The sequence below is a fragment of the Rhamphochromis longiceps genome, linkage group LG1 (genome assembly GCF_057381845.1).
Source record: "Rhamphochromis longiceps isolate RC_006_pf linkage group LG1, R_longiceps_female_GT1.1, whole genome shotgun sequence".
Classification (NCBI taxonomy): Eukaryota; Metazoa; Chordata; class Actinopteri; order Cichliformes; family Cichlidae; genus Rhamphochromis; species Rhamphochromis longiceps.
The window spans coordinates 14551783-14815071 of record NC_140557.1 but is presented as its reverse complement, the minus strand read 5'-3'; the positions used below and the strand labels follow the sequence as shown (position 1 = coordinate 14815071).

Genomic DNA, 263289 nt, shown 5'->3' with positions numbered 1-263289 from the left:
ATATCATTATCATTATTATTATTATTATTATTATTTACTAATAAGCCCTGTAGCGTAGGTCACTTAGCCGGCCCCCCAGTTGAAATAAAGGAAGGAAATTATGAAGAATAATGAAAACGAGACGCATTAATTTTGAGAAAAAAAAAAAAAACAAGGCTGTTGAGGGGTTGTTCAGCAGTTCGACTCAGCGGGGATCCACACTAACACTGAGTGACTCTTGATAAATATCAACAGTAGTTGATTATCCCAGTAGGTCTATCATGAAGCCATGGATTCAAAAGTAACCAAATTGCGTAGTTTATATTTAACTGTATATGTGATATGGTAGTAATTTACATACAAAAAGTGCATGTGCATTGCTGACTCATGTCATTTTATCTCATTTTATGTCATAATTCAAATTTAAATATCACATTTTAAAATAAAAAAAATATAGAGAAAATGTAGATAAACGAGTCTGATTCAATTTTGATAAGCAATAAATAAAAAGTGAAGTTTCTGAGTATTTTCTATTTCCGGTTCAAATGCACAAGATGAAAAGGCCGTAGGGGCGGGGTTCGTTGGTGGGGTGGAGTGGCAGAGAATAATACTGACAATGTTCACGTATGACAGTAAAAAGAACAACAGAAACGGTTCTTCGGGCCTGCACAACAAATTCTGTTCGTTGCATTTTTACATTTTAGTCCTATAGGCGAGTCTAAGCCAGTTATATGTAAAACATCCCGTAGTCCACCCACCAGCAAACTATGAACAATCCCCTTAACGCACACACAGCAGAAGCCGAGGCACAAACTCAAGTATACAGTAGTTTAGACTTGTGTACTGAAGAGCTCTGCATTTAAATTGTGTAAACATTTCCACCAAAAAAAAGAATCCTCTCTTATAATTTTCCCTGCCGACAAGTTTTTGCGTTATCATACTAATCGCGTTTGAACAGCTGCAATTTGCTTTGGTTGAACAAAGGCATTCTAACTAGGTTTTAATTAAGTGTTCCTAATGACCTTAAGGAGATTAGAGGTTCGCCTTCTAATCAATACCAGGCAGAGAGGAGCAAAGGGAGGGGAAAGGAGGAGAGGGGTGGTGGCTAGGGGCTATAGGATAGAGGTAGGGAGGAAAAGGGGTGGGTAAGGAAAGAAGAGGGAAAAGACGGTGGTAGAACAATAAAAAGTGAATGGAGGAAAGGAGGAAGAAAGAAAGAAATTGTGGGGGATGGAGGGTTGAGGAACTTGCTCTTTTTTTTATGAAGAGGTTGTCATGATGGCAGATTTGTGGATTACCTGGTTTTCTCAAGTAGTTTAACAAAGTAAATATATAAAATAAAGCTTAAAAGGTATCAAAATAAAATGTACTGTTACATCCAGAAATATCCTGTGCATCAGTATAAAGGCAAACATGCACATATATGATTTGGAACCTTGACGTTTTCCATCCCTCTTATTTTCCTACTCTTTTTCATTTTCTTCTCCTTTGAGAGGGTGAAAATGACATTACACCATAGTGTCAGATAGACGGTGATCATCAAGAGCTTTGTTAGCCAAGAAGAGTTTCTCTTATCCTCTCCTCATAAGACATTTGCATAGATTTGCACAGAGTGTGTCCACATGACAAAGAATCTAGTCATACATTGATTGTACTAATTTATTCAGCCAGGCGCGTTCAGTTCGAGAGATTGAAGTGCTATCACACAAGCGGGATTAAAACTGGATGACAATCGCACAATTAATATTGTCTCATTTTCAAAATTACTTGTGTATGACTTATATTTCGCTAAATTGTGTTTGCTGGTCTAATAACATTAAGGCTAATATGCTAAATGTAGGCTGTAAATGTATCATGTCTCCGAATCTTCAGAGCAGCATGAATATGTATGGAGACATCCTTGGCCTGGCTGCTGATTAGAAAAAGTGGAATAAATTGGTGGATGGGCTGCATGTTTCTCTTTAAGCCGAGCAGAATATTAGGTTTTCCATATACAAATGTTACACACACACACACACACACAGAGCAGTAGACACATCATAAGGTCCCAGTTCATGGTTCAGTATATATTATACTGTGTGAGTTATTTTTCTAACACCACAATGAGCATTACAGCCAGGGGCGGAGCGTGGGGGTGGCTTACGGGGCTTAAGCCCGGGTTGTTTTGTCAGAAGCCCGGGGTATTTTGGAGTGTAATTTTTTCATAGTTAGATGCCTGGCTGACAACTGTATAAAACAAAAAGTACACACAATATTCGAAGCACATAGTGCACACTGTGGGAATTTACGACTGTGCGTGAATCCCCCCCTGATATTGGTATGATCCAAGCTCAGGCACTAAGCGACTGAGCGAGGGGGCGGGGGGAGCTGCTGCCTGTGAGTGCGCTGTTGGAGAGACGGAGCCAGCCATAAGGAGAGCTTAAGTTTGAGCAGGTACCAAAGCAAATCATTCGTACCGTACAAATAATGTAAATGTGACGGTGCATCACGAAAGATTGATATGAAACTGATCACTTGACCAATATTATTTTACTTGCTCTTCAAGTGAATCAACAAATGGCGAAATGAAAAGCCGAACAAATGCTATTTTTTAGAGAGTCTTAGCTTACGTGTGTTTATTTCATATTTTCAGTTCTTACCCTCCCCGACTAATTCGGTTTCAGTTATGTACTGAAATATAAGAATGGACATTAGAGGGTTCTTTCAAAGAAAAAACTCAGGTAAATGTTATTTTATATATTATGCTTTGTATGTTGTTCAGTATATTTCTATGCAAAACAAGAGGGATTTCAGTACACAGCAGGACATTCACATTTGTAACCAGATATTTACACTTTAGGGAGAAAACATAAAACATTTTTACTGTACAACATCAATTTAGAGTAAACTTTTGTTTTAGATAAATATTGAAATATATTTTGAATTAGTTAAATGTCAGAATAAAGAGAGACAGAGCTGTCTATTTTTTATCACTTTGATCAAATGTAGGAGTACATGTACACTAAGTTTATTGTTAATTAATAAGAAAACTCCAGACGATTCCATTCTGAGCTGAAGAAGCTTCTGATAGGTTCGTAGAGTCCATGTGAGTAAACTGGTGGCACAGCTGTGGATGCATATAAGGCAAAACACAGAGCCTGTTTCTGTGACATGGGAAAATCAAGAGATGTCAACCAAAACACCAGGAAAAGAATCGTGGAGCTCCATAAGTGTGGCTCAGTTTGAATACAATTTGGTGCCATTTGCAATTAAAAAACACAGACAGTTTCTCTCTTTACTCTTAAAGTTAACAAATATGTTTTTATATTTATCAATCTAAAAAAATAAACATTTAGTCTGATTTGATGTTACAATTTAAAAAGTGTTTGTGTTTTGATCTGAAGAGTTTGTAAATATGTGGTTTCAACTGTATATTTGATGATTGTCAGCACAAAGAGGGAGAGAGAGGGAGAGAGAGGAGCAGAGATTGAGATGGAGAATGAGGACAGAACAGAGATGAACAAGAGCAGGTGAGACACACATGTTAGTCAAATGGTTGCTTACTAAAAGTATCACTGTATCATAGGTACTCATGTATCTCGTACCTAGTGTTTCTTTTTAGGTTTGCTATTTTTCAAATTCTATATTTATTAAGTTATGCAGGCTTGTTTGCACAACAAGGCTAAATAATTATATAAACTTTTCTCAATCTAAATAGTGGACTTTGGTAGAATTAAATAAACAAGTGTAGTGCAGGTCTATGATGATTTTTAGTGCTATCATCTAGTTCTGATTCTGGTTCTGTCTTGGTTAAGTCCTCAGTAATCCTGCTTTTGAACTGTTGTAGTCCTGTTTTAATTCTGGATCAGTTCTGGGTCTGGTTGAATTGGGGTTTAGTCCCTGTGTCTTGATACAGCCCCGACTTTGTTCTGCCTCGCTGCTTAATTAAAAAACTAGTTTAAGGTGTCCTGCATGTGTGATATATATATTTCCCTATATGAAGCCATTTTTTTAAACAAAACTCAAAACAGAGCCTATTAATCTTTCAGTCATTTCTACACCCCCCCCTCAAAAAAAAAAAAAATCCCACATGCATACTACCCTTTAGGGCTAAGCCCCGGGTGTTTCAAATGTCTGGCTCCTCCTCTGATTACAGCATTGTTTATTTTTGTCTTGAAAAAACAATTTAAAAAACCCAAACCTATTATATGACAAACTTTAAGACATGGTGTAAATGTCTACTCAACATGGTTCTTCAAACATCTCATGCTCATACTTTGTTTGGGAGACTATAACACCGGCTTTAGTTTTCTATAAGATACTAGAGAAACAAGAAACCACCGAAGCAAGTTCAAAGAAGAACCATGATAAAAACGTGGAGCACACCAACACAGATAATTAATAGTACTAACAGATTTGTTTAGCTGGGAAAAAAAACACAAAACCAAAAAACCCTCGAAAAAACTTGAATGAGTAACTAATCAACTGCTAACTGTTATAGCAGATAAGAGATTTAAAAAAGTTTACAAACTGTCCGTTTTTATTGAGTTAAATTTATTTTGACCTGAATATACAAATCTTACTTTACTTTTACTTTTTTTTTTAAAGTAATTTGATTTTTGTTTTTAGAAAACATTTAAAATATTAATTAGTGGAATCACGACTTTTGTATTTCACTGTTTTTGTGCTACTCTACTTATAACCCTGCCACACACTGCATAACTCAGTTAAAATCAGATTTCTGCCCCATCATTATCTTTATTACAGTGTTTTTAAAATATAATAAAACTCAGCTCATTTTCATTGCAAAAGGGCTCCTTTCACAGTGAGTCAGTTCTGCACAAACTGCACAAGCTTTAAATATACCCTTCCCTGATGAGCTCTCAGTGCTTACTAGAATTCTAGTTTTATTTTTTAATCACTTTTTTGTAGTGAAAATGATTATGACAACAGGTTTGCCTCCAAGCTGAAATAACTGTTCAGCAGATGGAAGTTAAAAAAAAAATCAACATATTTATTGCAGCTCAGCCACGTGATATTAAGGAAAATAAATGAAAACATATGCATGGTCATTCAATTCTCACACAGAAATTAGTGCAAGTATTTTATTTAGTCATCACATATAACATACACACTGTAAATGACACAAAGCATACAATCTACTATGACACATCACTAGCAGTGACTGCAGATGCTCATGCAGAAGCAATACTTATACTTTGTATGCCAACTGTACATTGTTCTCATTAAAGCTAACATCAGAAGAAAAGAGAAAAACAACAACTAAATTAAATGATTGAATTAGTCTTTTAAAAAACAAATAACAGTCGTGCATTTTAATATCTATGTCAGCCTTATTCCATCATTTAACCCCAATAATCAACACAAATCCTATTTTATTTATTTATTTTTAGATCATTTTTTTTAGAATTACAAACATCTCTCTCCTCATATTTATGCTCATACACTGAAAAAACTTGTGGATGTGTGCCTCAAATGGTACTTCACTTCACCTTGTTCATTGGGCGCAGTTCTCCCATACATATGATATTTGGTAACCCACCCAGTGATGACAGGATCATGATAATGGGGCTACAGCTCCAAAGGATCGTCCTTTGTTTCAGTAATTCGGTCCTTCGGTCCCTTTGTTTCATAATGGCCCTGTAGCGCTCCTTCATTGGACCCATAAAGCTAACTTGCAGCTTTAAGACTTTGCTGATCTCCACAGATATACAGTTGTATATCTGTGTTTGTTGTATATTTTTGTTGTAATTAACATTTTTTCCAGTTGGTCACAACAAGGGGGAAAAAAAATAGGGGTTTATGAAAAAAAAAAAAGCGCAGTTTTCAATCATCATGTTTTTCTTTGTCTTTCAAGGAATACCACATTGACAAAATATTCAGAAGATGTCTTTTGTGGCATTATTGAGCCAAAACACCCAGTAACTTCAGTAGACCGTCGTGTTGGACAGTCAGATCACCATACTTTAGATTAGGTGACAAATCTTTTACAGTCCTCACAGAGTAGTGAGACTTCACCAAATAGAAGGCATCAACACCAAAAATTCATTATAGCATTATCCCTTTCTTGATGTCCTGTCAACACCAACTATTTTTTTTTCCTCTGGTTTATTTCAAATATGAATTTTGCTCAATGCAATTAAGCAATAAAGTGCCTTGAGATAACTGTTGTTGTGATTTGGTGCGATTTAACACCAGGCTTATTTAGTACAGCCCAATAGTTTCCAGTACAACCAAATAGTGGACCTACTTCTTCTGTGTAATGTAGAAAAAAAAAAAGATAAATACAAAGTTTAACATTACCATTCAGGAACACGCAGTGAAATCAAGTCTCATAACTTAGTAGGTTTTAAAGTTTTTTTGGCGAAAAAACAAAGGCCTGTTGTGCATATGCCAGCTTTGATTACAACACTTAGTGTGCAAGTATGTATGCCAGTGATAATTAATTTTTATCACAAAAGTTTTTTAATATTTCTTTCAAAAACGATTGTTGGTGGTAACGGTAACGTTTTCTAAACATTTTGGGAAACGTATTCTCTGTACCCCCTGAAATCAACACCTATCATCTGTGAAAAAGTACTGGTCACTGGCTGGTCACACTTCCAAGGCCCCATGACTCATATGATCACAGTGATAATCAAAATTCGCAGCATCTTCTTTTAGAAGCTCTAAAAAAAAATTCAGGCTCCACAGTAATTTGGCACCAGCGCGATGTAATACCTTTTTTTAAAGCATTAAAATTCTTCACCAAATTTTTTGTAGTCTTTTTAGTCCATTTGTCAAATCTTATTTAAAGTAGCTGTCATGAAACAATGCATATTCATCTAATCTCATAAAAAAAACTCCCAAAGCAACATGCACTGCTGGCACATTTGCTGGTGTGAGTGAAAATGTAGTTTGCTGTGCTGATGCTTTGCTTATTTTTAGGCTATCTCTTCCATTTTCCTCTGACGCTTGCGTCATCCTGCTGTCTATACTCGCTATTTCGGTCACTTCTCTGCTACACCCATGCACCTATCCCACACATCCAACTCTCCACAGGCACCACTCATTCTTTTCTTCATCTCTCCATTTCCCTGTCCCCTCCCCATGCCCTCAAACCCTCTTACCGCTCTCCATCACCGCTTCTCTCTAAATGTCCTCTTCTTTCTTGTCCTTGTTTTATGCAGCATTTTCTATAAATAGAAATATATATTTTAATCCATGTTCATCATTTATCCTCCTAGCCTCCAAATGAAATGCACCAGAAAGTAGATATAAAAACAATTTGGCTTTTCCCAAGCTTTTCACATTTCATACCCTCAAGTCACAGTGTCCATATTGTGTGTGCATGTGTGTGTGTGGGCACGCTTTCTGTCCCCTATTGGGGTTAAGGCCAGTGACACCCTCAGGGCTGTGCTGTCCAATCCCGTCCATGCTGTGTTTCTATAGGATTGAATTAACCTCCTGCCTCTCTTGACAATGCACATACATATAATCATTCAGTCTCAGACACACATACACAAGTGCATGCACGTGCGCGCACACACACAAACACACACACACATTTTGTCACTTTTCCCCCATCAAGGCTATAATATTAGCTTGAGGCACATCAAAAACTATCAACACTTTTAGTCACCTATTAAAATCAACCCAGTATGCTGTAAATGCACATAATTTTTTTATTTCTTAAAAAGAATGACAGAATAAATGTGACAAGTAACTGTAAGAGTCCAGATTTGAAAGAAACATAGAGGAAAAGACACTTTAAAAGCTTTCATCTCTTTTGTTGTTCTTCTTCTTTTTTTAATATTAGTGCATTTTAATATTCTATATGATATTTGGTTTGTTTAGTGTTTATATTTGCTTCATGTATTCCCACGTATCCTTTAATGTACTCAGCCTTGTTCTTTGTTGTGTTACTATTAGAATTTAGCTTCCTCTGTGTTTTTTCCACCCCTCTCATATCAATTCCCTGGTATTAAGTTCATTCATGTCTGTGTTTATTTACTTATTTTATAGTTATTCGTAGCTTGCTTTGCTTTAAGTTTTACGTCCTTTGTCTTGTCATCTGATTCCGCTGAGCTGTGTCTCATTTTCGCCGGCTATTTTAACTCCCCTGATTGCCCTTCTGTGTTTATATATAGTGCTGCCTTTCCTTTAGTCTTTGTCAGAGCATCTGTTCTCCCTCTCAGTGCCTAGCTAAGTATACTCCTGCAGTTCCCTTTTGATTCCATGACAAACAGATAAAAGAAAATCTGGAGTTGATTGCAAGTTTAACAATTGCAATCATCTCTCAATGGGTCTCATTTAAAAACAATACATATCGACAAATCTGTGTGTAAATTATGCATATGACAGTTGCATGCAAAAATCTGTAACTGTATCAGTATTTGTATACAAGAATTACAATCTGAAAAATGCATGTAAAGAAAACAAAATATGGAAAAGCTTGAACTTTTAAAAATGTAAACTTATTCTTTTATTGGTTATTTCATCTTATCTTAAATGGTCCTTGTCTTTCACTTGTTTGGTTCCTTTTCTTCTTTGAGTCCAAATTTTCTGGAAACACTCGTCAGAGCTGCAGTTGCAGACGTGTGGAGTGGTGAGAGAAGGACCCAAGTGTCCAAACATAAACACTGGGTCACCAGACCAAGGACCATGACAACACTTTGGAAAGCTGCCTCTCTTCTGGATTCCTGTTTGGACTTCAGGCAGTATTATTCAATTTTTTACAGTCTTTTACAGACTTTTCCTTTATGGTTTAACTTAGAGGTACAGACATCTCTCTTACAACACTGCCACCACTTTGTCTGCTTCACATGGAGGTAAACGTGTTAACCTAGCTAAAGAAATGGGCATGGGGCAGTATGCAAATAGTATGAAAACTATATGAAGATTACGCAAAGCTGTTGGTTACGAAAGACTCTCATTTACTTACATATACAGGATGGTGAGCAGTGTCGGGTGTAACACATTCCAAAGTAACAGGTTGTAACTGTAATCACATTTTTAGTCATCTGCATAAAGTGTGGAAAACAAAAGAAGTGGAGATGTAGAAATTTTTATTTCACAAAAGAGGAAAATGGAGAAATGCAAACTGCATACAAGATGGAAACAGCTGCATAATGCGTCTAACAGAATTGAGATACCACAGGCACAGGAAGCATGCTAAAGCAAATCTAGTCAAGAATCCAGAGAGATGTTAAAGGTGAGTGTATGCCAACCCCAGCCCAACAAAACTGAACACTGAACTGAACTAAGCTAAAGGCAACTGTTAAGGTAAAAGCTGTTAGGTTAAAAGCTTCATCTAAACCTTAACATTTTGGCTTTTGTATATGGTAGGATAGTAAGTTTGAGGTGGGTCTGAATGTGAAAAGCCAAGTAACTATACATTTATATGGGAGTGACGTGTCCATCTCAAGACTTGCCCACACTAAAGCAAACCCTGCTTTTTTGTACTTGTGGACACTGATGGAGACCATATTTAACAAAGTTTGCAGCTGAGTGCATAAACTCATCGGGAAATTATTGATATGGATCAAGAAGGCTAAGGGTTTGTTTTCCATTAGACCTCTACAAAATTTTGGGTTTTTTTTGCAGCTGCAGAAGTAGCCCTCTGGTGGCCATTAAACAGCGTTTAAGTTTAATGCACTTCAATATCCACTTCTCAGCTGTCTGTCTAATCTGTCAGCAGTTCTGTGCAGAATATGGAACATATAGAGAATTTAGAATTTAGAAATCATGTTTCTATACAGTAATAAGAATTTGTGCTTTTAATACTACACATGTTAATGTAAATATCAACCCTTCTAAGCTCTAATTAGTTTTCTGAAAAGAGTTACTGCTGTATATCAAACCTTCCAGCTATCTATTGGCCACTGGTGGGGGATTTAAAGTGCCACTAATTCACTGGCCAGTGACACATCAGACTATTTATTAAAGTACACTAACTTAATGAATGGCCCATAGAATGGAGAGTTAAAACATTTACTGTCCTAAGAGAGAGATAGAGAGCAATAGACAGAGAAAGAGGATGGCAATAGGACCAGAGAGAGGGAGTGAGAGAAATGAGAGTGAAAATAAATGGCCCATCGTATAGAGTTAAGACATTAAAAGTGCAAATAGACAGCTGACCCTCTTATAGCTTGCACATGCAGCGCAAATGCACGCAGCCACCAAGCCACTTTACACCCTGTGTGATTGAGGGATGGGGGAGAGAATGGGAAAAGAGAGGGAAAAGGACGGACAATGGGATGACACAAGTGGATGGGATGTTGGAAAAACATTGAAAGAAGCGAGAGATAGAAGTGAGGCATGTGATTTATAGTAAGAGTGAGCATAGGACGAAGTAAACGAATGAGTGAATGAGAGAGGCATATAATGTAAAATGAGCAAAATGAGAGTAGCAAAAGAACAGAGAAAAAGTAAATGATTGAACATTTGTTAAAATATTGCAAGCAGTCTGGTCTGCTGGTATTAATGTAAACTCCATGCATTTTGAGGGAGAGAGGATCAAGGAGAAGAAAAGTAGTAAAAAAGAGACTGACTCAATTAACATTGAATTTCCTCATTTATTACACTCCAACATATAAATATTTGTTTGATTGTTTTGTGTAGACATGCTCATATTGGAGTGTTGGTCTCTTTATCTGTTTCTTTTCGAGTGTATGTCAGGGGAGTTTGATGTTTTCGAAAGGCCATTACCACCGTGAGTCTGTGTCACTAGGCCTGTGAAACCCAAGGGAACTCCACCACTGATATACTGGGATACAGGAATAAAACACACACATATAGTGAAGCAATACACACAAACGTCCGCACACATGCACATATATGTATGTCTGTGTGTGTGAGGTTAAATAGCACCAAAACTGGCCTTCGAAACACCATTGTTGGTGTGATCAGTGCAAAGCTGCCACACATTAGCACTTTACAGGACTTTGAGTTTAAAACAGATATGGTCATCCTTGGAGACCTACCCTGCTTGTTACTAGATTAGGGGGTGAAAATCACATCCAGACTTCTTCTTAAACACAACAAAAAGCCCTCTAAAATTTCCAGTATGAGGTCTGCATATAGAAGTCAGTTTGTGTAACTGTGATACTTGAATTTTCCACATTAGAAAATAAATCACAGATTTCTGAAAAGGTACAAGGTCTTCCCCTACCAGGAGACAAGCCTCGATGGGGATAACATTTTAAGTTTCTTTCCAAATCAAATCCTAACTGGGAGCTGGTTCCACAGAAGAGGGGCCTGGAAGCTGAAGGCTCTGCCTCCCATTCTATTTTTAAATACCCCAGGAACTAAAAGCAAACCAGCAATCTGAGAGAGAAGTGCTCTACTGGCGTCTGATTACTCAAGAACTTGTATGTGATAAGAAGGATTTTAAATTTGATTCTAGAATTAACAGGGAGTCACTGAAGAGAAGCCTGTATGGGTGAAACGGTCATGATCTCTGTGTGCATGGACCATGAAACATGACACCTGAAACCTGAAACATGGAGGGAGAAGAATTGACGTTCCAGCGAGGGACAAAGGGAACTGACACAATATATACACATGAGGGTGATTAGGAAAGGTGTAGACACATGGGAATACAGGAGGGACAAATAAGGCATAACGAATTAGGGGAAGCAAAACTAAACGCAGTGTGCATGGGTTGAGGAACTGTCAACATAAAACAGGATGAGGGATGCACACCAAGACTCGGACAAGGACATGCAAGCTTGACACAAAGACAGAGATAAACAAACACAGAAACAAGCAGCAGACTGGGGATAGAAACAACAGAGTGAATACTGAGGAGCTTTTCAGGGAGCTTTTGAGGACATCCTGATAATAACAAAGTAGTCAAACCTAAAAGTCATGAATGTATGAACTAGTTTTTCAGCAACACTCTAAGACAGGATTTTTCTAAATGTAGAGATATTGCACAAATGGAAGAAAGCATTCCTTCATATTTGTTTAGTATGCGCATTGAATGGCATATCCTGATCAAAAACAAAACCTAAGATTTGTCACACTCTGATTAGAGACAAAGGTAAATGGCCTGTATTTGTATAGCGCTTTTCTAGTCGCTAAGGACCCCAAAGCGCTTTACACAATCAGCCACCCACCCATTCACACACTGGTGATGGCAAGCTACATTGTAGCCACAGCTGCCCTGGGGCACACTGACAGAGGCGAGGCTGACGAACACTGGCGCCACCGGGCCCTCTGACCACCACCAGTAGGCAACAGGTGAAGTGTCTTGCCCAAGGACACAACGACCGTGACTGTCCAAGCCAGGGCTCGAACCGGCAACCTTCCAATTACAAGACGAACTGCCAACTCTTGAGCTACAATCGCCCCCAAAGCATCTAGTTAGATACCATAATTCTAAGATTTTGGGGACAAGTACAAGAACCTCAGTTTTATCTGAATGTAGAAGCTTGAAATTAGAGGTCATCCAGGTCTTTATGACTTTAAGGCTTTCCTGCAGTTTAATGAATTGATGTGTGTTATCTGGCTTCATGGATAGATAAGGTTGGGTGTCATCTGCATAGCAGTGAAAATGTGTGATATGTAAACAGAATTAGTTGTAGCACGAAACTCTGTGCAACTCCATAATTAACCTTAGTGTTTGAAGAGGACTCTCCATTTATGGAAACAAACAGGAATCTATTAGTGGTATTATTCACAACACTGCAGCACAGAGCATGCTGTAATCGCTGTAATAAAATATTGGGGTCAACAGTATCGAACTCTGCACTGAGGTCTAGTAGGACAAGCATAGCGATGAGTCCACTGTCATAGGCCATACGAAGATCATTTGTAACCTTCACTAATGCTGTTTCTGTAATCTCTGTGTAGGTTCTCAGTCATCCAGGTCAGGGTAATCTAAGGAGCTCTGAAAGAAAAGTGACTTGAATTCTTCTTCTTCTTCATTTAAAACTGGGTCTTTGGTTGATTAATAAGTTGGAGTGGAAGATTGCTGCTACTGCCTCTCCTTAGCCTGTGCTTCGAGGACTCCACACAAGACCAGGTTTTCTTCAGAAAATTTCCCAATTGTCTATAAAGCCCATATAATGTTTTGGACACACAGCAGTTTAGAGAGAACATGCAGCTAAACATGTCACTCCTGGTCCAACTGGCAAGTGGACCAGAGAAAGCGACAGTGTCCGACATTGTTTTGGCAACGGTACACACAGATTTAATATACATTTTAGTGACCTCTGATTGCCATAAATGGATGTTATTACTGCCGATGTGATTCATAATTTTATGGAATTTCAGGTTTCCTTCAGCATTGCCTCCCCTTTTCCCTGGAAGACAATTCACTATGGTTGCTGGTGTCTCTAGCTTCACATGTCTCAAAACATTGCCAGTCAACAGAGTTTATTCCTCAGCCAGTGTGTTGCCAAGTGAGGAAAAACGAGAGACATAAACGGGGGCTGGGGGCTTCTATTTAGGGCTACACTTCCTCCTCACCGTCACCCAGCCATCGTGTTTTACTTGCTGCTTGGGACATTTTGCTGGGGACAGCTAATGGTGGCTAAACTTAAGTTGTATGAGTGCACAAGAAGGTGATTTAAAAAAAACCCAAACACTGTCCAGAAACAATAAATTTATGCACAATGGAAACATGGAAATACTTACATTCAAGTCATTTTGTATTGTACACACTAGAAGTGTGTGTAATAACATTTATAGACATCTAAAGGCACAGGATTTGCTTCTTTCTCCTCTGCAGCTTCAGCACAGGTTATCTCACTGGGTTAAACTTGAGTTTGCAATATTGATTCAATGAACTGTACCTTGAATCTTAAAAAATGTTAGTGTTTCTGTACTTGATTAATATTGCCACTACGACCAAGCTATTTTCTCAATCATTAAGTCCCAGTGTCCATTTTTTCAAATGTACCCATTTACAGTAAAATGTGCATTATGCAAATACTGGCAACTTTCAACACCTCATATCTTTAAGGCACTTTCTAGAACTGTCTAGACTAATGGTGTCATTAGGTCTTATGGGCAGTTATAGCTGTATATCACTAGCATAACAGTGAAACTTTATGCAGGTAAATGGCAAATGAAATGGGGCTGAAAGTTTAACTCAGTGGGACCCCCAAAAATGTTTGCAATGGACAAGTCACTTATAGTGAGAAAGTCCTAACAGACAGCTGAGCTTTAAAGTGCTGAAAAAAGCACAGCTTATCACAGTTATCAACAGTGACAGATCAGGGTTAGAGCCCCCTTTTAGCTTAAGTTCAACAGTCTCAAAAAACCTGTGTCATTTATTAGTCAGTTATGCTGAGCAGAGTAAAACAGACCAATGCTGAGTTTTATTTTCATGCACAGAAAAAGAAAGTAGCCAATGTGAATACTAAACTGAGAAAATAGGGAAAAAAAAGAGTTTAAAGCAAATACAGCAGGAGTTTATGAGGGAAAAGAGGAGGTAGTGAAGAAGCATGATGAAGAGATGAACAGCACTTTCAAAAGGACAGAGATGGCAGGAAAGATATAGATGAAGCCAGAAGGTGGAGGAGGAGAAGAAAGGAGTTAAGTTGGCCATTAGCGATGCGACGTGTGGAACTCACTCTTACATGCGTTCCACAAGGTTAACGATAAGAGCCCCTCGGCAGCTGAAATGCTCAAGTAGCTTTTATCGTATCATAATAATGAATCAAAGATAAAATAAAATAAATGAACTCCAAAAGAAAAGCAAGTAAAATAAAACATATGTGCAGTGGGCTGAATGACCAGGCAGCAGCCCAAATAGAAAAGCACAAGAGGAAATCACAGAAAGAGAGAAGAAAAAAAAGAAATAAATATATCGGTCTCTTTCCACTAATATCTTCTTATGTCATCTGGTTGAAAAATATTTGCCTGCAGGTCAGGGCTCCCCCTGTTAGGAAAAGGCTTCTTAAAACGCTTCATGGCTCTTTGCTACATTAAATATCTGGCCTCTGCATCCCATTTACTGCTGCTGGCTATTGGGGGGGGGGGGGCTAGAGAGCTAGAAACAGAGAACTAAGAGGTGTAAATGTGACAACAAGAAAGGGAATAAAAGGAAGTAATGGTGGACAAGTAAGAAAAAAAGAATGTCTGAAAAAAAAGTTTAAAAGTGCAGAAGCTAATGATTTAAAACTCACAAAAAATGCAATCTTGACAGCTTATGTTTGTTTTTTACTCTTACACAGCATGTCTTAATCCATGTGTGTGTGTGTGTGTGTGTGTGTGTGTAGCGCCCTTGGCAAGAGCAGATCTGGCCATTCAGAATGGACAGTAGTTAGCCACCCACAGAAGCAAGCTGTTACTACTTTCTCTTCCCTCCTCCTACTCTCCCTGCTTTTGCCTTTCTATCACTCTTTATCTTTTTTTATATTTCATTTTTCTTATTTTTAGGGATTAGTAACAAAAAGCAGCTCTGTAATGGATGATAGTGGTCTATGGTTCTAAAATGTGAGGTTGTTCTCAGATTCTTTAATACACTAGAGGATGGATAAAATAGTGTTTGCCAAATTAAATATTAATGCCACCCTTGCCTTGCTGCTGCCACTGCTGTAGTTCCTTTCAGCAAAACACTTCAATCCAATTTAAAACAAAGCAAGACAATTGCAAAGGATAGTGACTTTGTAATGCTGTACTTCATCAGGCTGTAACATTAAAAAGTGCTATCATCGTTACTGTAATGATGATATTGATTCTGAATAACAAATATGTTCTACTGTGAAGATCACCGTTTTTGAGCTTGTACATAGCATTCTACATACAATATTTAAAGACAGTTAGCTAATCTGTCTAGTAGATAGTTAAAGTGGAGACCATAGTGGACTTCAGAGTGGAGGGCCGACCATGAGTGATGCTGGCAACAATCTTTGTGTCCTCTTCTTTGTTGTCTTTGTGAACTGGATTAGATTTTTCCTCTTGTGGAACTCCAGTTGACTAGTTTGATCTAAGTTCTGATGTAATAACTTGTAAGGTTGATTGCTGTCAGTCATGTTTGATATTGACTTTTGTATTTTGGTAGCGTTATCTTGGTTTTTTGAAAATTCCCCCACAAAAAAACGTAAAATTCTTTGTCTATTTTACCCTTAATGGGACAGTAGACCTGGAGACCTTCACTCAGTCTGTCCTTTTCTACATTAAGTGCTGTGTAGACAATGTGACAGTGACTGAAACCATCCTAACTGAAAACCTTGGATGACGAGTGAAGTATAGGCTCTGATCAAAATTCACAACTCAGCCTTCAGACTGAGGGACAGGTCTCTATACAGTACTGCCAGAGCGAACCTGAGGAGGGAATCAAACAGGCCAAGAAGGCCTACAGGAGGAGGATAGAGGGCTTCCTCACAGACAACAACTTTCCCTGACTCATGCCACCGTTCCCACCTGTCTGAAAGTCTCCACTATCATTCCCAAAAGACTGTTATAGGCAGCCTCAATGACTACAGACCTATAGCCCTCACATCTGTAGCCGTGAAGTGTTTCAAGCAGATTGTGTGTCAACACATCAGAGACTGTCTACCCCCCCTCCCTTGACTCCCACCAGTTTGCTTACCGAGCAATTCAGTCCTGGGAAGATGCCATCAACATCACCGTTCACAGAGTGGTGAGCCATCTGGAAGAACAGGAAGAGCTACATGAGGATGGTGTTGGTTGACTAGACGAAGCCATCATGTAAGACACTGGTACATGCGTAAGAAGTCACTTCTTACGAGTTCTTATGCATATCTGCTGATCTTACCTGGCCCCGCAACACAAATGCACTGGTAAAGAAGGCCCAACATCCACTGCGCTTCCTCCGTGTCCTGAGGAAGAACCTGGACTGGAAGCTGCTGCTGGCCTTCTACCATTCCTTAGTGGATAACACGCTCTCCTTCTCCGTGGGTGTTTGGTACGCAGGGGCCACTACTGAGAACAGGAAGGCTGCACAGAGGGTGTTTAACGCCACCCAAAAAATCACTGGATGCCCTCTGCCACCCCTGGAGGCCATCACCAGATCCTCCTGTCTCAGAAAAACCAGGGCCATCACAGGTGACCCCTTGCACCTCGCCCACTACCTGTTTGACCCGCTGCCCTCTGGTCGGCACCTCCAGACTCACAAACAGCTTCTTTCCCTGGGCCATTTGGACTGGTAACAAACACTGTCTCCCCACACTCACCGGTCTCAGCCATGGTCTGAGTAACCTCATCACTCAGGCCACTAACATACAGACTATACTAAGACCAAGTCCTTTACGCTACTTCCAAGCACTTTGTTCTCCAATGTGTCCCTTTTTCTTGTTTTGTATATATTCCAATTGATTGTATATATTTCTCCTGTTTGTTATTTATTCATGCTGTCTTAGTATTTAAATTTTGTTCCTGCACAGTTGGTGTGGACCATCCATATTTTTGTTGTAGATGTACAATGACAATAAAAGGCTATTCTATTCTATTCTATTCTATTCTATAAACAAGGCTATAAACTTATGATTGAGACCTTACATTTAAAGTGTTTACTGAGAAAATAAATGAAGTGAGAAGTGGGGGATTTCTTTATTTTTAGGCATCCAGACTTCTTTTTGTAACTAGAGGATCCTGATTTACCTTCATAACAGATTTTTAATGATATAGATTCAACAAGGTGCTGGAAAAATTCCTCAGAGATTTTAGTCCTTATTGACATGACAGCAGACAGAACACACAGTTGCTGCAGATTTGTCGGCTGCAGATCCATGATGCAACACCACCAAAATGTTAGTGACACTGTGTGAATTGTAGCCTCAGTTTAGTGTTCTTAGTTGCATATAGTGTGGTCTTCTGCTGCTGTAGTTTATCTACTTCAAGGCTGACTGTTCAGAAATGCTCTTTTGCATACCTTGGTCACAAGTTATGAGTAGTTATTTGAGTTACTGTTGCCTCCATATCAGCTTGAAGCCCAGGGAGCTGCGGTTCACTGGATATTTTTTTGGACTATTTTCTATAAACCCTAGAGAGGATTGTGTAGTAAAATCTCAATAAATATGCAGTTTCTAAAATACTCATATACCTGTCTGGTGCCCACCACCATGCCATGTAGAAATTCACTTAAATCAATCTTTCTTAGCTTATTCTGATGCTCGGCTGTCTACGTGCTTAAATGCACATGTTGCTGTGTGTATAAAACAATCAAGGAACAGACACAAGATTAAGAATCAGGAATCAGACACAAGACAGATGTCAAAACTGGAAGCCTGGTTTTTAATTGATATTGCTCTACTGTAATAATCCTGAAAGGCATAGTCTGGAGTAACACATGTAATGTTTTAACCCATAGTAGTTTAAGTTACAGAATCATAGGTCTCTCTTTTTGCATTGAACAATATATACAATGTGAAATAAATACATTTACACGAATGGACATTATTGTTTGAGCACACTTGTATGATACACATCACAAAAATATACAGGTAATTGTTTGTCTTTTTTTTTTCTCATTTAATGATGTGAAGCACATCTAAAACCTACGGACATGTTTTTAAATAACACTACAGGGACGTCTTTCATCAACTCTTCTTCACCACTCAAGGGTCTTTTTGTTCTTCCCTTTCATCCAAATGTTCCCAAACTTTCTCCCTTTCTTAAATATATTCTTCATGTTTGCAAATTCAGGCTGCAGGGTAAGCTGCAGCACGGGTGGCGTTTGCACCTGGGGACTAAATACAACTAAATGACCATACACTGCAGAGTTGTAGATAAACACTGTTTATGTGCAATTTTCAGGGGCAGCCATGGAAAGTGGACAAACCTGCTTTGTTACTGTGGCTCAATAAGTCATCATTCTGTTCAAGCTAATCTACTGTTTACGTGAAGTGGTCGCAACTAATTGATCCATATTAGAGCAATAACTTGATGTCCAAAGTGAAAACAGCTCAAATGGTTTGTACCAGTGGCTCTGCAAAAACCCAGCTGCTCCTTCCTTCTCCTTGCCTTTCCTTGTTAACACTAATGACAGAATCATTCTAATAGATTATTTAGTATTTGGATCTATGACCCGACATGTGCAACACTTGCCTCATAATTGTACAGTCTTCAAAATATTGCTTTTTAACAAGAAGAAAAAATACAATTAAATCATATTGTGGCTATGAGCAGCAGATTACATCAAAACCTCTGGACAAAATACATAGTTTCCCTTCCAAAATTTTTTCCTGGTCAAATTTAGCATTCGTCATCTGAAATGACAGCAGTAAACAAAATAAAATGGCATCATTGTGAATCACGTTTAATATGAATGTCAAACGTGGTTACTAACCAGATTCAGCTTTGCATTAATCACTTGAACAGCTTTCTTAGTGAATTGTTTTAGGAGTACGCACAATTTTTGGGCAACTGACAAAGAAATAAACAGCAACAGAAAACAAGAGTAAGAAAAAGAGCACCTTTCTTCCATTTGTTGTATGTGGCATAATGTACAGTTGGTGGTAATGAATACCATCCTTTTTTCCAGGGGGACACTTTTCTATGTTACAGTCAAAATACATTTGTTGTTATGCAATTCGAAGCTTGACCATAAAAATATCGCGTATTCCTACTTGTGAAACCTTTTTTTCTGTATAATCATGTTTTTAAAAATGTGTTAAAACCTTTGTTGAACACTAGAATATTTGAAATCATGGTGTTTGCATCACAGCGTATGGATCCAGAAATTTATTTTAGCAGGTAGGGTAATCACATGTTATTTCAAGTTGGGGAAAATTTGAGTTTCAATATGAATTTTGCAAAACCTGGTGCCCCACAATGCAATGAATATATGGTAAAGAGCAGCAGCGAGTGCTAATTAAACATGTTTCTTAAAACATGTCTTTCCCATCAAGCCACACAGGTTTTTCACTGTCTATTGTAAAGCAAAATATTTTCCAGGAAACAGGGACGAAAAAAAAATTGGTTTAGTATTTTCTCTTTTTGCCTGAAAACAGCAAAGATAATGACTTCGCTGAGCTGTATGGAAGGCAGTTATGTACAGCGAGTTTATCAAAAAAGAGTCACCTACAGTTCTGAATTACTCAAATGTCCTTTTCATTTCAGCTTTATTTAACCTAAAGATATACAATATACTGTTCAATCTACAGGAAAGTTACACAAATGATCCCTTTTTAAATACTTGTTAAGGTGTTTCTTCATTTAGATACTAAATATTTAATTATTTATGTATAGTTTGGTAAAGATGGATACTGTAATTTGATCCTGGTGGTCTAGTTAAATTTCTAGCAGAAGAGCCTTATATACGATTCGGTTCATTGTGAGAGAATCCGGTGCCCAGACCCCCGGCGGACTGATCCGACAGACAGATAGACAACATGGCCTCTACTCTACTCTGTGTTGTCTAAAGAAGAAGCACACAGCACAAGAACGGGAATCACCACAAGAAAAAGTACACAGCAACGCCTTAGAGGACTCATCAGAGGAGAAAAAAGTTCAAACATAAAAAAAAAGACCTAAAAGAAAAAGAGATGAACCAAAGAGAGATTTTTTTCCTTGATAGAAAAAACAGCAAACATGAAACACACAGGTTGAACTACATTTTTTTTCCATTTTTTTTTCATTTTGTGTCCAATAAAATGTCTTATGTTAGAATTATAATCTGTATAATTTACAATATACAATGTTTAAGAAGGCTGAGAAAATACCCCTTACTAATAATACTGATGGCTGATACTGAAAGTGTGATGTTAGAGATCAACTACTTTTAAACTGCAGCACTCCTCAGCTGTGACAAGTTGCCATTTTATATTAGATTACGCTGTCATGTAAAATACACATTTTGGCATCCTTACTTGGCTTTAGAAAGTGCATATATATATATATATATTTAAAAAAAAATCCATCAACTTTTTACCTGTTAAAGCTGTGATAACTCAACCACACTGTATGCAGTTTTACTTAACCATAAAATTTGTGTCTCTTTGTAAGACAGCTGCCTGTCAGCTCAGCGTTTCCATTTTTTGTCTAAAATTCAGAAAGGGTCAGAATTTTTAACAAGCAACATTACCTATTCTTTTTTTTTTTTTTTTACAAATGATCAATGTTAAATTATATAAATTACTGTTGTATTCAGCTGAGGTAATTAGCGTCCCATGATCAATTTATACAGAAGCTGATTTAAATGACATAATACGGTAATTGTTGTACGTAGGCTAAAAGCTTTCATAATTTCAACTCCTCAAAAAAAATCAAGTGTTTCAGGAAATGGGGTAGTGAGGTAACAGGACATTTTGATTTTGCTAGCACCATTGTACCCCTCAGCAAAGATTTAAATTTAGTCAAGGTACTCTCATGGTCCCCACACTCAGTCACATGTCCAAAAGAATTGCACCTCAAGCCACAAATGAGAGAAAATTGTGTACTATCTAAGTGTTTTTTTCACTACAAGAATTGTCCTGGTTCAATCAGATCAAATGTCAATGCAAAAAAAGCCTGGTCACATGAAAGGTGCGGACTTCAGAAGGTGATAATTGCAAATTGGATGCTGGATCTTTTTGTTTTTATTTGCTTGTATTACTTCTCCCAGTTGCAACCTTTACACAGCTTTTAAGTGAATAGATTCCTGGGTTGTATTTTTCTTCTTAACGGTCATGAAAGGAAATGCCCAGTGACTGTTATCTAATAGCTTATGGCAAGTTACACAGAGAGAAAGAGAAGCGACACATTCTCCTCCAAATCCTCATCCCCCTTTCTCCCGAATTTAAGACTGGCATGTAATGTTAATATTGCAGACTTAGTCCATATACACAAACCCCTCCTTGAAAACCACTATTGCTCAGAGTTTCTAAGATAAACGCTGATTTGTTAATACATTATTACTTGTTATATTTTTATATATATATATATGATAATTGCTGAAAGTGGTCAAGCTGATAGAAAAAAGGAAAGACATATTGATTGATTCAGTTTTAAGAAGACAATATTAATAACAAAAACAAAGCCATGTTATATGTCATATACAGGATGACAATTATTTACAACCCTAATATTGGTATCATCACTAAGATTATTTTCAAGGTAGAAATGAAGAAAAAAGATCGAGGAGTTTTAAAGCAACAATACGTATTCTTCAGTCAGTTTTGTCAGCACACCTTTCCTTCTGGTTTGAATTGCGCCGAGTGACTGCGGCTCCCCCTACACTCCCTGAATGAGTCACAAGAATATCTCTGTACTGACACAGGAGATGAGCTGGTAGTCGTGAACACAACGGGATGAGGAGGGTAATACAGAGGTGAGACTTTTGAGTTTTTGGAGTGTGGCTAATGAGCTTGGGTTGGACTACTAATGGCACGTTGATAGACTTAAATCCCTACTGACTGGTATGTGAAGAGCTGCAAATCAGGGCCACAAAACTGCTAAAAATTGTTCAAATACACGTCTGAACACAAGAGGTGTTTTTCATCGATTATACACTATACACAGAATGTGAACTCAGCCCACATTTGTTTGTTAGCCATGTATCTTTGACAATTTTATGAAGTTTCAATCAAATTGTATTCTGTTGTTAGCAACTAAGAAGTCATATGTATACTTTTAAACTCTGCGAATTAATCACACCTCATGTGGTTAGAATATATGAAACAATTTTTAGCTTTGCCAAGTGAACAGACATTGATATTATGGCAAGACAGGTTTGAGAGGCCAGGATGACCAGTCGTCAGCAAATACAGCAAACAGTAAAGTTGTACTTGAAGCGGGGGAGTCATGGGAAACCAGGAAATTGAATTTAGGGAGAACCAGAAAGAGTTTAAAGCAGTTGTTTCCAATGCTTTTCCGTAAAACCTTAAGCGCTACTGGTTTTCATAATACCCAGAAAACAATTTAATAATTACAGGAAGAGAGAACCAGCAGTACTCTTGAGGCCCAGGACTGAAAACCACTGGCAGATCAAAACAGAAATGGTTTTGGGTTATGACAGTAAAGTTTGCTGGCATCCTCTGAATGGATGATTCCATTCTTTGGCAGGGCAAATCTCCTCTTCTTTTCTTTCTGTCCATTGATTCAAATTTCATTGTACATGTACTTCAACAATAAATGTCATTAACACCTCCTAAGTGTTCGTTTTTTGTCCACTCGTCTTCTTCTTGAACGCTAAAAAACTCTGGGGGAAACAGGAGGGGGAAAGGAGACACGAGTGCAGTCTTACAGTCTCTCAGAGCTAAAAAGGAGACTGTTCAGTGTCTTTTAAACGTGTCCTCATTTAAGCGTTTGTCATTAATAACATCCTAATTGTTATTAAATGCATAAGTGTTTGTCATCGTCAGTGTTTGGAGTCACTGCGAGAACTGTTAAGTTACTCTTAGCAAATATCGTCTTCCATTGATAAATGGGAGTTACACAGTCTGTCACCGTCTTCCTCCAAAAAAGATCATCAAGTCAACACCCTTTTGTCAAAGACGTGGTGTTTCAAGTTCAGGTGAGAGGTCTGGATAGCGTCTATTTATAGGGAAATGTGTCAGCAGACAAACTTCCTATTTCTGTGTGTGTGTGTGTGTGTGTGTGTGTGAGAGTGTGTGTGTGCATGTATCTGTGAGAGTGCGCGTAAAAGAGCAAGAGGTCATTCAAAGTTGATGTTCAGAGTTCGAGTTGAAGCCCAGGTGGATCAGACTCTAGCTGTCCTTCCATCTAGTCCCTGTCCTCAGACCTTGGCTTCCAGCAGCTCCAAAAAGAGTTTGTGCATTGGGACTTTGCCATCCTGCTTGATGCTGTAGAAGTGTTGCACAGCCTTGGTGGAGGTCTGGCGGAGCAAGGGGAGGGTCATGAGCAGCTTGCCTGCCCGACGGGGATCCTCCTGGTGCTGGGAAGCCTCGTAGTCCTGCAGGGCCTCGTGAAGCACATCCTGGAGCTTCTGTACTGCATCCACATCTTCAATATGCATGGAGTCTGGAGTAAGAGGACAGACAATGTATGACTAAAAATTTGAAGTATTTTGTATAATAATATCCACATCTACTGAACTGTATTTCAACCAAAGTGGGAAATGTGACATAACTGTTTTGTTGCTGTTGATAAAAAAGAAATATTGCATGAAAAAGTGGACTTTTTAAAAGTAAGTCAAGCCTGCTAATGTGAAGCAGATCCTGCAAAACTCTCCCACAACTCTCTGAGATGTTTTCAGCAGTGTAGACTTGTATCCGTGCCACCATTGTCTGCTGTGAGTGAGGGGAGAGAAGTGCTAAAGATTAAACTAAACATCTACGCAGAAACAAAGTGAAAATATTCCTGAGCATCGCAGGTGCAGGCTGAAAATACTATCAATATAAATTCTATCGACTCATGATTTCCATGCCTACTGTAGAAAGTGCAGAAATACTTTGTGCATTTAGCAAAAACCTGATTTAGTGGCATTAAAGGAACAGTTACAAATGTAGCCCTATTCCTTAGTACTTTTAAACACACAAAGATTCAAAAAACAATCCAAAAACAGGGTTTATATATTCCCTTTATTCCCTCCCTTCAAAGTGCAAATCTGTGGGAGTGATGAATGGCCAGACAAAGAGACAAGTGGGTGGAGAAAAAAACAGACAGACTTGTAGAATGATCAAGAGATGAAGGAACACATGAGAGTTTGTGTGTGTCTGTGTGTGTAGGGGGTGATATGGTGGTGCAGGAGGGAGTTGAAGGAGTATGCGGTTGCACACATCTGTAATCTCTCTTTGAGCTGGCATGTAAGGTGTGTTTTAGCAGTGGCAGTAAAGCCCGATGATGTCCCTCAATAATAATGCTCCATATTGCCCCTAAGGGAGGCAAGGTCTTAATGTGAGCTGGCCTTTAGCTCCCAACCTCCGATCAATGTCTACGATCAATAGCTACATGCATGTTAAATAATAATCACAAGACAACTATTGATAGCTCGCTCCCCCACTCACCTACCAACAACACCACCCCCACACACACCTACAAAACATTTGATTTGCTTAGACATATGATTGGGTGTGTAAAGACACACACAGACATTGCAGGTGTGGACAGAAAGGATGACACAGTCTGATGCCTGCTCTCCATGTAAGCTCTGTCAGCTGCGTGGAGTTCTACATTAACACAGTATGATCTTTTGTAATGACCTTCTAAGTCCACTGTGTGCTATACACTTCACTTTTATATGTTTACTTTTTTACATCTGTAAAGTCAGTTATACAAGTGGTTAAACTACATGCATATACTCCTAAGCAGAAGCATTTTAGCTGTTTGGAGGTCTCGTGTTGTGTATGTGCTTTTGTTGCCTGCCATTGGTGGAAGCTTTTAGTGAAGGATATTGCAGTTCAACCAAATACTTCCCACTGGGTACTTGTTAAACACACTAGCTTTCCCAGGCACACATGCTCACATCATCCACGTGCACAGATGGGAATTGGAACAAGTATGAAATATATAAATTATATTGTTCAGAGAAATAAAATCAACATAAAATGTGCCTGCAAAGCCACATACACACAGATGTGCACACAATCGGACTAGCACAATCAAATACACTGAGCTGGATCTATCGAGTATAATGCATGCATCAGTATGCAGGACCAGACTGGTCAGTGGGTCGGATTCTGTGAGGATCAATAGAAAAATCAGCTTCTATTGGTCCTCAGATATTCTACTTGTGGTCCACTGGTCTGAGTCTTTTAGAAACTTTTCTCTGTGATGATATTTTCCTTAGTGGTTAACGGTATTGATGAGGCAGGGGAACGAAGTTTAAGGTTAAGTTGATATTTCTTTTTGTATATACAGAATATGACCATATATTTAACTTTTACTTATACAGTACCACTTTGTAAATATAGACTTATTCCATAAAGTCATTATGACATTAGTATTGACTGCTAATGCCATACAGAATGGAGGAGACCCCCCCCCCCCAACCTTTTCTTCTTTTTTTTGAATTTGTAATGGGCTGTGCAGTGAATAGGCAGAAGCTAAACTGCAGTTTAATGAGTTTCACGTTGTTTTTGATTAGCATTGTGTGTTTAGTATTTAAGCTGGTAGACATGGCTTCTGCCTGTGCTGTGACCCGCAGTAAACTCACAAGTAAAACAGCAGACGTTAATGAGCACAAGTACATAAGGCTGTTAAAGCGAACATGTTAACATGGAACTCACAATTCACACACACACACACACACACACACACACACACACACACACACACACACACACACACACACACACACACACACACACACACAATCACATACCCCCACATGTGCCTCCTGTTTCCCATGGCTAGTTTAGCTTTCTTTACATGTGGGGCACGTTTGCTAACATTTCTTAAGGCTTGGCTTCATTAAAGCACAATTAGCATCCTGTGAATTAATTAGTGTCAGTGCCCTTCAAAATGCTAATGCTAGCATTCTGTTGTCTTGAAGAGCATTTCGAGAGTCTGGGCAATGATACAAAGTTCTTATTTGGCTGTCAGCTATTTCAATTTCAATTAGTTAAAAGAATGACGATTTCAAATGTGAATTTTCTTAAGAGCGATGTCTGCTTTTGACAGAGTTTACTAACCTGACATTTCCATCATAATGAAGAGCATGCTGTAGCTGGCCGTTTACATGGCCAGTAAATTCATGTCATGCCAGTGTCGAAATGGAACATTAAGAAAACAAAAAGGCAGTTACAAAAATAAACCAAAGGTATGTGTTGATAAAATCCTATGCAAACAATGAGCCTTTACATGTAGAGGAACAGTTCAAAATATTATAGCTGAATATAAAGCCCCGCGAAAGATGTTTTCTTGCACTTTGACGGTATTTTGTGATATATAATAGATGGGAGCATTAAATTAATATGGAAAATAAAGAATATCGCTGAATGAGCCATTGTGACTAATGTCAGCACCATTTCCTTTTGTAAAACAATGAAATATTATTACTATTAGATTTTCCTGTCCATGTACTGGATGTTTGCCAAATAATAATGATTCTTAACTCTGTTGTCCAGCTGAAATAACCAATAAATTTCCTTAACTTCCAGTAAGCAGTATTCAGAGAATAACTGAAACACATACATGGATGGACACAAATGCACACACACAAGCAGCGGCAAGAGATTGATTGTCACACAAAGCCCACAGGAACAACATGTCAATATTTTCTGCATGTGCAGAGCAGTATCTAAGTATGTGTGTAAGCAAACATTTTTCAATGGCACACACAAATGTTTCACTGAGTGCTAATAACCAGATGTATGTTTTTTGAAAGTTTAGGAACATTTATGGATGTAAATATGTGTATGCGTGCCTTTAGTGGCACAACCAGAACAAAAGGCCCCTCCCTCCCTCCTTATTCAAAGCTCTCTCGTTGCATTCTCCCATTTAAACACATTGTATTGACAGCTCCCCCCTTGTAATTAAAGAGTACTGAAGAGCTGGCCAGCTTCCAAGACAAAGTTCAAAAGACGGGTCATGGGAGGAAGAAGGCGTGTGTGTGCGAGAGAGTGCGTGTGTGTGCGCGTGTGTCAGTCAGCTGTCGATGCAGCTGGACACATCAGAGAGGGGGCCTTATCGACAGATTTTGGGTTCTAATGATTTCACCTTATTTAACAGGCATCTGAAGAGACGACTATGCTAATTGCAAAAAGGATTGGCACGTTGTGTTGTGGTGAGGTTCAACTAAAAAACACGTTTTTATTTTTGCACTGAGCATGTGTTTTTCTATGTATGCATACAGTATTTGACACACTTTTGACTAGTAGAGTATGTGTTAACATGGTTGCGTCACAGTTGTGTGTTTGTTTGAATGCAGAATACTGAAATCGGTCCTCTGATAGTTCAGCTCAAATGAGCCCCATGGGATTGGGAATCCTAGGATTAACTCTTCCACCAGTAAAACACAAATGTGGAGACAGACAAAAATATCAGCTGAGAGTGAACAAATTCCAACCTGAGTTAGCCAAAGCAATGGCCTTGAGAGTGACAAATTCCTCCTTCTCTAGTTTCATAGATTTATATTTCTTCACCAGCTGAAGGATGGCATTGTTCAGGTCCAGAAGTCCAGCTAATTTCGACTGGTCCTCGTCCATTATGTAGTCCTCAGCATACACCAACTACAAAGAGACAAAACAGAAGAACTGGATTTACTGGCATGTTCTTAAATGTCCACTTGAGAATGACTCCAAAAATAAGTCAGTCCCTTTGGATAGATTGCATTACGGTTTAGAGTTATGCATTACGAGAGGTGGCCACTTGAGCCCAAGAAACAAACAGGCTTACCTTGTCTTCAAAGGGCAGTGAACGGTAGACAACGCGTAGGATCAGGATTTCCATCCATGCACTCTGTAGGAGACTCATCTGGTCTGCCAGAGACAGTGTGGAAAAACCTGGTAAACATTGAGACAAAAAGAAAAGCAAGAGCATAGATTGTTAATTTAATTTTTCCACCCGAACAAACCAAAGAGTTAAGGAGTCTATCTTTCAGAAAGAAAATAAAATTCAGTAAATATAAACTTTGCGAAGAGGAAAATGCATCCTGTGTGTTTTTCTAACGTGGGTTTTGTTTTGGGATTTATTTATTTTTTAAAGCAGAACTAACTCAAAAGCAATAAAACAGCTGTGTTTAAAAGGTGTTTGAGCTAGTATTAGGTTCAAGACTCAGCTTCACTCCCTTCTTGGCCAACCTCAATCCATCCACTTGACTAGAGTTCTCCACCTCCTCTCCTCTTCCTCCTCTTCCTCTTATGCCCAGGGCTATTCTCTGGGGAAAGGCGGGCCTTATCTTTCCCTGCCACAACTTCCAAGGATCAATGCTGGCCATCGCTGTTACGCCGCTCAAATACACACACACTAACTGCTGCTATGGCCTCAAAACTCCTGCTTTCTTCGGTGTCAATCCATGTCTGCCTATTTGCCTATGTCTACGTATATCTGTCTGTCTCCTTTTTACCTATCAGTGTCTGTCTATGACTGTGAACCTCTTTTCACCTTTCTTTCTTTCATTCACTCATTTCTTTTCAGACAGTGAGTACACACACGATTCATATTTCTGCTTGATGCTTTTTGATTGCGATGTTTTTGCTTCCTCATGCCATATCTCTTGATTACACTCACTTCACTTGCGGTCCATCCCTCTTAGTCTTTCTCTTTCTGTCTGTCTCTTTAATGGAACACCTGCCTGCTCACACCTTTCTTCGCAGCTGTCCTCTCCTCACACACCTGTCCATTCACACCTGCCTGTCTGCCTGTGTGTGTGTGTGTTTGTGAGCGTGAGCCTTCATAGGCAAGGCAAAGACAGTTTGCCATGCAAGCACACCTGTCAGACCTCGCTGCAGCCCTCCACTGTGTGTTTGTGTATGTGTGTTGGAGTGAAGCATCATGCCAGGAGAAGCAGGCAGATGCGAAGGAAGCTATTTCTTCAGTAACATCTGCTGCGAAGAACCTCCTCTTGAGATGTTAGGTGCGCCAGAGTGTGTGTTGGTATTTTGCGCATGCATGTACATTAGGGGCTCTTATCTCACAGTTTGTTGATTGGTAATGGCAGGCGTCTCATTATGTCCAGGTTGCAGGCTATTGTTGTTTGTAATGCGCTCTAATTCATTCAATCTACAACTGTTAACATTTCTTAACACACACTTCATATCACATACACATAAACATGAACGCATAGAAACAAACTGGAAAGAATCCAAATGTGTATGATTGATACACACACACACACACGTGCGTACACTCTTACGTGCACACTCACACACGGCACAGTGAAGGGAGCAGTATCACTGCCAACTGGCAGTGTCTTCTTCTACTTAATGAAATCATCAGAAGGGATTAGAGGTGAATTTCTTAAGGGGGGGTCTTCGTGCACACACACACACGCACACACACACCTTATTCACAGAGGCAGATGTCTTTAGGGGGTACTTAGGACTTCACCACTCATTGTGGGCTGGGGAAATATGCACTGGCATTGCTAAAATTAACACACATACACTTATTGAATCTGTTCAACCCTGGGGTCAAGTGAAGAGAAGGCGAGATGAGTGAGGGGTTAATATCATTTAATGGTGTCACTGGTTGTAGGTTTTAAATTGTCTTTGTGTGTGTTTTTGGTACTCAGGTGTTCAGGGCAGAACTAAGATTTCCATCAATTTGCGCACTTCCCTCTGGTGGCATCTGGTCCAGGACCAACAGGAGCACACAAGGCTCAAGAAGTGGGCACAAACATACAAATGCAAGAATACACACTGAATCACATATACACAAATATACCGTGAATGTCAACTTCATATGGAAAGTGTCTGTATAAGTGTCTGTATATTAACAGTGCTGTTTGCATAGTCCTCTATCCTCCTAATGACACATAAGGTGTACAGATGTGTGCAACACACACACACACACACACACACACACACACACACACACACACACACACACACACACACACACACACACAGAAAACACCAATAATTAAAACCACAGTGATTAATTTATTGAGCTGAAAGTGCAGCTTTTCTTATTGAGGCACATCAATGATTTTTATCAGGATGGTGTCTGCGTGTGTGAGCAGATTTGTGCAGTGTGTGAAATTTTTTTTGTCCTTGTGTGAATATATGTGTGCTTAAACTGCACATTTGTACATAACTCATCAGCATATTTGCATTCCGTGTGTATGCATACATTCCCATACATGTTTCCACGGGACTCTGCATGCGTATCTCTGTCTGTGTTTGTGTGTGTACGTTGGTGTGTGTACCTCTCCCTCTTCCCTCCCCACCAGCCTGTCTGCGCCGTTCAGCCATCCAATGCCTCTTATCTGTCTGATTAATAGGCGGCCGGCTTCAGGACAAATTAATTAACAGATAACGCCATCTTTCCCTTCTTCCCTTCCTACATTCCTCCCCTCCTTTTCATGAAGCAATCGATACAACAGAAGAAAAGAAACATCAATGGGAATTTAGTGCTGATGATGGAGAGAGAGAGAGAGATATTGATGGGAAGAGAGAGAGAGAGGGAGAGAGAGTGTATCAGAAAGAGTGAGTTGGAAGAGAGAAGAAAGTAAAAGGGGGTGAGTTGTTAGAAAGAAGGGCGGCAGTGGTGGTAGTGGGAGGGGTGGAGACCTTTCTTTCATACCTGTGATTTCACTTGACAAAAGAAGGTTTCTTATTTGGTTCTAATTACATTTCCTTTCTGCCCATTGTTGATAAGGCATCTCATACTGTGTGAGTTAGCATGAGTGTGTTTGTGTCGATGTTGTTTGCCGTTTGCAACAAAGTTGAAATATTTGCCTAAAAAATATCGGCAAGAACTTCAAACAGCACCGTATAAAATTATTACTGGATAACTGCTTTCATCTGGTAACACCAAGTTTTGGGCTGGATATTAATCTTATCTATAGTTAGTATTTGTGTTTAGGTGGTCTGCTAAAGTAGAACAAACCTATGACGGTACAGATGCACTTATGTGTGTGCACTGACAGAAAGAGGCTACAGTGCAGTCATGCAAACTTAACCTCTACCTCTTGCTTGTGCACTCTTTCCTTTTCCCTTTTCTCTATCAGATACCCGCATAAAAAACAAACACACCCACAAACACACGTCGATTCCCTAGCCACCCTGCGGCCTGTTTGTCTGCCAAATGAGTCCTGACTGCACGTTTACACCCGAGACTGCACAACAGTCTAACACAGACACACACACACATAAGATAGCCCTCTCTCATGCCCCAGTTGCTCCATAGATGCACACGAACACACATATCTAAGAGGCCTATATTTGTTTTCGCATGGTTACAGGGCAAATGGAAACCAGTGAGAAGAGACTGTGACGCTTATGGGTGCCCATATACTTGTGTATATACACCGAGAAGTGTACGCGCATATGAGTCGGTGTATTTGTATGACGACGGCAATGTACATCTTCGACAACTGAAGTATCAACACGCCTATTCTCCGCGCCTGTATTCCGACAGGTGTGAAAACCGGTTGTGATGGTGATCTGGTAACCAGTTATTAACGCATGACTAGTATTCACATCCTGTAACCCAGGTTAACCTCTTTAGCCCCAAGCCTAACTGATCTCCTGCCTTTTGCCCCCATATCAGGGGGCGTTGGGGCTTAAGAGGTTAAATGGGACACTTTCCATTTAAGTGGCGGTGTCTTGATTTTTTTTGTGTGTGTGTCTTTTTGTCCATAGAAGCAAAACAGGCGAACAATTTTGAGCTCTAATCAAGCAGACTTAATAGCTTGAATATATAATGTAGTTTTGAAAGGTTCTCTGACAATTCTTTTACATTTTTTAAAGATCATTTTGTGTGGGGCTCCACTTTGAATAATATCTGCATAATTAATACAAAAAAATACATATAAAACAAGTTTATTGTTGAATTAACTTGATTTTATTTTCTAAATTGAGCATAAGAGGGTCTGTGTCCTGGTGAGAATGAATAGATTTAAAGCCCTGGACAAAATAGGCCAAATTGCAGACCAGCCGTGTGTATTACTTAAATAATGACCAGGAGGACCAGGTGTATTTTATACGCATTTAACCCCCCCCCCCCAAAACAAAAAAAAAAAATCACCTGAGAATTATAGAATGATTGAATATGGAAACTAATTTAACTCTTCTCAAGTGTTGTCGTGTAAAATGAAATTCAGTTTTCCTTAAAATTTCGGACTTTCTTTCAAAAATAGTTCATGCTGGCGAATATTTGAGTGCTCTGGTATCAGAATGTCTTTTAAAAAGTCCCATTGGGTTACAAATAGCTTTGTATCCGTTGTCCTTCTGTAGTCTTGCAGTGGCCCTTGAATGTGCTTAACACTTGCTTATTGTGATACAAATGATCCTTTTGAATCATTGCCTCAGGACAAATTTAAAAGGAAACATCCATGTTATAGAAACAATTCACAGACTTAAGAAAACTGCCTTCAAGTTGCAAAAAGTGTTTCCCTGCAATTAGGGAGTCATGACCTAAAGCTCATCATTCAACAAATGTGTAAAAAGAAACCCAAATGATGTAACGCCAGTGTAGACAATGTGCTATCCAACACTGGAGCAACAGTGTAAACCTGTGCAAAACAAAGAGAAGGTCACGTAAAATAAAAAAAATGTTATCTTAATAACTGCTGAAAATTGGAGACATAGCTATTTCTTTTCAAAAAGACTGCCAAATTGTGCATATTCACCATAATCTGACATAGTGAAGCGAATCTTTCTTGAGCGAGAACTGCGTTGCTAACTGTTTTCTGTTACCAACAAGTTGTGCTTTGTTGGTGACAAGGGAATAGTGGATTGTCTATGTTCAGCATGTGCACGTATTGTGTTCTGCAGGGGACAGATTTAAGTCTACTGGCCCACTGAGATAGAGATTGCATGAGGACACGTGAAGTTTCCCACAGTTACCAGCACATCGCTACCCTGCGTGTGTGTGTTGTTCTGTATGCACACTGTGTTATGTGGCTCCCGTGCGCTCACTCATTCCACTTTCTGTATGTGTTTAAATGTGTGCACATTGTTGCATGCTGTGCAATGCAAGTGCTCCCTTGTGGTGTTTTGTACGTGTGCATTTGTGTATGTGTGCGTGCGTACATCTCAAACTGTTCTGTACCATACGGCCAGACGCCGGCCAAAATGAACACGGACCCCCTGTGATGGCTTTGGCCAAGCTGAAACAACACACACAAGATATACGCACACGAGATACACACTGGCAAATGCTGTCACACACACACACAAATGAACACACATCCACCAGCTGACCCAATTACACAGAGATGCGCAACGAGATGGAAACAAATCTACCCAGAGAACCAGCTAATTTAGAGGGGCTTAAAGACACACTCGCACACAGGACACATACTCACCTACACACATATGTGTCCGGCTATTTGGACTATCAAAACATCATGTTTAGATATGACATTATATGGAAGCGCAATTTAAGCGCACAAGTCAAGCCATATCTTACACTGTCAAAATTATGTCACTGCATCAAACTCGTGTGGTAGTTTAAATCCATGCCTGCTCAGAATCACATTGTCTGTAATGTAACCTGCATGAAGAATTCATGATTCCAAATTGAAGTTCACATTTGACCTTTTCAATATAAAATATAAATATAAAATGTGATATTAGTGTATGAATTCTTAAGTTACTTAAGTATCTGTTTTTCTAGATCTTGCAGTGACCTTGACCTTTCAACTCTCAGCTCTAATAAGCTTGTGACGTTCAGGTGACGGTTGCTGCAAAATGTGAAAAAATTCCCTGCAACTGTTATTGGTGCCTTCACAGCAGGTTACATATGGATCAGGCGCTCGAATTGTGCATTGATAACAAGCCGCCTCATATCTTTATCCCGTAACAACCAACATTCAAAAGTTGTAAAAACTAAAAACAACAACAAAAAAACCTTTTCACCTAAACCTCAGTCAGCCAAGCCTGATCCAAATTATTTGAATCCAAAATTTTGGACCTTGCATAAGAAGATTTCAATGCTCCTATACAAGCAGCAATAATAGTGCTTAATGGTCTTCAAGAGTGTTCAAAAGCAAGCCACAAAATGCCACGTTTTTCCTCTTCTTTTTCTTCTTTTTTTTCTTAAACCATTGAACAATTTGCCAACTCTGTGGTGCTCTTTTTATACACAGTCATGTTACTGTCCTGTTATGAATTAAGTAGATAAGCTGTGAAATAATCCACCAAATGTGTGTGTGTGTGTGTGTGTGTGTGTGTGTGTGTGTGTGTGTGTGTGTGTATTTATAATACAGAAATTTTCCTTCCTTTCTTGTGACTGGTATCAAATTCAACCTGACCATACATATGTGGGAAAAAAAGGATCTGTTCTATTCTTTGTAGTATTTTTCAATTAAAACACTGTTAAAACGGGTTTAGAGACTTTTAAAAATGACAGTACTGAAGGAAATATTCATAGCATTCATTGTTTCTTTTGTTTCTTTCATGTTTTGCTGAATACTATGTGAGATTGAGGCTCAACTTTGTTAACAATGAAGAATTAAATGCCATAAATGCCATATTTTATCTGTATTTGATTTCAACATTTAGTAAAAGAATAAAGAACACATGATATATATATATATATATATATATATATATATATATATATATATATATATATAGATATATATATATATATATATATATATATATATATATATATATATGTACTACATGGAAGCTCCTGTCAGGCATCATATTGGCTAAGATGAACAGGCACATGGGTCAATACATGAGCGGGACACAGAAAGGAATTGGCAAGAATACCAGAGGTGCAAAACACCAGCTACTGGTAGACAGAACAATCAGCCGAGACTGCAAGACCAGACTGACCAACCTGTGCACTGCCTGGATTGATTACAAGAAGGCCTATGACTCAATGCCCCACAGCTGGATACTGGAATGCCTAGAATTGTACAAGATCAATGGGACCCTAAGAGCCTTCATCAGGAACTCAATGGGGATGTGGCGTACAACACTAGAGGCCAACTCCAAGCCCATAGCACAAGTTACCATCAAGTGCGGGATCTACCAAGGAGATGCTCTGTCCCCACTGCTGTTCTGCATAGGCCTGAACCCCCTCAGTGAGATCATTAACAAGACTGGCTACGGATACCGACTATGGAACGGAGCAGTTGTCAGCCACCTCCTGTACATGGATGACATCAAGCTGTATGCCAAGAGTGAACGAGACATCGATTCACTGATCCACACTACCAGGCTATACAGCAATGACATTGGAATGTCGTTCGGACTGGAGAAGTGTAGTCGGATGGTAACAAAGAGAGGGAAGGTAGTCAGAACTGAGGGGATTGAACTACCAGAAGGCAACATTGCAGACATAGAGGACAGTTACAAGTACCTGGGGATCCCGCAGGCAAATGGGAACCATGAAGAGGCCGCTAGAAAGGCTGCAACCACCAAGTACCTGCAGAGGGTCAGGCAAGTCCTGAGGAGTCAGCTGAATGGTAAGAACAAGATCCGGGCCATCAACACATACGCCCTGCCCGTGATCAGGTACCCTGCTGGGGTAATAGGCTGGCCAAAGGAGGAGATAGAAGCCACTGACATAAAGACAAGAAAGCTCCTGACCATGCATGGAGGGTTTCACCCCAAGTCCAGCACCCTGAGGCTGTACGCTAAGCGGAAGGAAGGGGGCCGGGGACTGGTGAGTGTCAGCACCACAGTCCAGGATGAGACAAGGAACATCCAAGAATACATTGGGAAGATGGCCCCAACTGACCGAGTGCTCAGTGAATACCTCAGGCAGCAGAAACCCAAGAAAGAGGAGGGAGACGAGGAACCATCATGGAAGGACAGGCCCCTGCACGGTATGTACCACCGGCAGATAGAGGAGGTGGCTGATATCCAGAAATCCTACCAGTGGCTGGACAAAGCTGGACTGAAAGACAGCACAGAGGCACTAATCATGGCAGCACAAGAACAAGCTCTGAGTACAAGATCCATAGAGGCTGGGGTCTATCACACCAGGCAAGACCCCAGGTGCAGGCTGTGTAAAGATGCCCCAGAGACAATCCAGCACATAACAGCAGGGTGCAAGATGCTAGCAGGCAAGGCATACATGGAACGCCATAACCAAGTGGCCGGCATAGTGTACAGGAACATCTGTGCCGAGTATAACCTAGAAGTCCCGAGGTCAAAATGGGAGATGCCCCCAAGGGTGGTGGAGAATGACCGAGCTAAGATCCTGTGGGACTTCCAGATACAGACGGACAAAATGGTGGTGGCTAACCAACCGGACATAGTGGTGGTAGACAAACAGAAGAAGACGGCCGTAGTGATCGATGTAGCGGTTCCGAATGACAGCAATATCAGGAAGAAGGAACACGAGAAGCTGGAGAAATACCAAGGGCTCAGAGAAGAGCTCGAGAGGATGTGGAGGGTGAAGGTAACGGTGGTCCCCGTGGTAATCGGAGCACTAGGTGCGGTGACTCCCAAGCTAGGCGAGTGGCTCCAGCAGATCCCGGGAATAACATCGGAGATCTCTGTCCAGAAGAGCGCAGTCCTGGGAACAGCTAAGATACTGCGCAGGACCCTCAAGCTCCCAGGCCTCTGGTAGAGGACCCGAGCTTGAAGGATAAACCGCCCGCAGGGGCGTGCTGGGTGTTTTATATATATATATATATATATATATATATATACACAAATAACAAATATGGTTTTAAGATACATATATTGCGCACAAAATCATTTTACCTTTACTTTCATGCCCTGTCGGGCTGTTGGCTAAAATATCTTTTTCTGTTTCATTCTCCTTCCTTACTCCCCCTCTCTTTTCCCCCTCCTTTCTCCGTGTGGCCTGGGGGAGAGACTAGAGCAGTCATAGGGTTGCGGTAGCCTCTAATCAGTGTGAACAGCCAGCTAATTACCAAACCCTCAGCCCTGCCTGACTGTTAATTGCATACATTAGACACCATCAGCAGCACTGCAAGATTAACACTTAAAATCTTACCATTGCTGTAGTGGAGATGAGTGTCGTGAGCGTGTGTATGTGTGTGGTGCGAGCTGCCTCAGTGGTTGCGGGTGCTAATATTTAACACTTAATTAGACCCAAAATGGAAATGCTGCAACACAGAGATGGTTGTCGAGTGTTATAGCTGTTGCCGTGGTTGGGGGTGCTTGGGTGGGGGCAGCTGGTCGTCGAGGGCAACCCCAAGTCTCCGTGGAGACGACAGATGGAGTGACATTAAGAGCATTGCAGTGGAGCCATTTCAAATAATAAAATATCAATATTTACATTTTAATTACCCACTTCTAGCTCCACTAGGGCTATGTCAAGGAGTGTGTATGTGTGCATGTACACTGCAAGTTCCACAGGGCCAAGCCTTCTTGACTTCACAGGGAATGAAGAGCACCGCTAAAGTGACAGAGGTCGGCTCTATTTGAGAATTTCTTGGAGAAATAAATGCTGAGAACTTTATGCAATATTGTCAAAGATTATATTTCTCATTTGCCTATTTAAAAACTTTTTCTTCATTGCGTCCATCTATCTTTCTCTCACCCTCTACCTTTCCTTCCTCCCATCAATATAATGCTCATGACGGCAGGAATGACCACTCTGTGTGTGTGTCTGTGAGGATGTGCATGTGAGCACAAATTTGTCAGGGGAACCATGTCAACACACAGCTGAGCAGCTTACACACCAACTCACTATGTCTGCACATGGCACACACAAATTCAAAACACATATAAAACTGCTGATCAACACTTTCACGGACAAAAATGATTACGATGTTGAAATTGTAAGATATGTAAATATTACTTGTGTTTATATATGAATTTCTTCATTCTTCAATGAAATTGTATTAGGCAACTGAACTTATTTTTTGTTACGTTATTCTCCTAATTGCCACCAACTTAATCTATCCATCTAATTTGGCTGAATTTACTCTCTCAGCTTGTCCAATTACACGACTTGTGACAGTCTATTGATCCTTTGGTGGATTATCTTTTCAAAACAATATCCTGCAACACTCTGGAAAAAATCCATTGTCTGTCCAAACAGCAAAAATGAATGCTTATTTAAAAAGTACGTAAATATATATCCAGTAAGAACACAGAGTTCAAAAGAGGTAAAAAATTTTAACGGTCATGAAACAGACTTTTTTTTTCTGTTAAGCACTATTGATGTATAAAGAAGTAGAAACCTGCTGACCATTGGCTTTAAAACAATGGTCCCTGTACTGTACATGCCTTGTGTCAGTATATGAGATTATAAGGCTGTGTTGATTTTATCTTCCTAATCCCCCGTAGCTGTTCATAGAGAGAGGACCCCAGAAATTCCACAGGGATTAATTTACCATTCACAGATTAGAGATATGGTCTCCAATATCATCATTGAGGACAAGCATCGAAGGAAAGGGCTCAACAATTGGAGCAATGAGGAGAGGGAGAACAGAGAGAATGAGAGAGCGACTTAAAAAGACTGAAATAAAGACAAAGATGAAAACGGATGCACACAGAGCCTTCTTTCCTACAGCACCATACCATAATGTCGTAGCTTGAAGACAAGAACATTAGACCTCATTCCACCTCCTCATCTGGGCCTGAAAAAGCCTGGGCTGAAAATCTTAATTAATTGTCCAATAGTGCTGCGGGGTCATTATGCATTGCAATAAAGAAGCGTGTAATTATGAGATTTAACAGCCATTACCAGGGCCAGGAACTCATATGTCATCATCAGCAACCAAGCCAATGGTTTGGTACGGCTATGTGTGTGGCTTGATGGACAGCACACATTCACAATGCACACAAATGTACACAATGCCATGTTGCTCTATAGTGGTTATATAGATATACATATAAAATATAATGATATATAAAAATACATTTGTTATTCAATAAGTAAACAAAAACTTGTATATTGGTATACACACCTGCATGCAGACTAACAGCGAAACTGAAAAAAAAACCCCACACACACAGACACACACACACACTTTCACTCACTGACTCAATCAGTCTCACCCAGACAATAAGGCGGCCAGCTGTGATAGCCGTCTGCAGATGAAACATCCCATCAAGATTAAATAGACACAAAAATACACATATTATTACTACCCTGTGTGTCTGTTCTATGCACTTGTGCACAGTGAAGCACTGAGACCATAGGCCCCAGTCATTTGCCCTATAGCAGGTGGCAAAAGTGGCAAAACATCACTGAAGTGCTCAAGCAGAAAGAAAAGAAAAGAGAAAAAAAGATCTGAAAACATTTGTGGTAAGAGAGTTTGTCAAAAGGTCAAGAAAAGCACATATATCCTCCCTTTTGGAGGGAATACATCTATTCAAATGTGCATAGAGTAAAAACAAAGCAAATTTGGCATTGTCTTATTTCTGCACCAGCGCAAGCCTCAATCACACAGGCCTTTGTAACCACTGCTTTCTGGCACTGGTTGGCAAGTGATTGCTGCAGGTTGCTGGCTTTTGCTGGATGAAAATCGGTTTGGTCATTAGCATTAGCAGATAGCTGTGGTTGTATGGAAGACACCAACTTGCCTGCAAACACTTGCCAACGATTCACCAAGCAGTAGTGACTTGAAACTTGAAAATGTGTGACACACACCAGAAATGGAAAACATCCCTTTTTAAAAGGCACAGATTGTGCTTTGAAGGTGACTGCCTCAAAGATTCACTACCATTCATCTCCGACAAGTCTGCACCTTCCTTATAAACAACAGAAAACCCCTGCAACCAAGGAATTATAAAGGGATTTTCAGTCTAGTGTCACATACCACTGTTTGACCAATTTTACATAGTGACTGCAAGCGACCACTCGTCAACCAGTGGTGTAAACCACATTTTTCCATAATGTTTGCCAGTGTTTACTGTCTGGGGCCTGTTCTTCGTACCGCGCTAAGTGAGTTAGCTGGATGAGATTGTTGACGATTTCGCGTGATCCTGGATCGTTCGGTTCCCCGAAGCCCATCCGGGACTTGCTGTCATAGCAACAGAGCCGTAAGCGTAAACCTGCTGGGGAGCAGGTTTACTTTATGTAAACAGGATTAGATCGCGGCCACGCAGGTATGCCCGCGTCATTCATACGAAAGCAACAGCGATATTCCACCACTGTTTCACCATAAATAAATAACATCAATGTAACTAAAGATAATGCAGCACTTGATCCTTTCATTGATTTCACACAGATACATACAGGTCATTCCCTAAAAAAGGGAAATGTGCTATTAACATTCTATTACATGTATGTGATTATTACAGATGTAATTCATATTTCAGAGTAGTAATTGTAAATTACTTCGTGTAATCAAGATGAGAGACCACGGCTATAAAAGCGAAGGTGGATTTGGGAAGTCTGTCGCAGTCATATCCTGTCCGTTTACGCGAGCAACCCATTGAGGAAGGTGCAAGATTGATAAGGAGAGTCCTCAGAATTCAGCGTATATTGCGGGACAGACAGGATCCTTTAGCTCAGCGCGACAGTGTGCTCATAGAGAGATATCGATTTTCCCGTGAGGGTATTATTTACTTAACCAACTTGTTGACGAGGGGGTGCAGGACCACCACCTGTCTTTTTTTTTTGCTCTGCCCTTTTCTTGGTTGCTGTTATGAACAAACAAACAGATTATTCCAGGGTCTCTTTCCAAGAGACGACAAGCAATATAAGTGATAAATATTACCATTCTGTAGAATATTCTTATATTCCACTTTTACTTGTTCCCATGTTCTAGTGGGTCCTGTTGTGGCTCTAATGTGAAAGGGGATATAATATAACATATTATAATATAATATAATGTAATATAATATTGGATAATATGGTGTGATATGATAAATCTACCCTACCGCCTACTGGTGTTGGCCAGAGGGGCCGATGGCGCAATATGGCAGCCTGGCTTCTGTCAGTCTGCCCCAGGGCAGCTGTGGCTACAACCGTAGCTGCCTCCACCAGTGTGTGAATGTGAGAGTGAATGAATAGTGGCATTGTAAAGCGCTTTGGGTGCCTTGAAAAGCGCTATATAAATCCACTCCATTATTATTGTTATTATTGAATTACTTACGAGTTTGATTTGTCAGCAACTTTCTGCCAGCCCTCTCTCCTTGCTTTTGCAGCCTTTGCAGTGTTCCCTTGCGTTTTAATTAAACTCTGAAACTCCTGAAATCCCTCACTCAAGAGTTCTTGCTGTGCTGCCGAAAAATACCGAGCGCGCTCCTTCGACATTTTCGCCGACCAATCAAAGGGTTGCCGATCAATGTTTCTACTATCGATGCGTAGCCCCTGTTGGGCCACCCAGTGATCTCACATTACTTCATCCAGCTGTACTAATCGTCAACAACAGGTGTGTTCGGGGAACCGGAATAGCGAGCTCAGAGTTAGCGCGATGATTTGGTCTTGGATGTTTCATTTGATCTTGGATGTAGTAAGCGACGTACGAAGCACAGGGCCCTGATCTCTGGATGTTTAAAAAAACAACAACAAAAGTACAAAACTAATGAATCGTTATGAAAATTGATGATTTAAAAAATAATTTCAAATAAGGCTGAATTGTTCGGAATTCATCATAAGTGACCTTTTAAAACTGTTATCCAACACTTTGGCAAAGGGACCACCCTAAAGTGTTTATTGTATGTGTGTGTGTGTGTGTGTGTGTGTGTGTGTGTGTGTGTGTGTGTGTGTGTGTGTGTGTGTGTGTGTTGTGTGCACAGGCCATAAGTTGTTCCCAGCTGGTGACAGGCACGCTCCAATCCTATTTTCCCACCTGCTTATTGTCTGATGGAAAGGATGAATCCTCCAGGCCATTATTTAAGAACGATGGATGCAGGAGGAAGGAAGGTGGAAGAAACAGGAGCGCAAAGGGAGACAGGAAGGAAAACAATAGAATAACAAAGGGGGGTAAGGAATAAACAAATAAACACAAACATGAATGGGAGATAAGGGAAGTAGAGGAGAAAGAGAAGGCAGGAGAAGCAGTAGGAAAGGGAAAAGAAATAAGTAGTGAAGGAGCAATGATAGGTGGAGAAAGAGAGAATTAGGACAGCAAATAGGAAAATAAAAAAAGAATAAAATGGAAGATGCAGACAGAAACCATGAGGAAAGGTGGATAGATAAGCAGAAAGAGGAACTATAGAATAACTATTTCATGCCTGTCTGTGAACTTTGCATGAACCGCCAGAAATAATGTGATGCCATGACAAGTCGGTCCCTCCTTCCACTAGATTTGTGGCAGGCATAGGTGTGTTAAGTGTGTGTGTGGGTGTCACTGGATCCCTGTATGTGTGTGAACTCTTTATATTGCTTTTGGTGTGTGTGTGTGTGTGTGTGTGTGTGTGTGTGTGTGTGTGTGTGTGTGTGTGTGTGTACATGTGCGCTCCAACAGATAGAATAGGATGATGATGATTTGAAATGGAGTTTGGCCTGTGCGTAATTATGATCATCTATCTTTATGCCCCGCCAGCATATCATATCATATCACATCACATCATCTCTCTTTCTCTCTTTCTTGGACAACCACACACACACACACACACAAGCAAATTGAAAGTAGTAAAAGCTGACTGTTTGCTAATAATGACTTAGATGATGATGGGCTCAGATGGTGTGCTGATTTATTTGTTACTGCTCGTCTGATTTCACATATTATAAAACTGTGCATGTATGCGTATGTGTGCATTTGTCTGCATTCACTACGTATCAGTGCTTCCTTATGAATATGTGTATGTGTTTTTAGAAGCGTATGTTTGTGTGCCCAGGGAAGTAAGTGTTTGTGTATGCAGGCTGGTGTGCGCCAATGTATGCAGCTTGTTTCTCGTGTGTGTGTTGTGTGTGACAGATATTATTTGATGCAGATTAGTCAGTGTACTCAGATTGCGGGCTGTGTCTCAAAGGCTGATAGACAAATGAATTTGATTTGCAAATGTAATCAAACTAATAAGAAAAAAAAACAGCAATGGACCGCTGAGCTTTTACTTGAACTGAAACCCATCTATCCACTGAAGAAATGTGTGACTCTTTTTCCTTTTAGAAATTAGAATCACAATAATTAAAATTACTTGTAATGAGAGGCCGTTCCAAAAACACATTTTCATCAGACATCAATTTTAAAATTAGCGTGAGTCTTAACACACTGCTATTAGTTTTCTTGTTCCGGACTGCCATTACTTTCATGCAACTTCATTTTTTGATTCGGGTCTTATTTTGAGTGACACATACATGGATGTAGCCACCATGACATCATCCACTGGTTTTTAAGCATCCACTCACCGCACTGAAACAGCTTCCTAATAATTAGTGCTAAGTTGCATACAAATAAAATACTGCAGTTTTACTCAGCAAATGGAGCGCAAACTTCTTGGATGGGGTGTGCCTTACAGGAAGACATTAGTGGAGGTGAAGCATAGGAGACAGCTGTGGCTATAGTCCATGTGTTGGCAGTTACCTCACAGTGAAGGGGGCCATGCCCCTAGTTTGTAGTTGTTATAAGGGGCGACATACCAAAGATTATTTTTCTCTTACCAGACTGTAAACACGTTTAACTGGGCCTTTTAACAAAGGACATACCGCTGTGGACATACCGCTGAGCCAGGCCAAGAGGTTGCTCGAGGAAGTACAGATTTTGGGACTTAGACTTTATTTGTTGTTATCACAATGGCAGTGTGTATGTGAATGTACATATTATTGTGCGTTTTTAAGGTAACCACCTGAAGCTGGGTGTTTGAGTCTCATCATAGGATCGTCTTTATGGAAACATTGTTGACAAATATGTGGCAGTGTAGAGAATGGCTATATATCTATTTACTGCAATGTAAATATAGTAGGGATTCTTTAATATTACATCAAGATACTGTAGTATATAAATATTACCCAGAGGTTAACCTTCAGATATGAAGGTGATTAATTTAAGAATTATTTTTTACACATTACTTTGTCAGATTAATTGATATCGGCAGATCTGTGGGCTCAAATTGTGATTTGATTTTAAAACATTTATTCAGTTGATAAAACTGCATAATGACATAGAAAAGAAACAAAAGTGAATAGAAGAAAAAAGTTACAACCAAGTAGGCAAGAAAGAAAAAAGCAGCGTACAAAGAAATGAAAATGGTTTCGCCTCTGTTCTCTCATATTGATGACATGCTTCCAATACCCACAGGCTTAATCCAATAAAGAAAGCCCAACTTAATCCAAACATTAAGCTCAGATATCAAATATTCTTTTCCTAATTTGATTTCATCAATATTTGTTTTCATCTGCAAACAGTGATGTGTTTGTTTGTATGGGCTGCAAGAGGAAATCATGGTGCTGGTGCACTGGAAAATAAGATAACTCTTTTGCATGAATGTGGACAACGAAACAGACAAACACATGCGCTCACATGAGCAAACACATATACTTGAAACCAAGACCTCAGCCTCTAAATGTGTTATCTAGCTCAGGGATGAGCAGAAATGGAAATCAAACACGCCAAACAGAGCTCAGAGAAAATCAACAGAGACTAGAAACACACATAAAAATTACGTACTGAAGACCCTGAGACCCTCGATAACAATGGCAAGAATGACCAAGGCAATGAACTAAATCAAATACTAAATCTAAATCAAACTCTAATAAAGTCATATTTATGAGTTTGACCCCATCAGCATATAGATTGGGTAGAGTCTTTATTGTCATTTAAAGTGAGTTTATAAGCATAGGAACAAAATCTAGTGATTGAATGTAAAATGTCCAGTATCAACACCTTTGTTTTCTGGCTAACAGATCACTGGTGTTTACTCTCCATTCAGGCAAATCTCAGGAATTCGCAAGAGTTTTCTACCATTAAACATTTTTAAAACATCTGCTGTTAAAAATCTTGTTTTAAATGTCATCGTTTTCCACACAAACATAACCTTTTATCATGTTATGCACGTAAAGACGTGAAGGTTTAGGAGAATAAATGAGAGCACAAGTTATAAATCACCTGTATTTCTGTTTGCTTTTACACTGTCAAAAAATATAATGTCTGTATGGTGAGCTATATGTGTATGTCCATGTGAATGCACTGTATTTTTTGTGTGTTGTGTTTGTGCTTAAGAAGGCACCCACCATGCTGTGACTGTCAAGGTGAGCTAGCCTTAGCCGACAGAATGGGGGCATATCTGCTTGTGCGTCTAGTTGTTTCCATGTGTATTTCCGCGCGTTTATTTCATGGAATCTTAGGGGCAATATCTTTGAGGGGGAGAAATACTGTAAAATGTAGTAGGGAATTCACAATAATGAACAGTGAGGGAAGAAATTAGGACAAAAGGAGGCAATAATATTATTTTAGAAGTTTGATGCCAGTAGAGCTCACTTGTTTGTGTGGGTTGTTTTTCTTCTGATTTACCACTCTGTTACTAAGCGGAGCAACCTCTTTGCTGATTGATGACATCACCAGACTTAATCAGGAGGGCTGTAGAGTGACATCATCACATCACCAGTCTGGGCTTTTACATCTGTCTCACTCTACATGCGCACAGATGTGAGCAAACACACACATGCACACGCACACAGAGCTGTTTTGCATCTTTCAGAGCTCATTGTGAAGTCTTATAATGTGTGTCAGTGTTAATTTAGTGAGCTGCAGTTTCAGAGTCAAGCATCCATATGTACGCGTGTGTATATGTATGTGTGTCTAAAGGTTCCCCATGACTGCCGAGACTCAACATTTGATTTGCTAAAAGGAGCAGGACACTTCTATTAATCAATATTTGCTGACTACTGGCTGCCTCTCTGGCTGATTGACTGGCTGTGTAGTTACTTGACTCACTGATTGGCTAACTAACAGACAGAACGGCTAACTGCTCGACTGGTTGGCTAAATCTCTAAGTGAAAACCGTTTAAAACATGTCCAAAAGAGAAACACCAGAAGAAACGAACACTGGCTACAAAATCTGAGGGCGACTTTCCTCTTTGGCTGCTTTACTGCGATATGTCAACGTTTGTAGAGAGGCACATTTCAAATAGCGATCAGGATAATCATCTCAATCTGAACACATAAGCAAAACCAACGAGCACTGGCCTTCCAGTCAGTGGTCGCTGGCTGGGAGGATGTGAGAAGAGGACCATGGGAGGGGATAGGGGTTGAGAAATGATGGTGACTTGATAATGAAGAGGTTAAGAATACCACAGAGAGAGAGGGTGGGAGGTCAGGTCAGGAGAAAATGAGGGAAAGACAGAAAGACACAGAGGGATAGAGAGCAAAAGGAGGACGTCACGGGACAGTTTTAAGAGGGAAGGGTGGGGGGGTGGGGTATTTAGCCAATGGGTCAAAACAGTATTGTGTTAAATGCTCTCTGGGAGTATCTAGGTTATCTAGACTGTTCACATCCCATTTCCTGTTCTTTCAACGCATGTGTTATTCTACACCTGAACTTTGCCACTATTATACCTGTGTACGTTTCTAATCAATTACTAAAATACTTTCGGTATGGCAAGTTGTATAAATAAGATTATATTTTGAATAATCATCAACATAGAACAACAGAAAAAAGAAAATAAAGAGACAAAGAGAAAATAAAGAGAGCAATCAAACATCTCTCAAGAATGAAATAAAGTCTGGTAACAGCTGCGATAAATGACTAAAGAACAGGGCATAAGAGAAAAAATAAAATAAATGTCCATTTGTAATAACTAGCAGGGAAGAAGGAATATGTTACTTACTAGGGAATAAAACAGAAAAAAAGAGCATAAGTCAAAATTTTCTAAAGCGGTTATTGGCTTCAGCTGTAAACGTTACACAGTGTTATTTGTTTTGAATAAGCCTACTCATATAATTAATGTACAAAATTACTTTAAGAGATTCATTACGCTTGATATATAAATTCAAAATAGCTTTTTTGAAGTACAAAAGCTAAAGCACACTGCGAATGTGATAACAGCTGAACCTCAACTATGCTCACACCAGAGTGTTTTAACCCCCAAGTTCATCTCCAAATCCATATAAGAGGAATAGAGGGGGAAAAGGGAAAAAACAATAAAGAGACATATTAAAGACAGTGAATGTAAAAGAAAAAGAGAAAAGTATGCAGAACAAGAAGGAAGTGTTCCTCACCTGTTATTCCATCACCACCAAAGTCCAAACCCCTTCTTCTCTATCTCCATAAAGACCGATTAAATAAACGAACCGATGGCAAACCCCTCTTCACCTCCCATCCCCCATTTTTTTACAACTCAATCATGCCGTGCTACTGCTGGCACATAGACTGCTTATCCCGAGTGTCAAAATTGAAAGGGGAAAGAAAGAAAAAGAGGAAGAAAGACTGTAAGAAAAGAAAGAGCAAGTTAGAGGAGATAGGGAAGCAAGAGAATAGTGGAGGGGATGTGGGGGGTGGCCCAAGAGCAATTTCTTTCGTGAATAAAGACAGAACAGGGGAGGGGGGATTGTGAAAAAAAAAGCACTAATGGCAAGGCCTCTAGTTCTGTTAAAATAGACGGCGTTATAGGTTCTAGCTCTCATTCGTTGATTCATTCATTTGTTCGTTCCTTGCTCTTTCGTCAAGTCAAGTGCTCGCTTGTCTGTCTCGCTCTTTTGTGTTCATGAGTCTAGATAAGAGCTGCTAGTATGACTGCCCGGTAGTCATTTAGCTATTATGGAAGGAGAGAGAGAGAGAAAGAGAAAGACAGAGAGAAAGAGAGAGTAAGAAGAAAGAAAAGAGGATGAAAAGACTAATTCTACTGACAGATAAATGGCTCATTTGAATGGCCTTTCTTTCTTTTAATTCACTCATTTGCTCCTGTTTAAATATTTGCTGTTCTTCCCCCGCTCTTCTCACCTGACTGCTCTTCTTTCCTCCTTCAAACACGCATACACACTTGACGATGACATGTAGCCTAATACGCAACTGGAGTTGTCTCTTTGAGAGCTATTAAAATGAGATCTTCGCTTTACTAATCCATATTGGATGGTAAGGCCTTTCATGGCCTCTGAATAATAACTTCTGATATTTCCACAGGCCCGCAGTTTCAGAGTGTGACCGTTTCCTGCTCACGTACCACTGTATGAAAATGTGTGCACGTTTGGAGTCATTTGTCTATGTCTTGTCACCGTTTGAATCAGCAAAAAAGCCTTATGTGGCACATCTGTGTTTATATATTTGCCCGCATTTCATCACTCTCTTTGAAACACGCGGATCTGTGAAGTACACGCGCATGATTCCTTGTGGGATAACCAGATACACTCAGTGTGTCTGAAACCTCATTTTCCTCTCCTAATGACATATCAAATGTTTGCATAAGGCCATATCAGTATGGAAATCAGCGTGCACACACATAAGTCTTAGAATAAAAGAACCAATCAAAGAGATATGCGTGAATATGTGCGTGTGTGGTGTCAAAAGTCTCTAACGTCAGGTGACTGTGTGTGTCAAACATGACACACACACTGACACACACAAACGCGCGTACCCTAGCCTTGTTATCCGGGGGCCTGTCTTGCAGGCAGCCTCTCTAACGCTGAGTGATGTTTAAATTAGTTTACAATTTAGGCTCCTCGCTATCCACAGACGGCTCTTAACTCAGTGTGTGTATGTGATGTGTTTTTCTGGGTGTGTTTGTGTGTGTGAGAGCGTAACAAATTGTTGCCAGTACGGCAGACATCTAATGACTTCAAATTAGCTGCCTGGCGCTTGCCTTGACACGTTGTTACCACTGTTAGCAGCCTTTGTGTGCGTGTATGGGTGTGTGCGCGCGCGTGTGTATGCGGCACATCGCAGCCATATCATGAAGCATAAATTGGCTTCACCTCCCCTCTCTCCCCTTTCTTTGTCTCTCTGTCTCTCTCCATCAATTTGATTAAAAAAATTACTGTACCATGGAGAGCAAAGACTTGTGCATGTGTGTGTTCACATGTGCAACCTGCAGAGAGTCACCACACACACACATGCACGACAAGATGTGGAACAAGATGGCTGAAAAAAGGTTAACAGGTCTATCTGACTCTATTCTTTGTGTGTGTGTGTGTGCGTTTGTGTGCATGCGTGTGTGAGAGGCTGATAAAGAACGTTGAGGAGGCGTATTTCTTTCTGACAATCCTTTCCAACCTGAGTGAACAGTAGATCACTTTGTGTGTGGACATGTATGGGTGTTTGTGTGAGCTTGGTGTGAGTGTGAGTATTAGATAGGTGTTCAGCGCTGTAAACAGTGAGGATTTCATAAGGTGTTCACTTCACACACACACACACACACACACACACACACACACACACACACACACACACACACACACACACACACACACACACACACACACACACACACACACAGGGAAGATGAAGAGTTCTATCTTTCTCTGTGAGCAGTGGATTGCCTTCCTCGTTCATCTAATCACGCCATCTTCTCTCCTCCGCCAAGCAATCGTTGCGCTTCGCTCGCTTTATACAGAAAGCTGCACACACACACACACACACACACACACACACACACACACACACACACACACACACACACACACGAACGTACGTGCCCACATGCACTCTGAGCCCAGTACATAACCTGCCTAACTTGAGCCACTTACTTGTAAAAAGGGTAAGGACAGAGAAAACACAGGCATGACTCAAAACAACAAATTAAATCTACATTACATGTGTGCCTGTGCATATATTTGAGTCCTTTTGTGTATGTACATATGGATGTTCAGCATAGTCTTGTTCAATAAGTTTTTATTCGCTGAAACAAAAGCTAAACATTTTGCCATAGACCTCATCTTGAATCACTTGAGTTATTATGTTAATTTTGCGATCTTGTACTCCAGCTCCAAATTTTATCAGATTACGAGAGAAAAGAGGTTAGTTTAAGTTAGTTTAAGAAGATTAAATTCTTAAATTCCTCGCTTTTAGTAATGAACCTGTGAGAGAAAGGGCACAGGAGAATTTTCTTTTTCCCTACCTGGAATATGTTTGGCCCAACCAATGTTGACCACCAGCTCTCTGTCTGCCAGGTCACACAGCGTAGTCAGGGCCTTGATGTCGCTGTCTGGTACTGTCGGGTCCGGCATGGCATAAATCTTCTCTGGCTCAGCCACCAGCAGGTGAGATACGATTTTGTTATCTGCAAGGCAGCCAAAGGCAACTGACATGACCACCAGACAAGGAGAAAGACACAGAGACAGAGAAATGGTGAATTTTTGTCGTGTAAGGCTACAAGTTGTTTCACCCCAGTCCGGTACAAAAATATGAAAGGTCATGTGCAAATCTCATATTATGGCCTGCTGGTAACACATACGTCTTAAGCTATATTTAAGACAAACACGCACAGTGGACAAATGAAGGAGAACTGGTGGATCTATTTTGATAGGGGGTGCATTTTGCTTGCATTGTTTGGGACCACATCTCCCCATGGAGTGAACAGTGATTGCAAATTAATGATCACCTAGGTCACTAAATTGTTCCGTAAAATGATGTGAATCGTATGCTTTCACCTTGGAGTCATCCCACTGAAGAACTATTGCAGATTTTGGACCAATATATCACATGGTGCTCTTTTTCCCTTTAATTTCTCACCTGTCTGTATTCCCATACGCAAAAATGAAGCATGTAAATTCAGACTCGTTAGGAGTATGAAACATTAGGAGTATGAAACGTTAGGAGTATGAAATCAACACACAATTTTCAGATGTTCACGTTGCAATAAGCATAAATTTAAAACCTTTCAACCCTTGAATCTGCCAAAAACACACTATTCCTTCAAAAACACCAAATTTCAAGTGTTGATCTTATCTGAAAGCCTTTTTAGAGTTTAGCACAAAACATAAAAAAGGACTGCACAAAAAAAATCAAACAAGGTATTGAAATGTTTTCGATTCTCCAGTGGTTATAGCCTTCTATCGCCAGTTGATCCAAGATGCCCAAAACTGTTGTTTTGTAAGACAGTCTTAAGAAGTTTCACTGATACATACAGCAGGGAAAGATAACACTGAAAGCCAAACGGCTCAGCCGGTAATGGTGACATGTGGTGATGAGACCTCTATGGCCCATTAGTAACAGACTGATACCCTGCTTCCAAATTAATCCACTGACTAATCAAGCATGGGAATAATAACAGAGGATAGAAGCGCAAGAGTGAAGTGAAGGATAGAAAAAGAGAGCAAGATTAGCAATGAAAAAATGGGAAAAGATAGAAAGGTAGAAAGTGAGTCATGAATAGATTGTAAAAGACAGACAGGAGGAGTCCAGAGAGCGACAGCTAGATAGAGATAAACAGCAAGAGAGAGTGAAAGAGAGTTGTGGGGATGAGTTGTGTATTGATCTAACACTGTCCACCACCCCCAATTCTCTTACATACACCCACACATACACAGTGTGTGAGTGTATACATATACTGCAGTATCTGTGGGTAAATCTTATTTAATGTTTCCCTAATTAGAATCAATGGAAGCCCATTTCCAAACCCTGGGCTATTGTTCTGTTCTCACACAATCAATGGGGACGCTGAAGCTAGGGATTGGGCAACAGATAGATAGGCTGTGTGAGTGTATCTGAGGGAGAGACAGAGGGACACAACGTGTGTGTATTGACTGTGTGAGAGAGAGAATGAACAAGAGAGATAAAGTAAGTCTACATTAACTGTAATGTATTTTTTAAAATGTGCAAATTTGATTTTAAGTTGGACAGATTTATCTTCATGGAAATAATCATTCATATTATGGAACAGATGTAACTAGCACAGATTAAATACATATTTTTTTCCTGTATTCTCTTCCAAATTATGATGCCTGATAAGAATAGTTTAACAAGACTAAAAAGAGTTAAATATAATTTTAAATTAAATAGCCTGCCAAGGAAGGCCTTCAGATAGCTCACAAGTGCTTTGTGTAAGCAAACACACACAGTACAAACACACACACATAGTGTACACATATTCACTTTATCCCATCATTTCAATGATTAGTAGTGCAAAAGTCCCAGTAAGCTGTTGTGCAGCCATTCAGCATATTGGCCTAAACCAGAATATGCTCCAGCTTTAAGCAAAATGGGCTTTGGGGACCAAGCTGCTAAACACTGCTCAATCTGCACTGCATATGGGTGTGTGTGTGTGTGACGTGTGTGTGGAGGCAGACGGTTAGCTAGAGAGCTAACTCTAGTTTGATGCGGTTGCCAGATTGGATTTAATCCGGATTAGGGCTCTGGCTGGTCTCCCTCCCTCCTTTTCTCTCACCCCTCTTCCCTCCTCTCTCTCTGAGAAACGGCCTTGTTTAGACTCGGTCTTTCTCCCTCTCTGTCTCTACCTGTCTCTCTGTCACTCTCAGTCACTCTTTCCCTTGTTAATTTTTACTCATCAGGCTTTGGCTGCGGTTTTATTCTTTAAAAAACTGCAGCCAATCCAACTGGTGCTAAATGAATACCTTTATGGTGAAATATTACACATATAAAATGTTATGATCCCAAACTGGTAGCAGCAGAAACAGGGAGATAAACATGGTCCCAAACAGATGGGCTTCTCACTACTGTGTTTCTGTTTATGTGTGTGTGTAAGTTGAAATGTTTTTACTGGCCAACTGTTTCCATTAGGACAGAAACTGATGTAAAAGCAATTCCTTTCACTTAGGGGCTCTAAACAATGACTCCTGGTTATTGCTTGAGCACTGTCTACTAAGGTAATACGATATTTTGTTGAAAATTATTTTGTGTGCAGTCAGTTGCCCGTCATTTTGTAGTTTCTTCCACACACGACATCAGATCCTCTGCACATCTAGTTGTTAAAGTCAGCACGCATGTGTCCTTGAAAATCCCACGTCAACTTTGTAGAGAAAAGCACCATCTTACATGCTGTTTGTAGTCAGAGCATGTGTGTTTTTTTGCATGTGTGTTTTCTTACATGGCTTCTTGGGGGGCAGAGCCAGCTGTGGATTCAGGTACGGGCTGTTGTCTGCATCTATCCGGCGTTTGTACTTCTGTCTTCCACCGCGAACCCTGTCCAGACGAACACCTGTGAGAAATGACAGAGAGAAGTATGTATCAATATAGTGTACATTACACAAAAAATAAAGACAGATTTTAATCTCTTTGAGTAGTTAATGATGGCAAGAAAAATGAGACTCGCATCGCCTTCTATGCAAGCAGATAGTAAAAGGAGGAGGGAGATGGATCTTTGATTTACAAGGCTGGGTCTGTATGTATGTACGTGTTAAGTATTCACTCTTTTGTTATTCTTAGGCTTGCTAAACTCACTTTTTCTCCTTTTCTTCTACAACAAGACTAATTTATAGAAGCCATTTGAGTAGAAGGCCCCTCTTGCTCACTTTGACTCTCTGGCTTTCCGACTCTTTTACTGTCTCTTGCCCAATCTTGGTCTCTCTATTGCTGTCTCCCTCTCTGTCTCGTTAATTAATTGACACAAAGGAGTCCTAATTTAATTAGACCTATCTCTCAGGGGATTGGATGTTACCGTGGTTACCACTTAAAGATGGATAAGAAAGACAGAGGTGTCATGTACCCTGGAGGAGGAGAGAAGAGGAAAGGAGAGGAGAAGAAAGGAAAGGAAAGGATAAGAGGGTTTAAGAGGATGCCAAATCTTTAGATGAGTCTAGGCTTCTGCTATTAAGCAATAAAATTAGTAACTTTAGGAGGAGATACAAAATTAATTACTAGAATGGCTGCAGAATGAGGCCCACCATGTGTATCTCATCTTTTAGATATTAAATTAGTAATCAGACTTTTATACAATGAATTAAACTCACAATTTTAAAGGCTTTGGCTTATTTTAAACATTAGCGCACACTAGCACCATAAAATATACTGGATGCTGTGATATACCAAACCATATTATGTTGAGGGTGAACAGAGAGCAGGGGAAACTGCAAAGTATTAGAAAAGAGACTGAACTGTATAGTGAAAGCATGTAAATTAGGTAAATAACGTTAAACACATTTTTCTGACAGTCTTTCAGTTTTGTGCATCTATCCATCCATCCAAGAAGTTGGAGAGAAAAAGGATGGATGATGGAAAGGAAAGCAATAGGCGTGTGAAAGCAAGAGAGAGATTTGCTCACATAGAGACGTTTAAATCCTCTAAAAAATGTGCTGACCACATTCATGACAACAAACCTCAAGAGATTTAACAGAAAGACTTCTATTGGCAGCAGGAGAAAAATGTCAGGGAGCATCTTTGTGCATTTGTAAGTCGATATGTTCTCCTGTTTTATATGAGTTTGTTTATTTGAACGTTTTGAAGACTACCTTTATTCCAAATATGTCATGTTGGCATGAGTGCACATGGAAATATATTCATTTAAAAATTCGTAATGAGCTCAGGCAGTAGTCAAACCAGTGAACTGAACATTACATGCATCTGTGTGTATGTGTGAAAATGCCTGAGACAGGGACAGGTAGACAGAAGGGCTGACAGTCCAGGTACAGTGGGGGGGCCAGTGTCAGCACACGGTCAAGAGACTCTTAACACCAGGGGGTACAAACCACTCACACACCCACTCTTTGCTTTTTCTAGCACATACACACTTATACAATGTCTACACCTCGCTAACCCACACATCTATGTTGTGTTTAGGTAAGTCCAGACAAGCAGCTTTTTCAGCTGCTACCTGCATCAGTGGTTGGCCAAAAAATGAAAAAATAAATGGGGGCTGATAGAAACAGAGGGCAGGAAAAAGGTAAGTGTTAGGATGAGAGAAAATTATTGACTAAATGAAACAAATGGGACATAGCTTAAAAGAAGCATGTCAGTGATTTAAAGCTTCGAGATTACAGATTCATAATATAGTGACATATTGAAACAGACTAACACAAAACTTGTGGTTCTGTCAAAAAAAAAAAAGATTTGGGGAAAATGTTTCACGTGTCTCTGTGTGTATTTATGAAACACCTGTAACTTCTGCTTGTTCCGCAGTGCACAAAGACACTGTGCAAACCACCACAAAATACATAACTATGGTATAACTAGCCATGCTAGTAATATACTGTAAGAAAGCAGCATAATATTAAAGCAGAAGAAAACTGAATGTTATGTTACTCATGGGAGCAGTTAAACTAACTAAGGCAGTTTCCAGGTCAATCGTGTCCTTCCCTGTCAAGGACAGTAACAAAAAGCAATAAGCTTTATTAATTTCTGCCCAGATAGTGCTATTACACGGTGCAGTTAGATTCTAAGATTAAGTACTTTTTCTGTATTTAGTATTGTTGTTTTTGTCTTGTTCTTTTGTTTTTTACATAAAAATGTAATTCATCAGCTGAGAAGGGCAGATACTCACATGTGGTATGTTGCTTTGCGAATGTATTTACATCACAGTATGTTGTATTTTTATATAAACCAACATTAGGTTGTAAGTTCAGATACTAATTTCTTATGTAATTTGTTTGCAATTTGTCTGATGTGCTGTAAACCAGAAAAGTTGAATGTAACAGAGGCTGGGAGAAACTGCTAGTCTTGTCACACTTTCAAACTACTTTCAGTTACACTGAGGCTTTTTTCTCTTGTACATAATATAAACTCTTACATGCAGACTCTTAATTTTACTCTTTCTCTTTCCCATATACCTAAAAGACCCAGTGCTGGGCTAAGCTCACTTCATAAAGAGCCCTCTCTAACTACCTCATCTATTTTCCACCAAATTAACTCTCTCTCAGCACTGATTAATGATCAAATCTAAATGAATCAAATTAAAAATTGAAAATTATATTTCCAAAGCCCACAAAAAAGAGACAAGAGGAAGCTAGGGGAAGAGTGAGAGTGGGCTACCTCCTTTTAACAAATGAGCCTTCAAATCATAAAGAATGGGCAAGAGGGGAGAGGAGGAAAGGAATGTGGAGAGCGGAAAGAAGAAACGAGTAGAGAGGGAAGAGGGAAAAAGGCAACGGGAACGTAAATTTAGCGATCAGAAAAAGAATTAATGCATATAGAAAAAAAAGGGCAAGGGCATGGAAGAACAGTAACAGTAAAATGGGAATTGGGAAAAATTGAGTTTGAATAAATAAATGCTAAAACACATTAAGCGATTATTACAAAATAGTGTAGCAAAGGGGGAACAGAGGGAAGAAAGTAGTTTACAGGCTATGAAATTATAGGAGAAGGAGAGAGTAAGTCCCAGCTAGACAACTTTTCACTCAAACACACAAACAAGTATCTAACAAATACCACAATTTGTTTTGCATCACAAAACATTTTTGTTATGAATGTCAGATGCACATGAAATTGCGCAATTAATACTGCATATTTACCTTTTCAAAATACAGTAGGTTAAGATACATGCCTTGATTATACCACTTTTGTCATAGTCTGTGCACATTCATATACACACCCAACTGACTGACTCTGTGACAGTGATGAAGGTGAATCATTCCTATCGTGGGAATATTGCTGTCTGTCAATAGCACGATCTGCACTGATCACATCAGCATAGATTTTTACACTGCACTGGCGTCACTCTGTGTCAGCGAATGTGTGCGTGTTCTTGAACAGTTGAAGGATTACGAGCCAAATGCCTTTGACATCTAAGTGTGCATGCAAGAGAAAGACAGAGGAAAAAACAAAAGAGGGTGGACAGAAAAACACAATGTGGATTGATTTCAGATGATCAATGTCATGATAAGAGAATGAAAGAAGGAAAAGAAGTGAGAGGTATGGAACAAAGTGAAGAGAGGAGTAGGTAGACAAATAAAATATCTGGATTTTGGTTGAGAAAGAGAAAGAGGCATCACAAAAAAAAAAAATAAAAATGGAGGAACGCTGAAAAAGTCAAGACACAAGGAAACTGGACGAGGACAGTATAGAATGATAGAAGTGGTAGTAATTTTAAAGCTGTAAAAAAGCTGAACACCTTCTCCCTGACTCTGACCTATTGTGTGTTTTAAACTGCAGTGTTGATGAAATGACATTCAAGATTGTCCCTATGTGTTCAATACAATTGGGTTACAAAGTTACAAAGTTACAAAGTCATGTAACTGCTGTTCCAATGCTTCAACATCAGAAAATCAGAAAATCAGGTTATGTAGCTCAAATAAAAAAACAAAAAAATGTAAGAAATAAAAATAAAGAAGCGAAATGGACGTGATGAAAATTGGGAGAAAAGTGTGTGCGGTGATGTTTGTTTCGACCAGAACAGATCAGAAGAGCATTGCCCAAGGCAGTGGGCAGGTGGCTGTCACTGGTGTGTGAATCTGTGAGCGTGCGTGAGCTCGAGTGAGATCCTTAAAACGTGGCTTTATTTTTGCTTTTTAAGGCTGTGTTCTCATCTTCTGTCACTAATATTCCTCTTACATAAATAAATATCTTTGACTGTTGGATAATAAAATAAACAAGCTGCTGAGTGATTTTGGGACATTTGGAATGTGTCTTTTTTACAAATTTTCTTTACATGCCGTCCTTGAACGTAGGAAAAATTTATCTTCAGTGATTTGTTCCACCGTTATTTTTGCCTTCAACACAAATTACCGTCTCTGGTGTCATCCCTAATGAACTGCTGGAAAAAGAGCTGACCCACTTTGGAAAGTTCGCTGGTGGCTTTAGAACAGTTTCATTCCACTGCAAAGACGTCAGACTACAGCGCATTCAGTCTCTTCTGAGACATCTACCTGAATGCCTCTTTTCCAGACTCAGGAGGTATCTTTCAAAGTCAATTATTAAAATGCCGGTTTATGAAAGCTTTGCCATTATGAAATGTTATGTATAGTATGACATTGGACACAAATGCTATTCGTGTCTGCACAAAGGACCCCCACACACTGAAAACAGACATATGAGATGAAATGCAAGAGAGGAGCAGTGGAAGAAAATCAAGGTGATAGCCAGAGATTAGCAATGACAGGTGTGCCTCAGAATCGAGGTATAACTGCATCCTTTTTGAATGTTGAAAATGAGGAAGACAACATGTTTCCAACATTGTATCTGATGGATGAGCAGTCACACATTTGTTACAGGATATCAACTGCTTTTTCAATGAAATCTTTGGCAGACAGTCTGTCAAAGCTAGACTTTTTCCAGATGTTGATTGATTTATTAAATCTCTTCCAAAGATAAGGAGAGTGGTTTGTTGTGAACAGCTGAACAAACCAAAAAAAAAAAGGTTAAATCTGAAAAAGATAGTGACTAAATTGAGGAGGAAAAATTGAAGAAAAGTACAGCAAAAAGTCCTGAGCACAGAAAGTGGTGTTCTCTTGGAAGCATTTCACTATCCTCTTTTTCTTCTTTCTGCTTGTTATGAATGTTTTAAGAATGGGAACATTAAACATCAATGGGAGCAAGGATAGAGAAAGGCGAGCAGTAACAGCCGAGCTTAGTGGAAATAAAAACAATGATATGATCCTTTAGAGGAAACACAGCGTATTAGATAATGAAGCTGAAGGAGGAATTGGTTTGAGGGGGCAGTGTTTTCTTAGTTATGGCACTAATCTTAGTGTGGGCTGTAGCAGTTTTATTTTCTTCATTTTAATAAATGCTTCAATGTGTGAAGCGGAGTAGGGTAGGACCCAAGTGGTGAAAGTAACGAAAGTACATTCAACGGATAAGACATTTTTACTCACAAATGTTTATGCTCATAACTCAACAAGAATACAGCGGAAGCTTGGAGATCTGGGTAACAGGCCTTGGGATAATGGACGGAAGGCTTTAGGCAGGTTGCTGCTTTCCAGGGGACCACCATTTCTTTTGATGAACTTGAGGAGGTTCATCTCAGGTTGATGGGCTTCCTGACAAATTTCAGAAGAAATTCTAGACTATGCTGGAAAAAGGAGCTATAAGAAGTTCTGATAGACTGTTTAGACTGAGCTGCAGTCAAGGGCAGCTCTGACATTGCTACCCAAAAAAGAGGTCTCGACTAGCTAAAGAACTGCAGATGAGATTAACTCTGATGTACAGACTGTAAAATTTGTGTTAAATGTGTTTATGTAACACACTTAAAGATTACACGTCAATCATGTCAATTAAACATCATTTCCTAAATGGATTATTATGAATAATTTGATGTGGATTTTTTGGATTTGAGAAATCCAGAAAATTAAGACATTTTTGATTTGTTTAAACTCCAGGATCAGGAAAAGGCATTTCACAGAGTTGATCATTATTATTTATTTAGAATATTAGAGGTCTTTAGTTCTGGCAAAACTTTGACTATTTGGATCAGGTTGTTGTATTCAGGCACCACTGTTATTGTAAAAGTGGGGGAAGGACTTAGCCGACCTGTCCCTATTCAAAGAGGCATCAGGCAGGGATGTCCAGAGTTGACCTTTGCGAATGAAGTAATAATCACAGTGAGCTTGTCAGCTATATGCTGATGATGTGACACTTTTTATAACTGGCCAAAAGGACATCAGCATTTTTGGACAGAAACTGGCACTATATGAAGAAGCATCTACTGCTGGTTCAAGGATCATTTTAAAAGACAGTCTTTTTTTCTTTTTTTTTAAAATCCAAAGTACTTTGTGACATAGCCAAGATGTATCTGATTAACCTTCTAATAGGTCAGGCATGCATGAGCATCAAGCATGAGCTGATGTGAAGATCAGATCAAAGTGATAGGATCTGTAAAAATAAAAAAAAAAAATAAAAAAAAAATAAAATTTGTGTATCATAAAATGTTATCTGACACTGAAGATTTTGTTTCTGTTTGGGGAGTCATTAATGTCCAATGTAACTGGTGTCCTTTGCAATGTAATGGCATATTATCTGACTTTTGCATTTTTATTATTCCACTGAATGTAGGTATGTATTTATTCATTTATTTATTTTTGTGTATTTCTTCTTGAGGGTTTTGGGTAGTGGGTTGGGCTAAAATCGTACATATGTTAAAGTTTTGTTTTAGTTATGTTTGCTGGCAAAAAATGATGCCAATGAAGGGTTTGACAAAGGTCAAAGGTCTCCTCTCTTCCCCTCTCCTCAAAAAGAAAGTGTACGTGAGAGAAAGTGGACCACTTAGACAGATCTCTCGTCACACCATCTCCATTATCGCTCCTTTCTAGCTGGGATGCAACTAGATGCCATTTGCACACACACGGACTCGCACACACTCATGCAGGACAGATGCTACAGGGCCAGATTTAGCTACAAGTTTCCCACGGGGAACACCAGACGCCACCAGTTGTCTGGCGCTCTCCTCCTTTGTTTCCCCTCTCTTCTTGTCTCATTCCCTCTCTCCATCACCCACTCTGCATCCTTTATATTGTTTTTTTCAGCTTCTTCTACGATCCTGTTTATTCACTGACCCTTAAACTGCTCCTGGTCATTTCATCATTTTTTAACCTTTAATAACTCGCATCTTTCAAGGAACGAGTCTTTTTTTTTTTTTTAAGAAATGATCTTTATATGTTTATCAGCCAATTGTTTTCAGCACAGTGTGTATAAATGCATATGTGTCGAGTGATGAAATTGGACAGCAGCAGTCAAGATCACTGAGCTGTGAGGGGAGTTATGATGCACACTACACCAGCTGCATATACCCACACCAAACACACCCTCACAGACTGGGGCCTTCCACCCGATCTCCCTCATTAGGTCTTAGGGGCCGTGGGGAGCATGGCCAAAGTTGGCACAGATTGTTAATGTGTGTGTATATATGTGCATGTGTGGGGCATTATGCCAAGGTTTATATTTGCAGTCCGTGGACTTGTCCCTCTAGTAGTCCACCATCTGAATCCAGCTGGCCGTTAATGGCATTATAGAAATGGAGGCTTTGGTTTTGGATTCAACACATTCTGTCTGTTTAACCACGATTCATCAGACGTGGCATCATCAAAGCTGCTGTTGTAAGAGAGCAAATCTGTCAGTATGAGCATATGTACAGTATGCACGCCTACTGAATATTGCTGGCTCCTGGGTTGTGTGTCTCTGCCAAAGCGTTTCATGTTCAAATGTCTGATCTGTGTTTTGCTGTTCACGATCATTCTATGCATTACTGCTGATATTGAATGCATTAAGTCGGTCTTGCCTTGCCATTTGAGCACGGAGGGTAAGAACTGACAGCAACATTGTAATTACTGTTGCTTTTTTGCAGATTTAATTAAATAAAAAAAAACCTTCTGGGATTGTTAAAAATCTCTTTCAACCTTCTTTCATTTTAATATGTTAATTTTTATACATTTTTTTTTACCTGCAATCACACCCTTGTTCTCTCACTACCACTCCCCTCTCTCTAGGCAGATTTAAGTCCCGCCTCATGACCTTTTGGTCTTCAGCTGACGCATCATTATGACCTCATTAAAAATGGACAGACAGCCATTGCCAGAGGGGTAGTTCTCATAATGTAACCAGGCCATTTAATTGCCTTGCTCCAGAAATTAGCTGCTACATATTGGTGGGTGGGTGCCCTGTATTTGTTCCTTCCTTCAGTTTATCCCCTGCTCGCTTACTCCTCGCCTCCTCTTGTCCTCACAGTGGTGGCTGAGAAAATCCAATATTTTACATGGACAAGTGGGAGTGTATTCACATGATCAGGTGTGTGTTTAAGAGAACATGTAAAGAAAGAACTCAACTCAGAGTTGGTTTACTGACCCTCTGGCCCCTATTCTCTCCTTCTTTCTCAGTCTCCGACAAACACACGCACTTCCTTGCTGCCTCACTTGCTCTTCATCTCACCCTCTCTGTCTCCCAGGGCGACAAAGCTAATTTGAGGCTGATCTTGCCCTTAGGGGTAAACTACAGTATCCACACACACAGAAAGACACACACTACTCCATGTTTTCCTGCCCACTCCACCCTTACCACTTTATCTTCACCTTTCTACCGTGAGCTAGCCCCTGACAACTATAGTTAGCCCTGATACTAACTGATCTAGCCACTTACCATTTATATCTATGCAATTTTGCAGTAACACTGCTTACAGCCAGAAGGGCAGTATGATACATGGTAGGCAATGCTCCTAAATTAGTGTTTTTTGTATATGAAATAGATCCATTGTCCGATTTATTAAGATGCTTACCTGGGTAGATTAATTATGTTAATTAATTTTGATGCTCTGAAATGCTGAGAAGACTTACTAGACCTAAATATGTGCATTATGCAGAAAACTCTTTAATGAACTCACATTTTTGGAAGGAAAACAAGAAATAACATAAAGGTTGAAATATTCACAAGGTTTCACAAAGTAAAAAACTTTTCTTTTATAGTTTAGCAATAGGAAATCACAACTTTTTTCCTGATATTGCATGGTTAATATTTTAAGTCTTTAAAGTCCTTTCAGTAAATTTTTCCAGACAAAGTATGGGTCATGATGCGTTTAATATCTTGACCAAATTCAAGGGGGAAAAAATGGAAAGTGGAAAATTTGAGAAAATCAGCAAGATTTACTAGTTCTTTAAAAATGACAATAATTTGTATATTTTAACAGAACACCTCCAGCAGAGTAAAACTAAGGTGAAGGAAAATGTTCAGTTCTTTTATATAGCTGTTGATCATTTCAAATTTCCCAAGGGTTCAAAAGGAATTAAAACATGGAAATAGGGGGAAATGGATGTATCAATTTTCCAAATGACCTTTAATCATATGTAGAGCGAGAAACCCCTGTATTAAATTCACACATTGCACAACAAATGGGGTGGCTGTGGTCTGTCATGTTGATGTATAGATATGTGGGCCGATGTGTGTGTGCATGATATATGTGTGTAGAGTACGGAGGCAGAGGCAACAAAAGGCAGCTATTTGTTTCCCTGCTTGGGACAGAAAAACACCGATACAATATCCCTCGGCTACATATAGCACATTCCTTTACAATAAAATAAGTGGTTATCTATGAGACTTAAGAGCACATCAGTGCATCTGGTTTTGTTTTCCCTAGATTCCAACTTTTACACAAACTATAGATGAAAAAAAATTACTTAAAACTGTTGTATTAATAGCAAAATGTTAATATAAATAAATTGCCTTGTGTGACTTTTTTTAGACGAGGGAAATGTGGTTTCTTTGTAAAGCAGGAGGATGCAGCCTCAGCTGTGTAAACTGCGAGACTGGTGAAACTGCCAATAATACATGCTATTACACGTGTGTGTGCGTGTTTGTGGCCACATACACATACTCGAGACAAAACAGGAGATGAGACATAGGTTCTGCCTACGTCAGATCAACTGGGAGAACAAACGCTACGACAGCAGCTTGTTGGGAGTGTGTGTGTTTGTGTGTCTCCTTTTGTGAGTGTGTGTGAGTGGAAGAAAGAGAGCGGCAGAGTCGAGCGCTTCTACACTAAAAAGAAACTTCTGGATAATTCTGAAGCTCACAGTGAAAAGTTTCCTGAATTTCATATTTCCTTTGGGGTGTTTATACAATAATGACAAGGTTCTTGTCTTTCAAGATTTCATTATGTGTACAGCTATATTTTTATACTTTTTAAAATCTCCAGTACGTCAAGATGTAAATAAATTCAAAAAAATGTGTATAGAAAGCTCAATGTGCTGTCATGTTTTTGTTTTCTTTCTATAACAGTTTACCTGAACTGATTAAAAAGCAGCGGGTATGGTCCCGACAGGATGCACAAAAACATGAAGGACAATGGCTATAAGACATTTAAAAAAGCATCAGAAAGAGTACAGTAATAATGAGCGGGAGAATAGTAGGGCTAGATGAAGACAGAAATGGATGGAGGAAGGGCTAGCAGGCGTCGGCACAGGCATGCTCCCTGACCACTGTAGGGAAGGGGGCGTAGGCCAGGTCTCCCATCAATTACAACCTTGACCCTCCTCTCTTCTACTCTTTCTCTCTCACACGCTTTCTGCTTCATTCAACCATCCTCCCCCTGCCTCTCATCCTCCCTTGGTCCCTCTCCTCTGCTCCTATAAATCAATCTCTCTCCCCACTCCTCCCCATCTCCTCCCCTCGGTTTCTTGCACCTTCCCCCTTCCTCTATCCCTCTTTCTCTCTCCCAGTCTTTCTCTTTAACACTCGCCACTCCTCTCTCTCCTTTCATCGTTGGAAGTGCAGTGGGAGTAAAAAGGTCAGAGGTGGGCAGACAAGAGGGAGAGAAAGAGGCAAAAGGCAACATGGGAGTGTGAAAATGAGAGAGTGAGTGTATTTAATCAAAGTGGTGTGGGGGCAGATAGTACCGCTTGTGTTTTTTTTACCTTTCAACACCACTGAACAACTGCTGAGCGTCGCCGTTAACCTGAAATTTGTATCTTTATTTGAGCAAACCAAAATTAAAAGCCATGTATACAGTGTTGTTAATTGGTCTGCGTGTGTACATGCCCTTATAAATTTCTGAGTGTAACTTGTGAATTTAGATGTTAAAACTAAACTCAACCGTGCATTCTCACACACACACACACACACACACACACACACACACACACACACACACACACACACACACACACACACACACACACACACACACACACACACACAAATTATCATGTAGAAGTTGCATGTAGCGTTGGTCAATACGTTCATACAAATGAGTAAGCTAATACAACGTTATGTGAAAATTTGCTTAAGATGCAGAATACCTAATTGACGTTAAAATGCTACATGTAGCACATTTAGCCGAAAAATATAAAGAAGAGACCTTTTCCCTTACCCTCCCTCAGCATGCCAACAGTCAGACACTTCATGAAGCGGCAGGCCTGGCACGACTTGCGTCTCCTCTTGGTGATCTCGCACTCATTGGTGGCTGGACAGCTGTACTCAATGTTGCCTGCGGCACGTAGACATGTTGGAGAAAGATAGACAAAAAGGTTTCATTTCAGATAGACACATCAGCACAAACACAGAGCACACAGACACATGTATGCAATACAACAAACCATAAAATGATGACTATGGACAGAACCTCAGAGCAAAAATGCTCCCAGTTTTGGCATTCATGAAGGGTTGTGTGGACTTTGCATATTCTCTTCATGTCGATTTTCATTTATCCATAGGTTTGGATGGGAATGTAGGTGGTTGTCTGCCTCTCTGTTCTAGCCTTATGACTGGCAAACTATCCTGGTTGTACCCTGCATCTTGCCCTGTAGCACCTGGGATATTCTCCAGCATCCCTTTGACCCTTGCTGGATAACCAGTTAAGAAAATAGATGGATGGATGGATTGAGCTACCTCTGTCTTGACCTTTGACAGACCTGCAGTATTTTGACCAGAAAGTGTACTGATATATGTAGGCTGTGTCAGATTAAAGTGGCATATAAGCACTTGACAGGAAGAATATATCACCATGTTCTGCACAGACTTGAAGGAAGGCTTTCACGCTAGCATTACGGGTGTTAGCCACAAACTAATCTAATGTCATATGTGTGCAGTGTCATAGAGAGCACCAAGTGATTTCATTACTGAAAAATAAGGTTTAGAGTGGCTTGTAGATGGGCGAGGAGACAAATGTTTCCCAGTGTTTATTAAACTGCCCAAAATTTTGCCCATTTTTAAAATGTTTTTTCAATTAATTATTCAAAATGTTTGTTTTATTTTACTACAAAATTGGTTGCCAGGAACACCACCTGTATTGCTGTTTAAAAAACACAGAAGTGTATCTGTGTATGCACTAACAGAGGTGATATGTCTACGTTACATGAGACCATAAAGTTAACTAAGATTGCGTGACTTAGCAGCAGGACAGGCGGTGACACTTGGATGCAGTGTTGAAAGCAAGATTATTAACCGAAGTCTATTAACTTCACAACCGAGGCCAACCAAAACATCACTCTGAGTGAGTCTAATAGCACTTCTGTGGGTACTTTACTCTTTCTCATACGTACTGTATTATAGTAGTATATTGTCCTATCTTTTATTTCCTTATACCTTTTATATCTTTTTAATTTTACTAAAATATACTGTACATCTAAACGAGGCATTTTAACATCTTTTTTGGCTCCTGTGGCCATTTTCCTCTCATTTTTTTCCTTCCCACTTGTTAGTCTTCTTATTTGCAGCTCCATTTCTGCTCATTTCCTCCACTTAATTATTTACTTACTCCCAGTTCAGAACAAAACATAGTTATGGATTTGTTGGAACAGCTTGAATTGTTACAGATTGCCCAACCTGTTTCAATGTTCAGGTTTATTTATCAGTATTAAGACCTACATTCGGATGTGAAAAGAAAAATATCCCTTTCTCTTTCACCAATGCCCACCTGATAACTACAGTATTCCAGCAAGCCAATACATCTCCCACTGAAACAGAGTAAACAGTGATTACTATTGACTGCTGCTGTGGAGAGGATGTTTTCTCATTACTGGCCTGATTAAGGGGCTAGTTAGCTTGGGAAAACGCTAAATGCACAAACACTTCTTAATGGGTAACAAGACACCCATTAATTGGCCTTGTTAGTTAAAGTAAAGGCTAAACATGCTAAATGCTGAGGGAACCCTTACAGTCTAATGGACACTATATGTGGGACTAGTTAGCTTATACACGAGCTTTACATGCTGATGATACATGAGGAGTAGAATAATTCAGCAATTAAGAAGGACACTAAGGCTAAATGTGCTAATGAAACAGAATCTGAATGCATTAATGGACCTTGCCATTTCAAGAAAACTAGCAAGGGCTGCTAAATTGTTAACTGCAGCAAAGAGCCACTTATACAGCTGGCAGCATTAAGAATAAATATTTAAAACCCTCACTGTGATGAAAAATGTTAACAGCTACACATGCTGATTGCTACTGTGAAGGTAAGTGTTAACAGGCAATAACAAAAACCCATATAATTTATTGATTAAAGTGACAGCCAAGACAGAAACATCTGTGAGACTTCAGATTATAGTACCTGACTGCAACAACACCTAGAAAAAAAATCTGTGGACTTTAGTAATACACATATTTATGCAAAATGTAGTTTACATCAGTCTAATTCATACACATTCAAATGTGTCTGTTACATCTCATGTGATAAATAAACATGCACTGTATGCTGAATCCCTTTCCATGTTCAGATACATATATGCATCAGAGTAGGTGTATAGGGCAGGAATTACATTTGAAAGGTTTATAACAGAATCTCACTCCTCTCTGTGCAGGTATGCCTTTATTTCTCTCTTTATGTGTCTTACAGTGCACAGGAGTAAGCTTAGATCAGAGAGGGTCTTGGAGGCTCCTGTGTAAAAAAGGCAAGTTTGTATGTGTGTGTTTATGTGAATGACGGGGTATATACGAGGGCCTTAAATCCCCTGCAATCTCTTTTGAGATGTTGGTATGTCCACCCTGCTGCATGACAATTGATCACTATTGTACCGATCATGTAATGTGAATGTTACTGTGTGTTTTGGCTTGCCATCCCCTATGCTGTATCTCTTTTGCCTCTCCTAGCCTGATACCTATAACCCCCCTTTCTCATATACCTTTTGCCTTGGCACTTTGGCTTTTTATACAATAAGGAACAGAAAATATGGGTAGAAGGCAGAGTTGAAAAATGGATAAGGGTTCTCAGTCAAATTTGAATTCACCACAATGCAACTCCTGCACAAAGTATGGATTTTGCAATATTCATTTAAAAAAAGAAAACACAAATATGTATTTATGCCTCCTGAACTATTGAGAAATGTGTCTACTACTGAATAAACATCTTTAAGTCAATATGGGTATTACTTAATACTACCCTAACGATTTCTCTTTAGTCTCCCACCTGACATTTTTACTGCACATTTTGACTGCTCTTTGTGTGAACATCACTATCCCCTTCTTCATCTTGCTCTTTCGTGCTCTCCACCGCCTTTCTTTTTCCACTCTTGTTGGCTCTCTCTTTCCATTTCATTGCCCTATACCTCCCTTTTCCATACTTTGCCCTCCTCTTCACTCCCCTTTATCCCCCTCTCTCAATAAGGGAGTGATAGATGCAGGTTGTCAGGTGTCGCTGGACTGACGCCACAGAAACAGCAGCTGCCAGAGCCACTTCCTCCACGCTGCGACACACACATGCACAAACGTGCCAGCGCGCACATACCCCTAATTCCTTCCTACATCCATGTGCCCAGTCCACCCTCCCCTTTCCTCCTTTTCTCTCATTCCTTGTCTCAACTTATTGTTTATCTGTACCTCTTCTCTCCGCTCTTCTCCTTTCCTCTCCCACCCCATGCTCTCCTCCCTGTCCAGCTGGAGGTGTTTTTTTGGTGATTACCTGCGGTTTTATTGGCTAATGGGTTGAAACATACCAATATGTCTGCTGCTGCCCATCTGAGGCTGGCCCTGCTTTCCTGCCAGGACGCACACACTAACACACAACCATGCATAGGAATATGTGCACAGACGTGCACATAAACTTGCATTTGGATGAACAGAAGCCCACACGCAGAAGCAGAACATCCACAGTATCTGAGGATAAGTTGCTGTGTGTGGTAGCCAAAGATAATATCATAACCCAACTGGTCCACTGGATCCAAGAAAGTAGTGCTATAGCACAATAATAAGGTAAAATATTACATTACCATTACAATTTTAAAAGGTAAAATGATAATTAAAGTAGTTAGTTATTCAACCTTTAAGGTTTGAAAATGGTGTATTACAAATATATAAAAAACAAAAAAACAGTGAAATTAGAAGAGAAAGGGACATATCACTGCTTTCAAGCTATTTAATGTCACACTAAAATTAGGTTTTCCAGTCAAAACAGCATCATTATCTATATGTTATCTGGGATATTGTACTTAATCTGTAGCTGCGTTCTATCCTAACCTTTAACAAACCAATAAATGACATGAGACAGAGTTCATCAACTATTTGACACCACCGCAGTGACAGATGAATTAAGGGTTAAACCTATTCACATAAATATTCCATGGCTATATGCGTGTTGATGTCTTTGTTTGACTGAGCGACTGTGAGTTTAGGTGTGTGTATGCATGTCTCTGCCTTTGTCGTCACATGCGTGTGCTCTAATCTATTTGTCAGGGCTGCACCGTGTCCTGATCTCATCCTATAATAAACACATACAGGTCGTTTCCAGGTAGTGGTGACCATCTTGTGAATGTAGGACTTCCACCCCCTCACATCTTCCTGTCTCTCTCTGTCTCTGGGGCTTTACTGGGAAAGCTGCTTATCAGAGGCAAAAGAAAGCACCGACAGATAGGTGGATGGATGGAAAGGCAGATAGATGAATCCTGTCTGATATGACTGACTGACTGACTGACTGACTCAATGGATCGATGATGGCTGGCTGACTAGTAGTGTGCTTATTGCAGTAGCAGACTGACTGACAAGTGGGCTGTCCTGCTGACAGATGGGGCCTGTTAGTTATTTTTAAAAAACTTGAGCAAATCATGAAGGATTATAACACTAACACAAAGGTTTTCAAAAGTTTACCGCCTTCTTTCTTTCTTTCTATCTATCTATCTATCTATCTATCTATCATCAAATTTCTACTGTGAAATTAAAAAACAAAACAAAACACAACACAAAGATCATCAATCAAGTTGTTAATCTTCCTGTACAGTATACTGTGCTTCATTCCTGGCACTCCTCTCATCATGTGGATTATTCTCTATCCTTTCTCTCTTCAACCCCTGAACTCTTGATCTTTAGACATGACTCGTGACCCGACTCTGATGCTACGTTATCGCACAGACAACAAGCTTATGGCTAAACCGCTTCCTGTGATGAGCAGCTAGATCTGGGAATGCAAACACTGCTCCAAAATTATTCGTGAAGAAAAGGTCAAGGTTGAGGTTAAAAAGTGGGTGTAGATTTTGGGGGTTGGTTTATGTACCTAGATAGATGTATAAATGTGAACGTGTGTGATGGGGAGAATGGGTGAAGGGGAAAGAGGAAATAGGCTATGTGGGTGTCCTGGTGGCTCACTTAGCAGAGGAGGGAGACGTACCTTATAAAAAATCTGGGTTTACATCTGGCCTGAGGCTTTCATCATATGTCCTGAATTTAGTTCAGGTGTGTGTGCATGTCTGAGTGTGTGTGTAATTTGATTAGTCTGTTCCTTTTATTAAAAATAGTATAAATATTCACTTTACTTTTATCAAGGTTTTAGGTACTTTTAGGTGAAAGCTTTTTTAAGGATACCATTTAGGTCAATATAGAGAGCATCATGCTTACCTCAAACATATGACCTTGCTGTCTCTGCAGCCAACCTACTAACGTCTTTACATTTTTAAAAAGTTTCTTTATCTTTGATTAATATATATTATTTATATTATTTACTGCTGTCTTTAAGACACTGTCAAATGGATTTACAAAAACAAACAAACAAGCAGCTATTCTAGTCTAATCTTAAACAATACACAACCACAGATTTTGATGAAAAAACTGGTGGAAGAACTGAACCACTAATAAAAATATTAAAACAAAACCAAGCGAGATAAACTAAATAGTGGAGCTTAAACAGCAAGAGGCAAGATGTAGAGTGAAATGTAGACAAGCGAAACAAAGACAAATGTAGATACAAAGTTAAAATAGAAGCCAACCTTGGATGGTGCGTTTGAAGAAGGCCTTGCAGGCCTCGCAGGATGCCACTCCATAGTGGTAACCTGACGCAATGTCTCCGCACACGAGACACAGCCTCTTGGGCATGGAATTCAACATGTACTCGCACTTAATTTGTGAATCTTCCCCAATGGTTGATGAACAGTCCTCATAACGCTTTGATCCAGGGCCGCCAGCAGGTCCTAGGGTCCCTGCGTTGGAGCCATAAAGGCTTGGGGAGTCTAAGCCATTGGGGTGACCGTTCATCGTGGACGAATATGAGCCTGAGGCGTCGCTGGAGCCACCAGGGGAGTGATGGTTTAGACTATCAGTCAGGGAGGCAGGACTAGACGGCTCAGTCTTTATATAAGAGGACGGACAACTGGACTCAAGGTGGCGCTCCTTACTGGACATTCTGCAGAGAAGCCTGAGAGAGTGAGACAGAACAAGAGGGGAAAAAACATTACAGGAAAATGTTAATATGAAGAAAGATAATCATGAGTGTGGAAAGTTAGGGGCACTGCATAGGGGAAGGGAGAAATGTAAAGTCATATTCAGCAATATTTAATGACACAAATATATTGTGGTTCATTGGGGAAAACCACATTCATGAGAGTAGCGGAGCGGCATCCAGAGTACCACAAACACATCCCCATCCACGGGGCCAAGATCATCCGTCACCCTCCAGTCAATAGCAGCGTGTTCTACATGAAGGTAATCAGTAAGCAGCTCCTCTGCTGCTCAGTCATCCCAAAGACAGCACATACACAAAGAGACATACATTGTCATATTCAAGCACAGCTTACAGTCTAAAAAGTTACTAAAAGCTGCGCGATGCAAAACAATAAATGTATGCATATTTTGTATGTATTAAATAAAACTCACTAATCAGAGCCAGACTATCACTGTAGTACTATTCTTACATTCTCCTTCCCTTCGTATCTCCCTCCTTCCTCTCCTGCTTTTCCTTCTTCCACTCCCTAAGGAGGCTGGTGTCTTGTTAATGGCAGTTGTAATTAACGGCTATCTTCTCTCTGTCCATATCTCTCCATCCTTCCCTTTGTCTACCTTACTATCTATCTGCCTCTCTCCCTATCACTTTCTATTCACTCCCATCTCTGACTGTCTCTCTTTCTCTTCCTCTACGCATTACTACTCTCTGTCTCTCTAACCCTGCCCTCCCTCCTTTCTCTCTCCCCTTTCATTGTTAAAGGCAGAAAGCACAAAAGGGGTTTTTAATTAAGGCAGGATGCTGCTAAACGAGGGGCTTCTAAAGTCCAGTCGGCCTGTAAAAGATCCCCGTTCTACAGGGACCCATAAAACACAGACAGTGCCTGGTTGGAGAATGGGGAGCTGTTCAGGTGGGGGAATGAAGAATGGATATAGACAGGAAAACAGAAAGGCAGACAGGCAGACAGCTAATGCAAAAGACAGACAGAATGGGGAAAAAAGAGTAGTTGCAGGACTGCAGTGACTGATGATTGTCTACTGACAAACAACACCTTTTCTTTTAATTTGCATCTCAGCTTTAACATGACTGATATGCAGAAAGAAGGCCTGCAAAAAACCTGCAAACGCATTGTAATGTAGGAAACACTCTTTTCCCCTGAAATTTTCCCGTTCAAATGTGAATTGACATTTATGATATAGAATGCTTTGGCCTTTTCACCTTTTTCATCATATATTAAACCCTTGCTGGAGGTTCTTTTAATTCAGTGACTCCATTTATCGTGGGTTTGCGGTATTCACCAGTGTCTATAAATCCATTTATCGGATGCTAAGTTGGGCCTTCAGTTTGGAAAGAGGCTGACATTGTGAGAAAGGTTTGGACACAAATCAAGGAAGAGAAAATTAGGGATAGAAAGAGAGTCTATGGAGACATATAGAAGGATCGCAAGAGGATGTCTATGTTCTGTGTCTATGGGATGAAAAACAGTGGTGACAGAAAAAGAGAGTAGAACCATTTAAGTAGATGATGTGATGGTGATGATTTAATCTCTCCTTTCTCACTCTTTATGCTCTTTTGTGGCCCCTCCTTTTGACCGTCAATCCCTCTGAGTACCATTAAGCGAAAGAGTTTAAGTGCCAAAAGATCTCAGGCGCTTTTTTCCTTCTCTCTCAAATTCTCATCTATCTATCTTTCCGTTCTCCATTCCAGTTTCTTCTCCCCCTTTTCCCTCTATCTCGTCGTTTTTTCCCTCAGTGCTCTCTCGCGCTCTCTAACTGTGCTTATAAATGAAAAATAATGGCAGTCGAAGGGGGAGGAATAAAAAAGAATAAAAAAAGAAGACACGCATGCAGAGGAGAGGAGAAGAGGAAAGAAGATTAAGAAATCACAGCCAGTGCGCTGTGCCGAGCGAGAGGTTGAATGCATTTATGTATGTATGTTATCAGTATAATTATGGTGCTATGTAGCGATGGCTCAGTGCTGAAAGAGCAGTCTTATTGTGCTTGTCTGCTCTTCAGATGAGTGTGAAGAGAGAGAAGGGGTTGGGTCTCTTTTTAATCAATTCTTTAGGTTTTTAGGTGTTTAAAGAAATGTAAATAAAATGGAAACAGCTCGAATGTGTTTGCCGTTCTTTGCCTTTATTCAGACAAGGCTTAAAGATGTAAGCAGTGTTTTATGAGATGATAACAGTAAAACACAAGGAAGCAAAGTAATCACATTTTGGTATTAACGGTTCTGCTCAGTTCTGTTAAAGAATACGGTTTTAACGTCATTCTCTTTTTGCCATCTTTAAGATTTTGATGCTCGTGATATTGAAACCTACACAGTTACAAATATAGTCAAGTAATTAGCACATAAGCTGATTGCTCTATATTGAACAGCACTATGTATCATGTACGGCAAAAAAGAAGCGGTATATCTTATAGCATAAAATAATCACTTTGCACTAACAAACTTACTGCATTTAATGTATTTTTTGTATATTTTGTATAATTTTAGGGAAATGGCTATGGTACCAATGTTTTTTTAATGCAACAGTAAACAAACAAACAAACAAAAAAGATTAGCAAATGAGGTTGAGCGGATTTATTTAGGTTTATATTTTAGCAGTAATGCAAATTATAAAACTGGCCATTTTTAAAGCGGCCAAAGTCGCTGCTTAGTTCTTGCAGACACTGAATATTCTATTTAGGTGTCTCTTATTGAGGGAGACCACACCAGCACACACACGCACACGCACACACACACACACACACACACACACACACACACACACACACACACACAAATGACCGCCTTTGCTTGTATCCATTTCCAAGTTGATCCCTGTCATTTTCTCTCTCTTTTCAGGCCTATTTCTTTTTTTCATTTCTCACTTGAAGGAAGGCACAGTTACTCATAAAAGATGAATATGTGGAGGCATGGGGAGGAAAGGAAGAAAGGAAGAAAGAAGAAAGAAATGCTTTTTTGTGTGTTTTGAAAGAAGGTGGGCCACTTTAGTATGACAAGCTGTCATTACAGTGGTAGGGTGATGCAGTGGCCTGACAACTGGCGGGGACAAACATACAATCATCGTATTAGAGAAACTACTCTCTGCCTCGCTCTGTGCTGTTTTCTGTGCGCTCCTTTAGTCTGTGTTTCTGTGTGCACTTGCACTGCTTTATTATATACAATCTTTGAACAACTACCTCGCTAGATGGCAGCCATAAACACAAACTGATTCCCAAACAACTCTAAATTGTTTTCACCCACCCCTACTGGGCTGAGGATCATAATAGCAGAAGAGAAGAGAAGAGAAGAGAAGAGAAGAGAAGAGAAGAGAACTAACATCGGCTTGTCACTACCAAATCAGATAACTCTCAGTTTGTTGATAACTTCTCTGATTGTCTGGTTGCTTATTTTGCTTGCCCTGGGCTCTTCTGTCAATGTTTCTAAAGGGCTGGATCTCCGAAATAGCATTACTTAGTAAAAGTATTACCATAACAAGTGTCATGGGAATTTAAAATGACAAAGCTGCATTTAATTATACGTTGCCAAACTTTGGCTTCGGATGGTGTAAAGATGTGATGGCTTTCACTGCCTTACTGCTTACAAAACATATCTCCAAAAAATAAAAAGCAAAAAAACCCCAGCTAAAAATAAGAAGAGCAGAAGAAGCGGAGAGAGAAACAGAGAAGAAGAAGTGGGAGCAACAGAGACAGAGCAGGAAGAAGTGCTGACAATGTAGCTACCTCGGCTTGGCTAATACCTTTCCATCACACCAAGCATTGTGCTCTCAATGCTGATAAGAACACACAGTCCAATAAGCAAAAAGGGGAAAAAAAAAACAGTGAGAGAAAACCTTACACAATTCTATCTAGATGATACCAGCAATGCTTTGGGAGGGAGAGGAAGTGAAGGAAGAGTGGAAGACATAAAAGAAAATACATTGAATTAAAGAATGGAGTAAGGAGGGGAACAGGAGCAAAAAGCATTTACATTTACATTGTCATAGTCAAATGAATAGAATGATTTCATCAATATATTGAATTGCTTTTTCAACACTTATACTGTTCAGTTTGTTTTTCTTTCTCTCTCTCTATTTTAAACAGTCTCCTATCTTTGGAGGGTTGTTGAACTCCATGTCAGTTAGTTTGATACAGTAGTGAATATGTTTTCACAAAAATAGGAACACAACAATTGCACACAGCAATTTCAAAGACGTAGGTGACCACTCTTATGCAATTACAAGCAATGACACGTCCACTTTTTGCTTTGTGGTGGCTGAAATCATGTATCGGTCACGTACATACAGCAAAATCCTGTGAGTCTAACGTTGAACCTGTGTTTTATGTTGTGCATTCTGCAAGATAACTGCATAGTTTAAAAGCAGCGAAATAGAGCTCAGAAAAAAAAAAAGCTATGCGTTGTTTCAGTGTGGGTTTATGTGTGTGGAATCACAGTGTGTGGGTGATTATAGTTGTTTTCAGTGACAAAAATGAATAAAAGACAAAATAAAAACTCCAACAGCGACAGTCAATCTAAACCACTCTCCCTCCTACTGGGCTCTTTCCCCTCTCCTTTTTGCTCCTTTTAGGTCTCAATCTCTCTCTGTCGTCGTTTCTACTTCTCACACACAAACACCCCCTATCATTTCTTGTCCGTCTCTCTATCCTGTCACACAAGATGCACACACACACACACACACACACACACACACACACACACACACACACACACACACACACACACACACACACACACACACACACACACACACACACACACACACACACACACCAGGGAGCAGATCAATTGTTACAGTGTTAGTCAGGGCAGGAAACCTGTAATTCAGTTCATTGGCTGCAGAATAAATCCCTGATTACATACAATCAATTTGACAATGGCTAAAACACATTCTGCCCGATGGGCTGTTGGGCTGTAAAGACTGGCAGAGGAAAGGAAGTGTAAGTGTGTGTCTATATTCCTGTGTCTGTGATTGTGTGCGTGAGAGTTTAGACACTATGAATTCTAGTATGAATCTAAATGCGACGGATGCAAATACATGGTTCACACGCAGTGTTACAAAAAAGCGAGAAAGACTTAGAGAGATATTCTACTGGGTCTAAAGCTGTAGTCTAGAGAATAACACACGCATCCCTATGTGATTGGAGAAGCGTTGGGAAGCAAAACACGCCGGGTGTTCTCAGCCTCTCTCCATTGATTAAGAATTATGTACTTTTCAAACTGCAAACTTTTCAGGAGCATCATGTTGAGTCTGCTCATATAAATACCAGTTTTCAATCATCAATGTGCAGACTTTCAGTTCACCATCCACTCTCCTCGTGCTTTTTGTTTCTCGTCTACTCACTTCTTTAATGACAAAATTTCAAGGGATTTATACAGAGTCGTGTGTACTCTGCATAAAATACAGTCTATTATTATATATAAAGATGAAAAAAAGATGTAAAGAAGGGGAGCATGTTCAGGGCAACAATGGAAGTCAGTGCACCACTAACTCGTGTTTGTGTGTGTGTGTGTGTGTGTGTGTGTGTGTGTGTGTGTGTGTGTGTGTGTGTGTGTGTCAGATGGGAATCTTGATGATTTAGGTCATTTTCTTGTGGAGCATTGGCTGATAAGTATGTTGCTGCCAGGCATTATCTCTGTCACCATGTCTCCCGTGTCTCTCTCTCACTCCTTCTCCCTCTCTCTCCTCACCTTTCTGTTTGCCCCTCTCTCGCTCCCTTTCCATCTCCTTTATCTTTTGTATGTCATTGTATTTGTAAGGATGGTTGTCTACTGTAAAAAAGGTTCTTCAAATTTCTAAAACGGCTCAACTTCATACAGTGCACAGTGGGCCACTGATTAACCATATCAAAAATATTTATTTAATACATAAATCACTGAAAATTTGATGTTTATTTAAGTTCTGTTGTTGTATTTTATTATTTTTTTATTTCATATTATGCGCTGTGAAATCTGAAGAGTAGAAAGTACTGTACACATCCTCTTCCTGGGTAAAGTCTATAGGAGATATTGCATATCTCTCATATATGCGCATAGTTATTTTATTAGTTGAACAATATATAAAATGAATTCAATGCATAAACGTACACATTCACACTGCTTGTTCAATCGATATTGAGAATGTTTTACTCAGGAGTGTCAGTTTTATGAAATGTAGGCTGGCTCCTTTATAAAAGAAAGGTCATTGATCAAGGTTAGCATTCTTCTTTCTTTCTATGTGCATGTGTGGATTAGCAGTGTTATCACTTAGCATTAGGTGCGCAGCAGCCCTTCCAAACACTTACTGACACTTGCTGTTGTCACCAACACACATGCACTGTAGCACGCGCCCAAACACACATGCGCACACTTAACTATCAGTGTACAGTGAGATGTACAGCTCTCCTGCTTTCTCTCTCTCATACAGAGACAGGCAGAGATCTGGGCAAGGCGCCACATCAAATCAAATTGAGGAAAAGTATAATAAAAAGTGTTTAAAAACAAAATATGCCCCATCGGATTAAAAGCACATTATATTAAGCAGATGGTGAAAGAGGATTTTCACTCTAGTAAATATGACAGGGCTTTCAAATGTGACACAGGAACGAGCCAGTGAGACAGGAAGGGGAGGAAGGGAGATAGACGCAAGGAGGGGATGGGAAAAGAGCACAGTGCTGCAAAAGTAGGGAGAGAGAATGTGTGTGTGAAGTAAAATGGTCCTCGATCTGAGACGGAATAAGGGAAAAAAAGTGTAATAAAAGGGAAAACGGAATGTGGAAGAGGAGAGGAGAGGAGACACAAGTGAGTAGAGCGTCAAAGCTGCATTCTTTAAGCAGATCAGATTTGGGGAAATTGGGCTGTCACTACAGGATAGTGATGATTTACACCTATCCATCATAGGGTGTGAGAGAGAAGCAGAGCCAGAATATGTACAATAATCCACAGCAGCTGTGAAAATAGAGAAAATCAATCCTAAGCAGGCACCATCCAACGTGTGCGTTTCAATGTTTACTTCAATATTCCACAAATAATACATCTAGACAGATTATATTTAACCTTACACATGGAATACTACTTTATATCTAAATGCAATGACTGTTAAGGATTCTCCCAGTTCATTACTTTTACTTCTGTATATTATCACTTTACTTCATTTATACTGCAAAAAAGAGAGAAAGTGATAGACTTGAAATACCCGACTCCAAATTCACTAAATAAAAATGTGAAACAAGATTCTTTTCACTGTAAATGCCCATTTTGACCTGCCACAAGCTGCTGTTGACACTCGTCTTCAGAGTCTCCTGGCCTGTTCTTCCCTCTCTCCCACCCATGCCCTCTATCCTCCCCCTCTTCCTCCCCTCACTGCTGGCTGATGCACCTTACAGTCTCGCTCCTGGACCATCTGTTAGGGAATCTAATTCACATCCAGTCATAATCAGGTTTGCTGCAGTGCCCACTGTCTTTCGCCATCTCTGTCTCTCTGTCTGTCTCTGACTGCTTCTTTCTGTCCACTTCACACTGCGCCTTTGTCCATTTTCCTTTAATCTGGAACCTTCATGAATGTCTTTCCCTTAAATGTCATGTATTTGAATATACTTTACATTCAGTATAATAGGTATACAAAGCTCAAAACTGGCATAAATCTCGCGAACTGCAACAAAAAAGGGACATTTTCTGATCTTGTCACTAAGAACCTTTTTCTTTAAAATGTGGCTGTATTGTTTTTAAATGACTACCCAGTAATGCTTTTTGCTGCAGCATTCTGCAGGATTCTTACTTTTGAAACTTCTTGCAAATTACTAAGATTTAAATACTGAATCAGCATATCATTGGTAAATATAAAGAACGACATGCTCCACTTAAACAAGATTTTAAATGTGTATATCTATGTGTGTGTACATGTGCATGTTTGTCCTTGATTGAGAATAGGGCGAGTCGAGGTGAAGAGGGTGGAAGTTAATGAGAGGTGAGTGTCTGAAACCCCCTCTCTCTTTTCCCCTCTCTCGCTCTGTCTCTCTCTCTGCTCCTGCAGTAATCCTCTTCTATAAATCTGCAATCCAATCAGCGTTGTCCACACTTACACACACACACACACTTACACACGCACACACACACACACACACACACGCACTCACGCACACACACACACACACACACACACACACAGCTTTTGGGAAGCCCATCTGTGTGTTAAGGCAATCTGCTTTATCATTATGATTACATTGGGCTCAGTTTACAGCACAGTGTGTGTGTGTATTCAAGCGCACTCTAGCTGCCTGACATTAATCACATTCCCATGGTTTGATGGCCTAAATAAAAAGAGGAATAATATTGTTGCTGTCCAATGAAAACTGCAGATCTCCAAAAGCATTTAAGAAATTTCTTTAGAATTCAAAAAAGTTTTAATGCAAGAAAAGGCCCCAGAAAACTTCAAATTAAATTAAATTTATTTCTTTGCTTTTTTTGTAGAGATCTGTGATATGAAAAAAAAGTTATTCTAAGAGATAAAATAAAAACACTGCTATAATTCTAAATTCATTTAAATTCATTTCTAAATATTGTCCCTTCCGAACCTGGATTTCTTTCATTTTCGGTGTGTCTGTGCTGTTCAAGTGTGTGTCTGTGCAAGTGTGTGTGAGAGAGAGTGCATATAAATTACGGCCAAATCCCATCCCAATATAATTTGCAGTTTGTTTTGAACCATAGAAGCGAAATAATGCTCCCCATTTTGGAGCCTAGTGTGTCTCTATCCATGTGTACAAATGTACTGTGTGACTTCAAGCCACGGACTGACTCCATAGCCCCTGGCAAACCTTTACACCTCTCATCACCAGACTTCACTGTCTGCCAACACACTCACATTGTGCTACTAACACTCCTCCTGGTGACTGGCCGAAGGTCTGCGTGAGAATGGCTTGCCAGACCTCTAATTGGCTTGACCCAGACTAACCCTGAAATCCTATTGGACTAAAACTTCCCAGTCTACAGCGCACACAGGAACACACACACACATGCATTTAAAATTAAAGGGCTTCACAAGACCCTAATAATGCACTAATCAATATTGTTCCTAAAGAATGTGCAATAATACAACAATAATAACAACATAATAAATCACAGTAATGTTCATTTAAGATAATCATGTTAGTCAGTGAGATCTTGAAGCATAATGTCCAAAATCCAGAGAGAGAAACCACGATCTGGAGAACAGACAGGCAAAGTTTGGGAAACCCACTTTTGGTTACACTAGGTTCTAATATAGCCTATTTAAATTAAATACATATTCAGCTGTTTTTAAAGTGAAATAATGTACAACAAGTAACACTAAACACAGTAATAATATACTTATTTGTTTATACTAGTCCAATACCCCTGAATTATATAAATTATATAGAAAGCGCATACTTACAGTTAAACGTTCGCTTTCAGGGCATGTCATGCTATCTCTTATCCCGAGAAACTTTCAAAAGAGGAGGAGGAAGGATATGATAACGTTTGTCTATATTTAATGCGTCACACATTTCCTGTGTTTAAACATAAAACAAGAAGCATATTTACAGTATAAGCTCTAAAAATAAAGCAAGACAGCCTCAGCAAAACCTGCCCGGAACAACAGAAAGTCAGAACTGGTTTTGTTGGAGAACTTTAAAGTGAAATTTCACTTTGGTTGAAGCTTTTCATGCGTTCAGGTTTGACTGCACATACAGATGGCATGGAGAATAATTGTAATGGTAAAAGAGAATGTCCTTCAACAAAACGATGTGATTTAAAGCCTCTGCACTGCGACGCATTTGCACTACTGAAGTGTCCTTGAGCCACAAGTTGAATCCAAATTCCTTGTGATACTCTATATATACTAGGGAAAAAATATTCTCATTTTAGTTGCACTGTTTAATCATAACATATAGTTTACAGTGGATTTGTATGTTTTCTATATTGTGGCGTTTAAAAGAGAATTATTTTTTTCCCAAGGGTAGGGAGTTGGGGTTTCCCAAAATTTGAAATAAAAAAAGAGTAGATATTAAAGGCTTGGTCGTACCGTGGGGAACCCCTTCTTGATCCCAAACGACACTGAAGATCACCCTTAACTTGGATTTCTAGGCAATTATTTAAAGAACCCGATAGAGGGCAGGTAAAAAAAAAAAAAGATAAAAATACAGAATACTGGTGACACAAACAGCGGAAGATGGTTTGTAAAGCTGATAACATAAAAAGTGTTGTTAAAAATGTAAATTACTTCAAACTAATTTAACAGATAAGGCATATGAATTAAAAAAAATACACAAAGAAAGACACACATGCACACAACCGTTCTCCCCACATTTGAATAGATGGTGGAGAAAAGTTGGTTCTCTCCAAATAGTCTCAAACACGCACACATCCTGACCAATAAAAACTGGCTTTTGATGTCTCCAAATGCTTGCCTTTTCTTTCTCTTCTTCCGAGGTTTATAGAGGTCAAGTGTGACTTTTGTAGAAAACTCAACGTAGATTTATGGATTCAGTCACTTTTGTTTTGCCCTTTTTAAGTCATTCCCCCTTTCTTCTTTTGTGTCTGTGGTCTTCTTGTCAGTCTGTCTTACCTGGGGTTGTAGAGGGCATGTGCGTCTCTCATGTGGTTGGCCTCCAGTGGATCGTAGCTCTGGTGCATTCTCCAGGCGCCAGCGCCGCATTTACCATAAGACGACTTGGAGTTATCTTCACTGCTGCTGTTCACTAATGGCCCCTTCGATAAGTTCATTCTGTAGACAGAAGCAAAGTGAGAAACATAAGGATGGCGCTGACAATACAACAGAGAAAAGTAGGAAAACAGCAAGTGGGACTGTAAAGCGGAGACATGGCTCCTATGTGTTGCGTAAAAGCCATAAAAACTATCTGATGTCACTGAAATCAGTTGTTCAGGGGCAATGGTAAAATAACAAAATAAAACTTAGGAAAAAAAAATAGAAACAGTGACAAGTTACATTTTTGTGTGTTTCTGCTTTCTCAGTACCAGAATCTGATAAGGTTAAAGCGCTGTAGAAAACAAAACACTACTAAACTAAACACAAAATCTTTTTCATTTTATTGTTTTAATAAAATACTTTCTTCAGCTCAACACAGTGACAAGCAAACAAAAATGAAATGGAAAAACAAAAAAAATCTTCAACACAAAATTACAATTAAGTGGATGACCACTGAATTACAGAGCGCGCTTGAAAGGGCACAGTAACAGGCACACATAATCATTCAGCCCTCAGTAAACATAAGAAAAAAAACTATTATGATTTATGCAACTGCAGAGTTAGGACAGAGAGAGGCAGAAAAGAAAAAACATAAATACACAAAGAAAGGTCCAAGATTTACACATAGGGCAATTTGCAGAGAGCATCTCAAGTAGGCAGAAAGATGAGAAGCTCTCAGACAGACGCACAGGGGACAGATCAGAATTTTAAACTAGTACATGAGACTTTTGTCCCCGAGCTTTACCAGTTTTAACCTCAAAAAACCTTTTTAAATGGAGGAAATATAAAAGTAAAAGCATCAGAGGAAGAACTGCCATCCTTCAATCAAACCCAGTGCCGTCATCAGAAGCAGGGCTGTCACTGGGGTGATAAGGTCACCACAGGCAACAGAATCAAAAGCATCCCTTACAAAAACAATTTAAAAAAAAGAAAAGAAGCAAAAAAAAGAAAAGAAAAAATTACATCATGGCTGGGCTTGTAATAAAATGATCTGAATGCCCTACTTTTAAACTATCGGGGGAAAATGAAGCGAGGGAAGTGGAAGGAAAAGCAGTTTCCTACCGGTGGATAAAATCTAGAAAAAACAGATACTAATTCAGATTTGGTAAACTATGAAAGAAAACATATAGTAAGAAATTAATCCTTCAAAAATAGTGCAAAGATCTGAAGAGGTGCTTGCTTTTGAGCATTTATGCTTTTGCTTAATGAGAGCGATTATAATAATCACGTCTGCTAATACTAGCCCAATTAACCTAAGACTAATTATTGATTTAATATTAAAACTTTGCCAAAGAATTACAGAGCTGAAGCCAACTAATAATTTCATCCCAAACATGTAAAAGTAGAAATCAGGGAGCACATCGAAGTTAAAAGACAATGAATAAAATAATCTTTCTTTTTCAGGTCTTTCTTTAAATTTTTTTTACACTGTGACACTCCTGTTTGTGTGTGTTTCCTCCAGCAAAGTGTATCGGTAAACAGAGCAGGATGTTGGTATGTGTCGCAAACTGATAGACACGTGTTTACCACACAAACAACCGGCACATACGCACGTGTGTCTGAGTGTGAGATGTTGTCCCCGCTGTGGGTTCCTGTTTATGTGAGGGCCACATAGACAGGCAGGTAGACAGACCAATGACTTGTCTGACAGCCATCCCTCTATCCATCCACAGAGCTGGGTTGGCTCAGTGAGAGGTGGAGGGCCAGGGTGTGTAATATGTAGGTTTTAGTTCCACTCTGGTGAATAGAAGGAATCGATATCTTTCTGCTGCTGCTGCTGCTTCAGACACTTATTGGCTTTGGTTGCAGTGTCACAATGCTATATAGACAGCCAACTATTAGTTCTGTTGTTTTTTGTTTTTGGGTGGAGGTGGTGGTGGTGGTGGGGGAAGTGGTTCTGGTGTGACACCAAGGACTAAAGTATATCCACTATGAGGTGCATGTGGTGCTGGGAATTATAAACCATTATAATCAATCAAAAACTTTCTGGCCGAACAAGTAACTCAGGTTTGCGGCAAAATTCGATCACCTTCTCCCGTTCCGCCCGCTTACATTCTGAATTAATATTTTCTCCCTTGCCCACCTGTGTGTGCTAACACTGTGACCAAAGTACCCCAGATACTTTGCTGTGGGTTGCAAGACTGAAGACGAGGGCCACTTCTGACATCTAAAAACCAGACGGCGAGGTGATTTACTTTTATTTTTAATGACGGTATCTCCGCAACAATATTACAACATTACCCTTAGCGTTTATTGTATGCCCACAGGCGCTGTATGGAAATCGGACTGCATGAAGTATTTGCTTGAAAACGCTGTAGATTGTTCAGTACTGTGTTTTCATCTTGATTTGGGTTTACATTGTGTGCAATAGTTTAGGTCCTGTGTATGTATCACCAGCCATTTGGGTTCAACTGTCACATTTTGGCTGCAGGCATCTTAACTGCATTAGAAGTAACAGACACTGTAACAGCTTTTTTAGACAGGGGCTGAAATCAGAGAAATATATTATTATATTTAGGTTTAAACCATAAAAATCACGAACCACGAGAAATACATCTGAAAAGAAAACCCGAGTTTACAAAGTTTTATGATTAGTCTGTATTATGATATTTTAGAGAAACCACAAAAAGCTCTGTCTGATATTTGTATTAACCTGGACTAAAACTGTTTAGGATTACCGAAAGAGATTCTGCTTTATCGCTTTATAACCACATAATCTGATTTTCCTAGTTCTTATTTCATTTCAGAAGAATGAAACTCATTAAAAAAAGCATCTTAAAGCCAACAGACAATTCTTTACATGAGGCATTTTTTTCTTTTTAAAAATTTAATTCAGCACATGTGAATCGTATACTAAAATAGAAACACAGTACTAAACATATGTAAAATGAAAATCTGAATTTTACACATTTTACATTTTTTTTAAACATCATCAAATAATAAGTCAATTGAAAAATTCAATCCCACAAGTACTCATATATGTAAGAAATAGCTCATATCATAAATATTTAAATATGCATGTAGAGCAAAGGAGAGAATAAAAGAAAAGTGCAATGTATGTGATTCTACCTAACCTATTTCACGCTCCTGTCAGTACATGTAAGCAGCACAAGAACCAGCACATGCAGACATACTATGGATGTGTGGCGGTGTGTGTGTGTGTGCGAGTGTGTGTGTGAAAGCAAGGAGATCGTTGGTGTCTTTCTGATGCTCAGTGACTCGCTCATGTGTTGCTGGCCCATCTGTGAACAGAATGACCATGCCATGGTATGTGTGTACATATGTGTGTGTGCGTGTGTGTGTCTGTGTGTGTGTGTGTGTGTGTGTGACATGGTGATGCAGTGATTGATGAGACAGTTGCCATTCTTGCTAATGCAAAATGCACCTATCCCTGAAGGGAGCAAATGCCACAACACTCACTCACACACACACACACACACACACACACACACACACACACACACACACACACACACACACACAAGCAACTGCCCTACCTAATTACTCCTCTCGTCAGGGTAGTGTGACGTCTTGCAGTTACACAGACAATTTGTATGCATAAATATGGATAAACCTACAGATATGAACACTAATAAATAACTGAACTAAAGACTAGCCAATCTCCTCTGCTGCATTAAAAATTCCCGGTGATCCCATTGGTTTCCTCCTCGCAGATAAACTTGTTGGTTCTATTTTCATTTCTGCACTTCTTGTTGCAAATTGCTGACTTTTCTAGATCGTTTACATGGTTCTTATAGTATTTATACTTACTCCCGATAACACTCAGCCTTATACTTGCCTGGAAAGTCTTAATGTGCAAGATCAAAAGTGGCCGTTTTAAATCAAGAAAAAAAGTGTGGTACAGACTTTTTGATATTTGGAAGTAATTAAAAGAATCATTAGATCACGATAAATACTGAGCGGATGCATATATTGATATACATATACGTCTGACGATGTTGCTCTGCGTGTGACTGCATGTGCAGCAGGGCAGGTGGGGTTGAACGTAGCCCTCTGTGTGTGTCTGAGCGGATGTGGATGTGCGTGCACGTTAGCGTTAGCGACGGGAGCTGTTAGCGGGGCAGGCGGCAGATGGGCTGTCGGCCTTAATAGGGACTGAGCGGGTGCAGAAAGGTGACAGTTCCACAAGGGAGGGGGTGTGTGTAGAGGGAGAAGAGGAGCGCGTGTGTGTGTGCGTGTGTGTGCGTGTGTGTGTGTGCGTGTGGGTGGGTGGAGGGCGCTGAATGGTAAAGGAAGATAGGGATAAAGAGAAAATGAATTATCTACTGCCATGAATAAAAGAGCGGATCAGCTACGCAGAGGAACACGCATCCTAAAGAAAAGAAGCGTTTTTACCATGTAGGATTAGAGCATTTTTTTAATGTAATTAATGTAAACATAATTCACATAAATGTTCCATGCACAAATACTTTAACATCTGATCTTTACTAAAGTTACCAGTGATGAAACTATGTAATTTTTTTTTAAAAAATAGAGCGATATTTTGGAATAAGCAATAAACGTATATTAACTATTTTATTTAAGCTACATCAAACTAAAAGTGAAAGTTTTTCAAATGTCAAATACAATTTAACTATTGTGTGAAAGCGTAAACGCAGTTAATAGACACAAATGCGCTCTCACTCACTGTCTCTCTCACACACACACACACATACACACATGCACAGAAACAAGGCCTTAATAACACACATAGTTTTCTTGTTTTTACATGTGCAAAATAATGAATTGTATATTAACACGTGACATCTTCTCACACATGCACGGATGTGTGTCAAAGCTGAACCGTTGGTACAGTTGGAGTGACCAACAAGGACTGATGCTGTTGGGCTTGTTTTTTTTTTTTCTTAAATAAAATTAAAAAATTATTTGTGTGATCAACATATTTGTTAGAGACAATTTCCTTTTCACAAAAACACCAAAAGCTGTGAATAATGAGGTAAATATACATATATATGTTGTTATGTACATTTCATTTTTTGTGTATAATGAAGCGGGTGGAATAAACTTAATTAATGAAATTAATAAGTTCAGGGCAGGAAGCAAGAAAGTGTAAAAAAAAAACAAACCTTTCTTCAGTCTTCAGTCTTCAGTGTGTAACTGTAAAAATCTTGTCTAATAACTAGAAATCAAAATTCCCTGATTCAAAGAATATACACTTTTGTTGAGCAGCTTAATATCTGAATATACAGTACATTTAGGAAGAACAAATACTTCTGAAAATCATCATGTGATTGTAGTTTATTTGTATGGTGCACCTGATAAAGTTGGCATAGAGAGAAACCTAGTGCACAGACAGGAGATAGAAAGAGTGAAAGAAAAAAGTGCAAGGCAGATGAAAAAAGCAGCAAAAACTAGAGAACTAAACCATGAGGTGGGGTGTGGGCTGGTCTGTCATTCTCTCCCCATCAGGCACACACATGAAGCATGATGGGAGGATGAGAGGAGGAATATTTCACTGTCAGTTGGAAGGCGGCATGGTCATTCATTTCTTTCTCTCTCTCTTAGTAGCTATCCCTTTCCGTTCTACTGTATCTTCCCTTTTTTGTCTTTTTGAACCCCTCTTACACACTGTCGAAACAATGACAATTTAATCATACTTTCAGCTTGGCCGTGCAGAGGGAGAGAACAACCCAAGCAGCGAAACCATAGGGCTCTCCCCATGGGCAGCACAACAGAAAAGTGCCATAGACAGACAAGGGGTTTGAACCTTCACCATTCTCGTGATCCTCTTTAACTCATGGACACACTTTTACACTTTACACACACACATAGAGACATACACACACCTCACCTCTCCATCTAAATCTGCTCTATTGTGGCCCGGTCTGCGCTGTCTCCTCCTATTAGGACTGAGGAGCAGCATTAGAAGCCCTAAGCACAACACGATGGGTACGCACACACTCATGCATACACCAGTCACCGGATCTAAAGCGTAACTCAATAGCTCATCTGGTTGAACTTGATAAAATTCAAATTTAGTGACTCCTTTTCTGAAAACAATAATAACACAGACACCAAAGAAACCTCACAATGTATATAGCAATTCTAAGAAAACGTAATTTAGTTTAAAGCAACGTTTGTTAAAATCAAGCAGATGCATCTACAAAGGGACCTGTGTGCTTTTGACACAGTTCAAATTTGCACAGGTGCAAAACATCCTCTTTTTATTCTGCATTTCTTGAAACTATATACTTGGTCATAGCAGATTTGAAAAGACGGAAAAGTCAGCAGCATTACGGAGAGTAATTCTCAGACAGAGCATAAATGATTTGATAGAACGTGATAATAGTAATAATTGAATTCACATTTTGATGTATGGATGACGGAGCTGTATGGATGATGGAACGTGGGGAATGAGAGGATGAGCGCTGTGGAGAGGAGAAGAGGAGATAAGATGAGCGACATTGCCTCTCACTATATATCACTCTCTCTCTCTCTTTTTTTTGATCACTGCTTTGGCATTCAACCGTGCATTCACACACAAACACACACACACACACACACACACACATACAGATTCACCACCAGTGTGGCAAAATGGCTAATTGCAGTGTGTGTGCGTGTGTGTGTGTGTTTGTGTCACATCTGGTACAGTCTCCCTTACTGCTCTTTCAACACATAAAGGCCGGCACTGACCCGTGACATACTCAGACACACACAGAGCACTGATGGATTGGACATAAATCAGACAAATTCACATCATCAAGGCTCATCCCATTTTGCTCTGTCATCTCTCAGTGGCTTTCTAAGTGTGTGTGAGACAATGCATTTTTAATATCTACATCCACATATGTAGACGCATGTGTGTGTGTAAGAATAAGTCACTGCATTTTTAACATTGTGATAACTTTAACCTGCAAATGGTATGATCTGTGTGTTTATTGTTATGCATTAGTGTTAAGAGTGTGTGTTGCTGTGGGCATTCATGCTTACACGTGTGTCCAGCGGACCTCCTGAGTGCTGGTGTCAGACAAAAGCAAACCCCCTCCCTTCCTTCCCACTTCGCTCTGTCTGTCTCTCTCATTGCGTCTCTCTCTCCCTCTCTCTCTCTCTCTCTCTCTCTCTCACACTCTCTACCTCTCTCTTTCTCTTTACGGGACCAAATTACCACTGGAATGCCCGGACCCTTCACATGAGAGCGAGGCCGCCGTAAGCATGAGTGCGTGCGTTTCTCTGCGCGTGTGTTTGCAGGCAAATGCAAAAAAACTGACAGACAACAAATTCCATAGGGACAGACAGGCAGGCAAAGAGACAAAAAGAACAACACTTCCTCATATAGGCCATCAATAGGTCACACATACAAAATGGGAGCATGCTGGCACGAAACCGCGGATGGCAACAAACAGATGCAAATTGCACGCTCACACACTCACAGACACACACACGTGCGCGCGCAGCCAGCAAATCAGCACGGCACATATTGACATGCTTTGACAGATGAATTAAGTAAATGATTTTATAAGGAGATTAAAAGGATTTTAATTTACGCAATCTCTCTTTGGTCCCCCCTGTCCCTCCCTGCAGTCAGCTTTACCTCTCTCTCTCTCTCTCTCTCTCTCTTTACTGCATATCCCACTTCATAAGCTGAAAAATAAGGTCCAGCGACTAAGATTAAGGAAAAGAAAAAGATGGGAAAAAACCATTAAATGCTTTTCATTGTCTAATCAAAAGCAAGACATATTATCTCTTTATTCTGAATAACAAAACATATGTATATTTCGCTGTCGCACATTTAAACAACAAACGGTCAAAGCATCAGACGGTTGGCCTTCGAGTTAGATTTTTTTCTCAATTGAATTTCTTTCGCGGTTTCATATAAAGTAGTTTGCCTCATCAGGAAAATCAGGAAAAGTAAATCACTGTATGATGGCCAATGCACTTTTCCAAATGTGAACTAAAACAGTGGCATTTGTCGTAGCAGAACAAGAAGCAACACAACATTACGTGTGAAAATCTGGTGCCTAAATCATATTATATATATTACTGTAAGTAAAAAAAAATGTTTGTTTTTCTGGCACATCTTAATTTAGTCCGATGAACGACTTCAACAATGTTTAACCTGAAACAGATTTTTATTTTTATTTTTTTTTACTCACAATCACAAATAATTTCTTTCCTCTACATTTCCATGTATTTAAAAAGAATTAAATCCAGACACATCAGATTGGAGAATAATTCCTAATCAAATCATATGTGCTCCCTTGTGCTTCTCTTCATTACTGCACTACTAAACCTTTGCCTGACTGATCAGCAACTGTGCAGTTCTCACCACCCGTCCGTTCTCCTTCACACCCACTGTTAAAAACACCAAAATCACTAAAGTCACTGTGGGAAATATATTTTAATGATATGCAAATGTTATGTATATGGTGGCATGAGGGGAATGCAATTATGTTAACAGCTTAAGTGGTACTTGTTGTTATTATTATCAGTATGATCATCATTATCCCTAATATTTTAATTAGTATAGGAAAGCAGTGCCTTAGAGCAAAGAAGGGAACGCCTGAGCCGGGAACAGAGAACGGTGGATGGATGGATCGATGGATCGATGGATGGATGAATGGATGTGTGAAGGAGCGGACGCACAGATGACGGGACCAGAGGGCTCTCTAGAAAACGTTTGAGTGGCAACAGCTTACGTACACTTGCTGAATCACACGCAGGTAAAGCAGACACATCTCATTGCCAAATGTCTGTCAGGAAAGTGTGTTTTTCAGTGAGTGTATTGATGCTTGATGTCTAAACACAGTTTTCACACTTCTTGTCCATTAAGAAGCAAATCCAGTTCAAAAGTTTTTGAAAAATTTGAATTCTCTGTCTTAATCTGATTTTAAAAAAAAAATCAAGACTCTTACACCTGAGCCGTTACAGGTCCTTAAATTCCACCCCACTGTTTTGCAGTTGAAGGACCAACATAGAGAAAGCTTGTTTAGATGCAATCCACAGGGTTAAATCCTTGTAAAGTGTCCTAAATTCAGATTTTGCTCTACTGAAAATTCAGTTATTCCCTCTAAAAGGGGAACTGAAATGATTGATATTCTCAGACTCTCTAAAAGCTTGATTGGTCATACCGCAGTGATAATAAAATAATCATTTAAAAAAAAAAATCCTGCACATATTATGAACATTTTAATTTGTGCTCTTTAAGCATTTACTTGTTCAGAAGGGGCAATTTCTCATATTTGCTTAAATGACATTTTAATTCAAACAGACTGAAAGTTAAAAGACAATTTTTTTAAATTAAAAATATAACAAAAGAATATTTTCATGTAAAGTAGTGGTACAGCTTATCTCCGTGTATTCTCTTTAAAATGCCTCTATATTCAAAATGCTTTACAAGTGAGTGGGGCGTGTGTGTTTTAAAACAAATGACGAGAAAGATTGAAAATAAAATGAAAAATTGCCAATTTTCTTTAAAAAATGTTACAGATACCATTTTGGGAAATATTACAGTACAACATTTTGCATGAGCTTCTGCTCTGACTTTGTTCTTTCAGTTTTCCCACTTCCGACTCTCTACCGTAAAAAAAACCACCTAAACTGTGGCTTTGATTTAGTGTCACTCATTCAAATTTAGTTCTAAGTGGAAATTGGTTAAATCTAAGCATGTGTTTTAAATCTATACATATACGTTTATATATATAAATGACCATAAAATCTTTGCTTTATTTATGAGCTTTGCAAATTTGAAAAGGTGAATGCCAATAATTTTATACATACAGACAAAACAGGTCTGTCCGGCTACTGAATCACACACGCACAGTGTCGGAGGAATGTTTTATCTTGTCCTGTTTAAGAAAAGAGTTAAGCAAATACTGCTATACTTTAATCATTTGTTTGTTGGCTCTAATTTTGTTTTTTAAATAATTGTGCACACAATAATCTAATCAAGCAAACTGCTGTCCACTCTGCCAATCACTTAATCTACATTTTGCACAGATCTAAAAGAGCAAAGCATTGGCGAAAGGAGCAGCTCAGCAGCACTCGTGTGTTTGTGTGTGTGTGACTGTCTCTAATTCCTGAGCGGGGCCACACGCTGAGCTGCCCGTCTGAAATTCTACCTCCTCTGGCATTTAAGAGCGCAGCTCTCCCCCTTTCCCTCTCCCTCCTCTCTTATGGGCCCTTTCCTACACGCTGCTCCTGTAACCTTAATGCCCTGTTATCTCGCGGATTCTCTGCTTGGATGAACACATACTTTAACCACACATGCATAAGCATAAACACATGCACAGGTACACACATGCAGACATGTACTGAGAAAGTTTGTCCCAAGAACAGCCTGACTTCAAGTAAAGTGTTTGTTGAAAACAGCGAAAGTGAAAATGGAGCAAACAATGTGTGTTTGCAGGCAGGTGTGTTGTGCGTATGTCTCACTTTCAGGTGAAGGGACAGAAATTTTGCTCCTCTGCCCACTAAGTAAGAACTGCTGTCCAGATACTGCAGCCACACACTCACACACACACACTCACACACACACAAAGACAAGAGTGAACGCGTGCTACCTGACAACAGAAACAACCTTGACACGGTGCCGGCCACCTCCGCTGCATACCAGCACATACACTCACTCACTGACTCACACAGTCACTTACAGTGGAAGACAATGGCAATGACAAGTTGGATGATCAATAAAAGGATAATAGTAAAAGGTAAAATTTACCTACTCTTGTTCAGAGTGCATTAAAAAACACTCGGATAACGGGTGTCCTACCGAATCCATCGGCGATACCGGGTCATTGTCATGTCAACCTCCTCAGGGTAAATGGCAAGAAATTAAAAACAAAAAAAAATCAAAGTTTTTTTTTATATCTCTCCTCTCTCTTCTTTTCTCTTCTTTCTCTGATCTTCCTCTCTTTCGGTCCTTCCTTCCACTTGGAGTGAGCAATACAATTACCGGGCTCTGCGCTGCCTGCACTGATCAGCTCTGCGTGTGTGCGTAGAAGTGAGGGAGCATGTGTATGCAGTGTGTATGTCAGAGTGAGAGAGAGGGGGCTATAGGCACACACACAGCCAGCTAGTCAGGCAGTTGGGACAGAAAGCTGTGCTGCTGTCCTAATCAACGACTTAAAGCCCCGATAGCGGCTCATGAATATTAAGCAGCATTTTGCATATGTAGTCCCTCAGGTCCCAGTTGTGCTGTGATTGGTGGGTGCTTCACCAATAGCTGCAGGGAGGGGCGGAGAAAGGGGTGGAGAAAAGAAGGGAGAGCGAGGGAGAGAGGGAGAAGAGCAGGTGGAGAGGGAGGGATCAGACAAAGAGCACGGAGGAAAAGGGAGAATGAGGGAATCAGGAAGGAAAGGAGGAAGCAGAGAGGAGAATGAGACAGGTGCGAGAAAGGTTTAAAGCAAGACAACCTGCTCTCCTTTTACTTAATTTCTTTCTCTCTTTATCAATCCATCTCTCTGATCTTTCTTCAATGGTCTCTCACTACCCCGGTCACTCCTGCTCTCTGCATGCACCTGCATAGGTAAAATTACATCCTCACATAAACTGTAATGTTAAAAACTGACAATATATTTCTTTCTAACAATGAAAAAAAAGTTTCAAACCAAAAAGCTGACCCTCTTTCAAATAAGGTCTAAACCACATAAGTTACACCATGTTATTAGGATGTTTTAAGGACGCAGATACTGATTTGTGCTCAAACGGAAAACACAAAACTGACCTAATCAAATCCAGAGAAATGCAAGATCAAATAGTGTATGCTTGACCATGAACCCAAAGCCTGAATACTGTGTCACACCGTAAACACACAGGCACAGCGCAGCAGAACCCATCGCAGCCCAGCAGTAAAATATGAGATTATAGCAATTCCAGAGCGCTTGTCCTTTGTTGTGGAATGATTTGGGCATGATTGGAACAAGGTTTTCCCTGCTGCTTGCTGTTTTGTCAAGTTCACTTTCATCTCTACACCAGCAGGCTGTGTATTCCCAGTATTTCCGAGCACCTTGGAATGTGAGTATAGGTACTGCGACTGGGATTCTCCAGGAAAAATTAGCTCACCGCTTCTCAGTTTTAGAGCAAGGAGGAGACAGCGGAAAAGAGAAAAGGGAATGCAAGAAGAGCGGGAAGGGCCTTGTGAAAAGGGAAAAATCTGAACCCCGCAGGGACACTCCGAATGATACACGCACTCTTTCTGTCTTCTTTCCTTTCTTTTTAACTAATGTCTTCCTCCTTTCGATTAGACTTTTTCAACATGTCCTTACATGTCATTTTTTGGGTACCCCTGCACATGGGATGGCGGGGGAGAGAGAAGTGTAGCGAATACAGGGAGACACACAGAATGGAATCGGAGGGGGTGGAGGGGGTGGTGATGTTGTTGGTAGAGGGGGTGGGGGGTGCAAAGATGAAAGAGAGTGGTTGTGATTAGCAGCTTTGGAATAGTACAGATAATAAAATATTTCCTGAAACCAATCTCAGCTTTGATGTACGTGTGTGTATGTGTGTAAATACTGCCTTTTCTTTCCCTGTTTTTCTTTGACAAACACAGAGTCCAATCATTAACATTTCAACTGCTTAACAGAAAAACTGTTACTAAAACATTGAAGTTAGCGCACTAAATATTCTTCATATTCTTCTCAGCGTAGCGTAGGATATGTGTATTGGTTTTGCTGATAAAGCATTTGTCTCTAGCTGCATGGAGAACTTAGTACCTGTTAGCCATAGAACTGTTCAGTTCAATGCCATTTTAAAGGTAATATGATTATAGCTTAATACATGTGTGTGACGTGGAGAATTCTTGACATTATTGTGCTGAAAGACCCTGTGAAACTGAGCTTAACTGCCTTCCCATGGGCACAATCAGGGTCTTTACAAGAATAAATACATATTTAGAAGTTGTTTCGAAAGCCGACAAAGTAAAGATCCACAGACCACATACAAAAACAAACACACTCATAGTCACAGACTCCTTGCACAGATGTACCTTTGCCATTTACATAGAAGGATAGGAATTCAAATACATGTCTTTACAGATATATAGCTGTTAGGTTTGTGTACACACATACACATGCAGGCATACAAACATACACACAGTTATGATGTATCCAGAGGCTTATAAGCATTGACAAAGATGAGTGTGAATCAATGCTGCCGTCACTACTGTGCAAACAAATCCTTTACCAAAACCTCAGTGTCTAACACACTTGTGAATACACAAGTACACACACACACACGCACACACAAAATCTCAGTTTCAGTGCAGAAAGTCCAAAATGTTCTGTCTAACACATTTATTTAAAATAAGAACTACAAATCATACATTGAATTAAACAATTAGAAGCCTGCGAGTTGTAAAACACCAACGAATGGCTATATAAATATTTGAAGAACAGTGTTTTGACGCACACAGAAATCATTATTATTTGTCAAAGATGAACTGGTTGTGTTCATGGAGGCGTAATTTTTAGTTAGTTTATGTTACAAAATATTCAATGATTCTTTAATTTATGCAGTTTGTGTGGAAAGTGATTTCTACTGACTGATAATTTAAGCACAAGCAGCAATGTGGTAAAACATAAGAACGCTGTCTAAGAATAAGCTTTCACTGTGCATGTGTGGTGAGTGATGCCTTACAAAGCTTGGCCTTTTATGTAAATACAGAAAAAAATGTTACGGTGAACAATAACATCATGTCATGCACACAATGCCACAAACAGAGCTGTATTCCTTAAAATTCATCAACCGGTGCACACACAAAAGGCCCATATGGTCCTAAAGCTTCTGAATCATCTTTGTAGAGACCATCACAAAATTCTTGTGATTTTGGTTGAACCCTAAAACAGCCGTTACTTTTTCTGTCTTTCTGCCTCACTCCTCTTTTCCTTCTCTGACCCCTATCCTCCCCACCCCCATAGACTATTGATTGACTCTCAGTCAGTGTGTGTATGTTGACAGTGACCCCTTTAGGCCACTTTTCTCTATAACTGGACAAACCATGAACATCTTAAACACAAACCTGTAACTCAAAAAGCCAAGGTGATACCTTGTGCATCCACGATGTGTGCATATGTGATTGCTGGTTAACAGACAATATTTCCATGCACAATGCTGCAGAAATATAACTGCATATAACAACATAAAAACAAAAAATATGAAACTCAGTCGAAGCACCGTGTAAAAACAGCATTTTATCACAATTAATAATTGTATGCATGGGTAAATGGCCTTGCTGGAATCACTTTAAAAGTCCATTTACAATGTAAAACCTATTGAGCTCGGTAACTGCTGGCATCTCACTCTTCTCTTGTCTGCCAGTGTTTGTAAATCTGTGTGTGGGTGTGTGTGTTTTGACCCTGCGGTGGCAGCCTGTTGACATCTATGGAAGAATTATCCATCGCAACTCTCGCTGACATCAATCAAACTACTCAATAGGCCACAGCAAGTTCATTCAGAGCCTTGTATTGTGAGCGGTTATATGTGCGTCTTTGCTGGTCAAAACAATCTTTAACAAATTCAAGACGTGGCCACTTAGGAAGCTGACCCCAGGCCACCCATCGACGCATGTGCCAGTCATGAACAAAGCACTAGACTGAGGCAACAACTGCAAACAAAGTACTTTCAACAATAATAAAACAGAGCATTTGTTCTTGATAATTAAAGAACATTTGCTGTTTTTATTAACATTTAAGCATTTAAGACAGGACGACCATTTGACATTTTAATGTTAAAATGAGAACTAAAAAGTTAAGCTGTACCAAAAGTGAAATGAAGCAATTTGGAAATTTCACACATTACTGAACTTTGCTTTTGTAGAAAAGAGGGGGGTGAGGCAGGTGGAGGGAGTGAGAGTAAGAAATTGCACATCACTTCAAGCCAACAGAGGGAGCTATGGACTCTGGTCAGTTTGCAGCCAACAGCAGCACAAAGACTCACAACTCGTGTGTGCACGGCTGTTTGTAGGAATGTAGCTAAAAATATGCAAGATTAAGTCACAATATCATTCATCGTGAAAACCAACAAAAATAAACAAAAATATATAAAAGAACACAAACTCTCAAAGATACACACACAATACAAAGCTACACCGCCAACAGGATCAGGGGAGATGGAGCAGAGTTATCTGATAGCTTTGTCAGCAGGTACAGCAGGACACAGTGTGGATATGGACAATTTGAACAAAGACCCCTGCCTGCTTCTCCAACCTGAACCCAGACTAGAGCAAAAGGCAGGGAGCGATGAAGAGTGAGAAGGAGACAGGGAGAAAAACAGAGCAAGAGAAGCCAATAGGAAAAAGCGAGAGATCTGTAGACTTGAAAAGACATCTCTGTCACTAACGTGACTGATGGCTGTAATAGCAGTGAAAGGGTTTGAAGTCACAAGGTGTTATTAGATAAACAGAGTTTAAGCTGCAGTTCATTTTCAGGCTGTGTGAGTGTAAAACAGCAAAGGAAAAAACTTGCCCTCTGGGCAATATATTTTATGTATTATGTATTATATATATTACAGGATATAATCCGCTAGGATAATCAGAAAATAAAATATTTTAGTAGTCATAAAGAATTATTTTTTAAAAGAGTGATGAATATATTTGGGATTATTCATACAAAATAAATATCTAAAAAATGTTTTACAAATATTTAAAAATGACCTCTTTGATTGAGTTTTGTCATAGCAGCAAAGTTTGTCTATGTAAACTAAATGGGCCCTAATTACTGTGCTACATCTTACTTCCTGAATTGTACTTAGCCTCAAATTAGTCATAACAGAGTTATCAAAGTAAACCTATTCTTAAATATGAAATATGAATAAGAAATAACCAACTACAAATTTCTTAACATTAAAGAGATTTCCTTGCTACAGTTATTGTAATAATATCTTCTCCTCACAAAGGCAGCAGAGAAGGTAAATGTACACAGACACATCAGAAGTTGGACACGGAGAAATGTGTAGCTGTCTTACATATTCAGCTCAAGTATTGGGTGTTAACTTTACAACCGACATGATCAGACCAAGTGAGTTTGACTGAGTTTTGGATTTCCACTGAGGTGGAGCTATTTGGTTTGGTCAAATAATCAACATTTTACAGGCCTACATCAACACTCCCACATAGCAGCCACATAAGATAAGATAAGATAAGATAAGATAGAACTTTATTAATCCCTCGGGTGGGTTCCTCTGGGAAATTCGATTTCCAAAAAAGCACAGCACCGACAGAAGTTACAGAGTTATACACACACACATATATATAAATACAGAGACAATATAAATAAAATATACGAAGGGGATAAATAGAATAAATAGGAATAAAAATAAAAATACAAGTGAATTGCACATTTCAAGTATTGAGTCTATTGCACCGTTGACTATTTACAAAAGTATTGCACAAAAGGTATTGCACAGTGAGGTGAAGAGGCACTACAGCTTAGTTGTTCCCTCCTTTGTCCTCCTGTTTCCCCTCCCTCTCCCCTCCAGAGAGGAGTTAAACAGTCTGATGGCGTGTGGGACAAAGGAGTTTTTAAGTCTGTTAGTTCTTGTCTTTGGGAGAAGCAACCTGTCACTGAACAGACTCTTCTGGTTGTTAATGGCCGTGTGCAGAGGATGCCTGGCATTGTCCATAATGTCCATCAGTTTCTTTAATGTCCTTTTCTCTGCCACTGTCACCAGAGTGTCCAGCTTCATGCCGACCACAGAGCTAGCCCTCCTGATCAGTTTCTCCAGCCTGGATGAGTCCTTCTTTGCTGTGCTGCTCCCCCAGCACACCACAGCATAGAAAAGTACTCCAGCAACCACCGACTGGTAAAACATCCTCAGGAGCTTCCTGCAGATGTTAAAAGACCTCAGCCTCCTGAGGAAGTACAGTCGGCTTTGGGCTTTTTTATACAGGTGCTCTGTGTTGCATGACCAGTCCAGTTTATTGTCCACCCACAGCCCGAGGTACTTGTACTTGTTGACCACCTCCACCTCCTCCCCCTCTATCTGAACCGGCAGTGGACCTGCTCTAGACCTCCCGAAGTCCACAACCAGTTCCTTAGTCTTTGAGGTGTTGAGTTGCAGGTGGTTTGTGTGACTCCATGCGACAAAGTTCCTCACCAGACTTCTGTACTCCTCTTCCTGATCATCCCAGATACACCCCATGATGGCTGTGTCGTCTGCAAACTTCTGAATGTGGCATAATTCAGAGTTGTAGCAGAAGTCAGAGGTGTACAGGGTGAAGAGAAGAGGGGACAGCACAGTTCCCTGTGGTGCTCCTGTGCTGCTGACCACTGTGTCAGACGTGATGTCCTTCAGCCTGACGTACTGTGGTCTGTCGGTGAGGTAGTCGGAGATCCAAGCCACTAGGCAGGGGTCCACCTCCATCCTGTTCAGTTTTTCTTGAAGCATACAGGGCCGGATGGTATTAAAGGCACTGGAAAAGTCAAGAAACAGGATCCTGACCGTGCCTTTTCCCCCATCCAGGTGTGAGTGGGCTCTGTGTAGGAGGTACAGGATGGCATCCTCCACTCCGACACCCGCCTTGTATGCAAACTGCTGGCAAAATGAATAATTTGATGAAAATGAATTACCTGACGAACTGAGTGAACTTTTCAAAAGTCATCGTTTTGGTTGCTAAATTATTTTGTGAGTTAAGGGAAGGAGCAGTGATGGCGATCGAGGCCAAGGAGAGAGCACCAGCTGCTGGGGAAAGCTGCTGGGTTTAGGGAGCTTTCTGGAGCCTGTCACCAAAAGCCTGTCTGGGTAACCTTTGGAGAAGGGTACATGAAAGTTACAAACACACACATGCACACACATGCATAAAACACACTAAAGCTTATGCAACCACACCAGCGTAGTGAAGTGCCATTGCACACATACTACCTATACAGTACAGCTAACAGATTTGTGTGGAAATGTTCAGGCAGTTTCAAGAACACAAAAGACATGACACGTACAGCCTTCTCACTTGTTTGTATAGTTACACATGCCTACAAACTTAGGGCTTGTATACTGTGATTTATTTAGGACAGGCAGTCATATGACAGCCCCGTTATTCCGCACAAAGGTCAAGCAAGCTTCACACCTACAGTAGAAAGACAGGTTGGATTATAGCGTCAGGAAATGAATGTAAGTCATTGTAATGTCCTCTGAAGTCATGGAAACAAAAATGCATGTATGTGTGCAACAGAACAATATACACACAAAGAAAAAGATGTGTCAAAATATAAAAAGGAAGTATTACCAGCATTTACACACAGAGTCAGTACATGCATGCACCTTACATGTCATCTTTCTTCAAAGTTAAGTTAACATGGAGTAGAGCAGGGTGATATGGCCAAAAATATTTATCACGATATATATTTGAAAATTTGCGATAATGATATAACTGACGATATAATTGATGCGAGACAAAATACAACTCCACAACATTACTAGCGCAAAAAGACAACCTTCCATTTATTTTCACTTAAACAAGAAGCTGGTTTTTATGTACATTAAAGCTTTATAAAAATGTAACAGTGCAAATGCAAATTCCTTGCTGAAAGTTTAACCAAAAGGCATTTCCAGTAGAAATGGGCTGACATATCCTGAGCATAACCACGTATAATATGGTTATATGGTTAAAAAGAGGTGCTTTGCAACATTAAACTGCAGTGTGCAGTACGCATTTTTCGGACCATAAGGTGCACGGGATTATAAGGCACATTAAGCGAAACAAAGCAGTCAGATAAATCAAACTTTATTAAACTCATTCTTCTTGCTTCCTCCACTTCTGTACCTTTGATTCATTAATGTTGAATTCTCTGCAGCTGCTCTATTCCCATGTTGTTGCAGTATATTAATGACTAACCTCGTATTGTGGATGGATTATCTCAGTTGTTCTCCTGACTGAAGTTTGGTCCGTTTACAGCATCCTGCCATGCGATTGCATTTGTCTCTAACCATGAAGAACCTTCACGTTAACTTTTATAAGTGGAAAAGTGTTAGTGTTCGTCCTCCAGCTTCACTGTTTATGTTATGCTAACATAGCTGTGTCGCTAGCGATCACGTAGCACATCATTATATACCAGCTAGCCCAACTTCAGTAACCCTACAAACGTCACTGCTGTTTAGTTTCCTGTCTTCATTTATGTTGGAAGTGATAGCAGAGCTGTACGTTTGATTTTTTTCAGAAATCTCTCAGTCAGAACATGCAATATCATGCTTAGGTAACTAGCGAAACTAGCGAGCTAACTTCCGCTAGCTTCCTGCTAACTTCTAACTCCGTTAAATGTAATAACTTTTGTTTTCATGGATGCCTGGAAGTTAAACTTCATAGTTACACCTGGTAAAGCAGCAATGCTGATCGTTTTATTAAAGATGAAAGAATTTAGACAGTTTTTAACTCTAAGTGATGCTGCAGTGTTGTTTGACCTGAAGTATTCGGAGTTTAGGACCCAGATTACTCCCAGATTTAAGAGCATCTTAGTCCGACAAATACGACAATAACAACAGCCGCTTGCATGTTCTGCAAAAAAATGTGCTTTGTTGTGTATCTGACGGACAAACACCAAACCAGTTCCACATCACGGAAGTTGCACCATTTTTACAATCCAATTCTGGTTCATCTGTTTCACTCAACAATCGGCCATGTGCGTATGAAAACAAAGGCACTGCGCATGCGCGTTTTACTCCCATTCTATCGCGATATTTCATTTTCCTATCGTTGCCTAACATTATACCGGTATTACCGTGAACGGTATAATATGGCCCAGCCCTAACATGGAGTGTACAATATTTTTTCATATAGATAAAATAATTTCAAAGAGGCTAGGTGAGTTGTGGTCATCATCCTGTCACTGGTCAGATTGAAGGATGGGTGGACACTATCTCATCAGAGATGTGAAAAGAGTGACCTCGGCAAGTGAGAGCAGACAAAAGGGGAAGACTTTGGACTAAACTGAGGCATAACTTTGTCAAACGTAAACAGACAGGGTGGGCATGATGAATATGTGTTATTGTATCTCTCTGTGCACATATATTCCATTCAATCAACATACACGTCTCCTGCTGTGATCTGTGAGCATACGTAGTATCTTCCGAAGCCAAGCGAGACTTCCAGTTCAACTCACATTCTACATTTAAGAAGCACAAACAAGCGACACAATCGTTCTCTCTCCCAAATGAAAGCTAAATACAATCTTGCTATAAAGATCAATTGTATGTATTCATCCACATATTTCAGCCTCAGTTTCTTTGGAAAAAACATCCCTGGAATGTCAAAAAATTAAAATCAAAGGGCTATGTGAACTTTTTTTAATGCAGAAATTAGAAAAATAAAATAAAATGAAGGATATAGGCAGCCATATAGATGGTCAAACACAATAAAAATAAACTGTTTATGCACCTAACAATTAAACACAAATATTTCAATAACTTTATTGCATTATTTTCTTACAAGTATTGACCTTATCATCGCTCCAAACCTCTCATTCTCTTTCTCTCCTCCATACCTCCTGAAACATCCTGAGGTTTTGATATATTCCCAGGGATAAATTAGAAGAGGAATGTAATTATATACAGAGTGAATTTTGCCTGGGTAAGAAAGCACTGGGAGTGTGCAAATGTGTGTGCGTACAGGTTTCTCGCTGCCTGCGTGTCTGTATAAAGCAGTGTTTTGTATTGAAATAGGTGACTTCGGAGAGGTGCGCTCCTTTAATTACGCCGCTCTCAAACAGAACATGAGTGGGCTATCCCACTGGGATTAGTTGTCTCTCAATGCAGTCTCTTTGTTAATGCAGCACACACATAACACACATGTACTTCGAGGCACAAATGTATGCCTGCCAAAAAAGACCATCTCGCCAATAGTTCCACACTCAATTTATTCAAACTGAGGTGTAAGCCAAGTGAATAATTCCACTACTAATAAAGACGGTAAGAGAGAGTGTGTACAGATGAGATGAAGGGGGAAAGGGGATAAAACAGCATAGAAGAGGGGGGAACAAAGGGTTGAGAGGAATGGTAAGCCTACAGAATAATTCTGATGTTCAAGGACAACAAAACATGAAAGCTAAGATCAACATCACAAGTTTCAAACTGGTGAGTGTGACTATTTGAAATGTTTTGTTTATGTATATTTGTTCATTGTAAATATTGATATCGGGATTTAAATGTAAGTATGAAACTTTTCTTAAAAGGTTTTAGTCAAAATATACTCCAAAATATATATAATTCAACACTAGATATTTCAGTTCATACGCGCTTAATAGCACCTACCATTCATTGTTGGATATTTAATTATGTGTGTGAACTATACTGTGCTGAACTGTCCCATCAACTCCAACTGGTTGGGACAAATAGCTGCCCCTCCCTGAGCCTGGTTCTGCCAAAGGTTTCTTCCTGTCAAAAGTTTTTTTTAAAAAGTTAAGAGTTTTTCCTTTCCATGGTCGCCCAGTAGTTGCTCAAAGGGAGTCATTGGGTGGTTTTCTCTCTGTTATTGTAGGGTCTTTACCTTAAAATATGAAGTACCTTGAGGAAAGTGATGTTGTGATTTGGCACTATAAAAATAAAACTGATTTAAATTGAAAAGCTTCTGTTGAATTACAGTGTGCTCCTTAATAATAATAATATAATAATAATAATAATAATAATAATATAAAAGTTTCATGCTAATGATGGCTAACAATACACAATTGCTGGTTAGTAATGCAGAAGTATGTAAGCTGTTTTGTGTCTGATAAAGAAGATGGTACAAAAAATGGAAGATTTGTACATTTTAGCAACCTGAAAGGAGTGGTCTCTTAGACTGTACACTTGGAGAACACTTGGACACGTGACTGTTAATAGTCTTGCTCAAGTTGTTCAGGTTGTTTAGTTAGCTATGTTAACAGTTGTGTAAGTAAAGTGTCTTTTTTCTAGCTGGTACCAGAGTTAAGCTTACAAGCCATAGGCCACTATGTCTGAATTTTCTGTCATGATAATGGACATCTGGCCAATATTTCAGATTAGTTCATGTGTAAGTGCAAATAAACAATGCTTCATAGGATACAAATTGGAAACAGAGGATGCTCACCTTCAGAGTTAAAAAGTTGCAGTAAAATGTATTGGTTTGAGCGGTTGAAGAGGAACATTCTGTTTTTTGTCTGCATTACACTTTTTCAGGTTTCACTGCAGCATGGAGCAAATGGAAAGTGTCTATAGAAAACTCAGCATCTTCCAAGCAAACTATGGGAACCTGTGTAATCTGCTACTGACCAAAGCAATCACAACAAGGTTTTTGGTGGAGCACCCTCTTTGTGACCTCACTGACCTGCTGTCTACTTGCAAACATGTTGAGAAATACACATTTTCCTTAGTGACTGGAGTTTGCCAAGGGTTGCCAACCACTCTCTAGGCCAGGGGTGTCGAACTCCAGGCCTCGAGGTCCAGTGTCCTGCAGGTTTTAGATATCACCCTCGGTCAACACACGTGAATCAAATGATAAGTTCATTACCAGGCCTCTGGAGAACTTAATAAGTCTGTCTCCCAATTTAGCCATTTAAATCAGCTGTGTTGGATTACGGACACATCTAAAACCTGCAGGACACCGGCCCTCGAGGCCTGGAGTTCGACACCTGTGCTCTAGGCCATAAATGTTTTTTGACACCAAAAAGTGTGAATTAAGAACTGAGGTCTGTTTCACAACTGTTGATGCAGATATGCACAATAATTACTTATTCGTAATATAAAACGTCCAAAACTTTTTGCCTATTGTATGCTTGCCTTGTTTAGTAGGGTTAGATTATTGGGTAATTCCCAAATGTCCATAGGTGTTAATGTGAGTGTGAATGGTTGTTTCTCTGTGTTAGCCCTGCAACGGTATACCGAGCCTCTTAATCATCATGTGTATCTCTATTTGGATATACATACTAATTCAACACTGAGTCACTAAGAAAAAAATGCTATGATAAACCAAGAATCAGTGTAAAATGTTAATTTCTACATTTCCTTTGTGATTCTTAATTGTTTTTAGAACTGCCTGTGGCTTTCTAACTATATTTAGTAAATTATACAGAGCATTCCCACTGCATATTTGTCTGTTATTGCTACTAGTATTTCAGATACTTGCTTGGTGCTACTGATTTTACTATCTATGCTGTACGATGGTAAAAAAAAGTAGTTGATTTGTGAAACTAGAGGGACGATAATACTGTATCCAAAGAGAAAAGAGGGCTACAGTGCAAGATACACAGAACATAAACACACTCCACTTCATCTGTGTCTGTGTCTAATGACGTGTGTGAGTAATTACTTTAAGCCCAGTGTGTGCGGGTGTTTAAGTGTCTCTGCTCATGTAAGTTTTTATCTAGGCTTTTGTCTATGTCTGTGCCTGCAATAAGTATGTTTAATGGTGTGTGTGAAAATAATCACTTAATCGCCGCTTACTCCATTTAAGAGGTGTGTGTGTGTGTGTGTCAGTTCAATGGTTTCACTGTAAAATAAGCTGAAAGATGAAGACATAAGTGGGAAGGCCTGGAGATGTAAAATAGTGAGAATGATTGCAGAGAGGAGGAAAAGAGAGGGAAGGAAAAAACAGAGGGACTGAGGGAGAACATAGGTAAAAAGCCCCCCCACACCCCCCTTTATCTCACTCTCTCTAATTTTCCACAATAACCCTTCCTTCCAATGTTGCTCTCCAAACCGTCGGCCTGTGAATTTATAGTTGGCCCAATGATTGCTTCTCAGGCCATGATGGCTGTAAATTGCTTTGCCATTTGGTAAATGTTGGCAGTTAGAAGGTATACAAGTAATTATTTCCGCTTGTGCTGATTGAGACATAATTCCAAGACGAGGCCCTAGAAAAATGACAGCATTTCGAAACAACTCTGTTTTAATTTCCCAGCATTCCTAATTAGAATCTGTATGAACATGGGGAGTTTTTTATGTGGTTTCCTCCAATGGGGCCAGAAATAATTAAACTGTCAAGGGGAAATAAATACGTATAAACAAGGCATAATTTTTACAGCGCGCAGCACCTTGTCAGGCCATGACTTTTTGTGAAGAAAAACAATGTGGGGAACAATACAGGGGCATAGAGGACACACCGATGCCACACAAGAACAAACACACACACAAACGCGCGCGCACACACACGCAGAAACACACACTGCAAAACACATACAGTAATGGTGCAGTAGATAGAAAATTTGACCTTAACCACTGATTGATTTGTGCCAGAAAGTCCAGCTAGCTTTCAGATTTTAGGAGTTTAAAATAAAATATATAAAACATCTAAAAATGTTTCAGTCCTAACTGCAAAACAATTTATAAATTCAACTACATTTTATTTCATTAGCTCCACTCCACAACAACAGATGCCTCAAGAAGCTTTAAGGTAAAGACATAATAATATTACAAAGAAACACCAACAATCACATGAGCAAGCACTTGGCAACATTTGGGGAAAACTCCCTTTTAGCAACAAGATACCTCAAGCAGAATCTGGAGGATTTCTGTCAACTGCAACCAGTTAGGGTGAGGGGAAAGAGAAGGGAGCAGAGAGACGGGACAAATGACGATACCGGAGTTTGATAATTATTAATCATTAAATGCAATAGTGGTCTGTAAACACACAGGGAGTGAAAATAGATGAGTGAAGAAGAAATGCTCAGTGTAGCCGTAGCATATCCAGAGCTTGGCTCAGGCTAACCTCATAAAGCCCTAATTACAAGTTTTATCAAAATGGAAAGTTTTTATCCTAATCTTAAGGCTAGAAAAATCAAGGCTAATGCTAATCTTAAAAGTAAAAACGATGTCTGTCTCCCAAATTCAAACTGCGAGCTGGTTCCACAGAAGAGGGGCCTAAAAACTGAAGTTTCTGACCCACAGGAGCCACAAGTTGGCCTGCAGTGTGAGAGTAATGTGCTCTGTTATAGTACTTTGTTATCCTGGGGTCAATGGTCGATGATGGGACTTTATTATTCAAGATCTTGTATGTGAGGAAAAGGTTTTTAAATTCAATTTTGAATTTCTCATGGAAGACTTTGAAGAGAAACTATTATTAGTGAAATATGGCCTCTCTTCCGAGTCCCAGTTAAACTGAAGGCTTTTTAAGGGAGCTTTTAGAGTGACCTAATAATGACGAATTACAATAGTCCAGAAGTCATAAATGCATGAACTAGCTTTTCAGCATCACTCTGAAATAGGATGTTACTAATTTTAGTGATATTGTGCAAATGAAGGCAGTCCCACATAAGTTTTTAATGAGCTCACTAAAGGACATGTCCTGCTCGAAAATGACTCCAAGATTTCTCACAGCGTTACTGGAAGTCAAGGTAACGCCATCTAAAGTACTAGTTTGAAATTAGAAGGGACTGGACAAATAACATATCAAAATCCTAAAAGGCAGACAATTTTTCACAATTTATAAAAATCGTAAAAGGAAAGCAATTTATCTTAAATGATAGTAACTTAGTAGCTGCAATTACAGAAATCAATGAGAAACACTGAACACAGACAACCTGGACAAATTACCAAATGACCTAGAATGTATTATTTAAGAGCAAAATTGTTGAGTAATTGAGTAAGACTCTTTTAAAATGCTGTGGAAATATTGAGAACACAGAGAACTACCAGGAACTTTCATATATTGAAGTGGAATTTGAGCAACGGTGAGCAGAACCAGAAAGGAAGACGCAGTTTGTGATTCTCAACACCAGAGTGCTGGTTTTGTAATAAAAATAGGCTACATGCAATCTGCAAATCCAACAAAATGCACTGACTATTTTCATTTTGTTCTCATTGACTGAGAACAAAAATGTGCACAAAATGGATAATTTATGACATTTAAGTAAGTAACCTTTACTGTGTTTTTCACTTTTATTATGACTCTTTCTGTTTTGCATTTATGCATCATCATCGAAGACCCTCTGTTCAACGGCAGCATCAAGCGTACAGCCTAGAGCATAGGTGTCAAACTCTGGCCCGCGGGCCAAATTTGGCCCGCAGCCTAATTACATTTGGCCCGCGAAGCCATACCAAATTACTATTAGAGCTGGCCTACTGGTATTATACAGCTAATATATACATTGTTTAGTATTAAGCTTTGCTTGTTCCACATTCAGTTTTTCAGCAAAACTTGTTTGAGTCCATAAGAAGAGATTCATTCTTAAATCTGGAGGAAGATATTTTTCAATAAATATTAATGTTAGCCCGCGACCTTGTTCTAGTTTTGAATTTTGGCCCACTGTGTATTTGAGTTTGACACCCCTGGCCTAGAGTGACAGAAAAGAAAGATGGTAAGATTTGTTTGCCATTTTACTATCTTCTAGGTAAGTTTTGTCATGGTACTGGGCCTGTGACCCAGTGTTTTCTACTTCTGGACATTGTGCTGTTGGTTTTGGAATATTTATTGTGATTCTTAGGTTCATGGTTATTCTTTCATCATGTTTTTAAAGTGTTTCGGTTAGCTTTCACTTCTTAGTGTTCTTAGATAAATAAATAATAAATAAATAAACTTAGCTAAAGCTAGTTAGCTATAAAGTTTATTTCTCCCGCCTCTGAATTCTGCGTTTGGGTCCTACGCTTACTGTCCACGCAGCCCTCGGAATCTGTCATTTTTAATTAAAACTATAACTCAGCATTATTTATTATTATATTATTTAGCACAGTGGCTTATTATTAATGCAAAACAGAGATTATTATTATTAGTAGTAGTAGTAGTGTTAGTATTATTATTATCATCATGATCAGTATTATCCACCATTTCTTGCAGATGCAAATGTAGAACAGCCTGTGAATGCTCAGATTCAGTTAGGTTCTTTCCAAATAATTGTAACTGTAAAGTTGATTTACAAACTGTAAAACCATGACTATTTACATTTCTTTCAAATCTTGGATTTTCTTGGTAATTCATTATTGTCATATTATTCTTTTTATCTAACATCTTGTCAGGTCTGAAAGAAGCTACAACTTAATGAAACTGGAACATAAATGGCTGGACAGGAGATTGTTTAGAAGTTTTTCATAGAGGTTTTAAAAATACACAAACATATTATCCATAAACTTGTTTAAAATCTCACAGCTGAACTTCTGTGGTCTCCCTGCCAATTCTTGAGAATTAGAAACAGTAGGCGAATTAGATCCTCAGTGTGAGCTCACACGGATAGGGAGCACTAATGGAGATGCATTTGAACTAGAGTTACTCAATCTGACATCAGATTGTGGACCAAAGCTTTGCCCGAACACACACACACACACACACACACACACACACACACACACACACACACACACACACACACACACACACACACACACACACACACTAAAGACTAAATGGATCTCGTAACACTGCAGATATCACAGTTTTCATCAGGCTCTCAATGAAAAAGGTATCAAGCAGAAAGTATATATTCTGCTGTAACCTGGTAATTCCATTTGCAACTATTTACAACAATTTACCTGACATTTTATCTAGTGGGCAACAATAAATTTTACAAATTGCTTGAAACTCTTTTTTTTCCTGCCACAATCCACAAAGAGAAGGCAGCCAGTAGAAATACACACATCTTATCTTATTGTCTCAGTTTGCCTTGGGTTGGTGTGATGATCTACAGTTTCAGGATGGAAGAGCTTAATAAGGACATTTTGCTAGCCAGCAAAGTTGAAAGTAGCTGGGGGTTGTCTGACTGCTGGGTTTTTCTCTATACTGTTGAAGGGTCTTTACCTTATAATATAAGGCGCCTTGAGGCAACTGTTGTTCTGATTTGGCCTGAATTAAATAAAACTGAATTAAATTAAAGAAAGTGTGTTTTATGACCTTGACTTTGACCTTATGTGATTTAGTGACAAACAAAACATTGGTATGTTCACAAATTTCACTACACTGAGTAACTTTTTAATACTAAACTTCCTGATGGATTTGTAATATAGTCACATTGTTATCCTGAATCATTTTTATTTCATACAATTAAAAGTAATTTGTTTGCTTAGCTGATGGAATAATTGAAAGAAATATTTTCAGTAACTGAATGAACGTGTGTGTTGTAATTTTGTTGGCTAACCTTAACAGACTTACCCGTTAATGTGGTAACATACACAAGCTCTGAGAGGAGGGGCTTGAGTGTGCAGACATACACATGTACTCTACATGCCTCTGCAGACTAAGGTCAACGGTGCGCTCAGATACAAATGATTCTCATCTAATATTAATAGGATATGCTAAAAAGGTAGCGCCACAGCAGCCCAGAACAGAGCAGCATGTCTGACTGACTGTGTGTACATGCATGCATTTTCCTGCCAAGCACTGAGATAAATCACTCTGGAATGGAAATCAAATTCAAGAATATTAAAACCCACTAAGATAACATTTTTATGAAAAATAAGTAACACTGTCCTAAAAGCTACTTTCAGCTGTTCCCTTTTTCACAAAGGGTTACCACAGCATGTAGCTCCGCATGTTTTCTTTGATAGATATTATTGTTTTTAATTGAAAATATTTAGATTGAACTGGGGATCTTTCGCTTGTTGTCAAATAGGGCTGCCACAAACGATTATTTTGATAGTCGACTAGTCACCGATTATTTTTGCGATTAGTCGACTAATCAGATCATGCATCCATTGAACATAAAACGTACAGCTTATTGCACCAGCATGCTTACAGCTTTAAGTGTTTAAGGTATGTGCTAACTAAAAATAAAGACAAGATGATAGTTTATTAAATTTTAATGAAATTTGCAGATTGTTTCGTTGGAGTTTAATAAACTCAGTCTCGTCTGCTCCTTGCTATGTAAAATATAACAGGACACCGGAGTATATTCTCGAGCATCTCACACTTCTGATAATCAGTTGTCTGCTTGACGTTTATTCAGCTGTGTAAAAACTATAACTTTCATCTCAGCCAAACCGATTTACTCAGGAACAAATAAAATACTGAAAAAAGCCAAACACTAACATTTTTAAGTTATCTAAGTGACTTATATCATGTTTAACCTGAGTAACAAAAGACGGCAGTGGGTTTGAAAACGATTTGCCGGGAGTCCGGGGTTCTCACCGGCTCTAGTGAGCCTTGAATCCCGGCTAGCTATCGAGCTAGTGAGTAACAGATGTCTCCGAAAACTAGTGATGGCCCGCTTGAAGCTGACGCTCCGGAGCGTGTGTCGAAAAAAACAACACACTGGTTCAGAAGCACTGTGTCGAGGCTTGCTTCGTTTGGCAAAAGTCACGTGACCAGTGACGTCCGAAGCTTCATTACGCACGTAACTGCTTCGGTACCTGATTCAAACGGATATAAGGAAGTGAATCATCCACGGGATTCGTGGAGTGTGTTGATGGTGACAGATAGCGACGAGGTGATCATTCCACTGACAGATATGGAGCCAGCGAGGAAGAGAGGACATTCTGGCGTGTGGGAATATTTTGAGTTGATTTTGCTCAATTCATTTTATCTGCCGAAGTGAAAAACTTGAAATGTCCAAAATCATGTTTTCATAATGTAAATATCATTACAGCATATGACTTTAGGAACACTTCCATGTGAATTAAAGCTAATGAAGACTACAAAAATGTATTTGACACTATACGTACATTACATTGCTACACAGTTTAGAAAATCATTTTGTTTATTGTTTTTAGGTGATAGTCTGCAGGACCCAGGAATACCTGCATATCTACCAGCTTGCAGTGTAGTTCCTGCACTCCACAGCCTCTTCTGTTCCATGCAAGTGGATTTTCTCCAGGGCAGGAGAAACTATTTCTAAGAAAAGAAACAGACTCAGCCAGCGCACAGTAACACTAATCCTCTTTTTAAATGTAAATAACAAAAGGGCTACCTTACATAGATCATGTTTTTACTTTGCAAGTTCTTGATTAGGGGTGGGTTTTGATTATCGCTTTTCTGATTTCAATCCATGCTAAATTGAATAAAGTGATATTGATTCATTAAAATCCCGTGTCGATTTGTAAATTAACGTTATTATGCCTGAAACACCAGCATCTCAGGTTAAACCTCACAACATGTCGTCAAACACCATGCAGCTAAAACAGTAACTGGGAGCAGGTTTACGGATTCTGCATACAAACGTAAACACAGAGCGCGGACCCGACGCGTCAGAATCAGATTTTGGTGTGTCGTTGGGTCCGCGCTGTGTTTGCCTCTTTTTTTTTCGCTGGCTTCTGCAGCTGCAGGTTTCATAACTCTCTGTTTACATCTGTAATTAAGTCTCACATGTGTCAGCTTTCTTTTAATAGATACGAAATTATGGATATATACTGTTAAATGATCAGAATTGTAATATTTCTGACTGAGGCAAAACTTTCCAGATTCCAATCAAATTGAATCGGATCCTGTATCGAATCAAAATGATTCTACAAATCAGTGACGATGCAGCCGTACTCAGCCCCCTAAGCATTTTCCCTTTCCAGTTCACAATCAATCCCACCCCTAGGTCAAAAATATGTATAGGAATTGGCCTAATCTAATATTTTGTATGAACCTGTCCAGCTGTCCAGTGATTAAACGACAAGTAGATGGAGGCAGGACTTCACAGCAGGGGCATACTCCATAATGTGCTGTGCATTCTCATATGTATATTATATATATTGCTCACTTATTGTATTTACCAACATCAAGGAGTTATGAGCAAAGAAAGGCCACACCATAGTGCATGTTTAAATAGGGAAAGTTTATTGATCAAAATGTATTACGCAGATACGCATTACATTTTTTTCAGCCCCCCAATCGAGAAAACAAAACCAATTACATGTTCAAAGCAACGGAACGGTGGCCCAATATCAGAGAGAACTCCACTCTTGAGTGAGCAGTGATAATTGAGCAGTCCGTTTTATTTTGCAGATTCAAGCTGCTCTTCAAAATTTTCACCACCAGATGTCACCGGAGAGGACTGTGTTGAAAAGCTTCGAGTAATGAACCGTTTTTCAATACAAGCTTCAGTGCTTCGGAAAGCTTCATTTGGCCATCACTACCGAAAACGTTGGAGCACTTTTGAAAATATGTGGTGTCCTGATAAACTGGGAATATATTTGAAGTGAAAATATGTGAAACGTTTATTTTGTGACCCAGAAAGAATAATATGAGTAACATTAAAACTAACTAGCTGCCGCCATTGTTGGAAACTGAGCAGGGCCGCGATGGGTTGCGCTATGAATTCTGGGACAGTTTCTTCTTTTAGGGGTTTAACAGCAGCTGGCATCCTTGTGCATGCAGTGCTGCCATCTTCTGTTTCAGTCTGTTATTACACTCTTAAATCCTACTACTTATTCCTGCGTCTTTTGAGATCTTACAAAGCTTCAAACGACGTGTCGACTATTAAATTAGTCGTCGACGATTTTGATAGTCGACGTAATCGTGACTAGTCGACTAATCGTGGCAGCCCTATTGTCAAATATGTAAACCACCCCACTATGCAGCCACTATAGGAAACCTGTCCAAACCAGGGGAGGTTTCTAGTGACGATGACTCAGACCTTACAGGATCAGTACATGAAAAGGAAAAGCAGAGTTAAAGGCGAGTTAATTCTAGCGCTAATATCCAACTCTACAGCAAAAAGTGGATAAGTAAGAGAAAATGTCAAGGGAAAACATTTCTAAAACAAAAGAATCTCTTGATTCTTTTGACCCTGGGTATTAATTATAGATAAAACAGGATTTAAAAGAATCTTTTTGGGATCCTGGAGCCCAACCAAGAGATCCACAGGACTCATCAAAACACAAAATGAAACTTCTATAATTTCATGAAAACTTCATGCACAACCTGTTGCAGGAAGTTTGGTAAGAATCTTTTGAAAAGCTAAAACTTATAACCCTTTGAGAGTTTTGGCTAATATATTATTTTAATACAATTAAAATAATATCTACTTAAGTTTCTATACAATTAACTATAATTTCTACATTTATATCTACATTTTGAAGCAAGAAAAATAAAAGTTTCTCTTACATTTGGAAATTACATTTTTTATAATAATCATTGAACTCTGTCAGCTAATATGTTCATACTCATAAAACGTGAAGTTAACATGGCACGGGTGTACATTTAGTATACATACATATGGTAGCAATTACAAGCGTGCATGTGCCTCCCTATCTTTCTGTGTCTTCATGCATGTGTGTCTGCCAATGTGCGAAACAGTTACCCGCTCTTTGAAACAAAAACAACCACTTAGGAATGAACAGCAGCACTTGGGAGACATCAATATTTCAGTCAGGTGTGTCGAGAAAGAGAGAGAGACAGAGAGGGAGAGAGAAACATGAAAGCGGGAGTGAGGGGGGGACCCTTGCCATTCTAAGGCATTCCCATGACTGACGGAACTAGTAAGGTTGCGTATGTGTGTGTGTCTGTGTGTGTATCACTGTTAGCGCATGTGCCTTTCCCCCATACTCACCCCACCCACCCCAACGCTCACCATTGTGTGTACCACCTCTGTCACCTTTCCTCTAATCAGGAGTTTAAATCAATGACTTTGTCCAAAACTATAATTGCCACTCCTTAAACTGCTTCTCTCGCAATATGCTTTCACCAAGAAACCACTCGGCAGCAGAAATACGCCTCTGCGTGTCGTTGTGTGTGTATGTGTGAGCTGGATTAAGAGTATTTTCTCATTACGCCGGTGTCTGAACAAGTAGAAAGTGCTTCTCACATTGTTTTACAGCATCCTGAAACCTCAAAGCTCAGCACTAAGCAGTATAATACCCTGTAGTCCTACACAGATGCCTTAGTGGAACTCTATCACGTCACAAATTGCCAGAGTCATTGGACATAATTTATCACACATCAAAAAAAATTACATGTTCCTATCTAGCTCCGCTTACCTAAAAAATGTTCCCAGGACACCAGATTGTTTGAATATTTACCCAAATTCACTGTTTGTCTTGATGAGTCTACAGGAGTGGCTCTCAAACTTTTGCTCCACTTCAAGAGATGAAAAAAGTTCTTACACCCCACCATACGATGTCTCCATTATTCTGAACAACAACTAAAAAGCCAAGAATAATTGTAGTGCAATAAAGGTTAGCACAATAGCATCACAAAGCTCTTGTTTCGTCAGTTCCCAACATATATTCCAAGTTAATTTCACTTTTTTTTCTCCTCCTTGGTTTTTCACAACCTCCTTGCAAACGCATGCCCATACAGACCTTCATTTCTCTGATGGACTTAACTTTATAGACATGCTTTGGAATTTACCTTTCATTTAACCTTTATTTCATACTGTTTCACACACGCACGCACGCACGCACGCACGCACGCACACACACACACACACACACAGTGATGGCAACCAGGTACCATGCATGGCACTAGCTTGACCATCAGAAGCGACTGAGGTTCAATATCTCACTTGGTTGTCTTCTTGCCATACCAAGAAACGCAACTGTGAGCCCTCCTCCTTAAAATCTAGAGTACGAGGCAAGTGTGTGTGCTTCAACTGCCAGTCTGTGTTAACCTTGGTTGATGTTCCATTAACCAGAGACAAAGGTTTCCTGAACCTGACGATGCATTAACAAGAGGAAAAAACACACATACAAAACGTTGATCAAGAAACGGAAACATCATCACGATAAATACCGCTGCAGATACAGATCGCTGTAGGTAGGTAGGTAGGTAGGTAGGTAGGTAGGTAGGTAGGTAGGTAGATAGATAGATAGATAGATAGATAGATAGATAGATCGTTGCCTGAGTTGCCTGATTCTTTCTGCACGTCTAACGAAAAAGAGGGACAGATAACAGAAAGTGACGGAGATGAGAAAGCAGGGTGGAAAGACAGATGGAAATAGAGATGGAAAGAGAGATGTCTGGTTAACAAGGTGCTGAGCACGACAAGCCCTGGGGAGTCCACGCTCCCTTACCCTCTAAGATTAGACATCTCTCTCTCTGTCGATCCCACTCTCTCTCTTGTTTCGACACAAGGGGAACATGCCACTATCACGGGGGGACGCCCCGGGAACCATGTCTCTCTCTTCCTCTCGCCTGATATAAAATTGTTAGCTTTCTTCTTGTCTTTCATAGTTTCCACTGTCTTTCTACTTTATATTTTCTATTTATTTTCTAGCATGTCATCATAGTTCATTTGCATAAACATTTAAATTATACATATATGCAAATCAACCATATGTGTTAATTTGTACCATCTCTGCAGTGTTAAATCCGCTAATATAACACCAGTACAAAAAAATGAATGTAAAACACTTTCCCCCTCCCTGGTTAGAGGTGTCCTCGTGAGTGCATTTTTAAATAAGTTTGGCTAAATCTGAATCAACAAATGGGTGACTCCAAACTACTTGCACGAGTGGATCACAGCAGAAATGGTGTGTCTTTTGTAACTCTTCTGAACTTTTTCCCATTGCCATTTTTTCCTAAATTTTGAAATCTGTTCCTCCTTTAAGTCTCTTTTAATTGATTACGTGTCAATGAACTTCTTGGCTCCAAATGGTTTGCTATCAGTCCTAATCAGGCACTGCATTATAAGAAAAGGTACAGGAGGTCCAAATTTGATGTCATTTCTAAAAATTAGTCAATATATATATCTTACGTTTTTAAGAAACACTTTCACACTGGACAAAAAAGCTTAACACACACATTTCCACTCAGTGTAGCAAGATGCAATATGCATAAGACCATCCTCTACTTTTTACCATTCCTGTCTGTCCTTTTCCTTACATCCGCTCTCTCTCAGCTACCTACAAACCTGTCTAGCTCCCTCTCCTAGTTGTTTGACACCTTTCTCCCACCTGAGCATCTCTACGTGTCAGGACAAATTGGCCGAGACTCACATCTTTCTCTCTTCCTCGCTCTTTCTCTCTCGCCCCTTGTCTGCTCACCACTCAAGCGGAGAGAGAGAAAGAGCAAGCAAGAGACAAAAAGAAAGAGATTGATAATGTGTGGAGAGTGGGGGAGGAGGAACAATATGCATCAGAGGAAAGACTGGGATGGTGAGGGAAAAGATGTTATGATGAAACACAAAAGAGCAGGAGATGGAGACTGTCCAGAATATGTTTTCCTTCTAAAATAAGTAAAAGTGAAATTCCTTCAAAAAGTATTAAAATAACTTATCCACTTGTTCCAAAAAAGCCAGTTTTCCAACAATCTACACAAAATAATGACGGCAGTGTTTTGTATTTATATACAAAAACATGTCTGCATTATTTCGTACACACACAAACACATACTGCTTTCAGTCTATGGAGATATGTCTCTATGAGCTTCACAAACTCAGCTTTGGGCACTTTCTTCACTTTCTACTGTTCTGTCAGATGCTGTCAATTTTTGTCAGATTAAATCAGAAGTGTATGCTAACTGCCATTTTGAGGTTTGTCCATAGATGTGATATGGGCTTTAATCTTGGTTTTGGCCAGGCCACTCAAGGACAGTCAGACTACTGTGTCCTGAAGCCACCTCAGGCCACCAACGTCTTGGCTATATGATTTTGTCCACTGTCTTCCATCGTCCACTACTGGAGCAGTTTTCTTGTCATTTTTAGCATTTAAGACTTCTGAACAAAGTTTATCAGACCAGATCATCTTTTACTATTGGAAATATATAGAATACAATTTGGCTAACTCCAGAGTCAGACTGGCTCCGGCTTTCTAGGCATCACAAGACAAATAAGGAAATGTCAATTATCTGAAACTTCGTTAAATTTAGAGGGGTCTTTCAAGAGGTCTCACCAACGGGCACCAAATCCATTTGGACAAAATTGGATAGACCTTAACCCAATCACAGAATTGTGATGTAATCCTGCCCCAAATTACTATTTTTGAAATTTCCAAAAGTTGATTCTGTTCATCTGGACGTTGATTCTTCTTCACTGAAGAAGTCACTTGGATGACTCACTTGGATGAGTGACGAAACGTTTCTCCCACAAAACGCTACGTCCAGATGAACAGAATCAACTTTTGGAGATTTACTTTCCTGGATGATTGAGAATGCATCAAGATATTTTTTCCACCGATATTAATGGATACGTTTTTGTATTTATTTAACAGCCTTTTCGTTATCAGTTAAAAAAAAAACATTTAATGTTTTCATGATCACATATTTTAATGCTCTCCAACAAGTCTCTGACCTCACACACAATCACGAGTTGCATGTAGATTTATTCAGAGCTTGATCAAAATAGCAAATCTACACTTAAATATACTGGTCCTTGTACAGATTTCCCTATGCTACAACTTAACCACTTGCTTGCAAAACTGTTGCACTTGGATTTCAGCTCCTGCTTTTGGACTTTTGTGTAACAGTTAGAAAACCCAGTCTCACAGTGTTCGTGCCATTTTGGGTTCTGGTACTATTTATGGATAACTGGACCTTTATAGCACATTATTCCCATGTCTTTTGGTGATCTACTGTAGACCTGTTAGACTGCTGTGGTCCAATTTCACGCTGCACCCCCACAATAAAAAGAATAAAATGACATCACATTGACATAGGGCTACGATACATAGTCACTGAGCTATACCACAAAATGTGATGTATGTTTCAGCTGGCTTACATTTTTAAATTCATACAAAAGAAATGTACATATGAAAGTCTTAAAATGTGGGGGAGGATGAACCCAGACACAGGGATAAAGATATGCCAGATAAACTTAGGACATTTGTGCCTATGTGGTATATGACCTAACCATCTGAAATGCCACCTGTGAGGTGAGAAGAGGGGTGGAAATTAGAGAGTAGAAGTTACACCAGTTAACAGAAACAACTGTTACTTTGACTGTTATGAGGGGAGTAAAGTTGGAACAGTATATCTGAGTAGAAACGTGGTCTGAACAAGGACAGAGCAAGTCTGTGCAAGTGCAGGGAGTACTGGAGTGAAAGGGAATGGGAAAGCACAGCAATATCCTTTATATGATAACAAGAGATCAAGTTCACAAGCTGAAAGAGCACGCTCTTACATAAGAGTTGAAATTGTAACCCATAACTAAATGCACACCGGTCTAGAGCCCAGTTGATGACCAACTGGCAACCACCAGTTGCTAGGGAGAGTGGTGGCTGGCAGTCACTGTGAAATCAATTTCAGAAGCCCCAGTCATGCACGCCTAGGGACTGGTCAGTGACTCCCTGGTAACCCCCTGGGTTCTACAGAAAAATGTGTATTTTCTGACTAGTTAGTGAGTGGTTGTGGAAGGCTGGTTACTGTGAAGCTGGTCACAAAGAGGTTTAAGGTGCTGTTGTGAAATACTCCCTGCGATTGCTCACTAGCAGATTGATGAGGTCACCTATAGTTTGCAAGGAGGATACCAATTTCTCCGCAAACATTCTCCAACTAGTTGTTATACGATAGTGAAACTGTGAAGAGCATAGCATGAATTGAGAAGAGAGACTGTGTGCTTTAAAAGTAAAAGGTGTGCTATCTGAATCATGTTGATTTAATTAGTAAGGCACTTTTTGTTTATAACTTTTACTTTGAAAGCAAACATTCTTAATTTGCAGCTGATATCAAATTTTTTCAGTTTCATTTAATTAGTTAGCAAGTTGGCTACTGACAATTCACTTGAAGTCTATACAAACTACTAGAGATGGCACGATACCACTTTTTTATGTCCGATACCGATACCGATATCATAAATTTGGATATCTGCCGATACCGATATGAATCCGATATAGTGTTTTTTAATCAACAAAACTGTTTTTTAAATATCTTGCTGCATTTTGTATAAGTTCATACTCAAGTTTAAAACAACAACTACACTAAAGCTATTCTGTTATACCTGTATGCAAAAAAAAATATTTCATAGTTCAGCAATACTGATCAATCTAATAAACTTAAACCTACACCATCCTCCCTATTCTGGTATTTTAAAGAGTACTTAGCATATATATTAAGCAACCTAACTAATAGAGTTCCAACTCCCAGCAACAATAAAAATAAATAAATAAAAAATAGGGAACCACCCCTCACGCTCCACCTCATGATGCTTAATCGACGTAATCAACCTTAATTTGATGCAGTGTGAAAAAAAATGCACAGAAATCAATTATTTTTCAAGAAATATTAAATAGATTCAACATCTTTCTTCAACAAAATTGCAGACTGCACAGATGGTACCTTCCCAAAGGAAAAAGTACTATAGCTTACTAGGGTATATATATTAGACTTAATAGTCACTATATACAGTAATTGACTTCTATTCATTTTACATCAAATTAAAACTTTGGGTGTCAGATAATTATTTATTAAAAGCTAGACATTTTAAATGAGAATAAGAAAGAAAAGTATGTCTTTGTGCCCCCTTTTCCCTGTTCATGCCCTATCGGCCCCCCTGGCTAAACTTTGCTAGATCCGCCCCTGCACAGTTACCAGCGTCAGCTACGTAGAAAAAGATCCTGGAGTAGAAAGTAATATTAAATACATTCTAACAATAGCTGATCAAGCTTAAACGTGCTGCTGTTGTTCAGCCGCTGGTTTCCTCTTTCTGGTGCAAAGTGGGCCAAAAGAAAACTAGAGTCACGGACTCGCGACAGAAAAGCCGATCAGCTGATCGTTAAGCAGTTTCATGATTGAAGTAGCAGCAAGAAGAGGCAGTCGCTTGTTAAGCTTAACGCAGGAATGCTTTACAAACATTCAGAGATGGACTTACACACTTGCTTTACTTCTCTCGGGATAACTTTATCGGAGATGAAATGCCGGGTTGCTAGCGAAGCTCCACATGCTATCCAGACCACCGACAGGTCCCGCATGCCACAGCCGCTCTATCACGTGATGCATACTGCTCCAACGTGCTAACGTTCTGAGGTGAGTTACGGGGTGTTGCAAGTTTTGTGAGGTGCTTTCGTGATATTTAATGGATCGGATTACATTTTTTATTTTTCTCCGATATCCGATCCAGTAATTTAGGTCAGTATCGGACCGATACCGATACGTAATATCGGATCGGTCCATCTCTACAAACTACAGGTAACTGTGGCAACTGTCACAGCAATTACAGAGAGCTTTTTGGTGCAGTTTCATCTTTGAAGTCAATTTCACCCAGTGACATCCAGCAGCCTTTAACAACCACTCGGCAACTGGTCAGTGAACGCACATTTGTCCCTAGTGACTAGGGGTGGGTTTTTATAATCGATTCATCGATTAAAATCGATTCTGGCTTGGATAACGTAAAATCGATTCATTAAAATCCTGAATCGATTTTTTAATATAAATTTATTTTGTCCGAAATGCCAGAATCTCTGGTGACATCTCACAAAATTTCAAGAACCACCAAACAGTAAATGAGAGCAGGTACAGGGATTCTGCACATAGACTTAAACACACAGCGCAACCCGCGGATCAGAATCAGTTAGATGTCGCCTTTCTCACAGTCGGGGCTGAAAGCCGACAGCTCGCTGATCCGGGTCCGCGCTTTGTGTTCACGCCCTTTATGCGCTGATTCTAAAGCTGTTAGTTTGATCTCTCTCCAAACAATATTGACCGAACCAGCAGCTAAAGAAGATCCAAACGCTTCACATAAACATCGTCATGAATTCACTCTTTTACTGTTTTGCTTCCATTGCGATGCGCAGCTCTCTCTCTCTCCCTCCCCCCCTCTCTCGAACAGTTTTGCTTTCTTCATTATTCGCTTGCTTGTTACGCACAAGTCTACTGTTGCTTACAGCGCTGTCGGCCGCTGTTTTTTTCCCTTTTACATTCTTCCGAAAAGAAAACCTCATTTCTGCTGTTCAATACTGAACAAATTTAAACTTTTTAATATTATTCAAAATGCAAAATGCTTAGCCGTGTGTCTAATAAAACCGCTGTAACGTCAGAGGCAATGTTCATTAATTAATGGTTTTCTTTCGTTTTTGATGTACTGCAGAATATTTTTATAAAATCCCAGGCCAGGAAAATCACCTTCATGTTTTTCTGTGTTTTATCTTCAGCTACTTTGACACAAAGGCATCTGCTGTGATGCTCACACCTTGGATAAAGTCTTGCGAGTGTCAGCTTCCTTTTTATAGATACAAAAATATGTAAATGTTCTGATCTGAATTATACTTCTGACTGTCAAAATTTCCCAGATTTAAATCGAATCGAATCGAATTAAATCGAATCGTGGATCGAATCGATTTGGGACCTTGTGAATCGGAATTGAATCGATTCTAGAAATCAGTGACGATACCCAGCCCTACTAGTGACTGGAGGTTGCCAGAGGGTAGCTGACTGCTCTTGTAGGCCTGGATTGAAACACGTGAATAAAACTTTCACTTACAGTATACTACATAATTTTTATTACTACATTACTCACTTCCTCTCCAAGTCTGCTGACTAATTTGCATTGCATTGCTGTTTGCCCACAGAACTTTCCACTCCCAGCAGCGCATTTTCAAGTATGTGGCATCGCGCTAATTTGCCCTGCTTAGTAAATATGGCCTTAATTGAGTGTGTAGCTGTGTGAATATGGTAATGTTTAAGATATGTGCATACGTTGAGACACAAGATGCTGTTGAGATTTCACAAAAAAAGGCAAAAACTTGATTTCCAAGTCATCAAAACCTAACAACTCCCCTCCCACACACACTTTAAATATACACTCAGACCCTGAAGTCCATCGCACATATTGTCAAACAAATGTTTTCACTCACGCTAGTGTTGTTACAAAGCATCAGCACATCACATAAGCAAATATAGTCTCTCTGTCGCAGACCTGTACTTTCTCTTCCGTACTTCAAACACACACACTGGCACACACAAACACACACACACACACGCACAAGCCTATAGCATTGCGACAAAGAGATCAGAGAAACGGGCAGAAAATAATAGAATCTTCATCCCAGTAATCCATATTCATTCTTCTCATCCCTCCTCGCCTCATTCCTCCCTCCCTGCACGCCACGCTTCCCCGTATCTGACATTCAAATGAGTTGTCTTTTCTCCCTTGTTAGACACACACACACACACACACACACTCACACACGCATAAATGCATAAACACTCACAGTCTCGCTCTCTCTCTCTCACACATGCACACACCCACCCAAACATACACACACATACTCATCCTCTTTCTTGGATACTTTCTGCCCCGTTGCACCCGTGATGGCAAATTGAGCGCCTCCCATCTCTCTCTCTTCCTCTCACTCACCCCCTCTCTGTTGACTCCTCTCATCTTTCCTCCATCTTCTTCTCGCCTCTGCCCCCCAGCCCCTCCAGCCCCTCTCTGCCTCATGGTGATTTTACCACAGTGGCAGGTAGGGTTGGATCACAAGGCAATGAAGGGAGGGAAAAAGCCTTTATGTGGTGAAGGGGTGCGTGTCTGACACACACTTAATACATCTCACTCACTGCTATACATTTTCAGAGGAACACCAAATAAAGTGGAAGAGTTTCTGTAAGAGGGAAACCCTACTGGAAAATTTTATATAGCAAAGATGGGGATATTTTTTTTCTATCTCTCGATCTATCTATTTCTCAATCTATCTATCTTCCTTTCCTCTCCATCTGTCTGTCGTGGTCCTATTAGTGGAAGATGAAGGTGTGATCATGGTTACTGTGTGCTAACAGGGAGCGTGCTGCCACGGATGACAAATATTACACACACATGCACACACAGGCGAGCAAGGAGAAAACACTTGGAAGATTTCATCACTGCTTGTAATTATGATCCTGTCAAGTCCACAATGTGGCAATCCATAACGACACATGCACATGTGGACACACTCATACTCTGTCATACACACGCACAGAAACGAACAGACACTTAACATATCTATTCATAAGTTCTCATATTCTCTGAAAACATACTTTTTATTCAGTCCTAAGTACAGCAATATACACAGTCCTAAACAAACAGAAACTGGCACAAACACAGACACAACAAAACAGAACATAGTTCAGTCTGTAAGAGCTGATTGCGCTGTTATATTTCACAAGATAAAAAACATATCAGGGAAGCGTAAAATATAGAAGTGTAAGAATAAACTGCAGTGGCTACGAGTAACAGTGGGTTTATGTTTCATTCTGCTGGGATAATGACAGTTATTGTGTAATCTTATTAAGTTACACTAATTCTTTTTGCATGGAATTGCATCTGGCCACACAGCTATGGCTGGCTGTGTGTGTTTGTTTTTATATTTAGGTGTGCCCATGTGTGAGTGTGATGACATCTCTGTCTCTAGTGTTGACACTTCATGTGTCAGGGGAACCTATTAGAGACCCTCACAGCCTAACCCCACACCTGACCCCACCCTGATGTATGTGCATGCATGTGTGTATCTTCTTTTTCTTCAAGCCACAAATGTTGCTATTGTGTTGTCTATTTTTCCTTAGTTTTCTTCATAAAATCTTCGGTACACTTGTCAGTGATATTTTATTTAATTGCACGATTTAAACCATTTCCAATATATTAAAAAGTTAAGGCTTTCTGTCCAGTAGATGTGTGTGTTAAATTATGTGTAAGATTGTGTGGCTTATACCTCTGAACTTTCAAACAATCCTGATGTCTGGGATCAGGTCTCTGGTTACCCCGGATATCTGACCCAAAGACCCTATTGTCACATATAAATCTACTGGGCAATGCTGGGAGTGTACTGGTGTGTTTGAAGTATGTGTAAGTACACGTTTTTGTCTAAATGTGGGTGTGGGAAAAGTAAAAGAGCGAAAGAAGGAAACACAACGAGAATCTTCAGAGTTTATACTTTTAAGTGTATGTGTGCTTATACTTTTTTTTTTCTTGCATTCCCTTCACTGCATGTTTTTCTCTTGAAGGTCACTGAAGAATAAATATCAGTTAGGGAAAGGCTTCTTGCTTGTATTCTTAAGCAGCTGGCAAAGGAGAATAAACAGCACTTTTACCACACATAGATAGTGTGCAAGGCTTAATGTGTTGAATGTCAGTGGATATCAGTTGGCAGGTCTTGTGCCGCACTCTGCTCTACACAGTCAACACTGCATTTAACCCCTAGATGACATTAAGAACTCATAAGCTCACACGTGCGCTGTGTGTGTATGATAGCATATGTATAACTATGCAGACACTGAAAATCCTTTTTTCTGAGATGGGGAACAGAGAGACAGAATTGAAATCAACACATGTACTGTATTAGATATTGTTATTAAATAATATTTTACCAACTTACAGTGATTCAAACACATCAGGCATGAAAAAGATGATAAAGTTTTGAACACTGGGGCCTTTGGATATGCCGCCGGGGAAAGAATATATTTAAAATCCAGGCTGCACGATCATGGCCAAAGTTATTATCATGATTATTATCAACACGGAGATCACAATTATTTGTCAAGATTATTCATGAGTTTTGTGACAAAAATATTTTTATTGGCGTGTCCATGTGGTGTGACATTCCTGCTAATGTACAAATCTGTGCATCAAAATTTGGTCCTCTTTACACACTTAAATCCAGCTGATCCCTTAGACAAACATTTTTAGACACTTCTCTCTGGTATTTGCTTTGGTGGTTTTAGTGCATTTTGGGGAGTTTGATGGATATGCAGATATGCATATTCCTTGTTAGTACCTCTAAATCTGACTTCCTTCCATATAGTCGATGATGATCCGCTTAGAGGGACATGCTCTTCAAACTGCGTGATGCGAGGAAGAGCTGTGACTGTCACCTGACTGTGGTCAGGTGGTTATTTAAGGTGTGTTTCATTTGCTTTTGATTTGCATTCTATTGGTGAACCACACATTTTCAATATTGCTTAATCACGTTGTTTTAAGTCAAAATCATGACTGAGGCTTAAATTCGGTTAACTGTGCTGCCTAGTGGCAGTGGCTTTCAGCCTGATGCGATAGGGGGAAAAAACAACACAATAAACGTAATCTTATGTTCCTTTTTAGGTCATATAATATTTTTGTGATCATTTCAGTAAAAGTTGTGAACTGAAATATTCAGATTTGGTGTATTTTACTGCAAATTTTAAAATACACAGCAACAATGTCATAACCAGGAGAGATTCAGTGCTCTCTCCAAAGACATTTGATCAGGATTTCCATCCCAAAACTTGAATTCAATGTAGACCGCATGTGACATCTGGTTTGACACATTTGACTCTTTGTGAACATGTGTAACTTTTTCTTAAACAGTTGTTTTTGTTTTTTATTTTCCCCACTTATATCATTATTGTACTTTCTTTTTTTTTTTTAAACTGGAAGAAAAAAAGTTGTCAGGGTGTTTCTCTCTGGTAATAAGCTACTGTGATCATTAGGTAAGTGAAAACAATAGCATCATCTTAATAAGCAGCTTAAAACAATCAATCCAAATAATTCAAGCATGACTTCTGTTTTTTTCCTCCTGCTAATGACTTCACTAACGTACAACAGTTCTCAGTTCATCCCTCCTTCTGTTCTCTACCCTGTCTCATTTCAACATTCATCTTCTCTTACCATATCTGTTTCATACCAAATTTTGCCAGTTTACTCAGTGTTTCCCTTCTTAAACCTGATTTCCTCTATAAGTCTCCATTGCTCCTCCAAACGAATTCACTGCCACCCTTTCTCTTCTGTCCCCCATCTCTCCCCATTCCCCTTTCCCTCATCCTCCCTGACAGAGACACACACATGCCCCTCTTCCTGTCTTGTCTCTCCGAACTCGCTCAAGCACAACTAAGCCGAGGGTTTGAGTCCCAATGAGAGCGGTTAGGGCAATCAGAGCTTTTCACACCCTCTGATGTTCTTAAAAGGTGGAGGGATCAGACGCCCCCGCTGTACCACGGCACTTCGCTGACATAGTACACAGTCACAAACACACACGTTCTTACAGACACGTGCGCACACACATGCACACACAAACACACGTACCCAAATGACTGCACAGATACTCACAACATAGTACAGCACACTCATGCATCCACATTCACTTGAAATCCAACATCCATACATGCACAAAAGGTCACATGAAGACACAGGTATAAAAGCACTATGATGAGCTGGCTAACAGAGAGCATACTGACAAACAAGCAGCAAAACAACAATATTAACAGCAGAATTTTGGCTACTGTTTGAAATCAGTTTCAAATTTTACGTCTACTAAATAACACTTCACATTAGAGAAGTGCCCTGAAGAACTGTTTGGCTTTGCAGCATGATGAGTAAATGTCACCATGCCATAACAATTTTGCTGTGTATATTTGTGAGCGTGTTTCAGTATTACTTGAGCTACCTAAAAACAGACAAAATACTCAATGTAACCATAGTAGCATCAGTATTTTAATTGATGTTTTTAAATAGGAAAAAATGCAGTATGCAATACACAAAGGAAGTAGACCAGCAAGGTTTCAGGTGAAAATGTTTGAGATAGTCCTTCCTGGTGTATCATTTAGGTCTGTGGGATCAGGTGTGCATGATGGTGTGATATAGAATGCAGTTAGGAAACTGAATGTACAGCTCCACGCTCCCCATAATGCGGCAAAGAGCAGTGACGCTATCAATTTACACCGTAACGGACAACACAGTCACTTTGCACCAAAGTGAAAGACACCAAGACACACACAGTGAAAGACACACACAGAGCACAGGCACAAAGTTCAGGGGGATTAATTCACTGCATCATGTCATCAATCCTACCTTACCCCCTACTGTCAGAAAGGGAATAAAAATTTGTAAAAAGGGAAAACTGAAGTGTGGTGCCCTTAATACAGTGCTAACAGCTTCACCTTCTCTCCTGCTTTCTTCCCTTTTTTGTTACCTATTTTCTCTTTTTAGTTTTACCTAATTTTCTCCTCCTTTCACTCTCTTCTACTTTTCTATCTTCTGTTCATCAATCTACCCTCTCCTGCAGCCTCAGCCAGTCTGCCTTGATGAAAGGAGGCTCTTAGTCACATTGGGGTCAGTTTGTACACAAACACACACATACACACACCTTCATACACAAGAAAAGGGTCATCCTGGCAGGGTTACGCTGCACAAAGTCAGCTTCCCATAATGTGGCTGCTGTCGCCTGCATCACACCCTCATGATCCAATTAGGAGCCTCGATTCCTCCAATCAGCTGCTGTTTCAACCAACGGGGTAGGCGAGCAGGAAGAGGCAGGCGGGCAGCGCCAATCTCGTAAGTGCTTTTAGGGGATTAGAAGGGTGGAAAGTGGAGAGGGAGGGGAACAACTCTCTCCTCATCCTTGGTGCTCTTGTTTAGTTGCTAAGATCAGAACACTACAACACCCCTTAATTTGTCACACAAGTTTTCAGTGCAATGGCTGCTCGTCCGAAATAGAAGAAATCAAAGTTTGAAATTGTGAGAAGAAAACATATACGTTTCGCAATGGGAGATAATTAGATATGTAGGGTGACTGTGAGTGGAACAAAGAAAAGAAAAGGAAAGAGGGGGTTGTACAAACGAAAGACAGGAATTAACAAAACCTTTAATGCATCCAGAAATTAATTTAGGGTGAGAAGAGGGCGAATTAAGACTCAGGAGGCGCTGCAGTACCTTTTGGCCTTGTATGATCTCTATGGGTTCTAGTAGATACACTGAAAATATGAATTATATGAGATAAATGTATAACATCTTTAAATCAAATCATTTTAAACTACTGCTTTGGTAAGGTGCTATGAATACATTTCTGGGGTCTTGAGAATCACTGTACATGCACAAAGAATGTCGCTATATCAGTGTTTCCACACATTAATTTTTGTAGTGCAATAGCTTCTGGAAAAAGGGAAATAAATTAAGAGCGGGATAGAGAAAGACTGAGAGACAGAGAAAAGTCTTGATGAAGTTCAGATGCTCGTTATCGAAGCTACTAAAGAGCACAGAACACCACAGACCTAGTAAAATAATCACTGTTTTAAAAACAGGAAACTAATAGACTGCAGGGGATTATATAAAAACAAAATCCAAAACACATTTATCTATGTAAATATGAAGACATATTCTAAAAAATAATGCTTAAAAAGATAAAAAAAACCAAAACCATACACACATCTGGCATACGACAACCTTGCATGCCTCGTGCCAATTGTGTAACCTGTGCAGCAAGTGAACGTGTTATCTCGTGCTATCATGTGTTCTCTTAAATAAACAATTTAGTGAAAGCCAATATTGAGATCTCTGAAGAAAACAATAGATGTTTCCTTCCAAGGCTTTTAACCACTATCCACAGATAACGCAAATTATTTGCACACAAACTCCTGTGCATGTAAGACAAAGAAAGAGTCCAAGGCATAGAGGCACAGTACGTAAAAATGAGTGTTAAAATATCTTTAGTCAAACATGTAATATCTATAGTTGATAGCATGCAAAGTGTTTTTTGTGTAATCACTGACCTCTGTTGAGACTTGCACGTATCGAAACTACGCCAACAGAGCTTAAATCATTTTTTGCTCCTGAACTGTAAGTTATGCTGACCTGTAGTTACATAATTAATAAAGTGACAGTTCGTAATGCAGTTAGGTCCTAGGAATCACATCCAAATGTGCTCAGGGTGCCTTCAGTTACTGTGATCTTTTTCATTTCAACAAGCCGCCTGCTGACCTGAGATCAATTATATCTGTGGAGACATTCACAAACAAATTCAAAACCTTTTTGTTCATACAGGCCTACACTCAACAGATGTGTGTGTGTGTGTGTGTGTGTGTGTGTGTGTGTGTGTGTGTGTGTGTGTGTGTGTGTGTGTGTGCGTGTGTGCATGTGTGTGCGCATGATTTTTTGTTTTTATTTTCTGTGTTAAGCACATTGAATTTATTTTCCTATTAGAACAGAAATCCAGTAATCATGAATAGCTAGGTGCGATCTGTTACAACAAGAAAATACAGTAAAACATGTTTCATCACTGCTCTGATTCAGCATGAGATTAAGCTTTAGTTTTAGTCGCCATGTCTAAAATATAAATGCATAACAGAAATCACTGGGTTAAATTTCTAGCAGTAATGAAAAACACTGCATGAACAATAAACAATTTCTATCATTTTAACAACAAAGTGTTGAAATGATGTCCACATCACACACACACATCACTGTCCACATCACTTGGTGCCCACACACAGTTTAAAACTATGTGTGGACACCAAGTACCAAGCTGATTGTTCACCTCAAAAGCCAATCTCCAGAGATATACCTCAGCAGGCAAAATCTGTTTTGCTCTTGCCTTTTTAATGAAGTGCTAACGGGTCATACAGTTGCGGTCAAGATATTTCTCAACTTCAACAAGTTTCTTCTCATTCATTCCTCACACTAAGTGAGGAGAGGGACCAAAGACAGGTCGGGCTATACAAGCAAAAAGGAAGAAGAATAAAACAAATTATCTAGAGTCTGCAATTTTGGCCTAAACAGCAGCAAACTGTTACACGTCGGTCTTTTGTTCACCTTGAGCCTGTACAATGTCATTTAAATTATGTTCTTCTCCAAAACTTGAAAGGTTTTGGCAAAAACTATCCTTATCCTGAGCAGTCATAAGAAAAGCAATTATTAACCAACATTAATTGTTATCACAGTTAGTAGGCAGCAAGTGGCCTGCTTCATTATCAGTACTGCTTGATATCCAACTTTTTTATTTACTTATAAAGGTCAGCATTGTTGTGTTTATCTGCATGTTTGTGTTTTTCTGTATGTCTGTCGGTATAGGCTTGCACTTACCACTCTGCAGGTTTTATCTTTCTCCTAAGCGTTTTGCTTGAGGCGTCAGGACCTCAATTAAAAAGAACTGCTTGTAGCAGTCATGAGCTTGATGCGTGTGCACGCGTACACACACACACACACACACACACACACACACACACACACACACACACACACTATATCTAAAATATGAATATTTCACTTTATCTAAGTCCCTTTACCTTGGAATGACCTGATTGTCCCACTATATGTGTGTATGACTTAATTTCCATAGAGGTATGTGGAAGTGCATTCAATCTAGTGCTTGAGCAAATACATGGAAACTAATACAGGCACAGAGGACTTGGTCCAATGACATGGAATATTTAGAGCATTAACACTCTCCTTTTTGTTAGGTTTTACATATCGGTCTGTTAATGATGCAGTGTTTGTCCTACATTCTCCACACTGCATGTTGTAATACATATATAAGACATAATCACACCACCATCTTCACCCACACTTTAAACATTCCCTAAATAATACTGAACACTAAAATTTTATTTTTTTAGGCAATAAATCAGTTCATTTATAACGAATAATACATTAAATCAATTAAGGCAATAAATCACAATAGGTTCGTTCTGATATGCTTTAGAAACAGGAGAAAAAATCCCTCTAGAGCACTTTATCTTACAGCATTTACAGGCAACTGCATTGAATTTTACTGTGTACTGCTTGTTGTCTTTGCGTCCTTTCAAACAGATGATATTTGTACTTTTAGGTATATTTTTTCTATTTTAACAGCAACACTGAGTAAGTTTGTGCAGGCACACACACACACACACACACACACACACACACACACACACACACACACACACACACACACACAAAAATAATGAAATTAACAGGGCGATCCCTTTTTTTCTAGTTCCTCTGTCTCTCTTTCTCCATGGTCCATGGCCCCAGTAAAAAGTGTCTCAAAAAAATGTTACACACATTCTGTGTGTGCATTAATCAACTGTGGCAGCCACTCTCTCTCTAATTACCAGACTTCTAAAACAAATTCCCTCACTCGCCCGAGTTCAGGCACATGTAAAATCAGGCAGCACGTGTAAAACAAGTAAGATTATGAAGGAACGTGGTTTGTAGAAGGCACACCATGTATTAGAATTCAAATGGTTTAGTTTAGGACCAGATAAAAAGCAAGAAGTACCTTTAAAGTGAGCAAATTACGGTCGTTCCCACTTCTTTCAAAGTAAAACAACAATATAAACAAATAAAAAAAGACCCCACAGCTTCCATTCTCTCAATATTGCTGCTACCAACCATATCTGTGTCCTCTCTGTCCCTTCACCCTGTGCTTGCCAAAACACTTCGCCTTCATGTTAACAAGAAAAACAAATAGACCCAGTAACATGAAACCTCTCAATGACAGTTACTCAGGGGTTCTGCTAGTGTATTATAAGACTGGCAGCATTTCTGTGCACTATTTAGAGTAAGCACAGTAGATCATTCACAGTTATGTGTGAACAAGGTTGACAAACAGCAGATTCTATGCTGTTCACTGCTATAGCCTATGTTAGTTGCTCTTGATATTGTCTGCACATACCCAGCCCAGCTATTCCGTTTGTGCCTGAGACACTGAACTGTAGTGGGCAGATCGATTTAAAAAAACAAAACTTAATTGCAACACACTAATTCAGTCTAATATTTGGATGTATTAATTTGGTACATTTTTATTATAAGTAGACAAACCATGTTTCAGTAGAGTTAGACATTGGTATCAATTTCAAAATCCTACATCACCTCATTCTCAAGTTATTGCACTCATAAGATTTTTGACTTGACTCCTGACCTTGAGGTCAGAGACACTGAGATTCAAACTTGTCTGACATTTTTAGTAGATGCATGTATGATACTAATTTGATACTCCGACGTTGCCTCATTCTCAGATCGCATTCACAAACTTGGTTATCCAAACCAACTTGCCCACCCGTCTAGCACAGTGACAAACATACCTCATCAACCTTTTACGGTTGAGGGGAAATACTTGAACAGGTATATCCCTATCACAGTCTCAGTCTGAACATATACAACAACAACAAAAACAGCCCACCTTGACTCGCCATCCCCTTCATGGATTTAAAAGACTTTTCTTCTCATTTGCCCTAAACTTGTTCAGGTGATGGGTTGTAAAAGGCACCATACTTTTTGCGCATGCTTCTTCCTATCTCTATGAATATTGGATATTAGCATCTACAGTATACCCCATCCTTCATTAGTGACCACATGCTTATTTCCACCCTTAATACGTGTGGAAAGTGCTTTCTTCATATCTTCTCATGATTGTAAGTGGCTAATCACATTTTATGCAGATACAAAGAGCTATTGTCTGTGAGTCTGACTCTGCCTACCATCCTAAGTTGCTGCAAGTAGAATTTGAACTGGCCAAGGCATTCAAGCATCAGTCATGGATTCAGATGCCATTCAAGGTACGTGCAGTTCAGGAACTATAATAATACTTACACCTCAAATGCACCATTTTAAGTTTACGGAAAATGTATCAACTTTTCTCATTTTCTAACACTGTGTTAGGGTTGACGTGACGAATCCTACTTCCGGGCCTAAAGTAGTCTGCGTTTAATATGGCTTTTGTGTTGTTAACATCTTTAATGTTATGTATTTTCTTCTATTTAATCTCAAAAAGCTCCTAAAACAGTCAGTGATCACTGTTGACCTCCCTCGGCTTTTATTACCGCTAATCATTTATTTAAGCTCAGTTTTTAAAACCTTAGGATGTAACTACAGCCCAGCCCATGCAGCAGTATATGAATGACTAACCTCGTATTGTGGATGGATTATCTCAGTTGTTCTCCTGGCTGAAGTTTGGTCCTTTTACAGCATCCTGCCATGCGATTACATTTGTTCCTGAACACCGAGAACACTCACGTTAACTTTTATCGAGTGGAAAAAAAGTTAGCTTGTTTATGATATGCTAACATAGCTGTGTCGCAAGCGGTCACTTAGCACATCATTATATACCAGCTAGCCAAACTTCAGTAACCCTACAAACGTCACTGCTGTTTAGTTTTCTGTCTTCATTTATGTTGGAAGTGATAACAGAGCTGTACGTTTGAATTTGTTTCCAAAACCCCGCAGTCAGGACATGCTATATTGTATTTAGATAGAAGCTAGCGAGCTAACTTCCTGCTAACTTCTAACTTCGTTAAATGTCATAAATTCCGTTTTCATGGATGCCTGGATGTTAAACTCAATTGTTACACCTGGTAGAGCAGAACGCTGATCATTTTATTAAAGATGAAAGACTTTAGACAGTTTTCAACTTTCAGTAATGCCATAGTGATCGTTTGATATATGGACCTGCAGCAGAGTTTAGGCCCAGACACAGCTAGTGACGTCAGACTGAACAACCGGATAGACAACATCAGTACTTTGATGTGAACACAGGCTAACTAACATTCCTCTTATATAAGCCACCTTATCAGGTTGTGAACTTCGCGCCATATGAATGTGTTGTGCTGCTCCAAATAGGGTTTTGGTTTTTAAAAAAAAACAAAACAAAAACTGCTGGCCTTTATTACAGCGAGCAAATTGAAAAGATGTCAGAGGTGGTAACTCAGAGATTTTTTGTAACCGACTCTCTTACATATGCATTTCTGGGAGTGTTTTTCTCAATACCCACAATGCAGGGAGGGGAATATAAAAATTAAGCTAGCAAACAGATATACTAACATTTGTGACACACAATTAACTGTTAACGGTAACACTATTTAAGACAAAAAAAAAGCAAGTCTTATATTTTGTGCTTAACAGTTTAGTTTTTGCTGTGCAGATGGGGGATTGCAGATTTAAGAGCAACTGTAATGTTCATTTAATTTATTTGGAACGCCAGAAAATAATGTGATAAAAAGTATAAATTACCAAGCCTCAGAATTCTAAACTTGCTCAATTAACTCAGAGATGACCTAGAATCTCTAACAAAAAGGATTCATCCAATAACAACGGCAACAAAATTTCTTCCATGTCTTCAATTTTTGGTGTCAGGTTGTGCAAAGTGAAATGTCTGGATGGACATCAGGCATTGGCAGCCTTTATTAAGACTGCCAATGCCTGATGTTTTACCTGATGGGTAAAACAGTTTTTTATCCTCTGAATTGATTGGATAGTTTTAAGGTGCCATATGGTTTTGTTGTGATCAATACAATTACATGTCTACATTTTAAAAACACACTTTCTTAATATCATTTCATTCTGTTATAATTTCAGGACCATGGACAGTGCACACAGGTGAACCTACACAAATTCAGCTGCATACACTTTGACCAGATGTGAGATATGTATGGTTGTATCTTGCCATGTCCCCTTAGGTGCAGCCTTTTTTGCACAGCTAACTCTACTCTACTCTAGCAATTAAGCCAGAGTACTTAAGGCCACATACAGTCCAGTGAGCCTTTGTGATGCAGCTTGTGAACTTGTGTGTGGTACCCTTTCTCTGTGTGAGAACCTTTTTAACTTTGTTTTGTTTAGTGACCATTTTTTCAGTTGTATTATGTTTTCTTTCCTTTGATAGTGGCTTCCCTGTGTATTTCAGTTTAATAAAAAACCAAACAACTTTAACAATTTTTGTCTCCATAACTTCTTTGTTTTTTCAACACTTTTTACTTACTTTCCCACATCCCATGGACTTTTTTAGAAGGAATGTAAGTATTATTCATCTGTCAAACAAGTTAAAAGGGTGTGAATAGCTTACAGTGCTACAATTATAGAATCCTGTTTCAATTATAATAATTCTTTCTGCCAAACAGTCGGCCTACATTCAGCATATACTGCTATGACCTATATTTCTTTGCTGTTAACAGGTTAAGCCAGTCCTGCTTGTCAATACATTTTTTTAGTTTGTAACACTTGTACGTTTGGAAGGTTTGGCATGTCATACTGAAATTAACTGACTGCGCCTGTATGTAGAAAAAAGCACAAAATTTGTAAGTCACCTGTAAAACTAACTTGGTGATTGTGTTGACATATTATGTTGCACCATTTAGTAAATCTGACCCATCGTGTTCACTTTTCAATAACTCAACCCCAGGTTTGTTTACTTCTGATGCAAAAAAAAGTATTTTGCTGTGCTAATCTATGGCCAGCAGAACCTACTCTAAGGAAGCGCTGCTATCCATCACGACTGTTATTATTCCTTGCCAGATCGAAGTGGCATCTGAGGATGCTATCCTTTCAAAAATCTGTCATCTGTTTATACCACCTGTTAACATCACCAAACACTTGTCTAACAGCAATCAGAAAAGCTACTGAGAACACTTTACCTTACATTGAACATAGAAGGATGAAAAAAAAAAGGAGAAAAATTTAACTGGGCAAGAACAATCCAAAATCTGCACTACTCACCCATCCACCACTGTCAGTCACATTCAAACTGACAAAGGCTGGGATTGTGAAATAGACATTTGTAGTTTTCTGACTGATGAATATCCATTCAGGACTCACAATTCTATTCAGAAATAACATGATGCTCGAAAATTCCTCCACACATTAGGAAGTGCCAAATGAAGAGAACTGGAGAAAGTGAGAGAGGGAGATGAGTATGTGTGAATAAATGATACATATGCTTCCTTTTATATTTAAGTGTGTCTCTGTCTGACTGTGCCAAGCACAAAAATTATGGTTGGCACAGTGGGGGCCAAAGGGTTTAAGATGCTGGACTCTTGGAACTGACTTCCTTGAGTCTTGTTGGGGATCCTACTCATGTGTTGTGTTTCCCAACCATCTATCTCCTTATTCTGTCATCTTTCCAATCTGTGCCTCTAATAGCCTAAAAAGAGCAAATAAACATTTCAAAAAGAATCCATTACATAAAAATCTGTATTAATAAAATGAATGATTAATTTAATGACAGAATGACTGAATGAATGAGCTGAGAGCTCCGCTCTTACCAGGGTAATCAGCCTATTGATCAGCTCAGCTTTTCTCATAGAATTGACCATTTCTTATAGATGGTCAATACTTGGGCCACTTAGAGGTGACTAGGCAGTAAGAAGTCTGTTGCTCCTAATGAGCGTGGAATTGAGTCACATTTCAAAGAAAGAACAACATCGTGACTGTGTTCCAAGTCATCCAATCATGTCAAAAAAAAGATCACTCACTGATTTTAATAAATTACTGTCCTGCTCTATCATTAATGGAAAGTAAGTGTAAGTATTTTCTTACACACACACACAGCTGAGTGGTGGGAAGGGAAGGGAAACTTGAGTTGAACTAAGAGTGGGATGACAGGAGTCCAGGAATAGTGGCAATCAATGGATGGAAAGATGGATGGATAGAGGGAGGAAAAGAAGGTGGGGGGGAAGTGGGAGAGTTGAAGGGAGAGATGAGTGGTCTCCTGGGTGGAGTGGTGATAGTCTTGCTGTGTGTCTGTGAGACCAAATCCTTTCCAAACTGAAGGGAGAACAATAGGAGGAGAAAACCCACAGGTAGGGGAACTATGGGGGAGGAAACGAGAACAGAGGAGAGTATTGTGCATACTGATATATGTATCTTTATTCAAAACACTATGAAAAGCGTCTGGAGGCCACAACTTTTTTATATTGGTAACTCCTAAATATTTATTTATCAAAGTCAAGCACTACTTCCCAGCAGCTCTCATATGTCTACTTTATTATTAAGGATTTCAAGGAGTAATTAGAGCAGATGCACCTTGCCTTAAAAAGGGCAGAGTGGAGGTTTCTGGAACAACTTCACCTACTTCCAAGATGCATGGAGAAAAGTATAGAGTCTGATGAAGTTAAAGCTTCAGCAACGCTTTGTTTAATTGTGCATTTCAGCTTGTGGCCTTCATCGTCATGCTCATCATCAGAGTTTAAATATCATATATACAAATAAAAATAAACACAACCAATCATGTACATGAATAAATAAATAAAAACAGATAAAGATTTTTTAATAAAAAATAAAATAAAAACGATGAAACACTAAAGTTGTGCTTTATCATACAAATAAAATATAGTGAAATAATAAAACTATAAAAGAAAATTAGATTAAAAAGACATTTATTAGGAGCCACTATCTAAACTTCTTAAATGATACTTCATTCATACATCCTGGAACAAACTTTAAGATAGAAAATCCATCCTGTTTTTCCTGAAAGAACTTCCATTACTTCCTCCCTGGTTGAAAGCCACAAGTTGTCCTTCATACCACATGTGTTGCTGGCGCATTAACCTTGTAAAACAAGGGCTAAAAAGCCAAGAGTGGGAAAAAAATGTACAGTTTTATCAAATCAAATTTTAGGCTGAAAACAAGCAGTGGTGTATGTTGGCAAATCGAGGAATGGTGCTAAATCTTACAACACAGAATTTCCTCTGAGAAACCTAATTCACACCAAGTATCTGCAATCAGTTCAAATTTATGTCTCAAAATTATGATTCTCAAAACAAACATTGCAATAAAATGGTATTAATCTCCACAAACACTGTCTGTACAAGGTCTTAAAAAATAGACACGATCTATCAAGGGTAAAGCAAACAAGAGACATGTGAAGAAGCGGCATAAGTGGTGCTTTTATGAAACTCATGAGTTCCCAAGTAAGGGTAATTTCTTTCATAAGTAGCATGCACAACCACACAACCACAATTACTACACACAGAGACACACACATCACTAGAATAGCTGTAAAAACAGGTATTGATGAGAAGGCCTAGTCAATGACCATCAGAGGAAAACAGAGACCGCCATTAGCCAGCCAGTCAATTGCTAAAGCATTCTGGGTAATTCTAGCGCACACATACACCCAGACATGGGGATACACACATTGACAGCAAGAGGACACCCCTCAGGGACATCTTAACCACGTACACACATATACACACACACACTGAGACAAAAATTAAGGCAGGATGGCTTTTATACTGTCATGCTTTGTCCTTTCATTTTTCTATCTTGTTCTTTTTCCTCCATGCTCTTTATATCTGCCTTACTCTTCCTCTGCTTTTTAGCTGTTTTTTAGTCACTCCTTCTTTCTCTCACACCCAATGTCTCTCTCAGGGGTAAAGTGGTTGTTGGTTGCTCCTAGGGGGTCTTAACCAAGTCTCATTAGTGCAATAAAGTAGTTTGTGTGTGTGTGTTACTGTGTATGTGCATGAGTGGTGGTGATGATTGTGCATTAGCCAGCCATCTAATCAATGGGAAAAACCACTGAGCCCGGGTCCCTGCTTATGTTACCATCAGAGCTATTTATACGGAAACACACGTGTCCAGACACGCAAAAATCACAGCATATGGTTATGTGACAGCCATACGCTGTCACACAAGGATACGGGGAGTTTGACTCATGCCTTTCAATTCATACTCAACTTCAGCTTCAACACGACAAAATTTCTTTCCACTGTCTCACCCTCCCTCCGCTCCTCTCCCCCACTCTTATCTGTCTTTTCTTGTGGGAGTGAGACAGATTAACGTCAATGCTGGTTTTACTTATCATACTGTAGCCAGCACAACCCTCCAAGCAACAGAATGGGAGCAAACTGCAATACAATCAACACTGGGTGCAAGCAAAGTTGTACTACAACTGCAGGACACGTGCAAACACTGCATGGCAACATATTGGTTGGCACCCTTTTACTAATGTGTGGCATGGTTATGGTGGTTGGTTTTACTGATAGATTTAGAGCTGCCTCAAAATGCCAGCTTGATTATCTTGGGTATTTTGAGGTCCTTCTTTCAGACCTCAAAGTCTCCAATTACCTATGACAAATAAGCATATACGAGCAACATACAACTGATGATGATAAAACAAACAGCTCTTTTGTCCACCTACTGTAGGTTTGATACAATTTCTGATATAGATCAGTTTCTTCACTTTTTCATGCACACATTTACAAACACAAACATTAACACACAAACCGTTAAAGCTTAATGAAGCAGAACTCAGCCTGGTGCCCATTAGCTTCATAATTAATAATTTCTCCCTGCCTCCTAACACACTTATCAACTTGCAGAGGAGGTTGCATGCATGTGTATGTGTGTGTAATTAAGTGTGTAGGGTATGTGTGTTTGTTTGTGCCTGCCAGTGTCTGTGCACTTTGGCAGATAAGAGATGTAGTTGGTAAGGGAAATGGCATATGCGTGCAGACATGATCGTTTGCATGTCACTGTTATGTGAAAACCTTTAACTCGATTCAAACTACCGGCTTTTAAATGTTTAAAAGTTGACACTAAATTGATGGACAATTAATGTGAAAACAGTAGCAAAAAAGAAGCAAATTATAAGCAGAACAGTCTTAAAAATTACATACATGAAATTACATACCACCGTGGAGGGGGATCCATTGTGTATTCTCCATTTCCTCTTTCTCCCTTCTACTTGGAACTTGTTTTTACTGCTATGATCTATAGATTATCCGAAACGTAAAAAGAGACAGCGAGACAGAAGGAGAAAAGCAAAGGGAAAAGAAAGAAAACATGAAATTGTTAGAGAGCAATATCATAGGCCCTCTTATCTAATTCAATAAACTCTATTCCTTCCTTCCTTCTCTTTTTTTATTCCGTCATGTTTCCCCCATTCCTTTTCACTGCACTCACTCTACCTATATCCCCTTCTTCACCTCCCTTCTCTCTATCTCTGTGAATAGAACATCAAAAGCCTCTGAGTTAGATGGGGAATGACAGTATTTGCTATTGGTATGCAGGAAGACATGTCTGCTCCAAAGTGTTAGTCTAAAGGCCTCGGCTAAGTGTTTGTCAAGACATAAAGCCATTGTTCTCGTCTCCTCTCCTCTCAGATCTCAGACCTCTCCCTTTTTCTTTCTCCATCTCCTTTTCTCGCACCACTTTTGTACTTTGATGGAACATTTTACTTCAGTGTGTGTGTGTGTTAAGTGTATATATGAGTCTAGTATGAGAAGGGTTTGTGTGTGTGTGTATTGTGTGTGCCACTGTGCCTTAAGAAATTAAGCACTGCCGCACAAAACATTGCTGTTTATTTTTCATAAATTTAGATATTTCCATAACAAGCTGTATCCAGTAAATTAACTACAAAAAAGTGTAAACCTTGAACATACGCTTACTCAGGATAAAAAGATTTCCTGGTAAAACTTTTTCCTCACCTTTCTGGCAAACAAAGGAATTTAAATCAAAAATAGAAAATAATTAACCAAATTACCTGTTCATTGCCAATATAAACAAACAAATCATTCTAACATCATGGTATAACAACTTTCCAATGTTTATTGCTTGCCAGAATCGTTTACATTGGACACACACACACACACACACACACACACACACACACACACACACATATATATATATATATATATATATATATATATATATATATATATATATATATATATATATATATATATCCATCCATCCATCCATCCATCCATCCATCCATTCGCTTCCGCTTATCCTTTTCAGGGTCACGGGGGGCGCTGGAGCCTATCCCAGCTGTCACAGGGCGAGAGGCAGGGTATACCCTGGACAGGTCGCCAGTCTGTCGCAGGGCCAACACACAGGGACAGACAACCATTCACACTCACATTCATTCACACATTCACACCTAGTGGCAATTTGGATTATCCAATTAACCTATCCCCACAAGCTGCATGTCTTTGGACGGTGGGAGGAAGGATATATATATATATATATATATATATATATATATATATATCCATCCATCCATCTTCATCCGCTTTATCCGAGGCCGGGTTGCGGGGTAGCAGCCTAAGCAAAAAGGCCCAGACCTCCCTCTCCCCAGCCACCTCCTCCAGCTTATCCGGGGGAACACCAAGGCGTTCCCAGGCCAGCCGAGAGATATAATCTCTCCAGCGTGTCCTGGGTCTGCCCCGGGGCCTCCTCCCGGTGGGACATGCCTGGAACACCTCACCCAGGAGGCGCCCAGGGGGCATCCTTGTCAGATGCCCGAACCACCTCAGCTGGCTCCTTTTGATGTGGAGCAGCAGCGGCTCTACTCTGAGCCCCTCCCGGATGGCCGAACTTCTCACCCTATCTCTAAGGGAGAGGCCAGCCACCCTTAGGAGGAAGCTCATTTCTGCCGCTTGTATCCGCGATCTCGTTCTTTCGGTCACTACCCACAGCTCGTGGCCATAGGTGAGGGTAGGGACGTAGATCGACCGGTAAATTGAGAGCTTCGCTTTTACACTCAGCTCCCTCTTCACCACGACGGACCGGTGCAGCGTCCACATTACTGCAGCTGCAGCCCCAATCCGTCTGTCGATCTCCGGCTCCCTTCTCCCATCACTCGCGAACAAGACCCCGAGATACTTGAACTCCTCCACTTGGGGCAGGAACTCATCCCCGACCCGGAGTGGGCACTCCACCCTTTTCCAGCTGAGAACCATGGCCTCAGATTTGGAGGTGCTGATCCTCATTCCCGCTGCTTCACACTGCGAACCGTTCCAGTGCGACCTGGAGGCCCTCACCCGATGAAGCCAACAGAACCACATCATCCGCAAAAATCAGAGATGAGATTCTGAGGCCACCAAAGCGAAAGCCCTCCGCCACTTGGCTGCGCCTAGAAATCCTGTCCATAAAAATTATGAACAGAACCGGAGACAAAGGGCAGCCCTGGCGGAGCCCATCACCCACCGGGAACGAGTCCGACTTATTGCCGGCAATGCGAACCAAGCTCTTGCAACGGTTGTATAGGGATCGAATGGCCCGTAGCAATGGGCCAGACACCCCATACTCCCGCAACACCTCCCACAGGACACCCCGAGGGACACGGTCGAATGCCTTCTCCAAATCCACAAAACACATGTAGACTGGTTGGGCAAACTCCCATGCACCCTCAAGTATCCTCGAGAGGATAAAGAGCTCCAGTGTTCCGCGACCAGGACGAAAACCGCAATATTCCTCCTGTATCCGAGGTTCGACTAGCAGACGAACTCTCCTTTCCAGCACCCTGGCATAGACTTTCCCAGGGAGGCTGAGGATATATATATATATATATATATATATATATATATATATATATATATATATATATATATATATTAGGGGTGCAACGATATTCGTATCGATATTGAACCGTTCGATACAGTGCTTTCGGTTCGGTACGCATATGTATCGAACAATACAATTTTTTTTTTTTTTTTTTGTGTCCCGTTTGGATCTATAGCCATCAGAATTGTTGTCTTGAGGCCAAGAAAGATGCCAAGAGGATTTATTTTAAGTGGATCATCATATTGGTCCATTTGATTGACCTTTATTATAATTATGAATTTATTTTATTTTCAGTTGCAAACGGGACAGACATGACTGTGGGATAGGACAGGGGGAAAGAATGAAAGAAAGAGGGGGAGAGAAAGAAAGAAAACCAAAGGGAAGAAAAAAAAAGAACAATACAAAATTTGTAATTTATTTTATCAACTTTCCTTCTGACGATGCTGTCTGTGTTGAGCGCTCAGTGAATCTGCATTTGACTACTCCGCCTAGGCTCGAGAGTGCAGCCTAGGCGGAGTAGTCGAACGCAGATTCACTGAGCACTCAACACAGACAGCATGGTCAGAAGGAAGAGCGCAGGGCAAGCTAGCGAGACAGAAGTGGACCTCCCCACCCTCATTCAGATCTGGCGTTTGGAATTATTTTGGTTTTCATGTGACGTATGACCCTGAAGGTAAGCGAGTCATGGACTAAAGTAAAACAGTATGTTGGATGTGCCATGCAATGCTCAATTACATGGGTGGGAGCTAGTGTGTTAGCGCAGTTAGCTCGTTAACGTGTTGGCCGTCTAGCCCCTCTGTATAGGGTAGCTCGTTAACGGAGATTTGCCGTGTTGTGGCGTTAAGGTTATTTCAACGAGATTAACCTGAAAGCACTAGTGGGAACACAACGAATATGACTGCACATTTGCACCGACATCATCCTAGTGCAAAGACAAAAACAACAAGCATGCTACTAACTTTAGCCGAGTCATTTAGACAGCTGTTAGCACATGATTCTCCTTATGCTGCTGAGAATATAGCCCAGAAGAAGCGGATAGTATAGCTTTTATTTTGGAAAGAGCCATTTCTCTGTAATAAACTCTCTTTTCCAAAGATGAGTGATTCCTCAATCAGATACAGGGCTCGCAATATCGCTAGCCCGACGTCCCGGGGCTATCTCTGCCCTGCCTGTCGGGCTATTGTAGGAAGGAAAAATATATGTCAATGCTTTTGCATTCTTTCAGAAATGTAGCTGGGTAATTATGTCATTGGGTGAGCCACTGTCAATATGTGACATATTGAAATCGTGTTTGAATTTGCGCTCGTTTTTTTGCTTTCACTTTGCAATCGCGCGAACTGTGTATAGAGAGCGACAGCACTGATCTGTGAGTGATGATAATTTGTGCACCAATTCCTCTGACATCGTCTTATTAATTGTTAGCTTACTATGCAAACATGACAAGTGAAATCTCCCGCAGCTTAAACATGTGAGAGGTTGATCGCGCAGAGAATCGCTGAGCTTATGTGAGTGCGGCAGGATATATATTTCACTACGATGACCTGGATGATTGAGAACCTTCACAGACAGATATATATTTTAGTTCTGCTGAGCCAAATAAGACAGGTCAGGGTGAAGAAGTGACAGCCAAAGAAAAGCTTACCACAAAACGGAGAAGTTATGACAAATCAGACTATAAGGCAAAAAGAAAGTGCAGCTTTATGGTTTCATGGACAAAAGAATTTCTGTGGCTGCAATATGACGAGCTAAAAAACAACACGCACAAGGGTTAGGGTTAAATTTAAAAACTGTACTTTTGTGTTAAAATATATATTTACAATTTTAATAAATGACAAATTAAAAAGGCATGAACATTTTTTTTTTGTATCGAAAAAATATTGAACCGTGACACCAAAGTATCGAACCGAACCGAACCGTGAATTTTGTGTATCGTTGCACCCCTAATATATATATATATATATTAATATATATATATTAATATATATATTAATATATATATATTAATATATATATTAATATATATATATTAATATATATATTAATATATATATATTAATATATATATATATATATATATATATATATATATATATATATATATATATGCCGTTAGCACATGATTCTCCTTATGGGGACCTGATATGTTTAATATGCTGCTGAGAATATAGCCCAGAAGAAGCATATAGTATAGCTTTTATTTTGGAAAGAGCCATTTCTCTGTAATAAACTCTCTTTTCCAAAGATGAGTGTTTTCTCAATCAGATAGAATTATTATTTTATTTTAAAAACTGTACGTTTGAGTTAAAATATATATTTATAATTTTAATAAATGACAAATTAAAAAAGCATGAAAGTTTTTTTGTATCGAAAAAATATCGAACCGTGACACCAAAGTATCGAACCAAACTGAACCGTGAATTTTGTGTATCGTTGCACCCCTAATATATATATAGCTCGAGAAATACCAAGGGCTCAGAGAAGAGCTCAAGAAGATGTGGAGGGTGAAGGTGACGGTGGTCCCAGTGGTAATCGGGAGGCTGGGGTCTATCACACCAGGCAAGACCCCAGGTGCAGGCTGTGTAAAGATGCTTCAGAGACAATCCAGCACATAACAGCAGGGTGTAAGATGCTAGCAGGCAAGGCATACATGGAACGCCATAACCAAGTGGCCGGCAGAGTGTACAGGAACATCTGTGCCGAGTATAACCTGGAAGTCCCGGGGTCAAAATGGGATGACCGAGCTAAGATCCTGTGGGACTTCCAGATACAGACGGACAAAATGGTGGTGGCTAACCAACCGGACATAGTGGTGGTAGACAAACAGAAGAAGACGGCCATAGTGATCGATGTAGCGGTCCCGAATGACAGCAACATCCGGAAGAAGGAACACGAGAAGCTGGAGAAATACCAAGGGCTCAGAGAAGAGCTCGAGAGGATGTGGAAGGTGAAGGTAACGGTGGTCCCCGTGGTAATCGGAGCACTAGGTGCAGTGACTCCCAAGCTAGGCGAGTGGCTCCAGCAGATCCCGGGAACAACAGCGGAGATCTCTGTCCAGAAGAGCGCAGTCCTGGGAACAGCTAAGATACTGTGCAGGACCCTCAAGCTCCCAGGCCTCTGGTAGAGGACCCAAGCTTGAAGGATTGACCGCCCACAGGGGCGAGTGGGGAATTTATTTATTTTTATATATATCTTTATCATAATATTTTACGAACAATTAAGTATAGTCTTAATTTAGTATATGATTTGGATTTCAGAAGAATTAAGAGTTCACATACAGCACAGCACACCTTTCTGTATGAAACAAGTAAAAGCACAATTTGTCCACAAAAGCTCTAACTAATTTATAAGCAGAAGAAACATGGTTGAAAGCAGTGAACGCACCTAGTGGAACAGCACCATAGAAGCTAAGATAAAAAGTTTCACTTCTGGTCAGAACTTGTAGGAAAGAAAATTAAAAGTAAAAGCATGACACAAAGACTTGTAATTTGACCCTGAAAATTGTGGATTATGAGTCCACCTGAGAAGATTGCATTAGCATCTTTTAGATCATCCGTCACTGGCAATATGTGAAGTCACAACATATATGCAGTGTATATGGCTCAATAAATGTTGTAAAAAATCATATTGATGTAGAACGTACATATGTAGAACTGCTCAGCTAACTGCACAAGCAGCATTTTTTTTTAAATTAAACTATTAATACAGTTCTATGGTACAATTAAAACAGTAGTCTTTTTTTTGCTCTCTTTTACTCCCACTCTTCTGTTTTCCATTATTCACTTGTCATCTGTCCAGCTTTCGATGACAGTTTTTCTTGACAGCCATTGCCACCATCACTTTTAAACTTGGAGTGTGTGTACACACCACATTCCGACAAGGGATATATCCAAAGCCTGGAAACAAAAAGGAGCTATTTCTTTGATGTCCAATGCAACATTATATAGGGTGGAACTGTTAAGCACTGATAACCCTGCAGCTCTCATCTCTTGCGCTTTCTCCCTGTCTCACCCCCACTCTTCCACTGTTGTCCTCCTTTCTCTCTGTCACTTCACCTCATACCTCTGTCCCTTTCTTTATTGTCTTACGGGTATTTTGTTGTTGTTATACGGTTCTTTTTTCCCACCTCTCTCTTTTCATCAAGTCAGTTCTCACAAGAGAGTTAGCATCTTGTAGTGGTGTTTGGCTGATCACCATTTGTGTGCATATGTGTGTTGCATTACTAGGTGCTGTCAATGGTATGGCAGTGAGCCTAGTGGTGCCAGTAAAGGAGATTATGAGTTGATTCTGGCGGAGGAAGCTGGTAATTCTTTTAAACCAACAAAGCTGTTCCATTAGCCCCCCGCTGGTGTGCTGAAAAACAGACACTATAATATTCCCAAAACACAACAGCGTACACAGCTAAGCATGCACACACATACCCTGCACTGATCTGAAAACACATTTGGCCAGGAACCACACATACTCATGAACCTCGCCATAATTTCAAAACAAATTCAGTCAGCTACATGCTAATTTTGGACATGCACATGACAAATTTACAGTTTGCATCCAACCACACTCACACATGCAGACCGCATAAACATACAGCTGTTATAGACAGCAACGCCTTAATTCAAATCAATACTGGGCTAAAAACTCAACCTAAAAGCTTCTTGTTCTAACATCACTGAAATTATTTTTAGCTGAAGCAGGAGCTTTATGCTTTATGGATGTTTTGTCCTTTGACAACTGTGTAGATGACACACAACTGTAGATCTCTTTTCACCCCAATGACATTTTAACCTCAATGTATTGAATGACTGTATCCAAGATAATAACTACTGAACGGCACAGAACTGGGGTAGCTATTGGCCCCAATGCGTCTAATCCATGTACAACACACCTGATTTCCTCATCTATAAACTGGAGCCAATATTATAAAAATGTCAGTGTCACCTTAGCTTGAAAAATATGTTAGCATAGTTGTCCAGTTTTATTTTATGCAGCTTAAGACATTTAGTAAGATGAGATCAATTTTATCCAAAAGTAAGATTACTGAATTTCATTACACTCTTATTTGAGACAGAAAAGTTCACACAGCTTGTCCAAAATTGAGCACCCAGACCTCTTATTAAAACCAATAACAGAAAAGATATCTTCATTGGTTACCTATTAATTTCAGAATTGATTTTCAGATTTTATTGCTGTTTTTAAAGGCCTGATCCACCTTTCAGATCTCCTGAGCCAAGGCTTTGCTGGCCAACCCAAAATCCTGAGCGTTTTTCAGTCAAGGCACTCTTTCTTTGCAACTTTCTTCCTAAGGAGATCAGACTGGCAAGCTTGTTCAGGTCTTTAAAATATCGTTTAAAGACACATTTTTATAAGCAGGACTTTTCTGTCCCTCCACTGTGTTTCTTCTGTGTTGTTCTAAATTTAACAACCTAGCAATCATTTTTAATTATTTTATATATGCTTTTTATTTTCTGTTTTCCATTGTTTTGGCTTTTTTTAATGTCCTTGTGATGTATTTCCCTGCCTAATGATGATTTAACTTTATCTTTTTAATCATTCTATTTCTATTTCTATTGTATTCTGAAGAATTTTGTAGCTTTGTTTTGAAAAGTGATATATAAATAAAGTTTTTTATTATCATTATTATTATTATTATTGCTCAGATGCACATAAGGCTGTCACCTGAAAGTAGAAAAACAATAACAAAAGCTTCATAAATGCACATAGTAAATAATCCATAATCTTTCATAAATAATCCATAAAACTACCCCAAATCACTTTGGGTTTTCCATTCTGCAACCTATGTCTTTAGGGAACTAATGTAACAAGAACTGCAATGGGGTACTCATGAACCATGTTGAGTTTTTTTTTTCTTTTTAAAAACAGAATCCAAACAGCCCTCTCAAAGAAAAAGGCACCATTGCCTAACTACAAATGGACAGTAGACTGAGCACAAGACAGTACAGAAAACAAACTGGCAGACACGCAGACTAAGAGAGAGTGGCAGGCGGACAGTAGACTGGGGCTGTATGACCTGCTGCTATGGGATACACACAGAGTAACACACAAACACACACATACCAGTTGGGATATCCAGACCTGCCATTGAACAGGATTACCTCTGTCATGGGAGGACTGGTATCCCCTCATCAGTGAGCACACAGACACACACACACACACACACACCATAATGGTTCACTGGGCAAGCTGATAAGAACGTGTATGAATTTGTGTGTATGTGTGTATGTGTGCATGTATGCGTGTGCTAAGAAGTCTCTGATGGCAAGGATTAGGGACTCTTGACTCAGTCTCTCAGTAAAGAACCAACCAGCAAAAAACATGCTCTCTCTGTATGTCTGTCTCTCTCTCTCTCTCTCTTTCTTGCTCTCGCTCACACACACACACACGCGTGCGCACGCACACACACACACAGTATCAAGTGCTGCGTTGGATTTCACTTTACTGCTTGCTACAGCATATATTTGACTCCACAAAATGTTATATACAGTAAAATTCAGTTGTTTGTTGAGAGCAACACACAGGTAAGGCTGATTGTTTCTTCTGATGCTACAATAAAAATAAAAATATGGTGTGGTACCTGGATAATACTCTTTATTAGTATTCTATGGCATTTTTTACTGCCTTTGTAACTATACCAGTCAATTGTATGAATGTGCACATGCGGGGCTTTAAATACAAAAAATTAAATAACTGGAAGATAAAACTGGTCTCGTGCATTCTATATTTTCCAATACCAATGAACTTCCATCCATCCATCCATTCGCTTCCGCTTATCCTTTTCAGGGTCGCGGGGGGCACTGGAGCCTATCCCAGCTGTCATAGGGCGAAAGGCGGGGTACACCCTGGACAGGTCGCCAGTCTGTCGCAGGACTAACACACAGGGACAGACAACCATTCACACTCACATTCACTCGCACATTCACACCTAGTGACAATTTGGATTAATCAATTAACCTATCCCCACAAGCTGAACTTACTTGACTAAATTGTAAATGCAAAAATTGTACTTTAAATAAATGGGTTAAAGTTGACTGGAGTAAAGGACCTGTTGGGCACACGAAAAATACAGTAACTTCTACCTTCTTTTAGCATGTCCAGAAGTCCAAATTTTGGTGCGATGGTTAGCATCTTCCTCTGCCTTTTGGGTGCTACCGCAGGTGCCTTTGACGGTGCAAAACGTTTCTTCGACATTGTTGTGTTTGTTGGGGAGAAAACTTACAAACACCAAGTACAGCACTTCAGAGTCACACTGCTAGCGATAGAAGATTTAGGTAAATTTGACAAGTGGAACATATTTGTACTGTACAGGAGACACCGCACGGAGGACGATGGAACACAATGCACTGTTAAAAAAAAAAAAAAAAAAAAGGCATGCGAAATTGCACATAAAAATACGTGAAACCCAGTGCCCAGTGTTTTGATTTTATATTATTGCTTATTGGTCTGTTTTCCTTTTGGTTCTTGGGTTATGACTACTGGTGTTTTGGTTTCTGTTCTGTATTTCTTAGCTTGTGTATTCCTTTGCCCCTGATGTCACTCTGGCCCCTGTACTTTGTTTCTTCTGTTCTCTGTAAGAGTTATCTGTGTTCAGTCTGTGGATTTCCTGTTTTATTTTGAAGGTTCATATCTTATGTCCATGTTTCTAGTTTCGCTTCCTCTGTCTCGTTAAGTCTAATTTCTTCCGGCTGTGTTCCCACCTGTTCCTCGTTCCCTCATGTTCCTGCCTGTCTATTTATAGTGTGTGTCCTCCAGTGTTCAGTGTTGCGTTGTACTCTCAACAAGCTGTGTGTTTTGCTTCCGTGTTCTCAGTCTCTCATCTTCAGGTTCCAAGTGTTTGTTATTAGCTTTGTGTTTTCAGTTTAGGGTTGTTATTGTGAGTTATGGTAAATGGTAAAAATGGCCTGTATTTGTATAGCACTTTACTTAGTCCCTAAGGACCCCAAAGCGCTTTACACTACATTCAGTCACCCATTCACACACACATTCACACACTGTTATGTTTGGAGTTTCTGCCACAGCACAATAAAGCTGCCTCTTCCTGTTCACCGAGTCCAGCGTTTGGGTCCTCTTTTCCTGCCTGCACACGGCACACCATGACAGAGGCTGCGAAAGGTAAACTGCGTTATAGCGAGGGACCACTGTATAGTCATGACTATAAGTATGAGTAGTTTTTCTACTCATTTCTTACTACATTTTAAATTACTAATAATGGACTACCCAGAACTAGTAAAAGAATTTTATTGCACTAGATGGAATTGTACTCATTTAGAAGATCTTTGTTTGGCGTGGTAAAACAGCTTGTTACTCTATAAAACAAAACTATCTGTAAAGATAGGACATCTTATTATTCATCACTGACAGATGAAAACAGAAACAATCCTAGGTTTCTTTTCAGCTCTGCAGCCAGACTGACAAGAAGTAAAAATCCTGTTGAGCCAAGTATTCCTTCAACTAGTAGTAACTTCATGAATTTCTTCACATAAATGTATTAAACATTGAAGAAAAAAATATTCACACCTTTCTAACAGATGTTTCATTGGGTACAATAACTTTTAATACTGCTGATATTTATTTAGACAGTTTTTCTCCAATTGATCTTTCAGAATTAACTTCTGTCACGGTCCTGGTTTGGTGACCCAGTGTTTTGTTTTGTTGTGTTGTGTTTTTGATATTTGATTTCATCATTGTTATCACTATTAGTGTTTAGGTTTCTTTATCAGTATTTCTAGCTCTCTAGTTCTTTGCTCTGTGATTTCTAGTTCTTGGGTTTTGTTCCTGTGTCCCTTTTGTTCAGTGTCAAGTCGGTAGCTGTGTCCCAAAACGTAGACTGCATCCTTTGGAGACCGCATTTGAAGGCCGATTACGTCACAGCCAGGCGACGAAGGCTGTCCCAATTCGTCGACTCCTTCAAATGTGGCAGACAAATGTGTCCTTCATTTCCTCGAATTTGAAGGATGGGTCGGGTGTGTCCTTCGTGGCCCACCATATCCCAGAAGTCATAGCACGGCCCAGCCAATTCCAGTTTCAAACAATGGCGGCCGCTACTAAGTTTTACTATTACTCTTATTAATCTTTCTGGGTCACCAAATAAACTTTTAACATATTTTCAGGTGAGGAAGTAGCCGTGTAAACTTCAAATGTCTGCTTGGTTTATCAAGACATTGCATATTTGCAAAAGTGCTCCGACGTTTTCTGAGACGTCTGCTACCCACCAGCTCGATAGCTAGCCGGGGGATTCAATGGTCACTCGAGCCGGCAAGAGCAGCAGACTCCCAGCTTCATCGTTTTCAGACCCTGCTGTCTTTCGCTACTCAGGTTAAACATGATACAGTGGGGCAAAAAAGTATTTAGTCAGCCACCGATTGTGCAAGTTCCCCCACTTAAAATGATGACAGAGGTCAGTAATTTGCACCAGAGGTACACTTCAACTGTGAGAGACAGAATGTGAAAAAAAAATCCATGAATCCACATGGTAGGATTTGTAAAGAATTTATTCGTAAATCAGGGTGGAAAATAAGTATTTGGTCAATAACAAAAATACAACTCAATACTTTGTAACATAACCTTTGTTGGCAATAACAGAGGTCAAACGTTTACTATAGGTCTTTACCAGGTTTGCACACACAGTAGCTGGTATTTTGGCCCATTCCTCCATGCAGATCTTCTCGAGAGCAGTGATGTTTTGGGGCTGTCGCCGAGCAACACGGACTCCCGCCACAGATTTTCTGTGGGGTTGAGGTCTGGAGACTGGCTAGGCCACTCCAGGACTTTCAAATGCTTCTTACGGAGCCACTCCTTTGTTGCCCGGGCGGTGTGTTTTGGATCATTGTCATGTTGCCTCGTTTCATCTTCAAAGTTCTCACTGATGGAAGGAGGTTTTGGCTCAAAATCTCACGATACATGGCCCCATTCATTCTGTCCTTAACATGGATCAGTCGTCCTGTCCCCTTGGCAGAAAAACAGCCCCATAGCATGATGTTTCCACCCCCATGCTTCACAGTAGGTATGGTGTTCTTGGGATGCAACTCAGTATTCTTCTTCCTCCAAACACGACGAGTTGAGTTTATACCAAAAAGTTCTACTTTGGTTTCATCTGACCACATGACATTCTCCCAATCCTCTGCTGTATCATCCATGTGCTCTCTGGCAAACTTCAGACGGGCCTGGACATGCACTGGCTTCAGCAGCGGAACACGTCTGGCACTGCGGGATTTGATTCCCTGCCGTTGTAGTGTGTTACTGATGGTGACCTTTGTTACTTTGGTCCCAGCTCTCTGCAGGTCATTCACCAGGTCCCCCCGTGTGGTTCTGGGATCTTTGCTCACCGTTCTCATGATCATTTTGACCCCACAGGATGAGATCTTGCGTGGAGCCCCAGATCGAGGGAGATTATCAGTGGTCTTGTATGTCTTCCATTTTCTGATGATTGCTCCCACAGTTGATTTTTTCACACCAAGCTGCTTGCCTATTGTAGATTCACTCTTCCCAGTCTGGTGCAGGTCTACAATACTTTTCCTGGTGTCCTTCGAAAGCTCTTTGGTCTTGGCCATGGCGGAGTTTGGAGTCTGACTGTTTGAGGCTGTGGACAGGTGTATTTTATACAGATGATGAGTTCAAACAGGTGCCATTCATACAGGTAACGAGTGGGGGACAGAAAAGCTTCCTACAGAAGACGTTACAGGTCTGTGAGAGCCAGAGATTTTCCTTGTTTGAGGTGACCAAATACTTATTTTCCACCCTGATTTACGAATAAATTCTTTACAAATCCTACCATGTGAATTCATGGATTTTTTTTTCACATTCTGTCTCTCACAATTGAAGTGTACCTCTGGTGCGAATTACTGACCTCTGTCATCATTTTAAGTGGGGGAACTTGCACAATCGGTGGCTGACTAAATACTTTTTTGCCCCACTGTATATAAGTCACTCGGATAACTTAAAAATGTAATTGTTTGGCTTTTTCGGTGTTTTATTTGTTCCAGACTAAATTGGTTTGGCTGAGATCAAAGTTATTAGATTAGATTAAATAAAACTTTATTAATCCATTGGGTGGGTTCCTCCGGGATTTTCACACAGCTGAATAAACGTCAAACAGAAAACTGATTAAACAGAAGTGTGAGACGGTCGAGAATTTACGCCAGTGTCCTGTTACATTTTAGAGAGCAAGGAGCAGACGGCTGAGTTTATTAAACTCCACCGAGACACCGGTGACGCAAATCTGAGGGCTAGACTGTCCCATTTCACAGCCTCGCACTTCCGGCCTTCGCGGTCTACGTGGGCCGGAAGAATGCGGCCTACGTTTTGGGACACAGCTTGTGTCACTGTGTCTATCATGTGCTTCTTGTTTTATTTTGATAGTCCCTGTCCTGTGTGCAGTGTGTCTGGTTTTGCTTCCCCTTGTCTCGTTAGCTCTGATTTCTCCCAGCTGTGTTTCCCTCCTGTCTCCTATTCCGTGATTGTTCCAGTGTGTATTTAAGCCCTGTGTTTTACTTGTTCTGTTTCGCATTGTACCCTCATTATGCTTTTTTCTCTCCATGCCCAGTTTTGTTCCATAGCTTTTTAGCATCGTAGTGTTTAGATTTCAGTTCGTATTTCTAGTTCCTCGCGTTTGGTTTTGTCTTCTGTGAAAAGAGTTTTTTATCCAGCAATAAAAGCTGCATTTTGAGTGTAAGTCCTGTCTCTGAGAGTTCCTGCATTTGGGTCCTATCCTGCCTGCCACACAGCACATATCGTGACAACTTCAATAACTTCTTCCTCCAAACCATCATTGTATCTATTAGACCCATTCCCACAACACAGTTCAAAGTCCTATGATTAACTAAGGCTACAATTTAAAATATAATCATTTTATCTCTATTAACACAGTGCTTACCAAATGCTTTCAAGGTGGCTGCAATTAAACCACTACAAAAAAGGCTTTACTTGACCCAGCTGTCTCAGCTAATTATAGACCAATTTCAAACCTTCCTACAACTTCAAAATTTCCCGAAAGAGTAGTTATAAAACAGTTAACTGATCATTGGAAAGGAATGTCTATTTGGGGAGTTTCAGTAAAGAGTCAGAATGCATTATAGTATTTAAACAGCAGTAGTGATGGTTACTAATGGCCTTATTACAGGCTCTTATAGTGGAAGTGTCTCTGTATTTGTCTTGTTAGACCAACAGCACCAAGCTGTTTTGAATTGTGTATATAATAGATTACAACTGTGCATGTAAATGACAAGTCTTCACACAAAAAAGATAATTGTCGAGTACCACAGGGTTTTGTATTGGGACCAGCACATTTTATGTTATACATGCTTCCCTTAGGTATTGATTTTCATTGCTATTCAGATGATATCTAGCACTACTTGTCTATGAAGCTAGAAAATTAACTAACTAGTTTTTTTTATTTTTATTGGCATGTCTTGTAAGACACTGGCGCTTGTATGTTCTGTAATTAAACTTGTCATATTTTACCCTAAGAATCTAAGTAACATGGTGTTACTCTGGGTGGCATTACCAGTAACACTGTCAGAATCTTTTGACCAGGATATATCCTCCAATGAGCACATTAAACACACATGTAGGACTAATTTTTTCATCTGCACATTGCTAAAATTAGAAACACCCTATCTCAGAGGAATACTGAAAAACTAGTTCATGCATTCATTGCTTCTACTGTAATTCATTATTATAAGTTCTGAAAGTTTTCTAAAAAGCCTTCAGTGAACCTAAAAATGCTGCAGCGAGTAATGTGGATGAGAACGCAATGTCATATTTATCTGATATTACCTTCTCTTCACTGGCTACTAGTTAAATCTGGAAATGAATTAAAAAAATCTTCTCCTAACATGAAAAGTCTTGCATAATCAAAATAATGACCTCCAAAACGGTCTGTAATGCTCAGCATCTACCAAAAGTGGTCTAAGGAAGAAACAGTGGTGACCCAGCAACAACGTCACGGGTGCACACTGATGGATGTGGGGACCAAGGCCCCACATGCATTTGTGGGATGCGCTGGACAAACAAGTCTGATCCATGGAGGCGTCACCTCACAACTTAAAGACTTAAAGGATCTATTGCTAACATCTTGGTGCCAGATACCATAGTCAGTGGTATCTGCAGTAGTCAACTGAAATAGTTTTCACTTCACAGTGGTGCCTTGTCAGGGTTCATTTGTGAAATTTCTCGCCTTCTTAATGGGGTTGGGACCATCAGTTGTGTTGTGCAGAAGTCAGGTTGGTACACAGTCCTATTTGACAACTGTTAGGATTCATATCATAGCAAGAACCAATCAGCTAAGTAAAGTTTGGAGGTTTAAGAATTGAAGGTCAGTCAGTCCAGGAAATTGCTAAAATTATGAATGTGTCCCCAAGTGCACTCGCAAAAACCATCAAGCGCTACAACGAAACTGGCTCACATGAGGACCGCCCCAGGAAAGAATTCCATGTGTTCATTCATAGTTTTAATGCCTTCAGTGAGAATCTACAATGTAAACAGTCATAAAAAATAAAGAAAAACCATGAAATGAGAAGGCGTGTCCAACCTTTTGACTGGTGGTGTACATACACTAAATCTGACTGATCTGTTCCCTAACTGTAACTCATTTTGCTGTTTTAATGGCTTTTATTCCTTTTATTCTCTCCCTCTCTGTTTCACATTCACCTTTCTTCTGGCAATCTATTTTACCTTTCTAAATGTTACCTTTAGAAAAACAGGTAGCTGTTGAGCACCTTGATGAGAGACAAAAAGGTGCTTGCATGCAATAACAGTATGAACATCTTTGTACAACTTTGACAGTTAAACCTGATGTGTGGGTCCTGAGAGGTCTGCCAACTCATCTATGGTCAAGTTGAGAGCAAATGATCATCAGGACACTTGGAAAAACTTTGGAACTCATAATAGGGAGTTCGGCACTATCAATCACTCAGATTTTTCCAAGAGATACACAATATTACTACAAGTATTTGCTCTTCTGCCTTCACATGCATATGAACTTGAATGCCATCCCATTCCAAGCCATATGGTTTAATATGATGTCTTCTGGGAATACTTTCCACAAGGTTTAGTAGTGTTTTTAATGGGGGCATCATCTCTAATTCATCCCAAAGTTGTTCAGTCGGACTGAGGTCAGGACTCTGTGCCCACCAGTTCTTCCATACCAAACTTGCTCATCCATGTATTTATGTTCCTACAAAGTTTGGAGCATGAAATTGTCCAAAATGTTGTGGTGCGTTGAAGCATTAAGAGTTCCTTTCATGGGGACTAAGGAGCAGAGCCCATGTCCTGAAGAAAAACCCCCACACCCTGTTCAGCCAAACTTTAAATTTAGCACAATGCAGTCAGACAAGTACCATTCTCCTGGCAACTGCCAAACCCAGACTTGTCCATTGGCTTACCAGATGAAGAAGCATGATTCATTACTCCAAAGAACATGACTCCACTGCTCTAGAGTTCAGTGGCAGTGTTCTTTACGCCGCTGCAGCTGATGCTTTGCATCGTACTTGACTGGCTTAGACAGGCTTAGATGCAGCTGCTCAGCCATGGAAACATGGAAGCCCTCTACGTACTGTTCTTGAGCTAATCTTAAGGTCACATGAAGTTTGGAGGCTTGTACCTACTAACTCTGCAGAATGCTGGGGATCTCTGCATACTATGTTGCTCACCATCCACCGACCATGCTACGTGATTTTATGCGGCCTACCACTTCATGGCTGAGTTGCTGTCATTCCCAGTCGCTTCCACTTAGTTATAACACTAACAACAGCTGATTGTGGAATATTTAGCAGCAAGAAAATTTCAGACTTGATGTGTTGCACAGATGATGTCCTAACATGGTACCACACTGAAATTCACTGAGCTCCTGAGAGCAAACCATTCTTTCATAAATGTTTTTAGAAACAGTCTGATTTTATAGGTACTTGATGTTATACACCTGTGGCCATGGAGGTGATTGGGATACTTGAATTCAATGATCTGGATGGGTGAATGAATACTCTTGGCAATATAGTGCATGATAATCATACTAATATCACAGTGTTAATAGTGTCAGCACAAAGCGCAAATGTGTAAACTTTGTAAACGTATAATTCATACCAGAGCTGCTGTACAGGATTGCATTTAACTCTACAGGTGTATCCATTAAAGCACGCAATGAATGGACAAACTTGTAAACAGAAAAAATGAATGGCAATTCTCTTGCTCTCAGACCTTCTGTTTTAATGATATTACTTCATAAGACAAAGTTGTCTTTGAGATGAACAGAAAGCCTCAATACCCTAAATCTGAAATTTGAAATGAATATGAATAGTGTGCATCTGGATTGCAGTGTAAAAACCTCAGCATAGAAACAGAAAAATGCAATGGAAGGAAATGAAGAAAAGGGAAGGGAATCTGAATGAGAGAGAAGAGAAAATGAATGTTAGAGAAAGAGAGAAGGAGCACTTAACCCCTGGTTAGTGGGGTCAGGTCCCTATGGTAGTGAGGGAAGAAGGTCCCTATGCCAGCATGTATGCGTGCATACACACACACACACACACTTCAACATTCACAGAAATGGACACACTGCAGAAGCATGTGCATATACACAAAACCCTTCATGCACACAGTGCTTCTAAATGCAGACAATTTTCTTTGGTTTCAATTCTTGAGGGGAACATTTGTACCCAAGAAGATTTCCCATCCAAAAAACCTCTCAACCACCATGCCACCCCTTTACGCACACACACAGAAATATATAGGCTATGCACACACACCCAAAGGACCTGGCTTTCTAAAAACTCTGGAAAAAATGCAATTTTATGACAAATCTCCCAAACTGCTTACGTGTGTGTGTGTGTGTGTGTGTGTGTGTGTGTGTGTGTGTGTGTGTGTGTGTGTGTGTGTGTGTGTGTGTGTGTGTGTGTGTGTGTGATGCAGATACACAATGAGACAGGAGAGAAGAAAAGGAGGAAAGACAGAAGAAACAAAGACATAGTGACAGAAAAAAAGACCAAGAAAAAAATTAACCAGATGGGAAGAAAAACGAAAAACAGACAGAAACACAGAACAAAAAGAAGAGCAAGTGAGTGCAACTCAGAGAGAGAGCATCAATTATTTAGGGAAGGTAACGTGAAGCTTCCTTGGATCAGGCAAACTGCTGGCTCTTCCCCAGAGAAAAGAGAGAATGAATTAGGGTGAATTTATTAGAGACTGTGAGTGTGTGTCTGTGTCTGTGCGTGTCTGTCAATACTGTCCAGGCACCCACCTTGGTTTCTGTTGTTGTGCGGGTGCACAGCCCAAGACACACACACACACACACACACACACACACACACACACACACACACACACACACACACACACACACACACACACACACACTCTCTCTCTCTCTCTCTCTCTCATCCTGAGAATCCCAAGCCTGTTTCCAGGTTCATTAATAAAACAGCAGCTCTTTATATGTGCTCTTCCCCTCGTTGTCTTGCCTTTCATCCTCTGTTTGTTCACACACACAGTGGGATTTTACTGTGTGCGTGTGTGTGTGTGTATGTGTAAACTCCAACTGGGATTTGGGGATGGCCCAACTGTTTGTTCATCAGTCAGACAATAGTCGACCCCACTGTGGTACATATAAAAAATCTGATCTCTCTTTCATCATTGGTAAAAGGGAACACCACTCACTTCAAGCCTTTCTGGGCTTTTCTAGGTAAATTCTTCCTGTTGAGCCAGATCTCTTATTTACCATTTTAGTACGAATACTGGCATCTTTCAGATGATACAGTTATTAAGAGTAATTTTTAAGCATTTAAGATAGCATTAATTTCTGGAGGTTTACAAAGCCACTTGTGGAAAGGCTGCTTTAATTACACTTTTCCCCCCCAATTCTTTAAGTGACACTGAGCAAAACTTTTGCTCAAGTCTTCTAACTATTTTACTATTTTGCTATTTTATTTCTGACAAAAGTGACGGGCCAGACTACAAATGATTTGGAAAGGGAGTCAAGAGTTTTGCTCATTTGTTTGTTTGTTTTTTATAGTTTTTGAACATTGTGTGGTCTAACCTTGTGGTAAATTTACTGCAACACTCACTCATTTGCATTGTTTAAATACGTACCTGAATGCTCCAGACCATTGAACTGCCAAAACCTCTGCTTTTGTGGAGATCATCACAATTGCTAGAGATCCATTAATTGCATGCATTTGATTAGCAAAATCTGGCTGCTACACAACCTTTTAATCCTTATGGAAGTTATAAAGCCATACTTAGTTTTTCACAGGACTGCACAGAGTCCTGTGAAAACTTTCTTTTTCAAATGACCGTAGCTTAAGTTCTGGAATGAGTCCAAAGGATAGAGGATGGAGTCAGGCACCTGATTGTCAGCACCTGGGGTACATGTATCTCAAAACAAGAGTCAACAGCAGAATAAGCATTTTTTGGCATTGGCAAGTTTTTCATGGGTGTAATCCACCTATTCAACTATGCTGCTCAACCCATAAACACATTTTCCTTACAAATGTGGCACCATTTAAGGGAAAATAGAGATACTTTCTAACACTACAGTACTACAAGATGTACTGCCAAGAAGCATTGTTATGTCAAAGGCATTTATATAAATAAGTAACAATACCAATTACAGCTGCAGTACGGAAGCTTTATTTCACACTAGGTTTAGGCGATTGGACAAATTTATCAACCATGTTGACTGCTAAGAGAAGCAGTCAACAGGAAAAAGAATAGCACTGTTTTAACGAAACCCTATTCCAGCTGCAAGCACATGCACCCTGCTCAGAGTGCGTTTAAATGCAGCGAATCATTTACTCAAAACTCATACAGAAAGAAAGAAAGGCAGTAGCCTATGTTCAGAAAAAAACAAAAAAATAATTATTTAAATAAAAAATCCCCACAATGGTGGGGAGGGAAACAAAGAGAAACTGGCTTCTTTTTTCCACTATAACCGTGTTTACAGGCCGTTCCAGTGTTTATCTATCTTACATACTTCACCAAACAACAAATACAAAATGAAACAAAACGTAAGTTAAAAATCAAAATGTCTCTTCCAGTGAACATAAAAAAAATCTCTGAAGTCTTTTGTGCGATTTGGTGTATGACAGACGGACAGACAGACAGACAGACAGACAGACAGACAGACAGACAGATAGACAGATAGACAGATAGACAGATAGACAGATAGACAGATAGATAGATAGATAGATAGATAGATAGATAGATAGATAGATAGATAGATAGATGGATGGATGGATGGATGGATGGATGGATGGATGGATAGATAGATAGATAGATAGATAGATAGATAGATAGATAGATGCTATATTAATACTGAAACAAACAGTAGAATATTCCCTCCAATCAATACTTATTGTTACGTTCCCCTAAAAGTAATGAGACAGTGGCCACTTTCATGAGTAAATCATGTAAGCCTTATATGATTTATATATGATTTACTCATGAAAGTGGCCACTTTCATGAGTAAATTATATATGTTTTTACTATTTATTTTCCATATGGGTCAGGTCAGGGGTACAGGCATGTTTGTTAGCCAGGGGTGCGGGTCTGAGTAGTGGTGTTATACATAATCTGTCCCCCTGCAGGTCATTTTGAGGACCTGAGAAATGGTCAACCAGCGGCAGCTCAGGGCTAGTTGACCTCTTACACTGAGCACAGGAGCAACTATGCCCCAAGTGTGGTCTTTTGCTGGGCCTGGCAACCTTGTCGGTTTGAGAACCACAGCTTATTGTTTTCAAATCAGGCCTTTTTCCCTTCGGATGCGCTTTCCGCTTGAGTGCCAGTTTCACACAACCACATGGCCAGGCTTGTGGCAGAAGAAACACAGTTCAGGCCTAGATCTTAAAACCACAACTGCGTTAGCCTTGTTAGCTGGCCCACTCTTACCTCTCCAAGATGTACTATAGCGCAGAGGGATATCATGTCCTACAGCATTTGTTTAATGAGTTAGCTTAAACTCTGCCAGTGTGGCAGCCTGCCGTAAAGTGGAAACCCTTTGTTCACTTAAATAAAAAGCGATACACTCAGGAACCTCTTAGATATTCACTTATAACACTTATATGTTCTACACGCACAAATCAGTCTGTGCATGATTAAAGTGCTCCGCCCACTAAGAAGTCAACTGCACGAATATATCGCCTATCGCCATTTATTGGACTGATGAATGTCGGATGGAAAAATTTTAAATATTGCCCAACCTTATTTCACACCTCTACCAGTTAAAGTAAATGTGCAAAAATTCTTCACCATTGCTTGTGACCAGGGAAAGTTACAGTTTAGTCTATGTGCATTTTAGACTGTAAAGAATGTAAAATGAGTTTAGCTCTATCTAGTCATTGATGGCTGTTGTAAAACGTGTTAGGCTTCGTTATGTCACCATACACAGTAGAACTATAAAAGTTCTCTACAGTGCAAAATCTGATTTATTTGGTACTGAAGAGCCTGATTAGTAACTTTGTAAATTCACTAGGAAAAGGCTTGATTGATGTTCAGTTATATCCATTCGGTTGAATGTTGTTTTAATACACCAATAAGAAAAAGCTCCGCTCCTCACCAAGCTTTAATTAAATAATGGAGTGTATTTTTTAGTTCTTAATTTTTCTTATTAAAGTCATTCAAATCCAATGGGGCTTCTGCTTGGCCAGTCATACTGCCATTTTTTAGTGACAAGTAAAACAAACATTTTGAGAAACATTTCCACACATACATGTCAGGGTTTTCTAGTAACTGCAAGCAAACACACAAATCTACACACAAAACACAGGCACGCTCTTTCCAGCCCCATCCTACCTCATTTCCACCTGTTATACTATTTTCTTGCACTTCTTCCAATCTTTCTCTCCGTCTCCAAACAAACACACACACACACACACACACACACACACACACACACACACACACACACACACACACACACACACACACAGTATGTAAACATTTTAACAGCTCTGGACTAGAGACGGATCATTCTGGTTTACTGAGATGAAAAACAGGATTCAAAGCAACACTTTTCATGGATATTCTAACTGTCAAGCTTTCAGCCTTTCTGCGCCACGTTTTTCCCCTTTACTCTTGCATCATACCTCCATCTGTTACGCCATCTACAGGTCTCACATCCTGCCAATCCTTATTTTCCATTCTTTACTGATATTCACTGTACAGATTCCCCACAGAAGCAATTTCCTAATTATGCCTTTTTGTCAGTTTGTTATTTAATTAATCAGGCTCCAAGAGCTTGGGTGATACTCCCAATTTTTAAAGTTGGGGAACTCAGTGGATACTTTAAAATATTTATGTTCAATAATGTTTGCTACCTTTTAAAATACAACCCCATTACAGCCAATTAGCACAAAACAAATCTATAGTCCGACATTGCCTAATCTAACAGAGACCAAGCAAATGAAATACAGAATCACTGTTCTATAAATTTCCCAAGTAAGAGGAGCCTTTTCTGGTTTTCCCTGCTCTGGAAGTAAATGTCACATTTTATTTTATTTTTTTGCATTTTCATTGGACAGTAGAACATTGCCTGTGCATTTTAGGGTCTAGACACACCTAATTTAACATTTGTACAATATAATAGATATTTTAATACCTATTCCTCTGTTTACTTTTGTTTGAAAACACAAAACAGTAAAAAAACAGTCATCTACTGAGATAGTTGAGCTGGGATGACCTGCCTTAACAACCAGTGTCTCCTTTGATCCCATACGGTCTGTGATTGGATAAACTGCATTTGAGCCAATAAGAATATAATAAAAAATCCAATTAATCAAATGTATTCTTTCTTTTGCAAAACAGCCTTAATAATTACTAAAAGGGGCAATATTTTTGTGCTTGAGGTGACAGAAACTGTTAACGCATACATGCCCATCCTGATGCCTTCTATTAATTACACATCAAACACAAAACACAATGCATTACTTTCCAGCAGAGGTGTGGACTCGAGTCACATGACTTGGACTCGAGTCAGACTCGAGTCATTAATTTTATGACTTTAGACTTGACTTGAAAAAATTTTCTAAGACTTGTGACTTGACTTGGACTTTTACACCAATGACTTGGGACTTGAATTGGACTTAGGGTTGCCAACCATCCCTTAAAATACGGAATCGTCCCGTATTTAGAAACAAAAGCACACGTCCCGTATTGAGCTAATAAGGGACGCACTTTGTCCCGTAATACAGTGAGAATCAAAAGTAGTCTATAAATGTTAATGGAATTAACGCTTTGTTGGAAAGCATAATTCCCAGCCCCTCTCCTGCTTTGTGACCAATGAGCTGACAGCACACTTATGACAATTCGATTATGACAATTCAGATTACCGCTCATCTCATTGGTCGATGAAAGGTCGCTTACGGAGAAAATACCGGAAGACAACAGATGACCACAACAAGAAGCATGGCCAACAGGGAAACAAACGCCGACACTGCGGTGCAAGTCTCGGACGACAGTACACCTAAAGCTGGGCAGACACTGTGCGATTTTCAGTCACGTTATTCAGCTCCTGCTCAAACTGCACGATTGACTCGCAGGGGTTAGAAGTTGGTAGGTCACGATGCAGGGTCTCACACTATACGGCCCGATGCTCTGATGCGACCTGAGTGCTCACACTGTGCCTCCATAACATGAAGGTTATAACAGAAAATCTGTCGCTCTCCCTCTCTGTCTTTCACTCACACAGACACACCACCACCATCAACTTTGCTAAATTGCTAATGAAAAACATTATCAGGCAGCTGTGAATGAGCAGCAGTGTAGATCCAACTATTTTCACGGTTGTTGTGGTCGTGATAATTTTGTGATGCCACATCGAAAAGGCTCGGATGAGCTTTCCAAAGTTCTACAAGTTGTGCCTCCATCACTTGTGTCCAGATCACACGCTGCACTGCCGTGCTGCGCCGTCTTTTTCACCGACGTTTACGTGTTTGCGCGTGAGCAGTGTGAGCGGCTCACGAGCGATTGATGATCGGGAGCTGCTCGAGGTGTTAATCGCTTCTCGTTACCCCACGTATACTACACGATGCACGATGAAGGCCAAAATCGGGCCGATCACCAAATCGGTCGCACGACTCAAAAATCGGCTCAAAATGGGCCAAAAATCGCACAGTGTAAGCCCAGCGTTAGAGCAGCAATGTTTGTTCGCTCAGAGAAAGAAAAATAGGCTGCAAAAGTACTGGGAGGAATGGGAAAAGGGAAACACCTGGCTGGGAAAATACACCATAACACCTTTAAAGCGCACTGCACTGTGTGCCGGCGCACTTTTTCCATAGGCATGCTTCTAGTGGTGGGCACATGAAGAACATGAGGGGCGTGAAAGCTCGGGGAACCCTTAACCAATTTCTTGTCCACCAGGCCACGACAGAAGCAGATATGGTATGTAAACACTGGTTTGTTGTTTAAACCCTCTGGTTAAGGTTAATATGGGCATGTGCAGTGAATATCAGCGCTATGTGGCCAGAAGTGTGATAATATAACTTATTTTGTGTAATAAACAACTGCAAGGATAGATGATTACAACAAATAGATCACTAATACATAAAAGTAATACATATAAAATGGCCTGTATAAATACAGGCCATTTACCATTTACCATAGATGAATAATGATGATGAGTTATGATGCGTAATCATGGGAACAAGTGGGTTTACAAAACTGATTAGCTTTAGAAAAGCTGAAATAATACCTCAACTGAAGCCAGTTGTACTAAGTGCACTAAATGTGCACAGTTACAAGAATGATTTTGTTCTATTGTTTTCTATTAATTGATATAATTTTAAGTTAAGCAGGACAGAGTTCTTTTAAAGAAAGATTTACTTATATCCTCAAAAGCTAAGCATGACAGGCTTCTGTTTAAGAAAGAGACCTGTTTTACTGTGTTAATGTTGTCATTTTGAGCTAAAAATAAACGGCTAAATGATCATTTGTTTCCCATATGGTCATATCACAAAGAATATGCATCTGCTTAAATCAAATTCAAGTCAAATGGTTAAAAAATAATTTCACACACAAAAAAAAGAGCTACCACACTGGGAAGGGTGAAGACAACTGGGTTGCCCGGCCCTGGCCACGAGGTGTCCCTTATTTATTTTTCAGGGAGTTGGCAACCCTAATTGGACTTGAACCGGTTTACTTGAAAAGACTTGATATTTTACCCCAAATATAAAATTTAACTTGCATATTATATAGAGATTGAAAATGTGACGTCATTCACGGGTAGAACCGCAAAGGATTCTGGGAACTCGTGGCAAGCGGTACTAGCGCACGCAGGCTTTCAATTAAAATCAGTTATACAGCGATAAAAAGAAACACAAAAATGTCAAGAAGCTGTTGTATTATTAACTGCAATAGCCGGTCGCATGACAGCCACGGGAAGCCGACGGGTAAAGAGATCGGTTGTTATCGGATTACGTCGTTGAAGAGAAATTGTTCAAGCCATGTTTCCGAAGTAACAAAGACGCGACTGGATTGCAGCCATTCAAAGACCAAATATAACGTCCCAGAACACTCCAGCTCACAGGTTAGTCTGCTCCAAGCATTTACACGAAGGTCAGTGTTTTTTAGTAGTTAATACGTCATTTTCATAAAATAATTAGTGATATAGGTTACAAGCAAGTCTGGCGCTGAACAGAAATTGTCGCGCTATGCTCCTTTATTTATTGTGCATAAATAGTGAATTGTCCTGACACAATATTGTGTTTCGCTTCTGTTATTATGGTACACTGACAAAAACATATACTTTTATTCACAGGATAAAACAGGTTTTTTGTATCACCAATTGTCCAGTACGATTACAGCATACAGTATTATTGTCACTGCTACATTTCTGTGATGCTACCAGAAATTATTTCCACTACTAATTAATTACCGTTGAGCTCAAAGGTCCTATTAATAAACGGTTAACGAATGTGTATTTATGACGACGATTTGTGAGACTGGTAAACTTATGATACGTACGATGGTCTTTCGTTCTACACGGTGCATTTCAAGGTCCTGCACCCATCCGGCGGTAAACTGTACCTGGGCTTGTTGCAGTGACCTGAAGTTACTAAACTTCATGAGTGTATGCACTCACTCCAAGAACCGTATAATTATAAATATGCATATAAATATGCTAAGATGAGATAGCTGACTTCATCTAACTAGCAAATGTTGTCCAGGCTACGTTGGTGATACAGTTTTTTTTAATGTGTATGATATTTTTGTCATGCGATTTTAAAGCTGGTCCTACAACCGCATCCAAGAATAACATGCAGCTTATCTCAGAACTGTCGGTGAAAATTATTCTTGGAGCTAGGTTTAATTGAGCTGCATTTTAAAGAGGTGCAATTTCACAATTTGTGTATATTTTCTAAGTTCACTATTTTGTCATGTGTTGAGAAAAACACAGATTTTAAAATTACATGGTCTAATATTTACATTTAGCATAACTGCAACATTATTTTTTCGTTGTTTTTTTTTAAAGACTCGAAAGGACTTGAAATTCAAAGTTTCAGACTTGTGACTTGACTCTGACTTTTACACCAGTGACTTGAGACTCGACTCTGACTTGCCTGACATTACTTGAGACTTGACTTGAGACTTGAGGATAAAGACTTGAGACTTACTTGAGACTTGGTCCCACCTCTGCTTTCCAGTTGCTAGAAGATGTTTTCGTAGAAAGACCAACTAAAGCTCTTATGAGTTAACATTCAGTTAAATTAGATGGATTTCATCACTGTTAAATCATTTGAATTGATAATAAAGTACAGAAAATGACATTTATTACATTCTCAGTGGAGGGCATTCAGGCAATTCTATTAACACATCGTGTACTTGTGTCTCTTTTAGGTTTCCTTGCCTTTAGGGCCAACAATATCTCTTTTGTTCTTTTTCCTTAAACTCCCTCTTGCTTATTGTGACTCAATGTTTTCCTCTTTCTTTCGATCTAATCATCAATTCCTTCATCTCTGCAAACCAAATTTCTTTTTCTCTTGCCATTTACTTCCTTTTTTATGTTTTGTGTTTGTGTAACTGTATTTTGAGCATCAGCTGAATACCAAATATGAAACTGTACGTAATGTATGTGAGGCTCATGCGTGATCGTGTGTCTGTGTGTGCGCCTTTGTGTTAGTGTGAATTAGTAATTGTCTTAAGTCTGTGAATACATATGGCTGAGTCAGTGATTCTGTCTCTAACACAGCAGCTGCATCTTATCTGCACCACTGTGACGTGTGTGTTTGTGTGTATGTGTGTGTGCCTGGTATCTGGAATAGGAATCTTAACAGTTTTCCACATTAGAGAAGGGGAAACGTCAGAATGCTATTGTAAGAGATCCACTTCCTGTCTGATAAGCAAAAATCTCTCTCTCTTCCTCTCACTCACTCTCAGACAAATACACACATACGCATGCTACACACACAAACACACACACACACACACACACACACACACACAGAAACCCTGACAAGCAAAATTTTCTTTCTATTTCTTCCCGTTCTCTCTCTTTCTATCTTTTTGGCTTCGCGTTCCATCACTCTGTGTTTCTCTCTCTTTCTCTAATAAGCACAGTTTTGCTGCTGAGGGCAGAAAGGGCAGTGAAGATGAAAGAGGAGAGAAGACAAGCACTCAAAGGGAAAGATGGCAGGAAAGAGACTAAGACTACAACAGTAAGATTGGAAAAGAGATGAGCAGGATATGTGTCTTTTTAGGCACATAATCATAAATAAATACTAATAAGCAATGCTCACTAGAATATAGTTTGTGCAATTATTCAAACTAAAATGGAACTTGATTTCTTTAAAGGTTTAGTAAATAATTTTTAAAGTTAGTTAATAGAAAGAAATTGTGTATTCTTAAATATAAAATGATTAGTGTGTAATTATGTCTTCCAACAATTTATGTGTTCTCATGAACTGAACGGGTTTTTTCTTCCTTTCTCTTTTCCCCATATGTGTATTTGCAAAGCTATGTAAAGACTTTAAATGTATGTGATTTTCTTTGGGTTTATTTTTTCTTGTTTGTCTGCTTTGTTATGTTTTTATGCTTTTCCTGATAATGAATAAAAACTGTTAAAAGGAAAAATATACAGGCACTTGTTTGTGGAAGCTGTCATGTTGCCTCACCATCTTGATTGCAGTACCCACATATGTATTGTGCCTTTTACTTAAAAGATCACAAATAGCTCTTTCAGGCTAAATATATCTGGTTAAGATTTCTACATGAATATTTTAATCATCATTTTCTCATGATATCATTAACCTAACTAATGTCTTATCTTCTGAGCTGAAGCCACAAACATTCCTCTTCATTCAAGATACCATTGTGTTGACTGTCCTGTCTCTGGAAAGATGATAACGAGCCGGATAAACAATGATAACATCTAATTACACACTACATCATGCCAGCTAACTCAAGCATCCTAAAAGTCACACTTTTGTCTCTAAATATTTTGATTACATTTTCACATCAGATGAAATTTTATTGGCTACATTTCAGATAATGTTAGATTCACTTGTTTCCTATTTGTGAGTCTGGCTTCTTGTTTGTGAGTTGTCGTGTTATGGTGATTGGATCTTTTGACGATTTTTTTATCTGACTTTTCTAACCTTTTTGGCCATTGTTTGCTGGCCATCAGAATAATAACCTTAAACTCCTAGTATGACCATTTCTGGATTATGACCTTGATATTGGACACTGGAGCAGAGCAGCATAGTTGTGTGGTAGCCAACAAGCTGTTAGGCTAATAGTTGGAAGAACTAACAGCTGACTGAACTTGCTTATGGGTGACAATGAGTAGAGGTAAAATTCTTCTGTAAAAGTGGAGAAGGAGAAGAAGATAATGTACCTAAAGAGTTGGCTAGAACAACACTCCAGGCCAGCGGTCACCAACCCCCGGGCCACGGACTGGTACCAGTCCATGAGTCCATAACCGGTCCATAACTCGGTTTCCCTGGGTCTTTTGCTATGTGTTATGAATAAATCTTCCTTTTTTTAGTACCCGTACTGGTTTTAATTTTGTTGTATTTATCCGCGACACCTTAAAGACCAGACATAAACTGGTCAGTGGCCCAAAAAAGGTCGGGGACCACTGCTCCAGGCGATCAATGTGATTGCTTCTGAGCTCCATATAAAAACTTGGTCATACGCACAGCAGTGATTGCTGATAGCAGTGAGGAACCCTGGGAGCTGGATGTCAGCTCCACAGAGCAACAGGTAGCTGCTTTCCTGCAGTCAAGAGGGATCGAACTGGATTGTGACAATATTGAGGCATGCCCATGAGAAACATCAGTGACAAACCAGCTGTTTTCTTAAGGTTTGTAAACAGACGGCACAAGAATGCATTGCTGAAACACTGAAGAAAACTAAAACAATCTAACATCTTTAGAACTGAGTATCTAAACAAACACAATGCAGACATAGCCAAGAAGCTGGGAAAAATATTAATATTAGTATATAAATATTAGTACTTGGACCACAAACTATTTGAAATTTAAGGTGCTGGGTAATATGATGACAGCTATTGATAATGTACTGGAATGTGTAACAGCTGAAATCTACAAAGAAAAACTGCAAAATCTAATTATTAGTTGTATATATAGAGTTCTAGGTAGTAGCATTGAAACCCTTTAAGTGTAAATGGAGGAAACGTTTATAGGTAAATGACACTGAAAATAATACAATAAATTATTGTAACTTATTAATACAATAACATATTTATAAGTCTTGAGCCACAGACTTATAAATACATCTGTGGCCATCTTCTAGTTTTTATAGTATACGATAGAACTGGGAATTACCTACAGTGGGGCAAAAAAGTATTTAGTCAGCCACCGATTGTGCAAGTTCCCCCACTTAAAATGATGACAGAGGTCAGTAATTTGCACCAGAGGTACACTTCAACTGTGAGAGACATCTGTATAAAATACACCTGTCCACAGCCTCAAACAGTCAGACTCCAAACTCCGCCATGGCCAAGACCAAAGAGCTTTCGAAGGACACCAGGAAAAGTTTTGTAGACCTGCACCAGACTGGGAAGAGTGAATCTACAATAGGCAAGCAGCTTGGTGTGAAAAAATCAACTGTGGGAGCAATCATCAGAAAATGGAAGACATACAAGACCACTGATAATCTCCCTTGATCTGGGGCTCCACGCAAGATCTCATCCCGTGGGGTCAAAATGATCATGAGAACGGTGAGCAAAGATCCCAGAACCACACGGGGGGACCTGGTGAATGACCTGCAGAGAGCTGGGACCAAAGTAACAAAGGTCACCATCAGTAACACACTACAACGGCAGGGAATCAAATCCCGCAGTGCCAGACGTGTTCCGCTGCTGAAGCCAGTGCATGTCCAGGCCTGTCTGAAGTTTGCCAGAGAGCACATGGATGATACAGCAGAGGATTGGGAGAATGTCATGTGGTCAGATGAAACCAAAGTAGAACTTTTTGGTATAAACTCAACTCGTCGTGTTTGGAGGAAGAAGAATACTGAGTTGCATCCCAAGAACACCATACCTACTGTGAAGCATGGGGGTGGAAACATCATGCTATGGGGCTGTTTTTCTGCCAAGGGGACAGGACGACTGATCCGTGTTAAGGACAGAATGAATGGGGCCATGTATCGTGAGATTTTGAGCCAAAACCTCCTTCCATCAGTGAGAACTTTGAAGATGAAACGAGGCTGGGTCTTCCAACATGACAATGATCCAAAACACACCGCCCGGGCAACAAAGGAGTGGCTCCGTAAGAAGCATTTGAAAGTCCTGGAGTGGCCTAGCCAGTCTCCAGACCTCAACCCCATAGAAAATCTGTGGTGGGAGTTGAAAGTCCGTGTTGCTCGGCGACAGCCCCAAAACATCACTGCTCTCGAGAAGATCTGCATGGAGGAATGGGCCAAAATACCAGCTACTGTGTGTGCAAACCTGGTAAAGACCTATAGTAAACGTTTGACCTCTGTTATTGCCAACAAAGGTTATGTTACAAAGTATTGAGTTGTATTTTTGTTATTGACCAAATACTTATTTTCCACCCTGATTTACAAATAAATTCTTTGCAAATCCTACCATGTGGATTCATGGATTTTTTTTTCACATTCTGTCTCTCACAGTTGAAGTGTACCTCTGGTGCAAATTACTGACCTCTGTCATCATTTTAGGTGGGGGAACTTGCACAATCGGTGGCTGACTAAATACTTTTTTGCCCCACTGTACATCAGAAGATCTCAATGGTGCACATGAGGAATTCCTTAGAATATACACTCTTAATGGACTTCTTTTTTTTTTTAGGAGTTTTACAGTCTCCTCCAGAGCAAATAGACATGGACATGTATTGACAGCCAAGGTGAAGAGTGGACTGACAGCCTATACTCACTACAGATGAAAAATAACCAGAGTTGTTTGTCCTACAGCAGCCACTGTAGCTATCATTTTTTACTTGAATTTGGATGGTAAGAATTTAGAATTCAGTTGATGTGAAAAAAATTATATGGGCTTTAAAGATAATTGGGAAACAATCTGCGGAAAACCTGGTCTTGTTAGGTAAGATGGCCGCTATCTCTTTGGATAGAACAGTTCTCATTTCTAGGAATTTTTTTAATTTATTAAACTCCAAAAACTCCTGTTGTCTCCCCAAAACCCCACCCCCTTAGAGACTATGTCTGCTTCCAACCCAACAAAAAACAAACCAAAAATCTGCAAAAAAAAAAAAAAAATCATTAAAATAAATTACATAGGAAATAATCTACTAAATAAGTAATTACTTCCTCCAAACCATCAACATGTCTCTTAGACCCCGTTCTACAAGACTGCTCAAAGAAGTCCTACCATTAATTATTGCTTCAATCTTAAATTCAGTCTTAAATATGATCAGCCCATCTCTATTAATCAGCTACATACCACAGGCATTCAAGCTAGCAGTAGTTAAACCGTTAAAAAAAACATCACTTGCCCCAATTGAAAATTCCGTTTAGATTATACGTGCTTCCCTTAGGCAGTATCTGCTATGCAGATAGGGCTGTGTGATATGACCAAAATCACACATAAAATAATAAGAAATCATTTGTTATCTTATTTCATATTTTAAGCACTATTTCTTTTTACACTTAAATTAAATAATCAAAATGAAATAAATATGGGCCTTAGCTGGTGCTATCCCATAGTAACACACTAGCTGACCCCACACAGTCACGCAAGCGCTTCCCTGTGTCCTCATTGCTGCTCCTGCATGGTCGTCAGCAAACTAGCCTGTCTGCAAACATCGACTACAGAGTGTCCAGTCTTGGGTGAAGTGCACTGTTTAGCTGATACAGGGATGCGTTGTTTAGCTTGTTGACATGTCTGTTGTTGCAGTGTAGTATGCTACGATTTCCTCCAATACTTTGGCCAGACACGGGTAATATAAACGAGACAACTCGTTGGTGAAGACTTGGTGAAGCGTTTTCGGCTTTGCGTTGTGTACCTGGAGTTGAGTGTTGAGTGACCAATGCACAAAACCATATATTTATAGAAATAAGTTATAATATATGCTATTATTTTCTTGAGTCAATACTATAAGACATGCCACAGGAAAATGCCTGGTCTAATGTTTGAGTCAGGTTTATTTTGAGCACCTTCTCATTTGCAAACTAGATGAGAGTATAACATGAAACGACAGATGTTTTAATATTGTCATCCAATAGATTTTGTCCATACCATGTAGCCCTATATGCAGATGACGAGGACGATGCCTTCATACAGAGGTCACAGAATTCGTTTTCTTTCCTATAGATTTTGATTTTAAAATGTTGTAATCTAACTCCTTTCTTTACCTTGTCCTCTTTCTTTTCATTTTCACTTAACTCTCTCTTTCTGTCTTACTTTTTTCAGTCTTTATTCTTTAAGCGCTCTACTCACTTCCTCTCCTAAATTCCACTCTGCACTTTATTCTCCTCATCTTCATTTTTCTTTTCTTTTCCAATTGACCTGTGCTGACCTTCAGCGTTATTTGACATGTTAACTGTGTGAATTATGTCTTCCCCTGTGGGTCCATGGACTAAAGGTGTGTGTCTGTAGGTCACACAAATTGTCTCAACATGACACCCACGCCATCCAAGATCAGAGCCTTTAGTGTAATAGTGTTGAACTGGAAAAACTGGCCAGTATGAGTGGCCCCAGTATGTCACTAAGGTAAGAAAAATACAATCCTGTTGTACCGAGTGTAGTTCCAATAGTGTTGAAGAACCTTTAGTTATTTTGCTGAGAGCTTTTCTTTTTATTCTTACAAAGCTAACTCAGTCTGAAAGCAGACTGAGGTGTACAGATGTAAAGTAAAGGAAATAAAGGACTGAAATTTTATCTCTTTGACTTTAGCTGATTAAAATGGATTAAAATATTGATACCATCCCCTAGGCTATACATATCTACACAAATATTAGTATATCTGCAGATCTGTCTGCACCAAAAGTAGATGACTGTCTTTGTGTTATGTCTCTGACAAAGACTTACCATTAACCACAAAATCAACAATGTATATTCTCAACATCATTGTTATATACTCTATCTGCAGTCATTGTATACATGTGTAAGTGTTTGCGTGTATATGTGTGTAAACCCGGTTGGGGTAGGGGGTTGCATGTATTTGCCTGTGGGTCGCAGTAGGCCCATCTGTTGTAAACCAAAGCAAATCAAACACACAGCTAGAGAATCTCTCCCACAACACTGACTGCAGCATACCTCTTCTCTTTTTCTCTTATACACCATACAAACAGTATAAATGCTATATTAAGTCACTTCCATAAGAATACCATTAGCCTGTCATGTAACCATATAGGCAGTAGGTCTTTCCCAGGTACTTATAAAGGCTTTTTTCATATGTGAACTTTTGACAAATTTAAGTACATATCTAAGGATGATACGGATTCAAATAGCTGCTCTGACAATGGACCCACATAAAAAGGCCAATTTATTTAAATCAATGACAGGAGAGCATCTCTACCTGTTGGTGGAAATGGAACAACACCAACTCCACCTTTTTTTAAAAAAAGATATTGAATGTTGCATCTCCAGCCAAATACCTTTAAGAACCGTTCAACTGCCCAAACTTTGAAACACTACATTGCAAAGGGAATTAAAGGCAAATGGACTTGTATTTATCGAGTGCTTTTCTACTCAATTTGAGCACTCAAAAGTGCCTTCTTACTATTTTTTCTACACCTAAGCAGATTTGACCTAAAAATCACATAATCGCACTCCAATAAATGCATAAGAGGCAACTTGATGTTCAATGTCTTGCCCAAGGTACTTCTGACATGCAGGTGGCAAGGAGCCAGGGATCAAACCAACAACCTTTTGATTAGGGCTGCTCAATTAATCGAATTTTAATCACGATTACGATCTGGGCTTTCAACGATCATTAAAAATGACTGAGCCGATTATTAGCCCCTCCTTCATTTATCCGCGACACCTTAAAGGCCGGTCCGTGAAAATATTGTCGGGCATAAACCGGTCCGTGGCGCAAAAAAGGTTGGAGACCGCTGATTAAGAGGACCCGAGGGAAGCTCGGAAAGCTAAGCAGAAGTTATTTGGAGAGGAGAGTGACTGCTGTTGGTTGAAAAGAGAGGTTAAAAAAACTTCACTGGTGTTGCACACTATTTTATATTATTTTTTTAAAGTCATTGTTAACCCTTTAAAGCCGGTCAGAGCAGCACGCTCCGTTTTGTGTAACTATTTTTAAATCCCTGTAGAACCGGAACCGTGTAAGCTAGCGCAATAATTTGTTTTGCACCGGAGGAGTTGTACTTACATCTGATGCCATCAGCTTGTCCTCGGTCACGGTTTCCTTCCACATAAAGCTTTGCAAAAATTGCATAAAAAGCGCTTGCAGGAACAAAAACATAATATTCCAGAAACACGCTTTGCCGATCTGATCAGCTGTTCGTAACACTTCCCACAGTTAAACAGACGTCAGCGCGAACTGTCACATGTCCGCCATTTCCTGCCCGAAACAGGAAGTGACGTCATTTTCGCGGAAATTGTAGTTTTTTTACTTGTAGGCCTTAAAAACCTATACTGGTCATGTTTGACTTTTCTGAATAGTTGCTGGGATGCTTAGAACTCGAATTGCACTGCTGGAAATATTTTATTTTGATGCACCTGCTGTTTTCTTTGCAAATTTGCATCATAGGATTGTTTTTTCGTTTTTCCTGCAGTATATAAAAATTGGTGTATCTCCAAAATAAAACTATGAAGACACTCAAAATAAATTTCCTGTTGTTGTAAACTATTTTTTGCAACTTTTTTGTATTTAAAGTTTTGAAGGATAAGCCTCTTAAATTTCTCCAAGTAGAAATATATGTAAAAAAAACAAAAATGATTTTCAATTTTTTTTTGTAGTTTATTGCACTTTTTTGCAATTAATGTAGTTACTATGTACTTAATGCATACATATTATTAAAATATGGGCTATTACAGTTGCATAGCAAATTGAAATGCTCCCACAAATGGCACTACAACATGTAAAAATATAATATAAGCTCTGGCGGACTTGGTTCTATAGTAGGTCTTAAAGGGTTAAATAAATATCGTCAAATAATCGAGATCTCAATTTCAGTGAAAATAATCGTGATTATCATTTTTGCCATAATCGAGCAGCCCTACTTTTGATTACCAGACAACATGCTCCGCTCCTGAGCCACAGCCACCCCAAGTACAAGTACACATGACATTAATTTTACATTACACAAAACTATTACTTTCAAGACTACTTAAAAACAAACAATACAACACTTACTGACTACATTTGAGTTATGTCCACACATATTTATGTATCATCTGTAATCCTACCAAATCTCATATATATAAAGATAATTACTTAATATTAAGCAAATAGTAAACAACTACCATGCCTCTTTAAAGATACCAACCGAATACAAGTAAAGCACAAGCATGCTCTCTCCATGGTGCTGAGCAAGGCATGCAAGGAAGCAATATTTATTTGCATAGTGCCCTTCACAGATAGAGGCCAAAAATTACTTAAATAAACGAAAAACATAGGCAATATCAGAAAGAAGAACAGAAAAACAGACAGGGAGTATGAAACCAACAAAGGAAAATGCAAAATGTTTAGTAAAAAAGGAAATGATTTCTACAATAAAAGACCAGCTACATTAAAACAACAATGGCTTTTTGTACTTGTAAAACGTAACTAAACAATATATCTTTTTTCTTTGTTTTTTCATGGATTCGTTCATAAAGAAACAAAATTTATGAAGAATTTACACTTTATAAACAACCAACATCCAAAATACTTCAACAAATACTGTGCAAACAAAAAGTGAGTGGGGTAAATAGAGCGTAGGCTCACCACATACCCGGAATTTAAACTTACTGGAGTTTAAATCAAGTCATCGAAAGTCGCTCTTTCTGTTCGTTTTTCTTTAATCCAACAGTTGCTTTCTGTTCGTTTTGTTCATCCAAGGGGTGCTAGCTAATTAGTCTCAAACAGGCACTGTGTAATGTTAGCTAAGTTATTAAGACTAGGAGTTACTAGTCGCCTTTTTCTCTCCCCTTCTTCCTCCTCACGCTTTCACATTCTGTCTTCCTGTTCTTCACCTATCACAGTAAACACTAAACACGTTTTTGCATTGGTGTTTTTCACCTAGCTTCTCTTTAGCCGACTAACTGTGAAAAACTTCTCCCAATAAGCTGAAGGGGCGCTGTTTCGCTAATTTGGAGAAATTCTATGTGAAAAGCATCAGAAATTCACAGCCTAACAATACAAAAAGATTTATTTTTAAGGTGACGTTACCACAGAAGAATAAATAATTGGCATATGAGAAGTTTCTGGTTAAGTATAAGCACATATTTTATTCCTCTATTTACCTCAAACATGATTAATTTATGTATATAGGACATAAAAATTAACAGCAGACCACCATTGCACATAGTGTCCCCTTAATTATTGATACATATTTTCTCATAGTTTGTTTAATCATTAGTCTAAGTCTAACCTTTGCTTTTAAATGTTTGCTTCAAAAATCAAGACTGACAACAACATAGAAGTCCTCAAATTACATTTTTGACTGTTTTTTCTTTGTATATGTGCTACACCTTTTGCCCTCTCTGAAGAAAGGTGTGTGAATGTCCAACACTGAGCTTGTTGATACAATTCATCCTCCTGAAATTGTCAGTATGGAGCATGGGCTATGATGTTTTTCAGCTGACATGTTTTCTGGGCTTATAAACAGCATTTTTGTCTTTAAACTGCCTTGCAGAAAAACATGTAAGCCATCCCACAAGCTAGCTGGACTGACTTTTTTTTTGCCAGAGGAAAAATGTAAATGAGAAATTTGGGTTTTAGCTGCCAGAAGGCACAAGGCACAGGGCTTTTTTCCCCAGACTGTTTGCTGCTTTAAAAAGACAGTAGGCCAAGGACAAACTCACCAGAGGATTACTAGCTGTAGAAAGCAAAACAAAACATGTGACTGAGTGGGACAAGGAAAAACCTAGACTCAGTTTATGCACTTATAATTTGGAAGGATGTTTTAGCAGGAAGAAAGAGGTCTATGCTTTGCTGCTTTGCTGCTTGCTAAATTACGCCAGTTTGGGTCACTACATAAAGAATAAACTGGAAGGATTCTGGACACAAAGCTGTTTTCTTGTGTTGCTACATTTTTGCACTTTTAACGCATTTGCTTTTTTTCTGCAGTGGCAAAAGTAAATTTCTTCTGCTTTCTGTAAAGTTCAAAGAAGCATTTTAGTATGAAGTAAAAGGGATTTAGAGTAGAGAGGAGATGTGAGAAAAGAGGGAGGTATGTACGCTGTTTTCTGTTTTTGTGTTCTATATACTGAGATGGGAAAAAGTTATGAATATGCATAAAGCAAAGGAGTACACGCAGGTGACATGCTTGACTTGGGTTGCTGCTGTGAACAACTGCTCTAGACTAATGTTTTCTCCATCGCTCCTTTTCTCAGGAACAAGGGAATGAGGGAGAGAAGAACAGTACTCTCATGGGAACACTTTTTTTACCCTGTGGATAAAAAACTAACACACTAATGATGGAGCCACACAAACTTACAAAGCTACTGTAGCTCATCCTCAAGGAGCAAATATATACCCCCAACTACACATGAATACAATTCACAATCAACCTCAAAAATGATGAAAACTGTTTTTTTCTTTTCAAAGTATAATTCAGGGAAATGTTTAGCATATTTTACAATCTTTCCAAGTCATTTAGAGTTTGTTGTTAGCTTGCTGCAAAATATAGCGTATAAGAATATAATATTGTTATCCTTATAATTAACAACACAACCTAGATTTTGGGACAAATATATTTTTAAAGCACTAAGTCAGAAAAATGACTTTTTAAAATGATAAAGTGTTCATTCAATTCATCTTTTTGACCATTTACCACAATAAGAAGAGTTATACAAAACCATTCATTAAGCAATGCATCTGCTGAAAATCAAGATGATGGCATAAAAAAACAAAAACCTTTTAGCCCATCAGTAAAAAAGTAAGTGCAGAAGTATATGGATTCAGACTTCTGAATAAAAACAAGGAGCGATAGGGAGCAAAGCATCTTAGTTTTAGAGTGCAATGTCCAGAGAAATACATATCAACACATCATCGTGTAGCTATAGACAGTGTGACAGCGTAAAAAAAACTTGACAATTTCAATTTGAAAATACCAAAGTTACATTTTAGCAGCAACTTTTTAAACAGGCAGACAACAGGAGGAACAATGAGGAAACGATGATAGTGGCTGAAAAGAAGCAAAGGAAAACAGAACAGGAGGTGGTACAGAGGGGATTTAGGGAGAGGGATACAGACAAAGGGGTGAGGGAAGATGAGGCAGGTGAGCGGGGTCAGACAGTGGGAGGAAGCTAATGTCTTTATTTCATGGTGAGATGGGACCTTGCATTTACCCCTGAGGTCAGTGGTCATGGAAAGGGTCACTGGGGGTGCTGTGAGGGGATATCTCAATACAGAAGAAGAGAGAGGGAATATCTATACAAGAAAAAAGTGGAGTGAACACAAGCAAGAGTCAGAGTAATGGGAGAAAGAGAGGAAATAAGGAAAAAAAGAAGGAGGCCTAGTTTCAGTCAGGAGGGGAATGTGCAAAGGTGGAAAGGTTGAGAGAGGTTGAGGAGGTGAGAATACTCAAGGGAGCGAGGAGGGACACACACACACACACAAAAAAAACACTTCAACTGCAGACATTAAATATTGTAGATTGCGAGTATAACCACAAAATTGTGTTTTGGTGTAGTGTGAGGTATTGAAAATTGAATACATATATTACAATACAATATTACATATTGAATACATATATTAGTATTGTATATTCTCCTGTACAGATATAAATAGTGGTACTATTTATATCTGAATGCGTCTCTCCTTCTCTCCCAAGGACCCACCGACACAGCTGACAGATAAATACAAACAGAGTGAATGTATGAGTCTTTCTCTAGAGTGTTGTTAACAGTTATCCTCTTGAACCGCTTCACTTACTGCCTTTTATTGATATAAATCACATGTGTCAAATACCATGCAATGAATTTTCTAGTCTAGTCCTATTTATTCCAACATGTAGCTGCATTACCAACAATCATATGGATTAACTTTGACAAACATATTAAGATAAAACAGTTATTGAATCACTCTCCGTGTTGTTCCTCAAGGGTATTGTTAGTGCATTTACTTTTATTGCTCCACTCAACTTGGCACTTTCTAACAATAATATGAGCATCAGTTAAATAATATATGAACTGAATGTGTGTGTGCGGATGTGTGTTTGTGTGTGTGTGCTCTTGTTTGATTGGATCGCCTTGTTCAATCTGTGTTTAATGCTGACAATAGTGTCTTCCAGCTAATTAATGGCAGCTTTGAAACTAGGACTCACCACCATAAATCTAGCTCACACACAGAAACACGCACACACGTGCACATGCATACACACACATGCACAGAAGTGGAGACACTGCAGAGGCATGTGGGTGAACGCAAAATAATTTTTTACAAATAGAGCGCATCTAGAGGCAGACACTTTTCTTTGGTTTCAGTTCTTGAGGGGAACATTTGTATCCGAGAAGATCTCCCACTGACACACATAGAAGTATTGCATGTAAGCTAAGCACACACACAAACAAAAGACCTGGCTTTAAAAAAAACCTGGAAAAAGTATCAAGCAAATTGACATTGCAGTTTTTGTATTGTACATTAGGGAGTGCCTATAACTGTAAAACATCATACAGAGATTAAAAGGATGCAGGTGATAGTGTCCCATTAAGAAAAATATAAATATTTCAGGATAATGCAGCTTGAAATTTTACTTAGCAAGGTGTCCTAACTTGAAGTCACTGGACTTAAAATGACTTGAATGAATGACTTCTCAAAAGATCATGTTTTAAAGAACCATAAGTATCACATTAGCAGACATATAATATTGTTTGAGAGTTAAAACTTTACAGACTCTTTAGAGTGGTATGAAATCATGATGGAGACATGGATTCTGATATTGTGATTAGATTGTGATCATAATCAATTTTAAAGCCCATTTAGATTAAAAAGGCTTCACATAAATACTTAAATCAAAAATAAATGTGAATTTCTATTGAGGAGTCATTTAGTCCACTTCATAAACCAATCAATCAAAAGAAAAATGTATCCTGTAAATGATATAAACAGATTACTTTGTGGTCGATGCACTTTTCAAAAATGGCAGCTCCAAAGCTGAACATTTTGTATTTCTGTAAATTTACATAAAGAAGATTCATAAAGAATTAAGAGCAACAAAATATATCACACTACCACGCTGAACAGACAATAGATATATCATCAAGGAGCTACTAAAACGCATGCCAAAGTATATAACTACTTACATACAGATGGCTTGTCTGAGAATGACAAACATCTGTTGACAACTATTGTCTATTTCAGCTAGATGAATTGCACATATAAACACAAGGATGTATTAATTTAGTTTAATTTAATTTAAGTGGTAAATTATAACTTCAAAATTCCAACATGTTGTCTTTATACTAGCATTGAAACTAAAATAACTTTGATAGCTTTAGCTATTGTTGTTCATATGTAAAATGAAAAAAGCACTCAGTGAAATTTCACTGAAACACTTTTCAGATTTAATTCAGATTTCATTCACACTGAATGCATGACATCATACTAAATCAATATTAACCAACCAACTAAATATCAGTTTTATTTTTAATAAAGTCAAGGGTCCTACATGTAGATATAGGTATTATAAATCTAGCAGCAGATTTGCCTCTGAAAATGCTATAAGACATAATTTACTCTGCACACACATTAATTTTGCCCTATGATTTTTTACTTTTTGGCATTAACTATAGTGGCAGGGTGTGATCCTTAACGCTAAAAAATAACTACACACAGTCTCAGTATACTTTTAGACTCTGTATTGCTGTCCAGTTTTATCTCTGCCCCTGTTACCTCTGTATGAGTGTGATACAGCAGGTTAAAAATATCCCTTTACCTCTCAAAGACTGGCTACCGACTATTGGCCTATGTCCTTGAATTCACCCATGTCTTGCATTTGGAAAAACAGGACTGCACGTGGTCTGTGCCCACCAAAACTTCACATTTGCACAAAATAGTAACCATTTTGGCTAAGGGATTAAACCAGTTTTAAATTACTTCAAGATGTTCCTCTAACAGCCATTTCTGACTTTATGCTTGCTTTTATTGTAACACGCTCAACACTTGATTTGAATTATTCTCGTACGTTTTAGTGGCTGTTTCTGAACTACAATTAAAAATTCTTGAACTATTACTTCCTAAACAGGGTCTTAGTGACAACGTTCCTTTTTTCTTCTACTTTTTTTTTCAGTTTTAAAACTTTCGCTCTTCAAACATATGTGCTGCTTTCACAAATCACTGATAGTGACTTCATATTATACTACAGTGTATGACCCAGTGATTCAGCAGATTATCATGCAGGTTTTAAACATCTGACATGCCATACTGCATTTTAGCTTGATTGCGGAGTTTTCCTTCTTCTGAAAGTGTCATCTGTATCACAGAGTGACTCAGCAGGCTATAAATACAGCTCTGGTCTGAATTTCCTTCAGACCCATATTTCTATTTTGTTCTGAAGTTATTCTTGTTCTTGGTCTTAGTATTGGACATCTGTATGACAGAATGTGATTCAGTCAGCTATAAATATGAATGGCCTTTCTGCTCGGCCAGCCACACGGATTAGCAGCTCTTCCTGCTTTTCCACTGGGCTCAAAACACACTGCAGCAAGCTCTTGCACTCTCTCACTCTCTCTTTCTCTCACTTTTACACACACACACACACACACACACACACACACACACACACACACACACACACACACACACACACACACACACACACACACACACACACACACACATTCGCTCACTACAACCTGCGCATACATACACACTGGAAGAGAGGTGATGCTGAGTGTGAGAATGTTGAGATGCAGCTGCCACTGGCCTGTTCTGAGCATACTAAAAATGATAGTGAGTTAGTATATCTGTTTTTTCTTACTTGTTTTTCTTTTCACATATTTAGATTTACACACATACCCTCTGTATGTGTGTTTGTGTGTCTGTGTGTAGATGGTTCAACTGTCCTCCATGACCATAACAGCCATAGCAAGTAATGTATGAATATGAAACTTCAGCTCTGTAATAACAGGTGGTCCTTGGGGAGAGAATTGCAATGGCTGCCTCTGTTCTAAGATGGTCTTGATTATCAGTGGTTGTGATCTGGTGTATCATTTGGCTTCAGTTTGGCTGGACAGGGGAGAACAGATAGTCTTGGGGAACATAGGAAGGTCAGAATTATTCATTTTACTTCAAAGAGAGCAACATCAGGAACTTTCTACATATTATTGGGTAGTTAAGGCTTACAACACACTGAAAACAGATGTAATGGCTTTGATTATGCAGATTATAGCAGAAATCTGTGAGTGTGTCATCAGATTGATTTTGACTCTTTGCTTTCGTGTTTTACGATATAACAGTCGGAAAATTTAACTAGTCCTTGTGGTTGAAAACCGATATCCATGCTTCTCCATATCAGCACCCAAAGCTTCTAAGGAGTGAAATTTATCTACACACAGACTCTGCAACAGCTCTATTTACTAAAACAGCTGTGTGCATTGTGTAAAAGTTTATGGAAATAGGCCTGGTTCTTGTTTGCATTAAATATTAAACCACACATTGTGTAGATTAAATAGAAAAGAACCTTGATCGTGAAATATCATTTAGTGCAGCTAAAATGGCAAATATATCTATGATTACGTTAAAGAAAAGTATATATTATCAGGACACCGTAAATTCTATTCTGCTGATATTTTCTGTTGTACATGCTCATAGGATGATCTGATTGGTGGGGTCTGGTTTCAATGAAAATACTAAGGCTGGTAAATGATCCTGAGTCCAGGAGGAAATTAACAAGTGGCTACCAATGCCTTGGATTACATGCTACTATACTTACACACCAAGACTTTCACACACCTGACAGCTACTTTGGTCTCTGTGACGAAGGGATTCTGATTGAATTAAGACAGTAAGATCTTATTATCCACAGACTGAATATGTCAGTACATTTGTCTTTGCTGGAGTTATTAATAGTACCCAAGAGGCAACCAGACACCGAAGCATGGGTTGACAAACAGACCCTTGAGCTATTAATAAAAGAGGATGGAAAAACTATAGTCAACCAGCAGACTTAGTAAGAGAGAGAAGATAAGTCTGACACACATACTGACGCCTCAAGAACAAGGTGGGAAAAGTGTGCCATTTGAATCCTTATTATTTTGACTGAAGTTCATTGAGAAAAAGAAATCGCAATAATTACACAAAAAGGATGAAAAATGACAGGTTATGACAAGTTATTGATCGCAAATTAAAAATCATCTTGGTCTCAGGGTTGTTGTTTTCCTGTCCACCTGTTTTGTCTCTAATCCAGATGTGTGGTATGGGCAGACTGGAAACAGAGCACCTTTCTTTTGTCAAAACTTCTTCGTGTCAGATCTTTCTTTGAAAATCTCTTTACATTGATATTAGGTAAAAAGCTAAAGTAATAGATGACAAAATCTGTCGTGATGCTAAGGCTCAAGATGCTTGATGTGAGGTTGTGCTGTATGTGAAATTAAGCATAGGTTTACTGTAAGTGGATTTGAGCTTGGCTATAGGTGGTTATGGAAAATATTCTCTCACAAGGGGCTGCAACTGTTTTTCCCAGTAGACATAAGATCATGTGCGACCCTTATCACTTTCAAACCGACAGCTTAAACTAGGGCAGGCTTCACATACAGATATAGAAAAATACACAGACAGACACGCGCACACACACACACCTGAACATGAAGGGCTGAATGCTTTGCTGTTTGAATTAAACAGCAGGTGACCAGATGAGTATGGAGAAAAAGAAGAAGGAAAGGACCACTACCGAACTTAAGAATTAAGAGTCCCATCCCTTTCTCCCACTTTTCCCATCAGATTACCATTGGCCATCTATGACCTTTGACCTGTGCGCTTTTTACCTGCATTAGCTGCATCTTGTGCTCAGTCATAACCAGTGAAAAAGCAACTTTGTAATGGCTACCTTGAAATAATTACATGCTAATACTGGCTGGATTTACATTCAAAACAGTTCTGAGTAAATATTGAAACCCTCGGTGTTTCATACTATCTAATCAGGGGTTGGATATTAAGGAATATCATCTGCTTAACATTAATGCATGAATGCACCTTATTGTGCCTCAAAACTAAGCTATTAAATAACATGTTTTTGTTGTTAATTGTCTTAGTTTGTCACATAATACTGACAAGACTCATGCAGGGTCTCCTTACCTTTATAGATTACTGTAAGAAATTAGATCTCCCTTGTCTAATTCAAGCAAAAACTAAAACAAAAGAAAAGCAAACAACAACAAAACTTCAGCAGATGCCCATTACATGGCTGGTCATGTTCCCTGGATGGCTGCATAGTTAGTCTATGGGATACACACCCTAGCAATTTCTACTGGGCAAGGCATGGCTGTTCTTTCAGAGCATAAAGGCTTTCATTTGCTGGATATTTTTACATTTTTATGCTGCATAGTCCAGCTCTCGAGAATAAAAGTATTCAGTAGGCAGCACAAAGGCCGAGTGAAACAAAAAGAGAGTGAGCAAAAAGGAGAATGAGAAAGAGAGATAGGGAATGTCAGCGCAGGAGAAAAAGGAGAAGTGAGCTAAAATTTAAGGGATATTTTGCTGCTCATGATTTGCTTGATTTAACACTTTGCAATGCTGAAATTAATCCAGTATGGAAAGAAGAGTGGAGGATTTGTGCTCTGGATGTCTTTACAAAAGACTGATCAGAAATACTATGCAGACTATATTATATCCCTGAATTATTTTTAACTTCATGTTTTGCTTAGTCAGCTCAGTTATGTTTGCTCTGATGATGTTACTCAACAGCGGCTAAAGAGCTGTAAATAGGTTTAGCAATTAAACCAATGCCTCAGAAAGCATTGGTATCATAATAAAATACTCAAAAATGTATACCAAGCTTCTGACAAAAAGGCATAAGACACAAGGTAATGTCTATTTGCACTAATTCTCCGAGTAACACCAGGCAATGTCCTATCTTTGGTAATTCCATGAATACAGCGCTGAGGGGCAAAACATGCTGTCCTCCTGCTAATGAAGCTTTCAGCCCTGCGCCACAACCACACAATGACAGCTGGCAGGGGAGGGGCAGGAACTACATGCCATGAAATAAGAGGGGGTAAAAATTGATTAGCAATTTTCATTTGCGCTAAGCTAAACAAAAGAAGGCTGCTGCTCTATTCTGCATATCATCATGGGGTGGGAGAGGAGGAGGGTGGGCAATGTTGACGGTGTTGGGCTGGGGTGGGAAGTGATCTTTCAGAGCTCAAGGCATCTATTGTTTAGTTAGAGAGGATGTGGTTGTGTGTATGTGTGTGTGTGTGTGGGGGGGGGGGGGGAGCAAAGAGGGACTAGGATGGAAAGATGAGGGAACTGAGGATGAGAAAAGAGTGAAGAAAGGGGGAGGAGGAAGGTGTTCAGGGCAGTGGAAAAGCAAAAGGGTTAAAGTAAAGGATGGGGGACAGGGAAGCAAGCAGGGAGTGCAGAAGAAAGAAATAGGGATGGGAGAACTGGGAAAGACAGGGAATGAAACAGAAGGACACATTGATGAAAGACATGAAAGAGTGGGTGAAAAAGATTGGGATTAGGGATGAAAAAGAATGACATATAGGGAGCTTGAAGAGTGGAATACTGAAGGGTTTGATAAATTAAGTGTAAAGAGGAGAAAGTAATAGGGTGGGCTTTGTCTGGCAAGACAGAGGCAAGGAACACATATAAGAGAATAGGGAGAGTGTTGTCCAAGAGTTCATGACTAATTCTGAAAATTAAAGCTGGACCTGGACGGTGCCACAATGCTTTTTAAAAGACAAAAGCAAAGTGGCTGGGTGAAAAAAAAATGACACCACCATCACTTTTAAAGTTATTAAAGCCATTGAATATATTGAATATAGAGGCTCTAAGAATAGAGAAATTTGCCAACCCAGAAGAAAAAAAAATGCAGTACGCGTGCAGTACTGTGGCCAAGCTATGTTGTTGTATGGGCAGTTTTCTTGAAGGGCTTTTTGGCATGACCGGGATGCATGATGGCTTATTAACAGTGACACTAGTGTGCTTTAAGCGCGTGCCCACCCACGCACCCACCCACACCCACGCACCCACACACACACACACACACACACACACACACACACACACACACACACACACACACACACACACACACACACACACACACACACTAATAAATGCAAAAAAGGCGAGAAAATAGCAGCTGGTAAGTGAGTGAAAGCAGAAAAAAAATCAACAACTTTTAACCAAAACACTGTACACAACTCTAAATTTAATTTTCTGCAAGATTAAGCACAATAATGACTAGCTTTATAAAAACCCATAACTAATGGCTTCCAATGAGCCAATCTATAGGCATTGATCTGCTCAGTATCTCATAGACTCACAGTGCAAAGCCTATAAATGAAGGAGGGAAGAGGGAGAAGGCAAGAGACAAGAAAAAGGGTAGAAGAAAAAGCGTGGAAGAGGAAAGAAAATGAGAAATGGGTGATGGGAGAGAGACAGGTGCAGAGAAAAGGGGAGGGTAATGACTGAAGTGAGATGAGGAAAGTAAAGGCAAAAAGATAGAGTGCAAAAGAAAAATGGGAAATAAAAACAAAGAGTGACTCAGTATAGCTGTAATATTATATTAATATTAATATTATATTTTCTTTTTTCTTTCCAGTGAGTGTATTATACTTCAGTTGTTTTCCAGCGTTTGCCAAAAAACAATATCACTGTTTTCTGAAACACTGTACTGATGAAGCCTGGACTGTGAATACAAACCACATAGCAATACTTTTACAAATGAATTTCGGTTAACTAGTGCCAAACTTTATTCTTTACAGTTGTATATAGCCCGATTTAAAAAAACAACAAAAAAAATTTTAATATAGTGCTTTTAATTCTGGATTGAACTATAGCACATGAAATTGTTAAAATATGTGCACTAATCCTGAAATAAAAAGTAATATTTTTGCTCGCATACAACATAAAGACAATCAATAGCAACCCAGGAGTTCAAACAAACTACAATAAAAATCATCATTATATACTTTTAAAGGTTTTTAGAGCAATTAGCTGTCTAGTGGTTTTCTACATTGTTAATCCTACACTTGACAGCTTTTTAAAGGCTCACTGACTAAGATCTAAAGGTGGTGGCATGTGAGGAGGATAGAGTGAAATAAAACAATCCTCTGCTGAAAATGCACAGAAGCTTAAATCCGAAGAGGGCGCCTTGCGTTAATCCCCATGGATTAGGCTTCTAAATACTTCTATTCAAGCCAATTAATTCATGCATATATCTGTCTCCGGCTCTTTTCATGTCATTTAAGATGATGGAGGGCAACTTCCTGGGAAATCAGGAGAATGTTGAATATGTATCTACATTAATGCATACAGGCTCTCTCTTCAGAATCGTGTGGCAACAAACTATACATCCTTAGGTGGTGCACATGCACATGGGCATATGCTACAACGCAGAGGTATACATTAAGATTTTAATGGGGGAATGATAGTGGGAGGGTGAGGATTGAGAGGGGCCTCCAAAAGTTGACTGACGTACTCTGACAGCTGAATACTAATCATGAGATCAACCTCTGTCTAAATCTACAGGATCTCAGTGGGACTTCTGGCTGGGAGAAGCATAGAAAGGATTAACAGTAAATACAGAAGGCTTACAAAGAACAGAGAGACACCAGTGGACAGACTCAACAACTTGAAACAAAAGGCTGAGAGGAAGAAGTAACTAAAGATGCAGAAGTTGACCACTGAGAATTGAATGATGTTCCTAAAAATATTTCTCTATCTATATTACTGTGAAGAAGGTGGCAGAAAGGAAACAAACAAAACAACAGAAAAAAAAGACAATCGTCAAAAATAGAGTGCAGAGGTTTACGCAGGTGAGATCAATCAGGGAACCAGGAAAGAGACGTGAAGTAGAACTAACAGAGGGCATGAAAGAAAACTAATCTTCAAAGTAATTGAGATACCCCAAATGACGAATCACACTAACCATGAAAGCAGAAATGAGGGAACACTGAGGGAACTAAAACAACTGTAAATAATAAAAATCAAGACATGAGCCAAAACAGGATTACAAAGCTGAAACTCATCACTAGAGTAGCCATAGAGTAGAAACAGGAACCACAGACTCAGTGTTACAAACTAACTGGAACTAACTGGAATAATAAAGAAATCCAACAAGAATCAGGAACTCAACCCAACAAACACAAGAAAAATAGGGAAACCAAACTGAAAACAATGAATATTAAACATGAACACAGAAGCCGGAAAACAATTAAAAAAACAGGGATCACAATAAACACCAACAAATTGTTTTGTTTACACTTGAATTCATTTCCTGTTTGCACTGATGTCACTAATGATTTGGTTTCCCAATGACATCATGAAGGCCTGAAGTGGAGTGCAGCCTTTAGTGTTTGAGACGTCTCAAGTCTCTGGTGTTTGTGTGCATGATTTTCTGGTTTTGGGACTCCGTTGTGTGTACATGTGTGTGTACACATATAAGCAGGCTGGAAGGCAGCAACCGCTGCATAGAGTATTAATAGGACCTCATATCACCCAGGAAGGCTTCCAGATAAATAGAAGCTCACATCAGGCTTCAGTCTATGATCAGATTACAACTCCTGAGCTATATCCACATTTTGATGACTGGTATATAAAAGTCTGCTTGGAAAAACGTTATGGTAGTAGCAAAAGACTGACAGAAAAGAAAACATTAGCAAACATAGTAAAGATGTCACGTAATTAAAGCAATTGTATCTACATTTTTTTTTATTTTACGAAGACTACACAACACTGACACTGGTGACGTGCAGCATAGTTAAACAGAAGACTTAGCAAATCCACAAAACTTTACATAACAAATCAAATGGGCACAAACATGACAAATTGTTGAATATATTACCACTGATGGTAATTGCTATAAACTTCTTGACCAGTTTTCGATCCTAAACCACAACTTACTGATTATGGGGCCACATGTTATGAGCAACTGGTCTGAGTATATGGCTGTACCCAGAGTTATAGCCCTGACTTAACGATTTATCAGTAAATGTGTAAATGCCTGTTAAATTTACCAAACTTACCATTGGAAGTTAACTTTACAATGATGGGTATACCACTTAATATGAATCTTCATAGGTATTAAATGCACCTAGTCATTTCTTGGCTCAAGGAAACAATAACAAAGACTGCTTGATGAGGAAATGCTTATATTTGTATCATGTATAAGCTTCAACATCCCAAACATTAAAGCTTGTAAGTGCAAGCTGTACCTATCTTGGCGATATAATTAGTATATAATTAGTCTTTAACTTTGAGTTTATAGCACTGATCCTCTTACCTGATATTCTTCAACTTAGGTAACTGCTGTAAGGTGTGCTCAGTCCGCGGATACTGTAATAAAGTAAAAAAAAAAATTATATTCTGCCGCTGCTTTGTTAGAATTACATAGGATTAAGTAACACATTGCAGAAGATAGTACCAAGGAGACTAGCAGCGTTTCACAAGGTCTGTAAATTTAAAGACATTTAAAAAAATGCTGATATGAATGTAAAATGTCATTCACTCGATCGTTAAACTTTGCATTTCTCCAAGTGCTAAGCTCTGTCTCTCCTTTTCCTCCAATTCTCTTGTCTTTTAACAGTCACTCTGACTCTCTGTCACTATGATCTGACATCAGTCCGTCTGATTGGTCGACCCAACTCGTGCACTAACCAGTGACATGCTTTAATTATTGAGCGGCTGACCTCAATTGGTTGGCTGGAACAGCTTAAAACACATTTCTCCACACACAAACACTGCATGCACATACATGCACACACTTTTACACACTATGATCACACACTCACAAACTCAGTACATTCTGCACACTTACAGGCTCACCCTGGGGATAGTTTCTAAAGTCTAAATATATACTGTGGACACCATCAACACTGCCTGTTACTTCTCTTAGTTCATTCATGCTAAAAGCACATTAGTTATGATAAGAAGCATGCCGCATTAACATGTGTTTATACCAAATATATGATTCTAAAATATACCTAAAAATGGGAAATAAATACAGCTGAGATATTACCCAAGAGTTGCTTTCAGAACAAGCTACGTTGTAGTACTTTTTATGTTATTAACCTATTTACAGACACTTTAAAAATCTTGAAATACAGATAACTGTGAACAGCGTTGTAACACTACTGTTACTCTTTAAGACAACAACATCATAATCCACTGAAGTACTCTACATGGTCATCCCATTTTTACATTTTTAAAAATATATTTTATGATAAAAAAACTGGAGCAGAATAAAATTAGAAGAAACACCCACCAAAAATGGATGTAGTAATGCTAATTAAGTTATTTAATCTTTTATTTTATTTTCATTAAAAAGAGACAATTTAAATTAAGTTTAGGATTCTTTTTAAATTCAAAAATGAACATGTGCAGTATAAAATTTATGACACAACACAGATGTTGACTGGAAACATGAATCCTGATATATCTTTCATAACTGGTGCAGCGAGAAAGAGAAATGAGACACATCTTTAGGTATGACATGTATGCACTTACTATGCTATAATTTAATATCCAAATATATCTTTGAGAGTATGATCAGTGGTAACATCCTGCAAATGATCAAACACAGGTGATACTGGATAGCCACATTGCTTCATGAGACATGATGCAACCAGTGCATTTTTAGATTAGGGTGTAATGGTATCCTACCTTTAGTATTAAATATAGTCCCTCTGGTTCCACTTCATTTCAAATGTGAGAGGGTGAGGGTGTTTTATCTTTCTGCCAGCATTACAACGTCAAGTGTTTGGCACTCAAAGCAGTAAAGTGGCACACGTCTTCAGTAATGGCATTCATCTCAAGAATGCCTTCAGAAACATAAGTGACATGTTGTCTCTCATTATATTTTGATGAGTGTAACCCAGCTGGGCTCTACGGCATGCTGTGTGGCTTGTGGTCTATGATTAGTTGCAAATAGTTCAATGGGTCACACCACTTGGCTCTGTTCCCAAGACCTCACAAGGTTCGGACACACAACCCCCCAAACCACATGGCCACATTTCGAGCGCAGAAACTGAATTCGAATTAGATGAGCAGGTACATGAGATTTATCTTTAGATTTGCAAGCCAGTGGTAAATGTAATGTCTGTAAATTAAGTCTTCAGGATGCCGATTGGTGTATAGAAGTGCTATTGTGATTGCCCTTGCTACAACAGGAAAATAATAGTTTAAGTTTGCTCTGAACAGGAGTCCAGTAAAAGTTTGGGGTTTTTTTTGGACATTTTAACTTTATTTGTATACAGCAGAGACAGACAAGAAATGGAAAGATTAGCAGGGGAATGGCATGCAACACCTGTCCAGGAAGCTGGGATTTGAAGCACGTATTCAGCTATAAGGTTATTTTATGCCAAGGTTTTTTTCTGAAGTTACAGGTGGTTCCAAAACTATTCCAACGATCACTACTGTGAGAAAGGGCATGTTTATTTTACTGTTATACCTGTGAAATTTCAGCTGTTTAATCTGGACAGTTTTGAAATGAAAATAGACAACTAACCAGAACAGACACGCATGTGCATGCTAGACAAACGATACCCACTGACATCACTCACACACACAAACAAATGAACACAGTCAAACAGAGCTCTCAACATGGAGCTTCATGCATGCATGCGTGCGTCTCTGAAGTTTGGCAGTGTGTTTCTTTAGTCCATACGGCGTTTTGTATTTGCCATAATCCCCTGTCAGCAACACTTAGGCAGGCAGACAATAGCAGAGAAGATCGGCAGCCAAACCCCCTTCACTCTGAGCTTGGCAGGTCAGTGTGCAAGCAGCAGGTTACACACACACACAAACACGCACACACACACACACACACACTCACAAACACACACATACGTACACTAACTCTCACAAGCAGTACTGTACTGTACATATCCATGAAGCATACACACACTTAGATACACACACTGCAAACACACATGTCCTGCTGAGATGCACGTTACTCACACCTTCTCGCGGCTCTCTTCAAAGAGTTGTGGTGCAGTTCTCAAGGACACGGCTGTCTGAGATCCTCTCTCTTTCTCTCTCTCTTCTTATCCTTGCATACTCTCTCTGTCTCTCTCGCACTCTCTCATTTGCTTCACGGCTGCAGGACGCAGGACAACAGATGCAAGTGTGTCGCTGCCTCTCTCTTCTCTTTATTCATTCCTTTTCCCTCTCTCCCTTTCTCTCCCCTTTCCTCTCTTGGTCTGCAGCTAAGAGGCAGAGCACATTCTCTAAGCCATGAAGCAGAGCTTCTCTCTTTTTTTTTTCAAGTGCCGGGTAGTATGAGAACGAGGAAGTGAGAGAAAGAAGAAGGGAGGGAGGAAGGGGAGGAAGGAATCAACTGACCAAACTGATGTGCCACTCCAGGACACTAGTGTTCTGCAGCCAGCCAGAATGCTGCTGCGGGAAAAAGCAAACAGTTTTACTGTAAGGTATCAGCCTTACAGTAAGGCTGTAGCAGAAGCAGTGGAAACTTCCCATATGTTCCAGCTTTGCAAAAAATGGAAAGGAACAAAAACATTTAGAAGAAATGATGGATTAATGAAATAAATAATAAAAAATTATTTTAAAAAAAGGGCAAATAATTAAACAAACAAGCAAACAAACAGGAAACAACAGAACAACCTGATGAAAAACACTGAATTTAAGCATATATGGATAAAAGGAAAATGTTGAAAAAAGAGGAAAAGAAAATAGAAGAGAAGAGAAATGTCTCGACAAGAGGAGAAGAGAGAAGTGGAAAAAGGAAGTCTAAGTATTCCCTAAAGCCTCGCTGTCTCTTCTGAAAAATGGTCCCTGCAGGCCAGATCCAAAAAGAGGGAACACAAACAAACAGAGAGAGCAGAAACAAACATCTATTTATGGAGGAGGGGGTCCAGTTTCCCAACCACATTTGCAGCTTTTTTGACAGTGTTACCAATTCAGCAGTTTACAAGTAACAACTATGTTTAAGAGGAGACAGAACAGAGCGAGAAAGAGAAGAGAGGAGAGAAGCGGCAAGGAAGTCTGTTAAAAATGGTGCCCCCCACCCACAAATCTGAGTCATTTAATGCAAATATGAATAATATTATCAATATTTAATATTACATTTGAACATTAAAGCAATTTAGGAGTTTATTTTTGGGGGGTACTTTCTAAATTTATGTCAAGTCCTGGCATTGTCTTCCTTCCACTCTCCATCTCTCAGCAACACTTGAAAACATTTTAGCCAAGTGATTTTATCTTTTTTTAAATTTGTATGTGTACATGCATTGCTGTGGACCACTGATGTATTAACAGCTTAAGTGAATATAATACATAAGATGGATTGTAAAGAGAAAGGGATTTGTGTACATATGCAACGCATTTCTGAACATAACAATGAAAGATCCACAAATTGCCTTGTCGTTTCATTAAAAAGATAAATAAATATAACAGTGCGGTCTCTATGATTGTGCAAAATTCAGGCAACAGTAGCACAGCATTGAGGATTATTATGTTATTTTTCTTGGATTTCAAAGAATCATAGTGGGAGTGGAAGACTTGGATTATCATGATCCCCATTTTATCCTGAACTATGCAGCCCTCAGGCCAAACGAAAGCCATTCTGCACTGATGAAGAACCAGTAATTGATTTGCTATGGAAATACACACATCAGCAGTGGCTTATCACACATGGGATCAATCAGGCTAGTTTTAGTTAAAGAGAAACCACTGCCATTAAAATTAAAATGTTTCACATACTCTGCTCGCACAGCAGACTGGGTGGTGTTTGAGGCTTTTTATCCATCGCCTTTGTTCGTGAGTCATTTGACATAATTGTGATGGATGGATGTGTTACATTTTGAATCAAATATTAGCAAGTAACTAGAAGGGGACGTGGAGAACGCCAAAGCCAGAAGAGGGTTTTGCTCATTCGCCTTGGTATCTTTTGCTCAGTGACAAAAGCCAGACAATCAACAATAAAAAAAATCCTTATCTTGGCTTCTGAATGGTGAAAAGTAATAGTAAAATGTGATTAAGTTTGATTTCAGGTTCACTCAGTATCTTGTAAACTTTCCTTAAACTGAATAATGATTTCTTTTCCTTTATTTTATTTGGCATGCGGACAGTGTAAATGTCCCACAATGGTATGGTATAGTTTGGAATCATTCATTTTTGTATACATGCAATATGTCTACAAGATAAAAACTTTATTTAGAAAAATGCAGTGCAGGAACTGACGTGTGGATAAGACGGATGAAAAGGAACGAGCGGCGGAGACGAGTTTTGGCAAAAGAAGCAGGAAGAACAGGTGAAAGAAGGGAACAGGGCAGGGAGGGAGATGATAAAAGCAGGGACACAGTGGAGGAGAAGCAAAAGAGGGTGGAGGGCAAGGACGGGGTGAAGTGTGTAACTCACTCCTGTCCCCATCACCAGCGCCCAGTCCTAATTTACCCAGAACAATCAATCAGATCAGGAGGCAGACACTGATAGAGGACTACCATGCAACAGGATCCACCATGTGCGCACACACACCGAGAGAGATGGAGGACTTGCATGCAACAGGATCTATTCACACACACGTACTTTTATGCTGACTAAAGAGAAAAAGTTTGCAGCTCATATTTGTAGCCTCTGCACTGACTTCTACCAAGTAGACTGTACTGTGTACCAAAGTCACCGCAGCTGGGGTCATAATGGGAGGTCAGGGCCCATGAGAGAGAACGAGCACAGAGGGAACAGAACGGGAGTGAGAGAGCAAGAGGGTGATGGAGAAAAGAGGGAGAGGGAGGAGAACAACAGCCATCAATAGGAAATGAGAGAAAGTGAGAGAGGGGGGGGGGGCACATTGCAAAAAACGTAGGACAGAGGACAAAGTGATCATGCCCTGCAATGCTCTCGGAGAAAGATGAATGCACCAACAAAGAAAGAAAACATCGAACAAGGCAAGAGAAAAATGTGGCTTAGTACAGCTTGGATACAGCAGACTTTGTAAAGTAAACACAGAGAGGATCTGCAAGAGTACTCCTTGAGAGTGATGGATAGCCCCCGTGCACACTCACCCGATTTATGCAGCCATACTTCCACATACACTGCTAATTTCTGTCATGCAGGATAGACTGTAATCCTTAAGGGTGTATTTACTATCTTTCAGATAAGCTTTGTGTCATGCTTTGCGCAGTGTTCATCATAAAACCCAGAGTGACTGTAACTCAAAGGAAAAGGTAAATTCTGAGGTTCTTGGTCAGTCCCCACCACTTTTTGTTCACATGAATTGTAAAGGCTAGTTAGGTGGGTGGGAGGTTAAAGGTCTTTTTAATGAAAAAGCATTATCCAAAATAAAATGATCTGAAACTTTCATAAATGACGGAAGCACTAATTCTAATTGATTGATTCTTAAGTAAACAACTTAAGATTCTAATTGAATTTGCCTGAATCCAGAGATAAACATTTGCATTAACTGGAATCCCCTTTCATTGTGACGTTTACATTGCATTTAGCTGTTGGTTGCCAGGTAGGGATTTGTTGTTTTGGGCCAGATTCATGTTTACTCAGTGGCTGTTAGCAAGATCAAATAATTAAAAATCAAATACATCCCTTGACCCTCTGGTTAGAGAGGCTCAAGAAGAGTCTTTTAAACAACTGGGGCACACTGTGACATTAAAAGGTGTTCTCTAAGCAATTCTAGGCAATTTACAGTAGGAGACTTTTGTGAGGAAGTATGAAATTAATCAAAGACAGAATTGCTGTTATGTATTTCAGTGACGTATGCTGCTAACAAAGTTTTCTTTTAGGTTACAGAAAATGATTGTTTTGGGGTGATCCATTTTGAGGCACAGTTGTTCAGGTGCATGCTACATATGTGTATATGGCAGGGTGGTAAAATCCAGTTATTTGCTGTTTGTCATTCCCTTGTTTTCTCTTCCACATTTCCTGTCCAAGTAAATATCAGGGCAAATATTAAAAATAATGAACTTTAAAATAAACACATATTTTGGCATCCAGTTCTTAAGCATCATTGCACATGTAGGCTACAAACTGTGGCTATCATTTTAAATCTCACACTTCCCCATGTAATAGCCCATTTATTATCTCTAACTATCCTGAAAATTATGCAAGCCTCACACTATATACGATATAACTATTCAGGCAAACTGTGCGCTATTTAAGTCCTCTTGTTATCATATCATGATAAACATTTATTACACTTCAAGGTGTTGACCTGTAAATGTGGTGGATTGAGGCTCCCTTGACATGTTGTCATGTCAATGATTACCATACATCAGAGTGTCTTCACTTCCTGGTACTAATATAGTTGCAGAGAATATATTTCTACAGCAAACAACATCATGAATCTCCAACCCATAAAATTGAGTAAATTGAATTTATGACTAATTTATTTGACTTAAGACTAATTGGAGCAATGCTTTATTTATCCTGTAAATTATCTCATAGTGCCTGTCTGTCTGTGTATGTAAGAGAGAGAGGAAATATAAAATCCCCCCTATTTATTCTAAAGGATGACACATTTAATTTAGGCCCTGCAAAAGAAATTAAAAAGCATAGCTGTTATTAATGAAGATGGAGCCTAATGATGGCAGGCCACATAATAAAAGACATGCGCACACACATGCACGGACAGTGTGAGGACATTTAGCTTACTCCGAACAAAACTTTGTTATAACAGATTCCTCTTAAAATACTGGCTCTCTGTTAGAATGTTAATTTTAATGAGGTATAAAGCTTTACAGCGATGCTAGTTGATTATCTGTGCTGCAATTAACTTGTAGAATAAGGATTCTTTTACAGTCACATCATGTGAGGCTTAAAATCATCTTAATTCATGAGAGAAATGTAAAATCTATTCCTTATATCACAAGATTTCAGTGTCAAAGTGCAGTGCACGGACACTCAAAGTCATATACACTTTTAAAGTCGTTGAGAGTGTAAATTGAACAGAAAAACAAGCTGTAGTCTTAGTCTTCCCTTAATTTTGTTACAGGTTTGCCAGTCTCATGCTATTAAATGTATAGCCTGCATAGCACTTCTATTGATTAACAAATGACAACAGCGTCAATGTGTCGCAATGTGCACTTGAGGTCAGGGACTTATTGCCTTATTTCAACTCTTTCTTTCCTACCTCTCTCTTCCTCTCATTCTCTAACCTTCTCTCTTATCCATCTCTTTTCTATCTTTCCCTAACAGTCTTCCTTCCCTCTTTCTAAATAGATATTGAAGTTTTCTATTTAAGGCAGATGCTGTTTAACTTCCTTGGGGTTGGAAGTGAAAGGCAGGCAGAGGGCCATCCATCTCGCTATCCACCTGCTGACATCTTTAAATGCTATTGACACCCACTGCCAGCATTAACATGCAAAACCGCACTGCATGTTTGATTTCATTAGCTCATTGCGCACAGGGTTTTCTCCTGCCCTGTCGGTGGGATTCTGGCTACAAATATTGGATTGGATGCAGAACTGGCAAATTTTCCAACTTCTTTGAAAAATGCAATTTATACACTGTACTATGTAAGCTGTATGAGTCTCAGAGTTCACTGACTAGACAATGTCCTTACTAAACAGTGTAATTAAATACAGCTTTCTATATGTGTTTTTTTTTCTTCCCAGTATCTTTGATGGTATAGATTGTTCGGTTACTAGTCCAAATACTAGTCCAAATTCAAGACATACAAATAAAAGGTAACAAAAAACACTTGGAGATCCAATGACCTGAAAAGGCTAGCTACTTGGCCACCCAAAAAGAGTGTTGCTAAATACTACTATAAAATCACTTAGATTATTAATAAATCAGTTTGTGAACAATTTTATTGATGGCTTCAAGGTGAAATGAAAAATCCAAACAAACAAGGTCCAGGATGTGCCACATTTTGTGGGCGATTCTGTGGGATAAGCCAAAGTCACTTGTTATGTCAAAATGTAAATGAAGCTGTAATATCTAGATATTTTGTTGTGGGAAAAAAAACAAACAAAACTTTTGCAACAGTCACCAAACTTTCTAGGAAGCTTTTTAGAAAATTTGATTAATCTAGACAGGCAGATTTTATGATAACCACTGAAATTTCTGATTTCATTTTCACCAATACTACAATACAGGGTTTCAGACTAAATTCATACTTAACACTTTTTAATTTAATTAATTTAATTACAACCGTGGCTCATCGATTACTGAGGCAATTTATGCTGCGCACCTAACCTGCTCAGTACTTACTAGTCAATCTGTTAATAGGGAAATAGTACCACAATTTCCAGAAAAGCCCCTGGACTTCAGTGTACAGGTTTAGGTTTATATTACTATGGGATAGCTTTATCGCAATTACATTCACACCACTGCTTTGGCTGTAGCACGTATTATGTGTTAAATGTCTCATTTATGTCAAATATTTTGATCATCAATGTAAAACCAGTACCTCTGCTGCCAGTACTCCTGTCCACATTTGCAACTGGTCATGCGCTACCAGTGCAACCCTTTCACCTGACCACATTTGTAGCCAGACTGATAAACACTGAGCTTACATATCGAGCTGACAACCTTCATGTGAACACTTACCCTGACTGCTGCTGTTGGGGTAGGTGAAGTAAGGTAAGGAGACAGTATTTTGGGTTTGTTGAACTTGTTTCATAGTACAGACCTCAGGGCTGAGCAGTAACTGCCTTAATAATTGCCTGGAGGTGATTAAAAAAAAAGTTGGCTGCTGAGTGGCAACACTTCTTCACACTTTTTCCTTCATATTTTACAAAGATCTAACATTGTTTCCCATTAATGTGCTGTAGCCTCAGGGTATACAGTGGTGAACCACATTAGAGAATATTGTAAATATAACTGAGGTTATCATTGTGAGCATCTAAATACTGGACTTCTGAATTTGGTTTTCTCTTGTTTAAAGTCTAAGCAAAGTATTTTGTGTCCACATATAGGCCGAAATACTACTCTCTGATAAGGGGTAATATAGCCACCAAGCTGGTTTGGTATTATTAGCGAGTAACAATGTATTTTTGTTTTAAATTATGTTATATTTTAATCATAACTATCTTTTTAGCCAAAAGGGATTTACCAGCACATTTCCATAGCAGAAAAAATAGAGCTGCCTATGAAGTTAAACATGAATTTAAGCCAGTAGAGTTAAAAATTACTTTGCGATGTTACTCAATTAAAATTTTTGATACCACTGAGAATTTACAGTGACAGCTTAATTAAAAAGCACATTTTTCAAATGTGAGAGATGATGCAAAACACATTGATAAGTATCAATTTAGGACTGCAAGTTTATTTTTCTATTTCCAGGATGATTAAAACAAGCTTCTCTGTCTGTAGTTTTCTAATGCTCCCTCACGGGCTCAGACACACACAGCCATACACTCTGCGCACCGTAGGCTGGAAAGCCGAGTACTGTATCTTTGCTGCCACCTATTGCAGATATCATACACGCCGTCTCCCAGTGCCAGGAGGCTTTACTCCTACTTTGTCTCCTGCTCAGGCTTTGGGTCTTTTAATCCTGCCAAGTGGGGTTTCAAACACACTCACAGTTCCCAGGCTCTTCAGCACTGCGGCAGGCCTTAGGTGGCCCGGGATTTTGTTTTCACATTTGGCAATGTGTGAGGCGTTTGTGATATGCTAATTTAATCATTTTTGTCCACTCCTCCCCTACCCTCTCTCCCTTTTGCACCTATCAATCTAATCACTTATGGGGGGAGGGGGGGGGGGGGGGGGAACAAATACAGAAACAGAGAGAGAGAGAGGAAAAAGAGCTTTTTGCATGTGCAAATACAACAACAGCCTGTTCATCTATGAGGACATGCAGCTTGGCCGGCACCCTCCCCCAACTTTCATATGTGCACAGATACACACAGACACACACGGCTCCCAAATGTTTTTAATTTTAGTGATGGTTCACTTTAATTACTATGAAAATTAAGTCAAATGTAATCGGTGGATTAATGTGACCAATGAGATAATTCAGATGCACGGTGATGGGAGCTGGGTGGATAAATCATAAATCTCCACCAAAACACCCCATATGGAAAAGATACATATAAATCTTATAAAGTTTGTATCTGTCTTGTGTGAAACTTGTATGAAAAGCATGTGAGAGTGAAAACAGATATAAGATCCCTTGAAAAATTATATGATGAAACTTGTATGTTTTGGATACTTACTAAAACAATGTATGAAAGTAATGAGAAAGTGGCCACTTTCATGAGTAAATCATGTAAGCCTTATATGATTTACTCATGAAAGTGGCCACTTTCATGAGTAATCACATATAAGTTTTTACTATTTCTTTTCCATATGGGACTGAAGGAGCCAGGTAGAAGATACTGAACTCTACAACAAGTGTGGTGTAAGGTTAGACTTCCCATCTATGTTATAAAAAGGACTACATTGAGCTGGTGAGTAGGTGTGGTCTCTTTTCAATTCTTAACACTTTTCCCACTATAATGTCATTTTGAAAGTCATAATTCAATAATCATTAGTTCCATAATAATCATTATTTATAATCATTAAATAAATTCAGTTTCGTATAAAATATAATAAGCTGAAAAGTCAAAAAGTCCTGCTCTGACGTGTCATATAATCTACGTGAGTAAAGATCCCACACATTTTGTTAATGTGGAACACTGAAATAAATGAACACGAACAGTATGTCTTGTTGAAGTTGGATTTTTTTTCATATTGTAAAACATCCGGTAAAACAGATTGACATATTAATTCATGTTAATCAAAGGTTGCATAAAACTGTTGGGCAGTTAGTGCTAAAATGGTTATTCTGCTACCCTGTGGTGAAATTTGCTGTATGCATGCAGAGAAGCTGTGATGTTCATGGCCAGTGTTACACGCGTCCGCATCAGAGCTACGTCGTAAGTTAAGCCACAACCAGAACGCTAAGATGCAACATTTTATGTAACCTGACGAAGACGTAACTACACATCAGGTCGATGAGTACCACAAGGACTTGAATGATGTGTAAGGTTGCGGTGTAGGGACAAAACGAGTTTCTGCTTACCATGTGAGTTAGAACATAGATTTCCCACAAGTCTAAATCAAGCTGCCCTTGATGTTTAGTTTACATCAAGGGCAGCAGAGATTAATTTAAATTTAAGCTGATCACACTGATTAGGGTCACTCACTGAATTCCAGCTTTATAGTGGGATTGCAAATTAGCCATTATGCATATAACATAGATTTTGTTAAATTCAGTTGGATAAATCCACAATAAAACTGTGAATGTTAGTGTAGCAGCAACACAAGTCAGCTGACAACCCCACGCACCACCACTACCAACCAATGTCAGGGTTCCCACAATTCCCAAACCTTACTTTGTAACCTGACTGTATTCATTTGCCTTTTTAGGTGTGGAGGCAACATCACCTATTTTTAATATAGGCAACAACAAATACAGATTTTTTTTCCTCTTTGTTTTATGCACCAATTGTGCTCTGTGTGTAGCACATGTAGACGCTACATGTTTAGCAACGGCTTTCCTTAAAAATATATGTGGTAGAAATGCTCTCTAGAGACCTACTTTTTACTTTTATACATTCATACTTCACACTTTTGGGGACATCTTGAGTTCAGTAATACTTCGACATTTACCAGAATATTTTTAAGTGAAGAATGTTTGTACTTTTGCCGACTCTTGTCACTTGTCCAGACTAAAAAAAGAACACTGAAAATTTTCCATCTAGAAATGGATTACCCTAAGCATTATCCCAAATCCATTTAGAATGCAGTGAAAGCATACCAGAATAGAAAAAACTCCCTGAAACAATACAATTCATGGATTGGCATCCCCACAGCCTGGACCTCAACATTATTGAAATGGTATGAGATTATCTTAACAGAGAATGCATTAAAAGTCAGCCTGTGTCTGAAGAAGAGCTTTGGTATGTCCTTTAAGAGAACTACACCTGTAGACTACAGAAGACCACAAGAAAGTTTGCCTGAGTTCAGTTGAGAGAGTGTGCCATAGAAATGGATAGAGTAGAGGCATATATGGGGCAAATGGGTGAAATTAATGGTGCTGACATGACCTGATTTAACAACACAGTTGCAGTAATACTGTATAAAATAGCAACAAAACTAAGTCTGTCCACAACTTTTCGTTATGACAACTGTCGAGACAGGAGAGATGACAGCTCTTCTCATTTTGACATTCACTCATTTTGGCAGAGATTTCAGCTGAACTGATTTGTTTGTGCTCTGGCAGATTTGCTTCTTGCCATTTAGCCACCAATAAAGATTTTAAGGTTTGATGCATAAACACACGTACACACACAAAACAAAACAACGAAAACATTTCATGTAGAATGCCCAGCTCTACCAGGATTGTGAAGTACTGGCATTTTCACCAAAGCTTTTGGTGTCTCACAGCTATGCACAAGTTGTATTGTAGTGCCTTTTCCATGCAACAGTGGGTTAATTAGCAACATAAGGGATCTGCTTTAGCCACAACCACAATTTGTTGCTGACAAAAGACACCTGATAAAGAACATGGTGAGATCCTTAACATCCTGTTTTCCCTGGTTAAAATTCCATAACCAGAGGGCAGTTGCCTGCCCACTGGAGTGTTTGACCTTTAGAAATTCTCATCCTTTGTTTTACCAGTGCGTCTTCTAGTCTGGCTGTCTGGTCTGTCGTCTTCCACACCCTGAATGTTATACCATTTAACACCTACCACCTCTATTTAACACCAACACATAAATTATACCCTTAGACCAGACTTGTTCTTTCATGTCTAATATTTCGTTACATGGAGCCATAACACGAACCGATAGAAAAGTTAAGTAGTGAAAAGTAGTTTTGTCCATCGTCTCTAGCTCACATTCCCCTTACTTACGTTCTTCATTTTCTTTTACGGCATCTCTTGACTTTCTTGTCTTCCTTCTCCTCCACATTCAGTCCCTTATTGTTCTTCCTTCTTTCTCATCTCCTTCTCTCCCTCTCTTCTCTTAATCACAGAGTGTGAGGGAATTGATAACCGTCTATTACCATATGTTGCTTTGTGATTAATGTTCTCAGGTCTTTCTCGTTGTTTCTCATTCATAGCTCATGTCATGGCCCATAAAATAAAACCTAAAAGAGATCTGCCAGATGATTCCCACTCTTAAATAAAAAAAGAAGAAGAGGGCAACAGAAAGAGACACTCAGAGGAGAAGATACTGATACAAAGGGCAAGAAGAGAGATGCAGGAAGAAACACTGTGAGAAAGTCAAAGATGAAACAAGGGGAAAAGAAAGAGTTGTTCGTGCTATGTCACTGATTGAAATATTTAGTTCCATTTTGTCTGGCAGAGCAGGTGTCAGCGTTCTGCCAAATGGAGTTATTAAGGGCATAAATCTGAGGCAAGAGCTGATTTGTCGCACTCATCATGGCATATTTATAAGGTACTACCATTCTGTTATGAATCTACTGATAACAAGTGACAAGCACTACACGGACCAACCACCAACATGAGTGTGAAGGAACAATTTATGTAATTAAATGTTTGTTCATTGTTCAGTCATACGACATGTATTGAGTGTGTTGTCCAGCCTATTTTTCACTTGCTTAACAGTTGCAATATTAAAAGTGTTGCTCATACTGAATGAATGACAAGACATGGCAGATTTATGATAGGAATACGCCACTCCCATCAGTTTTATGAAGGTTGGTAGAGCGTACTGTGTTTAGCTGTCTTTTTGGCAATTAAAGCACTGTACACTACCTGCTCATTACTAAAGAACACAATTATATGTTTTCAACTAAGAATCTCCTTGAACTTTAAATTTAACTGATGATCAAGAACATAGAGGAAATAGAAATGTAGGTGGCAGCAGACTTGCACACCATCTCAACCTGCACTGAAGCCACAGAGAGAGTGATGCTGAACTGAACCCCTGCAGCTTCATTTATGGAAACCTTGATACTGGTTTCTTTCTTCAGGAAGATCATTTCGACCGAAAGCACTTTGCGTCATCGAGTCTAAACAAGAAGTCAGTTTTGGCTGCTAGGGATGAGGAAAAGCGCACCTCCGTAAAGAAAAAGACTATGCTATAACATATATATTTTTTACAGGAATCAGTGCAGCACAATAAGGTTTCATCTAAAATACCTTCTTTTCATAATAAGTAAAAGCAACAAATACAAGTGAATATAAAATTTGATTAATTACCAGGCCTTAGTCCATATGTATGTTGCTGAGGGAGTGCATATTTCAGCTTTGTAAACTCTGGCAAGCTCAGATCAGTTTCCAGATGGCAAACACTTAAACAAATGAACACACACATTAGTAATTTGAAAATCTCTGTGTAGGTGATGAAATTTAGCAAATAAAGTGGGCTGGAGTGTCAAGGGGGCCCGAGGGCCAGTACATGGGATCGGACCCAAAAGCAGACTCAAAGGATACAACAATAAAAATTAACAGACTTTATTGTGCACAGAGATATGAGATAATGGGACGTGGGGATGCAGCGGAAGTCTCTGACGTGAAGGCTCGAAACAGAGGGAGAGGGTGCTTGGCTCTAGAGTGAGAAAAGCAGTTAACTGGAGATATGATTAAATCTGTGGTTACAGGCTTACTTGGAGGTGGAAAGCGTGAGGCTCTGTCCGAAAGACAGTTATCCAGAGGAGATGACAGACAGGAGGGCAGGCAGATGAGAGCAGTGAGTAGCTTTGTTTCCAAGGCAAAAAGGGTTGCAGGGTTATGCAGTGAATCTTAGAGTAGCGACCAGCATCCAGATGATTGTGCTGCAGGTGAGTTAACTTAGAACCGTGATGAGTAAACTGGAGATCAAGGTGAATATAACCATGATGTAGCTGGCGGAGAGTGGAGGACTGAGCTGGTTGCACGTATTGCCTCATTGATTGCTGAGATGGATTGCAGGTGGAAAAACAGGTGAGGAACCGGGGTGGACACAGGAAAACGCAGGACTCAAGTAGAAAAACACCAGACGCTCACTGGGATCATGACATGGAGTGGTGACCCAGCTGACATAACAGTACAACTTCCTGTTCTTTCTTTTGATTGTTTGGTGTCAGAATTCATTCAGCTATCAAGTGAAATGTATAATATTACTGTGAGAAGATACAACCGCTGCAAAAGCTGCTTTGTTCTAAGATACAAATACAGTACTGTGCAAAAGTCTTGATCTACCCACCACTCCTTCATATTTTTCTTTCAGGGAGCCAGACTTCATGGTAATTTTCAATGTGGTCTTCAGCTAGGTCTTTAGAGTTTTTCTTTGGTTATTAGCTACTTGTTCTGTCTATTTCTTGTACACGACCATTTTCAGAGGAATGTTTTTGACCTATAAATCATTCTAGCACAACAATTACCAGATATAAGGGCTGAATCAGTGTTCATTGATGACTCAATACAGTACAAATAGGGCTGGGCTATATCACACGGTAATACAGGTGTAATTTTGAAAATGAAATATCGCAATAGAATATGGGTAAAACGCGCATGTGCAGTGCCTATGTTTACATACGCACATGGTGGCGACGGAGAATGAGAAGAGCGAAAGCGGATCGTTAAATGAAACGGATAAACCAGAACTGGTTTGTAAAAATGCTGCAACTTCAGTGGTGTGGAACTGGTTTAGCTTTCGTCCGTCAGATACACAACAAAGCACTATTTTTGGTAGAGCATGCTAGCGGGCCGTCATTATTACCGTGTTGTTTGGAAACTACGGCACACTTGAAATCAATCCTTTGATTTTTCTGAAAATCGACAGTGCCCCTTATAATCCCGTGTGCCTTATGTATGAATTCTGGTTGTGTTTACTGACCTCGAAACGATTTTAAGTGGTATCTGTCAAATGTTTTAGTATGACTTTGCTAAGCTACGAACCTGCTTGATGGATTGTCGGAGCATTAAGGCTATCGTAGGCAGGTGCCTCGCGGAGTGATACGTACTGCGCTTCAACATAATATTACCGTATTGTGTCTGTATAACCTCTTTTTAAGTTTTGTGGATATTATACATGGTTATGCTGAGGATATGTCAGCCAATTTCCACTGGAAATGCCTTTTGATTAAACTGTCAGCAAGGAATTTGCACTGTTACATTTTTATATAACTTTAATGCACATAAAAAACAGCTGCTTGTTTAAGTGAAAATACATTGATGGGTTTTTTTTGCACTAATAAAGTTGTGGAGTTCCATCCATTTCCATCCATTCGCTTCCGCTTCTCCTTTTCACTTTGGAGTCCTTAGGGACTAGTAAAGCGCTATATAAATACAGGCCATTTAACATTTACCATTTTTCAGGGTCGCGGGGGGCGCTGGAGCCTATCCCAGCTGTCATAGGGCGAGAGGCGGGGTACACCCTGGACAGGTTGCCAGTCTGTCGCAGGGCCAACACACAGGGACAGACAACCATTCACGCTCACATTCACACCTAATGGCAATTTGGATTTTCCAATTAACCTATCCCCACAAGCTTAATTCTAATAAGCCACAAGTTGTGGAGTTGTAAAGCATTTTGTCTAGTGTCAATTATATCGTCAGTTATATCGTTATCGCAAATTTTCAAATGTATATCGTGATAAATATTTTTGGTCATATCGCCCTGCTCTAAGTACAAATTATATTTCTTAGCATTAGAAAAAAAAAACCTGAAACGATGAAAAATGGCAAATAAAACACAATTTTACAGGCACAAAACAGTATTTTTCATCTGTGATTCCCAAAGAGCTATTAGCTGAATTTTGCATATCTTGGAATGGTGTGGAGTTTGTCCTTAAAGACAAATACCTGACTCAGAACATAAGAGAAGCATCTGGCCCTTCAGTTGATCCATCTACTATTCAACAGATTTTGATCCACCATGAAATGCCATCTGGAAAGTGTCTGATTGGCAACAGCTTCATTTTTCAGCACAACAATGATCTCAAATATAGTGCCAATGCAGTAAAACCATAAAAACACATAATCACTTACTATCAGTCATGGACTGACCTCCTGAGAACCAGGACTTTAACATTCCTGAAGCAGTGTGGAATGATCATGAAACACAATGGAACAAAAGGCAACCAAAGGAGAATTTTGTAATGTCCTTCAAAAAGCCTGAAGAACCTTAAAGAAATTATAAGAAGGGATGCCTAAGATAGTTCAGGCTGTGTTGTAGAATGAAGATCATACTAAGCATTGACTTTAGATCTTGTGTAAACTGTACAAACTCAGTTTCTGCCTTATATACTGTATTTTTATGTGTGTTTACAGATGTTTCATAAATTGCTGCATTTATTTTCCTAGTGAAATATAAAGAAATGGGGTGTAGGTCGAGACATTTTCACAGTAGTATATGTTTGTTGTGTTTTAGTACAGTTATTTTACCATTTTCTTTAAATTACAATTTTACAATTACATTGTAAATTGTCTTTAATATTTAGCTGATCAAATTGTTGTAAACTCAAGAATGTTGACTGGATTAACTGTCAAGTAATGTGGACAAAATGAAAGTCCTTTTATCTTTGACTCTTTTAGAAGCTTCTTCTAATATAATGCTCTAATTAAATGTTTCTATGCTGCTCCACAGGAAATGCTTAAATTTCAGATTGAGCTCAGTCATTTCATTGTGAATCCAAAACAGTAATCACACATTTGGCCTTTGCAATTTATTTCAGAAATTATGATTGCACTTACAAAGCAGGGTCTTTTTTTTTTTTAACAATAACATGTAAACCGAAGAAATTTTAAACATTTTACTTTAAAATGAAGGAATCAGTTTCCCAGTTGAGCTCTTCCCCCTTGTGAATTGTTAGAGGGTTAACCTAGAATTCAATCACTGAAGACAATTGCAGTGTAATTAAGCTACTTCTAATTTAACTGTTGGTCAGGAAATGATAATAACATTATCCTTTACTTACAACAAAACTGAATTAAAAAAAAAAAAGAAACAGGGCAATGACATTAGCCAACCGTGCAACACTTAGATGGAGAGCTGAAATGATCTGTGAAAGAATATGAAAAAAAGAAAGATGAGCATAAAAATGTGCAAAAACTGTAACTATAAACAAAGCAAGAGGGGTAAGCGAAAGAGAAACAAGAGAGAAGAAAGAGACAATGTGAGTCAAGTGTGCATAATAATCTGCATGGCACTCAAGTCTATATTTAAATGGTGCCATTGAGCTGCTTGTTGAAACAGAAGCAGTTGACTTGACTGGCTTGTGTGTATGTAACAGTGAAGGGCCATGCATACATTATTCTGGAGTTGGGATAATTTGTCGACAATTAACCAGAACAGGGTACAGCGAGAAGCTGATTAGCATGTTCGTACAAGTCAGCCACAGGAATACAGACACAGGGGCTTTGAAACTGACTGAATTTGACATTGTACATTTTCTGTCATATTTCCTTTTTTTCTCATTTATTTTCTTTCTTTTTTTGCACTCTTCTTTAAGGCGGTTTAATATTCATGCAGAGGCAAATAATAAATATGGATGTGAGAATAAACTGACTTGTTTGAGTGGCGATAACAAGAAAAAAAAAACAGAAACAGAGCACAGTCCCTTGTGAAAAAGCGTGTTTGGATTTTTAGTTAGCTTAGTTTTCAGCTCAGTGTATTTAGTTTTTTCTAATGTCAAATCAGGGGCTATCCAATATATGGATTTTCTCAAAATGTTCCCTCTTTGTAAAAGTCAACAAAAATACATCCCATATGGAAAAGATATAGAAAAAACTTATAAAAGACTTGCATAAGATGTGGCCTACTTCATATAGCCATATAAGGCTTATATGATTTACTCATGAAAGTGGCCACTTTCATAAATTTTTTAGTAAGTATCCAAAACATACAAGTTTCATTTATATAATTTTTCTAGGGATCTTATATCTGTTTTCACTCTTGTATGCTTTTCATACAAGTTTCACACAAGACAGATACAAACTTTATAAGATTTATATATATCTTTTCCATATGGGATAAACCACAGAGAATACACTGGATTGTTAAAATATATTTTAAAATCATTTTGTTGCTACAGAGTTCAATTCAATTCAGCTCTGTGTCACTGAGTGGATTATATTCACATCAAATATTATACTTCATTTTGCCCCCCCCCAAAACAAACAAACAAACAAACAAACAAACAAACAAACAAACAAACAAACAAACAAACAAACAAACAAACAAACAAACAAACAAACAAACAAACAAACAAAACAACAACAACAACAACAACAACAACAAAAGAAAAATTTTGGGTAGGGATATGAAATCTCAGAAACAAATCAGATCTGAGTTATGTTGTCATGGATACAAGCACTAACTGAACATGAATGGCTTTCGAAATTTGTATTACCTGTCCAGGGTGTACCCCGCCTCTTGCCCTAAGACACCTTATGTCCCAGCCACCCTGTGACCCTGAATTGGATAAGTGGAAGAGAATGGATGGAACTTTTGTATTATATACAGTATATTAACAAATTCATATTTGTAGTCAACCTGTAGCATGCTGACAGCATATGAATGACTTAAATATGATCAGGGCAAGTAATCTTTCGACATTTCAACAATGGAATCCAAGAGTAAAGGGAGAAATTGTTAACTGAAATTTCTGTGGTCAAGTGCTCAGTAGCACCAGCAACTGGGTGTTGGGTATTAGAGCCCCTTGGGCAGTGACCAATGCTTATTTAAGTAAGTATTAAGTATCCAGACAATGGAGGGCTGTTAACCAACTTGACATACTATTTTGTGTTTAGAAATATAGTAATTTAATTTAAAAAATTGGATTTTAGCCGAAACATCTTTTTTTTTTTCCAAACCTCCTCTGGATAAGGAGCATATCTGTAACAGATTGTGTTTACTCCCATAGTGGCAATCAGGCTCTCCTGGTTTCTATCTTTTTTCTAGTGTGCACTTTTTCAGTGCTCAGATTCCTTCTCAGTGTCTAATATATTGCTCCTAGGAGTTCCGTGCTGCATTCAGCCCTGCTTAGTACTGATTAAACCTTTTATTCAAATAAATGTAAAAGATATAGCCTCTGAAATATACACAAAGTAATAAAGTAAAACATATCTCTTTGCAGGATGTTTCTACCAGCTATTTTTGTGCAAAGCTAACTGAGCCTTTTGCTCTATTAATAATAAACCAATATTAAAACAAGGGAATACAAACTTCACAGTTTAAATTTTAATTCTAATAAATGTAGCTTGACCCAGTCAAGGGGCCGCACAGTGATACGATGATTAGCAATGTTGCCTCACAGCAAGAAGGTCCTGAGTTTGATTCCACCACCTGGCTGAGGCCTTTCTGTGTAAAGTTTAAGTCCAAAGACATACAGTTAGGTTAATTGGTCATTTTAAATTGCCCATAGGTGCAAATGGTTGTCTGTCTCTATGTGTTAGCCATGGGATGGTAGACTGTTTGTTATATAGCACTTTTCTCCTCTATGTGAGCACGCCAAGGGCGTAGATTTGGCATGGACGGAAGGGACATGTCCCCACCAATATCCAGCGATTATTGAATTTATCCCCACCAATAATTTGATCTCTTCGAGTAAATAAATGAAACCCGATAGAAAGAAAAAAAAGATCTGTCAGCGTCTCATTCACCCAGCGGTGCAGAAAGAGTAAAATTACGTTCTCTACTGGAGTCCTACCTCATGTGACAAATATGGCCAATGTGATTGGCTGTGCCTTTCAGGGAGCTCTGTTTAGTTTTAGCAGCGGCAAGCAAGCCTGCGCTGCGAGGAGGAGAGGATGATGGCAGCAAAAAGGAAGAACCTGGATATAAAAAAGTATTTTTCAAAGAAACCTGTAAGTCACTTAAAGTCAAGTTCACTCATAAGATGTGTCATAACGTTACAGGCTATTCTAGGCTTTGGCCCACATCAGTCTAAAAGTGTATGTAACCATGAATAACGTGTTTTGGAAACTAACTGCACAACAGGCAGCACTATTAGTTATCTCAGTCTCCCAGAGTAGCATTTCTAATTTTGATTGAAACTGTCAGAGAAAACGGCAGCCTCGAGCAAGCCAGGATATTAGTTTACAGAGGTTGTACCATGTCCACCAGGAGAGACTGGACAATATAGATGTAAAACAAATATGCCAGCAGTTTATCTCAGTTAACGAGAGGAGAAGGCATGTGTTTGGCTCCTTCACATAGTGAACATACAGTTGTTGTGTCCATGTCTGTTGCTGTAACAGTAGTTCATGTTTAGAATAAAAAAATCCCAGCTCATTGATTTGATAGTGTGTCTAAAATGTTGCATACTGTTGCTGAGAGATCTTTTACTTTGTAGTAATCTTAGATGAGTAGTTTTATTGACAAAAAACACCAGATCATTCAGTTTTCCCTTAGTGCTAATGTATAAGACATGTTGGTGTACTATAACTGAAGTAATGATGTTAAATCCTTAAAGTCATATTCTTTTATTGTCATGACTGTATTTGAAGCTATTTTTATTTTTGTACGATACCTGATTTGTATGGAATATGGCTGAAGTAAACTAAAGTCTAAAATACTTTGTTTAATTGTAATTTAACATTATATAATTCACATATAAAACTATGAATTGTAATTTTAAATGGTTTAAAAGCATGTAGAATAGCATATGTAGGCAAGTATATTTCTCCTCCTTTTATCAAGAAGCAAAGACAAAAAGGAAGAAAAAAAAAGAAATAGGGCAGAGTTTGGTGGTTGAATCATCCGTCCCCACCAATGCCAAAACCAAATCTACGCCCTTGGAGCACGCAAAGCGTTTTTCCATCTTTTTCCATCTATGAGTAAAGTTAGTACCTTTTCCATTCTTTCCCTGCACCTTTACCTAGCAGACACATTTTACAACCAACTGCAGACATGAACAATTTGTGTCTTTAAAAAAAGAAGTATTTAAAAAATGCAAAAATGTGTTAAATATATATTTTACACTTCTTTTTGTTTTGTATTTACATTTGAGTTAGAGTGTCAGGGGCTGGGTCTGCGACCCAGTGTTTTGTGTTATTTTCTATTGTTGATTTCTTATGTTAATATCATGTGCTACTCTTAAGTTAAGGGTAGAGTTGAGTTATTTTGTGTTACTTATGAGATAATGTTAAGTTCTACTATTATTATTAGTTTGCCCGAGTTTTAGTCTGGTTTATGTTTTTTTCTATGCTTTCTCATCTATGTAGGTTCCCCTTGTGTCTCTCTCCTCTGTGTCCCTCTCCCTCTCTCGCTCCCTCTGTCTCTTTTGTCAAGCTTGTGTGTCCCACTTCATGTTCTATGTTTCCTGTTTTATTTTGAAAGTCTTGTTCCTATGTTCATTGTGCTTAGTTTTACTTTTCCCTGTGGCCTCATGGTTATTTGAGTCAGCTGTTTCCCCAGGTGTTTCCACTTCCCCTGATCACCTCCTGTGTGTATTTAGTCTGTGTGTTTTCATTCAGTCTTTGCCAGGTCGTCTGTGTTCCTTCCTTCAACTGCATGTCAGTTTAAGAGTATTTCATGATTCTCCTCCTCAGTTCATGTTCTATGTTCTATGTTCTTGTTTCCTCATCATAGTAATTTGCATGTTCCTGTTTATGTCACTTCATCATAATGATCATAGTCCGGTTTAACCAGTTTGGGTCTTTAATTTTACTTTGCCTCTGCTCGTTTTCGTCTTGTTGAGTATTTAAGTTTTTTCAGCCTAAATAAACGGCTCGCCTTTTATTGCAACCCAGTTCAAACAGGTAACACAGCATGTGGAACACTGATTTTAAGAAAAAAAAAATCCCCCCAAAATTCCATACTTTTTATAGTATTTTCTGACTCTCTTTCAGTCTTTGTCATATTACAAAAAACCCTGTGCATGTATTACATTTTCATTACATTTCATCAGGTAGACTGCCATTTATTCTTTCAAACAGCAGCTTTCTTATTCTGTCCATCTTTTCTATCTAGGTATGTATATCATACATATATTTGTTGTGTATTCCTGCAGTCGGTACATAATATTACATCAATCTTCCTGCTCTCTAGAATCCAGTAATCACATATGTGGTTTGAGCAGAGAAGATACTACACTGACGTGAAAGCAAACCTACAGAGAAAAACAATCCCGTATATTTGCATCTCTTCACCTTTCCTGTTTCTCTTTGGATGGCAGGCGCTGTTTGAAGCCTTATCGGGTTCTCCCTGTTTCATGTTCGCCAGATGAAGGCTTTTAATGTTGGAGCAAAAGGTAGCGTCTGAATAATTACTAGGGCACCAAGCTGCGAACACAAATTATTGCACACAGCAACAGATGTGTGACACACACATACACACTAACAGAGTTGTACAAACATGACATACATGCAAACAAGAAGGCCATCCAGAAACATAAACATGTAATCGTGCACACATACGCCGGACAATGTTTGTCTTGTTTGTCACAGATGCGTACACAGACATTCAAACACACACAAAAATACAGACTAAAAGCCTTGATTCTTAGAATCTCTAATTCTTTGAATCTTAACTAAATTCTATTGTGAACACATATTTTCTTCATTCTCTATTTCATAACATGGTAGGCACCAACTGACACCTTGAGCTTTTGACACAACTCCTAATAAGTACATCTGTGGTTTGCCAGTCCACTCTGAAACAGGTCATTAAAACAATTCTTCATTATTTCTGATGGTCCTGCTTCAAATGTATGTTGTATAGATGTGTGATATTCTTTTAGTACTTGTTTCACTTCTGGCTAATGACAGTTCTGAGGGACCTCATCCTGTCCAAAATATAGATAAAGAAAAACAAACTTACCAGAAAATAAACAGCTTGACAAGCTTGTCATCACTGAGTGCAGAGAACCAGCTGCAGAATTCTACAGAGACTCTCTTTCAGTTATAAAACTTTACGTACCAGGACATATGAAAATAATCTGGTTCTTAGCAGGTCTTAAAATTAGGTGAATGCATTTTCATATGATTGATGCCATATGACATATTACACTACATCATATAATAAAAAAAATTAGCCAAATGTGTAAGCACACCCTCAATCCTTTCAGAGGAATTAAGGAAGTAAGTAGCATCCAGGTTCTGCTATTCAAATGCAGTTGATTAACTGATTATCAGTGTTACAACCTCTAAAAAAGCTCAAGTTCTGGCAGTTTGCTGGTCAAAACATTAATATGTGTGTTATCACCAGTGTTGGGCAAGTTACTTTGAAAAAGTAATTAATTATAGTGACTAGTTACGTCTTCAGAAAAGTAACTGAGTTAGTAACTGAGTTACAATATTCTAAAAGTAATTAATTACTTGAAAAGTAAGTATTGCGTTACTTTAAAAAACGTTTAACCCTCTGGGGTTCAGGGTATAATTGGCCATTTTTAACTACTTTTGATTTTCCCTCCACATTTCACCTTTAAAACTATTTACTTTGCCTTGTTTGGTATCATCCTAAACCTCAATAAAGCAAAGTAATGCTGTAAAGAGTGGGCCAAAACTCCTTCAGAACAATGTTGGAAACTGTACTACAGAAAAAATAACTTTACTGCTGCTAATGTTGGCTGCACAAGCTATTGAGTCACAGGACGTAATTAGCGTTTCACACGCTATTTTAGTTTAATTTTTAAAAAAATAAGTTGTAAAAATAAGAATGTATTTTCGTTAACTATGAGTTCATACATTTACTCTCCAAGTAGAACGATCACATTGACCACATATATAATTAATTAAGTAAAGCTCAACATACTGTAATGCCTTTTAAATCCATCCATCCATCCATCCATCTTCATCCGCTTTGTCCGGGGCCGGGTCGCGGGGTAGCAGCCTAAGCAAAGAGGCCCAGACCTCCCTCTCCCCAGCCACCTCCTCCAGCTTATCCGGGGGAACACCAAGGCGTTCCCAGGCCAGCCGAGAGATATAATCTCTCCAGCGTGTCCTGGGTCTGCCCCGGGGCCTCCTCCCGGTGGGACATGCCTGGAACACCTCACCCAGGAGGCGCCCAGGGGGCATCCTTGTCAGATGCCCGAACCACCTCAGCTGGCTCCTTTCGATGTGGAGCAGCAGCTGCTCTACTCTGAGCCCCTCCCGGATGGCCGAACTTCTCACCCTATCTCTAAGGGAGAGGCCAGCCACCCTTCGGAGGAAGCTCATTTCTGCCGCTTGTATCCGCGATCTCGTTCTTTCGGTCACTACCCACAGCTCGTGGCCATAGGTGAGGGTAGGGACGTAGATCGACTTTTAAATCCAATTCAACATATTTTCCAACCTAAATTTCATGAAGTCTACGTGTGACAAGATTTTTTTTCATCACATGTTCAAAGTCAATGTTTAATGTAATGTCACAGTACTTTGCATAGACTCTGAATCTGTGAGCCTACACATCTTTTCAAACACATCTGAAATAGAAATCGATAGATCTGTTACCTGTATTTTCAGTTCAAGCAAACTGTATAAGACTATCATCTTGTGTTTGTCTACATGTGTTTTTGTGTGTGTGTGTTTGCTATTGGATAATACCTTTAATCAGAATGGCGGACAGAGAAAAGTAGTCCCGTCATTTACCTAAGAGGCTGCTCATTCATCTATGAGCTTTCTTTGTCTCCCTCGCATAGGCACACTTTCATTTCATCTTTCTCATTCTCTGAGTGTCAATTAATCTTTTTGTGTCTCTCCACTGAGGTTGTTCTCCCCCTCTGTCACACTTTTATACACATTCATGCTATTCTTTTCCACGATCATTGTGTGGTTGCCAGTGTAGTTAAGGTGATCAGTTGACAGACAGAGCTTGAGGGTGACGCCTGTTTGCCTTGTGTTTTATGGCATCACCATTGTGAAGAGGACATTAAGCATCTGTCGCTGTCATTAGCCGGCCAGCAGACTCAGTCTGTTATGAGGTGCAGATGAATGACTTGAAGAAAATCCAAAAGGAGCTCCCTCCTAAGAGTGTTTTTATTAGGTTTTTAAATAATGCTCAATCATTTAGGGTTTTTTTTTTGTTTTGGTGTTTTAAAGTTACAGACAAAAACTTCTTGGCCAAGAATTGCCTCTAAAGACTCTCAGTAGTTGTGTTTTTTTTTAGAGGAAAGACTGATTAGATTTTGGTGGCTGAGTGTCAAGGTCACAGTGACTTCATGTCTGTCCTCTTCTTATAAATGCAATATCTTAGTAACAATTGGAGAGAATTTCATTCCATCTGACACACATATTGCCCTAGACTTAAACATGAACTGATGAGGATGCGCAGGTCAAGTTACTGCAATGTCAAAAACAGGACTTCACCTATTAGTTATATAGATTTTGCTGCCAGTTCCTTTAAATTTTATACAAGTTTTCTTCTAGGAAGAAATGATAACGGGATGATGTTTGACCAGTAGGACGAAGGTCAAAACACTTTTTTGGTGATCATTCAATGTTGTGACTCAGGAATTACTATGTATGTCACATTAGCATTACCAAATTTTAGGCACTTTAGTGCCTACCTGTTAAATTCCCTCATAGTCTTATTATATAACTAAGGACACACAGTGCTTGTCTCAACATTTATTTGTCCAACATACCTACAAATAACTATGAACTCATCTGCAAATATCCCACTTTGCAGGAGGAATTAACTTAAATGATGATGATGATGTATTCATGTAACATTAGCAAAATATAAACCTTTGTGTATCCTATCTCCTCTATTCCTGTGTGTGATAATACTTGAACTCATGACCATTTAATACATTGTCTACCTCTTTACACTGACCCACCAATGGAATGGGCATTCCATTCTAGTTACTCTGTTTGATGAAGCACACTGCTTTGTCTCCATTTATGAAGCAAGAAAACTTCTAAGTGGGACTGGCAGCTGCAGAGGAAGAGTGGGAAGAGGCTGCAGGCAAGGGTTGAAGGGGTGAGCTGGGGATACATTTGCATATTCATCCCCGCATACTAAATGAGACAAGCATGTACAGTTAAGCCATCTTAAGGCATGTATGGTTTATTTTCATAGCTTATTTTATAAATATCCAATTTGGATGATCAGAGATGAGGTTTAGGAAAAGGATTTTTAAATTTCCAGTGTACACGCGCACTGGTGATAAGTGACCATGCTTTCTCCTACTGGTGCAGCGTTCAAAAAACCATACTCTCAGACATAAGGATTAATCTGTAATTTTGAGGTCACTGCTAGCTTTTTCATTATGAGAAACAAAAAATAGAAAAAAAGCTCCCTAGTGGCCTTAGAAGGGAATATGTTTTCTGCATTTTCTGAAATTGTAGCTGGATGAAATTTTGTTTTTGTGACTTGCATGTGTTGCCAATTTTTAATTTATTTTGTAATAAGCGTCTCTGGAAAATCTCTGAGACTGAAGCTGTATGTGCTTTTTTTGTGTGTCTCTAAACATTCTTCCTCTTGCAGCCATCCAGGCACATGTTCTCGTAGTTCTGTCTCTGTATGTGTGTGCCTAATGTGATGCCCAAAGTGAAGCCTCCGCTGGGACATCATGGTCAGACAGACTTATTCAACAACACAAATAAAAATCAATAAACAATCTGAAGTTTTCACCCTAAACACTTTTTCTTTTTTTAAGCTCTGTTTTTTCAATGAATATACAACGTGGCCTGGACCTCAGCAGCGTAGACAGGTACCCTCCCTGGGAGAGATTAGATAGTGTCCCTAAAACAAGAAGAGAATAGAGGGAAAAAGAAGAGGAGAGGAGAAAGGAAGAGAGACGAGCAAATGAAGGTTCTGTGTAAGTAGATCAATGACACTAGGTCAAGTCCAATGAAGCCAAAAAAAAATCTATGGATTATTTTTGCTTTGAGGAGTAAAATAAAGACTAGGCATTTTATCAATACCAAGTTATTTAATGTCTAGAATGAGTGGGTTATTGTGACCAGTCAGAAAAATCAGCAAATAAAACTTTACACTTCTTAAGTTATTTGCAAAATGTTAGTGAAAATAATGAAATACATTTTTAATTTCACCTTGAACTGCTTACTGTACTAATTTTTATTCTTTCAATTTAAAATTTGTATTTATCCAAATTATTGAATATTAGTAGAATTGTTTTTAAGGAAAGGGTATGCAAAGTGAACACTTATACATGCACACACACAAAATTGCAACCTTAAGCATGTATGTGTGTGTGTGTATGTGTTTGTGTATGTGTGCGTTCATGCGTGTGGGTATATGTGTGAGTGTGTTTGGGAATGGCCACTTTGCCAAGAGCACTAATTAGAGGTCAGTTCAGTTGGGGTAGATTTTGTTCTCACCCCCTGATACTACTGTCAGGTCACCACTAGGCTCCTGCCCTCTGTGTGTGTGTGTGTGTGTGTGTGTGTGTGTGTGTGTGTGTGTGTGTGTGTGTGTGTGTGTGTGTGTGTGTGTTGTTTGCACGCCTCTAAGCCCATATGTGGCAAAGAGAGAGGTGAGGGCTGCTTGGTCTCGGGGCCAAACTAAGCAGCCAGTCAACCCTGTGAGGAGGGCTCCGTCATGGGATGGGATGAGGCTGCTGGCTGGCCTGCCTTTCTGGCCTGGATCTATGAATCTCTGTCTGCAGGCCTTTCAGGTTGTGGGCCTATATACATCTGCAAGGCTACTGTCACTTCACATAACAGCAGACAATCTGTTTTTTTTTCTCCACATCATATTCTCTTTAGCTCTCTCACTCCCTCTGTCTCTTCCTCTCATTCTCTACAACCCTCTTAGCTAATTATTGTATAATTCTCATTTTCATAACTCAGAGATGTATTGTATATAAGATTATACCTATACAAAGTCTATATGCATACTGGCATCCTTGACAAAATACATAAATATTTCATAAATATACATAAATACAATTTTGGTACCAATTTCGATCTGATCAATCTGGATTGCCCTTCTTTAATTGGTATAATTGTGCAAACACCTGTAAAGACCTTAAATCTTTAAATATGTGGTGTGTGTAATTTTTGTGAAAAAGTATATATATAGCATATCTGGTACAAAGTACAATCCCTAATTACCATGGCTTTAAACTTGTGATTCACTGTTACACAAGAGTACTTGTCTCCATTTAGGTCCCCAAGTGGATTGAAAAGCTCTTGACTGAACCATGAATCATGTGATTGCTGCTTAATTTTTTTCAATTTATTAAACACACACACACACACACACACACACACACACACACACACACACACACACACACACACACACACACACACACACACACACACACGTGATATTCTTATCAGTATAATAAAAGAAAACAACAAAACAACAGTATTAATGTCATTAGTCTGGAAAGCTAACAGCCACTCAAAATTTCCGCTTTCAGCAAGAGGTCAGCTGGCTGATCTACTTTACACTATAAACACAGGCCTTTCATTCAGTTCCAGAGTGTCATCAACAGATGGCATTTTTTTCCCAAAAAACTCTTTTGACTTAGCTAGTTAGCTATAGAGGATTTTCTCAGTATTATTGTAGTTATTTTACATTATAATATAGCGCATTGATGCCACTGTTTTGTTTAAATAATAAATGTATAAATAGAACTTAATTTTATTTTCATTCTCTTGTTCACTGTAAACCTCTTCACCCATTAAAATATAAAAAGTCCAACTTAGTTTTTGAAAACTTTACAATCAGGTCGATCACTCAGACATTTTACACTGCAAATCACCAAAACTATTTCCAGTAAACAGCGCTTTTTAAATAATGTTCAGTCCTGTCCTTGTACCTAAGAGGGGAAAGTCTTTTACGTGCTGTTTTAACCTTGCAACCATACAAATTAAAGTGTGTTAGACCAGTGTTAACCTGATAGGTGTGCGTGTGTAACTCTTATCAGCTTTTGTGGGGGCTGGCCTGGGTCTTTGGAAATGTCAGCAAATAGAAGCAACCTCATGGTGCCTTCATGAAAACGGGACATTAGAAGACTACCATAAAATGCAGTCTATACTGCTATCCTCATTCCTTAAATTAGGTTTTCCTACTTGATATTCAGTTTTTAATATTTCCGTTAAAACCTTTACGTTGTTTCAAAGAGAAGATTACATGCTTCCACAGTTACTCCAAGATAATTTAAAAAAAATAGACTGATATTCTCATGTTGGAGTTTTCATGAACGCAGCTCTGCGCTAAAAACTGTTTCACCAAGTAGAAGTTACACTCTGTTACAAATTCAACATGATGTCACAAAGATTTTGTCTTAACAACAGTTTTAGTAACATACTCTGCTGCTACTATTGAAAACAGGATCAGAGATGGGGGGTTGCTGCTTGCCTATAACAGGCTCTCATTTTACAATTAACAGTGTCATCCATCCATTAATGCATAGGTGTCAAACTCTGGCCCGCGGGCCAAATTTGCAACCATGCAAATACTGCCATGCTACCTATACCAAAATGGCAAAGAGAAAGGCAGAAAACAGGAGCTTTCTGGACAGGTGGGAGAATATGATGAAAATCTGATAAATGATAAAATGATAAAATTTAATTCAGAAGGCTGCAAATACAATTTTTATTTAAGAAATGAATTCCACTGATGTGTTATTTAATTGGAATTTTGATTTTGCGTGTGTGCAATATTAAGTTATATTATTATTATATTATATATTGTTTAGTATTAAGCTTTGCTTGTTCCGTATTCAGTTTTTCAGCAAAACTTGTTTAAGTCCATAAAAAAAGATTTCTTGTAATATTTGGAGGAAGACTTTTTTCAATGAATATTAATGTTAGCCCGCGACTTTGATCCAGTTTTGAATTTTGGCCCACTGTGTATTTGAGTTTGACACCCCTGCATTAATGGATGGATCAATCCATTCTCTTATTCTTGTCTGGGTTGCGGGGCTACCATAGGCCGGCCGAGAGTCAGGATACACCCTGGAGAGGGCTTACACATAGAGACAAGCAACCATTCGCACCTATGAGCAATTTATAATTAATAGTTAACCTAACCCCACTAACTGCATGTCTTTGGACTGTGGGAAGAGAACCCATGCAAACACGGGGAGAACATGCAAACTCCACAGATTCCAGGTGGTGGAATCGCACTGAGGCAACAGTGCTAATCACCGCGCCACTGTGTTGCCCGATTAGCAGTTTCAATGTAATGCATATGAAGCATGACGGCTGAACAACAAGCATTAAAATGAGAAAAACAAAAATCCCTCATTTGAACTTTATAATACAGTTTGGGAAGATACGAAGAAAATGCTTGTCTTTATGACAGTGTTTTGCAAATATTTTACCTGTGTGATAAATGACTCAGCTGTGATGCTAATGGCAGTCTGTGCTGCCTTACCAGTGTGTAAAGTTGGTTTTGGCCTTAAAATTACTGCCGCAATTTATCAGAGATGTGCAGAAAACGGAAGGACAGTTAAAAAATGCAGGTGGATCACTGCGGATTTATGCAGTCGATACATTATTATTGAAACTACTGTTAAGACATCAATGTACTATATTTAACAAATCGTGTTATTAACACGTTTCCCATAAATTTGGGATATGACTGTGATATTTGCTGTGATATTTGCTGCTATTACCATAAATTTATTTGGAACTCATAAATGGTGAGAAATAGTTTAAAGCACAGTGACAGAGTTTTGTGATTCTCTCCCAATGCAGCATTTCAGGATGCTATTAATCACTAGACATGTTTAGGATAAAGTGCCACATATTTCTGTCAGAAACACACTGTCATGAAACGGCTGTGAGCAGCAGGCAGGATAGGCCCCAAAAGCAGGCTCACAGGCAGGGCTTAAATTAAAGAACACAACTTTATTTGCTTTATTAAACCATAGACTCTAAGCAAACCAGGAAACACAGGGAGACTCACACAGTCAGGAGGGAGAATGCAAGCTGGACAGATGAAAACAAAGGGCTTAAATACACAGGGAATGACTAGGGAACATGAAACAAATGGAGGACACAGCTGGGGCTATTTAGACACAAGGACACAGGATGCAAAAATCTAATCATAACACATGAGACGAGGAACCTTCAAAGTAAGAGAAGCAAAACAAAACATGGTGCACACAGACAGGAGACTGTCAAAGTAAAACAGGAAGTAATGGGAACACACGCACAGAGACGTGACTGGGGAAATGTGGATTAATATGACAGGCAGGGGGAACAGAATGAAACACGAGGAGGGAAACAAGACAGAAGAATTCACACAACCGATATAAACACAGACACACAAAGGGCAAAATACACAAGGCAAAAATACTAAACAATCAAGGACCTAAACAGCAAATCTAAGAAACTCAAAATAAGATAACTAAGACTACTAATAATAATGGATTGCATTTACCCTCAAAGCGCTTTACAATTCCACTATTCATTCACACACTGGTGGAAGCAAGCTACAGTTGTAGCCACAGCTGTTCTGGGGCAGACTGACAGAAGCAAGGCTGCCATATCGCGCCATTGGCCCCTCTGGCCATCATCAGTAGGCGGTAGGTGAAGTGTCTTGCCCAAGGACACAACGACCAAGACTGTCCGAGCCGGGGCTCGAACAGGCAACCTTCCAATTACAAGGCGAACTGCCAACTATTGAGCCACGATCGCTCATGATCGAATGTGAGTATGAACTATGATACAAAATAATACTAAACTGAAAGACTCACAAACAGTGGTGGTGGTATATGAGGTTCTGTAATTATACATGAGAGAAGAGATCTGTATAGGGCATGTTTACAAACTGCTTGCACCAGGGCAAAGACAAAGATTTAAGTGTAGACAAGGAGCTTAGGATTCACACTTTTTTCACAGCAAGTAATCAAAACCACATAGCTACAAATTAATGACTAACCTCGTGTTGTGAATCATCCCAGACAGTGTTTTCTTCCAGCCATATGTTATTTGACTCTGCGTATTGACCCTTAACATGGACTTTTTTTGAGAACGATTTAACCTTTATCTTATATTGCCCCTGTGCTAATGGGATTATATTAGTCTGACGTTGTGTCTGTTGTGTCTGCACTGTCTGGTGTTGCACTTTGTTTTGTTTTTTTGCAATTTTTGTACATTGCATTTTATGTAGTCCTTGTTGATTGTCTGTTTTATGTCACATGTAGCACCATGGTCTTGGAGGAACATTGTCTCGTTTTACTGTGTACTGTACCACTGCACATTGTTGGAATGACAATAAAGCCACTTGACTTGACTTGACTTGACTAATCATAGCAATGAACTAGTGTGCCATTATGCACTGCTTAAATACATTAAATGAACACTTTGAAAACATATCAGATCTCAATGGAAAAAAACCCAAAACATGCTGGTTGTCTATATGGACTGGGTAATGTGTTAGGAATGAAAGAATGCCTCATTGTTTGATCGAAATGAAAATTATCAACCTACATAAGGCTGAATTCAAAGACACCCTTAAAATCAAAGTGAAAAAAATTACACAGCAGGCTAGTCCATCCATCCATCCAGCCATCCTCATCCGCTTTATCCGAGGCCGGGTCGCAGGGGCAGCAGCCTAAGCAGAGAAGCCCAGACCTCCCTCTCCCCAGCCACCTCCTCCAGCTTATCCGGGGGAACACCAAGGCGTTCCCAGGCCAGCCGAGAGATATAATCTCTCCAGCGTGTCCTGGGTCTGTCCAGGGGCCTCCTCCCGGTGGGACATGCCCGGAACACCAACCCCAGGAGGCGCCCAGGAGGCGCCCAGGAGGCATCCTTGTCAGATGCCTGAACCACCTCAGCTGGCTCCTTTTGATGTGGAGGAGCAGCGGCTCTACTCTGAGCCCCTCCCGGATGGCCGAACTTCTCACCCTATCTCTAAGGGAGAGGCCAGCCACCCTTCGGAGGAAGCTCATTTCCGCCGCTTGTATCGGTGATCTTGTTCTTTTGGTCACTACCCACAGCTCGTGGCCATAGGTGAGGGTGGGGACGTAGATCGAAATTGAGAGCTTCGCTTTTACACTCAGCTCCCTCTTCACCACGACGGACCGGTGCAGCGTCCGCATCACTGCAGCTGCTGCACCAATCCGTCTGTCGATCTCCGGCTCCCTTCTCCCATCACTCGCGAACAAGACCCCAATACTTCAACTCCTCCACTTGGGGCAGGAACTCATCCCTGACCCAGAGTGGGCACTCCACCCTTTTCCGGCTGAGAACCATGGCCTCAGATTTGGAGGTGCTGATCCTCATTCCCGCTGCTTCACACTCGGCTGCGAACCGTTCCCGTGCAAGCTGGAGGCCCTCACCCGATGAAGCCAACAGAACCACATCATCCGCGAAAAGCAGAGATGAGATTCTGAGGCCACCAAAGTGAAAGCCCTCCGCCACTTGGCTGCGCCTAGAAATCCTGTCCATAAAAATTATGAACAGAATTGGTGACAAAGGGCAGCCCTGGCGGAGCCCATCACCCACCGGGAACGAGTCCGACTTATTGCCGGCAATGCGAACCAAGCTCTTGCAACGGTTGTATAGGGATCGAATGGCCTGTTTAGGTGCACCAGGTCTGTCCAACATCCTCCCCCACCACCTGATCCAACTCACCACCAGGTGGTGATCAGTTCACAGCTCAGCCCCTCTCTTTACCCGAGTTTCCAGAACATATGGTCGCAGGTCTGGTGATACGATTACAAAATCGATCATCGACCTGCGGCCTAGAGCGTCCTGGTGCCACGTGCACTTATGGACACTCTTACGTTCGAACAAGGTGTTCATTATGGCCAAACTGTGATTTGCACAGAAGTCCAATAACAAAACACCACTCGGGTTCAGATCAGGGAGGCCGTTCCTCCCAATCACGCCCCTCCAGGTCTCGCTGTCATTACCCACGTGAGCATTGAAGTCTCCCAGCAGGACAACAGAGTCTCCAGGTGGAGCACCTTCCGGCACCCCACCCAGGGACTCTAAGAAGGCTGGGTACTCTGAACTGCCACTCGGCGCATAAGCGCAGATGACAGTCAGGACCCGTTCCCCGACCCTAAGGCGCAGGGAACAAACCCTCTCATCCACCGGGAAAAACCCCAACGTACCGGCAGCAAGCCGAGGGCATATTAGAATACCCACCCCAGCCCGCTGCCTCTCACTAGGGGGAACTCCAGACTGAGACAGAGTCCAGCCCCTCTCCAGGAGACTGGTTCCAGAGCCCAAGCCATGCGTAGAGGTGAGCCTGACTATATCTAGCCGGTACCTCTCAACCTCACGCACTAACTCAGGCTCCTTCCCCACCAGAGAGGTGACACTCCATGTCCCAATTGCCAGTCTTGGCCGCCAGGGCCTCCGCTCCTGGCCGCCGCCCGGCACACAATGTACCTGACCCCTATGGCGCCTCCTGCGGGTGGTGGGCCTGCGGGAGGATGGGCCCATGTCCCCTTTTTGGGCTGTGTCCGGCCGGGCCCCATGGACTAAGGCCTGGCCACCCTCCACTCGCCCTCTGGCTCCAGGGCGGGGCCCCGGTAACCCTATCCCGGGCAGGATAAACTGTTCCCTCGATGTTTTCTTCATAAGGGTCTTCTGAATTCAAAGACACCCTGAAAATCAAAGTGAAAAAAATGATACAGCAGGCTAGTCCATTTTGCCAAAATTTCATTCCAGCTACTCAAAATGGTACTCAGTAGTTTGTATGGCCCCGAGGTGCTTGTATGCATGCCTGACTGCTTCTAATGAGGGTGATCCCCTCCCAGATCTGGGACAGGGCCTCACTGAGCTTCTAGGCAGTGTGAGATTCAACCTGGAAGCACTGAATGGACTAAAGAATAATGTCACAGATATTTTCTATTGGATTTAAGTCAAGCAAGCTTATGGACCAGTCAACAGTATCAGTTCCTTCATGCTTGAGGAACTGTTGGCACACTCTTGCCACGTGAGATTGAGTATTGCAATGGTCTAGTCATTGGTATGAATAGAGTTCATTTTGTAGGGCTCTGGCAGTGCTCATTCTGTTCCTCCTTGCACAAGGAGGAACAACCGCCTCTGCTACTTTACTGACCAGATGAATACTCCAGCAGTTTAAGTGACTAAATGCAATACTCTGATTAAAAAGTGTTGACTGTGGAAGTTAACTGGTCTGAGTACACTTTAGGATTCACCTCTTCGTGCATTTTTTGAGTACATGTAAAAGGTATCCACAGAGTTCTGCATGTACCCACTGGTGGTGATCTGATGGTGATCACCACCAATGGGTACATTAACTCAAACAGGAAAATCATAAAATTCTTTTCTTTTTATTTGCAAATAATCTTGAAAGTATCTTTTTTTCCTTTATCTCACTCTCACTATTCACATGCTGTCTGTTTCTGTATGTCTCATTCTGTTTCTCCCTCTCTTGCTCTCTATGAAAGCAACCTAAGCCTTGTTTAGCCACGCTGGGTCACGAAGGACTGAAACCTACACCAATCTACCGGATGGACTACAGACACGCGTGTGCACATACACGCACACATACCCAAGAAGCCAAAAGATACCTGCCTCATCTTTTGACAGGGTGAGACAGACATAGAATCAGAGACAGAGGACAGACAGCCAAAAAGAGAGAAGGGAAAGAGATAACAGAGATAAACACAGAAAGAGACAGAGAGTCAGAAATGAGCGTTAAAGGGAGTGGAAGTGGAGGCAGATTTAGGTTTACTGTCCCAGAATAGACCAGACTGACAGGACTCAACCGCAAGACTGGCGCAGGGTTACTGGGCAATTTGTGACAGTGCAATTGAGATATAAATTGTGTTACTCAATCTCTCTCTCACTCACTTGCTCTGTCTTTCTCAGACACACACACTTGAGCACTTTGCATTCTTAGCAATGATGTGTTGAAAATTAACACAAAAAGTGATGGTGTGTTAAATCCATAGCTTTTAATGACTAATTTTAGATTTTGAATGTCCAAGTCCCCAAAACTAGAAGTCCAGCATTAATTCTCAATTAAAGGCGTGGTTTATTTTTGCTCTCGGTGATAAGGACAATCAGCTGCTTGGTTACTAGTTGTTTACTGGTAAGCTTTACCAGGATGTGTAGAATAGATGTGACTGATATCGATCTAAATATGCCTGCAGACAAGGTAAGTGACATCATTAACAGACGGGATAGTTGGCTTTGGCATATTTTTTTGTGGCCAGGGTGATTTTGGACTTTAAAATGGTCCATATAATGCAATATAAACACATTTATCTATGTATATTTAAAAATAGTCTGAGTCTGAATAGAGTTTGCCTGTTTGTGTGTGTGTGTGTGTGTGTGTGTGTGTGTGTGTGTGTGTGTGTGTGTGTGTGTGTGTGTGTGTGTGTGTGTGTGTGTGTGGTGGGGGGACTTTCAGTCCAGCTTTCTCCAGGTTTTCAGGTCTAGGATTTCTGGATGTCAACCACTGCTTCCATCTGCTGGTGGTACATTCCGTGCAAGGCCCTGTCCTTCCATCATGGTTCCTCCTCTTCTTTCTTGAGTTTCTGCTGTCTGAGGTATTCACTATGCATGGGGTCATTTTTGGCCATCTTCTTAATGTACTCATGGATGTTTGTTGTCTCATTCAAGACAGGGTCCTTAGCCTCCCTCCTTTCACTTTGCATACAGTCTGAGTCTCACACTCCTTCTGTCATACTTTAGGCTTGGTACCCAAGCTCGAGTGGAGGTGATGATATCTCCCCTCTGACCTGATGTCCTGGCTCGCCCTTGCTGTAGCATGTGTGTTGTACCTCGTCAATCTCTAGCTGTGAGAAGATTTCCTTCTTCCGAATGCTGGAACACTGACCTCCTAGTTGTTGCGCCCTCAGTCTGGATACTGGGTATCGAAGACTCCATTGGTCCCACATCCTCTTCATGTATGCCCTTTGACTGGGGTTACTTGCGTAGTAGCATTTCAACAGCACCCTGTCCTCATCTCTTGCCCACTTATGCCTCCTTGTTTCAGTAACTGTCTTCTCATCAGCTTGTCTTTAACACCTGATGTGGACCTTGTTAATTCAGGTGATTTCCAAGCCAGTATGGCTTCAGTTATTTCTCTCTCACTCATATCCGAGGTATGCTTGGTTAGCATAGGGGGTCTACACTATGGACCTTAACTGGATACAGACTTAACTGAATATATACATGAGTCTATGTGTATGCTTATAGTGTGCGTGTGTGTTTGTGTGTGTGTGTGTATGCCTGTGTGACAGATGGGGTCGTGAGGAAACGTAATGACACACTCCAGTGGTCCAGAGAAGGGCAGAAGCACTGTCTCATTGATAACTGGATAATTATGTACTCTGTCATCATGTTGTTGTGTGTGTATGTACATTTCATTCTTAAGTGCTTGCTAACATACTGTATGTTATTTCTTCTATATTGTCATAAAACCATGTTTACATCCATATCTGTATGTGCACATGTTGCATGTGTCCAATTAACAGGTAGATTTATTTTGTCTTTTTGACCTTTGTGTGTTGGTCTGTATTTGCATAGATCTAATTTTGATATTTACTTGCACAGTTATTCTTTGTGCCACTTGCTTTTATACTGCACCTACCATAGCCTGCATGATTGCATATGACAGCAGTGAAGTGGGATGCTAAATTGCGTTAGTAAACTATGCTACACATACATACCTGTCCTCTTTCTCTTATTCACAAATATATTGCTTTTGCACACAGAGAGGGTGTGTATCATAGGGACTGTCTTACAGTGAAAAAACATCAACTCCATTTCAAATGACTGTCACCTTCATTATTTATTTACCTGCCTAACACATTATGAGATGAACACACACACATATATGCACACAAATATATAGTATTACTTTCACTGAAAATGAAAAAGCAAATGCAAAACAGATTCACACAGGTGCACAACATCACACAGATACACATACGCACCAGGCCTCCATCATATCACCGAGCTAAGCCCTCAGCATGTCCCATGTTCCTACTGAGAATGTTTTGGACTTCTACTGTTAGGTGGATTCCCCAGTTATGTGAGTTTGTCTGTCTTTGTGTTTTATTTGTTCCCTGGTGAGTTGGGGGATAGAATCTGAGGGAGGCCGTCCGAATGGGCTGTCACTAATCCTTTAACAACACAGCTGACATGATTGGCCACAACTATACAGAAGGGGATGGAGTCTGCAGGTGGTAGAAAGAATGATTGAATGGTTGAGAGCTGCAACAATGGGCAGCTGGAAAGTGAGAGATGTAAGGATGGTAAAGTCTGATTTAAGACTTTAAGACCATCTACTTATGCTTGAAGATGAGCATAAGTAGATGCTGGGGCACAAAGACAGCTTTGTCTGTATATGTGTTTATATCAGTGCACACGTGCGTGCAAATGCATCAATGTCTTCTATAGGGATGAAAGCCCAACCTGCAGGCTTTTGCTCTCTTAGACTGTTGACATCTAGTGTTTTTAGGTAAATGTACAGTTTACTGCTGTAGTGCTAGAAAAAAAAAGAGTGGGACATTGCAACAGTACAACATTTCACACCATCTGCAGCAGCAGCATCAATCAGAAGTTTCTTATAAAGCTGCTTACCAAATAGTTTTAGGTCATATTAAAAGTTTCTATTATGATTAAACAGGATACTTTAGGCTAACTACATCTCAGATGGTTTAAGGTCAGGACCTGGCCATTCCATAACATGGTTCAATTTTAATCTATTAAATTAATTCTATTGCATAACACAACCTCTATTGTTACTACTACTTTTCAAAACTTAAAAAAATACATAAATTAACAGAATAACTTAAGTTTCAATCCAAATGTGTTATAGAAACATTAAAGTCAACCAAACCAAATCAAATATGGTACTCTGTTTCTCCTGGGGTACACTGCCCACTTTTAAATATTCATGTTGGTTTTCCTGTTCCTGTACACCTCCAAGAACTGTTGTGGAAACCTCAGATCTGCTGCAACACTCCTTTTTTTCCAGAGCTCTGGTGTTGACACTTGGCCTAAATCAAGAAGAACAAAGCACTGAAAGACAAGCTGGTCAGCTCTTTGTTCTGCACAGCTGTGTGTCTTTAATGTGTTGCATAATAAAATCCAAATGTTTCTGGCTGATTTCTTGTTGTTGTTTTTTTACTGTGATCATTTGAAATATGTTCATGCATGTTTTCGCTTTACAGTTTTTCTGTAAAGTTTTCACATTTTGATTGAAGGTCAGAGAGATCTATCACATGACAGCGCTGTTTTGTCTAATTTCATTATTCTGTCTATTGTGTCTTCCTTATTCCAGTCTTATTAACTGATTTAACCTACAAGTTTTGAGATTACAGAAACATCATGGATTCTTCACAGATAGTGTCAGTGACAACTTTATTGAAATTCTACAGCAACCACCCCAGCTGCACCAGAGGCATTAGCATGATCCACCAGGAAGTGCCCTTTCTATCCATTGAGGCTCTGTGCATGGGTCACATCACAGATAGAGTTGTGGCTCCATCCATCATGTGGGTTATAGTTAGCCGCCTATGCTAATGTCTGACCCAATGAAAAGTTTACTGAGAGACGGACAAGGACATCGAGGTGGACTCTTGTTGTCTCATGCCGTAAACACGCACAAAAACGCACACATTCTCTCTCACTCTCTCCCTCTCTCTCTCTCTCTCTCTCTCTCGCACACACACACACACACACACACACACACACACACACACACACACACACACACACACACACACACACACACACACGCACACACACACACACACACACACTTCCGAGTACCGTGGGGCTGTCATATTTCACAGTACCCGGTAGCGTGGGGTGAGTTATGGCCATGTCACAGTATAGAGGTAGAATGCGTTGTGTGTGGTGTGTGTTTATGTGGAGGAACATTTATGCTGGCATGTATTTGCACTTTGTGTGTGTTTATGTATATCTCAGGTCGGTCCACTTCTTTTATGTTTATTTATTAAAAAATATATAATAAAGCCCTCACTTCAAATCAGTGGTGTCCAGAATGCTGCTGCATGTGTAAATGACAAAATGATTTATAGAAACATTCCCAAAATAAAGTCCTACGTACCAAGGGGGAATGGAATATCCCAACCAGCATGGAACGTCTATGTGAGCCATGCAATAAATGTATGTATGCACAAATACAGTGCGTACAAGTTTATGCAGGTAAACTCATAGATGCACAGTCACAGACATGGTGTGGCCTGTTTAGGGACAGAGAGGACGGTACTCTGGTAAAACAGCTCTTTAGATTTATGACCTGTAAACTAGAAGACGGACAGATGGATGGATTGAAGGAAGGATGGATCAATGGTAGGGCAAAATAAAAAAGAAAGGATTAAGACAGGTAGAGAAAGATAGAAGGACAAAGAGATGATCGAAGCACAGACAGATAGATGGAGGAAGAAGACAACAAAGAGGACAACACTGCGATGAAACTGTTTGAGATTTATAGCCTGTAAAGTAGAACACAGATGGAAGGTTGGATTGAAACAAGGATTTAAGGAAATGGGGACAAATATGTGAGAATAGAAATAGAAAATAAATGGTTGGATGGACAGATGGGTGGAAAGTTGCCTGGAAGAATGGGAGGTCAAGGCAGTGATAGGAAGAGAAGAAATGAAAGGAGAAGAAGCGAACAGAAGAGTTCTGAACTCTTTTTCAGACAGTAGTAGGAATATAACAAATCCTGAAGTGGTCTTTGCTTCTTTGTGTGCCATGATTCCTGGAGGAATTGTCAAAGCATGAAATGAGTCTTTCGCTGGGAATTGTCTCATTCTGACTGTGTGTGCATTTATTAATAGTGTTATCGTTCTGTGCTGGTAATTATGCTCTCTGAGGGAGCCGGCATAGACAGAAAGAGACAGGAAGAGCAGAAGAGAAAGACATACTTTGATCTTTTGTGAACGTGACGGGCTGAGCTGAAAGAAATAAAAACGTTTCTGTGAACTAGTGCATCAGTAGACGAAATACATGTACATGTAAGCTGTAAGCTGGCCTGGGAGACCAGAGGTTAACATTCGTTTAATGTTCCATTCTGCAATCTCATCACTTTCTCATCTGTTATTTTCTGTATTTGATTTTTTCCCCTCTTATCCATTTATGCCCATCCTCCCCTTTGCTACCCTCCCCCTTACTTTGTCTTTCAGTGCCACACTGCCATGTGTCGTGTGGTGTAAATGGGCTGTGTTAAACGTTGTATTGTCCCTGGTGAGTTTTAACAGTATGGAGAGAAAGGCTGATAATCTTTAAACGGGGCATCTGCTGGCATCTGCTTTATCTTTATTGTTCCCTGGACACCAAGTAGAAAAATATACAAAATGTACTGGCAGGAAGACACAGACATGCACAAAGTGACATATACGACATGTTCACTCACAAGTTTGCAGTCATTACAACCTTTAAGGGAATATAAAAGTGAGAATTAGTAGTATGTATAACCACATACTATGTATGTGGTTATTGAGGTTTTCTTCTGGTGTTCAGGAGTGGTTATTAAAATTAGCAGTAGGTGTACGTTAAGGGATAAAGTACTACATGGAAGATTAAAAGAAGAAAAGAAATATCTTTTACTAACAGCATTTAATAAAAAAGAACAATAGTGTCTTTCTCACAATTTTGTAGATTAAACAAAAAATATCACGGACAACACTGTATATATAACATAGGAACAGGAGCTGGAAAAAATGAATGAAGAGCAGAAATGTGATGAAACATGAGATGTTGAAGATGGTGTGAAAGATTAGCAGCAGAGATTACACAGTGAGATGACTGAAATAGATGGAGAGGAATGGGGAGGAGCAACAAAAAACAAGAGGGAGCCAGGAGGGCTTTCAACAAGGGGGCCCAAGGGCGGGGAGGCACCTGAGTCACACTTCTACCGTGCGTGTGCGTGGGAGTGTCTCATCATCTGATTGTGTGATTAATGAAGATGTGTCCATGTGGTAATCTCTAATAAGCATCAGGGGAGCAGCCATCTACCACATGGGTATTTGTTTTATTTACAAGTGTATTTATTTGTGTGTGTGCTTGTTCTCCCTCTGTTACTTTCATGTGAGCTTCTCTGGACATGATCGGAAAATCGAATAAAAAAAATGTGGGAAATGTCGGGAAAGAATTAAAGTTAAGATTCATTTTTGCTGTTGTCAGCCAGGTAAGCTGAGAACTAGTGTGGCAAAGAACTTCTGTAACACTCCTACAAGATACTTCAAGACCAGTTTCCATCTGTGTGTGTGTTTGTGTGTGTGTGTGTGTCTGAGTGTGCTCTAATGTCATTCTTTATAACTATGCCCAGATGTTGATACTGGAATGGCTCTTTAATTACCATTCAAACAGCAGGGGCTGTGTGCGTTTGTGCGCATGTGCCTCTGTTTGTAGGTTTGTGTGTGTGCGTGTGTGCAAGATAGAGGGAGAGAGAGAGAATGTGTGTGTGTGTATGTGAGTCTGTGATCTTGACAGCGGAACTACTGTTTAATTACCATTTAAACTGCGAGAGCTGAGTGGATCATTTAAAGACAGAAGAGCTCCAGCCAGCTAAATGAGGAAAACAAAACCATTATGGACACACACACGCACAAGGGCACACACACACATGCACACACACATGCACACACACAAATGCACACACACACACACACACACACGCACACACACACACACACACACCAAGAAACCAAGAAAAAAAAAGAAAAGAAAAACAACATACTATTAAAGTGTACAGGGTAATCCTGAGACCTTTAGCTATTTTTAAATACATGTTTAGATAATTCTGGGAAAGTACCATAAGTCAACAAGCTGCTATTACTGTAGTTGAGACATTATAATGTACAATATACAATCCTATCATTAACAGTAATTAGCCAATAAAACCATGTGAAGTAGACAAACTGCTACTTCATTATGAGTGCCCCAGTCTGACCACATAACTGGGACCTGGGTGATTGCCAAGAGTGGACAAATCATTTTGTTTGCATCAACATGGTTTTAGCTAACAATAGTGAAACTCGCAGTGCCTAAATTGCCACTCGCTGGCATGGTTAAACAAGCGACAACAGGTAAGTTAGCACATTTTGTAGGTTAGTTGGTAATTTAGTACAGCTTTGCCAGCTTAATTAATAGATAGAGGTGGCTTCTGGAAGCTGTGGTGGTTACACAGAATAAATAAACTCAATTAACCTGCCGTGTTGCTTTTGCGAAACACAGTTTGTATCGCAAACTGAGCATCACAAGCACTAAGTGAGGGGCCACTGCCTGAACTCATCAATCCAACCACTCATGTGTCTGTCACTGGCAGCAGTCATTCTATACCAGTGCAGAAATGCCAAATTGGCCACTGGATTCATCTGTAGACTTATGTTGCTATAGATGAAGTGACTGTGTTGGAGATGGAAGGCTATGGTAAAATGTATAATGTTTATTTCAAAACTCATATTCATCTACATGATATACACAAAAAGCACTGCAGAGAGTCACAAGAACATCCAACAAACTTACAAAATCTTGAAGCATTAGGAATTAACCAAATGTAGAAAACAGTAGAAGTAGAAAAACAAGTAAAACCTCAGGACCAAGAGTGATGACACAAATATCTGAGAAACACTAAAGGAAACCGGTGATGATTCTTGAGTCTGTTAAGGCACTAGGCAAAAATTCACAGGGGGCTGCTCCAACTAGAAATCATCACCAATATGTTATGTCACAGCCAGCTGAACTGGACACTCTGAGCTACTCTACTAGCTAAATGACCTAATGTTAAACTTTAAAGTAAACAAAAGAATATGTGATGCTAGTAAAAGTTACTTTATTCAAGTGTCTTGCCTCTATATTTTAAATGTAGTTAGAGATATTTAGCATTATATTTAGTCATTACAACACTCCACTCACCGCTGTCTTACTTTTTGTCACTGAATGGCTTTTGTCGCTGTCATTAAATTTGTTTACACAAAATCTCTCACTGAGACTGTGCTGACTGAAGTCTTGAACATTGAAGCTGGTGTTTGTCAGCTCTCGATGTCCCTTACTGGGCTGGAATCCCACACTGTTACCTGTCTTACCTGCTTGCAGCCAATGTGAAGAATAATAAGAATCCAGATGAAGTCCATGAGTAATAAAGAGGGCAAGGAAGGGAAGTAGCTGGCCGATCAGTGGAGGACCCCAGCCCGTCCTGTGTTTTCACAAGGTTTCATTAAATCTACAATGTAAGTGGGATTTATTTACTCTACATGTACCTGAAGCATGAAGACAAATCTATAAAATATGTGTGCTTGTATTTTTTAAAAAGAATAAAAAATTATATCTTGACATCAAAGAGTAATGGAAACATTGAACAAAAACACTTTAATACAATTAGAAAATACGAGATTAGTTGCACTAAACTGTAATTAAGAATAATAATACCATTTTTTTTTCAATAGCTTGGCAGGTACAAATGATGGCAGAATATATTTCTTACAAAAAAGAAGTTACATAATTATGGAGAAGCGGAGAGAATGATAGGAGTGATCATATTTGTGACAGGCAGACAGCGTCGCACTGAGAGTATTATGATAATGATATTAATGATGGATCTTAGTAAATGTGTGTGTATCAGAGTTCAGTAGGAGATGTCCCACCTCACACTGGGCCTCTCAGTTCGATGCCATCTGTTCTGCCAGCGTGCACACACACACACACACACACACACACACACACACACACACACACACACACACACACACACACACACACACACACACATACACACAAATCACCTCCAAAGATCATGATCCTATAAAAATACACACATGTACAATTTAGAATAGAAAACAGGAATGTACAATGCACAATCTAATGCAAGAAGATGTCAAAAACTATTCATGCTTTGTGCAAGGAGGCCGACACGTAAATCACACACACTCACAGTCCCAGACGGTTGGTAATCCTGGCTATACCCACAATCCTCAGTTATGAGAGTTCAGCCAAAGGGAAACCAGCATGTTGTCTGCCTATTGGACATACATGAGATCAGGGACCAATGTTTTGTGTCTATCTTAGCGTGTTTTTGTATGTATACATTTCTGACACTACTGAATGGGTTTACTTTAGACGTGGAGTCGTTGAAAGTGTCACTGGAAATTTGACAAGTAGTGTTATTTAAAAAGTTTAGTTTGGCTTTTTAATTTTTGGCCTACAGAAAACAGTGAAGGTCATAAAAAAGTCATTTAATGCAATGTTTTAAACCACTGTAGTGTTAATAATGTCTTATTACATGTTACTCTCCGCTCTCCATTTTCTTCTTCTCTTCTTCTCTCTTCTGTCTTATAGTTTCTCTCATTGTTCTGTCAGACATGAAAAGTCAAGAAAAGTGAAAATTCAGTGGCAAAAATATTTCATATATCAAAGGCTTATCTGTCACCGTGTTTTCTCACTCTGACACACATACAGGAGTTTGGGCATAAAGTACATGCTTTGGTATTCTGGCGATGCCTAGACTGCATATGACCAACTCACACAGGGACAAAAACACACAGAGAGACACACGCAATGTGTGCATCTATGTGGCGTTGCCTGGACGGTGTAGGAGCAGCATATCTGTCAGTGTGTGACAGGTTGACAGCTCAAGCTCCCAGCACTTTGTCCACTATCATCACGTCAAGAAGCACACACATAAACACATACACACCCACATGCAACCCACGAAGTGATCATTTCAAAAAAGGGCCACAATGGCCACTCTAATACTTATTGTCATGAGCCTCGGTTTTGGACCCAGGACCAGTTATGGACTTTCAGTTTCTGTTTAATATTCTCTGTTTGACTTGGTTTGTTGTAGCTTTTCAGTGTAAGCTAATATTACTTTTGTTTAGGTTTTGTTTTCTTTCATATTCATAATTATCATTTTTAGTTGTTCTTCAAGGTTTTTTCTTTTCCTCGTATGTTCCCTGTGTCTAGTCTGTGTTTATTTTGGCTCTCCCACATTTAGTCAGCGTTGTCTTCATGCTTGTTTTCTTTTTGTCTATGTCAAGTTTGTGTCCTTGTGTCTGTCTCTTGTAATATTTTGATAGCCTCTTGTCTTGTGTGTACTGTCTTCAGCTTCGCCTCCTCTATCTCGTTAGCTAGATTTAGTTTACCTGTATTCCCTGGTGTTTTCCATTATGTAACCTCATGTATGCATGTGTGTCATTTATGATATTCCAACTGCAAAGAACACAAGACTAGTAGAAAAAACCTGGTTTTAGTTTAAAGGACAAATATATTACACTCCAAGTATTTTTGTAAAAACTAGTTAACTTGTGAAAATACCAGAATATTATATGTGTAAGTTTAAATCAATAGTCATACAGTTAAAAAAATAAAGTCCACAAAAACACTGCATCACTTTTCACATAAAAGTGTTATATATGCATATGAGAGTTTTCTGAAACAAACAACAGGGGTCATGATTCATCATAAGTTTGAAAGCCTTACAGCTTCTGAGTTCATGCCACACCTTCTCTCTTTCCAATATTTCCCGTCACTGGCAGTTCAACATTATCAGCCACAGCAGAAAGCAGTATATTGTCTTCAGAAAACAACAATAATTTAAATTAATTAATGGTATCAGATTCAATAGGATATCAAAAACCAGCAGGCACTATTATGAGTTTTATACTGATTCTGTTCAATGTCACGTCAAAGTTATCAGCACTTTACTGAGCCTGACTTACAGGCTCATGGCAATGCACAATATGCAGACACCACATGAGTGCCAATAGTATTATCTAACCATAATAGCTGCATTTAATGATATACACACACGTGCCCCAAGTCTTCTTTTTATTTCTGCAGATGGGGTTCAGGACTTACAAAACCAAGCCAGGTCAGGCCAGATAATTTGAGTCAGTCGCACAATCATGGATCACAGCTTTAGTACATTTCATATAATTAAGGATTGTGGATTTGAAGCAGACTAAACAATGGGGCCAAATTAAATTTTCAGTTTCTCAGTGAAAGACGCTCTGGCTGGTCTGAAAATACAATCAAACAGAATGAGAATACAGACGTAGTCTCTAACAGGATTGAGGGGCATACTGACTCACAATATGGCATCTTCCTCTTTCTTTCTGTCTGATTCTATTACTCTCCCTCCCTTTCTCTCCTTCTCTCTTGCTCTCTCGTCATCACAGTTCAACATTCAATGGCTCTGCAGCTATAGTTTAATTCTACAGTTCTTCTATTATAAGGCCTGTATTGTATCTCCTGGCGTAGAACAGTGTGAAAAACCAGAAGCAATAATGCACAGTGGAAGAGCACAATCACAGCTTTAGTGGTCAGACACACTGAGATTGAGATAAATAAAGAAAGAAGAAAGCCAAGAAGAATGTTGGAACAAGAAAAAAATACGAGTGAATTGAAATACCCATTCAAGCAGGCTTGGGTAAAAAAAAGTTCTTAAGTGTGCCAGTGTTCATTAAGTGTTAACTTTTGGAACAAGAAAATGAAAGGGGTTGTTAAGAAGCATGTAATAAAACACACTTAGAGACGGGAATACAGACAGAGAGGCTGTTTAATAGAGGGAGAGAATTAAGGGAGACTGTTTGAAATAGCAGAAAAAGAAGCAGAATTAGATAAAGACAAAAAGTGAGGAAGGTCAGAGTAAAATTTATTCCCTCAAAGCATATAAGGACACACATAGACATACATTGACAATGGTACAGTATACTAAATATTTTAATATTAGGCTCCAGGGTCAAGTATGCATCTTTGTAGAGGTCTAGAAAACAGTTATACATGCCATATACAATTTACATTGTATGCGGCATGCTTTCCAGAAGCTGTCAAGTTACATCTCTAACAAGAGAAGTGGAAAAAAAGATCTAATCATAAATGGTTTTGTGAATGTCATACCATTAATCGACAAACACAGAATGCAGGAAAAAATTTCAAATATCTTTGTTTGAATACATGCCAATGTCATGGAAATTTCACAAAAAAAGAAAAAAAAAAAAGAAAAACAAAAGAGACTCAATCGGGTCAAGGAAGGACAGAGAGAGGAAACGAGAGACAGAAATTGACAGAAAGACAAAAGGGAGATTACACAGAGACATGGATTGAAACTGAAGAAGATGGAAAGAATAAGACAGGGAAAAAATTCAACAAAGTTACAGGAAGACAGAGAATAAAAAGTGAGATATTGAATGAAACAATAAGAGACATTGGACAGCCTTTTCCCAGTAAGTGAAAGACTTCAAACTCCAGTGGATAAGAGAGCTGCACTTTATGGGGCTATTCTCTCTGCATTAGCATTAGCTATAGCTCTCAGACTGACAACGTAGCGCTCTGTTCTCAAGGTCAGGAGGGGCACTCACTACCAAGGGCCACGACTACAGACTCACTCATAGTCATAGACTCTATTCAACACACACTCAGGCATTCTTATATACAAACAGAACACACTGGAAAACCCAGACAAACACAGGCAAAAAATTTTAGGCAATAACAGTTCAAACATAACGTGATAATTAGGAGATTATGGATTGCTTATTAATGGTTGTTTCATCTATTCAAGCTCTCTGTGGTGCATTCAAGCAGAAAAAGTAAGCATGCTAAACACATGGCTCCCATGACTGCTGTAGTATGTCACTGGCAGTTAAGTACTGGCTACTGGCTAATCATTTTGCTAAACCTCATTAAGACATTATTTATGCAAGAAGCATCATCTGTGTCCTGTATTAGCTTGGCCTGGCCCAATCCTAATGAAGACACTGACTCATCTGTTGTGGGAAAAGTAAGAAAAACACTAAAAGGATGTCTCTGCTGTTGTTCTGTATGCTGCCTGTAGGGAATGGTCTTGTGGAGAAAACTAAGGTATTGATGTTCCCGTAATGGCTACTTGACCATCCCACTTAATGCTTATCAAAGAAATTTGATGGTGAAATATGATCTTGTATTTTTCCTGGAGTCAGCTGATAATTTTTTGGACGCCAAAGATTTCTACATAAAGCGCGCGCACAGCAAGTAAGGGAGAAAAAAAAACAAAGGGGGAAAAGATAGCACTGAGGCAATCTGTGATGTGGTTTTTTGATAACCATAATCATAATCTGCCTAGGGCGATCCAATTCCTGAGACAGTTTATGGGGTAGGGACGGCCATCAGAATTAGAATGAGACGAACATAAATGGCTATTTATCCTGTGTGTGTGTGTGTGTGTGTGTGTGTGTGTGCGTCTGTCATGAATGGCTATTTAGGTGGATTAAAGGATTGGTGAGGCCATCTGAAACACATAAAGCGACCTCACAGTGTGGTTAAAACAGGCATAGAACTCGACATTCAATAGATAAAACCTTTAAACATTAGAATAAAAGTAGATTAAAAAAATCTACTTTTATCAATATTGAAAAGTGTGTATATTCATAATCCCAAATGTTGTGTGTATGAGTGTGTACTATATGTATATAAAACATTTAATCCTCAATGTGCATAAGTATACTTATTCATATGGCTTGCGTGTTTGCACTTGAACGTGTTCTTAAATACGGTTCTGTAAGTGTATGTGTGTGTGTGTTAGTGAGTGACTGAGCGTTGAGAGAGTGGTAATTACCATTCAGCAGCAGCTAAAGTGACATGTTTGAGGAAGAGATAAGGGGACATAAATTGGCCTGGTATAAAATGGTGATATTTCCTCCACTGCTTTAGAAAAACCCATTTACTCTGCCTCTTTAGCATGTCAAGACCCCGTCACTACCCTCTCATCCCCTCGGCCAGAAGAACTCGTTCGTGCACACACGCTCGCGCACACATACACTTATATGCCTCATGCAGTCAGCCGGCTCCTTGTGAAAAAGTGCTCATCTGCATTCTGCTATTAACTTGGAGAGACACAGTGAGAGAGAGAGAGAGACAGAAAGGGTGTGTGTAAATCAGTGTAATGGGGCCAGGACCTCAGTAGCTCTAAAAAGAGAGCAGACATGTGGAGGACAAGACATGATTTTTTTTTTTCTTTCATGAAGAGAAGCAGCGATACAGCACATCTGTCACTGCCAGCCACACAATTGGTCCTACAGTCAGACAGACATAGAAACATGAACAGAAAGAAAGCGAATAAAGGCGATGGAGAAGAATAAGAGTGGACAGAGCTCAAATCTGACAACACTGGACCAACAGACTCTCACCTTTAGTCTATGTTTTCCTGATTCTTTGTGGATTTTGTTTCATTGTTATTAGCAGTAGTACAAATGATACTGCTTTTTTCAGTTACATTAGTGCTAACAGATCTAAAACATCTGTAATCTAACTACACTCCAACACTCACAAAGACGGGATACTTTCCTTAAAAACATCACCATGATGGAAACAAAAACATTATGTTTTTGTTTCTAGAGCCTGCTCACATGTCAGATGTTTAGGTCACTGGTTTTTATTTTGTGACATGTATTATACATTAATTTGTTAATTTGTGTATTTAAAAATCCATCCATGAGGGGGAGAGAGGAAAAAAAAATGATGAAGTGAAGAATTTGTGTATAAATAGTTTAATTTAGCATTTTGGTAAGTAAGTTTGTGTGCATGTGTTTCTGTGTGTGTTTGAGAATTAACTAAAGCATCACTGTGTACGCCACTACATCGGCATCTACATAATGGATTTTTGTGTGTAACTGCAAACACTTTGCCCTAGTGTCACACAGGTGCCTTGACTCACCTTAACTCTTTGTGTTTTTTTAAGAGCAGTAATGTTTGCATTTGGAGGTTCACAGAATTTGTTTTCCTGTACCTTCTAGCATTCATTTGTGATGAGCTGGAAAAATTAAAAAATTAATCTCACTATTTTTATAAATAGAGCACTAATGTCAAAGGAACGGGACGCCTCCAGATTTGACCAAACAGCGATATCTGACGCCTTGGGAATGAGAAAAATCTTGTCCTTCAGCTTTTACGGAGGTCATCAAAACAGCTGTATGTGTCAAGTAGCAACTTGGTCATGGTCCTTGTGTTGATTGAGTAAAAAATGCCCATACTACGGAGCTAGTAGACACTTGACTCCACAAGAAGGCGCTAGATGACCCTAAGGGGACTGAAGACATTTAACTTTGAAGACATTAGAAAAGACATCAGAAAGCCCTTAATCATTGAGATTTCAGGCTTGGTTGAACATTTACAAAGACTTGGAGTGCCAAGAGGAGCTTTTGAGAATTTTTGCATCCTCCTAGTGGTACCCAAGTAACATCTAACATGGAGTTGGCTAGCTCTTTGCTTATTTCCACTGAGTTTGCTGCAAGTGTGATAGCTAATATTTACTCTGTTTCTGTGACTGTGTCAACATGCCTCTGCACACATCACAGTCTCTGTTCCTAAAGTCTTTTTCCCTGGCACTGTTCCACAACCTCACCACTACTGAGCATCTCTATACAGGCCTCAACTAGTCTCATGAAGATGCCTTTGCCCAGTGTCCTGGCTGACATGATTCTGAGTCAAATGCCACACTACCTGTTCCCGAGACTGCTACAGAAATAGTCAACTCAACCTTTATTGATACATCTCTTCCAGGGACATGTGACACTAAACCGTACTGTTTGCCAGTTAAAGCTTTAGAGTTTGAGTCAGCAATTGTCTTCCAAATTCCAATAGTCACTGGGAACTCTAGGGTTTCTTTGCTAGAGTCAGCCATTACGTCGTGATTTTCTGCTCCAGGACTCTGCCACTGGTTCTGGGATGTATTTGCTGGCCTCTTATCAGGCTCACCTTCCTTCCTTCCTGTCCTCTGGGCCAAACTCAGAGGAGATGAGCCCTCATTCGTCCACCCATCCAAGGCACCTATTTCAAGGGATGAACCAGTATTGTGTCTAAAAACAACTTAGCAAGGACAGAATATTGTAAATTTTAATTTGTATCTTTAGGCACTTTGTTACTATCAGCCTGTCGCATAAAACACAATTTATTTTAATTTCTTTTGTTGAAGCTGTAAAAAAAATGCCAAAACTAACACAGTTTGACAGGCATTAAATAGTATTTTTGCACCACCAAAATACTTTGTGAAACAACGAGGTGATTCCCAAAGAACTACTAGCCTAAACTTGATTTATCTGAGGAGGGTGTGTAGTATGTCCCTAAAAAGAATGAGGAAACTGGAGAAGTAAGGACAAAAGAAAAAAATCCAGCAAACACATGATAAAGGACCTGAGAGATGCATCTGGTCATTCAGTCAATCCATCTACTGTTCAATAATGCGTCGTCAGAAATGAGCTCAGTGGAAGTGTGGTTGTCAAGAAGACATTCTTTATGAAAGAAAACAGGGAGGAAAGGCTCAAGGATACCAAATTACGCAGAACTGCACAGAGATAGTCAGTAGCAACATGTCCTAGGGAGTGATGAATCCAAATTTTGATTGTTTACTTCAACACATTGTCATTCTGTGTGGAGGAGGTCAGGAGAGAAGTACAGCAGTGAGTGTCTACAGCCATCTGTAAAACACTGTAGAGGCTCTGTCATGGTTTGTGGATGCATTTCAGCCATTGGTGTTAGAGATGGACTTTTTAATGCATGGCCTTCAGATTTTGATGCACCATACAATACCATCTGTAAAGTGTCTAATTGGCAACAGCTTCATTTACCAGCATGACAGTAATCCCAAACAAACTGTAAAAGCATACCTGGATAGAAAAGCACACAATCCAACACTATCAGTTATGGAGTGGCCTCCACAGCCCAGATCTCAACATTATTTGTGGGATCCTCTTGTAAGACAAAGGAAACAAAAAAGGCAAACACCCACAGAAGAGCTTTGAATGTCCTTCAAATAGCCTGGAGAACCGCTAAAGAAATGACATGAAAGCTTGCCCAAGAGACTTTATATTATGTTAAAGAAGACGATCACACCAAATGTAGACTTTTATACTCATTAGGATTGTACAAACTCTGCTTTGCATTTCCATGTACGTTCTCATTCAATAAATCATTGGACCTATTTCCCATTTTTCTAGCAAAATGAGAGGCGGCTCAAGACTTTTAAGCACTGTACTATATGGTTTCAGTCACTTGATAGAAAACTTAAAATTGTTTAAAAAGTCTTTGAATATAGTAGAAAGAATCCATTCAGTTTGCAGCCTTTGTCAGCCTTAGTCAATCACAATGTTTCTATTGCTCACTGGTGAAAGTAGAGAAAAATCTTTTCTCCTTGAACAAAGTTATAAAAGACAAAACCTTTCAACAGCGCCACACAGAGAAGATTGTGAATCATTTCCACGTGCCATGTGCTCCAGGTCGCAGGTTAGAGCCCTTGGTGCGTTACTTACCAAATACGCTCACTCGAGCCACAGGGGAAGAGGTGAGAAGAAAGGAGGAGGAGAGGAAGAGGAGTGGAGAGGAGCAGAGAGGAGGTGAGGTCAGACCTCTCTTTAGCCTCACAGCTGTGGGCGTATAAGCCTTTTTTCTCACAGGTAAATAAAAGCCACACCCTGTGTGTGTTTGTGTGTGTGTTAATGTGTGCAAACCTGCTTCCCCTGGCTGCCAGCTGACACAACCCCAGGCACAATCTCTTCTTACCCTGGTTCGATTCATGCACCCTCCATCCCTTGTTTTATACTGTCCTCTTTTTATCGCATGTATGTGTGTGTGTGTGTGTGTGTGTGTGTGTGTGTGTGTGTGTGTGTGTGTGTGTGTGTGTGTGTGTGTGTGTGTGTGCACCTGATTGTACATTTTGTGTCCATAGGAAAGGGAAAGCATAATGGGGGCTATCATGTGTCCTTGTCTGGATAAACTGCACACCCTTTAGTAACTTTCTACTTTTCTCTTCTGTCCAGTTGCAGTTGTTGTTATCCTCTTAAAATGTGATATTCTGCTACATAATCATCTTCTCGAGTCCTAATTTCATGAAACATTTTCCTCCTGATGCACTTGTTGATGTTTCATTTGCCCCTTTTTTAATGTTTCTCTTTATTTACAACCCCACTGCAATTTGGCATCTCTCTGTCAAGTTTTGTTTAGTTTGACTTTCCTCTTTTTTCAGTTTAGCTTATCCAGCTCAAGAATCCATGAGCTAATGCTTCACTCATCCACCTGGCCATGTGTCTGTCTGTTCACAATTCACAAGAACCACTACTACTCCTTCTGTATCGACTAAAATGTTACCAAATTTACACACAACGAAAATCTAATGGGTCTTTACCCATTGTGCTCAAAGTCAAGGTTGTTTTCACAAGAATTGCAACTCATGCTAGAGTTTTGGTCAGATTCTATTGAAACTTGCAGACTCTGATCACTTCAGGGACTTTCACCCAAACTGACCAATGGACTGTGATGGAGTGAAGATGACCTACTTCATCACTCAAATTCTGGTTACTCACCTTCTGTCTCTTGCCTCCTTGCCTATGTTCCTTTATCTCTCTCCTTTATCTTGCCATGGCATACTGAACTGATTTCTTGTTTTGCCTTAAACTTGTATGACAATATCATGACATGTTTCAGAAACTCATATGTAGACAGACACACTGTTCTTCAATTGCAAGGTGTAAAAGGATCACGTTGGCTGCGAGCCACAGGTGTTAGATCTGATATGGTGCCTGCTTAGAACCAATTCACAGTCTGGGAACGTGCTCAACATAGAGTACAGCGTCACAGTCATACAAAACTTGTGCCACTCTGTTTTCTGGACCAAAGAACAGAGAAACACTCAGAAATGAAAATTGTACACAATCTTTTCAAACTGCTCGTTTTTCCAGTGATGCAGACCACTGTTCATAAAATTACCCCTTTATGAAAAATGTATTACTTGAATTTGTGACATTGCTACATATATATTTATGCATTAATTCTTTAGCTTTAAGCTTCAAGTTGATTAGTGCATTACAATAACTCATACATTTTCTAATCTATAGGCCTAACCCTTTCAGCATGTTTAAAGACTGCATTATCACTATTATTATTATTTATTATTGTTGTTTTATTGTATGTCAAAGGGTTCATTTCTGTGCACAATTATGGCTTAAATGATTTTATTTTTTTTAGGAATGGAGAGAAACATGAAAACAAATTCTAAAGGGTATGAATATAATCATTTAGAAAAAAAAATAGTTACACAATTTAAAACATGTTTAACTCCTTCTCCACTTTAAGGCATGTAGGTCAGTCAGCAAAATTTCAAGAGCTTTAAAAATTTCTACAAGTTCTCAAAATCCATCAGACACTGTGAAACTGGCTCTTGTGAGGACTGCCTCGGGAAAGGAAGGGAGCGTTACCTCTGCTGTGGATAAGATCATTACTGGTTACTGGCCTCAGGCACTGCAGATTAACAGGACCTTGGATAAGAGTCCACATTAATGCGTCTAAGAGTTCAAGTTAAAAATTTAAGAAAACTCATCAGAACGGTAACCATAACAATCATTCGTGTGATTTTTTCTTCTTAGCAGTACCATTGGACTGCAGAGTTTAACTGTAATTGACCAGTTTTTATTTCAGAACTTCGGGTCAGGAAATATATATTATGTAAACTGTATTAGCATTCATTCACAGTTTTATTCATTAAATCTTATACAGTGGTACGTTCAAAGATAAATATCCATTTGCACAGATGAAAAAGCAGTTCCAAAGAAAGTGGAAAAGTAATCAGAAAGTGGAGTTAAAATAAGCTGGTATTAAGTAGGTAATCAGTATTCTGCAATGAAGTACATCTTCAAAGTAACCTTCGCAAACCTGATTGAGTCAAATGAACAATAAGTGCGTCTGACAATGACAATGATATTATTCTCGTGTTGTTGGTAAACAAGCAGGTCTGGTGGATTAAGACACCAGCCAGTATACTCCTCTGCAGTGACAACAGAAAAGCCATGTACCAATTGAAACTGAAGAGGTTTTCCTCCATAAGCACAGCCTGTATAATTATTTCAAACACGAGGAAAACCAAATCACTTTACAACGCGGATTTACATATGATTAGCGTCATACAAAGACGGGATTACTACAAGTAGTCGAGAAGCAGCCTTTTCCCTCTCCCTGCCTCGTTCTCCTTGTCTTGATTTCAAAGAGCCTTGACAGGAGTTAACACTGCTCTCTTACCAAAAAGGTACAACTGTAGAGACAGAAGTTGACAGCATGCACCTTTGTGCTCAAGCCGAAATGATAATAATTACAATAGGAGTATATTAAAAAAGAGACTTAAAAAAGGACCTTTTCTCACTTATGACTCCCCCTGCCCCCCCACTTTCCTTTCTCCATCCTGCACCATCTATTGTTGCACACTATCCTCCTGTTCTTCTACTGACTTATTACTGGAAATATAGGAGAATTATTACAGGATAGAAATAAGCATCCTTTATTAAGTGAAAGATGAATGCGTACAAAGAACAAATTTCACACCGACGTGTAAACTTGGTTGAAATGTGTTCAAATCATTTTCTGTAATCCGTAAGCATTGTGATCTTAGAGTACATAGATTACAAAATGAATAATTTAAAAGAGTATTGATTATTTAATGGCATTTTTAGTAGATGGCATTCTGAGTTCATTTTAATGCAGCGAGGATAAAAGAGGACAAACTGCCATTTGGTGCTCTGTGAACACAAAAAGACACCTTGCCACTCTAAATTATCATTGATTACCCAAAATGATACAGAGGAAATTATTGAGTGCATAAAAATGTCACTGGAGAACATGTATCATTGCCCATTATTCACATATTATCCATTGATTTGCAGTATTGTATTCAGTTTATTCAACTTGGCAGGGTGTAGAGATGGATGTAGCAGCAGTAAGGCCAGTTGCTTTAAAGAGAATTGCAGGTTTCTTTTCCATTCAAAGATCAGGCAGGCACTGAAAACACTGATATTCTTTTCATTTTTTTATTAGCTTTTATTCAGAATTAATTTTATTTGCATGTAATTTACTCAGCTGGTGTTTTAAATACTTTAAAAAATAAGCTGGGATAGTTTAACCATTATTATTATTATGTTTATTATTTTTCCTTTTGCCACTTCAGTTGCTGCTTTATGTTATACTGTGGGCCTAGTTATCATATCCTTAAAGAATTTAGATACTGAAGTGGATCTTTTAATAATTGGGAGAAAAAGAAAGTCTCTCTTTTTCTTTCTCACTCTCCTTCTCTCTGTCTCTCTCTGTCTCTCTCTCTCTCTCTCTCACACACACACACACACACACACACACACACACACACACACACACACACACACACACACACACACACACACACATATACCCGTGTCTATAGGTATGTGAATATCGCACGTCTTCACACAGTGCATGTATATGAATCCTTCACACACACACACACGCACGCACACAGGTATGCACTCACGCACTGTTCATCCTTTTTGGTTCTTGTGGTTGCATTATTGTGAAGGCACGTGCCCAAAAAATGATATACATGCATTCCAATGCAATGCATGTAGTTTGACATTTTGGATAGATTTTAGTATTAAAAAGTTGGTATTTCGTGCCACCAGGATAAAATTCTTTAATAGTTCATTATGTGATTAAAAACTGCCCTCCCTTAATTTCCTAAAGTCTTTGTTATGGTTGTGAGCCAAGGAATTCTGTGGCAGAATAGCTGTTATAACACTCAAATTAAAATGCAAAATATATGAATGTGCCTCTTCTAGCAGACGAATTGAGACAGAAAACAAAAATAAAAACAAAACAAAAACAAGAAAGAATAACGCTTTGGAAGAGAATAAATATAATCATATAAAAAGAAAACTAGAAGAAGGCCTGACTAGAAGACAGATGAACCCATGGACAGACAGGCATATTTACATACACAACAGTACGCAGTGACAGACAGAAAATCCACTCATTGAGAGACAGTAGTGATAGACAGAGAGGAAGGCAGGAAGTTAATGAGTAGATTGTGGGCCAATAACATAACCAGTCACCCACAACAACGCACTGCCCGTACTCCATACCTGCCTGCCTTGCTGCACTGCATTCTGGGAGTGGAAGGGCAGAGCAGAGCGGCGATGGGATTTGAAAGGCGTTCTGCTTGGGCAACTCACTGATTTGCATTCAACAGTGGAGACACACAAACACGCGCACACCAGCAAACTTAGTCCCAAAGCACATGCACATTGAAAAAAAAAGAAGTTTGTAAGCAAGCACACACATGCAATCATGTATGAGGACACGGGCTTGAATGTTGTAGACTAATTATTAACCCCACTCATATTCAAGTAGTCTAAATGTGTGTGTCAGTGTGTGGATGTTTGTGTGTACGTGTGCATGTGTGTGGCAGAGAGAGAGAGAGAGGGGGGGATGATTGGAGAGAGGAAGGGGGAAGAAGGATTAGAGGTTGGAGGGAATACACTCACCCCTCTCAAAACCTTCTCTAGTCACTTCTTTTTTTTCCCCTGGCATGTTATTTTTCGCTTTACGATTCTGATAATGATGATATTAGAGAGAAGAGGAGGGGGAGGAGGAAGGAGAGGAGAGGATGATGGGCGCCGCATGCAATTGTTCACTCTGTCTTTCCTCTTTCTTTTTTTTTTTTACTGCTACACATTGCATGGAGAGAGCGACAAAGAGATAGAGAAAGACTAGAGGATGGGGTAGTGGGGGCTTCAATGACTAATTTTCCTTTCTTTTACGGCAGCATAAATTTAACAGGAGGGGGGTTGTGGGGGTAGAGTAGAAATCCTTTTAGCGCTCTGATTTATGTACGTCTGATGGCCGAATCATAGATCACTGCCGGAAGATGGCAGACACACTGATGATGATGGGGCCCTTCGACGGGGCCCACTAATGCCCCGCCGAACAAAATGTAACCAATCTGTGGGGGCCCTCAAGCATGCAATGATTCTCTAATAGAAACTGTAGAAAACGATATGCCTGTCACCAACGGCTGAGGTGGGGGAGTTGTGCGTGAGCATGCACGTTGAAAAAGTGGATAGAGAAAAAGAAAGCAAAAAAAAAAAAAAAACATAAAGGAAGTTAAAAAATTTACCTGTTGTGAAATGACAAATAGAGAAGAGAACAACAAGAGATAGAGCAGACAGAGAACGTGGAGTATGCAACTCAAAAAGAGCTATAGAGCCACGGATCGAAAAACAAAGGCCGAAAGCAGAGCCTGCAAGTGTGAAAATGGAGACAGCCAGGGGAGCCTGGATGAAGGGGACTCTAAATGTCAAGTTGAAATAAAAATCGAATTTGAAAAAACATCCAGAGGAGTAAACACCTAAACAATAGACAACAACAACTAAACGACTCGAGTGTCCACCTTAAATCACCCAATCACACACATTCCTTCCCACACACACACATCTGTGGGCCTGATGCACAGTGCGGCTCATGCAGCACCACCAATCATCTTTATATCAAAACATCATTATGCTGGCTGACAGCAGCTAAGATTCCAGCGAGGCCTCGTTGTCATAAATCGTCAGCTGTTGCAGCGCTGGAAAGAGAGCCTTTTCATTTAGGAATGTCAGAGCTCTCCCGAGCCTCGTAAAGATTGTAGGAGACTCGGGAGATGAGGAAACAGAAGCGGAGATGGCAGAGCCCCGGAGATAAGGAGGATAACGGGAGATAGTAGGCCTGGTGTAGTCCGCGAGTCAGACAGCTCAGTCAGCTTTGCCAACATGGGTGTTAAATACATGATTTAGATTTTGCTCCTGGATGTATTGACAACTAATCCCATCTGGTAGCTTATATCTCCTCACTCAACTATCTTTACAATGTACAATGAATTCTGCCGGAGTCAGTTTGAATAAAGTGTCATCATTAAAAAGGGCTAAAAAAGTGACTTGCATGTGAAAAAATTCTCTCAGAATTTGTTACTGCCTGTTAAGGGAAAAAGTCTAAATGCCGAGTTTGTAAATTCATCATTTTGAGCTGCACTAGCAGCAGGGCTGTAGGGCTGACAGTGTTGGTTGTATCCAAACTAAACTCATGTGAACTACTATTCCATAGATACATTTAGGACATTCATAATCGCAAGACAATGTTATATTTACAGTACATCATGATTTTGGGGAACCTCCTTAATTTTCACCACCACGGGCTAAAAACTTAATAAAGTGTCAGGAAGCTTTTGAATAAATTGCTGTCAAAATGTACTTTCCCCTATTCATCTAATGTAATTTATAATGTAACTTATTCCAAAACCTATTCTAAACTTTGACTTCTCCTGAGGCCTCTAACCCCCCATAAATGTATTTTATTAAATAAATCAAATCAAATCACTGTTCCAAATATCAGATGTGTGTACATGCACATATTTTTTTTTAGTATACTTCTTTCAATCTAAACAGCCTTAGTAGTAGCTGGCACTGTATCCCTTGCAGATGTGGTTCCTGAAAGAATTGCTAAACCCCCAGGTCAAAGGTCAAACCCTCTTCCGCTCCTTTACTAAACTGTGAGGTGTCCCGTGTCATTCAATAAATAAATAAACAACCCAAAATTCTAATTCTACCAAAAACATGGTTTGTTGCCTGAGGGCAATCCCTTGCGGTACTGCATTTGACCTCTCAGGATTACCGTAAATACTGCATTACTGAAAAATTTAATGTGATTACAGTAATAGACTACTCCCAACACTGGTTGTAACAGTCTTCTTGAATGATTTTGATAAATGCATGTAAACAAAAATAACAAGCTTGTTTAACCATTTAACCTTTCTGCATGAATCCAGATTTGTTTTAAAAATTAATGTATTAATACATTCAGCTAAGGGTATAAACCTCAAACACATCCCTGTAACATTCATTTATAGCTACAGACATGGGTATTTACTCTATTATAATTTATAAGGCACAATATTTCATATAAAATTAAATAAAACTAAAACATTCTGTAAATATTCAGTAAAAACAGTGCTTGGAGAGAAAATTTATATTTTTTTAGCTGTTCAATCAAATTTATCATGAAATGAGAGCAAATTAAATCTGACAGTCTGCACTTCACAGTCACTGTGTCATTTCACATCAAAAAGAAGTAGTATGGAGAAAAAAATTATGCATGTGTGCATTTGTGTGTACGTGTGTCTGTGACTAATATACTGGAGAGCTCTTCACTGATGCTGACAAAAAGACAAGTTTGCGTTGCTGGTGCTACTGTGTCCCTCCAGGGCTTCCGTCCATTCACTAGCAGGGGAGATGAACTGAGACAAGATGTCAGAGCAGGAAATGTCAGACCGCTGCCAAACCACTGTAGTGCACATCACTGACAGGCACACACACACACACACACATAGACCCACACACACATATGACAAAATACATGAACTACCAATGTCATACAGAAACATTCATAATCAAATGGTGAACGTGTGGTTTCAAATTTGCTCCTTGATTCTGAAGTTGCATATTCCTTTTTTCAACTTAACACTTTATTTTAAAATTTTATAGTTCAGATTGATGTTTTTTCTATACCAACTTTTAATTTCTGTGTTTTTACTTGCATTCTTAAAAGTTGCAGTAAAAAGTTTGAAAGTCTGACAATGAAAATGCATCGAGAGAAAGAGAAGAAGAAAAAACTGGTTTGTTGGGGGAAATGGACAGATGATGTGGAGGGATGAGCACAGCAGCAGTTTATGTCCGCCGGCCAGTTCTTATGTTTGTTTTCTTTGGTGGTGTGTACATATTACAGATGTCTTGAGTAATGCCGCCATCTGTAATCTCTCTTTTCCCTCTCTCTCCCTCTCTCTCAGCTATCCTCGGGACTCCGTTTTCCTTAAGTGTGTCAATTTGGGTCTCCTTGCTCAAGTTCAAACATTTAGCCCCGAAACAGCCATTTGTCTCCAACTTACCAGACAGAGAGACCAAAATAGAAGAAAATACCCCAAGAAATGAAGAGCAGAGCAAGAGAGATAGGGAGGAAAAATAAACATCTTGTGTGTTTGACAGCACTTTTTGCTGTCTGGTTAAAGACACTCACACACATCTGCACACATACATACCCCCGTCTTGTGTGGTTACTGGCTGTGCACTTGCAGTCCCTCTAGGGCATGTAGGGTCACCGTGTGTGCGCATTGTGTTTGTGTGGCTGTGTCTGTCTGTGCACTGGTGGGTGAGGGGAGTTCACCCAGTGCCAGCCCCCTCCTTCCCTCCCTCTACCATCCACACACACACACACACACACACACACACACACACACACACACACACACACACACACACACACACACATAAACGTGCACACGCCCATCTAGTCACAAAGCTACAGATGATGTGCCGTCCAGCTGCATTTCCGTCACTGTGACGATGAGTGCTCCTGCCAAACGCCCGGCAACCAGAGTCACATCTGCTCCTGTCTTTGTCGCCACGGCAATACTGCCGAACTCTGCTCGACAACCAGCACACGGCCAGGGGGCAACAACGGGTGGCACAGAATGAGACTAGCATAGAGAGACAGAGAAACAGATATAGAGTCAGTTACAAACAAAAAAATTCATAAGTTAAGAGTTCAGATATAGGGCTCTCTCGTCTGGTTTGTCTGGATGCCTTCAAGGAAACACTGTTTTAGAATAATCAGTTACTAGAGCACAATACATACCATCAAAGACATGAGTTATTAATGCAAACATGACAGCATCAAAATCAAACTATATCCAGGTTACTGGGTGGGTGTATATTATATGGATGGAGAAATAAAACCAGTGACAGATCTACATCTACTTTACTTTCCCGTTTCTTTGTTTCTTTGAAACATATGGTTAATGTGACAAAATCAGTCCACCAAATTTAGCCTCCAGGATAGTTTTACAGAATGTAAAATCTTTAGAGGAGGAGGACACAACTTTTGGACTTTTCACTTCTTTTTGGAGTAGAAAGTGGTTGTCATCATGAGAGTGGTTGTCCATTAATTTAATCAAAGCTAGAGGTCTGGAGCAATGTGAGCTTCACAGCTTTCTTATTGTCAAAGACATTTCTCATGGCCCCTCACCACAGGCCAGCTCATCCAAGGAGCAGTGCAGATGTGTTTCTTTGTTCCAGGTCTTCTGCATTTACCGTTTCCTTTATTCCTCCTCCCATCTTTACTTTTCTCAATGTATAATATGTATAGTATGAATAGCCTCTATTATCTTTATTTCACGACCTCTTCTCCAGAACTTTATTATTCTTCTTGTGTTGTCTCCCCTCGTCTTCTTTCTTTTGACCATTCAGATGCACACTTTTAACAGCACTCTCCTTTTCTCCCACCATCCCCTTTTTCCTCCTGCCAGAGTGTTTATATTTGCCCAGCCCACGGCAGAGCGCCTAACAAGGTGGAAAGAATTAGGGGTGAAAAGACAGCACTGCTGCCAGCTAAGGTCTCTCAGTCCTTCTCTCTCTCTCTCTCTTTCTCTCTGTTGCTGTCTTTTTCTGACAGTAGATATGTTTCAGCTAATGTACTGCTGACCTATTCTGCTGCAATGAAGTATCAACAAAACAGTTATCCACACTCTTAACGAGGATGCTAAAGCACATCAGAAATTTTGAAATAGGGCAAAATTAGCTTTTTACATATTTACTGTTAACATATTGCACTGTCTGGTTAAATGTCAGCTTTTAAATCCCGTATTTCTTACCAAATTTCAGTTTTGGAGCGCAAAGCAGAGAAGCTGCCTCGGTGGCCAGGCAAGCTGCTTGAGCTGCATGCACATGAACATGCTTCGCTCTCATGTGAGGCATGTCACACCTAGGTCTTTCCAAGTCACATCTGGACCTTTCCAAATTGCTGCCTATTTAAATTGCAACATATTCCATCTCTACCTTTGACACATCAGTGCCAGTGATATCCTGCATCCCAATAAAGGTTTATCTTATCCACCTGTAGGCTTCAGGGAAATATGTTGCTCATCACTCTCCAATTTCATATGTAGCCTCTAAGGGGGCGTGCTTGTCATGTCAGCCTAATTGATGGAACAGTCATACTGAATCTTGTTGAAAGTTTAAAAAAAAATCACTGACAATTTTTTTTGTTCAGGAAAAGTGGCAGAGATGCTCAGACCATACTTCACACAACATTTCATGTATGTTGGCGAAACAAACAGGAAGTGACATCTCTGTAACACTTTTAACGTACTAACACCAGACTCGATGTAAGCACTCAGCACTCTTTGCTGTGGTTGTCCAAAAAGTTAACAAATGAGGTGGGTGGCAATATCTGACACCCCCCCCCCCCTTTTTTTTTCCTTTCATGGACTAATTGCTATAAAAAAAAATTTCTGCACATTAATATGTAGCGAATATTAGGAGTAAATACTTTCTGGTTTCCCTTTACTGACTAAACACGTCTGATCAGTTAATAGCTGCATGCTATATAGAGAGCAAAAGAGGATGAAATAGCTATTATTTTTGTTTTGTTTACCCTTGATTGTTTTGTTACACTATCAAAATTGAATGGCAAAATGTAAACAATCTTAAAATTCCCTAGACCATGGAGGAAGAAAACCTCTCACCGCCTTAAACTCTGCTTTGCAGAGTTTATTTGAGGTGTTTAACTTTAAGGGCGATCGTGGCTTAAGAGTTGGGAGTTCGCCTTGTAATCGGAAGGTTGCCGGTTGGACAGTCTTGGTCGTTGTGTCCTTGGGCAAGACACTTCACCCGTTGGCTACTGGTGGTGGTCAGAGGGCCCGGTGGCGCCAGTGTCCGGCAGCCTTGCCTCTGTCAGTGCGCCCCAGGGTGGTTGTGGCTACAATGTAGCTTGCCATCACGTGTGTGTGAATGGGTGGATGACTGGTTGTGTAAAGCGCTTTGGGATCCTTAGGGACTAGAAAAGCGCTATACAAATACAGGCCATTTACCATTTTACAGTTGACTGGGGTCAAGGTGTGGTGGGAAGGCCTTTTAACAGCTGCAGCAAGAGAGTGAAAGAAAATGCAGACAGGGTGAAGACCTGTCCCCATCCTCATGAATATATTTTGTTGCATATCCACGATTATATGACACAGAATGATATGTTTTCAGAGAAGAGAAGAGGAGGAAAAGTGTCATGGTACTGAGTGTTGTGTGTATTTTAGTTTTATTTCGTTGTTTATTGTATTTTTCTCCACATTTCCTGTTTTATTTTGAAGGAGTATTTTGTTCTTTGTTCATTGTATTTATTTTCATTTCCAATGTCCCGTCATTAGGTTCATGTCAGTCAGCTGTTTCCCCATGTGTTCCCACTTCCCCTGATCACCTTGTGAGTGTACAGTATTTAAGTCCTCTCTTTTCTGTTTTCTTCTGTATGTAGTTGTCAGGTTGTCTGTTATCCCCACCACAGTCACAGTCTTAGTCATAGTGTTTCTTAGTGTTTCATATTGTTTCTTAGTTTACTTGTTTTTCATGTGCCATCAGCCAAAATAAAGGCTTGCCTTTTGTTTCACCTGCAGCTCCTCTCTCAGTGTCTGCTCTTGGGTCCGTTCAACAAAACACACGGGCGTACCCCACTGTGACAGAAAAGAGGGGAAGGTCCCATGGGACTGGTGGTGACAGGAGAAGCAAATACTATGTGTAGTTAGTTAAGTGCAGGTAATGAGGTGCGTGTAGAGAAGAAGATAACTATTCTTGGTTTCCATACCTTAAGATGGCTTTTTTGTTGTTATTGTTGTTGTTGTTTTTTTACAAGGCCTTTTTACAGAAGGCCCAAGCTTCTAATAAATGTGTGTTTGAGTGTGTCAGCTGAGTTGGGTGTATATCCATGTGCCTCGGTTATTACTTGCGCGTTATCATATGACTTTGTGGTGTGTGTGTGTGTGTGTGTGTGTGTGTGTGGTAACACCCACCCAGGAACAAGGTAAGTGATTAGATGATTCACCTTGAGCCCATGCCTTAGCTTTTAAATGCATTTTCAAAGTCACAGTATTTTAACACAGGACATACAATATGCTGTACAAATGAGGACATTAGCAAGCGGAAGGTGTGGGTGGTTTAGCAGCAGTTATTTTAAACATGCACTTGAGTGTAACTCAGTTTAGGTGTCCTGGATTGACTTTCAGTTAAGTATCTCTCTGTATTACAGTACATTACAAAAATTATTACAAAACATATAATGTTTGAAACATTAGTGTATTTTTTGAAAACTACACCAACCTTATCACTACCTGTAATACTGACCACCAAGCAACCACTCAACCTTTATGGCATCAAATACAGGTAACTGTTTAATAAAATATAAGTCAGGTTTTCTGTAATGTGCATTTTCTAGTATCAGGTTGTCAGGGTCCTGGGTCTCCTGACCCAGCATTTTAGTTCATTGTGATTTTTGTATTATTGTACTTGGTGTGAGTTTCTATGGTTTCTAGTTTCGATCCCTTGCCCTTCATGTTTCTCTATGTCCCCTCTGTTCTGTGTAAGTCTGTGTCTGCATGTTTGAGTTCCCCTCTGTGTCTCTCGGTTCTTAGAGTCCTCTGCCTTATGGTTTATGTCTCTGTGTTTCTTAGTTGTTGTCTCCACTGTGTCAAGTTTGCATCTCTGTGTGATCCTTCCTGTTTTACTTTGTAGGTCCGTGTCTTATGTGAATGTGTCCTGCTTTGCTTGTCTCGTCAGTTCTAATTTCCCCCAGCTGTGCCCTCCTTCTGTGTCTCATTCTCCTCGTTACTTCCCAGTGTATTTAGTCCCTGTGTTTCTCTGAGTCAATGTTGCGTCGTACCCTCAACAAGCTGTGTGTGTTTTGCCTCCGTGTTACCAGTGTTTTGTTTCCAGTTCCAGTTCAGTGTTTTCTGCTTCAGTGTTTTAGTCCACCAGCGTTTTTGTTTGTCTTTTGATGCCTTTAGTTAGTAAGAGGGTTTCCAGCAATAAAGCTGCGCTTTAAGTTGAACTTCTGTGTCTGAGTCCTGCATTTTGGATCCACCACTCCTGCTTGCACGCCTGCCACACAGCCAACCATGACACAGGTCTTATGTTCTAGTATTTGAATGTCCCAGTGACGAAATAAAAGACTGGTTAATTTTTCTTTTGTGTGATGAAGCGCAAAAGTTAAATTACTCGGGATAAAAAAACACTGTAAAAAGTGTGCATTTAAACTAAATGTCAAAGGCGAAGAATAGAGACATTCTGAATAATGTTCTTCAAAAAGCAACATGCCATTAAGCCAAAAAGCATATATACTGATAATATTGTTATTATAATGTCGAGCTTTCCTTATAATTATGGAAACGATGAAACAATTCTTTTATTCACTACAGTGTCATTCATCAATATGTGTGTGTGTCTGTGTGTGTCTGTGCATGTGTGTTTCTGTATGTATAATTATTAGAACAATAGAGACATTCTCAGATTTTTATTTTATGATATATTTTTAATTATTTTGTAATAATACAAAAATCAATATTATTATTATTATTATATTCATTGTGTTTACTTGTCATTTGTTTTGGATTAATGTGCCTCCTTTTATTTTACAGAATAGTCTTTGTATCTTCCTCAAAGTATTCCCGTATTCATTTTACATAAAGACCATTTACTGTGTCAGTGTACCAGCAGATTAAAGTTTTCCACAGAGGGTTGTGACAAGTTCTAGCTGAATATTTATGCTGACACATGTAGTGCCCAAGAGCCAGCGAAGTAAACTGTGCAATGCCTGTTTGCTGTCCATGGTGCTGAAATGGTTGATGAATTATACAAGGTGCCTGTTTTAGACTGGAAAAAATGAGACAGCAGAAGGATTTTGTAAGGGTGGGAAGTAACTAAGAAAAGAAGCTTGGTGTCTTTGTGTGTTTGTAAAGCAAGCCTTTGTGCTCAAATACAAATTGAGAATTAGACTTAAATGTAGCAGTGATAGATCTCTGTTTAGTAGTAGTGCACCTCAGTACTTCATGTAGGTGTGTTTTACTGTCACAGCGAGAACAATGAGAACTTGTTTAACAGTAACAGAACCAGGTACACACAGGGGTGCGTAAAAAGCAACAGAGGAAAAAAAATACTGATACACACAAGCACATCAAAACCTGCTAGTCTGTCCCCGATAATGCTCACTGGATGTTCTCACCTCTCACAGAGTCTGTTCGTGGCTGTATTTATAATCCCATCACTAAGCGCACACACACAGACTCACAGATGCACTTGCACACACAAATACCTCTGGTTTCTTGCTGCTCACTTGCACGTTTATGTGTGTTGGTATGTCTGTGTGTTGAGATGGAGATGGATCCAAGTGTAGGGTCTTAGTAGGGTTTGCTTCAGTGCGATAACAGCCTGTGATTTGTATCTGTAGATGAAGCACCAGCATAATAAATGCTCTCTACCTCTCACCTTCCCCCATCTCTCTCTTAGTCTCTTATTCTGACTCACACAAACAGTAATTCTCTGTCTGACTTGCTCGCTCATGCTTTCAGTCATTCTGTCTTGCTATTTTTGGAGATAAAGTTTGTACGTCTTTTTTTCATTTCATTTAAATTCTATTTCTTATGTGACATTTTCTGTTGTTTTCACTGTTTTACTTTCTCACTAGCCCGTACGCACATGAGCGAGCAGACGGACGGTGTGGTAGAGTGAGAAGGTGTCAGTACTATCCTCAGCTCACTTGGGTTTGATCTTTTCCACTTTCTGCTTTCACACATTAACAGACAGCCCACAGGCTGAAACAGAAAGGAAGACACACACACACACACACACACACACACACACACACACACACACACACACACACACACACACACACACACACACACACACACACACACAGAGAGAGAGAGAGAGAGAGAGAGAGAAACAGGTCTGAACACTGCATTCAGAGATTTCATAATGATGGCAGGCATGTATGCACCCAGCCCCATTCAAACACACTGTGGCAGGCAGACTTAAAACAGCGACAACAATGACTTATTCATACCAAAACTATGCTTACTTATCATAGTTAATTAGGGTTATCCTCATGTTTATGTCAGTGGATCCATGTTTTGGTGTTTTGAACTGAAGAAAATAAAATAAAAATGTAAACTTTAATTTCTGCCCCAAATTATTACTTTATGTTCTGTCAGTCCAACACTGTTTAGTCTTCTGGGTGCAATTTTTCTGACTCAACAAAAGGATCTCTTTCTGCAGCTGATCTATAGTTTTCTGCTGGTCTGTCATAAATTTCTGTCAGTGGTATTAGCTGAGGTTAGGCTCTATTCAATTCTCCTCACCGCAGTCAGTCCATCTGCCTGTTATCCTCTTTAACTCTGTCCTCATCCTCATCCCAGCACCGCCTAATACTCACTGCTATGGGTGAAAGCCTGTTGGCAAACTGTTCTCTTCTCCTGCTCTCATCTTTCTTACTTTCACTCGCTGCTTTACTTCCACTGACCGTTTGTCTTCCCTCGCCCGATTCCCACAATCTCTGACTTCTGTGTTCTTGTCGCTTTTCCTGTCTTCCTGTCTCATTATCTGATATTTACTCAACTATACTCCACATCTCCTGCCAACTACCCTTCCACATTGCAACTCTTGGCCTGCTCGCCACACTTAAGTTCTCTATGTTTGTTCAATGTGTAAAGAAGTGTTGGATAAAGCCAGGGTAGATATATTAGGGATATACCCCTAGCTTGAACATATTCTAATTTTCCATAATGAACTGGAGCCCAATCCTCACCTTCATCATCTTTAGATCTCATCTTATGGGAGTGGAAAGAAATCAATTTTTACTCTTATTAAGGGAGGACTACTCCTGCTTAAGTCTCTGATTTGAGTATAAGCACACGTGTAGGTAGACAGAGGTGTGGGGTGGGGGTTGTAGAGTCATATTCTTCCTTTGCTCTTTCTCCTATTCTTTCTTTCTGTCTATCCTTAACGTATGAGTTTCCTTTTTCCCCTTTGTGTTCATTTTTCATTCAAACTCCTCTCCCTGTGATTATCCGAGTGCATATCAGAGGCTCTTAATGAAGATTCACAACATTTTTCCCTCCCAGCTAATACCTTATCAAAGGAGAAATCTCGTTCCAGAAAATCAATTTTCTTTTATATTATTAAGTCCTCCTCTACTGCACTTGCATGCATGATTCCGTTGGTTTAACGCTGCAAAGCAACAGTGAGGGACTTAACCCTAAGAGCGCTGCTGATCTTATATCTCTCATGGCTTAATCAGATATAAGGGCCAAGGTAGGAGGAGAAAATGAATCAGGGAGAGAAGAGAAGAGAACAGAAGAGAACAGAAGAGAACAGAAGACAAGAGAACTTTTAGCTTTTAGCTACATAAGTCAGACTTTCCTGTGTCTGCCATTACTACAGTTTGATGTAATGTTTGTTAGGCAATGTAGCTTGCAACAAGACAGCGTTACTTCACTCCATATTTACCCTTATATAAAGGCCTTTGTTACAATTATACACAACTGAATGTAAGAGAAACTTGACAAAAAGACTTTTTGCATAGACTGTAAGCCAGAAGCATAAAGTGTAACAAGTGCACAGCCACCACAACATTCCCATCAGTACACATTGCCTTTGTAATATAAGCCAGGGGTTCATTCTTCTTTTAATAAGAGTAGAAGATGTAAAAATCAATATACCAAGGTCAAGGTAATGTTACTAATCTGACCAAGAGAAATTTCTATGTCAATATAAGTCAGTGAGTTTGCAGTAGAAGTCTCCTACTGTAGGTATAATAGTCTTTCCCAAAGAGACAAATACATTGTACAAAATTAAAAATTGTATTAAGATTAAATTATTTGGAACTGACAGACTTGTAAAATTAGTGTAACAGATTCTATGCAATAGTCCTGTTGCTTAATTCAGTTAATTCAGATAAGAAAGAACAAATATTCTGTCTGAAGTGTAGGGTTGTCATTCGTTTCAAATATTATAGAAACTCTGACCGAGTGTGACTTTAACATGTAGATTAATGTATATATACATACTTTATGTATCTATGTACCCTAATACAGAACTTGTATGTATATTCTGCAAGTGTACACTCTACATACTGCATAGAGCAACAAAGCTTACCACACAAATAGTAACTCTGGATAGTGTTTTTATTTTATTTGCTGTTGGTAAACAATGTCATTTTCAACTACCCTTGCTGTGTAAAAACATTGTAAAGCTGCCACTGCACAGAATATATATTTTCAGGATTCCTTCCAAGTACACATTGGATGAACACCATATTTTTCTCCCTATCACTGTCGTCCATTCATTCATTATAAATTAATTTACTCGTCACTAAGGAATTGTTGCCAACTTGAAATGACCTCAAGTCTGCTCGGCTCTTTTAAGCCTTTTAAAAGCAAATGATACTCTGAGAATATGTGCTATGGAGCATCCAAAGTTCAGACCCAAGCATCTGACCCAAGCCCTTCCTGCCACATGCTCTGCTACCCTAATAACACAAAAGCATATCGCTTAAGAATAATAAATTATTCATTCACAAAGAATACAATTTTTTATGTAAGTCTTTATAGACCATTACAAAAGCCGAATTGGCTATCACAAGTACATACCTCTCCATTATAGCATCAAAGTAGCATAAAAGCATAGTGTACTACTAATGATCTAACAACACTCAGTGATATAGCAGTCTGTCACTCGAGTGAGTCGAATTGTGTTCCAATGGAGTTTTCAAAGTAAGAAAGTTAGTTATTATATAAATTATACTATTGCGTGGCCTCATGAAACCATAAAGCATACTGTAATATTCTACAATAATATTGCAGCTACACAATATGATCTTGCACCTACTTAGTGGTTTCCAGTCTTTAACTAAATTATGTTTCTTGCGGGGGGGGGTTTGTATTAAACTTTATATTCCTTCACAAGAGACCTCGCTTTATGCTAAGCAAAAACAACTTTTTCTGCCTTTTTTCTTTGCTGTTTTTCTTCATTTATCCATGTTAGGCCAAAGAAGAAATACATTTTTTTTAAAAAGCTGACAACA

At 39.4% G+C, this 263289-nt stretch overlaps 1 protein-coding gene across 9 annotated transcripts; it reads right to left on the bottom strand.

Moving 5' to 3' along the window:
* Positions 1-21590: 21590 nt before the first annotated feature.
* esrrga (estrogen-related receptor gamma a) lies at positions 21591-193056 on the bottom strand. Of its 9 annotated transcripts, none has more exons than XM_085394889.1 (11): positions 192834-193056; positions 190159-190211; positions 139514-139593; positions 81650-81808; positions 70637-71061; positions 64804-64932; positions 53185-53295; positions 50257-50439; positions 28156-28262; positions 27827-27989; positions 21591-23838 (listed from the first exon to the last, which is right to left on the bottom strand). In XM_085394889.1, the coding sequence occupies exons 4-11, from the start codon at positions 81805-81807 to the stop codon at positions 23594-23596; spliced, it is 1521 nt and encodes a 506-aa protein (XP_085251015.1). In that variant the 5' UTR covers position 81808; positions 139514-139593; positions 190159-190211; positions 192834-193056; the 3' UTR covers positions 21591-23593. The 9 variants fall into 9 exon arrangements, with proteins under 9 accessions (XP_085251015.1, XP_085251094.1, XP_085251179.1 ...); XM_085394968.1 differs by having other exon boundaries at positions 139500-139593; positions 192836-193056; XM_085395053.1 differs by lacking the exon at positions 192834-193056 and adding an exon at positions 190300-190437.
* Between the last annotated feature and the right edge of the window lie 70233 nt (positions 193057-263289).

Bases quoted from the DNA above. Each gene is read 5' to 3' on its own strand.
- esrrga (XM_085394568.1), bottom strand. From the start codon at position 92,531: ATGGATTCGGTAGGACACCCGTTATCCGAGTGTTTTTTAATGCACTCT. The intron at 50,440-53,184 runs GTAAGAAAACAC...TGGTCATGTCAG, and splicing joins TCTGCCCCCCAAGAAGCCAT to TTGCCTTTGGCTGCCTTGCA. The intron at 28,263-50,256 runs GTAGGGAAAAAG...AATGTTTACCAG, and splicing joins TTGGGCCAAACATATTCCAG to GTTTTTCCACACTGTCTCTG.